This window comes from Strix uralensis, chromosome 3, assembly GCF_047716275.1.
Source record: "Strix uralensis isolate ZFMK-TIS-50842 chromosome 3, bStrUra1, whole genome shotgun sequence".
Taxonomy (NCBI): domain Eukaryota; kingdom Metazoa; phylum Chordata; class Aves; order Strigiformes; family Strigidae; genus Strix; species Strix uralensis.
Genome location: NC_133974.1, coordinates 84428217 through 84669628, shown reverse-complemented (window position 1 = coordinate 84669628; position 241412 = coordinate 84428217). Strand labels below are relative to the sequence as shown.

The 241412-nt window shown below is 42.1% G+C and overlaps 2 protein-coding genes across 4 annotated transcripts; both read right to left on the bottom strand.

Moving 5' to 3' along the window:
* Positions 1-438: 438 nt before the first annotated feature.
* COA6 (cytochrome c oxidase assembly factor 6) lies at positions 439-2427 on the bottom strand. The gene is made up of 3 exons (XM_074863154.1): positions 2359-2427; positions 2069-2225; positions 439-873 (listed from the first exon to the last, which is right to left on the bottom strand). The coding sequence occupies exons 2-3, from the start codon at positions 2210-2212 to the stop codon at positions 778-780; spliced, it is 240 nt and encodes a 79-aa protein (XP_074719255.1). The 5' UTR covers positions 2213-2225; positions 2359-2427; the 3' UTR covers positions 439-777.
* Positions 2428-12189: 9762 nt separating this feature from the next.
* SLC35F3 (solute carrier family 35 member F3) lies at positions 12190-196434 on the bottom strand. Of its 3 annotated transcripts, none has more exons than XM_074864818.1 (7): positions 196313-196434; positions 62739-63063; positions 25658-25877; positions 19373-19498; positions 16693-16885; positions 15033-15122; positions 12190-13861 (listed from the first exon to the last, which is right to left on the bottom strand). In XM_074864818.1, the coding sequence occupies exons 2-7, from the start codon at positions 63017-63019 to the stop codon at positions 13617-13619; spliced, it is 1155 nt and encodes a 384-aa protein (XP_074720919.1). In that variant the 5' UTR covers positions 63020-63063; positions 196313-196434; the 3' UTR covers positions 12190-13616. The 3 variants fall into 3 exon arrangements, with proteins under 3 accessions (XP_074720919.1, XP_074720917.1, XP_074720920.1); XM_074864816.1 differs by lacking the exon at positions 196313-196434 and adding an exon at positions 78876-79071; XM_074864819.1 differs by lacking the exon at positions 196313-196434 and adding an exon at positions 78876-79071 and having other exon boundaries at positions 13599-13824.
* Between the last annotated feature and the right edge of the window lie 44978 nt (positions 196435-241412).

Here is a 241412-nt window from a genome sequence, read left to right as displayed (position 1 = left end):
CTTTGTTTAAATGCCTTCCACAGTCAAGTTTATTAACCCTGCTGTAAACAGTCTGTATCTTTAAATGGAGTTGCATCAGTAAGGTAATCAAAACCACTCAATTATGTAAAAGGCCATAATGTGAGAATCATGATTGATAAATGTCATACTTCCAGCAGAGATACTGATCGAAAACTGTTACTGCTACTGCAAAAATTCCTACTGCTTATAAAAAATGAACATATTCAAAATATGTAAATTACATCAAATGCACAAGATGCATTAGGTCTTCTAATGCCTGCTGTTTTATTTAACTGATGTCTGACTGCCTTAAACTGTATTTTAAAATATTCTGAAATACTTTGTAAATGACAAATACAAATTACATTATACCACCAGCCCCTTTTGCCAAAGAGGGGATGTTAGACTGGAGGTGGGGTTTTTTTAAGGCACAGCTGGTTCACTTACTGAAAAAGTTTTATTGTTCTCTTTAGAATACATACATTGCACTACTAAATAATCATTTATTCCTGTGAAACAATTTGACTAATTATACATTCAAAACCTTAGATTTGTGAACAGCCCTGCACCACATTTCTTTAACTTACACACATGAAAAAGCTGTTGATGACAATCTTTTTTTCAGCAGACACATGAGACCTTGCAACAAGAACAGCAGCCTGCATTTCAGGGAGACAGTCATGTTACCAGTTCTTGAGCTCAAGCAGCTTCTGTTGCTTTCTCATGCTTCTTCCTTTCATAGTTATTCTCCCTAGACTTATTCTGAAAGCAGAGTACCTAAGACTTTCCAGCATCTTCTGGAGGATGATACCCTTCTGTTTCAAGCTTTCTTTTATATTTTAAAAAGTCTCTTCTTCTATCAAAGTGTTTAACCTGTTTAAAAAGAGAAAAGATGTTCATCAGAAGGAACCAGCAGAAGGGGCTTTGTGTGCATCACAAGACTAAGGAATAAACAGTCTTTAATCACTGAATCTAAGGAGCATTTTAACTAATACACTAGTTAGGAGTTTCACATACTGTTGAAGTGTTGCTACAGTTGGGCTGGGGTGCGTGTGGTTTTTTGTGTTTTGAGGGTGGTTTTATCATTTTGAAAGTGAATTCCAGTTTCCTGTCATAACCACTTCCATGATGTCCATGGACACCTAATAGAAGTTTATCACTTTACTGTTTTCACTGGTATGAGCAGAGATTATTGGTAATACAAAGATAAATCCAGCAGCTTTTCTATGGTGTCACAGACTGTGTAACCTCTGAATTCATTGCCTAGAGCCACTGATGTGCATGGTACAAAGCACTGGCAGGTGAAACCACCATCGCTAGAGAGGACATATAGCAGAACTGCAAAGTGTAAATCAGTGCAGCAACTGTGAATGTACTTGTTTTAACTGACTTCAGTCTACTGGCTCCAAACTGTTCAGCCCCCTCAGGCACTAACGTTACTAAAGAGCAATGCCTATTAAAAAAGTTAAGAATTATAGCTTGAGCTTAGGAAACTAAAAAGTACAACATGAGTTACATGTAAGTAGATGGTTCACTGTGAAATTATACTGTAAGAAGTGTATTTTTATGCAACAAGAAGGTATCAGATGCCAGTCTTAAGATGCCACGCAACTGCAAGCCCTGCGTGTCACCTCCCTTCCCTATCAGACTTTATTCTTCAGTAACTGTAATTTCTGTGCACTTTAAAAGCTTCTGAGTATCTTCCAGAAGTTTTTTTTCAAAATTAAACAATAAGCCTATATGCTTGTATAGCTGAACATCTATCTTGAAGTTTGAGATTGTATTTTTATTTTCCCTAATACTATGTATATTATACTACTGTCCATAGTTCCCGGGCCAGTCCGCGGTCTGCTCAGGAGTTTTAATTTCCCGGCAAGACCTGGTGCAGACCAAGTTACATTTCCCAAGCATAAGACCGCACGCGTTCTGCAACCCGAGAAGCGGGAGGTGCGGTCATTAACAAGGTGAGCGTAACGACCTGTCGAAGCTGTTACAAACGTGCAAAGAAACGCCCCGTTCGTTTAGTAGGACCCCGGGAGAGGAGGCCGAGCCCCGGGCAGCTGCTCACCCACTGTTGCGGGCACCGGGACTCGAAGGACAGCCGCAGCTTCTCGCACTTGGAGGCGTCGTCCGCGTGCCGATCCAAGCACTGCCAGAACTCGTCCCGGGCCCCCCAGCAGGCCTTCCTCTCCTCCATCGTCGGCGCCGACATCTTCGCTACCGACCTGAACGCAAACAGTGGTTTTTCCGGCGCCGGCTGCAAGCCCTCGCCGCTTCCTCAGCGGGACCCGACACCGCCCTGCCCGCAGTCCCAAGGCACCGGGGGAAGGCCCCGGGCCGCGCACCGCACCCACTCACCCGCCGGACCCGGCCCGGCCTCCCGCGGCGAAGGTCGCGGCCCCGGAAGCGGTACCGCGCCGGAGGGGGGCGGTGCGCCGCTTCGCCTAGTGCGCATGCGCGGCCCCGGCAGGGATTGGCGCGCGGGACCGTGGTCGCCATGGGGACGGAGCGCGATTGGGCCCCCCGCGGGCCGGTCCTGGTTCCCGTCCCCGTCCCCGTGTCCTTCCGTCCGCAGGCCCTCCCGGGGTGCCTTTCCCGGCTGTGGCCTCTCGGCCGGAGGAGGGAGGGTTAACAGCCTCTAGAGCCTTGGTGTCGACGGCTGGCGAGCAGCTGTGTGCGCCTCACAAAAAAAACCCGCTCCGGAAAGGTTTCTCGTGAGGGACTCTGTCGCTAAGTCAAGCTGATAATAAAATCAAGGAAGAGGAACTGGTTTTACCCAGTGGAAGAAAAATTCAGCCGTAGCGAGGGTGATAATACCCTAAACCTGGGGTCCGGCCGGGTGGGCCCCGGTGAGCCCAGCCTAGCGGCCACAGGCGGCACGAAGCCTGCAGTGCCGGTGAAGAGCATTCGGGAGCAAACTCTCCTCGTTGTTTCATTTGGGATTCGGGGCGTTTCCTCGTGGCAGCCCCAGTAGCCGAGGACTTAGAAAGTTCCATATTGACCTCCGGGAAACGCAGAGCAGTTTTGCAGTTTCGAAGCTGCGGCGCGTGTTCCCGCAGCACCGCACTGCGGCTTTGCGAAGGGGATGTTTTGGCAGCTGGGGAGGTTGTAACTCTGCGAGGTGCTGGGCCCCTGGCGGCTCCCAGGCCGGCGGCTTTCCCAGCAGCTTGGGGGTAGCCAGTGCTCCTCCTGGAGCGAGGCTGCTTGGCAGCCGCGTTGGGGAGCGGGTGTAGCTGTGACCTACCTTGAGCTGCTTTTCTTCCTCAGGTAATGATTCTGACTGGTGGTGGTGAGCATGCTTGTCTGGTTCTCCTTGCAGGTGACTCGCTTGTCTCAATACAGGGAAAGGCATTTTAAGAGAAGACCAAGGATTTGCGCCCCTTCAGCAGAGCCCCCTGTAAGCCAGACAGATCTCGAGGGGAGTTTGTCTCTCGAAACACCTAACCGAGCCCTTGGAAGGGATACTTTTTTGGAGCAAAGTGAATGCGACTGCTGCTGTACACTGTATGGTGTATAACACAGCCCACATTCTTTTCCTTGCCTATTTGCTTAACAACCTTCTGTTTGCTAGACTATGATAGGTAAGAGATAGAAATGCAGTAATTTAATTTCTAATAGAACAGGCATTTTAAGGCAAGTGGAAGTCACTACAAAAGTGGAATTTCAATTACGTTTTTCTGTTGAAAAGAATTTAGAAGTAAATTTATATTACGGCTCACTTATGACCCTTTTGTATCCAGGCTATTGCGAAGCAAGCTTTTACAAGCACAAATACTGAAAAGAAAATGAATGTTAAGTCTCAAGACTGAAATGTGATAATAGGAAATGTCATTTGTGTTTTAATTTTTAAAATTTATGGTGCATGTAATGCTGTTCAGTTACTGCATTCACAAAACAGAGGGGATAATGTGATTATATATAATTAATTGCAAACCCCAAATAGCACATCTGGGATACTTGTGATAAATAGTTTATTCTTTAATGACCTGTAGCCCAAGAAATACTCACTGGAGACAGTTGTAAATAACTGTGAAACGCATATTATGGAAATTTAGTGATCTGGTTTTAGAAAGTGCACGAATATGAAAAAAAGATTTATCTAATACATTTTTTTAATGGCAATATTTCCATTTGGTTAAACTGCTACCATAAGGGGGTGGATTTTTTTGTTGTTAGTTAGCCAGTTCTAAGTATCTATCTTTAGTCTTTTACTTTTGGGAAATGTGCCCAGTAAGTAATAAATGGGATATTTATAATAGCCAGGCAGAGGCAAATGTTCTAGAAAGATGGGAGGCTGAAAAAATTCCAGATTTGTTAGGTGCCTTGGTTGCACAATTGAAGCCTTTGAATTACATTTCCATTTAGCGATTAGTGAGATAGATGTTAAAGAAATAGATGCACAGCTCCCACTGAAACTCTTGCCAGCAATGCGTTAAAGTGAATTGTGTGGAGTTTATACAGTGGTTCAGCTCTCAAGCTCTCTTGTGCCTGTTCTTGCTAATTGGGATACAGCATTGTGTGCACCTTGTCTTCCAGCTGATCCTGACAGATCACTCCTCACCTACAGCCTTACTTACCTCATATTTAATTGAAATTTGCCCAGCAGATTCTGGATTGGAACCATAATGATTTCTTCTTTCACTTTGGAAGTAATTAGCATGTTACAGGTGTCCCTAGGACTAATAATGCAAGCACTCCTTGAAGTACTATAGCTGTGTTCAGCTTTGTGCTTATACCAGGAGCTCAATTAATTTGTTGTTCTTGCACTGAAAGGTTCTGATAGATGATCCTTATCCCTAATAGATTTTCAGGGAACTGAATTTAAAACGAGTTCTTTAAGCAGTATAGCCCAGTGTCCAACTATTTGTTTTGCTGGAAATAATAACAGAATCTTACCTGAGGTTGCCTGGGACGTTTTCTTCTGTTGTTGAGCACCAACCAGGTTTTTATAATAAAAATTTAAAAAAATATGTAATGCAAGAGAAACGTATCTTTTCTCTTTCTTGCTTCTCAGATGTCTATTAAGGATGTAACTCTTGACTCCTTTGGTGTTACAGTGTTTCTTGCTATGCCTGGTGAAAGAAAATAATTAAACAAAAGCAAAACAATCACAATGATTAATTGTCCCTGGTTTTATTATTTAAAAAAGGAATAAATAAGCAAAGAAACACCATGAACTGCAAACAGTAATCGCCTCTTTCTGCTTCTCTTTGAAAACATTTTAACAGAGATTACTAAATGGTTGAACATCAAGCATCTCTCTGAGTGGATCTCTTGAGATCCTGTGTGACCAAATTTCAGGTTCTACTTTCCTCCTTTTACTGGCTAAAGACCCTCGTGGGTTACTCCTGCCAGTAGAGTCAGCTTTGAAGATGCACTCTGCAAAGGCGAGTGTAGAAACACTCTTGTTCTTGTGGAGGGGAAGCTTTTATACATCTTTATTGTTTAAAGTCTTCCTTATGTTGCTTTCTGAGGTTATTTTTGTAATTATTAGGGTTCAGTGAGACTTCGGTTCTGTTTCAAATAGGTCCTTCTTTAACAGAACAGGTAATTTTTATCTTCAAAATAGCTTTTCAAAAATCTTTTAAAAATTAAATATCCCTCTTGAAGAATCAGGCTTCAGAGAAGATCACTGATATTTTGAGTGATAATTTTCTACGCTTTGTAAGAGAATTGCTTAAAAACTGGCAGGCATTTAATTCCTTAGTTAATAATTAATGAGTTCATTATTTAGTAGTCACTGCTAATGCTAAATGATCTGTCTCTGTTTATAAATAAAACTTCTTTCTGTTTACATAACCTTGCATTTGATACCGAACATTGGCAAATAAAGATCTGAAAGGGGCACATTAGATTCTAAATGTTTAAGAAATATATACTGTACTTTCTATGGCCATATGCAAAGCACTCCTCTTCATTATTTCATAAAGACTTCATGTCAAGTTTTACTTTTATTGATTTCCTTTTAACAATAGGATGCTGAAACTTCTGTGGATGAGTTAGCAAAAATTTAGGTTTTTGAGTGACTAAAGAAGGAGGAGTGTATGAGAAAGAAAACTGTAGCTTTTGTTTGGCAGCCTTAGCAAATCAATGTTCTGAATCCCTAAGAAAATGTGCATTATTACGTTATTTTTCACCTAAATGTGTGTTGGGGCTCCTACCTTGATTTTCTCATAATGCTGTCTTTGCTGGGTGTGGTGATGAGCATCCCTAGACTAGGGAGTGCCAATGTGACATGAATATAGAGAATTAAGCACATGGCTTGGGACGGTGAGGGAGAGACTGACCTCTCTGTGTGTATCAGAGGGCTGGGTGTGGGGGTCCATCAGGTTGCGCTGGAGGGGTTTGACTAGGAAGGACTAAGCCATCTGTGCAGGCTGGTATGGAGATAGAAGGAGAAGGAATAGACAGAACAGTAATTTTCACCTGTGATCTGAAGTGATCTGAAGCCTGCTGAGAAAAGGCTTGCTTGTCTTGACCTCTCATGGGCATTGGTGGAGTACTCCGTGGAAAGCAGTCTGAAAATCACTAGGCTACCTAGAGGAGTGGCCGTTACAGTGAAGAAAAAAACCAACTGGAGATTTAGGATTCTTTTAAGGTGATGAAGTACTTTACATCAATTATAGGCACTTGTTTTTAATGCCAATATTCCATTTTTGTTCAATTGTTAGGAAGGAAGCAAACAGAAAAAGGAATATTTTGGGAAAAGCAGACTATGGTAAGGTGGGAAGACTGACTAATTCTTACTCTTCTGTTGACTCCTGATTAGCATTTCTCCAAGCCTACCAAGGATGAGACAGGCTTGCTTCGCGGCAGTGTGGATGCTCATCTTTTTGCGAGAAAGCTAGATGGGAAACTGGGAATCTGCCTGTTCTACAAGCAGACTCTAATTTTCAAAGCTATGTAAACAGAAGAAGAAAACTCATCTTTTGAGTTTCATTTGGATGCCTTCAAATTTCTGTGCATGTTATGTACTAAAAGCAAAGTAGTGGTTCCTAGTTCTCTCTGAGACTGAAACACATCCTAAAATTCTTTATTAAAAATCCAGCTGCGTGCTTGCATTCAGGTATTGTATTTAACAATCCATCAGCTGTACCGATTACCTTATGTTCACTGTTAACATTGTCTGCGAAGCGTAGGTGTACTGTACCAGATGGGATTGCTTACACATGCACAAAGGCAACACCGCTCTCAAACATGGTATTTGTTCCCAAGATCAATATCAGTTTTCTTAGCAGCCAAGCTAGCAAGTGACATGCCTTTGACCAAATCCAAAATCATACAATGAAAGAGAAGACATTTTTGTTTACAAGTCAGGAAGGCATTTAAAATGTATAATTGGCCAAAAATCACGTAGAGAGTATTATGCAACTTACTCTGCTCACTAGGCTGCAGTCATTAAAGACTTGGCAGCTTCAGAAGCCAGAGGGACAGTGAGACCTATTGCTGGGAGACAGCAAAGCTATGTACACTGGCCCGTAATGTATGCGCATAGCCAGCAGGGCAGGAAATCCAAGCTGAAGTTCACATTTTGTAAGTCCTCACAAATCCTGCTGCTTGGACCTCACTGGAATCCAGCTTTTAGGATTCTCATAAGAATCTTATAAGAATCTTTTAAGCATCTGGGTCAGTTGTGGGTATGTGCAGAAGCTGGAGTTTGGTTAAATAATCTGTGGAAGTTAGCCAAGGCAGCCCTCCCCTAAGGAACAGCAAAGGAGAAGTCTCAGGCTCTCAGTGGTCTTGTCCTTTCATGTTAAAAGGAGTCTGAAGGATAAATGACTTTCCATAGATTTGTCTTGGCCCTTTTTTTGAGAATAGAAAGCACTGCATTTAGATTTCTGAAGTTTCTAATGATGCTTCTTACCAAAGAAATGAAGCTACTGTGGATCAAAAGGTTTTCTTGTGGACTAATAACTGGTTAGTGAGGCAGGAAACAGAGAGCAGGAATAAATTATTGCTGTTCAAAAGGAGAGAGATTACCAAAGGACCAGGGCTGAGGCCTGTCTTCTTGTATGTACTCATAAATGACTGGTCAGAAAAAAAACATTTACTGACCATACTTTTTTACTGATTCAGGAGAGTGAAGACTAAAACAGAGAGGATCTCTCACTGTCATGTGTCCAGGCAGTAAAATAGCTGGTGGCATTCAGCATTAATAGACACGAGGTAACAGACGTGGTGAAAAGGTCTAAAATACATGGTGAGGGGCTCTAAATTTATTGCTGTCACTCATCAGAAAGATTCTCAATTTATGGTGGATAGCTCTGTTAAAGCACATCTACTTTAGTTCTGTTCGTTTGGGTGAAAGATGCTTTGCAGGTTGATTGCTGTTGTTCCCAATCAATGCATTGATGGCTATCTTGAGATGTTAGGTGGACTGAATCTAGAACTGGAGGGAAACCTGGAGATGATGAGCTGCAAAACTCTTGAGTTCTCTTCTGAAGAGATCATCTAGTTCAGCAGTAGGATTAGAGAAATGTCTCTAGATCATTGCAGAGAAATTGCATCTAACAGGTTCTTAAATACACGAGTAATGTGAGCTCCACAACCTGCGTTAAGTCTTTTCCAGAACTGTAACCCTCCTTCCAAGTTCCACTCTTCATTACTGAGAAGTGAGTTGGTTGCATCCTAGTGTAATGTGCATGGAGAAATACTCATTGCCACGTTCTTTAGAATGATCTTGTGCATATATAAAGATCCCTCTAACAGAGTCAGGTAGAAGAGAGAAATATGAGTCTTATTATTTTCAGAAACATTAGTTTGAGCTACCAGTCCTGTTCTTAGGAATGTGATTTCCTCTTAAAAGAAGATTTTTGGACTGTAGGTGGGCATCTGTTCATTTGACTTCCTTTTTGCTTTCACAAGATCTTTCATCTTTTTTTCTTATTTCCCTTTTTAATGTTCAGGACTTTTAGATAAGGTGCAGGTTATTATGGAAATGCCCTAGAACATGCCAGCTAAAGAAGAAAATCTAATTGCTTCTCTTTACATAGTGATGAGCTAATTAAACTCATGCATCAAAATCCATTACTGCTGGCAGTTTCTGCAAAGCAAGCTTGCACAAGGACTGGACTGTGAAAGATGCTTCTCAGCATTGGCCTTTGCCAAGGAGTAGCTCAGTTTTGGAGGCCTTGAAGGAATTCATCCTTTCTGCAGTACAAATCAGGGAAACCATGGAACCAAACTCCCTGTAATTTATGACTTTACAGCATGTGCTCAGAGCCCATTTCTGTGAACTGGGGTTGTAGCAAGGGACAGGTGGGCATCTTCCCCTAGAAAGTGTTTCCCAAAAGGCACTTCTGTCCTGATCCCATCAGCAGTTCTCCTGTGTTCCTGCTTCACACCTGTTTCATTGTTTCTGGCTTCTGTTCTTTCCCCATTCCTTGAAGAAACCCCCAGTCCCAGCCTGCTTTCTGAGTCCAGGTGGCCCAGGGAGGTGACCGGTGCTATTCCTAGGACTTCTGAAGTGCTGGAGACCTATGACATCCTGTTCAGTGAAGAGGAGGGGTGTTTCACATGTGTTTCTCTTGTGCAAATTTGTGAGTTTATTTGGAATATGATCCAGAGCTACAGAAGTTGATTCAGACTTCTGTATTCACTACACAGGGAAACCTTCACTTTCTAGTGGGTTTGCAGGCCTGCAAGCACAGTAGCAGAAAGGTTTTTGTGCAGAAATGGCATCAACCTGGTGATGTTACCTTCACTATAGGTTGAAGATACTGCCTGTATTAACCCTGACCAACTCAATATTGTGCTAGCATTGTTACAGAGCACTCAGGAGAGCTGGGGATGAGTGACTTGTCCCCGAGTTTACAGGAGACATTAATTCAGCCCAAGAACTTGGTGATCTACAGGTCCTGCTAGTCTACCCTCAACCTCCAAAACAGTTAAGCTACACATTGGTTTCAGTGTCTTCTGTTCATCTGTTGAGTATTGTGGTTGGATTTCTGCCTCTCACAGCTGTTTTCTGAAGACTACTGATATGAATACAACCATCCTAGACAGAAGAGCAGGAGAAACTTTTAAAAATAAGCCCATCTGTGACTCATGTGCTCATGCAGTCACTGTGGAAAGCTGCAATAAAAAATAAAAAATTATGATAAAGGTAGCAGCAGGAGACAACTACAGAAAGGCCAAAGAGAATTACATTCAAGGGAGGGGGAGAACTGTTCCTTCCTCGGATTCCTTGCTGCTGTAGGAACTGTTCCTTCCTTTCCTGCTGCGGCAGGAAAAGCCGGCAGCTGCAATGGGGTCTGGTGATGCTATTTACTTTCCTGAGATTTTTTTTCAACTTGCTGTTTTAACAAGTCCGCTGGATCATTACTGATTTCCCCCTTTGCTGGAGCCAAGACACTTTGTGAGGGCTAAGCTGGGACAGAAAGCAGCTGATCCAGGTCAGCCCTTGAACACGGCTGCACATGAGTGGCTGGTGGTGCTCTATGAGGGCAGGACCCACGCAATGACGATGAAGCTTCAAAGACACCAGGCAGCAAGGCCTAATTCTTCAGGGACCTGCAGTTCTGCCTCAGGAGGAGGTTTGAAGTGGCCAAGGGTGGGCTAAAAGTCATGGTTCCTGCTTATGTTGCTCTTCTGCAGAGTAGGTATGGCCCTGCAGAGCTGTGTGGGCTCCATACAGGCCAGGGGTGCTGCAGAGACTGTACCCAGTGCTTCAGCCCATGAGGGCAAGCAGGGGAGCCTGCCACAACTCCGCCCTCATCTCCAAGGCACTGAATTTGTCCTGGGAGTCCTCTAACAGTCCGAGATCATGAGGGCTCAATCTTGCCTTCACCTGGAGGGTGGCCTGGTTATATCTAATGCCTTCTCAGAAGGGTTTACTCTCTGCCTTGTCCTTCTGGTGAGAGCCAACAACTCCAGTTCCTTTCATTCCTCAGCTTCAGATCTGTGAAGCTTTGGCACTTATAGATGCACACATGCACCCATATGGACATGCTGCTTTCTTGACATTCTCCTAGTCACATCTCGAGCTTCACTGTCTGGAAGGTTTTGGTAAGCAGCAGTGTGCCATCAAGTCAGGTATTTATCCTTAGGGCAAGGTGTTGCCTGAAGAAATATAGGTCACTTAATCTGATGAATTTGTCTATATGTAGTTTAGAACTGCTTAACACGGGTAAATCTAGTTTGCTTAGCTCCCACTCAGGAGAGAGACTGTAATAAACTGCTGTTTGAAATCCCAGCCCTTGTGTGTTTAGCCTGTTCTCAGGAAGGATGAGCCAACAGAAGCAATGACAGTTGCATCTGGTAAATCACAGGGTTTTACTGATGCTGCTATCCATTCTGATGCATAAATTCCCCCACAATCCATACTGAATGTTAAAAAATCTGCTGCCGTTTTAGTAACAAACACACATTAGTTGCAGTTTTTAAAGTGGCATTTAGAACCTTTTGGATACCTACCAGACTGCATCAAACATACAGTAAAATGGAGTGCAGACATAACAGAAGATGCCACTTATTGGGACTATGAAAAATGGAAGGACTGTCTGTACATTCTTCTCTGGCCTTGCCTCAGACAGGGGGCTTGGGGAGGGGTGTGGGTACTTCAGGCATGACAAAATGGTATGATGAAGATGGAGTAAGCGTTAATCTGGGAGCTTTGAGATCAAGTCTCTGTATGTGCCCTTCAAACCAGTTATTAGAGTTGTACCTGTGCTCCTGTCCTATGCCTTACCCTCCCTTGCTTCCCAAAGAAATAGCTTTAAAAATTCAGGTGTGTAACACTGAATGGGACAGTGGTTGTGAGCAGCTTCCCACAGCCTGAGATTTTTGCCTGTGAGTGTAATTGCTGTTAGTGAGTAGCATCTGTTTGGTCATGAAGAGATATGCAGGGAACAAACATACAGCCTGGACTAGGGCCTAATTATTAATGTAGAAACTCATGTCCCATACATAGCCCCTAAATACCTGTTAGGTCAGCCTTTCCTTTTGTCTACTTCTGCTGGACATGTGTTTCCTGACTGATGCCCAACATCAGCCCTCCGGACTGATTTGTCCAGGAAGTCTAGAGCAGACTTTGCTGTCGAGGACAGACTGGCAAGCAGTGCATTGAGTTGCAGCCTTGGTTGCTTTGATGATCACGTATCTCCCTTCTGATTGCTTTGGCCAAATAGTACCCACAGTAAAACTGGAATAAAGGTGCAGTCAAGAGAAGGAAACAGCACTGACCAAGGCTGAGTTTAAAATCTTTTATTATTTAGCTTTGCCAAACAGATAATGGAGTCCGAAGTTGATTTGCTAAAATGTTTTGAAGTGGGTGCCACCCCTGCCTGAGACAAAGAGGACCTCAGTGGCAGCAGGGACCCTTAGGCTATGGCAGCAGTTCAAAAGAACACTTTTAATTTTGTATGCAACAATGTAAACTTCAAAAATAGTAAACTATAACCTTTCCCCCCCCTTTTTACATAGCATGTGGTCTATCACAGATAGAAATTTAATGGCGAACCAAAATCGCGTAAGTAAACATCCTGGTGCTTACAAGTTTCATAAAAAGTGTTACATTTGATGTAAATATCTTACATTTTAAACTCTTAACACTCACAATTATGGAGTAAAAGCAACTGGTGATTCACCCCCTTAGTCCGTGCTCTCAGACTGTACATCAACCACGCTCTTGCCAGCCCCTTTGATCATTTTCGGTCGGGTTGTCCCACACATGACCAAGACTTCCCCTTCCTCACACTGGTGTTAATCAAGCGCAGCTCCACACAGGGGTAAACCTGTGCAAGTGAGAAGAGAACCAGGTCTCCTGCATGCTAACTTGCAGTCCCCTGGGCCCCGCATTCCCACAGAAGCCACGGCGCTTATGGGGGGCACATCCTGATGTCGGTGGGAATTTGGGGTCCCCTGGGGCCGCAAGCCTGAGCCCTGCCATTGCATGTGCCTCGCGGCGGGACCTGGTTCTGCGTGGGTAAAGACAAGAGTTCTATAGAAGGCACTGGATTTCTCTTGCATGATTTTAAACGTGGACTACAGTCATGTGCAGAATAAGGAGATTTGGGCTCTAGACTGCTTTCTCTCTAGTGCTTTAGTGCAAGCATTTTTAGTGCTTGAATTTTCTCCTGGCTGCAGCGCAACATGCGCTCATCTACATAGAGTGATTTCCAAACCTCCTTCCTTCCTCTCTTCCCCCCATCTTCCCGCCCCCCAAAAGATTCCCTTTTTGTTCCTTGAAAACTTTCAGAGTACAGCTCTGGTCAAAAAATAAATGTGTGATGTAGCATAGCGTTTGTTTCTTTTAAATCACAGTGTGCAATGCATCATTCAGTACCTAATGTTCAAAATGTCTGCCCTGCTTTTCATGAAAATCATTCTTTAAAATAACCTATGCAAATATATTTTGACTATATATTACATTCATTTTAAAAAGAGAAGAGAGGTTCTTGGTTTGCAGTTTTTTTCAGTGTACTACTTAAGTGAAAGGTCTGATGTGAAAAAAGTACAAGCAAACTGGACATGCCAAGACTCGATGCCTTAGATGGTGATCATATCAAAACTGTACAGGTATGTACACCGTGTTGGACAGGTGTGCTTCTTCCCAAGGAAAGACCTTTGCATCATCATATATAAGGTTAACCACAAAGTTTTGGTAAAAAGAGCATTTAATGAGCAAAGGATGACATGGAGGGACGAGTTCTCCGGCTTTTGTTAGGCAGTCCTGAAGCAATGTCTCCATTCCCTTCGGGGATTTCTTCCTTCTTCCGGACTTTGAGACGCGTGAGGAGCTTTATTACCCAGACATCCCATTCCTCTGGTAAGAGCAACAGGAGGAAGCCCAGGCCAATAATGATGATGGCGATTACTCGGACACTGTTGAAGACAATTTCACTCGTGTAGTGATCAACAACTGTGTGGGACATTGAACGGGTGTTATTACATGGGACAAAGCATTAGGGCAGTATCCCCTTCCCGCCCCTTTGCCTCCCCAGCTTGGAAGGCTGGCTGTGGCAGGAGAATGTGGCTGTGGAGGTGATGGTGGCAGGGAGACCACCCTTGATGCTGGCTTAGCACACAGCAGGGTACGGCCTCCCTCAGAGCAGGCAGAGCTGGCCTGTGAGCTCAGGGTGCAAAAGGGCACGATGCCTGGAGCTGCAGTTGTTGTCTGCAGCAGCATCTTCTCCCTTCCTTGCTGACAGCACAGGAACTCCCGCTGAGGTCCGGGTATGCAGAGAAAGGGGTATTTCCCTTCCCCAGCATAGCAGCTCCTTCGTGTAAATTTTTCCTCTCACCTTGACTGCCCCACTGAGTAAGAAACCCTGCACATGCTAAGCCGTGCACACATTCTGGTGGGGATCTCACTTCGGTACCAAAGTCTGCTGGGGCAGCCAGCGGTGCCCAGCTCTGTGTGCCTGTAGTCAGCACAAAGCTGGGAGCTACCGCCTGCACAGTGACACCAGTTCAGCATGATGGGTTTTAGGAACCTGGTTTGGGAGATGTTGCTCTGGTCTGGGCCAGGGTTGCTTCTGCACTCCCCTGCCCAGCCCTCTCAGGCTCTGCAGTCTGTTGGCTTTAGCTAAATTTCAGAAAACTGTCAGAGAAATGTACCAGGCCATTCCCAAAATTGAATCGTCCAGTGCTCTTGATAAACACCTGCAATGTTATTTACCAAGGCAAGCAGAATTACTAGTACATACTTGCTGCAAAATGTAAGCAGTTTTATTTGTTTCAATTCAGTGTTAAGCCTGCCTTGAAGAAATAATTAATTGATTTCTACTTCATCCATGAGTTTTCATCCCAGCCCAGAGACAGATGACTTCAAATCTACTTTGTTTTTCAGTATACAGGCTTCTTCGCACAGTAATTTAAAAAGCAATTCTGGAGATTATGAATATTCATGTAATATTATACAATACATATTTAACACATAAAGTATACATTTTTAATCAGTGTCACTTCCGTAAGTCTTTGCGAGAAGATGCAAAACGTTTAATAAAGCTATTTGCTTTTGTCCCTGTTGTGTATTTGAAAGGCCACAGATTTAATGTATTCATTAAGATGTAAAAGGCACAAATTCTTACCCGCATTCACTGGGACACTCAGTACAATTCCAAGAGAAATCAACGTGGGGTAGGTAATAGCAATCCCAAAATTTAGTAGAATATTGAATGCTGAAGAAGGAAAGAAAAACACCTTTTATTACAGTGAAACTAGGCAGAGGGCATGTCACTTGAAACATTTATGCTTTATTACTCCCTCTGTATGTTGTTCAAATAGAAGGCATATTAACTTCTGTGGTTATTCGTGGAAGATATCTGTGGAGAGATGTCTGTCTGCTGCATGTCCATCTGCCTGAGACATTGCTGTTTCTGGAGAGCTCTATATCAGGCTGGAGTCCAGTGGCAGGATCAGGGTGAGGTTTGGGTACCACCTGTCTCTCAGTGTAACATGCAGTGATTCCCACCCTCTATACAAAGCCCCTTTGCCCCGATGAAAGGCTGAACACTTTTAATCCGGGAGATTTCAGCCAAACAGTCCCTTCTGTCTGGATACTTCTTTTGTAGAAAAGCTGCCTCCAGCCACAGGTGAAAGATGCTGTAAATCTAACCCTCTTCCAGACAGGAACTTGCTAAATACGATTTCATGCAATGAAATTATAATATCATTATTAATATCATTATAACTGATTGGTTATAGTATCACTCCATTGTAATACCATACACTGTTCATGGAGTGTCTCATGAGAAATTAATAATTGCTTTGGGCCAAATTCACCCTTGTTTTAAGGTTATTAGCTTTAGCAAAGTCAGGAGAGCCTTGCCAATACTGAACTTGTCAGGAGCTGGTGCTCTCACTGTCCTCTAGTAGTAGCTATACATTGCACACCCCAGGGATTGCTTGTGAAGTGTTGCATTGTGACTTCCATTGAGTCCACTGATAAGCAAACGGGAGGTACTTCTGGAGTCAAGTGTTGTGACTGTTCAGGGTAAGAGGAGCTGGGACTCAACATAGGGATGGAGAAGGGCTATTTCTAGTAGAAAGGAAAGGAATGTTTTAGGAGATGTGATGCCATCATCCAGTTTAGGACCAATTGTGGCAGCACAGTCAACACATTAGTTTAACAAGGAACAGCATCACATTTCTGATGACCATGAATCATTAAAGCTTAGATTTGGCATCCCTCCCAAGCTGGGTTCCCTTGGTGGCACAGCAGTGGCAGCAGAAGAGAGGAGTGCCACCTACCAAATTCCCATCAGCGCTATGCAACGCTACATTTTCAAAAGTTTCCTGCTCTTTAGGAACAGCAATTAGCTATTACTGAAGTCAGCAGAGGTGCCGGAGGCTGGCCTTGACTGGCCTGGCCTAATCTGCTTCCTCGGGGGATGCTGATGAGTACAAGGTAATGACCTGTGGGCAGGGCTGCTTCATGTCATAGCCTGGGCAAGTGTTGCTTGTCTCTCTGAAGCAGAGTTCATGAGTAGGAGTTAGGAAAAGCTTTACAGTTTAGTCCCACAGCACCTTCTAATGACAGCCACAATATTTTGGTTTGGTAATAACAGCAGGAGCAGGGTCTACATTGCCACCTAGGAATGGACACTCTGCATGATTTCTCAAGTTAATAATTAGGTTGAGAAGAAGGGAAGACAACTCCAGTACTTCAGAGGTCTGCAGCTTCCACCAGCAGCCAGCTTCTGGCGCCCTCCTCCACCCTGAGCAGTGTAGAGCCCCCCGTCTACTCACTCAATAAGAGAATTGAAAATCCGCAGAGGTTTCCCCAAGGAACGATGTCAAAAGAGCTCCAGTACTCCACTTTGGTAAAATAGAGGATGACAGGAATACAGGTAACGAAGAGGACGTTGAAGACAGCTAACACAGACAGGAATAAGGCAGCTTCTCCAAATTTAGCACTGCCCAAAAGAAGTTTGAATAAAACCTACAAGAGGAAAACATGAGTTTTAACTCTCTTGCACCAGCCTGGTGTCCTGACTCCAGTGGCTCCTGACATCCTGGCCCACTGGCCAGTGCTTGGGGTGGGGTGCCGAGCAGCGTCAGTCAGCAGCTAAAGCGGTGGTGCTTGCTGGGCACTTGAGGTGGCTGCTCGTGAAGCTGTGGGGAGCAGCTCATGTGCCTCAGCCTTCTCCCTCCTGGCACTCCCCTGGAACACAGGCAGGGTCAGCTGCCAAATGAGCCCGTGTGGGAAGGGGACTCAGCACCTTTGGCCATGCACCTCCCAAAAGGGAAGGCCGTTCACGCTAGCCTAGACCCTTCAGTCTTCTTTCTGCATGCTCCCTTCACGAAAACCTCCAGAAAAGTTGACATGAAAAACAGAAGACTTGGTGGAGCAGGGCAGGGGGAGGAGAGGAAGCAAAGTGGGTGATCTCCCTGTGTAAGATATCACTGGTCCAGGCCTTGAGCTGCCACCTGAGGAGCGCTGTGGCGGTGAGCAAGCACAGTCCACCATGGCCTGCCTGCAGTGCTGGACCGCATTCTCCCTGGGAACTCGTCCCCAGAAGGCAGATAGTGCCACAGCAGCCCTACAGCCCAGACCGCAGCTGCAGCCTGACTAATGAGACCACAGAGGGATTTAAAAGCTTTGGTTTGTCAGTGGGAGAAGGGGTAAAGAGAGAGGGAATGAGGGATGTGAGTGGCTCATTTGGGGAGCCCCCACAGATGGGTCTGGTCTGGAGTATGCCTCAGTTTCCCACCACAGAACTGCAAGAGGATCCGGTGGATCCCATGGGCTCTGGGTACAGCTTTTTCTTCCACGGGCTGAAAACCAGGAGAGCTGATGGACTCTGACTTACTGGTTTGTGCTGGGATGGCAGGCCCCCTCACCAGTGTCAGACGTCTCTTCCCTTTGCCTACCCAGAGCCCTGCGGGCATGTCTGCAGGGCTGCTGTGCTCGTGGGGCTGCTGCCTGCTCCCACCACCTCACAGCCGTTACTGACCAATGCAGCTGTGTTGCTGCTCTGCATAATGGAGCAAAATGTCCCGAAAGCCACTTACTCCTCATTTGCCACCTGAGGACGGCGTGTTACCCTGGCAGGGTAGGTAGCCAGCACAGGCAGACTGAAGCATCCATGCCTGGGGTAGGAAGGCAGGTCAAGGCAGCTCTGCTGTACGTGGCACAGCTTTCTGCCTGCAGATCTGCCTGCCCCTTCAGCATGCACAGCTCATGGAAACTGAGCCAGGCTGCAGAAAGCAAGAGCAGAGTGGCAGCAGCAGAGTGGCATTCATTGCAGAACAAGCTGCACAGCTCCATCTGTGCTCGCATGCTCCATCTGTCCTCTACACTGCAGAGTAACACCCTGCTGGCACTGCCACTGTCACCTCCCCATGCACCGGCTCTGGTGGAGTGGCCCTGAGGCCCCCACCCCTGCAAGGAGCTGTGGTGCCATGGGAGAGGGGGCAGAGGTAGGCTCTAGCCTTGAATAATCCTGTCTGCCTGCAGATGACTCCAGAGCCATGGTGTTTCCCTGGGTCTGGAGGGCAATGTTTCCGGTCTTGCAAGGAAATGCTCTTTTAGAGGAAAGAGCTGTATGAAACTTCATGAGCTCCCTTATGTAAGACATACACTGATCTGAAAAAGTGAACAGAAAGCACTGCAGCACAGTGCTGAGGGACACAGACAGATGCTTCTCAGTTTGGCAAGTTGTGTTAAGGATGCAGGGCTTGCCTGACAATTTTTGTTGAAGGACTGGTATGGTGCAATTCATTAGACCAGATGGAGACATCTACAACTCATCCTAGTCTACACGTCCGAGCCAGGGTGGGTGAACCACCCTGCAAGTGCTTATTCCTCAGTGTGGACTGTGACTCTGAGCAGCACAGAGGCAAATGCACATACATGTCTCAGGCTAAGTGAAATGGGTCTCTGCCCAAGCAGAGAAGGCTGCATGTCATCTTACACATAGTGCAGCTTACCCAGCTGGTCAGGATGAGACCTTGATTCATAGGCATGTGCTTTGGATTTTAAGCATGTGATTACTTCCATGATAAGTAATACTTTAAGCCCAATGTAGGCTATGCATGCCACTGAAGGAGGACTGGCAAGGGGAGGTAACAAAGTAACTTAAAAAAACCTAGATCTGCAGGGCGCTTCCAGAGTGAGTGATTAAATCCAGAACTATGGAAAAGCAGCCTCATTTTTCAAGAAGGTGGGACAGCTGTAAGTCCTCCTGTGGGCCCTGGAGAAGACTCTGCCCAGGAGGTAGGAGTTTTTATCATAAGTGAGGGCAGACATCAAAACAAGGGAATACCTGAATGCAGTGCTGCAGAGTCAGTGTTTATGGCAGAGCCCCTCAAAGAAGGGCACGTGGCACTGAACTGCATGAAGGTTTGCAAGTAAGGCAGGAGCAATTAAAGTGAGTGATGGGGGTGACTGACATCTTTCTGGGGGTAAAGACCCAGGTGTGCTTACCTTGTAGAGAGCAGACATTGAGGCAGAGCCCACCACCAGGGCTATCCCAATAACAGAGTGGCTGTGAAACCCATCAGCATACGTCATCATAACTATCCCCGCAATAGCAAATATAGCAGCCACGATCTGATTGAAGGCAAAGAAAGAAATAAAGTGTTACTGAACAACCCCCAACATGGGAAAACACAAGAGAAGCTTTAAATGAGAGGGCAGTACTTCTGCATCATCTGCTTACATAGAAAACCAGTAGCAAGCCCAGGTCAGTACCGGCAGAGCCGACATTGCCTCCCCTCGCGGTTTCCCTGGCTGCAGAGAAGCTGCAGGCAGAGCTGTGGAGGAGCGGCTGCCTTGGGGGGTGTGCAGCAGGCCAGACTGCACGGCCCCCTGTCTCAAACTGAGCTGAAGTGGGGATTTCATCTCCGTCACTGAGCCTCCCCATCAGTGGGTCCCTGCAGCCTGTGCGTGACAATAATACACAAGTAATAATTCCCTGGTTCTTGCAGGAAAGGCTTTGAGTCCTGTGGAGGTTTTGGAGGAAAAAGGTTTTTGAAATGAACAAGGGAATAAAACTCATGCAAATACTTTCCAGTTCAGAAGTGTCATTTCAGAGAGTAGAGGGAGGTTTAGTCAGCCAGCCTGGCGCACAGAAGTGTCTGAGGGGGGTTGTACAAAGGGAGGTAGCATTCACGAAGTGGGGGGGACAGGCAGCCCCTGATTCAGCAGGGTCAGCAAGAGACCCCCAGCTTCTCCTGGCAGATGCCTCAAGCCTCCCCAGGTGGTAATTCTGGGGTGAAAATGGCTTTCTGCATGCTCTGTGCTTCCTGGCTCTGCAGTGGTGTGAGGGATGCCCTGCATAGACCACATCCCCTTTGGCTGCACAGTCATGGTGATGCTTCTAAGATGATTGGGATAAATGAGTTTATTTTGACTCACAGCTGGGCCAGTGCCAGCCAACTGTCCCCTCTCCTGGGGCCAGACCAGGGCCTTATCCACAGGCTACAACTGCCTACACATCCAAGAGCAATGGTCTCCTCTCGCCTTTCCCTTTCACCACTAGCGATTTTGGGGCTGCAGGGGGAAAAGCCTGTATGCCAAGCTCTGCTGCCACCTGATGAGCAAACTGTGGTGGGGGGGCACCCCTTTACCAGCTGCAGATCCCCTTCCCAGCAGCACCAGCAGCCACTTCCATGGATTGAGCTGGGGCTGGTGCCAGGGGGCACCTATAAATCTTCCACAGACAATCACCCAGCACATCCCTTCTGCATGCTGACATCAACACCTTCAACCTTCCCTAACTTAAAAAGGCCTCATTTTTGCAAACAGAAGGGGATCAATTTCTCCAAAGGTGTTGCTGTAGAATGGCAGGGTGGTATAAGGGTGGAAAAAAGCCCAAATCAGCAGAAGCTGACACTGCCTGGAAAAGGCAGCTGCTAACAGCATCTCAACAAGAAGGGGCTTGAGTCTAGAAACTGCTGTACTTCTGTTCAAGAGGCTGCAGGAGCGCAGCTTCGGCAGGCTGTGGAGAGGCAGGGTTTCCCCCAGCAGCTCAACCCCTTGCATGGCCCAGCCAAGGGGCAGCACATTCTGAAGATGCTGATTTATGACCTGATCAGAGCGGAGCCCGGTGCAAGGTGCAAAGGCTGGGTGTGCACACTGCAAATTTGGAGAGGTTCAGATACAGCATCTTGGCTTGCAGCCCTCTTGGCGTCAGATCTCTCTATGCACAGCTGTGGGGCACCATTTCTAAAGCAAAGCTTGGCGGTGGTGTAACTGGGTCCCATGGTTCTGGACAGGCTTCTTTTTAAGGCAAGGAGAGGAAACCCCCTGATGCATGGCTCTACAGCAATGTGGGGCTGTTTCAGATAGGCAGGACTGAAGAAGCTCAGCAGCCCTCAGCAGTTCTCTCATGTCATCGTGCTGGTGCTTGTCAAATAAAAATTCAGACACTCTATGTGTCTTCAGAAGCACAAGAAAAAAGGTCACTGAATGAAACTAGCATGGGGCAGGTGCAGAACAACAAAAAAGAGATTTGTCTTCACCCAACATATAATTGAGCCAAGGAAAGCTTTGCTGTTGCACACTGTGCATGTGAAAAGTTTACATGGATAAACTCATGGAAGAAAAAAAAATCCATCAAGGACTATTAACTATAGGAACATCGCTTCCATCTCAGGAAGTCCTTGAGCCTCAAATTGCTGGAGGCTGGAAAGTCTCATCAGAAAATATCATTATAGGCTTTTCCTGTTTAGACAGATTTTTCTAGGTGTCCACTGCAGGCAGCTGCTGGAGCCAGGCTCCTGGGGCAGCCGCACCTTTGCTCTGACTCAGCATGGCTCTTTGTACAGATCCAAGACACATGGCTTGGGCTTATCTGAAAGATGGCAGCTCCAGCCCTTCAACATCACCTGTGCTACAGACCAGGTGACAAAGAGTGGATGATGCAGTGTTTCCTGTAGCATCTGCTCCAGGCATGGCTGTCTCCCGTCCGAGATGTGTGGGGCTTGTCTGGCTTTCACTGGAGACCCAGGTGGAGACCACAGCCACGTGCCAGGCTGTGGCAAACTGGGTACCTCCATGCGTATCAGTGAAGGGAGCCTGCCTGAGCCCCTGCTGGCAGCTGCAACTCCACTGCAGTGGAAATTTGAAGGGTGCATTAATGAACTGCAGAATAAAAAGCATCCAGTTTTGCTTTTAACATCAGTGACTGACTGACTTCAGAGCATCTCCTGGGAGGCTGGGTCTCTGCCTGGTTAGAAAGGAAGATTACGATTTGGGATTTGATAGTGTATTTATTTCCAAGTCCCACTGGCAGGTGTGCTTGTCTATACATTATGTACACAGGAGGTACTTGCAAGCGATGGCTCTCTTGGATCCTGAGCTGTTTTATTTACTGTAGCATGGAGGGAAACACCGAAGTCCAATATCAAAGCAAATAAATGCAGACTGCAAAGAGTTTTGATGGGGCACAAGTCCTTGCCTCTTCTGTCAAGCATGTCATGAGTGTCAGATGAGTCTTGGCCTTGCCTGTTGACATGCCAGGCATGTCACATATGCTTTCTCTGGAAGCCTTTCAGTCTGTCTATCAAGCACGTCGTTAGCAGCAGTGACAGGCTGCTTGCACTGCACCACACCAGTGCTACCAGTCTGCTGTTACTTGCAAATGCCTCAGCACCACAGGGCTTGCAGAGGCACTTCAGACACTCACAGCTTCATTACATGTGTGTCTTCCCTGAAAGCAATATGACAGCTCTGGGCACAGTGAAGGAAAGGGGGAGACGTGCAACTGCATTACATGAGATGTAGGCACTTGCAAGTGCCTGAGTGGCAAGGGTGGGATTTTGTAGCTTGCTCTTACATCTAAATTCCAGCCAAATTGTGATTCAGTGCTTGTAGAGCTAGTAGTTACACTTCTGAAGGCCAAGTAAGATACCTGTATGTGCTTAAACCCTGTGCTGCTGCCTTTCCCACCTGGCCTCTCCTCCAGTGGGTGTGAACAGGGACACCCAAATGTGCAGTCAGAGCTTTGCTGTGGCATGTCCATCCTGCTGCACTGCCGCAGGGATGGAGAGGAAGTGTGAGAGGGCTCCTGCTCACCACAGGGGAAGGCACTGTCCCCACTGCAGCCTCATCTGCCAGATACCCTCTCAAAGGTTGCTTCTGAAAGGGTCAGCAGCTCTGACACAGCGTGGGCCCGAAGGACCACGAGCTTTGAGGCTGTGCTGTGTGCTGGCTCACAGTCCCTAGGTCCCTCCTGGAGAAACCCCAGCAGCTGTCCCTGCTCCTGGTTGCCAGTCCCAGGAGGAGAGCTTTGTTTTGGGGTTCATCCTGAGGCTACCCCCCAGCATGCCAGGCAGCGCCACCCTCACTGCTGGTTGTTTTTCACATGGGTTGTACAGAAATAGGAGGAAAGAGGGAAGAAAACGCATCTCACTGAAAGACTTCACACTACCTCCCTCTGCAGACAGGAGTGTCCCCAGCACTCCCACTGTGTCACACAAAGTTGGGTGGCAGGACTGCTGTGCTGCCCGGTGCCCTGACAGTCCCTAGGGACAAGCATCTCCTCACACATGTCTTGCCATATGTCAGGATGCCACATCTGGTCTGCCCAAGACCAAATAGCTCAGTCCTCCTCTGAGTCCCTTCCCCCTGTGCCCAGGCCCCTTGCTGGCCTGTCACCAGGGTGGGAGATGGCTGTGTTAGTCCTTGGGTGTGGAGATGGAGTCTCAGGAAGCCACCCCCCCCCCCCCCCCCCCCCCCCCATTCCAATGTGTTACTCCTGTCAGTGCCAGATGCCACTGTGAGGGGCTGGGACATGTGGCAGGAGCATCCCATGGCCCCCACTGCCCTGGCTCCTGCTCTGCGTCTCTGCTTCATTTCTGCTTCATTGCTGCTGGGTTTTGAGAGAGTCAGCCTTTCCCAAGGCAGTGCTGATAAGAAATGAAGGACAGCTGGTCATGACCGAGACCACCACTTGCGTCTGCTTCCCTGCTCCCTCTGCTCCTTCCTGCCCCTTTGGGAAGGGGGGCATCCAGAGCAGGATTAGTCCCCCAGTGCCTGTCACCTGCTGTGGCACAAGACCTAACTTGGCTGGGAAGCTGCTCGAGAGCTCCTGACCACCCCAGCTCTTCACACATGACCATGCACCTGGGAGAGCATGAGAAGTGTCTCTGCTCCAGCGTGTGCGTGCCCATGTGGGTATCCCTACACATGGGTGGGCTTCTTCCTCCCAGACCTCAGCTGCACCCAGCGGTGAGAGACGGCATGTACAGACCAAGGAGCAAGCTGCACACGCGCAGGAGAGCCGCGGTCAGCCCTCCGCACACCTCCTCTCTTGGCATCCTACCAGCACTACAGCTGACAGCACCACAAGACAGCTGAAGAACACAAAAATACGCATTTTTTTTTTTACTTTTATCAAAATGGCCAGCACGTCCAGCTGGGATAACAGCGGCACTTCTCTGCTTCTAGGATAATTTCAGGACACCCTTGCTTCTGTACTCAAAAAGCCTAGTTTATTTGTTTTCAGGGTACAGCTACCTGGGCAGGTGGGTGGGCAAGCGCAGACACCAGCTGGGCTTTGGCGGGTACATTTTGCAGCCTCTTGGCTGCCACCACCACAAGGCTGGCCAAGTTCTCCTGCAAAGAGGAGTGCTTCCCAAAAAGTTAACTCTTGGTTGCTCTACACAGCGAGGTATAACAGCCTCTTTGGAGCACTGAAAGCATTGCCCAGGTATGTGAGCAGACAGTTCCTCAAATGGTGGGCGGAAAATAGGCATTATTATCATTATTGCTGCTAATATTAATAAGTGCCTGCTAGTGCAGAGAGGCAGGAGAGACGCCCTGGTTCCTTTTCCTTGCAGTTACTCCTGGCCCTGGCAGAGCCCCCTTGGCACTGGGGCAGTGGGATACTGGGGCGGATGCCAGAGGACACCTTGCGCTGAGGGCTGCCAAAATGGCAGCAAGGTCAGCAGGGAGACACGGGGGTTTCCAATAACCCCCACAAGGTGCAGCTCTGTTGCTGCTGTGACATGGGTGTTCACATAGGGTGTAGGACTAAGGGCGTAAGCAAACATTTGGGGTGCTACAAGGAAAGCAGTCCCGGGGGAGTGGACCTGCCACCCTGCTGCATACTGTGCTGCCTGGCCCCGTGCCCACAGCCACTGGGCAGCTGCAAGTCCCCATGCACCAGCATTATGCTGATCCTCCACCTGCGACACACACACATATGCCTCAGCCACAAGTGGGCAAGGGCAGCCCAGCTCTCCTCACCTCTCCGCAGCTGCTGCTGACTGACATGGGTGCAAAGGATAACTGTGCCACCCTGCAAGCCTGCTGTTGCTTGTAGGAAAGTGAGGCCCCTATTAAATTTACAGGTTGGGAACAGAAACACATAGTGCGCAGCTGGGGCTTGCAGGAATGTGCCGTTAGAAACAACTAGGTCTGGTGCCACAGCCTGGCAATAGTCACTTGGAAGGGCCCGGCAAAGGCTGACACATGTCCACAGCAACATGGAGATAGCAGCTATCCTTTGTATCACACTCTGGAGCAAATTACCTCTTTTCTGAAGCAAAATGTGCAAAGCACCAGGCTGGGGGAGACGGGGGCTCTGGGAGCTCACGGATGCCTGGGCAGGCTGACGGGCAGGATGTGTCCCTGCTCTGCAAGGATTTCTGTGCCCGCTCAGCCATCTGTGTGGGGTCCCACTCGGCCAGCGGGACAGAAGAGGAAAAAGAAAGGCAGAAGGGTGAGGGGGAAGAAAGGAGACAGAGATAAGGAGTCACTTACCCTCACTCCCATGAACCTGTCCCTCAGAACGATCCATGAAAGCAAGAACACAAAAGCTTTGTTGCAGCAGAACAACACGGAGACATCCGTAGTGTTTATTTTCTTTATTGCATGTAAGTAAAGGTAGTTTGTGAGTGTCCAAAGAACACCAAAGGGTGCTGCCTTGGTAAAAAACACCTTCAAAGTCAAGCCATTGTCTCCAAAAAATCGGCAGCACTCCCTAAAACAAGGAGAGAAAGGCAGCGTTACTACACAAGCCAGTCACAGTCTGCAACAAATATATGGGTTTCTTTTCTTTCTTGCTCATCTTCTTTTTCTTTGGGGAAGGAGAGGCACACACCTTAAAGAGGAGAAAAACAAGTTTCAGCATCTGCTGCAACAGCCTGCACCTGCACAGGGTATGAACACACGGGGGCTGCAAACACAGAAGGGACAGCAACGGAAGAGCGAGCAGAGAGGTGAAGCCAGGAGGTAAAAATCTCACTTCTGCCATGAGCAACTTCACAGGGGACATCTTGAAACAGCATGGGGTTATCCTCCTCCTTTCACCTCTGTGGGGATGCCGAGGGAACAGGGCTGGCAGCAAAGCCCCTTGCTCCCCACTACTGCTGCAGCCATAGGACCTGGCTCAAACCCCTGGCAGTAGCAGGGGCAGGAGCAGGAGGAGGCATCTGGCAGCTGCCTGCTCCCACTGGGGCAAGGACATACACTGGCACATGGCACAGTGGCACTTGAGGACAGTCAATGGTGGTGCCATGGCCCGTACTGGCCTTCCTTGCTTTCAAACCTGCAAAACGCCTGAGGCCCTAAAGTACTTTAATGAGGTGCTTTGACAAAATTTGAGCAAAATTAAATTTTTCACTGACAATCAATGCCCAATAGGTTTTCACTGCTGCCTTGAATTTCAATGTTTGTTTCCTGAGACTCAGCATGTAAGGCTCATTATTTGGAGTCTGGTGAAAGTGTGATTTTGATTCACTTTCTCAGAAGATGGGGATGTATCAAGCGATTACCTAAAGAAACCAATCCATGCTCTGAGCCTCTTCAGATTTCCCGCATCACTAGCTCTATGGCTGTCTATATCCCCTCTGCTGCAGCAGGTACAAGGCTGCAGGGCAGAGAAAATGCATTTTTTGTGTTTGCTGCATTTTGTTGCCTGCCAGTCTCTCATACAGGGTTATAGCTGCACAGAACTTGACCATCTCTTGTACAGAACTTGGCCCATCTCTGGATACGATGACCCTGGGCTTTGGCTGCTGTACACGGACACTTTCATCTGAGCTGCTGGTTCTGAATCGTGTCACTCGGTGTCACAGCCAGCACATCAGTGTCCCTTGTCCTGTACAAAATTATCTGCTGGCAGCAGCCTATTCCTGGCTAAACCTCTTAACTGCATCTCTGTATGAGTAAAAGAGCTACCCCTCTGCACCACAAACTGCAGCCTGACTTCCCACCTGCCAGCACCATGCAGGGCTGTTCGGGGATGCACGCAGCACTGACAGATGCTGCCTGTGCTCAGCATGTGGCCTGGATCCACTCTCCCCTTCCACAAACACTATACCCACTTCAAATCTGGTTTTTAGCCCTGTGAAGCACTGTCTGGTCCAGCCACTTGCCACAGGGGTTGCAGGCAGTGCATGGGGATGCAGAGAGACATTTGAAAAACCCAGTCCTGAACTTCACTAGAGGCCTAAACCTGCTTCTCAAGACACCAGGGAGGGTTTGACTGCCAGGGTGTCACAGGCAGGCAGTCTAATGCTCTGAAGACAAAAAAATGCAGGCACAGTTTAAATTAAATGATGTTAAGTAAGATTAGTATGAGAGGGACAGGAAGGCCGTAGTCAAATTAAAGGACTAAAATGCAATTTATATTTGGATTCATTCTGGGAAAAAAAGTTCCTCCTGTCAAAAATCTGTTCCCCACATATAGAATTGGGTACCACTATTTCATATACAGTAGAAACACATGCTTTTACTGTACTGTGGGCCTGATTCTTGTTTAGCAGATACCACTGGATCCATACAGTAGCACAACCTGACACTCACCCCCATACCTGAAGCACCCAGTGTAGTGCTGTGATGCCCTGAAGGACAGCCTTGCCCTGGCACAGATCAGGACTCTGAGCTGCATTTCCCCCTTTGGGAGTCTCCTCTCACTGGCCTAGACAATAAAGCTTCCTTTTAGCTGTTTTGGCTGGTTTCACCAAGTTTGAATTGCTTCTTGTAGGCTAGCTCCAGCTTCCAAAGGAGACCTCCTTATGGCAGAGGTTCCTCCATCCAGCAAGGGGTTGTAAGGGAGCTTCTCCCTGAGGACAGCTGGGGCTGTGGAGGATGCTACCAGCTCTGCACCCATGTGCACAGCAAGCACCATTGTCCAAAACGGGTGCACTGCTGAACCGTGGGCTCTTTGTGGAGGTAGCAGATGGGTTAGATGGCTTTCTTGGACATGGCATCTTCAGCGAAGCCTGAGGAGCATTAGGGGAAATGTGGTATGTTTTGTGTGCCAGGATGACTATATACTGTACAATAACCCCCTCACAATTGTGTCCCCAGGTTTCCTACTGCTTGTCGGGGAAACTGATTTTTCCTTGGTGCCATAACGCAGCTTGTGAAGCCATACAAGGAAGGATTTGATGAAGAGATTTATCAGTAATGGTAGATAAATAGTTATGGGAAGCAAGACAGGACTGTGATATAACCTACACTGTAATCCCAAAACAGTTGGGGGATGAAATCACTCCAGAAAAACCAACCTTCAACTTTAAATATTTTGACAGAACATTTTGGACACAGTTGCTCCTGCTGTCCAGTAATTTCAGTTTTGCCCACAAGGGTACCTCGTACCCAACGAGTATCCTGATGTTTTATGGATAGTCTTTGGCAAAAACTGAGCTTGTGTCCTGTGGTGCTTCAGGCATGCCTGGTTGTGCCAGAAGAGCCTGTCTATGAATATTTTAACAATCTCATCTGCTAACAAAAATGTTATTTTTCAAGAAAGACAAAAAACACCCTACCCAGAGGGCAGTCTGAAAAGCATTCGGTGCCCTTTGAAGCCCAACTCAGCACTGTGGACTCTCATGTGAGGTCTGACCCCAAGTCTCCCGAAGCCACAGGACAGAGTGGGAGCTGGGGTTGATTTCTTGATGACAAGACAGCCTCTTGCAGGTCTACCTGCCCAGGGCAGGACACAGAGGGAGTCCTCTGCTCACACCAGAGCAAGCTGGCTGACTCTGGGTCAGTGGTGAGATGGCACTGGGTATCTCCTCCCGGGACAAGTGTGCAGTGGCAGTGGAAGAGCTGCTGGGGAAGCACATCTCTCTGCAGGGAGACCACCAGCCCCCTCCAGCTTTGACTGCTGGGGCCAGCAGTCAAGCTGCCTCATTTCCAGGATAAAATACAATTTCTACCTCAGTTTATTCAGGCTTTGGTGAGCTGGTCTTGCTGCACAGCTAGCTCTAGCTCATCTGGGGTGAAGAGGGAAGGTTACTGGATGCCTGGAGGCTGCAGACTCTTCTCTTTGTTGGGTTTGTCTCTGGGACTAAATCCCTGCTATTTGCTAATGTGGGCAGAGGTGCCAGAGGTGTGCTTTGCAAAGAAAGCAAACAGGGATCCCCAGGTGCTCCCCTCCCCTCTCCTCCTGGCACTTGCCCCTAGAGTGAGTTTTCCAGCAAGCAGAGCTGAGTGGGGCTGTCTCAGTGTGCACACACAACCAGCCCGTCAGTCACAGTCCTCTGCAGGCTCCCACTCCCAGCTCACACAGAGTATGCGCTGTTGCCCATCATACCTTAGACTCACTGGGGAGCTCTCAAAGACCTTCTGGGCCATACACCTACAAGAGCGAGAGTCCCTGGCCTATCTTAAATAATGGCAGTTAATAACAAGCAACCTTATTTACTTAGAGAGTGTATATTTATAATGTACCTTCAAGACATCCAGCTGGAGGAGGCCCTGAAGATGCTCTGGTAGTGCCCTGTGAGATGAATGTGCATGCGTGTGGCTCTGAGTCCCAGGGACACAGAGTGGTAGTGGGGAGCTTCTGCCCACTGACCTTAAGGTATGTACAAGCAACTTCTGATGTCTGAGCCGGGACCCCAGGCTCTTTCAGAGTCACTGGAGATGCACGTTCCTGAGCTGCCTTTGCTGCCCACCTCAGGAGGCACTGAGCCCAGGGAAACGCTACTTCTGTTTCTCTCCTTCAGCTCAAAAAGGGACCCCTGGGCGAGGAGCACAGACACAGGCACCTCCAGCACACCTCTGGAAGGAGAAATCCCACCCCCTGTGTTATCATCAAAGACTGACCAAATCTACTTCTGCCCACATTACCAGAAATCCTGTGCCTGACAGACTCACTTACCACCTCAACCCAAAAGCTGCCTTGCTGCTTGCTTACTGATACGGTTTCGTTTGCTGGGCTCATCCTGCTTTGCACACTGAGCTGTGGGACTTTGGGTGTGGACAATGGACAGAGAGGCCACGGGGAAACGCTGATGGAAAGTTCAGGCATGCCCTGGCCCTGTGCATCCCTTGGTCCTCCTGGGCAGGGAAGCTGCCCGGCAGACATCCTGCGGAGTCACCCTGCTGAGATGAGCTCTCCTCAACTCTGTGTAATCCTCCATAGGAGGAGTAAATTCCTACAACTGCTGGCAAGGAGCTTTGGTGTTGTGGGGTCTAATGCTGTATTTTTGAGATAAACCAGCTGCCTGCATTATTTTCCTCGATTTTGCCCTCATGAGCTAGAGCTCCATTGTAATCACAGCAGTTGGTTTAAAAAATAAATGCAAGGCATTAGCCAAGGGAACGTCAAAGGCCTGTGTAAGATTGGAATGGGAATGTCAAAGGAAGGGAAATGTACTGGATTAATCGCTGCAGCAGCAATAAAGAAAAGCTTGCTCCCACTCAGAAGTGTCATATCCATGTTCACAGACAAGCTGAAGGCTCATGACTGAAATAAAAGGCAGGATTACACTGCTGGGAGGATACATGCAAACTGAGAGAACTGCAGCCTGGTTTCACGTGGCCCTTGGGAAGTGTTTCCAGAGAGATGTTACACAGTGGATGTGCTCACCGTGGGGTGTTGCTGAGGGGGCTGCTGCAGCAGGCATCTTTGCTGTGTGTCGGGGTAACAGGAGGGTGCAGGTGAGAAAGAGGGGGACACGCTTGGCCTGGTTGCTCCCCACTTCCTCAGGATGCCAACCAGGATGGATGACATAAAGCCTATAAAGCCCAGCTGGGAGCAGAAGCAGCTGCCTGGCTTTCAGGGCATTCTCTGCATGGGAAGACAGCCATGGGGACAGACAGAAACCTGCCTGTAGGTATGAAACAAAGCAGTGAGCAGCACATGGCACGACACAACCCACCTTACTGCCGCTATGTCACAAGCTCCCCTCAGTAACAGCCCCCAAACAGGGCTTAGCAAGTCCTGACCGGCACTGGCCAGGCTGCACATACCAGCACTCCTCTCTCCCAAATGGGGATTCTGGTCCCCTGCTGCTTGTCACAGGGTGCCCTGACAATTTGGCCTGACGGAAATGTGTAATGTCACTTGGGAACAGCACGTAGCTGCTATGGCACTACAGGAACTGTGCTGGGATGGAAGATACTACAGAAAAGCCTAAGGCACAGAGATCTTACTGTTTGTATTTTTACTCTAAATTGTTTGCTGGTTCTTTCACATCTTTCACATACTAGTTCTTCTTTTTCCTCATAATCTTTTAAGTGTGTATCTTCATCAACCCAGCAGATGGCAAATCAGCTATGCCCCATTAGACTTGTCTCCAGCACAATACTAGCAAAATACCTCTGCCACTGGAACCGAGCATCCCCAGTGAAGTAAATCAGAAGTCATCAGTGCCAAAATTGCATGCTAAGTAAGAGTTAATCATATTGAAAGCAGGTGTTGCAGTCAAATAAAACTTGCAAATAAAATATGACAGTGAAGCTCCATTTTTATCCCCACTGAGCTCACAATTATGTTTAACACTATTCACCTTCCACTGCCTGTTTTGTCTTTAACTACTGCTATGTAGTCAGGATGTTTCTCCACTGCTTTGAACCTCATGCAAATGAATTTATAAAGTTCTGTCAAGACTAGAAGGAATGCTTTTTCCCCCCATTTTGCAAAAATATCCCACCTATGGAGAGGAAAGGTAGACAAGAACCAGAAAAAGCACACACAGCGTGTTCCCCCAGGCTGGGGGTTTGGTCTCTTGATACTCACTGCAGAACAAACCTATGCCAGAAAGGATAATAAGCCATTGAGCTGTTGTAACATCTTTGAGAAAGATGCAGCAAAGTAGAAAATATCTGGGAGAAATACACATCCTATGGGAATACTTTGCACAAGTCAGTTATTTCTCCTTTCCAGACTGTTAACTTTTGTTACAATTTTCTTATTGCATCAGTGTTCATATTAGAGCCTTCTCCTCCAAAGCAGGTTTGGATCTGTTGTTGCTCCTAGCAGGTGATATTTTTTCTTTGTAGACTGTGCTTCTTACTTTGACCTTGCAATGTCTGTACCTGCAAATTGAATTTGGCTAAATTGCTCCTGATTTTCAGCAGAATGAGCATTGCCTCCCTGGAGCACAGCAAAGCCGCCACTGTGCCAGTGAATCTGGCCTCTTGATTAGAGATTGGCAGGCAAAACATGCTTTGGTAATCCCTGAACCGCTAAAGGCCTGGATAAATAATCTGCAGATCCACTGTTAACAGTCATACATTTTCCGTTCAACGTACGGAAGAAGAGACACGGACTAAAATGTCATGCCATGCCTTCTGGGGGGACTTGCAAGGCAGTTGCAGTAAGAAAAGCAAAGAAGACAGACGAGGTGCTCTGGCTGTTAATAGGAGGGAAAGAAACTAAAGCCAAGTTTAATTTCTCCCAGTGAAAAAAAATATCCTACGACATTTTTTCATAATTCATCCTGTTAGGGCCACAGCATCCCTCATGCATTACGCTCACAACTGGAGGTAGGTAAAAGACTGCTGTACAGATAAAAGACACAAGTTGAGCCGAAATATTCCTCAAAAATTCTCTCCAGGAATGTACATGATGTGTTTCCCAGAAAACAGGATCATGCCTCCAGCTCCGCTTCCCTCACCCTCGAGCCAGTGCTGACTTGAAGGACAGTCATGACAAAATCAGCCTCTCAGGTGGGCAGATGTCAAAGCAGTGCAAGTGAAGGGTGAGCTCATGAAACCCATTTTACAGATGTGCAAGCTAGGGCAAGAGAGGTGAAGTCCCTGGGTGCAGAGGCAGGATGAGGGCTGTCTGTAGGCCGCACCTTCGGAGAGCTGAGGATTTGCTTTTCCCGCATGTTTATTTTATAGCCAACTCCTGTTACTTATCAAGACAGCCCCTGAGCGCCTTTTTCCTGAGTCACCGCAGGTTCACATGCCAGCAGAACAGTTGCACGGAGGCTCCTGTGGTGTGTCCCAGATCATAAAATGCTGTGAATAAATCTGCTAGCCTCAGCACTTTGCAGAGAGGTACCCAGGATCCTGCCATGGCTTTTATTGCCCCACTGGTCTGAGGCTCCTACAACAAAACCTGTATACCCCTGCCTCCAGCTTTCCTCCCGTGTACCCGGAACAGCTCAGGAAAGCTGCTTCCCAGTGCTGGGAGGGCACAGGTTCCTCCTTGGCTTCCACCAGTCCAAGACCTGCCCTGGGCGTGCCAGTGCCCCTTGCCTATCCCACTGCCTGCACTGCCTGCTGAGGCACACCACAGCCCATGGCCATTAGTCAGAAGACAGGGCCAGGCGAGCGGCTGTGTTGCTCCTCAGAGAGGCCCTGTACTTATCCAGTCTGGTCTGTCTGTGCTGGGGACTGAACTAGGGTTGCAGAGCCTGGCCCTTTGTTCTCTCCTTATACCCTGCCTAATGGGTGAACGCAGCCCTGCAGCCTGGCAGGTAACATCAGCCCCGGTGACAGCACTGATTTTTGGACTTGGAGGCAGGGGGTGCCCCTTTTTTTCCTAGAAAAAGCCTGGCAGGTTTGATGTGGCTGCTTAACTAATACTGACCATAGTAATGGCTGGTGATGGTGCACCATTCAGCTGTTTAGTGAGTGAATCATCACAATCAGGCATTTTTCCTTTACCAGATCTGTGCCTGAGAAGAGCTGAAGAAATGCTTGGCTACTGTCAGAAAATCTCAAGCTTGGAGCACCCTGTCCTTAGAAAGGACAAGATAGCAAGCACAGCCTGTCATAAAACCACCGTTTTTGCAGCTGATTTCACAGGGAAAAGTTTCTTCAATTAATTGCTCCTGTCTTCTGGGTCAGGTCAATTTGAGATCATGTCTACAAATCTTACGTGGCAGGAAATTCAAACAGCAGGTCACTCACGGACTGTGCTGTGCTGTGCCATGCTGGCATGCTGCTCCCAGCCCAGCAATGAGCCAAGGTCCACGCCAAGCACATCCATCCACAGCCACCACAGTAAGGATCTCAGCCCTCCCTGGCGTGCCCCAGAGGGGATCCCCCCTCCTGTGCTGTCCCTCTATGTGCCTTTCATCTATTCTAGGAGTTTCCAGCTCATTTGCAGAAAATGCATTCTGATAGGCAATGAAATGAGAAAATTGTCTTTTAAATGAAACAAAAAATCTCCAGGCTGATCCTTCTTCTCTGAACTAAAGAGACAGAAGCAATTGGTTTTGCTCAACACTGTACACGTGCCAAACTAGGCATTTGCACAATAAATGGTCCCAGGAAATGCTTAGCTATGGATTTACATAATACGCCAGAATGGCTCCAAAAGAAGCAAATAATACAAATCTTACAAACCACCTGAATACACATTTCCAAGACAAGTCTTAGCACACACTCAGAAACCTTAATGAGAAACTGTTTAAACTAACATTTTTTTAAAAAAAAAGTTTAAAAGAACAAGACCAAACCACAGGGAAGATTCACATACTGTAAACTGCCTTAGAAAAACACCAGGGTGGGAGTCTTGGGCTGCAGAAGCACAGGGAAAAATCTGCAGCTTCCTGGGTGGAATGGTCCTCCATCCCAGTTTGCTGTGTCCGGGGCACTAAACCTGTTCTGTTTGCCTCCATCCATGTCCAGTGAAGAGCATTAGTCCTAGGATACTCTACAGCTTTTACACACATGACTGCAGCAAAGGCTGCATAGGATGAATATTTCATTTAATTTCTGCACCTGAACATACTGCAGAATTTTGCATCTAGGTTGTCTGTTGTGGGAGCAGGACCACCAGCCACCCCTGATGGGACATGAGGGAAAGTGCTGAGGAGAAGGTAAAGTCGAGCAGCAGCACCACTGCACTGCTGATACTTTAGAGAAAGAGCACCAGCTGTAGCAGTGCGAGCAGACATTGCAACAGATTTCCCACAGAGTCACAACTATCCACGACCACCAGAGTGAGCTGAGCTCACTTCGGGGTGTATTATCACAGTGACTAGATGGTTCCTCCAAAGTCCCTCTACAGCTTGCTGCATGGGGCAGGCTGGCATCTGCAGTTCTTCCACCAAGCCAGAGAGGACATGCCATTTTGGAAAATGCAGCAAGTATTGCTGGCAATAAGCAGCTTTTAACGTGACAACATGCACTCAGTGATCAGACAGCTGAAGTTATCACATGGTGCATTATCTAACATTTTCTGCCTTTACACCCTAGAGGCACTCAGAGCCTAAATTGCTTTATACTCTTCTAGATAATCAGCATTATACAAATAAAATGTAATACTGTTGTTATATGCAAGCTCCAAACACCCACAGACCAGGCAGACATCACACTTGGACAAAAAGATGAGCTTTCTAGTCACTCTCAAAGACTGCTTCATGGAGCAGCTGGTTAGAGCCCATGAGGAGATGCAACCCTTGACTTAGTCTCGTGTAGCATGCAGGATCGGCCTTAAATTTTAGTCAGAGGCCACCAGACCAGTGGCCAAGAGGTTCTCAGACTGGACATTTCCCCTCCACAGCAGCAGTGGCTGAAGCTGGAAGGGGCAGCAAGGGGAATGAAAGCTTCACAGGGGCGTGGGGATTACTGGCATGTCCACAGTGCACGCAGAGGGACGGTTCCTGCTGTGTTTGGGGCTGGGCTGGAGGACTAGTGTGAGGGAACTGGTCCATTTGCATGGGGGGGTGCGAGGGAGTTAGGTTACGTCACATTGGGACCTGATGTCATGCCCAAATGGAGTAAATAGAAAGGACCATCAGCTCTGACAGAGCCATGTCAAGCCACGTGCAGGCAGGCCAAAGCAGAGTGGGAAGAGCAGTTAGTGAGCTGTATTGAAGCTAATGACGATCCTTACAGAGTTATGGAGCAAACTGGCAAAATGAGCAGCAGCAAGTTGCCAGACAGTATTTACTCAAGAGTTCAAAAAAGCCCAACAATGGAAGTGGGGAATTCCTAACAGGGCTCTGTACCTTTGCCCTTAAAACTGCCTTTCTGCCCAAGCAAATATCACACTGATTCTTTAAATCTAATTAGTGTTGTGACTGTGGCTGGCATCCATTTTGAAGACCAACCATTGCTGGTTAAAGACTGCACTGGTCACCTCTTCCTCCTCCTTGGTTCATCAAGGAGCAATGAGGACAGGGAAGGCCTGATTCAAGGAGCATGCTGACACAGCTCAGGTGTTCCTGCTGCTTGCAAGAGTTTTCAGCCCAGCAGACTGCCTGGTGGCAGGTGCCCTTAAAGCCTGACCCCGGCAGGACTGTCCTGCTTTATACTACGTGCCTAATGACTGCCATCTTCAAAAACAGGGCACTGATTGCTCGGAGCAACCTAGTGTTAATGAAGTCACATCTTCCTGAGGATCTCCCGCTGCACCAGTCAGGTAGAAGTGGCCTGGGGACACTGGGTCTCCAGAGGGACTGCTCCCTCCGGGACTCTTGCTCCTCACTTTTATCATGTGCAGCTGAAATTAAAAAACCCTGCAGGGCTCAGCTCCAGCACTGCTGGCCTGCAGGGAAAGCCTCTCGCCTCCTTGGGCTCAGCTTTCCCCTGGGTGGGCAGCAGCACAGTGCAGCCCCACTCCAGGCCGGGGGCAGCACCGCCCCAGCCTCCCCAACACCCTGGGGCTGCACCCTAGCTTTTGGGAAGGGCACCCCAAGCTGCCAGAGGAGCTGCTTCAGGGCCCCTTTCCTCAGCCAGCAAGGCTGGGTGCTGTGCTGGGGAGCAGGGTCTGCATCCGGGGTGGCCTGCAGGATACACTGGCACCGAAGTCACACCTCACTTGCATCTTGCATGGCCCGGACTGTCACATGAATGTGTTTGCTAATGTTGGCCTTCAAAAGGTGAGTTAATCAAAATATTTGGGGAAAAAAACCCCAAACCCCAAACCCACATTGTTTTTAATGTTACCTAAGTGGACTAGGCAATTCCCTGCATGTCCCAGCAGTTTGGAGAGGCACCTCAAGCGATGTTGCACTTCAGTTACTGAAAAGATGGAAAGTCTCCCAGGGAAAGTGCTGGAAAGGGCACTGGGAGCCTGAATTTGAGGTCCATGGGGATGCTCTATCACAAATTCCCTGTGTGAGCATGGCCGAGTCACAGCCAGTCTGCCCTCGGCTCGGCAGCGGGGTGTGAGGGCACAGGCTCAGTGTTATTTCCCAGGTCTGTGTTGAGGTACATGCAGGCAAGCATTAGTGCGGCATTCAGCGTGTGGTGAGGGACAGCATATACAAACTAAGGCAGAGAAAACCTAAACATTAGGCTCTCAAGGCTTTCACTGCCGGAGTCAACATCGTCACTGCTCTTCGTCATCTTTCAAAATTTCCATTGACGTCAGTGGATGTTCTGGGTGTGAAAGGCCTGCAGAGTCTGAAACTGTACAGCTATCACTTGCGGATATCTTAAGCATGGCCTGATGTGATTTATATCTGGCTTGTGCTCTTCAGCTGTGACCTGAACCACTTCCTACTTTTTGGAATAGTCAAAAATTAAACTTTTAGGAGAAGATGGCCAGCTGGCCTCCTGTGAATTGGATTTTTGTAGTGGATGGTACAGGCAGACAAAAAACCATGCAAGAATAAAATGCTTTGCTAATAGCTTCTGTCTTGGCTTCTGGAAATAGGGGGGTTTGGCTCTGCTGATTTAGAAGCACAGTGCTGACAGGAGGGGGAACAGTGCTGTTGTGTCTTGGGAGAGGGAAGAAACAAGACAAGAGGCAATACAAGGAGAAGAGAAACGTCTCAGCAATAACACTGGCTACACAAACACCTTGAGATAGCTATTACTGAAACACACACATATATATATAGGTTGGAACATGTATCTAGTATACATACACTCACACGCACATTTACTCTTGGACCTTTATGCTTGTGGATTGTCAGAAAGACTCTGCATGGAGATATGGTTCCAACTGGGCATAGCCCTGCCAGCCCATGGCCCTTCTCACTGCCAGCCTTAGGCCATGGGCGTAAACTACTGCCTCTGTAAATCCTCACTCCATAGCAGCATCATGCTGTAATACAGAAAACGAGGGAAATAAATCAACTTCACAGCCTAAGTACTAATTTCTCAGCAGCATGACAGGATACTGGGACAGCTGGGAACAGGAAGTCACATGAGTCAGAAGATACCAAAAGAGACACCATCAACTTGGCAGCTGGTCAGTGAAAAGAAAGAAAGTTATACAAAAAAGAAAGCAGAGAGCTTGCTGACCTAACAGAGAAGCTGACATTTACAATGCACAAATTGCCCCTAGATGCATAGAAAGGAATAAACTTTTCTAAATACTTGTATTTGTGGTCATTTTTAGACTACCTTTTATCAAGAACAGGTGACTCTTTTCTGTCTGAAGCTTGTTTGCCTTTTCAATTGCACTGCTGATGTCCATTTAATACAAAACCAGAGCACTCTCTGTGCCATACTCCCTTACTCCCCGTTGTTCAGCAATGTCATCCCAATCCCACACACAGCAGCACAGCAGGGAGGGGAGCGAGTCCTGAATAACCCATGGAAGTGGAGCGAGGAGGTGTCAAGACACTGTGATGGAATCTACCCTCATCCCAGAGCCTGATCTAAACAGCACCCTTCAGAGCATAGCGATCTTTGAAAAGCAGCCTGTAAGAGATTGAGAAACTCGGCAGTCTTACGTCACATGAAGTGGAGGAGTACAGCTGATGAGTTTGGTGCCAAAAGGGTGGTGTTATAAAATATGATGTACAGCACTTCTGAGATTCATATTTCCAAACAGCTTTACTTGTTTTGACCTTTCTCCCAACAGGCTAGTCCTTCAGAAAACATGTTCTACGATACGTTGCTGTTGCTGGCTGCATTAATTTTGTGGAAGACCTTAGTATAAATGGTAAAAATAGAGTGAAATGTAACATGAATTGAATAGTTTCTCTGTGTTACTGGAACATTTAGGTCTCTCAAGTGGCATACAATAACAGAGAATGGCTTGGAAATCAATTGCCTGTTGTCCAAGAGAAATATGTAATTTTTGGCTCCCCATATAAGCACTTTCTTGTTTGAACAGTAAACAGGCAAAGTAAAAAATAGTGACACCCACTGTGTTTTTAAAGAAGGATTGGATAGCACAGAAATAGAGCCATAGCAGCTGAAAGTCCAAGAGACTGTGCTTGTGAAGAGTTAGGTAGATATAGCTCCAGTGAAGAGCTGTGGGAACTCATGTGGTTTGGATCTTTGAGGACATGTTCTACAAATGTTGGTTGAAAAGTTGTAAATTTTTATTTTCATTCAGTTTTCAGTGAAACAAAATGATCATTCACTGAAACAGAAGCTTCTGAAGAAGGATACAGGTTAAAAAAACTTACAAAAAATACTGAAACAGGTTTTAAATTGTTCCATTTGAACATTTTAAGTGAAATCTGCCTTTTTAATTCAAAATTAATATTAAGTAAATCTATAGTGGAAAATAATGGAAGTGATGATCAAAATCAGCACAAAATATTAAAAAAGAATAGGCAAGAATGTATTGTAGTTGAAAGGTGGTTTTATTTTCATTTCCCATCTGTGGATACTCTTGGATATTGCCTTTCATCCATTTCGGACTTCTTTTAAAATTTCAAAACGCCTCCTGGAAAAAGAAAGTCTATTAATGACCCTTTATATTATCCCTTAACAACTCTTCAATGTGACTGCATAAAAGGCACTGCTGACCCAAGCTTCATAGCTAAGGAAGAACTATGTCTTGAGGTAGGGGAGTTTTCCCTCCATAGCCTTACAATATAGTCAATAGTTATCTTCATAAATAAGACCCACAGGAGGGAATATTAAAATAAACCATAAACTTGACTCTGCTAGAGAGATCATGCATGTGCCAGTTCAGGAGCCTTGTCTCTAAGGAATTTTCTCCTCCTTTTCAGAGTTACAAAGGAGTCTGTAAAATTACGGGCAGTATTACATAAGGATTCTATGTAAAAGTGAAACTTTCTCTGAAGACTCTGCTCAAGACATAAGAGTACAGAGCATCACTTTAATTTTCTTTCTGAGCACCAGAGACAGGTCCAGAGGGTGGATGCAAGTCACATTTGTCTTTCAGTCTTCTTGCACTGTGAGGGGTCTACATCCTTGTAGTTGTTCTTTCAAGCTCTTTTTATGCCTATGGATATGGTTCAGAAGCTGAATCTGTTTCATGCTCCATCATTCTGCAGGCCATGAGCTTTCCTTCTTTATACCCTCTAAAGAAGAGAGGAGGACTACTATGTTTCATGCTGGGTCCTTCCTCCAGAGAGGAAGATGAGTTATCACAGAGCAACTCCAGGGACGTGCTTTGTCTCTGCTCTTGAAGCTCAGAAAATTTCTATCTCCTTCCATCAACTCCTTGCAACTTCCCAGACTCCCGGTTTAAGGCCCTCGACGTTTCAGAATTCTGGAAGTCGGTAACCCTTGCCTCTCCTCCTCTGCTGAAGCCAGTAGCCTCCATTTCCAAAGGATCTACAGCCCGTTCTCTCCTTGAGAGCCGTGTCATTTGCACGGGAGAAAGGGCTGCCTATGGGCTGGGTATGCACAGAGTGTAAAAAGGTGCCTCCAGAGATCTGCCATTAGCAGCCACATGTCCATATGCATCTTCTCTGGGATGCGGCCACTGACAGGAGAACTACGAAGCAGTCCATTAGACAGCAACAGATACAGATGCTCCCCAGCTGTGGCAGGAATGACAAACTCCAGCAGAGCCTTGCCTGCTGATGCTGATGTGACCTTGGGGTCCAGAAGCAAGAGAAATAGTGAAAAAATACCCTAGATTCAAAGAGCCACAGTGACCCTGTTATGCATATTGTTGTACTGGACGAATCAGGTCTTTAAAGCAGGTGTCAGCTGCCAAGGCTCTTAAGTCTTATGCTCATCTGAATTCCAGAATAGCGTAGCTTTATTTACCCCCGTGGTTTCTACTGAAAGTGTGGAGTGGCACATACATGCGTCACCCTTGTGCCCCCACTGTTGGCTATTACAGCAGCCACATTTAGTATTGACTTTTCTTCCAGCTGCTGTCAATGTCCTACTCTGGACTTTTCAGCCAATATCCTCATTAGAGACAAAATAAGAACATAAGTACCTAATGAGGTTATTAGCCCTCGATTGCTTCATTCACAATGAAGTAAAACAAGCATGATATTAAAAAGAACAGAGAAGAAATATACGGGGAGAAAGAGAGATCAGATAGCAATTGATTCATTCTACACGTAAACAAAGAGATTATGGCACTGAGGTGATTACACTGCTTAGAGGTTATAAGAAAATGAGATCTATTTGAAGTCCCTGGAGAGATCAGAAACGAGAGCAGTGGTGAGGGATACTCAGGAATTTGAAGGAAGCAGAACTTAAGGAGGTTTCAGATTCATCGAATTTAAAAACTAGACTCATAGTTGAGATGGTGGAGCAAAATGGTGATTGCGACTAAAAATTGCTGGAAGCTGTGAGCGCCCCTCTGAACGGGACACTAGCTATTATTGTTTATGTGTTTGGATGGGATATGCAGCTGATCTTCAGAGGCCAGGAAGAAATTTGCTTTGAAACAAGCCATCCACAGATACTGTGCTTCAGAGTGCTGATCTGTGCCTTTTAAAAATGTTAAATTATTTATATGAAATATTTCATATTTTTAAGGTTTTACTCTTACACAGTAAGAGATGGTGAAGCATCAAAAGTCTCTGGCCAGAGTCTGGTGCCACAGAAGTAGGAAAAAACAAAGCAGGAGGGTCTTGTCATTACCATGCATGTGTGGGGGGAATGTCAGTGTGGTTTGGATCAGGCTGTTACAGCACACACTGCTCTCCTTCCTAGTGACATTTTTTATGTACTTGTTCTTTTACTTTTATATTTTTATTGCCTACTAAACGGCTTCTTTTGGCTCCACTTTGTGAGATCCTCAGTGCAAAGAAAACGTTCTCTTCAGAGAAGCTCTTTGAAAACTGCCCTGATGAGGAGCAACCTGGTGCCTCACTATCATCTAATGCACCATCCTGATCTTGGCTGTGAATCCACAAATTGGGATTTCAACCCAGTCATTGCTGAAGGGTCTGATTTGCTTTGTGAAAGACTGGAAACCAGGAAGGAGCCCTTATCTGCAACAGTAATAACACAGGAACTTTTTGGTACAAGAAGCTGAACTCCTGAGTTAATGAACTGGAAAACCCATCTGCTGGTCCAAATGCCGTACTCATGTTTTCAGCATTAAAATTATTGAAATAATAATACAGCTTAAGCCCGGTCTGTGTCAGTGAGGCATTCACTCAGAGGTGCCTATGAAGGGATGGACCTGGACCACACAGGAATTACCAGCCTGGGTCCAGCCAAGCCCTGTCCTGTCTCTGGCAGCTGCCAGCAGTGGAGGCACAGGGAACACGGCACACATGAAGAAATCCATCCCATGGGACAACCTGCCACTTTCTCTTCCTGCTTTCCCACTTCATCCACCTTGGATGCATTAGCCATGTACCCTCACTCAGCCTGCAAGACAAGTGTAGCTCCCTGCAGTTCAGAAGCAGTGAGAATTAATTACCATTTCAGTAATTAAAGCACTCTGAACCACTTAGGTGTAAGTGCACAGCCAAAGTACAGCTCTACTGTCTTTGACAGAATGATATGAACCACTGTGATAAGCTCCTGATCATCTGCTCAGCTCAGCTTGGCCTTTGCGAGCCCCGGGGAGTGCACTGTGTGCTTGGTCTGCCAAATTTGGGACTTCTTCCTGTGACAAGGCACCATCCGTACTGGGTGCCGTGACAGTGCTGCTCCACAGGGTGGTTGGGATTCACTAAGACTACATCTCTGGAGAGAAAACAGTACCACTACCTTCTGGGAATTAGCATAGCAGACAGAGGAAGAGTCAGGATTATCTACAGTGGAGATACACCGTCTAGCGAGAGCTCCTGGAAGACTTGCGAGAAGAGCCCTTTGATGTTTAAGTGGCAGTGACTGACTGCTGACAGTAAACTTGAGGTGACCCGGGAACATGGTATCTGAATTTGTCTCAGAAATGTGATTGTGACATTTGAACCTGCTAAATGAAAATGACAGCTTTTAACCTGGATTTCCTGTAATCGGAATAGATCGTGCATTTCATGCTAGAAATGTTTCGACCATTATCTGCTTCTGTGTTTATTACATTTTGATGTGCCTCTGGTAATGGCTTTAATAAAGTGTCTGGAATAGAGCCTGTTAAAGAGTTTTCTTACATTTAGATGCTCAGATACCACGCGATTGACTGCAGCACAGATTAACATCCTTCTATGATAGAGGATTTCTAAAATAAAATATAAGAGTATCAGGAAAGACCCTCACGTACTATAATCTGATTTGGAGTCATAAAAGTAATTTCTGTTCCTTGACTATTTTTGACTATAGGAATCAAGCTCCTTTTAATCTACATCAGCGAAGCGTGCAGCACATCCATTTTTACAGCACTCACTTTTGGCTAAAATGAAATAGCTCTGTGACATACAGCTGCAGTTTATGGCATCTTCCTGGATTTAATGGGTAGAGGGAGTTACAGGGAGTGTGGGGCTGTGATTTTCTGAGTGAGATGGTAAGGGCTGTGCAATGAGCCTCCCTCCTGCTTGCTGATTTTGAAAGCTGAGCTGCAGTGAGGAGAGCCAAGTATTTGCCAGATATGAAATTACCGGGTTCATTTGTCTTCCACCTTCTCCTCCTGTGACATGCTTATTCCTCCCTTCATTGTGGAAAATGACCTTGTGATCCTTACTTCCAGGATCATCTCTGCTTCCAGAGCAGCTGCACACACAGCAGTGAAAAATCTGCTCCCTGCTATTGCAGGGCAAAAAGCGCAAGGTGTCCTTGCAGCAGGAGTCAGCTCCTGCTGAAACCTTGCAGCTTGCCACCTAGGAGAGAAGTGGACTTTATCTATCCATGATTAATGCCTGCCTTATGGGCATGCCTGCCCTGTCTTTTTTTTTTTTTTTTTAATAACGGATTTATAAAGCCCATGACTTAGACTATAATTGTAAAATGGCTTTTCTGGCCCTCTCCCAGATCTGCAGCTCCAGAGGCCAATATCAGAATGTGCTACATAATTTGGATCGGATACCCTTTGGTTGCAGTTATGGTCAGTGCAATTGCAGTCTCATACAATGGATTGCCTGGAAAATGAAAATGGTTTGGTTTATAGCAGAAAGCATGCGAGGAGGAGGCACACTGCTGTTCTGAGAGTGGTTAAAAGCAGAAGAAGAGAGGAGCATAGTTAGTTGGCCTGTTTCGGTGTGCCTGCGAATCCTTACACATGCATAGCAGGGGTGTTGAAAAATTTAACAGAATTACTGCTGGGGATGTATCACAGCCTACATATTCTGTAAGCACTTACCTCAGTTTAAGTTCAGACATAGATTAATTTAACCAGATAACTTGGTGTTATCTGGAAAAGCAGGTTTACATCTTTGTAAGGCACTCAGATTTCTTTCGACCTTGGATTTAATAAACTGCCTGACAAATTTGGTGGCCTTCTATGACAGGATTACAGCATTGGTGGATAATGGAAGAGAAACTGACATCATCAACCTGGACTTGTGCAAAGCATTTGACACTGTCTCGCATGACATCCTTGTCTCTAAATTGGAGAGACGTGGATTTGATGGATGGACCACTCAGTGCATAAGGAATTGGCTGGATGGTCACGCTCAAAGAGTTGCCGTCAATGGCTTGATGTCCAAGTGGAGAGCAGTCATGAGTGGCGTTCCTCGGGGGTTGGTATTGGGACCAGCATTGTTTAACATTTTTGTTGGGGACACAAACAGTGGGATGGAGTGCACCCTCAGCAAGTTTGCTGACAACACCAAGCTGTGTGGTGTGGTTGACACTATGGGGCAAAGGGATGCCATCCAGAGGGACCTGGACAGGCTTGAAAGGTGGGCCTGTGCAAACCTCATGAAGTTCAACAAGGCCAAGTGCAAGGTCCTGCACATGGGTTGGGGCAATCCCAAGCACAAATGCAGGCTGGGCAGAGAATGGATTAAGAGCAGCCCTGAGGAGAAGGACTTGGGGGTGTTGGTTGACAAGAAGCTCAACATGACCCAGCAATGTGTGTTTGCAGCCCAGAAAGACAACTGTATCCTGGGCTGCTTCAAGAGAAGTGCAACCAGCAGGTTGAGGGAGGCGATTCTCTCCCTCTACTCTGCTCTCGTGAGACCCCACCTGCAGTGCTGCATCCAGCTCTGGGGCTCCCAGTATAAGAAGGACATGGACCTGCTCGAGTAGGTCCAGAGGAGGCCATGAAGATGATCAAGGGGGTGGAGCACCTCCCCTGTGAGGACAGGCTGAGAGAGTTGGGGTTGTTCAGCCTGGAGAAGAGAAGGCTCTGGGGAGACCTTATAATGGTCTCCCAGTACCTAAAGGGGGGGGCCTACAAGAAAGCCAGAGAGGGACTTCACAAGGACATGTAGTGATAGGATGAGGGGTAACTACTTTAAACTGAAAAAGGGCAGATTTAGATTAGATATAAGGAAGAAATTCTTTACTGTGAGGGTGGTGAGGCATTGGAACAGGTTGCCCAGAGAAGCTGTGGCTGCCCCCTCCCTGGAAGCGTTTAAGGCCAGGTTGGATGAGACTTTGAGCAACCTGGTCTAGTGGAAGGTGTCCCTGTCCATCATCTAGTTGGAACTAGATGATCTTTAAGGTCCCTTCCATCCCAAATCATCCTATGATTCTATGAAACATCTTTCAATTAAGCCAGCCCAGCCATGCTGGGCTCAGTGATGCAAGCTTTCTGGGGAAGCTTCACAGTGAGACTTGTCATTTGCCTGTTTTTCACATAGGGCTTTCTCTTTCATTGTCATTAACAGGATCTGGACATCTTACATTATGTTCTGACATGAACAGGGTGAGATTGAGGCATTATGTTGGCAGAAAGTGGATCTCAGACAGAATAGGAATCAGGCTTTTGAAAATCCTGAGTTTATCCTCATCTATAAGGACATTTGTAATTATTTCCCTTTCTGTTCATCTGCTAGGTTGTGCTACTGTCTCACATGCTGCGTTACTTAGGTTCATGGTGAGGTCCATGCAGGGGTGAGAAAAGCATCCCCCTGATGTCCTCATCCTTCTGTCCAACCCTCCCCCAGCAGGTACTGTGGGACCACAGCCCCCCTCCACAGGGCACTGAGCAGCAGTTGCAGAAGTCAGCAATCACCAGTTAAATGAAAAATAGCAGATTTTAGCAGATATGTGCCTCAACCTTGACTGCAGGCTCTGTGGCACTGGCACTGTGTTTGTTTCCCTGTTGGAAAAGCACCTAGCACAAGCTGCTGGTGCAGATCAGGATTTGCCGGTTGCTAATTTCATACAAATATTAAGCAATAATGATACTTACATGGTTGTGTGAGCTAGGCAAAGGAGACACAGGCTTAGATAATGGAGATTTAATCTAGCATGCATGCTAAGAGAGGAAGGGAATTAGAAGTCAATAAATAGAGAACAAAAATACATGAATGAACAGTTCAACAAGGAAAATGTGTATGGACTTGAGTTAAGCCAGTGCCGAGCCTGGGAGAAAGAATAAGACAAAGAAGAAGATTAAGGCTAAGTCTCCTTATTGCTCATGGCATCTGAAGAATGTGGAAGATGATGGATGCATTAATTAGCTCACTGCATCTCAGTAGCTGAAATAGTTGGTAGGTGGGCTGAGCCATAAACCAAAATATTCCCAGCATGTGAGAGAGGCTGAGCACGCAGCTTCAAGACTATATGAGAGAAGGGAGCAAACAATGTCAGCTGCCCAACAGGAAAACATGGATACATAGTGGAAAAAAAATATACCTAATTATTCTTGCTCTTTGTTTTTGATGTGAATTTTATTGCTATGCATGTTCAAGAAAAATATGTTTAACCTTTTCTCTTCAGGATCAATAACACATGTAAAAACACGAATGAATATACCAAGTTTAGGGTACATGGTCAATGCATTCTTAAAAGAGTTTTTCCTAATTATAGAGTATAATTTGTGAAACAATAGATAAACTTTTTTTACTAACTCCTCATATCCATGTTTACTCATGCCCACTGCCAGAATGGGGTAACTGTGTTTCATGTGAGGCTGTTATTAAAACTTAGTGCATCTCCATAAATCTTTGAAAATTGAGGTTTACATGTGTTAGGAAATAGCTCACAATCACATTTAATGTATACATAAATCATCCTAGAAAGTAAACCAACAGAGACAAACGATCTGGTGTTGATGAGATTAATTAAATTTCTCATGAAGATAATATAAAAATAATTTGACAGATAATCCATAGTCAGCACAAAAGAGCAAGCTGCAAGGTATTCCTGGATTCCTCCACCTTCACACTGAAATCCTAGGAGGATCATATCAAATTAAAAACATAAATTTATATTCAGGTACCTAACGCACTGACTTTTCCAGTGGGCTGGACTGTCACCACCCACTGATTTCAAAAGGAATTATGGGTGATCAAATTGGATTTTAAAATAGAGGTAGGAATGTTAAGCACAGCATCCCTCAAACAGGGCATCAGCCATGGTGGGATTCCAGACCAGGAGAGAGTAGAAAAACCTTGCTGAGGAGGAGTTTTGCCTTTTGGAAGTGGGGACAGTATCTACATATGGCTGTGGAGGAAGGAGCATGTACCAAAAGCTAAGGATTTTTTAAAATTTTTAGGTTTATGGAGAATGAAGAGGGCTGTCAAGGGCATTCATTTTATACTGAACATGAGTGGGATAGAAAGCGGTGTAAACGGAGGTGAGAGCTTGTCCTGCAGCCCAATTCCCCCCATAGCTAGGGCTCTGCCTGGGGTGAAGGCAGCCCAGGGTGGCGGTGGGGGGCCGGTGACAAGCCACTGGGTCATCCTGTGCTGCAGGCATCACCAGGCTTGAGGGCAGGCAAATGCTGGGGGTGCCTTGTGCCCCCTCCTGGGGCTCCAGCTCTGTTCATCGGCGGGGGTAAGGGATTTTTGGAGCAGCAGCAGGCAGCACTTGCAGACAGATGCTTGAGAACAAGCAGCCTTCCTGCTGCAAGAAGGCAGGTGTCAGCTCCCTCAGCAAACAAGCTGGGGCCTCATCCTGGAGACTGTGATTTCCCACTGAGACCCACAGGGAAAGATACACATTGTGTGAGGGAATTTTTCCACCCCAGTCAATGGCACAACACCACATTTACCCTAAAGCTAGAAGGCACAACATCTGTGGCTTCATTTTCCTTTCTTCCTCAATAGTTTGTATTTCACAGGAAAGCTCCTGATTTGCAGGACACTGTATGAAGACTGTCAAAAGTAAACCAGCCTGTTACCCCTCTGTGATATCCCTGCTCTTGCAGGGTAAAGGGTCTCAGCAGCTGTATTCAAATGGTGCATATATACACACACATACATATGCACACATACACACACACATACATATGTACACAACCATATGACATTTCCAGCTGCTTTCACTGCTGGTTCACCACTCCTTCCAACTGAGTCATTACAGTTTCACCACAGTCTTCCGTAAGAGTAGAGAATCCAGCAGCAGGACCTCAAAAACGCTACCCAAAATATCCTGACACCTCACTCAGTCTCAGTAACAGAGTCATTCAGAGTCACAGTGCTCTGCAATATCCCTATCCAACCCCCCCAGCGTACACAATGCAAAATCTGGCTCATTTTACTGTAACTGTGCACTGGGTAAACTGTGTTAAATTTGGCTCTGTCAATACCGCACCTACACAACTAGAATAAAGAGATTGAGTGGTTGGGCTCATCCCTTTCTCAAAACTTAATGCTCTGTGATGAAACTGAGTGAGAGAGAGAGGTTACTCAATAAGCTTAAGCCCTTGAGAGAGAAAAACGTACTGAACAGTAGTTCACATTGTTACTAATTTTAGTGTCACGTCTGAATTTCTTTTCAGATTGTTTCCTAGGAAGAGTGACAAGAGCAGCAATGTGGTTTCAGCCTCTGTGGTGAAACTATTTGTTCAGAAACCTGGCAAAGGCGATGCCTGTTTTGCTACTCTACTTTATTCCGGATCCCTAGCAGTGAGAGTGCTGCTCCTCCAGCAGAGCACTGTTAGCACAGTGAAGGGATCTGAAGAACATCACCAATGCAGGTGTGCAAAGCACGTCCGAGGTGTGCAGGATTCTAGGTGGCTGGGGACACCAGTTTAGTTATCTCCTAGGGTTGCTGGCTACTTTCCCAGTGCTGGAGAGCTAGTCAGCTTTGCTATGCCCGTGCTGGGGCTACCCAAGAGGTACAGCCTGCTGAAACCTCATTACAGCACAAAGGATTTACGAGCTCAAGAGCTGCAGGGCGAGCCGACCGTGGGGGAGACAGGTGGCTCTTCTGCTGAAGGGATCCCACAGCAGGAACGGCAGCTCCTCTGCTCATGCTGAAAGACCAATGACATGCAGTGGCAGAAAGCAGGTGATCCTGTCGTCTAGCTGAAAACATTTTCCATCCCACTGTAAATCATCCATGCTTGTTCATTTAGTAGTGCTGGGCTAGAACAAGCAGCTGTAGTCACTGCACCAGAGCACGGGAGAGGGACAAGATGTGTTGCGAAGGCTATAAGGCAGCTATTAGGAATCAGTGAGGCATACTGAAGATGACAGGGACATCAGCATGATTTGTATCGTCTAATGGAAAAATCAATTAATTCATTCTCGGAGAAGCATTAGATAACAAAGTTGCATCAACAAATCTTGTCTGGTCAGCACTGTCTGCGTCTTTAATTGCCAGAAAAAGGGAGCACACCAGAACGCTGGAGCGGTTACAAACCGTGTCCCTGTGGAGGAGGGATTGACCAGGTAAGCACGCACTTAAATCAGGACACGTCTTTTCAGCTGTCTGCATTTTGTCAAGCATGGAGGGACTGTGTTCAAAGTCTTGGGTGAGCTGAGTCCGTGCTAATGAGCTTATCTGCAGGAGCAGGTTAGATCAGCCATGATAAACCTGATTAAGATGGGCTTGCATCTCACCTGCTGCTGCCAGTCCCGCAATATCCTCAGCGTGTTAAGTGTTTGTGAGGATGGATCCGCTCTGTCTTTACCTCCGAGAGGGAAGAGAGGCTCCTGAGGAGGGAGAAGCGTCTGCTGGAAACCACGTGTGGATGTTTATGCCTGGTTGCAGGACGGCGCACGTGTCTCAGCCTTTTTGTGGATCTAACCCTGTGACAAGCCTTGCCCCTCAGGAAGGAACGCCATTCAGCATCACTGAAAATCAGTACCAGCACCCATAAACTCCAGTAATTTAGTCAAATTAATTATTAAAGATACAGCAAATAACACTAGCAAGGAATCAGCAGGGCTTGCTGATTACTCTCTTTCAATCTGGTTCATAAATGTTGCTGAGGAGGTGGGAGCCAATTTCAGGTGACTTACACTAGTCCAGATTCTCATCTTCACTGACACCAGAGCTGCGCCAACAAGAGATATTTTTGGTTTGAAAAGAGTGTAAATGAATTGAGAGTTTGGCTCATGGGGTGAGGACTGGATAACATGATGACAGAAGGGCTTTATAAACATTTATTATTCAAAATCTTTTCTGCAAACGCAAATACGCCTAGGCAATTATCTCACTTTAGCTGCAGATGGGCAATTTTGATGCAATTATTATGCACCTTCAGTACTACAAAGCTTTCAGTGCCATTCCTTTTGAAAATGTCTGAATTAAACAGAATGACAAAATTAATGAACTATTGCATCTTTTTCCTGTCAGCTGCACAACATCTAGTAGGTGCCATCAGCACGCTTCATGCGGAGGAGCTGCGTGGTCATGGCTGTTAGCCCAAAGGCATGCAAACGCCAAGCTTCCAGCTGAAGGCAAACCCATCTGTAGCCTTCAGTAGCCGAGTTACTTGAGGAAGGATGATTTGCCATTGCACATTCGGATCATGACATTAGATTGATACCAAGACATTATTTGTCATCTCTCTCTCAAATTTCCCTAATGAGATGTTTCTACATGTGCCTAAAATCTGTGGTTATTTACTGTTCTGTGCTAGACAAAGGCTTTTTGGGTAATAAGACTCCAGACACCAGCAGCATAATAGTGGAAAGTGTCTGAAGCCACACTGACAAAGAGAACAGTTTGTTTTTAGCAGAATTGCTATGGAGGAAACAAACTTGTCTCCAGTTTCTTGAAACCACTTGTCTCTGGTTTCTTGCAGCAAACATATCCTGGAAGCCAGCTGTTTTGTTTTGGTTTTTTGGGGTTTTTTTTTTTTTTTTGAATCCTTAAAACAAAACAAAGTTAAAGAAATATAAAGCAGCGGACAACATTTTGCAACTTGCCAGCCAAAAGTAAGGTTCACAATTAACGATACATGTAACTGATGTGATTTTTCAAGAGGAATGTCCTCTTTAGGACTCCTGTTTATCTAAAAATGAAGCCAATTTGCTGCTCACTTTTGAAAAGATCCCAAGAAAACATCTTAGCAGTTTGTTAAATTTTATTTGTACATTCATTCTTGTCAAGAAACAAATCTGTTAACACATAAAATAACTGCTGCTGGTATGATTAAATCTTCACTAGATACTTCCAAGGGACTTGTTTGGATCCGTATAACTTGGATGGCTGCTGAGCCCAACCAAGTCCTGGAATATCCCACGCTAAGAACCTGCAACCAGCCACAGGACTCAACACATGAGCAATACTACAGTGAGCACACAGTCCATTGAAATCGTATAGAATTTACTGATGTAGCTTAGCTCGTAGAATAGCTACAAGAACTACCATTCATGTGAGTGTTATGTTCCAGCAGAGCTCATGCAATCTGCTCCCACAACATGCCACATTTGGCCCATCATCTCTGATTCCTAAGCGTGCACTAACCACTCTTTTGGGCTTTTCTTGTTTTCCAGCCTCCTGACAGCTCAGTTGCACACTGATAGAAACCACCTCCCTTGTTTCAAACACCTCACTCATTCTGTTTAATACCACCTAGCTCGTTCCTCACCTTCTCCAACCCATACTCGATTCAGCTGACCTTTATCATATCCCCCTACAGTTACCCCTTCTACATGATCAAGAGTCCAACTCTATTAAAAAAGCCACATGGAACTTGGTAAGGCAGAAAGTAATGGCATTATGTGAATTACCTGGAACTACAGAAGGGCACAGTTGTTTAACTCTATGAAATCAATAGAGCTCTTTGTTAAATGCTACAAGACTTTCAGAGGGTTGGCCTTAATTGCTAAAAATTTCATGAACAAGGGCAGGTCGGCAGGTGCGTTAAAATAGAAGGCAGCTGATCATTTGGCTGTATGTCACTGTATCTTTTTATGACATACTATTTTTCAACATTAAGTTTTTCTACTTCAGTTCTCTGGAGTAAAAAGACGCTTTTTAAAAAATGATGTGGGGGAGTAGGGTGGACTTCCACCTGGTCAAAGCCTGAGTTCTTTGAAAAAAGGAAAGATAAAACACATCTAAATAGTGTGAATTAGAATTTTTAATATTCACTGACCTAGACCCTTCTCTGATAAAAATCAGCATGCTGTCATTGGACTCAGTGGAGCTGTGCCAGCTAGGGTCAAGTGCTGACTGGACCCATCACATTTAATATAGAGAACTTCATGAAATGAAGTGAAAATTTTGTTTGATTATTAAAAGTAAGTTAAGCAGAAACACTTTATAGTAGCTTAATACCTTTTTAAAAAAAATTTCAAGGTTAATAAAAAATAAATCCTCAAGGTTTGAATCCACATGTTCTTGCTGAGGGCAGACAAATATTTAAGGTGGCTCTGGCAAAGAGGGGCAAACATCAGCAGAACAGGTACCATTCATGCCAACACATTCTGGTATGTGTAATTTTGGGGAACCTAGAGACAGAACATTAAAAGATGCAATAAAGTATACAAAAATTTAAATAATAATAGTTATGCCTCATTCAGTTTCTGCAGATCACTAACCATTAACAAAATAAAAAAGTAGATATGATGTGGCTCTGTGCTGAGCAGGTTGGACAACAGACCTCCCTCCCCAGGTCCCAGCAGCCAGAATTAATCTGTGTTTCTATGACCTGATGTTCAGGATATCATGGTGAGATGGTCTAACAACAGCACCATTTGTTAGATGATGAAAATATCAGACAGCATTACAGAGCTGTAGCTTCATTTTTATTCTAGGTACTATTAAGAGGTACTGAAAGTAGAGGTGCAGTTCTCGCTATTTTCTAGTGTGCTATTGAACAGGAGAGCTTTTCATAGCTGATGAATTATCTTTCTGTACTTGGAAATCTATATGTACTCCAGCTGAAAGCATAATAAGCCAGACTAGTGAAGAAAGCTGTAGTTTTAGTGCAGAAAAAGCAGGATACAATTTTCAGTTGGCCTGGCTGGCCTCTACAATAAATACAGTGAAGAGAATTAAGGAATTAAGGAAAAAAACCCCACAGTATTCTGACAAAGCAAAACATTTTTTAGATGCCAGGACAAACACCAGATGACATAGAGGAACAGAGTCCTCTTGTAGTGAACGGACTTGGGCTCATACCATCCAAGGATGCCCCATGTTAGCCATGTACTATGTGAAGGCTCTGTCACTGAAGGGACATTCACGATGACTTGAGATCCCTGGGGTTTAATATTTGCATCTGCTGAAAGAGATGGGAGATGCCATCCTTCACTTAAGACTTCCAGAAGCTCATTCCCCCTGTGGGAGTCTGAATGTTTCACTGAGGCAGGGGAAGGTCTTCAAAGATACAAAGGAAACATGCAGCAGTCTCTACACGCTCAGAAATAAGCACCTTAAGCAAATAAGTAAACAATTCCTCAGCCCCAAAGAGAAGGAATGAAATTTATAAAATAACAAGCCATGACCAAATGAAACCAGGGGAAATGAATGAAATAGGGAAGCTGGAGATACGAGGAACAGGGAAGAGATGAGGTGGCCACAGTGGACTTGGTAAGTGTAGACTTGCTGAGTACAAGAGACCCAAATGACTGTAAGGCCATAAAGTAAATGAGGCTCTTTCCTTTAAACCCAAGGACTGACAAACAGATCAACAGGAGGGTTGTTTCTTTTTCACAGCTATGCTGAAGTGAAGTGGTCTTCACTAACTGCCAGTCAAAGCAGGTGAACAAGGTAACAAAACCAGATTTTGTTTGTCTTCTCCACTTTGGATCAGACTCTCTGGTGGGAAGCTACCATTTGGAAAGGTGTTTTAGCACTGGAAAAGACAGAAATGGTGGTACATGGGTGTGCAAGTACATATACGAACCTGTCTGCCCATCAGCTCATATTTTGCCATTGTTTACCTCTGAAAAATCTATGGTTGTTCACAGACAACATTATGTAGCTGCTTGACAGGGTTTTTCAATTTCCGACGCCCTGTTCATATACCTATGTTGCTGCCAACCTTCACCTTTGGCTATTTCTCCCTTTTTACCAGTTACAGCTTTGACTAGCAAGTAAGGGTGGCCAGCTCCTGCAGACCTGGACTGAACAGGATCTTCATACAGGTACTTGTGCATTTATATGAGGCTGCCTTTTCATAAAAACACAAACAATCCTGGGAAATCTGGACATGGTCCATAACCACTAGGCAGCTGGACAAAAAGGTTTTTTCCACTTCTGTAGTACTGCCAGCCTCCAACACTTCTCACTGTATCATCCGTCTTTATTGAGAGCTGTTAATTATAGCTACGAAGTCTGTTGCCATACAGGCACTTTCCTTTTTTAAAGCAGCTTTAAAGGTAGCTGCCTTCAAGATATTTTGGCACAGATCTGGGCTGAAAAAAAATACAGAATTCCTTATCACTCCTTCCTAAGTTCTGCTGGTTTTCGTTGCTGTTCTAAGCAACATGGGAGAAGCTGTCTAGGATAGTCCCCATTCAATGAGTTTGTGCACTGTGTCAAGGTACTTGATATGACAACCAAGGTAAAACACTTTCTGCAAGAAGACCCCCCTGTGAACTCTGTCTTCTTCCATGTCATGATGACTGGAAAAACAGCATACCCATGCTCACCTCAGCTTTCTGCTTCCTTCCCCACACAGTAAACATGATCACACACTCTTTTCCCAGTCCCTTTTTCCCTTTGCCAGCCATAAAATGCAGTTACTTTTCTGTTTGTGCGTGCAGGTCATGCCTGGAGGCGGGAAGGGAGGAGGCAACCCCTGAGGTCCCTTCAGCCTGGCTTGCCTCAGTCACTGCAGAGGAACCAGCATGGGTAGGATCAGATTTGCTCTTGAGGTCTCCTGAGAAAAGCCCTAGCAGTGTGGAAGCTTGGCAGCTTGCTTACTAACCAGAGGAAGAGTCAGTTAATGAAATGCAGTTTAACTACTGACCAGAGATCCAAGACACGACATTTTTTCCAAGCAAAAGCCATTACATAAACACATTGTTTCACAGCACATATCCTGTCTGCAGGTAACAAGAACAATTACTTCTCTTTCTAGTCCTTGCCTCAAGCACTGTTACCTCATAGGAGGCATATAATGTAATTATTTTAGAGCATCTGTTCGAGCTACAGCAGAGAAGACAAAAGTAATGGAACAACAAGACAAAATTACAGGACACCACAATTCAATCATCCTTGGAATGATTTTGCAAACCAGGCTCAAGATTAAAGAACATGTGTTTCTCCTGATCGGGCAGTACCCAATTTTTATTCTTGATTAGCATTCCACAAAGGTCCAAAAGCCCAGGTGATCCTCAACAGATGAAGGATCTTCAGATTAAGGGAAAGCTTTTCATAGGGCATGAATGTTAAGCACTTTTCAGAACATCATGGTCTGAAATACAAACGCAATCTCCACGTATAAACTGGGAGGCTAAATTAGAAAGGAATGGCTTCCTAAAGAAGGACCCACGACCATTTTCTCACAGAAGCTAAGACACAAGCTCTCAAAGGCAGTGTTAGCTACCTGAACAGAAGGAATTAGTAAAGTAGTCAAACAGAATTTTAAAGAAACTCTTTTAAAGGTGTTTCCAGGAGATGTAAAAGCTGAGGTAGGTTTAGAAAGCGAGGTAACCATATAAATGCCACCTTATGCTCCTGAGACCACTATGCAGGCTTCACATTGTGAGAACTACTTCCAGAGAAGTTAGGACTCAGGTATTAATTTTGGGGCATTCTGCCAGCCACTCACATCATGAGCCCAATGTAGGTGCCAAGCTCCCATACCATGCATTTGAGGAACAGAAAAACTACCACCTTGAACACGGGCCTGGGAGCAGTTTTTTAAGCTTTTCAATGGAAAACGTCAAGAGGAGTGCCACCTCAAGTCTAGTTAAGCTCCTCACTCTGGGATGGCGGAGGGCTCCCACTAACAGCTCCTCACTCTGGGATGGCGGAGGGCTCCCACTAACAGCTAGTTTGGCCAACAGACCTTCTCTTTCTCCTCAGCCTTTTCTGCTGTTTACCTTACACACCTTACGTTTGTGTCTCCTCTGTAGGTATTTGCGCTCCCCATGCATTTTGGGAGGAAACCGGGCATTCAGCTCCAAGTCAGCAGTGCTCGAATATGCAGTGTGGCACTGAGGAGCTAGCTGTGGCAAATTTCTTGCTAATCTAACCCCTGGTCCTATTTTCAGTGTGTAGAGAAGACTTATGTGAACAGGAGGCTACTCTAGAAAAATTCTGGAGCTGGAGGACTACGTATTTTCTCAAGAACAAGCAGACTGTAGAGCATATTTTTGACAACTGGATAAGAAATTTTTGTTTCAGGAGACACACAGAGCAAGAAACCATGACATTAATATTTAATCACCTAAGAAAACAAGTCTCTCCAAGGAAGCAGCTGAAATGATAACTTACGTGATCATCTGGCAATAATGCAGCATAGCTCTGTTATGTAAAGGCAGCAGCAAGGAGACACCTCCAGAACTATCATGGGGTGACGCACCCCTATTGCATGTCCCATAGGGACATACTTTCCTTTTCAAAAATAAAGAGACAGCAGCTACCACAGGTTTCATCAAGAAGAGGTAATTACTTAACTTTGAAGTGAACAACAGCATTCTGTGGCTTGGCCTTCATCTGGGTGAAGCCCAAATGAATGCTCCATGACTGAGCTTGATGCTGTATGCGCAGCAGGTTGGACATCAGACAGATGTCCACCAGCACTGCCCCTACCACAAACACCATGCTGTTCTGGCAGAAGGCTTCACTACTACTGCTACTTGCTAATAGTGCAACTCGGCCTTGTCTTCAGCTAGAACCCCTGGAAGAAAAGCGCAGATTCAGTGAAAACAGTCTAAGTAAGTGATACAGTGGCCCATCAATAACACATCACCAACATCAGTTCAGACATCTGCAGGAGAGCTATAGATGACCATGAGTATAATAATCCTCTTGCACAATATCCACATCTTCTGTTAATTAATTGCTTTGATACCAAGCACAAAGGTAAGTCCTGGAAGTCTGCTATAGAGATTAAACTGATCTAATTTGGAGTTACTTCTGGCTTGTATCTGTCTAACTCGGGTAAGAATCAGATGCTATACCTTTTAATTTCAAGGGTTCTTTTTGTCCTTTGGTTGCTGTGTTTTTTTTTTTTTTTTTTCCCAACAAGCTAATGGGAACTTGAATTGTAAAGTGATTTTATTTTGAGGAACACAAAGTAAATAGGTATTATTTTAAGGCTAATGTACTGAATTAGACAAATAGAGTTTATAAACTGAAGTTTTTTGAAAGAAAACATGCTTCATCGGGTGACATTTGCTAAAAACACTTGCATGCATCATGTCTTGATGCCTTTGTAGCTTATTTATGACTCTGTTAATGCTGTCTGCTCTGGTGGTGAAGCTTCCACCTAAGTAGTAATATAAATCAGTTGGATGCCAAAAGTCAACCACATTGCAACATTTTAATGCTGCTGGGTAAGAGAGACTCATGAATAGAAAATGCTGAAAATCAATAGTAAAAAAGCATCCAGTCACGCCAAAACAGGCTCTGACCTTCTTCCCCCTTAGAGTTTCATCGTGGTCAGGCAGCTGGTTGGCAGTGCTGTGTGGCTGGGTTCTCTGCCTGCTGCAGAAGAGGAGGGCAGCTCCCATGGTGCAGTGAGAGTTGCACTTCTGTATGAGTCAGGATCAAACTAATGGACCCAACTCCTGGAATTACTGGGGATATCGGGCTAGTGCCTTGTTTCCTCCATGCTAGAAGAAATACACGTGAAACACACTTAGAAACTGGCCCACATTCTCCTGCACATCATGTGAAGCTATGGCACTGATAATTTCTGACCACAGAAGAGCTAATTCTTGATTCTGAGCCCATATGCGTATAAATCAAAAATGACTCTTGTGAAGTTACTATGTTGGTAATCCAGAGTAAGTGAGATCTACTACATTCGTTCTCTACCATTGTTGCCCCCAGTATTTTGGTTCAGTTTCAAAGAAATAACTATACTTCACTGTCACCTGCAACTTCTTTCTTTTCAAAGAAAATTCTTCAAATTCTGAAAGATTAGTGGCACCTAATTTGGGGGTAGTATAGAGACAAAACTCTGATTCAGTGAAAAAGAACATGTTAAAACATGGTTGCAGATCAGTGCAGGTAGGTGTGATGATTCTTTCATCCACCCAACACAGCAGGTGCATTCAAGGTTGCAGAAGAGATTTAGTTTTAGCTTCTGGTGTTTGCTTTAGCCCTAATGCTTTATGAAATAAAAATCAAGATCTAAATGATAAACAAATAAATAAATAATCATACAAACCATTTTGGAAAGTCCTATCCTTTCCTTCTCGAAAAATTCTTAGATAAGACTGTACCATGAAAATAAACAAGCTTTCTGAGGTATTCTTCTCCTTAAATGTGAACACAACCCTGTTATTGCCCCAGTGGCACACAGAGTGAATCCTTATAAAAAGTGTGTTTTGTCCTGCCTAGAGATACACAAAGCTAAGCAATATATTACAGAGATTTTAATTTAATCTTTCAGGTAGCCAGGGAGCTTTAAGCTCTAGTGCTTTTAATTTATGTTACCTCATAAATTAATAATGTAGGTATGACAGAGGGTAGCTCATCTGATTAAACGTGTCATTTTATAAAACAGTTTGGAAGCAAAAAGTATGAAGCCAAAATGAAGTACTCTTAAATGATCCATTAGGTGCATAAATCATTACATGTGTTATTTCTGGACTGGGCAATGGTTGAAATGAATTATAATTTAGTTACTGTAATTTTATTTTAAGCTAGTGAGCACTTGCACAAGAGGTAAGAGAGCAGCACTGACCCTGGCATGCTCTTCTGCGGCCTGCCAGAGCTCTCTGCGTCATTCCCCACGCATGCAGTCCTGTGCCAAGGGTGCATGGCACCCGTGGTAGTGAGCGTGGGACAAGTTCTCCCTGAACAGTCTGCACTTGGGCCCAACTCTGGCATTTGATGGAGCTGCACAGGGAGCCTAAAGCAGTTTGGATGTGAATGCATGAGCTTGGTTTGCCTTGAAGAGTGACTCTCTCCCCATGCTGTGGACACAACTCATAGCCTACTGCAGCTTAAATAGAAAGTTCCTTACCATGCAATATAGGTCAAGCAGAAATCCTTAATACTTTACATTATGGCCTAATACTCCAAATCTTATAAAGAAACTGAATAAACCTGTTCTTAATTTAATGTGCTACTACAAAATTTTGGTAGCAGATTTATTACAATTATATCATAGAATCATAGAATCATAGAATGGTTTGGGTCAGAAGGGACCTTAAAGATCATCTAGTTCCAACCCCCCTGCCATGGGCAGGGACACCTTCCACTAGACCAGGTTGCTCAAAGCCCTGTCCAACCTGGCCTTGAACACTTCCAGGGAGGGGGCAGCCACAGCCTATCTGGGCAACCTGTTCCAGTACCTCACCACCCCCACAGTGAAGAGTTGCTTCCTTATAGCTAATCTAAATCTGCCCTCTTTCAGTTTAAAGCCATTACCCCTTGTCATATCACTACATGCCCTTGTAAAATATGTGCTATAAAATGGGAAAAAAAAAAATCTGTGCCACTTTAAACTGGTTTGTGTCCATAACAGGTATGTTCTTCCGTGAGACTACAAAACATACAAATTCATATATTTACAGCACAGTACATATACATACTGGTACAATGCAATAGGCATTAAAAACCATAATAAACCATATAGTCTGTGTGGGAGGGCCTATACATCTATTCACTGTTGCTACATTTTATGATCCTTCTTTTGTATATTTTTCCTAATAGTTGCCATTCTTCACATGCTCTTTAGCTGTAAAACGAGGTAGCCCAAAGCACGCCTGCTGGCTCGGGCCCTGCAAAGCCACCCACTGAGGAAGGGGTGGTGTGAAGGCACTGCCTGTATCGTGGTGAGGGAGGGCTGAGCTGCCCAGCCTTGCTGAGGAGGCGGCTGCGCAGGTGTCCTTGGGGAGCTTTGCTGTCAAAAAACATTAGGTGCCTGTGGATTTTAGCAACCTGTGTGGGCAAGATCTGAGAATCCCTTCCTTTACTACCTCCCTGCTAAGGTGACTTAGATGTCATACTTCCACCTTCTCCCACTACCACTTTTTCATTTATCTTGTTGCAAATTCCTGACAGAGAGCTCAGATAATATATAAAATACAGATGAAGGTGCATGGAAGAAGCAGAAAGTGATTATGCAAGTTTCTTGTTAGTTCCAGGTGAGAATTGTCTTATTTTAACTATCCAGAAGTCCATGAAATGCCTCCCTAACATGTCCAACTATGTCTGGAGTGCAAGCTTTCCTGAAGATCGTAATGCCTCATATAGAGTTGAAAAGTCTCTGTATATGTCTTTCTCTCTATATATGCATATATATAAAATATGCAAAAAGAGGAATAATTAAAAGGGGATGCTGGAATGCAATGCTTGTGTTTTCTGATGTACATGCATGTGACATCTCATCTGTAATGCAGCAAGCAGACGCACAGTAATTGTTTTCACAGTAATTCTTAGCGCAGCACCACTGAAAGGTCTCAGTTTAGATAGAGGACATGCTATGTGTGAACACATGGTAAGGGAGTCCTCCCTAAAGGACTGTCTCATCCAAATGAGCAGAGAGTACAAGGAACTCAGAGGTCTGTAGTGATGTGCTCAAAACCACAAAACAAATCTGCAGCAAAGCTAGGAATCAAATGCCCAGGTCTACCCTGACACCAAGAAAAAACTCTGTAAATTAACCTATTCAATCTGCTGGTCAGATACACAAATGCACATTCTTTACTAAGCCTGCTGCAAGCTTACTTGTCATGATGTCCCCCTGCATCCCAAACAGGCTGCACCTGCTCTTCAACTCAGCCATCATTTAATTAAATGAAGACATAAAACTACCAACCATATCAATTAACTGCAGTAACAAAGAGTATAATGCTCTGGTTTTAACCCCAGGGATCTGGCAAACCGCAACCACTCACCCCAGAATTCAGTAGTATTTAAAACATTATCTGAGAGCAGCTGGAAAGAAAAATACTTAAAAACCAAAGAAATGAGAAAGTAGTTGTTTTGGACTAGTATTTGTTATTGTTTTTAGAATAAATTGTTGCTTTCTTTAATCTCCATACTTCTCTCATCTCTGAGGCAACCATGTTTGCCGTGGAGTAAACAACAAACACAAACTGAAGACTGAAGTGGAGGAAACATGGCATCTTATGAAAATGCCTTTAAAACTTCTGGATACTGCTCTAAGACCTGCAGTGAACAGTAAAATTCCCTTATCTGCAGCCCCTGAATGATTCAGAAGATGAAGAAACTCTAACAATGGCTAAGCAGCAAAATTTCAGCATTTATAATCTTAAGCCTAGTCATCTCAGGTAGAGCATTCCTGAGTACCCTGGTTTCTTAGATTTTTCCTGTAGTAAGTTTCCAACTCACTGCTGCACAGCTGGAAGCTGAGAAATATGTACTTCTTTACTGTTTACTTCCTGAGCTACTTCAATAAAAGGCTGTGAGTCCCACTGTGTAACAGAAGGGGAAAACGTTGTTCACATCCTTCCATATATTGGGGAAGCTCTCTGACACGGGACATCTTGATGGCTCAGTCATCCCATCTGTCCCGGACACTTCTCAGGCCAAGAAGAGATGAGATGAAGGAGTGCTCACCAAGAAGCAGTCCTTCAAGAAGCCAGAGCATTCTCAGCCCCTCATGGAGGATGGGCATTCAGGGCTTTCCATGAGTGCTTCAGGTTTTGTGGGTTTGCCTTGCTGTAAAAGCAAGGTGTGCTGAAGACAAAAGTGTTGCCTTTGGTTATGACTACGCTTCCTCCCAGAAAGGAACACAACAGCTCAAGTTTAATTGGGATCAGAGCTTGGCTTTTGATGTCAGGGGCATAATGCCAGGAAAATACTGCAATACTTTTTACTTGGCTATTCAAGGCACTGCACTAGTCCTGAGTTTGGAAAAGAAAAGCTTACTTAGCTTACTCAGAGATTGCCATAAAAGTCAGCTGTGGGTAGAGGAAGAAAATATTAATAAAAAAATTATGTTTGCAGAGGTTTCAACAGAAAACTTCTGAGAAGCAATTGCAGAAAATGCAGACTTGTATGTATTGGAAATAAACCTGGATTTCTTACTGTTGGAGTGAAATTGTATTAAGATTAATAACATAGCACCTAGCACAGGACAGAAAATGAATTCAGAATATCCTTTAACAAACCTGGAAAGGAAAGCAAAAGCAAGTTTGATATAACTGACTGATTTGAATAAAATGTCCACTAGACGTAGAGCAGCATGCAAGAGCCACAGGAGAAAAAACAAAAGCTCCCATACCTGTATCTTTGCTTTGGAGACTGCTTTTCAGCTGACTTAAAAACATGTCCAAGATAATACAAAGGAAAGAATAAAAAGTTCCAGTTTGTTGCAAACCACGTTAGAGTGAAGGGGGCATCAAATTTCTTAAAAGTCAGTTTTGCTAGCTGGGTTGAACCCGACCAAGAGGAGCAGACACCCAGAACCACAGCCACACCCCAGAAAATCTTCTTGAGTTGTGTCACGGAGCATTTCCAGCAACAGCGGTTCACCCTTCCACCACCTTCCGCCCCAGCTTGCATCTGTGCTTCGGCTGGGGCTGGAGACTCCCGGGAGCGCTCATCCCCTGGGGAGAAGAAAACACAAGGCTTACTAAGGAAAGCCAGCCTGCATTTTAGTCTGCAAATCCTAGGCCCTTCTGAAGTCACGTGGAGCTTTACCAGCAAAAGAACCCACCAGATCTTGCCACAAAATGTCCTTCGTTTTTAGATCATTGAAAAGCCTCTGGTTCAACTGAAGCATAATTACAATGCAAATAATAATTATCACCTCTAGATTTAGAAGCCACTGGGTAAAATGGAAATGAAAATTACATGTTGCTCTGATGTACACAAAGGCTTAACACACCACTTAAACTGATGCTGTTAGGATGTGTAAATGAATGAAAAATACAGCACTGAGTTTAATAAAGCAGCAAAGGGGATTACAACACCATTTAGAATTGTTATTGTCTTGGAAAATGCGAAAATGGGCGGCTTATGGAATATGGTGTTTCTTAAAAGGAGGGGGGGGACAATGTATTTAATCTTGCAGTTAAGCATGATCACCGCAATGTAAGTAGCATGATTAATACTGAACTTGGATCATCAGGCATTTCAGTGATCCCTAGAAAAACACCTGTCCTGAGGCTGTAGCCAGATGGCAAAAATCAGACCAACCCACAGGCTGCCCTGAAGAGCATCTCAGACTAGGCAGCCCTAACTTTTTAGCTTGAGTCCTGCACCAAATGAGACTGGACTGGAACTTTGACTCAGTATAACTGAGGCTATCATGCTGCTGGAAATTTCTCTCCTAAAAAACCTTGCCCCTTACATCCTTAAACACAAATTGTTATAGCCCTGCTATCGTTCAGCTATTGGCAGATACTGTATCCAGCTTGTGAATAAATGAGCAAAGTGACCTTAGGTGGTCCAGTTCCTATGGAGATCGAAACGTGCTGGCAGACCTCACCAGCAGGCCACTGCCTTTAGGGTTTTCACCTGCCTTCCTTAAATTCACCCCATTTAACATCCGCTAAAGCCACCAGTCACCTGCGTGCAACACTCAGCAGTGATTTCTGTTAAAGACTGACTTCAGTTTAGTTGGTCCATTCACTTGGAGGAGGATGAAATAGTAACTCATGTTGAAAGCCAGGAACCTACAACTTCAGAAGTGTCCGGAGGCCACTACATGCACTGAAAGGTGAAAGGAGAAATACAAGTACAGCCAGGACAATGAGAGACTGTACTATTGTCAAACATTTATATACATTCAAGGCAGACTAAGAGATCCACGCACAAAAAATCCTTCCTTATCCTGGCAAAAATCAGTATTTGGAATGGAAAATCTCTTAAAGCCTCTTATTTCAGGTTAACCTAAATCTGTATTTACATGAGCTAATACATTAGTAAAGAAAAGGCTTATTCCAATGGAGAGAACTATTTAATTATTTCTTTACAGATAAGAAATGCATGATCTAAGAGTGCCATTATTTTGCCTAGTAAAGCTGTATTTTGTAACGGGAAAAACTGTGGCCTCTGATAACCTGAAATCTAAAAAGAGTGTACAACAGTAAAGGTATAAACATCTAGTCTTTTTGAGTCTTTAAGAGAGATGGGGATGTTGCTGATCTCTCCTCTTATTTCAGTTTTCAGTAGACAATTGCGTGGGCAGCTTCCCACATAACAGGAGATGCACCAGCAGGCCAATGAATTATCCAAAGTTAATGTGGCTTTGTATTAAACACATAATGGAAAGGTTACAAGCTACCTGCTAAATGTTAGAAGAAGCTAGAATTGAAAAAGTCTGCCCGTGAACCCTTAGCTCATTCAAAATAATTTTAATACATTTTCTTTGTAATACATTGCTTGAAACTAGTGCTTCTAGCTGCACAGATCGGCCAGGGTTCAGTTTACTGAACAATGGTACATTCATTTCTTTTAGCTTCACCACTCAATGGGCAGCTGCCAGCGCTCTCTTTGCTGTCCACTGTACAAGTCCCTCAATGTTACTGAATTTTTCATTTCCTCTCAAGTTTTCCTACTGGGTGTTGTCCTTGTAACTCCAAAAACTTAACACACCTTAACGCACTCCAGGATCCTTCCCATGCACCACAGGGAGAGCTGAGCACAGAAAAATATGATTCCAGGCAGCCAGGGTGCCAAGCAGAAGCTTAGGAGGGGTTTGTGCTACTGTGTCAATGCAGGGAAGGGCCTTCTTCCACTCACAGTTTGCAACCCTGCAACTACGTGGAGAGGTAGGCAAAAATATTTCTCCTTCTAGAAAATAGCTAGCAGGGTACCTGCCATCCCTGTCTTCTCTGCAGTTATTCCCCCAGGAAGCAGGAAGCCAGGATTTAAACCCCTCCTGCTGAAGATATTTAACACAATAGAACACACCTTAACCACTAGGGTATATGATATCCCAAGATGAGTAGCTGCTCTGAATGACAACACTGAAGCTGTGTTATTTTTTCTAAAATAAGAATTGGTCACCGAGACAGCAAGATAACATGTCTGGCCCTCTGGCCCAGTAGTCTTGGCAGTCACGGAAAAGGGAGAAGATCACAGCTATACCATCTGATGCACCAGACACTCAATATAAAATAATGCAGTGTTTGGTGGACACCCCACAACAGACACTGGTGGGGATCTTCTTCCCACTAAGGGCTGAAACTGCCCACCCTCCTCTCCATTGCACTGTGCACATACGCATGAGTCAGTGGCTCATTTGGACAGCTTGCATGAGCATCACTGCCTTTTAACTCTATTCCATGGCAATTACTCCCAACAAATTAAAGCTAAACTTCACTGATGTTTCCTTTGCTCCACAGGCAAAATGACTTGTCCACATACATTTAATTTTGTGTTAAATGCACCAACAGAAACATTCACTTTCAGCAAAAGACAATACTGCATGTATCACTTCTAAAGTGATCTTGCAGCTCAAGGCTTATGTTTCTAGGGGTGTTCATTCTTTGGATGCATTTACATGATGGATGGAGTAAAACTTATCCTAGGCATGATGGATTTCAAGATGATGGGCCCCATATTTTGGGGTAAAAATCACTGACCCACTGATTAGCAGTTACAAGCTGAGACTTAACTATCCATCAGTGAAACTGCACCATGCCCTCATGATTGCCTGTGTTGCCAGAGGGCTAAGTGCCAAACGGGCACAGCCTCTTCCAGTGGATGCGGCACTGTCCTGGAGGATACCTGGCACGTAATCCACCCCAAACCAGACTGTCTTTGGAAATGGGACCCATGTCGTCCCATCCTCCCATCTACCATCTACCCATCTACCACCCCACCCCCCATGTTGGGGACTTGTCTGCCAGCTAGCATGAATAACACCCAGAGCTGTACCTTTCCCTGCCCAGTCCCTGCATCCCCATGGGGACAGTTTTTGTCACCCAAGTTGCAGGTGCACAGATGGGGTGACATCAAACCCACACATGGATGAGAAGATCCTCACTCTCTTTCCAGCACTGCTCAAGGGCCAGCTGGCAACAGAATATACATGAATTTAAAGATGGCAAAATGGCTTTTCAGAATGGATGAGGCAGGACTCTAAAGAATTTTATTTCTGGACATCCTCCTCCAGACTTTTAATGGGTTTCTTCCTTTACCCCTTGCAGCAGACTGCTCTGTATGCTACTGTGTCCCCCAAAAGAGTAAATGAAGATGCTGAGATAGAGGAAAAACGCCTATCTTGCTTTTACTAAATTTGGCTTTTCATTCTCCCTTTTGTTCATTCATTTTCCTGTTTCATAAATCCCAACTGGAACCACTCTTCCTCCCTCCCTTTCAGCCAACCTCTCTCCCATGGCATTCAGAAACAACGGAAGGAAATCACCTCCAGTGCTACTGCCAGTGCCATTACTCACAGGGATCCCCAACCCCAGAAAACAGCCATCCTTCTGTTTCCTCCATTATGGGTGAGACCCCTCTCAGCTGACTTTAGATACCTGTGGTAGGGACATCTAAACCTGAGCTACTCACCCCACTCTCCCAGCTGAGGCCATGGAGGAAAACAGGCACTGGAAGGCACTACACACCCCATGTAAGCTAGATGCCTTAGATGATGTGCCTTTTCTTACTGACTACAGATGATTGCAGTGGGTTAGAGAAAATCTACCTCAGCAGCGGTAACACCTTTAAATAGCCTGTCCAGACCACTCCAAAAGTGCTTTAAAGCTTAAGACTCCTGTGCACAGCTAGCCAGTTAAAGGCTTATCATAGGACCACACTGTACCTCACTGTATATGTTAAAAATGTGATACTGATAAAAACCAAGGGTGGCATTCATCTGCTCAGTTTGAGACATCTGTTGTGCAGACTTGTGTATCTGAGACAGTCATTTACACTTTCTGCATAGTTAGTAGACAGAAAAAAGACATTTCCATAGCATGATTTATCTCCTCCTAAAGTAGACGATTAAAACAAGCCAGATGAATCACCCTCTCCAAGTGCTTGTTTCTTTCCACCAGCTCTAAACAGTCTGGGGCGACAAGCTCAGAAGTAGGTGTCTCTAGCGTAGGTGTGTGAAGCTGGGTGAGATGAGTCCCACCTCTCCACCGGTACTGTCAGGAACAGAGAGTAAAGCCACTGCAGACAGCACTGGTAGGCTCAGAGCTGGGCCCCGCCACACAAACATATTTAGCTGTCACCAATCAGCTGCTTTAGCTGTTGCCTAGCCAGCTAATGAGTGAAAGAAGTATTACGAAAGTGCTGGGTGCCCTTGCCAACCCTTCAGAGTGAGAAAGTGACCCTCACAGACCAAGGTCCTGCCTACTAGGGACTGAAACATGTGCCTGCTGATAATGCACAACTCCACCAGCTTCCCCAGGCTATGAATGTGCTTCAACATAAGCATATTCTTAAACAGCTCTTTAAATCAGGCTTCTGGAAAAAAATCTGACGAGAGGAAGAATCCTTTCCACAGTTCTCCGTGGCAATTACAAATGAGCCATCCTCAAAGCATTTCCATTTTGCCAGCCTCTCAAATGTTTTGTAGCTGCTTGGGCATTGCACAGAACAAGTTTGTAAAGCTTGCAAAAATATTATATGCTTATCATAAACAGGGGAGAAGGAGCTGAGGCAAGTCCTGTAGGACAGTGCCCGACCTTCAGTGTGGTTAGAGCTCTACAAACCAGTGACAGGCAGGGGGATTGGAGCTGGACACTGAACAAGGCATATTCTCACAACCTTGAATGCTGTGTGACTTCCTCTTCTCCCAGTAACTACTACACAGAGAGATCAGTGGGAAACCATTAGTTCCAAGACAATTATTTACTAGTTACAAACATACCTAGGTACATACACAGTGACTACTGGTGGTGGTTTTCTGGACACACAATACTATTTGCTTCAGTAGCAGACTCCCAAACTCCTCAAAGTGTTCTTATCCCATTCCTGTCCACGACACTAGCTATGCATTATTTAGCTGTCCAGGATTTTTGAGCTAAGCTATTAAAAAACCAGCTGAGGCATCATCCTGTGAAGAGAAGATGAAGTGTCAAATCCACAAAGTGATTTACATCTCTAATTGCCACTGTAGTTGCCTAAATCTGAAATGTTGATATTTATTCAGATATGTTGCCCAGGCATTTTCTTCACAGTTGGTCAGGTTAAAGAATGAGGTCTTAGGGACTTGTCTGTTGCCTGGCAGATCACCTAGTAGTTAGTACAGTTTTCTCATGTCATTGTCAATGACGACCTCTCCTTTCACAGGTCATCCTGACAGCTGGTTGTAAGGAATTGTTAAAATTTCATTTTGGAAGCCAGTAATCTCCATGTACCAACGTTTCCAAAGGCCTACATCTCTGCTGCACAGATCAGTAATGAGAGCATGCACAGCCCAACTTCTGCATCACGGGACATTCTCTCCTCCAAATTAGCTTTAGCTTTGCCAAGGCTGCTTGCACCAACTGTATCCACCTCCCAGCCCCACTGGAGCTCCTCAGATGCCAAAGAATCCATTCCTGGGCATGCCTAAGCACCATGACTCCTAAGCAGGTTTGTGCCTCTCTTTACACCCAGATCCTGTCAGGATTTAAAGACACATTTGAGAGTTTCCATCTCTCATTTTAAGAGTCATCTCCAAGAAGTATTTCCATTCTGTATTTGATGTAGTCATTGGAACAAGGCCTAGAGCCTCACTTTTTCTCCTCTGGGCAAATGACCTCCTTGCTTCATGCTTTCCCAATAAATAAGGATATATTCTATTTTGAGCCGACCAGCTTTGCTGGTATCTGGGTTCCCCTGGCCTTGGAGGGCCTGTGGATTTAGGGCACCCTCTTGGGCAGACAGGAACCCTGCTCCTTCTAGCACAGGGGGGGGAAGGCTGCTCTACACACTGAGCTACTGAAGAAGAGCAAACACTCCACCTCCACTTTTTGAAGGAAAGGGTTCAGCCACTTAGCTGTCAACTCAACTCTGAAACATAATGGTAAGTGCTAGAGAGAGTGAGCAATAGTGACGAACAGGCATCCTAGCATGGCATAAAGCATAGGTCTCTGCTCAGTGTTACCTACCGGGCAAGCTAGATGATTCATCCTTCAGCCTCACTGGTGTCCTCTGACAGGGGTCAACAGGCATATTGATAAAGGAGCTGCAGTTTCACCTTCTAGGTTTTTGAAAGGCTTCTGGCAAAATCCCACTCCAAAGGGCCTTACAGAAAACAAGTAGCCAGGGAAGGTGCTCATATGGATAAAAGGCTCAGTGCAAGATAGGAAACCAGTGAGGACTAAATACAGCAATGGGGGAAGTAGCTGAAGCTCCGCAGAGGTCTGCTGCGGGACCTGCACTCTTCACCATAACCACAGGTAACCTGACAAAGAGGGCAGGCCATGAAGTGACAAAGTTTCCTAACGACATGAAGTTAGGCAGGACAGCAAGGGTAAGGGCCAGCTGTGAGGGATGACAGGCTCCGTGACCGGGTCATATATTGGCAGATGGAGAAGTGTGCCGATAAAGAGGTGCAGGTGGGAATAAAAAAACAACCCACACGTTGCAGACTCAGCAATGGGCTCTGCCCAATTGCCACCAGGGATCCTGAGCCCTTCACAGGCTGCTCCACAAAAAGGGCAACTCAGTGTTCAGGAGCGGCCACAAAAGCAAAATAACTGCCAAAAATTACTAGGAACAGAGCAGAAAACAGATAAAAAAGTTGTTTCCTACATCTGGGGAAACTGCAGCTGTCAGCACACCCACACGGCAAGAGATGCATCTTGGGCTAGAAAATACACCTTCCCGATCAATTCTACTGAGCTGGAGTCAGGACCAGACAGACCTTTGGTTGGGCCCCATATGGCGGGTGTGCGTGTGATTTCTGAGGAAATTGCTTTTGGGCTCCTACAGGGAAGCTGTGAGTCCCCATGGGTGGCTGGAGGGTGGGACTGCAATGCTTAGTGTTGCAGTGACTTTGGGTTTACACACATTTCACCAACTTTCCAACCGTGGTTGGTGGTGAAGATCTAACAGACTAGTATTATATTTTTTAATAATACCAATTAATGTATCACAATGGAAGAATGACAAAACCCCATAAACATTTATTAAATCACTTTTTAAATGAGAATACCTGGTCAAAATGGCATTGCACATATGGATTTGTAGTGCTATTTGGGAAACTAAAAGTTTAAAGCACTTTCTTTAAATACTTTGTTTTTACAGTAACAGATAAAAATAATTTTACTTAATTTGATCAAGGAATGGCATGACTAAATTAAGAATAAATCAATACAGCAGATAGTTTTGAAATCCACAGTAGAGGTTATTTTAAAGAATAAAACCAGGGTATTAACCTATTAGGTCAGAAGGTCTGAATTTGCTTGAAGCTATAGAATAACGGATGTAGGTATCTGAAAATGGGGAAAACCGCATGAACACAGATTCAAAGCAAGACAAATGCATTCTGAGTTCAGACCCTCTTCTGCTATTGGAATTTGTAATATAAATTAACTAATTATACAAAGTGAAGTGTTACAATAACCTATGCAGGATATTCAAACCTATCTGATCATCTCAATTTAATTTCCACAGGGCAGGAAATAGGTCTATTGGCTTACAGGCAATCAAGATGATCCTCCTCTCCTCTTGTCTGTGGAAATCTGTCCCGTATCACTGATACCACCAGATTATCCATCTAGCTTAACTTGTACCAAAGAAGCGTAAATTTCTTGAAACAGGCACTCCCAGATCCTAAAGTATTACTCACAGATACACTGTTTTCTATCACTAATGGTTACCATATATTGATTCCTCTTTTATCCTGTGCTAAATATTATACCTAAGCTTACTAAGAGTTAGAATTAAATAATCTGCATGTATTTGTTGAAGATATGCTAAATTCTCCTCCTTAGCATACATATGCCTTTCTTCCTCTGTCAAATACTCCAGCAAGGCTTCCTGCACAATATATATTCTAATTCCTGTTAGTGATACAGAGAGAGCTGAAAAATTAACTCCATACTGCAGCAATTTGGACTTTAATCCATTTAATTTATCTTCAGAGGCAACTGCTTAAAAATTCTACTACAAGTGCTGCATTCAAATGGGCCTCATTAAAACATGATATTCCACTTTGAATTTTGTGGGGTGGTGAGTTCCCAAAAATACTGTCCTTTTTATTAATCAGAACGCATGACTGAAGTCCAGAGTGAAAACAAAAGATACTGGGTGCTTATAACAGTACCACCATTGAGGTGCTGGAAAGTAACAGCCATAAAAGCATGTAAAGAATAATCCTGATTATGAAATTCATATTCTTGATAGTATGGAAAAAGAGTTGGGTTTTTTTCATTATTCTGCATTCTCTTCTTGAATAAAAATTGGACTGAAGCTTTCAGTGAGTTACCTAGTGAGGTCACTGGGAGTTTCACCATTTACTTTGAGAAGACCAGCATCTCCATGTAAGCATTTGTTCCATTAGAACAAAAATAAGCTATGACCAAAACTATATTCTGGACAAATTTTGATCAGAGTCTGTGCAAATAGCACCCTGAACAAAGGTTTGAGAGATGATAGTCTGTTCTGGTGAAAAAAACAGACTGGATTCTCTGCAGGAAACTACTGTATTAATTAGCTAGACATTTGAGTGCCACATGCCTTTCTTGAGTAATAGTTTTATCTCCAAGGGAATTCCACTACTTATGCTAATATAAATAGCACATTTATATCAGTACATATATACAGGTGTTTATATTAAAAGGTAAGTGAATACATGTTAACTGTGGAGGCTATGCTGGGCGCATTTTATCAAAACCAAGACGATGTTCTTTCTCCCTTATGGAGCTTTCAAAAATTCAGGGCTGCTTGGCTTTCAAGTAAACACAGTTTTAGACAGAAGATTTTGCTATAGCCCATTGATTGTTCTCTTAGAAGCTAAAGGGTTAACGTGCTATTGAACCTCACACACAATGATTTTTTTAGGTACTAAGTTCAGAACAGATAGTTGGAGCATCTGTTCTCTGTCAACCAATAACCAGATATTAGCATGGACTTGACATGGACTTGGGTGTGCTCACAGCGGTTGGAGCAATGCACATATATCCAGAGAAGTCCCCACATGATTTGCTGCTCAAGGATCTACCAGAAGAAAGAGGATGCCTCCTCACCTCTCACCAGCAAGCTCAACAAAAGCTAGGTCTCCTTTGATAAAAAAGCTAGGTTTGGCTAGGCCCATGCTGGCACCCAGGCACTCAGTATAAGTCTGAGCAAAAACACATTACATGCAAAAATTCTAGTTTCTATTTTCTCTCTGATACTTGCCTCTTCCTCTTTTCAGTAGGAAAGGCTTTTGCAACCCGCTATTCCTCACTTCTTTCAACCAGCTACAGAAGACAGACTCATGCCTTTTTCAGCCATAAATACTGAGAGTTGCACTAGGGAATTTGCATTCTCCATGACTGAATTACAAGGCTCACTTTTTTTTTTTTTTTTGTTAATTTGAGGAGGTTTTTGGCCAGACTTAGTGAATCTGAGCAAAATGTTTATCTATTACTTCCAGAAGAGTCAACATATAACTTTTGTATAATCAAAGGGTGCTAGATCCCATGGTGAAATTCATGCCTTGAGTAGGACTCACAAAATTTCCAGGCTAGGTACTCCTGCATTATGCCTAGGTAGAGTGGATCCAGGTTCCTGGCACTGGGCAGTTAACATTGGCAGTGGTACCTGGCTTATCCAACACACAGTGCCTACAGATTTGTTGGGCAGCTCTGCCTAAAAACAAGCCATCTCTGCACTGCTAAGAACACCTTGTTTCCTGTTGCCTTTGATCTTACACTGCAGTGGCTGCCAGCAAAACTCAGTGAAGATTACAAAGTAAATCTACTCTTTTATTGGCCAAATTCCTGCTTCCGCAGGATGCTATCCAGGTCTGCAGTGGCATCTCACGGTTTATAATTAACAAAGATTAACTGGGCTGTGGACTAAAGGTTGGCGATGGTACTCCAGCCAAGTACCAAGCCACTTAGTATATAAGTAATGTCCTGTGCTGAGTATAATGTGTTAGGAAAGCTACAACATAAATAATGCTATGTATGAGGCTTATAACTGGGAAATTGCTGGAGAATACATGTTGAGCTATCATAGACTTTTATGTTGAACTACCAGTCTTTTCTGAACGTTGGCTCTTAAACTGAACTGCTTCTGTGCTACAAATCCTACTGCTTACAACTGTCAACCATTAGGAAAGAGGGACATTTCTTTTACAAGAATTATAAAACTAAAATAGGAGACAATGAATGATGAGTTCTGGTGACTTAATATTTACTTTTTACTAGTGCTTGTTCCAATTTCTCATGGGGGAAATTATAAATAAACAGATGGATTCATAATCTACTTTTTGAGAGCAAATGCCTAAATTGATTCAAGACAACCAGCAAATGCACCTTGCTTCACTTAGGGATAAGTGGGTGAAATGTGACAGTCTGTGATCTACAGAAAGTCTGAGAAGATGATCCAATGGTTGCTGGTATTCTCAAGTTCTGTCATGGTAAATGAGACTGTTGTTTGTCCATAGTGTGTAGATACTGGCTCATTTCAGCCACTAAGTAAGGAAGCTTGAATAAATCTTTAATAACTTATCTTTCTGCTTCATGATGCATTAAAGCTCCTGCTCTGGCATTAGTTTAGTAACATCAAAATGGTCTCATTTTATTTTTGTATCATTTGGGGAGGGGACACACAGTGCAGAAGTAATGAGTCACCTCCAAACCTAGAGCTTAGGGGTTTGCACAGGCGAGATGGTATACGAAATAACCAGTGGGACTTGATCAAAGATGAGCTGGCGGGAATCCCCAGTGAGTAAGCCTAGCACAGCTAAGAGCGGCTCATTTTGAGGCTGTTTAAAGCCTAAGAAAGCACGGTGCCATTTGGGAAGGGAGCCAGGTGTTATGCAATGAGAAACTCCTCACGTCTTTGGAACAAGATTTTGGGTATCTGCTCAAACACACTGTTGTGTTAACTGAAAATACTGCAAGGAATAGGAGAATTGGGCAAAAGTTGCCCTGGAGCAAAGCCAGAGTGCAATTACTGCCTATGTGCACCTAACACTCAGTACCCACAGTAAACATGGTAGAGGGTACTGCTCTTCTGTCAGGGGAATAAGTCACACTGACTTCACTCTGTAATAACAGAGTGCACACTGGCAGGTACCATGGAGAAGCAGACACACAGCAAATTTACACCCCCATTCATTCCTGTAGCTGCACACAAATGTGTTACTGTTACCTTCAACCCTAGAGCATTCCCTCCATCCCAGCTCCAGTCAGGAGCGAGTGAAAGCTGCTACCACAACTATGGAGCAAGCACAAGGTGGGTTTGATGGTCTCTGCCCTGATTGTGAATGTTCACATTGAAGACTGTCTTCTGTGCAGAAAGACAGCCTGAACACAAGTGAACATTTTGCAAGATAATTACTCCACACAGAAGCCAGCACGCATTCCTTGCGAAGGCCACTTCAGTGGGGAAGCCCACACAAACCCACAGCCCTGCTGAGCCACTGAACCACCAGCCTCTCCTGCTCTCCAGCTGCTTCTGTTTCTAGAACACACAAGCACTGAGTGTTTCTATAACGTACAGCTCTCACATAAAAAAAAACAGTGGGCACAATTCTTGCTTCCACAGATGGTAACTCTTGGGTGAGGTTTTCACAGCGCCTGCCCTAATGCTCAAAGTACAAGCAAGCACTGCCTGACTACCAAAACCTCTAGATGCCACCAGCAGAACACTGCTAATAGCTACACAGTATTTATCCAGATACATATTTATGCAGCATTTGAGCTTATTTCCCAAAGAGAAGTTTTAGTAGGAACCAGAAGTCACTGATTTCAGTATCCCTGATTTCAGATCCCTATTGCATCTATTTGTGGCAGTGCCCTCCCGTGGCCAGAAAATGTGAGGGAAGTTTGGGGGTCCATTCCTATCTACTGTAGGTCTCTTCTTGCCTGCTTTGTGAAAAGATGTGCTGCCCGTTTTTAGGCAAGTTGCTTCCTTCTGCAGTTTCTTGGCAGCTCCATCTGCAAAATGCAGATAATAAGAATCGCATCTCTTAAGGCGGCAGACAGCTACTCATGAAAGTTTCTGCTGTGCTTGGGATCTTCAGTTTGTGCTTGCTAAAGAAGTGAAAAAGATTTATTATTAAAGTGATTACAGTGTTGATACACTTGTGATGTTCCTTGCAGGCATGCAAATATATTAAAGGCCAAATTAATTTCTCATTTGTACTTGTACAAATTTCCTGTAACTCCAGTGCTGCAGACAAGGTTACTCCAGCTGAGCATGTGGCAGAATCTGGTTCCACAGCAACCCAGTTTAGACATTTACATGTAATAATTGAAAGCAGAGAGGTATCATGTGCCTTATAAGCAACTTTGAGTATCACCAGTCACTACTGCTGACAGAAAAGGGCAAAGGAAACGTGCTATATGGGGAGGCTGCAATACCATTTCCTTGGTGCTGGAAGCCTGGGAATAAGTAGTTCAAAGCAGGGGCTAATTAAGTGGAGGATGGGCTTTCTCTGGCAAGGTGGTTGTCTTGCAGCTCCTCATCAACGTTGATGTTACCTATCTCTGGAAGAACCCAAGATGCAGAGCAGGGATGGAAATATTTACCTTCCCAAGGAAGGGAAGTCAGTCCTCAAAGCACACTGTGCTTTCATGTGAACATGAAACAGGGTGAAACCAGTCAATTGGCTGGTCTGAGAGGAATGGCCACTGAGGTATGGACCGAAACTAGTGACAGAAACAACAACACAAAGATGAAGAAGCACAAATCAGGCACTGAGCCTACATTTCTCAAAATACGAAGTGTGTGCAACGGTACCAGGCACAGAAAACACATGATACGGTTACTGCCTGCCTGAGTGATGCATGTAGATACAGTTGTCTTGAAAAGTGCTGGTACAGCAGGCTCAGAGCATACTGATGATTCAATCTCTGAAATAATTTGAAATGGCAGTCACGCTTCTGAAGGCGCACAAAGTCCTTATCTCCCTTTTAAAGCAAAGAAACTACTGCACTGACAGGAAAATAGAGGGAATGCTGGAAGGCTTTACAGCAATGCATATCAATGAAAGGCTCCTCTTGGCTAACTATCCTAGAGTGAAACATATTCCTTGTGGTTCTGCCAAAGATCCTTGAAATTCTTTGATGGTGGTTGATAGGGGAGAAAATAATCATGACTATGAAGCAGCGGAAAGTTTTTGCTGTCTTGCTCTTGCAGCATTGGCTACGTCTTTGAAAGGGACTTGGGCTACCAGAGAACTTTAGGAAGGTAAATCTTTGTCAGAGGTACGGCATCCAGACCAAGGGAAATAAGCAGACCGCAGTATGCCCACTGCCGCACTTTATTTTTGCCTGTAACTACATCTTGGCTTTTTCATATGGCTCTAAACACCAGCTGGCAAAATTAGTCAATATTAGTCTGAAAGGAAATGTTGTCAATTGATTTGGAAAAAGAAGTTCTCAAACAAAGCCAGTTGGTTTCATTAAAAGGAAGCAAATAGCAAAGGAAACTCTTACCTGCCTCTGTACAACCTCTGGGCCCTATCATGCACCATCAAGGCAATTTAGATTTTACCACTGATGATAAATGAAAAAAGAATCTGAAGTAAAGAAGGAAAAGTCCAACTAAGTTAACAAAGTCCCTGGTGTGCGGTAATAAGGTATCTGAGAGCTGGTAGGCAGAGCAAACACGGAAAGGCTTGAAAGGATTCAATTTTACAGTACAGGGAAAGATTGCGCTACTTCTGTTTCTATATAAGGTTGGTAATAAACTGTATTTGAACTGGTAGAAGAGGAATGAGATGACCCACATTTCAAAGCTGGAACCTGGTGGGTTATTATTATTTATGATTCATAAAGCATGTGCAGTGCACCAAAAGAAAGGGAGACGTGCTCGCTGCCCAGAGCAGCCTCCAATGTGAACCTTGAGAGAAACACTCTACTGTGCATGGGGCTTACTCCAAGGGCTTTTTAATATTCTAATTATAGTGTAATGAAGATCAGGACTGCTCTTCTTTCGGTCAGAAAACTGAGATCCCTTTTCCTATCTCTACAGCAGGTGTTTTTTATGTTGGGGGAATGCAACAGCTGTATTCTCCATGAACTGAAATAACAACCTCTGGGTACTCCTGATTTTCCACTTTTACTTGCTGATTTTAGTTCCTTTCTCCCTCTTAGGCATTTCTGCATTTTCTCACTTTCTCCTCCACAGAACTATTGCTACTATTTTTTCTTTTCCTTTCTTTGTTCCTCAGTTTTTCAATATAACTTTTTTTTCTTCTGCATAAGCTTTCTATGGAGTCTGACATTCATATTTTACCTCTTATTGTTCAATCATTTTCTTTGAGTTGTTGTTCCTCTTTGCTTCATCTTGCTCACCCCCTTCCGCCTCTCCTCCCTCCATTCCTTTCAGCCAACCTTTTTCCTCTCACCAATCCCATTCTCCTGACCAACGACCACACTCCCCAGTAGATCCCCCAAACCAGTGGCTTCCTCTTTTACCCTCCTTCAGGACTGTGCTCCATATTCACCCCTCAGATGGGCTCCTCTCCCTGACCTGCACCTTCCTTCTGTTCCTCCTGCCTCTGCATCACACCCTCCATCTCACCCGCTCTGCCTCCCTAGGGCATGGCCTACAGGTTTCTACCCAAGATCGCAGCTCCTCGCCCCAGATCTCCCCACCAGCTATGCCCAGAGCTTCAGAGCTTCTGGGAAACCCTCCTGAGCACACCCCTGCTCTCTTCAAGGTCCCCAGCCACGATCCCTGAAAGTCTCCAAAGGTCTCCATGGTCTGGCAACCCCCCACTGCTGGCGGGCTCCTAATGTCCTTCCCGGTCACTGACACCCAATCCCACGGCTACCATGCAGCTGGGCTTGGCAACCAGAGGTGAGGACGGATGGTTGCCACACGGGGTAGTGTCCCTCCCATCGCGGGGGTCAAACCTGTCCAGCACCCTCCCTCCCTCCTGCCAGGGGTCCCGCCTGGCAGGTACTTGCCCAGGGGCTTGGGGGCTACTCCCGGGCCCCGGGGGGAGCTCTAAGTGCAGAGCTCTGTCTCTGGAGCGTGGGGGAGGAAGGAGCCGGAGCCGAGCGGGGCGGGGGACAGGGGTGGGCGCCGGCGATGCCCCGCGGTGGCGGAGCTGCGCGACCCGTGGGAGGGTCCCCGCCGCCCTCCCACGGGTCGCGCAGCTCCCCCGCCGCCGGGCATCGCCCCAGCACCTCATCCGGTCGCCCCGGAGCATCCCCCGCGGCGGTACCCAGTCTCCCCGGTGCATCCCCCGTCGCGGTACCCCGTCTCCCCGGTGCATCCCCCGTCGCGGTACCCCGTGGTCCCGGAGCATCCCCCGTGGCGGTACCCCCGTCCCGCTCCCAGCGTCGTGGTTTACCTTCCACTTTGGTGAGGGTGAGGACGGGGCTGTTGCAGGCGCTGAGGGGGGCCACCCTGGCCGAATGCTTCTTCATGGCGAGCCCGTCGCCGGCGGCAGCTCCCCCGCCGCCCCGCGCCTACATCCTGGCGCCGCCGGAGCCCTCCTCGGCGGCGCTCCCCCGGAACGGCTCCCGGCCCGCCGCCCTCTGCCGCAGCACCGGGCGGCGGCGGGGGCTGGGGCTCGCCCGCCCGCTGCCGCTCGGGGCTGCTGCAAACCCGACGTCACCGGCACGGCCCCCCCCGCCCGCCCCCAGGGCTCCCGGGGCCGCCCCCCCGGGTCCAGGCCGGGTGGCGACCGGACGCCGCGGCGAAGGGCGCTGCCGACCCCCCCCCCCCTCCCCGTCCCGGGGGGCGCCTGCCCCGTGGTCCAGCCTGGGAGGGCCGGAGCCGCGGGCGCCTTCCCGGGCACCGCTCCGGCAGAGCCCGCAGGCAGCCCGGACCGTAATGCGGCTGCGGACGCCCCTGGGGCTCCCGCCGGCCTGTCCGGGCTCCCCGGGGCCAGCCGGACCCCCCGAGGCCAGCCGGGCTCCCCGGGGCCAGCCGGGCTCCCGGCTCTGGCGGCTTCTGCTGGCACTGGGCTACCGCACCACACCGAAAGGGCTCCTGGCTTTTCATGGTCTGCTTCGTTCCCTTCGTACTGGCATACGGGAAAGGATAATCTACACTCTCCAAACCATTTTTTTTAATCTGCCCATATTATATCCCTCCTTTATCTTCCTTCAAGTCCAGTCACTGTTCTGTGTCGATTTTCCTCCATGCCTTCACTAATTCCTACCATCCCTTCCACAGCCTTTCTGTTCCTGCTGCAACCTTCCTAGGAGGGAGACCAAAATTAGACACAGTGTTCAAGATGAGGATACGCCATCGATTTATCAATAATATTCCAATACTTGCAGTAGCATACTCTACAGCTTTCTTAACACCGCTTACCAACTTCTTTTTGAGGCAGGAAACAAAATATCTCCATACCTACACCCAAGTTAAATAAAATGTGGTATTTCACAACTGGATGCTGCTCGTATGTAGCAACTTCTTATGGTGGGCTTTTTTCAACAATAATTTTAAGACCCCCAGTCATGACATACCAACAACATGTGGTAGGTTTACCCTTCTGTCAATATGCAGAAGTCTAACTGGTATTAATTAACAAGGCTTAATGCAAATGGATCCAGGAGAGAACACATCCTAATGAATGAATATGAAACATGTAAAAAAGATTATATCTCTATAAGCAAAGAACCATCTTTCACAAGATGCTGAGCACAGTGAACTCAGCACCCTTTACTCCTAGTCATTTCTTCTGTCGGTATGAAAATACTTAGCACATCTACCAGGTTCCAATATGAGATGTGTCACCAGACAAAGACGCAAATACTCAACATTTCTTAAGATTTGGTCAAATTAAAATGAGTGTACTTTGCAAACAAGACTGGGCAGCCATCAATACTCCACAAACATACCAAGGTATTTGTTAATTATATAAATACTAGCTATTGAAAAGCAGCCCCAACAGACTGTTTAGCAAACCGTGGGAAAACACCACCTTACTTGTGCCAGCCAGACAGCTCTTTATATTTAAGAGGCGAGCTCTCCTGGTGGGTCAGATCCGGAATGTTAGTTTGCACAGGCCTCATCTGGTGATCTGCAGTCTGATGAAGCTCTGGGGTGCTTTGCATTTCCTATGCCTCTTCTGTGTCAGCCTTTGGGATGAGCTTTATAAAAATATCATTAGGCTCCTTTCGAAGGGATCCTTCTGGAGGGTATATTCATGTGCTCAGTGCTAAGACCACAAAAGCTCATCTTGGTGAAATGAAAAAAACTGGCTTTCATGGTTATTTCCAGGCCTTCTCAGTAGAATTATCTGATCCATTCAGCTTCCTGTGATGTTACAGATCATAGGCACATTGGAAACTGGCGGTCCATCGTGTTTCACTGCACTATTTAATCTCAGAGTCCAATTAGTTTCTGATCTTTGAAAGAAGTTACATAAAAAGAGGCAGATCTCACCTCGGATGGTTCTGTCCATGAAATGTTTTGCAATGTTGCAGTGCCTTTTATATGAAGATTTCAAAGCACGTTACAAAATGTTAATTCATTTTACACTGCCTCTGTGAAGAAACTTCAGGCTTGCTGGTGGGTAAAATACAGCCACAGAATTTAAGTGACTCCCTCAAATTCAGATGACCAAGTAACATCAGTGAGGAACAGAACCTGGATAACCCTGGCTGGCTTCTGCTCTGAGCTTACCTCTCAGGATCATCTGAGCCTCTGCTATGTAAGCAGGAGACTACTAAACCAGCATCTTACATCCAGATTTCACCTACTTTTCCTAGATGTAAATGGTTGTGCAAGGCAGGACAATCAGACTTCTCTACTGGCTATATCTTGTAATCAGTGGGACATTCATAAGAATTAAAAGGCTATTTATTAAAAAGTCTTTTTTGCTGGGCACTTACACCCTTTCTGCAAGGTTTATGCTCTCTTATTTTTTAAAGGAAAAACACAGTAAGTACATTATTTTACTTGGAGGATTGTGCTGCTTACCTAGAGAAGCACATTGAAAACCAGACAAATTATTATTTTTTTGATGGCATGTTATTTTAACTCTGCATATATTTAATATTGCAGGATTTGTGGAGTTATTAACGTGTTTCGCATTTGCAATGTTTTATTTAGGCCTAGAACTCCAAACGTTGAAGACTTGCACAGCAGTAACTATCTCCTGCGGCTAGCTGGTCCTCCGCTTGCCTAGATGAGGGTGGTGTCCAAGTGCACTGCTTAGCAGAGACTGGCACACCTCTGCCAGCTGGTGCTGCCAGAGAGCTAGGAGGCATCTAAGCCTTCAAACCTCCTGTCCTCCTTCCTCCTCTGAATGATGCCTTGCACGACCACTGCACGCAAGACTCCTCTCCTTCATGTTCAGTTTAGTCACCCCAGAGAAGCTTTTAAAGGCACCAAGGACAATTAATAGCCAACTAAGGCTGGTTTCAAATTGGGGATAGGACATCCAACCACCTGCAGGCTTTTGGAAACGCACGTGTGAAGCTTACTGGGGCTGATGCAGTCTGATACGGCTCTGCTTGACCCTGATCCCAGAGCACTTTCATTCTGTCAGTCTCTGATTTCTTTTGCTGCCCTTACAGGCACACACACTTTCACCAGAGATCCACACTGGGCCCCCGTCTTGCACTGTGCATAAAAATTTCAGCCACATATCACAATAACAAAAACTTGTGTTTGTTTAATGAAGACTAGGGTGCCTGAGGACTGTATTGCAGGGCTTCTACAGCGAGAGCTGCATTTGGCAGCAGGCTTGTTACTTTCCATAACTTGTAACATGCTGCAGCCTCCCCACCTCCCTAAGCCTTAACGCATTTGCTGCTGGATTACATTTAATTTAATTTACAGTAGGCTTCTTAAAGTGTAAGCAATGCAAAACTGATGCACTCAGGGTAAAATTTCAAGTCAAATTTATGGCTTTTTTCCTTTACAACACCATTCCCAGGATGGAGAGGAGGAGAAGAAGCTGGTGGATATCTGGGCTGCAGACAGTTTACAAATGTGGATAGGAAACTCTCAAAGCTTGAAAATTGGAGAAAGCAGACTTTCATTTCTAATCAAGAACAAGGATGCTTCATGTGAAAAAGGCAAGGTCAGACTAAAAATCCGGGATGAGATAGTTAGAATTTGCCCAGTTTGAAGAATTTGTAGAATTTGAAGTTTGATGGAACTGGTACAGTCAGTTACCCCTCATCATTTTAGATTAAGAAATCATAGTCACTGGGTTGCGTTTTTTACACGTAAACCTATATATGAGTGTGCTAACACCCAGCATCATACTGCTTTTAAACTCATATATCATCACTGCTTTTCTGAAAGATTTCTTACTGACATAGAAAGGTAGATTCAAGACAAAACTAAATTCTCATAGTTATGTGTGCTACAACCTTTGACTTTTATTCTATTAGTTAGTTTGTTTAACCAACATGAAACACGCACCCAGTTGGTAACATGTACAGTTGGTATTTTTCCAGTTCAGACGTTTTGTGTTTAGTGTACTCATTAATAGGACATTTATTAATTTAAGTGCTTGCCTTACCACTGAGGGCAATAATTGTTGTGCTTAGCAACCCTAAAGGAAATGGAGTGTGGACTTTTACTTGTGTAGCCAATTTCCTAATAGGCTCCATCTCATGCCAGAATGAATTCATCTGCCAGGAGTCAAATACATGCATGAAACCTACACTGCCCACAATCTGTCAGGAACAGAGCATCCTTTCCTCTAGTTTATCTGAAGTTATTTGGTGAAGATTCTCTGCAAATAATTATTAGTCTGTGAGGAGCTTGTTCTACTTGAATGCTGTGTTAGTTTTGTTGGCTACTGTCTAATAACTTTCTAATCTGTTTATATTTCCCAACTAGAAAAACATAGATGTCAAAAGCACATTTCCAACACAAATAATAGCTATTTTGAAAGTGATATTTGCTGTCTTGCAATCATTCTGAAATCTGCATTTAGATGCACTGTCTGGTGACCATCCACCACTATTCTGTTTGCACGCCTCCTACATTCACAACCTCCACTCAGAACAAATTCACATTTTTGTCAAATTTACATACAGTCTTTCTCTGCAATATTAGCCTAGCTGTAAGGATGACGTTTTTCCAATCTTCCTTATTCCAAGAGTTCAGTTACTTTCAGTATCATGTCTTGAATCCACAGTACAAGGTAGTGAAGGGAAGAGGAAGGATTAAGACCTGTCTGGCTAGAGGTATTTGCCAGACTTCATGGAACAGAGATTGCTATAGAATTACTGCTTTACCTGAATGCCTTCTCTTCAGTTTGATCAGGTATACAGTGCTACAGAAAACAGTCAAATCTGAGCTGCCCATAAATGCTGCAGACTGTATATATGACCATATATCCAACAGTTTCTAGACACAGATGCAAAGTCCTGGTGAGAATATCTTCTTCACAGGTTTTTTAACCTGTTTATAACTGCTGTAAGCATTACTGGAGGAGACAACACTGATGTATTTTATTTCCAAATCTCATAAAATATTAACTGTTTCCAATATTTTCTGAGAAGCTCTCATGGTTTTCTGCATAAAAATCACATGTTTTTCAAATAATACTGGTGAATTCCACAAAATGTAAGAAGAAGCAGCTAGTCTCAGAGTTTCAACACTGGACTATGTAACTTTAATTTTCAGACTCGTGCTTTAGGATTTTGACAGGAAACATTCATGTCTTAACCATGTTTTGGAAGGGAAATATGTTGTCAATTTTTATGTTACTTCGAATTTTAAAGAAAAGTTAATTCAGTGCCCATGGGCAGGTATGGGATTGTGAAGTTTTGTGAACAAAGCCTTACGTTTATAAGTGAATCAGCTGTTTGCCAAGCTGCTTCAAACCTTTCTGACACTGCTGGGGGACAAGGGCATCCCAAAGCCACTCGGACTCGGTCTTCATTTCACTTCAGGTGCAGTTTACGGGAACTGCCCACTTTTGGACCAGGCAGCTCAGGAACAACCCATCACCTGGTGACTGTGATTATTCAGTGAGGCCACCTGCAAGGTTTGCCTTTAGGAGCTGTGACCTATAATGAAATACAGTGATCAGACTACCTAAATATATAGCATTTCTTGATATTAGTAGTGGGAACACAGGAGAAACTGGAAGGGAATAAACCGGCAAAACACTTAAGATGCCCATTTGTCTTTCTGCAGTTTGTCATTCCCTGGGAACTCCAGCAGGCTCAACAGTTTTGCCTGGTAGAAGCTGCTCTTCGCTAGCTGCTCCTGACAACTCCACCAACCCTCCTTCTGTCTCTTGTCACTTTTTAGCCATTTCAAACGTCGATTCCCAGAGCTAGCAGTTCCCTGTGCCGTTGTGGCTGGAGACAAGAAAGTAGTCTTCTCATATCCTAACAACCTGGCAGTTTTTCTAATGACCCTCCTGGGTTTATCAGGCAATTGCTTTTCCTTGCTTATTTGTATATGGGACACTGTCTAACTACAAGACGTTAATGACCCCAAATCATACAAAAGATACCGTTATGCCACCAATATCAAGGATTCAGTAGCAACTATTTCTTAACCCTCTCATTATCTAGGATACATATCACATTAAGAATAACTGGGCATCACCTCTATATTTTTCACCACCAGCCCACACCTGGCCAGTTGTCTTTGTAAAGCACTGGATGTGAAGTGCATTTAAACATAGTTGCACATGCTTTCCACCATCAGAAACAGTGTGTAAATGTGTTAAACCTCTACCACTGTAACATCCCAGGTTAGGAGGACCTGACTCCTCTAGTAAAGATGCAAAGGCCAGAAGACCATGTTTGGCAGTAGCTCACACTTCTAGCATTGTAAAAAAATAGATGAAAAAAATCCAACATTGGAACATATGAAAACAGAATTAAAACATCTAAAACCTAAAAAGAAGATTAAAAAAATCTATTGTTCAGACTCTGGCTCAGAAAGAAAAGAAATAAGTTCATTCTGAGAGGCAAGCTTTTGTCCTCAAAGAAGACGCTCTTTTAGAATTGACTGAGCAAATAAGCATAGACTCCCAGCCTCAAACACACAAACAGAGACCATGAGAACTGAAGACAGATTCACATTTTTTTTCTCCTTCTCACTTGAATATTTACAGAACTCTGCACTGCCCTCCCAAGTAGTATCAGGAAGGAAAAGAACAAAAAATGAGACGAAAAAGGGACATCCAAAGATCTTTCAGAAAATAACAGTAAAGACACCTCCAAGCAAATATATTCTGTATTTCAAGTCACCCTTTTTATGGACAGTGCTCTGGGATGAAAATCACGATGTCTGTCAAATTTAAGTTTTACTGCCAGCTGCTTGAACCAAAAATTAGGTAGGATGTAAGCATTCCCAGTGGCCTGTGGACTGGAGAGGTTTTCAGTGCACATAAATAACTTGCTAGATATTTTCCAGGAAGCAAATTGCTGCCTATCTAAAATCCAAAGATGTGTAAGAGCCACCAGGTCCAGACCTATTCCTGTATTGCTCTTTTACCAGGAAGACTGATTTTAAACACTTTAAATAATTACATTTTCCCTGTTCTCCTCTGTATACTCTGCACTTTGTCTTTCTTCTTACTTTTTATATATTTCTTTTGTTCTTCTTTTCTTTGCATTGTCTTTTCCTTTCCTCTTTCATGTCTTTCCTTTGTCACATTTCTTCCAGTGCTAATACTAAAAAGCTTGGAATATGAACTGAATGCCACATCCACTTATAAAGTTACACAGACAAACAGCAAAAAACATCCAACTGTGGGTTCTTTTTCTTATTGTTCATGTCCATCACAATCCTTAATAGCTAGTACGGGGATTTCTGGATGTGTCTTAGACTTCAGAATTTACAGCTTCAAAGTAAATTCACTGCAGCTGTCCATAAGCTGTACACCTCTCAAGCTCTCCTACCATTTGCTTCGTGATTCTAAATTTCTGCCTGTGCACACTACTGGTGCTATGTCCAGAAGAATTCAAGATGAGGATGAAAAATAATGGCCTGCGCACAGCCTCTCTATAAATTTTCCAAGTCTGCCCTGTTTCCTTACAGGATTCTCCAAGCGAGGCCCAGCAGAGAGGACTTCTGGGTTAATTCTCAGGAAGCAGCAAGTCAGATCCCTGGAAGCAACAGGTTAATTTTCCTGGGACCTCTCACTGAAAGGTTCAGAGTAAGTAACTTGTGCTGATTGCCCTCAGAGAGAGCATTCAGTTTGGCACACTGAGTTCCTCCTTGAAGTGTAGATTTTATTTAAAAGGCATTATACGGGATGAACCTTTTAGCACCAAGTGATTTGTAATTACATCCTCCCTACCCTGCAATCCTTATCACTCCAGTCTCCCACCCTTGGAGAGGCCGATTGCTTCTTCTTGAGCCCACTGACTACTTCTCTCTTTTTTGGGGACTTCTCCTCTTGATTCTTTCAGCAGCTATTAAGGGAGATTTTAATATAGTTGGGCCCAAGATATTTTATTATAATATGACACAGCAATATAAACCTGCTTCCTAGAAGAATATCTGCCTTCAGATACTGGGAAAAGGAAAAGTGAGAGAACGCCGGGGTGGGACTGCCTATTATATAATCTAAAAGTACCTACTGGTGTGTTCTATGAGCAGTGGCACTACGATCCTTCCACTCCATTTCAGGTTCTGCCATTACCGTGACACAGGGCGTGAGTTAAGTTTTTGCCACAAGTTACTCATGAGTACCCTGGGACATAACTTGGCTACTTCCTTAATGTGCTTTTGAGAACCTATGCTGAAAAGCCCTGAGAACAGCTGAGCATTACTGTTATTAAACACTTGGAGTATATTTAACAGGCTTATATTTATAATTTATCACCCTTTCTTAATAAAGAGGATGAATTTATAACTAGTGCAGAGGGTGAATGTATTGTTACTGTCGTTTGTCACTAGTGCAGGGTTAATTAAAATCTTTGGGTCATACACTAAATCTCAGGTTTTGAAATGACTGTGAAACAGCATTTTGTAGACCAAGAAGTACCTCTCTTAATATTCTAGGTGTTCATAAATTTATTAATAATCTTATATATCTTTATAGAGTGAATTATTTTAACCTCATAAGTGCATTGTTGAACAATAGATGAATACCTGCAGCAAAGGTTTATTGCCTCATATTCATGGGAAACACCTCAGAAAAAGTTCAAGTCCTTTGGGCTGCTTCAAGGTGGGAGTTTTGATTGCAGCGCAGAGTTAAAGACAGGAGGAAATGAGCTTGAGGTTGTGGCTGGAAAGTTAGGAGAGCTGCTCTGTCCCTTTGGAAAGGAAGTACTTTATATGAAAGACCATGGATACAGTCAGGAGTTTCATAACAATGTAAAATTACAATGATTCCTCAGATTTCAATTCAGCCATGTCAGATGAATGCACAGGCAGCAAAGAGTATAATCTACCCCAAATAACCTGCACTGAATTCACTCTTTTACATAGACTGTAACATTATGTTTGTAGTAGCCCTCAAAAATCAGTCATGAGACTGAGGAAAACTGGAAGCTTTTTCCAACAGAAATACTTGGAATAAACAAGCAGGATTGTAACATTATATTCTCTATTTGATGAACTTTAGTCTAAAAGAAGCAAAAGCATTGTGTTTTTTTTAAAATTCTACAGTTTGGAAATTCAGTGAATATCAGATTAGCTCTAAAAAATGTCATACATACTGACCCGATATTGATGAAATGGTCTAACAGATTGCCTTTGATTTCAGCAGATAAGGGGAACCACAGCCTGGGGGTCAGGAGATCAGGAAAGGATGAAGGAGAAAGTGGTGGTTTCTCTTAGTCACTCTCGTGCTTCTCTCTATTTTTAGGTGAAACTATACTATGGCACACATTTACTACAGATATCTTCTTTTCCCCCCACCCACATGGGCACAAGGTATGTGCGCTGTTTGTGGAGGTTCTGTATGATACACAACTTTTATCCTTCATCAACTTGATTCCTGCCAACTTTTAGGAGTTTGCAATTTACATATTGTTGTAAAAAGCAGAGATTTCTACAGTCTTCCTTGGGATGTGATTGGTGGATCTTGTCTGTTTTTCTCTTGCAGTATGAGAAGAAAGCAGGTATAATGGGTTCTTGCTGTCTTTTGCTAGCCAGTCATTGCTAAATCTGTACACCTTTTGTTAAAATAGGCATGATGATTTTTTGAAATGCTGGAGTAGAAACTTCAAGTTTCACGCTTACGTGACAATGGCTGTGAGCACTGAAGATGTGTTATTCTATGCTATAAGCCCTGTATTTTTCACAATAACAAGACATCTCTTTATAAAGACCTGCTGCTGCTTATCATTAATCCCTCAACTTCTAGACTGGATTTGGTTAATGCTTTTGGGGAATGAATCTGGATCATTAATTAACAGTACCAGGGATATCTGTAATAAGATTACGCACATGGTTTTACATTCCCATGACTCAGACGATTTTCTGTTGACTTAATGGGAATTTTGCCATTGCACTCAATGCACTCAACACTGGAACTGTCATTGCTGATAAAACAGTAATAATAAAACAGCTAAAAAGGAAATTAAATTTTAAAAGTAGACAAATTAAAAATATTAGCTTATAGAGTAGAGGGAGGGAGGGTCACAATAAGCTGTGAATCCATAGAAAAGCTAAAAGAGGGCAAAGAATTAGGCAGAAGTATCCAAGAGAGAGAGGGAAAGAGAGGACCACCAGACAGGACAAGCCAAAGACAGATGGACAATAGTTCAGGGAAGTATCAGAACACAAATACAAAACACACCTGGAATCAGAAATAAGAAGAACATTGGGTTAATTCAGGAAAACTGAAGCACCTGCCTATTGGTAGGAAAGTCAATGTGTCCTTTGGACAGAGCATAGGAATTCAGCAGATCCCATTCCTTTCAGCTGGAGTGAAAAACAGGCTACTAAAAGCACAAATTTCTATTACAGGGAGCCTCCTTAACCTATAATGTGTTGTTTGGGGTTAACATGTATCCTTGTGCAAAGAGACTTCCAACTTATTCTTTAGCTGCAGTCTGATCCTTTCACCACAGCCACCAGGACAAATTCTTTGGAGAATCCAGCTGATTTGTATCCCTCCCGTCACGCAAAGCAAACCTGCCAGATACGGCCTCAGGAGTGTTCACTGGATGGCACATGGATATGAAGTAGGAGTAGCGAGGACAAGACTGGCACTTCATCTGAGGCTCCCCTGGCTGGTACGCTATGGTCTTAGCATAACCCTGGGGGAGCATCAGCTTCTGCTGTCACTTACAGTAGGATAAGGCATGCTCTGATCTTTGCTAGGAACTGGACGGATGCCTGGATGATGGTAGGATAAGGGACCTGAGAGCAAGAGACAGCCTATCCATCTCCCTCTTGACTGTACTGAACCTCCATTAGGCAGGCTCCAGCCTCTGCACTGATGGCAGATTCATTCTCCCGAGATCTGGAACAATGAAACCTTCCCCCAGGGGTGGCTGTTTGTGCTCTTTTTCCCTCGCCCACTCCCAGCAGATGCAGGTCTGGATGTCAGGTTAAATTTTCACTGAACTGTGAAGCAGCAGGAAAGCAGATTTATATCCTGCACATTATTTCCACCAGCGTTCCCCCCAGTGTATATAAAACATTACTATAACTCTGTCCTAGGGTTTTGTTGATATTAACAAATCACTTGAATTTTGCTCTAAGTAATTAAAATTAAAGTACCTTTTATTGCAGTTACAGGCAGGAGGCAAATGTGGCTGGGGCCTTGTTATTCAGATATGTGTAATAATTCAGGCAGCAGCATATATTTCTTCAGCTGCTTTTCTTTCATAGAACAGTCTAAAGCCTTCAGCAATGCAATACACAGTTCCTCAAAGCTTCAAAACATAAATCTAGGTCCCATACCACCTAATGGAAATAAATAGCACAAATGCCAAGCAATTTTTTTCTGATTAGCTATGTATAAAACACCTTCCAGATAAGTTATAGCTGTTTTCTGTAGTAACTCACTGAAAAGAAATAACTCTTCAGTGTCAGTTTAAACCTGGCTTGGATATTAGCATTTCCAGTGCAAAATGTAAAACAAACTGAGTATTGCTCATGGAGACCTAAAAAATAAAGCTTTAGACTGAGTCCAGGCTCTCTGGCTCTTTTAGACACCTCTAGGAATAAGCCAGCACTTCATCAGAAGTAAACATAAGACTTGCTGTTTGCTCAGTCTTTCCCCCACTAATGGCATTTGTCCAGGATTGACTTTCTAGAGAGGATTAAAACAACAACAACAAATGCATAAAGAAAAGAAGGGAAAATCAGTAAGCAAATGCATTTATAGGAGACTGGAAGGTTGTAAGGCTCTCAGGCCCTATTTGCTGGAGCCTTTAATCACTGTATAGGGCATAGCTAGTGCATTTAAAGGAACTTTAGGAACCCTAATTGAGAAAACATATATACTCCCCAGCCACAAGATTATATATGGGAATTGACAAGCTTTTTCTTGGTTTCTTTTTTCCATGAAAAAGCTTATCTGGTGCTCTTTTCCAGATTGTTCAGATGAACAAGGGAGGTTCCAAGTAGAGAAGCAGAATCATACCTGGAAGGCTTGCGTGAGATAGATGAAAGAAGTAAAACACAGCTTTAAATCTACAAGGACCTAGGACCACTGCATAACTAAGCTTGAGGTAAGTTCTTGCCAGTCAAACAGGAGGAAAGAACTTGGTTTTGTTACCCAGGAACTCAGAATAGTTTTTGTCATCCCAACATTTAAGAACTACTCATATAATCACTGTGTAAAATAAGGTCATAGAAGGCGTATCTGTGGGAGACATTTTCTTGAATGATACTTCTGTGTCTGACAAAGCAAACAGGGCATCAGCTGAAGATAACAATCCAACGGCAGAAGACAGGCAGAAGCATACAGAACTTATTAGTGCAATTAAGGCTACAGAAAGGGAGGACGTGAAATGCTAACAAGGCAAATGTTGGGAATGTGAGTTGGCTTTGCTGAGATAAATGCAACAGAGCTCAGTCCAAAACAGCATCCAAACAAATATTCACAGATAGCCTGCAACCATTTCATTATTTTAGGAGTTTACTTGAAAATTACTTTAAAAAATAAGAATGTTTTTGCTGTCTGGACAGGATCCAGATGTGGATCCCTTAGGCCAATCTTCCATCAACTGCAGAAGCACTACAGAGAAATTCCCCAAACTACAACTCTAAGTTTTAGAGGACTACACTTAGATTAAATGTGTCCCTTAATTTCTATATTTCAGTGTAAGTAAAACAGGAATAATATGGCTTCATCTAAGTTAATGCTATATATTTTAAAGAGTTCTGACCCTGCTCTCCCTCCTCTGGCAGTGTATAAGATACATAAAAATAAAATAAGCTGATTGCATTTTAGTCAATCTATACCACATACATTAAGCTTCACCCCATTTAACTGCCAGGTAATGTCTTATTGCTAACTGTCTAAATCCTTAAGCAGCAGGATTGGTTTAAGTCCTTTTGCTTAAAGAGCAGCCTTCTTTATCTTGTAGAGCATCGTACAACTACTCCAAAAGGTATTATTTCTCAATTAAGACAATACCTAGATAATGACATTCTATCTGATCATTTTAAGTAGGTTAGCATAGAGCCAAACTATATGTTTTTATCTCACTACATCCTTATCTCCCCTATCTTATCAAACATAACTTTGTCATATTTTATCGCTAATCGGGGAGAATCTTAAACAATTCACCCTTAAGCAGTAGTGTCATCTATTCATCACACGCTCTAATCATTGAATACCACCAGAATTAGCGTTCAGCCGTTTGCATTCACTGAAAAAGCCTTTAGCTGTGGTGTGGATATTCCATTCCACCTGTTACTCCCTTCCTGGGTCACTGCATGAAAAGTGAAAAAACCCTGTGTATTTTATTTCACAGAACTTTTACCCTTCCTATTATTAATTGTGGGTTCATTTTTTTTAAATTTTAGACAGAAAAATAGTCTTTAACTGAAGAGACACCATGTCCTATTGCATTACCATCAAAATGACTGCATTTCAGTGTGCAGAGCTGCGTAACAAGTTCAGTCAGACTGGTCTCACTTCCAGATACTTCGTAGTTTCAAAATTGTTTTCTCTGCTTCAGGGGAAGTCACTCAAAGTCACCGAAGACTTTGTTGCAAATGTTAGTATGATGTCACTATACACTGGCAACAACCAGGGTCATTATGATCTGCCTTTCCTGTCTTTCATTCTTTTTACCCCATTCAGCATGAAGTTTAGTAAAGTGTTTTAATCTTGTGGTTTTCCTGTGTTTCACATGGAGAAATTTTGTTTTCTTTTTTATTTCCAATCCAAATCAAGTACAATGCATCTGGTATGAAGAAATTGCTACCCAAAATGACTGCCAATGACTGCCTGATCAGTGCTGAGAGTTTTGGGTTTCTGGGGGTTTTTTTTAAGATTTGGAAAACTTTGGGGTGAAAGGCACTGAAGAACAAGCAGAAGTCATTACTGCTTCTCTTGTCACTTAGATACTAACATTCTGATGTTCTCCTGCCTGCTTGTATACTGTATACAAGCATTAACAAACTACATTTAAGAAAGAGATTAGCAAAAAAGTGGTACACATGAATGTACCAAATGGGGGAAGGGAGGTTCTTTGCAACTCCACTGGTGCGGAATGCCAAATGCTTAATAATTTGCCAGTAATAGAGGGGAGTGAGAGACTATCTGCTGCTGGAATACGACCATCTGAAAGAAGAAACAGATCATTTATAAAATGTTAATGACTACAGAAATTCCATAATTAGAATCACTGCTACTTCTGCTGCAGATAATACAGATGGATAAAAGGGAACAGAGAAGATCCTCCAGGCTTGCAGGAAAATTTTTTGCTGTTCAGCACTAAGGAAGATTATGAGACTCCAAAGGCTAAGTAAGAGAGGAGGAGTCAAAATACACCTGGATGTGAAAGTCAAAACAACTCTGAGTAATACATAATATATAAGATTGTGTCAGAATGGTTTATGATTAATCTCAATCAAAGGCATACTTTATTGTGTTTTCATTTTTTGTTTCAGACTTTCCCTCTTCAGCATGTAACTCAATGTGAAGAAGCCTTAGGGATTTGCCATGGATCTCAAGAACAACTTGGAAATGAGCCTCAGATTCACAAGAATGAATGCAAGTGAGCATAGCAGAAAATAATTTGTATTATAACCACATAAATTAGCATATTGTAAGTCACCCACTTTTATCTCCCATGTCAGTAACATGCCCTGATTCCTCAAGATACCCATTTATATTAGGAAGCTGGATGTTTCATCAGCTGAAGCCAGGGCAGTGGCAATGGGAGGACTGCTTTCAAATGTTAAGTCTTTTGATATATATGTGTTCTGGGTTTTTCTGCTATACTGCATGGTTTATAATTTCATGGAGAGCACACTTGGTGCTGAGATTACCTCTCAGCATGTTGCAATTCCAGGCCTCATACTCTGCAAAAGTGTCCAGGCACATAATCAAAACACCAAATAATGAAGCTTCAACTTTAACTGACTTGAGCACATCTTCAGAGATCTGTATCTGCTTACAAAGTGATTTCCTGAGTGGATCTAAGTAGATATTTAAGGCTAAGAATCTGCATCAGTGCTTTACTGATGCTGGTTAGCCTCCCTCCCTCCACATCATCCATTTGATTTATCCCTAGAGCACACGTTTCCCATTCTTTCAGTTGATGTTGTTGAGAGCACAGTGTAACTCCACCCAAAAAGTCCCATCCTCTCCTGAGTCCTACTGAACTTACGGTCTCAGTATATTTTTCATTGCAGAAGTCCCACAGGTTAGTTTTGCCCCATGTGAAAAATACTACTCTCAGTTTCACAGCTGTTGCCTGTTTTATTTGGTAAGTAATCAAGAACAATCCCCTTTTTTTCTTGTTTTATGAGAAAATTCAAACAAGACAAGTCTGAAACATGGTCCCTAAATAATTTTTTTGTTTTGCCTGCACTCTCCTATTTAACACTTCTCTAAATTAAACAACTCTGTCTTTCCATCCTCTCTTCATTCTGTAACTTCTCTATGACTCTGGTCTTTTCCCCACCTTGTGTTTCTCCTATTCCTGCTGAAGCTGGTCTGTGAAAGGTTGGCCAACACTGGCCACAACAGCTAAATATGGTGTAATAAATGATGGATTTATAGTTATGGGGAATTATGTTACTTCAGTATGGAACCCAGAAAGACTCTGTGAGAAGAGTGTTTCTTTAAATGTAATGGTCTGACTTAATGTGATTAGTCTTGCCAATAACTCTGACAAAAGTCAGAGAAAGAAAAGAAGGAACTCAAAATATTAAGTTGCATTTTAATGTTTTTAATGTTAAGGGAGATAGAGAGCTGGCTGTGTGTCTTTCTTGTAAGTCTATTTGTGAGACCAAAATGCTGTACAAGAATTGCCTTTCATAATACATAAATTGCATTTTCCTACAAGAAGGAGGAAATGTTCACAGTACAAATCATTCTGTCTGAGACAGAAAGAGACTGCAGTGTAATTAGCAGGATACAGCTGTTGTGAAAAGCCAACTCCCCTACAAAGAGAGGCTTTGCACAGTCCAATCTAGACAGGCTTGAGCAACATTACAAGCACATTCAATATATCCATTATAATGTCTCAAGCATATTTGCAGCCAACCCAGGCTGCAAATACAATACATTTCCCTAAATGGATTAATAAGAAAGCGGACATCCTAAAATTGCTTTGACATATCATTTATACATATTGTCACCCTGACAACTCTTAAATGTCAGAGAAACTCCAACACAGAGATTGTGTGCAAAGAACCCACAATTTATTATAGTCTACAATGCAGCATTCTGGATCTGTTGATTAGCCCTTGGCTGTAACAGCTAAGAGATGTCTCAGAAGAATTTTAGAAGACAGCTAGAATATCTTACATATCTTTGGTTTTATCTCATGTCTTCCTTTTTAAACATTCTTATTTATAACTATGTTTTCAGGTTTATGATCAAGAATGTAGCCTATTGCTTTGTTAGACAACGCTTATTTTCATTTACTTTATGCCTGCCCACCCTTTAAATCTCATGAGACAGATACATTACTTTCTCAGAAGCAAAAGGTTCAAATAAAGCATTACTACAGTCAGATTCTAGATGCCTGCAAACCAAGACACAGCTTGGACTTCCAAACAACAGCAGCTGAGGAAAGTGTGCGCTGCTGTGGATGAACTGTTACATGTGGAAAACCATGTGGAAATAAATGACAAAAAATGTGCATGGGCACCTTACACTGTCTTTAGAAAACTCATTTGTGACAGAGCACAGGTGTTGGCCAGCTTCCCAGGCCAAGCATGGGTGCCCAGTGCAGGCACAAGACTCTCACAGGCATTTGGGGAGTGAGGAGAGGAGGTGTGTGTGCTCCGGCACCTGGGAGCTCTGTAAGCACAAGGCCTTGCTCAGCCAGCTGGGGTGAAGACCTCAAGCCTCCTACAGCACCTGACTGATTTTGGGAAGAATTTGTGAGCGAGTACTTCTCTCTCTGCTGCTTCTGTGGATGTGTTCAAAGAATTTCAGTGGAGCAGAAAGGATCCTTTTCTCCCCTTCGGAAGGTCAGTTTGTTACTTGCAGGAGGAGATGTCCTGACTTTCCTGAGCATATCTGCACAAGCCTACTGTGTGAACTATGTCTATTGACCCTCAGGAGTAAGGTATCTGTCGTCTAGTGTTAAGGGTGAGATCCAAATTCCACAGCAGTCAACAGAAAGGTATATGCTGATATCTGTGGAAATATCACTCCTGGCTTAGGCAACTTTGGGTAACTCACCAGATGCTCAGTTGGCCTATTCCTGCTGAAGTCCATGGAATTGTAGCAGAAGAGAAAATGTCCCAGAGCAGGAAACTTTCGATAAAGTCACTATTTTTTCAGCAGTGAATGGGAATGTCGGGAGTGCTGGAAAGTGCAGAAGGTTTTCAGTGGAGGTTGAAAGAACCAGAGCAAGGGATTAGAAAGCCCAGGCTTGTCTCATCTGTGAACAGCTACCTGACACCTGAACTTCAGATAAAATAATGATATGGGAACTTCATGAAAAATGTGTAGGTATTGAGAACACCATATTTACAACCTGTACATATGACATCTAAAAATGTATTGTAAAAAAATCTTCACATAGACACATTATTTACAGAAAACTCACCGTAATTTTGCACTAGAAGGCAAGAGAGAAAAAATCCTGAGAAATTTGTTCAAGTAATTCTAGTTTTACTTGCTTCCTAATGCTGTCCTTGCATTTATACTTAAGTGGTGCGTGGTAATGAACAAACAAGAGAAGATTGTTATTAGAACCAATGATGTACTGTATACTGACTTATTTTGCACTTAAGATATGCCCTATCTCAAATACTTCTCTTTGGTTTGATTCTTACCGTAAAGGCAATAGAAACTGCTGCTCTGCCTTTTATAAAACATCTTTGTCACAGCACTAGAATTGGACTCTAACTCACCAAAATGCATTAGACTTTCACACAAAGCACGATAGGACTTTTCCTCCTCACTCAGCCATTTTGGATGGTTGTTACAATCATGCTGAGATTGTTCTGATTTGACTCCCTCAGTTATGCCTTTTAGAGCTGAGACGACATTCTGCTTGCAGTATTACTACGTATATTTGGCATTTGCTGTGGTCAAGTGTGGCTGTTGTTAGTGTGAAGCCACATAAGCAGAGACTTGTCTCAGAAAGGGCTATGATGGCAGTGAATCCCTGAGTGAAAGTGGGGGAGGATGGTGCATGGAAAGAGTACTGGTAAAAGCATCATCTGTATTACTGTATATTGTGTGTGCTGTCTTTGAATAACCCAAAACAGAAAGCTGAGAGTATGTTAGGATATGCATAGTGAATACTTTAGATACGTGACTTATAAATATGACACAGTCCTGGAAATGTAGCTACCATCAGTAATTAGCACAGTTATTATTTCACAAGATGCAGTAACCATTCAAACTTGAAGGAACGTGTTAATTAAGAAACACAGAGAAAGAAAGGTCCCACTTACTATATTTGCATTTTTTAATTTCAGAGCTTGGTCCCAGAGAAGAGGGTAAAAGGCTGCGTCACCACAGCCATTTGCTCATAAGCACAAAATTTACCTGCTGGTGGGCGGCAGGACTGAGATGACAGATCAGAAGAGGAGAATCCATCCTAAAAAGAGGAACAGTATAGATTCAAACTGTAGGAGAGCTCCCAAGACAAATCAGAGTGGCAAACTAAGTTGCCTATTCTGCTAGGCAGTTTTGGAGACCCACTCCATGGGCAGGGGATTGCTGCTGAAAGGACACCCTGGCTATCACTGCCAACTCCACACTCAGAGCCCTGGCTGCCATGCAGATGGGGTACTCCAACGCTGCAGGCTGTTGTTTTCTGCTTCGCTTTTTTGTTTTGTTTTCCGTTATCCAGAACACCACCCTTCACTGGAATAAACTTGTTGTTTGTATTTTAGGCTAATATTTGAAACAGATTTGGGACAACTTAATGACTCTTGGTTTTCCTACTTCCTGGGTAGTCTGAAATCCAAACTAAGAGGGGTGTGCAGAAACCCCTTGTGTCTGCAGCCTAGTATCTATGAAGGGACCCGTTGGCACTGGAGGTGCTTATTGCCAAGCATAACAGAGAAATCAGCCCTGCCATATCTCACCCACCACCTCACAGGCAAAGAATGCAAGGAAGAGATCATTTACCACCTTGGGTGACTCTCAGGTTAACAGAAATATATTTGTATGGAAAGATATCTATATTCCAGAAACCTAGAAAGGGTGACAAACTTGTAAGGCTGGAAGACAAATGAGTAATCTTACAAGAGTAGACAGAAGCAGAGTTTTGTTATTCTGAGCTGTTACAGGGTACATCAATTAGTTTTCAAGTAGCCTACATGGCAGCAAAGGGTAGAAACACTTCTGTTGCTGACAGTATTAAAAACAGATCAAAAGATCAACACTACAAATATTGTAAAGTGGGATTTGAGTTTTACTTGTGATTAGCTATTAGCAGTGGAAATTACCTCTTGACTGTCTCCCAAAACATTCTTTTCATGCAGTCAGTATGACCCAAAGGTGAGTAGCACCAGTGGAAAAAACTCTTAGGTGAATTTGTGTCTGCCCCGCAGTGAAGAAGAAATACTTTAGTCATGGGGGAAAGGATTTCATCCAGTGAAGATCCAGTGAAAGTTTACACCCAGTGAGCACTTCAGACAGAAATAACACATCTCCCTTCTCTTCCCCACCTCCTCCTCTTGGTTGTCTCTTGAACATCATCAGGAGCTTCTTCTGAAGATCTTGCAAACAGTCTTCTTAAGAGCAATAGTAGGTCCACACCTGCAGTATGGTTCTGGGAAGCTTTCTCTTACATGTATAAAGAATCCAGGCTTGAGTGAGCTATAGAAATGATAACATTTACAGTAAGAAAACCACGTAAGGAAACTGTCTGAAAAGAGTAATATTGAGTGTGCAGCCCCTCCTTCCACTCCTTAAACTAAGGACTAGTCATCCATCTTCAGATTTTTTAAAATAAGGTATTTTTAGAAGCTATATGAAGCAAAAGTAATTTTAGCAGCACCATTCATAAGTTTGACAGCTTTTATAAGGTAGGAAAAATAAGAAATGTGAAACAAATACATGGGATAGGAATAAAACCCCTAAACTGCCTAATGACCAGCTAAAAATATATTTTGATGCATACTTTTCAAGGCCTAAGAAAATTAGAAAGATTTCAAGAAGTAGTTATTTCAACTGGGCTATGAAGTCTGTAGGATAAAAGCTATCAAATAGTGCCCTGGGTTATATTTGTGATATTTTGAATACACTTGGTGTCCTTTTCTGTCATCACTTGCTTAATTCTATAGTCAGCCCCAAAAATGCATGTGTTCATAAACCAAGTTCTGCTTTGAGGAATGACTGCATTTGACTTTTAATTTCAGTGGCGCTTGGGTGCAAATATCTCAAACCCTCCATGTTTAATACGTGTCCTTTGTTTTGTTCCCCTCTCTAGCCCATGGTACACTGCAGAGTCCAGAATTCAAGTGCATCTCTAACTTTCCTTATCCAGTGTTACTGAGTCATAGCAAAGTGATTATTAAAATACACATTCCCATTCTATTCCTCATTCATTTCAGGTGAAAATGCCAATTTAAAGTTCTGTTTGTCTGATCTCTGCAAAACTGGCACAGCTTTAAGCGTGGCCATTTGAGATTGTCTTCTGCCTTGCACACCATCAACAATCCTTTCCAGGTAAGTTTCACTTAAAAATATCTTTAGTATGGGTAATTGTATTACAGGTAATTGCTTTAAAATCTTTCCTACATAAGATCCCCAGTGACTTTATAGTTGAGAAAGAAAACAACGTATTTTTCTTGTAAATGTACTGAGTATGAACTTAATACAGAGTTTCTCTCTCCTATGTGTTCTGGGCTGAAACCTCTGCACACCTTGTGGGGAAGATGCACAGACAAACAGAAGCTGGCTCCCTTTTAGGCTTTCTGTATTTTGGAGAGGAGGAGAAAGGGGAAACTTTCACTAAGAAAGTGAATCGTTTGTCCTGACATGTTCAAGTTCATGGAAACCCTAAAAAAACAGTTATCCTAAGTTAAAGCTTTGCCCAGTGTCAATCCTGCTCTTATTTTAAAATGTCGTTAAACAAATTAACCTACACTGATCTGGATTTTTAAAGAATGCCAACAAATCCTCAGACAGAATCAATGGCATGTCTCTTGGACATGCTGTATGACATTAGCATGTACAGAATCTGAACCAGTAGGTCAATCTCTCTCATTCTGCAAGGATGATGCAAAAGTTGCCTTACTACCAAAGGAAGGAGTTTCTTTTCCAGATGAAGAAGCTCACACATGAGAAATGCTGCTACACATATCAGTCTTTCTGCTGCACAAGGATCCAACTTACTGAAATGTCACAAGACTCCCTGTCAAAAATACAAAGCTTATTTGCCAGTGACACTCTCCTACTCTGCTGCAGCCCACAAAATGCTTAAAATAAGCAACCAAAGGTAAGCTTCAAAGCCTTCTGCCTTGAGCTTCAGTTTCAAACAAAGCAACTGAAATTTAAACAGAGGAAGTAAATGTTGTTCTGTTCACGATTTCACCCTTCAACCAGAAATAAATATAAACCACCTTATTCCTTAACTATTTCACGAAACTGTGAATCAGATGAGTATTCATAAAAGCGCATAGTGTTGTTAAAAGTTACCACTGTGGTGCAATCTTCAGTAAGAAAACAGAGTGCTCGGGTGACCCTGCCATCTTTGGTCACCTTGTAAGTATGGAAAGACTGTCAAAAAGTTCTCCAATGCATCTCTGTATTTTCTCTATAATACTACTAGGCAAGTACATAATAGTGGAGGCTGTAAAATCCTGAACAATCTCTTACCATCAGCTGCTGTCTTCAGCTATAGTCAGCCCAGCAGGCTTTACCTCAGTAACCAGACTGAGTCAAGAGAGAGACAAGGAAGCGCCTACATGGCTGTCCATACCATGTAACTGTGTTACACAGGCAGATTTATGCATTATGGTATCCTGTATCAATTGTTTTGCCTGCTCTTTCTGGCTTTCATCCCTGGTTTTTGACCCACATGCAGTGAAAGCAGAGCTCCTGCCTAACTTTCCTCTGGATTGCCCCATGGCAGGTCATGGTCTGTGCTATGTGTCTGCTGGGTGACCCCTTCCTGTCTCAGCCTATGACAACTGTGATTCCCCTTCGTTCCTGTCCCATTCTTCTACCATATTTCTGTTCCTTAATTTCAAGTCAATGATTTTGCAGCTTGACCCTCTCTTCCCTCAAATCCTTCCCAGGTTACAGGGGGCTGAAAAGCCACATTTCCTTATACCTGAGCCATAAGGAGGCACTGCTGAATGTCCTGGGAAGCACCCTGGGGAAGCAGATGTTAAAACTGAGATTGTTAAATACTCTGGATATGGAGCAGCATGAATGAATTTGAAGAGATGAGCTTCTAGCTGCTCTGTAAGTGACATGAGAAGAGTTAACTGCAGTTTGGGTAACACAGAGGAACAACTTCAAAGAAAGAAACCCTGAAATGTTGAAGAACAGTTATCAAAACAGATCATTGTTAACAAATGGCTGTTTATTGCTAACACAGAGCAAGTGTATGATTTGAAGCTGGATTCTTTCTGTAAGTGTTTACTAGAGGAAGAGACAAAAAAAGACATTTGTATCCTATCAGTTGTTCATAAAACTCACAACTGTTTCCATATGGCTCACTACTACAGCATATATGACTTCCAATTTTTGGTCTTTAAGAACAATCCACTGAGTGAAACAATATTAGTGTAGATACATCCTATTCCCAGTCTAATTTTTTAGAGGAAAATGAATTTGAGACAGTGACTGGAATAAACTTCATGGACTTGAAGTTCTCAGAATATCATGCATGCTTGGACAAAATTTACCATATCACAGTTAATCTGTAGATCTATGGAGGATTATATTGCTTAGTTTGGGTTTGTCACCTCAGTTTTCCTGTCTAAGTTCATGTGAGTATCCGTGCATCTTTGGAAATGCCTTGGCACCTCTTTTGTGGTAGGAATTAAATCAGTAACACAAAATGCATAGTAGCAAAACTACACTGCAGAACATGATCTCATGAAAGTGCTGCAGAGAGGAGGGATTGAAGTTATTCAGACAGTTCGAGGCAAATACCTTGAGACTGTTTTCAGGAAATGCTCTCTGGGACGTTTCATCCATAACTAATTTCTGTTACTGTGGCTTTTTTCAGCATGTGTTCAAGCAGATAAGAAATGGGCATCAAGTGCACATGCCAGCTGAAAGCCTCATTCCCTTGCTTCTGTGCAATACAGAGGGTGATCGGTTTAGTACCCCTCTGCCAAATAGTGAGTCAAAGATAGTAAGAAACCTTTGCTGCTCACCTCAGCTTTCACTGGCAGTCATGCAGATACAACATTACGAAGCCACATATGCCAACATCCATTAAGTGTCTTTATTGTAAATAACATTTTTTTTCTCTGACAAGCAATCTCACCGCACTTGAAGTGCCACTAACACATTAGTGTGTAATTGAAATAACATTTGCAATGCCATCTGAGAAAAGGCTTCAGCTTGAAACTTATTAACAACCTAAGGATGAAACAAAACACTTAAACTATAATTTGAGGAGTAGGTAAATATCTAGCAGGCTTTGATGGCAAAGGAGCTTATCACCATTTGGCCCACTGTGTGAGAAACAAAAAAGCAAACTAGAGCAACTCTGCCTGGCTACGGTGATATGCAAGGTAATGTAAGGAAAAAAATCAGCTACCCAGGGAGACAGTGTGAGCTCTCAAATCTTTAAAACACAGAGACGCAGAAGTTACAAACCATGGCATTGCATGGGTGGAGCAGAAGACTGTTTGCCCTCCGGGCAGGGTGCTGAGGGCTTGCTGGCACCTCAGAGCAAGGTCAGGCTCAGCTGGTGCCGGGGACAGGTCAGCCACGCCAGCCTGGGTAGCCGTGGCAGGGCAGGGATAGCAGTGGTGGGTGCTTCTGTGTGAGACAGCAATGGGCGCAGAAGCTTGTGGGGATCCGGGCACACTGGTTGGTTGCTACTGTGTGCTAAAATCCGTGTCCTCCCAGCTAGTTGGAGCAAGCTGACAAAAAGGAGCGAATATCACACCTTCATTTTATGCATGGACATGTCCCCATTTTTTTCCAGCAGAGACTATGATATCAGAAAAATCTGGAGCTTGTTCCTTCCCTTGCCTTCCAAAAGTAACGGGAGGCACCGCCTGCCTCTCCTCTTCAGGCCCCAGTGAAGTGAGAGGTTGCTGCTACTCAGCACTGCCCTGGTGTCAGTGAGACCTCACCTACACACCAGTGCCTTCACTAGAACAACTGCACCAGTCAGGACAGTGAAGAAGTATCTTGTCCATAAAGTATGTGACTTTACCAGAAAACGGCCCAGTATAGCTGTCACACTGTCAGGAAACCCTTTTGCTGACCTATGTTGCTTTATTTCTGGATTAGGCTGTACAGGCAAAAACCCTCCTGGTAAGAAGTAAATTTAGGAGTGTTGCACTCTGTTAGTGAAGCCACATCTGCAAAACCTTCTTCAGTAGAGACAAAGGCTGAGTTGGTCGATGCTTGCAAAAGAACTAGAGATCAAGACCTGGTTTTAAGTTCCAAGTAAAAGAAGCCCATTCAACCCACTGGTCACAGAACTGTGAACTGCCAAAGATTTAAATCTCCTAAAGCAGAGACAGTAGCAGGTATGACTGCTGGGGGGCAGGATTTAGGCTGAGGCTAAGATAAATCTGACATGACAGTAAGGTGGGGGCAAATATACTGAGGCTGGTGCCAAGACAACCAGATAAAAGCCTTCTGAGGTGCAATGTTTTTTGTATCTCAATATACCAGGTGTTTTATGCAACCACAAACTAAATGCATTTAAAATTTGCAACTCATACAGCAGTTCCAGAACTTGTTTCAGGTTGAAAAAACAGAGTTCGCAATAATCTCAGGCATTAGGGCCTCTTCTCAGCTGTTATTTGCAAATTACGAGTGCCTGGGAAAGCTAAACCCCATTACACAGCATGTGACATCAAATGTTTGAGATTTTACGCAGTTTTCTACATTATTAATTTTCTACCTGATGGCAGTGTGCTCCTATTATTTTTGCCTCCCACTCTTGTTCTGTGATGAAAACCCTGCAGTAAAAATTCAGGTTAATTCCTTTTATTTTTCTCCCTCCTGCTGCTGTTCTGTCAGAGCTGCTGCAGGAAAGAAAAACTGTAGCAGAACAGCCTAATAAAAACATTGCTCTGCCCCTTGTGATATTGACAGAATTTCACAGCTCCCTCTCTCAGACAGTAAAGAAAACTGCTCTTAATTTTCATGTTCCAACTATTATTTTCCCATCGTCACAGGGTAGCAGAAAATCAAACCCACGCACGACCTCCTGCACAAAAGCCACCCCCGGAGCTGCACAAAGAACACTGTCATCTTCCAGTGGCTTCAGTGATCTAGTTTTCCTGATTTGGGTTTTTTTTTTTGCTTTCTATATAGCTATTACTATCTAGCTCATGGCTAGAGACAAAGCAAAATACCAGCTTCCACCCACTCTGTAGCCAGAAGTGAAAGGTGCAGTCACCTCTGTGCGAATTCTCCTCCACGACCTGATCTGGAAGCACAGCACTGAAGGGGATGGAGCCAGAACCAGACACAACACCAAAACAACAAACAAATCCATGATGCCTTCTCTTTGCCTTGTCCAGACACAATAATGTTACTTAGTCATGTATTTTATAACAAAGAACAGAGAATGAGTGCCCTTTGTATCTAACACCAGAGATTTGTATGATTAGCAACGGATGGACTGCTAACAATTCAGGTAAGCACCTAAAAATGTCAATCCCTATTACAACCTTCGAGCTGCAAGGGTTGATTTAGGAGACTATATTACTATATTGCCCTCTAGTGTCCACAAACAAGACAGGTATCTTATTACTGTTTCCTCTCAGCACTTCTCTTTCAGTTTACAGCCTTACATGCTACTGAAGAGCATGCAAGGGGTTCACAGTATTAGGTACTAGACATGCACTGCTCAGCCATCACGGTCACAGCCTTTGCAACTGCTGCATCAAGGTTACACTTTCATTAAATCACGTAAAAACTAACAGAAACACTGTTGGTTTAGACCAGGCTGGCAAACCCAGCTTATTGCCATCTGTTCTCCTGCATGAGGAGAACAGCCAAACAACCAAGTCCCCACTGAGGCTGGCCAGGGCCATGCAGGTTGCTGAGACCTGGGGCTTTGCATCAAGGTCCCTTAGGACTCTAGGCATGCCTGGTTGTCTGCATGGGGACCTACATGTGGATGTGAGAATGTGCAACATCTGCCTCGGAGCAGCCAGTCCATGAGGAATGTCCAATATAAAACCACCCAGCTCCATAAGCAGCATTGCTTGTGTAACCTGTTGTAACAGGTTACAAGCCACCCCTCCACATCCACGTCCTGCACAGAGATGCCCTGGGGACATACCAGGCTCAAGCAGGAGTCTTTAGGTGATGTGTTCTGGCTGACTGGGGTCTGGATGGAGGACCAAAAAGATACCCCATAAAGGGGGAGTATTTCCTCATAGGTCCTAACTTTGGGGTGATGTGGAGGGAAGGTGGTCCCGATCCGTCTGCGTACAGGGTGACACTCCTTGAAGGAAAGACATATATAACACTGAAGTTGAGCATATGTGAACTTGGAGAGGTTACTAACACTGACTCCACACAGAAAAAACCCAAAACTTTCTCCTGCTCATCCTCCTAGCATTCCCATTGCCTGAAAGCAAAGATGCCCTCAGAAGAGAAGTGTAGTGACCACAATAGTAACACTTTGCAATGGTTTTATCTAAGCGTAGATATAATACTGGATGTGCAGAAGCCCAGAGAGGTTAACCTGACTTGTTCAAGGTCATAGTACATGGCCACAAATAGATCCAGACCTCCTGGCTCCCAGGCCTGTGCTTAAACCACAACAGAGAGCCTTCCCCTCAGCAAATGTGCTGAGAAGTTGCACAACCTGAACCTACTCGTTATGTTTCTTTCTGAAGTTACTAACAGCAATCCATAACCTGATACTTCAAACTCAGCGTTACAATTGGGATCTGCTGGTGGTGACCCACGCACTGTCTTTGACTTTTGCAAGTATGTCTGATGCCGTATCAGATTTCTTTTAGACAAAAACCCAATCAATGATTAACAGCTGAGGTGCACTGTATCCTCAGAGATCTTTAACGATATACAGTGACTTTCAGCATTATTCATGAGACTTAAATTACTTCAAGATCATTTTATTGTCAAGATCATAGTTTAGGTTAGGTACTACTATTTATTCTAACTTCTGAGTTGACAGAATCCTATTCACTTAACTACTTCTGGTTTTCATCTTAAAAGGTGACGGCCGAAGTTTCCTGGTTTTTTGTTTTGTTTTTTGTTTTTTTTTTATGGGGTCCTCTCTTTAATGCAGTCTGCTGAAGGAACAATTCTCCCTCCTCTTACTGATTTTTCATTCACTCCAATTTTACAGACACACCCAAGAATTGAGCTGCAGCAGCACTTCTTAGTTCTCATAAGAAGACTATTTTGAACCTTAAAATCTATTATTTAAAACTGCATCAAACTCCAAGTTCTTTTTTTCTGATTTCACAGAATTGTGTGAAAGAAATACTTAGCATTTCTTTGCTTTTCTTTTTTGTTTGGAGTTGGGGGAGACCACATATTACTAGGGTTCTGGTCTACTGAACTGCTGAAAGGGACCTGCTGTTAAGTTAGTAATAGGAAATGACCAAACCTCAGCAGAGGAATGAAAGAAAGCGGCCTCTAGATGGAAGGTCTAACCAAGCCATCATTAGACTTGGCTTCCGAACCGAAAGGAGGGACAGAGTTTTGGGGATAACAAAACAGAAATGAGTCACTGAATGAAATTCAGTTTTACAGTAGGAAACATAAAAATGTGTTTTACTTCTCAGCATATGAATGTGCCACAGTGCAAGCAGGAATGATCTGCAGCTGCAGTGAAGAAGAGAGATGGATGGCTATTAAAACTGTCTCTGCATGGTAGGCGCTGCACTGAAGCATGCCAGTACGTGCTCTGTATAGAATAAAAATGGTCTGTAGAAAGAAAATGTATTTAATCCTTTTCTCTTAATTTCTTCACCACTTATGTTGTCTTCTTTTCCTCTCACTTCAGGGTTCCCCAAACAGGCACAGACCACCTCCCAAGGACAGGAGCTGCTTACGCTGCAGTGTCAATGTGTGCTCCTGCAATACTTTCACACCCGAGAGCTTGTTGTTCAGGGCACAGCATCATTGCTGAACAAAAGTCAGTGCTGTAGCATGCGGGATCAAGAAGAACATGCAGAGGAAAATCTTAGTATTAGTGTCTTAGTACTTCACCTTCCCATTGGGAAATGCTGTAAGATCAAGTAATTGCAACCCTAATGCTGATCTTGCGGAAAAGAATTTAGAATGGCTAAGTTCAAGGAACAAATTACAAAGGTTAGTTAGCTAAACGCAAAGTACCTTGAGAGCCAGATATTTAAAAGTCAATAACCTGAAGGTACTGGCATGTATTGATTAGGAACTTCAGAAGCTGGTAATATGCCAAATTTCCACTGAAATGAATGGGTCCCCAAAACTCTATCAATAGGTGTCTCTCTGCATCTTCGGGTGCTTCACTATTTTTAAATACCTGGACTATAATCCAGCTTTCAGCAGATAGTTCCATGTGTTAGATGCATCAGGCACACAAAAGTTTTAAAAAATATTTTTACAAAAAAAATTCAAAAAATTACAAAGAAACACATTGTCAAATGTTCCTTGACTAATTCAGGAGCTGAAGATTCTTTCAGAGTAATACTAACTGAAGGGCAAGGTTTTCAAGGGTACACAGGGATAGACAGATGCTTATGAAATTATTAGAATTGGTTTTAATCCTATTAAAAAGGAAAATATCAACACAATTTGATTTATTTCATATAAACACACACACTCCTCAAGCAGGAGGGACTGTCATAGGGATAGGTATTCTAATAATATTTGCCAGCAATGTTGTTTTAAGTGTTTTGTAGACAAGTAGCCCATTGCTTCAATACACTTGATATACTCACTAAATGTATTCCAGAATCCACTTTATTAGACACTGGTAATAGTCTAAATATTGACTTTCATAATCCTCTTAACAGTTGCTGCTTTCTGCACTTGAATTGACATTCATCTCAGAACAGAGTATACCAATGACTATCCTGTTTACAAATTATTTGAGTTACTTAAATCCTAGGATGTGTTACACAAGATACAAAAACTGAAATGAAAAAAGGAAACATTAAGTTTACTGGCAATATTGAGCTATGTGAAACATCCATCATTTATAAATATAGCTTCTCAAATTCTTTCCCAATAAACATTTCAAATCAATAGTTTTATGCTTCATATGTATCATCTTGACTGACTTGCTATAGAACTGATTCACATTTCCATAGACTTAAAATGCTTATTGCAAAATCATACTTAACTCATAGAAAAAGCTCCAAACACAGAAAACTTAAAACAGAAGAAATATACAATTACTGAAGTAAAAGAAATGCTAATTTCACCTTACAAGTGGATTGAAAGTTAATTACTTTTTATCTGAAAGCAACAAGAAAATGCAGCACTGATGACATTCTCTGCTCTTCAACAAAGCAGGAATAGTAAAAGCCATATAAATTTCCTACAGTATTCTTTACAAGACTGTGGTTCCTAAGCCCATGCATTTCTTAGCCTTCCCACTGCTTGCCAATATGGATGCCCCCACCACCCTGGGGAAGAAGCAACTGGGGAAAGGATCAAACTAGCCTAGGAGGGGATGTTTCTGCTCACTCGTTCCTGAACTGGAAGGCTTCTGGACAGATACTAGACAGCAACACATTTCTGGCCCGTATCAACATCCACTATATGCAACTCAGTCAAGTACTTTCTGATTTCAAACTGAAGGCATGAAGAAAAAGAAACAAGCCCCTGCAGTGCCAAAGAAACCAATTCTTGCCTGCTCCCCAGGCAGCTACCAAAGTAGTTCAGACAGTTTACGGTGCCGAGCAGTCAGCTGGCCGTGGCCAAAAGGGGGTGTCTGTCCTTCACACTGGGCTCTCTTGCTGCAGGACTGGTCACAACACAGTCTTTCATCTTCTGTTGTGTTCATGGACTTCATTACGATGGCAACCCTTTTTAAAATTAAGAACTACTGTAGAAAACTTGTGTATCAAAACCTGTTCGAAGTAACAGGAACACATCAGTCAAATTCTGATTGTGGGTGTTCTTTCATAATTTATTTTAAAATTCAGGTTTGTTCTTTGGACTCAAGATTCTTCAGATCCATAAAGTTAATAATGTTAAGCCATGTCAAGCTGAAATCTATTCAAAATAATTGGCTTAGAGAGCCATGTTGTCCAGCACCTTTGGAAAAATAGGTTCGCCTCATACCCCCAAGATACGAAATTCTATTAAGATTCACATTTGTATTTTAAAAGTTTATCTATTTTTTGCTTGCCACTTATTGAGGGTGGACTCTCGTATCTCTTAATTGAAAAATACTGCTAAAAAGTTACTTGTAGATTACCAAGATTATAACACCAACAGGAGTCTTACATCTTTTTTCTGTCAATCAGAAACTATTGTACAAATGGACTTCTGATTGCTGACAGTGTTCACTTTGGACCACCACAAAAAACCTTCACATCTTTAAGGTGACAGTCACATGCATCAGTACTGCTGCTGAACTAGCATAAAAATCATAATTCATTTGTTATAAATAATACTTTAAAAAAGATATCTTTAAAAAATACCTTTCAAGTGAGGCAAACGTGTTTTCTAAGACGAAATTATCTTGGTTTACCTGGTTTCCAAGTAAAGCAAGTTTTCCCCAATAACCATTTTGAACTGTCTATGCCAATACTGGCACAGGATAAAATGCCCTTGGTAATGTTTCTGGTGGAATTATGGACAGATCATGTCCTACCTTCTCTCCTACACACACCGGTGGTGTGACTGTTGCACAAGTAGATCTTTATTTGCTCATTTCAATGTTGCATCAGTGAGAGATTACCTATTGAATTATGAAAGTAAAACTTACCTTTTCAATTCAGCCACTGAGCTGAGGGATAAATACCTACTTAGATGCTTGAATTTAAGCAGACAGGATTCCCCTCTGGAGCACTTCAGAGATTTTCATTCATTTGACAGAGAATGCAGGTGCTTATTTTAGGAGGCTTTCTTCACTAGACATCTAAAAGTCAGATCCAAGCTAGATACCCAGATGCAGAGTTGCAACACCTAGATGCAAGCTGGGTAGGCAGACTGGATCTTATCCCATGTGATTAACATTTTATGAAAGTAGCCTTAAAGTGAAATCTCTCTCCCAGTGGTCTTGCTGCCTTCAAATATGGCCATTAAAATCCTGAACTATTTTTAGCATTTCTTTATGATTTATTAAATATTTAAAATTTAAGTAGGTAAGGAAAATTACTGTGCATTGCTGTCAACCTGAAAAACATCTTGATATGAAAAGTTTTGGAGTCTGGAATTCAAAGCTATATTTGGATCAGCACAAGCAAAGTAATGAGGCAACTTCATCCTGGAACTACGGAGAGTAAAAGGAGGTCAAGAAGTATGAATGCCCAAATGAATGAAGAAGCAGACACTCTGATGCTCAGAGAAAGAGAATGAAACAATTGCAAAACAAGAATTTTCAGCTGAAATTGAAAAGCAATTAAATGATACAAGCTTCAGATGAAACAGTCCCATCACTCAAGCATAAAATACCACAACTGCAGTAAAAAATACACTAAACTTAAGAGCTGAAATAGCAAAATCAAAGGAAATACTTCACTATTAGTAAAACAACCTTTTCACTCAAGATAAAAGTACATATATTCTGCATGTTGCATAAAATGTTTTGGTTTTGCAACAAGAAATTATTGTATCAGAGATTTTCAGCTGACTAGATGCTATTAGGACGGTAGGAGATGACCAGATTGATGTCCAGACCCCTGCTATACCTCAGCTAGCCCTTGTTCTGCAAAGGTTCCTGACAGAATTGTTCTAACACACCCCACAAATCCCAAGAGGTTGCACTTCTCACACGTTCCCATTTCTCTTAGATGCTATGCTGAACACTTGCACTGAATTTATGCTCGTGGGGTCACAGAAAGAAGGGCTATGTATCTGTAAAAAGGACAATTAAATGGTAGCATTGGTATCTGTATCTTATGTAGTTAAAATGTCCTTAGGATTTCAAATAAAATGAAGCAATGGAATGCTGAAACATCTTCGAATGCAATGGAAAGAAAGTCTCATTAATAACAATTGGTTAAAGTCAATCAGAGGTGTACAGTGCTTTGCCGATAATTTTGCAAAGCAAAAGCTGCTTTGCTATGAATACATCTGAGTATGCTTGGCACTTGGCGGTGAGTTTAATCATGATAAATAGTGGGAGATGTAAAAATACAACTAATCACTCTGTGAGTATGAAGCATTACTCACCAGAAATTAATGCCTAGTCTGGGAAGAAACTGATTCCTGATGTCCTTTCTGAAATACATATTATTAGACTTACTAATTTTGAAAGTGACTTTCCCAAGGTACAAGATTCAAACACATAAAGTATTTGCTAGTTATCACTCATAAAAACAGATGAAACATTTAAATATGGCATAAATTGTATCACTGAAATGATCTCCTATTGTTGGTAAACTTTTAAAACTTAACCTACACGGGAAAGGCTTTCTAGAAAGCAATTAGTTTTGTGGAAGTAAGTAATCTCAATGTAAATTTCGAAGAGTTACTCTACATTTGTACATAATTTTATTTTTACATCAGTCATCCTTTGGTTGGAGTGAAGTTCCTCCCCCCGCTGTGCTTTTCAAGGACAGCACTTGCTCTGGAAGCTTCATCAGCTGCCTAACACTTCATGCACATTTGGCAGCCCTTCACGTGCCTGCAGTGGAGACTGCAGAACAAAAGCACATGTTGCCTTGGTTTTTGAGATGCTTCAGGGGTCCTCCACTTCTGTATCTCCTAGTGCCCTGACACAGCTGAAGCCCCACCAGCAAACCCCTGAGTAGTCCACAACGCTTAGGCTGTCAACAACACAAATTCATTGCTAAGTATGTGACAGGGTATAAAACCTGTCTTTGCACATGCAAACACATGAACACACCCAGCTGAGGGCAGAACAGAGTGGGTGCACAAGATGCCCACTCTCAGGAGAAAAATGTTTGGCTACCATAGCAGTTACCTAACTGAGTCTCCTTTGTGAACACATCCAGGTGGCTTATCCCTTGGAGATCCTGATCCCTGGAGAATGAGCTCTTTAAGAGCTGTGAAAGACAGCTCCACTGGAGCCAGAAGTAAAAGAATAATGAGAACAGTTCAACCTAAGACAAGTCCTCTAAATTTGATGTGATGTGGGGAAGGGAGTATCTATATATTTGGGGGAAACAATATTTATAAAAATATGTAAACAGTGCAAATTAAAAGATATGGAAAGGGTAATGACTCCTAAGAGCAAGAGCAGTACAGTGCTAAAAAGGTTAACACCTAACTAACAGAATAGCTTCCAAGGAAGATTGTGAAAGAAAAGAAAACAAATCCAAGAAACTCAAAGAGAGAATTCTAGGTTAGGGAAATGAACTATATCTTGTAAACTCCTTTAAAAAGCTTCTTAAGAGTTTCTAATTCACATTCTTTTACTCTGCCACACCTCCTCTCAACTCAATATTTTGAAGATGAAAGCAAATACACTGGAACAAGAGCCAACAGGATCCTGCTGTTTGAAATGATCAACCAAAAAGCACACATTGCACTCTAGCTGCTGAAGCTGCAGAGCTTTTGGCCACTCTAGTATTTTAAACTTTCTCTATTTTCTTTACTATTTTACCCTCTTAGTTGCCTATTATGGGCAAGTTCCTCAAATCTTCAACTCCATGTCAGTAACAGTAAAGACATTGTAGTATTGCTCTCCGTACTTTGGAAAACCTGAATGGACTTATATGACAAGCACATTTTAAGAACTACTCCTCCCTGCCGACTGAGATGGAATAATCAGATCTGTGTACATGCTCCTCTTTCATTACAATTCAGTTGGGCCTAGACAATTAGTATACAAATGCAACAATTTGTGTGCTTATACCTGCATGAATGGTGAAAAAACATTTATACTTGAAAGTGAAAATAAAGTAGGATGTCAATGTCTTGGGAGCAAAAAAGAGTTGGATGATTACCATATAATCTTATAACACAGGGATGCTGAAATACTCTAAGTCTGCAAAATCTAACTCCTTAATAATGAAAGATTCTTGCACGTAAGCCACTACATTGGGGTCACCAATATCAAAAAAATGAAAAAGTTTCTAACTCTATCCACAGGGATTTCTTTGGGCGACTAGAAAAAGATATTGCCAGCATGAGCAAACAGCTGTCAGCCCTTCATGGAGAGTTCTTTAATGTAGTTAATAAACAAAAATAGACATTTCTAATAGAATTTTGCTTGCTCCAGTTCACCCTTCCTCATCCACCATACCCATTTGTGGCTGATCTTCCTGTGATAAGATGTTGCAGTTTGTAAGTTTTACTAAATAGACACAATAGATACCTGTTTGACATACATATTTTAGCTGCCACTTTACTAATAAGGCAAGCATATTCCCTTTGTAAACAGAGTTTGCTCAAAACCACATTTCTGTTGTTGCTCATGAGATATGCACAATGTGATAGTTGCTACTGAAGTTGGCTTCATGACTCTATCATCACCTGTATCCTGTGTGTTCTTCCAGCTGAGAAAGTTGTTGAACAGGCAGTAATAAATGCTGACATTGTCAGAGCAGCAAAGTCAGAGGCTATTTACTACCAAAAAATTGTTAGTAAAGCAAAAAACTAAGTTTCTAACACCTTAGAAGGAAGAGGTCTGCAATGTCCTAAGGAGTGCAAAGCACTGAATGGGAGCATTATTCTCTTCTTTTGGAAGAAATCTACCATTGCTTTCCTGAGAGGCGAGTGACTATCTGAAAGAAGTAGGAAGATGATTCTCCTCACTTTTCAGAGCCTGAAGACTGTCTGACTGGTTCAAAACCAAATCAGCTGTAACATCATTACAGCTCTTCAGATGCAAACAGTTTTTATACTGTTCATCTTCATGGATAATATGAATTTGTTGTAAAGCCCTACAGACTACCCCACACATCAGCTCCAATTACTTTCTATGATTCAAAGCCTCTCCAAATATATTGTGGATTCAAGATGTATAGATTCAGTAGACATCTCAGCAAAAATGGCTTAGTTATTGTTCTAGGACTTAGGTCTGAATATTCACTTGTTTTGCTAGATAGTTCCCGCTTATGTTGTGAGATTCCTCCACATGATTTATCTTGGTCTGCTCTCCCAGGGATGAAAATGCAGTTCTGGTTCACTCATTCTGATCTGTTCCCCTCTTAATATCTAATAAGCATTTGCTAAGTTCATTCAAGAACCAACCCCATTTTACACAGCAGATGCTGTGTTTCACTGTGCTGCAGCACAACAGAACTGCACTGACAGGCAGCATGAGGCTTGGATACTGAGCCTCACAGACAATAGGGCAAGGTAGAGTCCTTGCTCTGTACCGTCACTCCTCAATAAGAGGTCTCATTTTCAGCAGTGCTGCCTGTAACAGGTTCTTGGCTGGAATTCTGTTACTCTTTTCCTGAATTTTTGAGCAAAAACTCTGTAAGGAGTTGAGATGACTGAATACAGCTCTAAGTTGCCAGCTATAGACAACAAGGTTTGAAACATCTGGATTCAGTACAGGGAAAAGGTGGTATAGTGGCTCCAAATCATGTTGCTTTGGAGCTGGCCTTCTGTTTTGAAATTGGTGCTGTTAAGAAATACATGTGGATCTTACCAATCCAAAACTTTCAATGTCTCTGTCAGCAATTTACCTGAAAAAGTGTGAGCACAGACCCCCAGAAACACCTCCTTCATTAACTTGGAAGTGGATGAGAGATCTGACTTTATACCTTGCCTCTTCTCAAGTTGTCTGAGTCCATCTGTGGGCTTTTAACTAGGTTAACCATTGCAGGACACTTGACAACTGGAAGAAGATGGATGATGCAGTTTTAATCTACAGAGCAGGATACTTGAAAACAAAGGTTTGTGTGACCACAAAGGTACCTCTATCTCCTGTGTCCCAATGCATGCACGGTGTCCAGCTGATGCTGGAGAAAGAAAGAAAGATCAGGGAGAGCCTCCATCCCCAGCTAGATGCAGGAGGAAACATGGTAACAAGTGATGAGGAGAAGGCTGAGGTCCTTAATGCCTTCTTTGCCTCAGTCTTTAATAACAAGACCAGTTGTATTGAGGGAATCCAGCCTCCTCAGCCAGAAGACAGAGACTGGGAGAACGACCCCCCCGCATTCCAGGAGGAGATAGTCAGTGACCTACTGCATCACATAGACACACACAAGTCTATGGGACCAGATGGGATACACCCAAGGGTCCTGAAGGAGCTGGCTGGGGTGCTCACCAAGCCGCTTTCCATCATTTACCAGCAGTCCTGGCTGACCGGGGAGGTCCTGACAGACTGGAAATTGGCCAATGTGGCGCCCAAATATAAGAAGGGTCAGAAGGATGATCCGGGAAATTACAGGCCTGTCAGCTTGACTTCGGTACCCAGGAAGCTGATGGAGCAGCTCATCCTGAGTACTATCACACAACACATGCGGGACAACCAGATGATCAGGCCCAGTCAGCACGGGTTTATGAAAGGCAGGTCCTGCTTGACAAACCTGATCTCCTTCTACGACAGGGAGACCTGCTTATTGAATGAGGGAAAGGCTGTGGATGTTCTCTACCTTGACTTCAGTAAGGCCTTTGACACCATTTCCCACAGCATTCTCCTGGTGAAACTGGCTGCTCACGGCTTGGATGGGCACACGCTTTGCTGGGTAAAAAACTGGCTGGATGGCCGGGCCCAAAAAGTTGTGGTGAATGGAGTTAAATCCAGTTGGTGGCCGGTCACGAGTGGTGTCCCCCAGGGCTCAGTTTTGGGGCCACTCCTGTTTAACGTCTTTATTGATGATCTAGATGAGGGGATCGAGTGCACCCTCAGTAAGTTTGCAGACGACACCAAGTTGGGTGGGAGTGTTGATCTGCTCAAGGGTAGGGAGGCTCTGCAGAGAGATCTGGACAGGCTGGAGCGATGGGCTAAGGCCAACTGTAGGAGTTTCAATAAGGCCAAATGCCGGGTGCTGCACTTGGGCCACAACAACCCCCAGCAACGCTACAGGCTTGGGGAGGAGTGGCTGGAGAGCTGCCAGTCAGAGAGGGACCTGGGGGTGTTGATTGACAGCTGGCTGAACAGGAGCCAGCAGTGTGCCCAGGTGGCCAAGAAGGTCAATGGCATCCTGGCTTGTGTCAGAAATAGCGTGGCCAGCAGGGACAGGGAAGGGATCTTACCCCTGTACTCGGCACTGGTGAGGCCGCACCTCCATTACTGTGTTCAGTTTTGGGCCCCTCACTACAAAAAGGACATTGAATTCCTCGAGCGTGTCCAAAGAAGGGCAACGAAGCTGGTGAAGGGTCTGGAGCACATGTCGTACGAGGAGCGGCTGAGGGAACTGGGGTTGTTTAGTCTGGAGAAGAGGAGGCTGAGGGGAGACCTCATCGCCCTCTACAGCTGTCTGAAAGGAGGTTGCAGAGAGCTGGGGATGAGTCTCTTTAACCAAGTAATAAGCGATAGGACAAGAGGGAATGGCCTCAAGTTGTGCCAGGGAAGGTTTACTCTAGATATTAGGAAGCATTTCTTTACAGAACGGGTTGTTAGGCGTTGGAATGGGCTGCCCAGAGAGGCGGTGGAGTCCCCATCCCTGGATGTGTTTAAGAGTAGAGTTGACTTAGTGCTGAGGGATATGGTGTAGTTGGGAACTGTTAATGTTGGGTTGATGGTTGGACTGGATGATCCTCAAGGTCTTTTCCAACCTAGACAATTCTGTGATTCTGTGATGGGGCGAAAAGTTTAGAGCCCTTATCCTCACTCTTCTGTAAATTCACATTTGCTCTCTCTTTGGTTTGCAAGGGCAAAAAGTTACACAAACATTGATGGAAGTCAACAGTGTCAGTGATGATTATCAGAAGAGCTCCTACTTCAGTTTTTCAGGATGGTGAGTTCTGTCAATGCCTGTTCATGTCAAATTGTTCACAAAATGGCCCTGTATTAGCTTTCTGGAAGATAATCTCCTATGAGACTTTTTAGAAATATCTTGATTGCTCAGTCCCTTTTCTTTACTGTAAGATTGTAAATGCCCAGAGACTTCACTAACAAGAAGTTCAATAAATGATGGGAATACATTAGCAGGTTGTGAACCTCTATGTCATTCAGTGAAAATAATTCTTTCAATATGAAAAACAACCATAGCCTTTTCTTTATCAAGAAGTACTAAGTATTAAGACCTTCTGTCTCATGTTAGAAGAGTGAAACAGCATCACTGTATACCACTCACTACAGGCATGGTTCTAATAAGAAGTCACAACTGTAGTGCTATTACTGAGCAATGATTGCTTCCTTTTATCATGCTTGAAATAAAACCTCTTGAGCAAATTTTGCAATATTTTAACTATTTAAAGTAGGAATCTCATTTATTTCTATTTTAAATTCCATTTAAAGGCTTTCCACTTCAAACTTAAAATATGAATATGCCATGACTTCAGGAAACTGCTTGGCAAAACATTGTTTAAAAATTGTTACACATACTACTATTTGTACAATTTAAAAAGAAAAACAAACCACCTCAAAAGAAGTATTTTGAATCTCCATCTGATTTTTTCCAGTGCAACAGAGAATAAATGATATTCTGGCTCCATAAAAACATATCCTTTTTTTTTCTGATGTCCAGAGGCAGGGCCCCAGAATTTGGGGTTGAGTTGGGAAGGCTCAATGCACACAACTCACTCTGGGCCTCAGTATTGTTCCCTGCACACTGGTGAGTTTTCTAACCACGTAGCCAGTGGGAAATAGCACCACGCACAGCAAAGTAGTAGGGACTGTGGGAGCTAAGCCTCTTGCAAGACTGACTGAGTTGATGCATGAGATCAGTCTCATATCTTAGTTGTGAGGAAATGTGATCAGTTAAAGGGCAGACATTGCTGGCAGTTTTTAGGGTAATAAGGGCCCATGGCTGTGCTCTGCACATGAAAAACAGAAACAAGAAAACTAATGTAACTGTTCAGTATGTATTGCCCATATGTGTTTGTCCATGTATATGTGTTTTTGGGCACATACTTTGTGTCCAGGAGCTCTGGGAAGGAGTAAAGGAGAGGGTGAATATACGACAATACCTCTGGTATATCCTTCTGCCTTCTAGTAGTAGTTTGCAGCCTAAGAACTTTGTAAGGCAGAGACTAACTTCCTGTCTTTGTTTAGCAGTCCCTTTCCAGATTTAAATCTGTAAAATTTTCTGTTAAATATAGAATCATATAATCATAGAATATCTCAAGTTGGAAGGAACCCAGAAGGATCATCGATTCCAACTCCCTGCTCCTTGAAGGACTACCTAAAACTAAACCATATGACTAAGAGCATCATCCAAACGATTGGGCTTCTTTTATCACTTTTTTACGTCATGTACATCATTTCAAGATAGGTGTCTTGACTTCTATTGTCATGACAAGAAGTACTTTCTAAGGGAAAAATCTGGAGCGAACAGTAACCCTGTTACCTTGATGTGAACTTCTCAGTCCTTCTGGACAAAGCTTCACATGTTTTAGGAAAGGTCTAATTTTAGTAATTTATTCTGTAATTTCATAGTTCTTTCCCTGCCTTTCCTTTGTTCTTTTCTTTAGCTGCAGTGTGCCCAAATGTTATGGGAAGAGTGTTACGAGAAGCAAACCTTGCTCCACTCTTCCAGGTTACAGAAACCTTGGGGAGAGGGCTCAGGGCATCTCTATGCCAGAATATAGAAATGCCCAAAAGAAACCAGGAAACAGTATCCTTGAAACACAGAGATGGAGCTGCTATACCTCAATTTAAATATTGATGTGTAGATCCTGAAAAGCATCAACTGCTGTAGTTAAACACAGTATAGAAGCATATGTTCAGGTTTAGGGGAGGACTTGGAAGAAGCCAGGCCATGGGTCCAACTCCAAATCCTTTGGTCGGAAGGACTCTTTAGTGGCTGTTATTAAGGCCAGTGCCTGCCCCCCAGGAAGGTGCTGTAGAGTGGCACTATAACAGGCTTAAGAGGGATGCCTCACCAGGGTCACTAAGGTCATCTGCGGAGGTTCTGGACTACATGAGAAATTTTGTCTCCTCTCACAAAAGAGTGACTGGCTTATTTCTTGAAACATAGAGCTTTTTCTAACTTCAGTTTTTATCTTCTGAAGTAATGCACCATGAGCAGATAACTAATACAGATCAATTGAAATTACTATTTATAGGTTGGAGATCTACTTCTTCCAAACTAGCTCAAACCTTCCTGCTTTCAAAAGTCTTTTTAATTTGCCATGAACAAAGCAGAGGAAATCTATCACTCAGGAATGAGATTTGGGCTTATATTTCATCATCTTCCCTTCACATAAATAGACTAACACAAAGAAACAGATATGAGCTGACAGATATGAGCTGACAGCATCTTCCTGTGTAAATCAACAGAGGCATCAGTGGACTTTACTCAATCTACAAAAAAAATCAGACTGATCCAAATTATGTTCTACATAACGACCAATTAAAATCCTTCTCCCTCAGCTACTCAATAAGAGCATTTGCAAGGCTTTCAAGAGGTAACTGTAAATATTTCGCTCCTGTGAAATGCATTCATGCTATTCACGTTACTGGTTTGTACCTGTATGTAAAAAAAGCTGATATCCACTGAATTATCATTAGCAAACTTCACACACTTTTGATTTGTGTTATTACATTTTTCTGTTACTGATAACTTGGAATGCTCCAGGTAAGAATCATTTCAGTAAAATCACAGGTATAAGGCTTGGGTATCACCTAAGTGCGAGGGCTATTTGAGAGTAATGGTCACACAGTTGTGCCCATGGAGGTACCGCAGCTCCCAGCCAATGCACCTGGCCTTGTGGGTATTCACCACCCACTCCAATTGGAAGACAAAATGCATTAGCTTAGACTTCAGTGAAACTGCTTTAATGTGCAATTGAGCACATGGTAGTTATTGCAGCTCAGTTGATTGACACTGATTCATTAAGCCACAACAATATACTTCTCTTGTTGCCCACCCCCTAACACACCAGCTAGCCCAAACCAGGAAAAAAGGGAATCCACCCTTTGTACTGACAATGTTTTCTGTTGTTTTCCAGGCACTTTCACTTTTTGGGAAGTTCTGATTGCTGACATTTTACCTATAATTTTTAAAAAAACCCTGTAATTTAAGCCTACCAATATCACCTTTTGAGTTTTATTATTTAGTAACCAGGTGTATCCTTGTAAAACAGAGGCTGCAGACTGAAATGGATGCCATGTGAAACTCTTAGCTGCTTTAGATGGTATCAAAGAGTAAACAACCTAATATCTCCAAAACTGTCTTAAACTGATGATCGTTGCAATTAGCATGTATGGTACATTAATTTAACTTGGTGGTTACTATGACCAGTAGGAAAATTAGACAGTTGCCAACAGCATAAAGAGCAAATACCTGAAACACTTCCCTAATTTTTTTGGTAAATAAGAAAAACAACTTAGTAAATACATATTTTTGTTCCATTCTCAATATGATACTGTCAAAGACATTCTCAACTCTTGCAACTATAAGAGACAAGATGATTATTTCCCTAAGGATTTCCTAGTTAAATATTTTAATAAATATATATAAATTTCTCCAGGCTTCATTTTCACATATTTGAAAATAGTAGAATAATTTAAAAAAAGGAATAGAGTTTTTGTATTTCTTTTCAGTTCTGCTGCTGTCACATTTCAAAGTAGTTTGAGAATAAAGCCTGCAGCTACTCAGTTATTAATCACTCCCAAACCCATATCCTCCTTATAGAGTTTGTCCAAGCCTTCCCAGCATGTGTCACTGAACTGACATCCACTGGACAAATTATTTCCTAGGCACTGAGGCCCAGATCATGAAAATAAAAAGAACAAAGAAGGTGCTTACACGCCAGTTTGGTACCATTACCACCTTCAAAACTGCTGCTTCACTGTCACAGGATCTTGAGCTGAGCACAAAGTGTCCTCAGGACTACTGCCTCCTGAGACCAAATTAGCTGCTCAGAGATCCAGGATGAGCTAAAACCCCAAAGCAGGTCTTGTCCTGTGAAGTGGTCCGTCTCCAGCCTTGCCAGTGACCCAAAATTTTGTGGGTCCTGTTTTGCTGATTAAGGATACCAATTAAACGTGGACACCAGAGCGAAAAGGGTAGGCGTATTTTACTGGTGATAACCAAATAATGTAACAGAGTAATACAGAAAACATGCAGTAAGAAAAGGCAGAATAATGCACCTAAAGCAATAAATAGGAAAATACAGGGTAATGCATCAAATCATTACTACCTGAGAGAGAGAATAGTGATTAAGAAAGATACATCACCACTTGCATATGTTACCATCATCCAGACCCGCAGTCGCTGGGGAGCCCCGGTTACAGCGAGGATCTGGAGAGCCTGTTCCAGCAAGTGGGAAATCCTACGCGGTGCGTCCACCCATAGGTGAGGCTTCCAAAGTCGCTGTGAGCGGGCCCAGCCTTACATACCCAAAAATCAGCAAGCCAGAATAGCTGGCACCTTTGTTTTGAGCGGAAAATTCCTGGTTTCATTCTCCTGTTGGATTCCACCCAAAGTCTGGCCAGGGCTCGGGGGGGGAAACCAAGGGAGTTTCTAACAAGGCCAAATATGTGGGTTCTCAGCCTTGAACAAGGCTAAACAAGCAAAGTTGGATACATTCTCTCAGCATTTTGTCCTCACTACTGATTATATTCTAAGCTGCATCTTTCACTAGTGAGCTTACATACTTTGTTAACGATTACACACTAAGTTAGCTGCTTTGGCTTGGGGCCTGTTGTTCAGGCTTCAGTATTTCAATGCTTTAGCACTTTTTACATCAGCATAAGTGGGTTGTTATAACTTAGTACAATACCTACTAGCACAATGGTTATCAGTTATAAAATATACAGGATTCATCTATAGGTCAACTCTGGCTTGGGCCTGTTGACCAAGCCTTAGCACTTCAGGTACCTATACAAGATGCAGAATGCAACAGATGATGTAGGATATGTGTTTCTTTAAGGATCAGAAGACTCACTGGCGATATGGAGTATCATACTCACGTCCTTGCTCCAAAGCAGCTATCCACATTCAGATCTCCCAAGCCCATCTGAGTCCAAAGGAAACCTCTCTCAGTTTCTCCACTTTACATAAATACTAAAGTGTTTATTGGAAGAGGGATTTGACCCTGTTTCTGAAAAAAAGTGCCCAAACAAGTGCTTTTCTCTGACTGAATGAATAGTCTAGTTATTTATACAACATGAAATATTTTCAACAGGAAAGACGGCTTTCTCCCATATGCCTGAAGAAATACAAGCATATCAAGATAACATCTCTCTTTCCAGCACAATATGAACGTATCAACAGGATCAGTTTTCTCTGGCAATTTGAGTTAGGAAAATGGCTAGTGTGAGGATACAGCTTCCCATCACTCAAGATTATTCCTTGAGACAAGTCTCTCTGCTGCTTTCCAGCTGTGAGACATTCTCAGCATGCTGGTGGCTTTGCACATGGAGAGACATGTAGACACCTACGAGTTTTGGCTACGGGACTAGCCGTAGCTGAGAAATGGCTTTGAGGGTCTCAGAGACTGCCTGTATGGTGGGCTCTGACAGAGGCTTGATAAAGCAGTGCACTAGGACTGAGTTGGGAGGTCTCAGCAGCTCCTTATATAATGTCTCTCTTCCCAGATTATGAAACATTGTTCAAACTAGAGATGTTTTAAAAGACAGCAGTGAAGACCACTTGACCCCAAGCCTTCTGGATCAATGGTCAACCTTCAAACGTCCTTGTGGAGCACCATACATCATTTTTATGCAAGCTTTTATTTGAAAATCATATAAAACTTGACTGATAAAATTATCTGACATGGACTCACTCACATATTTTGGAACCACTGACTAAAAGTAAGAGGAAAATCTTTAGGTTGGTAGCTGGACTCTGATCTTTCTCAGTACTAACTGGAATGTGTTACTCCCTGGCAGGTATTAACACCACATGACAAAGGACATTGCTTTTACCCATTCTGCCGATATCAGCATTATGTGATACCGTGATCGGCAGGCAGCGCAGAGAGTGGTGGGACTAAAAAACTATGGAGACATGAAGTACCCTCTGTTTGTCTGAAGGCCATCACTCATAGCTAAAGCATCTTGTTAAAAAGATACAGAGAAACTCACAGTTACACACTTCAGTGCTATGGCAGTTGTGTGAACAAAATCTCATACATGTTTCCAACAGTTATTATTATATCACATATTTTCTTCTGCTAAAGTTCCAGCTCCTGGATCAATTGATCACATGAGCATTTCAAGACTGTGCAACAAAAAGAAGAAGACAGAGACTGGGAGAACGACCCCCCCGCATTCCAGGAGGAGATAGTCAGTGACCTACTGCATCACATAGACACACACAAGTCTATGGGACCAGATGGGATACACCCAAGGGTGCTGAAGGAGCTGGCTGGGGTGCTCACCAAGCCGCTTTCCATCATTTACCAGCAGTCCTGGCTGACCGGGGAGGTCCCGACAGACTGGAAATTTGCCAATGTGGTGCCCAAATATAAGAAGGGTCAGAAGGATGATCCAGGAAATTACAGGCCTGTCAGCTTGACTTCGGTGTCCGGGAAGCTGATGGAGCAGCTCATCCTGAGTACCATCACACAACACATGCGGGACAACCAGATGATCAGGCCCAGTCAGCACGGGTTTATGAAAGGCAGGTCCTGCTTGACAAATCTGATCTCCTTCTACGACAGGGAGACCTGCTTATTGAATGAGGGAAAGGCTGTGGATGTTGTCTACCTTGACTTCAGTAAGGCCTTTGACACCATTTCCCACAGCATTCTCCTGGTGAAACTGGCTGCTCACAGCTTGGATGGGCACACGCTTTGCTGGGTAAAAAACTGGCTGGATGGCTGGGCCCAAAGAGTGAATGGAGTTAAATCCAGTTGGTGGCCAGTCACAAGTGGTGTCCCCCAGGGCTCGGTTTTGGGGCCACTCCTGTTTAACGTCTTTATTGATGATCTAGACGAGGGGATCGAGTGCACCCTCAGTAAGTTTGCAGATGACACCAAGTTGGGTGGGAGTGTTGATCTGCTCAAGGGTAGGGAGGCTCTGCAGAGAGATCTGGACAGGCTGGAGCGATGGGCTAAGGCCAACTGTAGGAGTTTCAATAAGGCCAAATGCCGGGTGCTGCACTTGGGCCACAACAACCCCCAGCAGCGCTACAGGCTTGGGGAGGAGTGGCTGGAGAGCTGCCAGTCAGAGAGGGACCTGGGGGTGTTGATTGACAGCTGGCTGAACAGGAGCCAGCAGTGTGCCCAGGTGGCCAAGAAGGCCAATGGCATCCTGGCTTGTGTCAGAAATAGCGTAGCCAGCAGGGACAGGGAAGGGATCTTACCCCTGTACTCAGCACTGGTGAGGCCGCACCTCGATTACTGTGTTCAGTTTTGGGCCCCTCACTACAAAAAGGACATTGAATTCCTCGAGCGTGTCCAAAGAAGGGCAACGAAGCTGGTGCAGGGTCTGGAGCACATGTTGTACGAGGAGCGGCTGAGGGAACTGGGGTTGTTTAGTCTGGAGAAGAGGAGGCTGAGGGGAGACCTCATCGCCCTCTACAACTACCTGAAAGGAGGTTGCAGAGAGCTGGGGATGAGCCTCTTTAACCAAGTAATAAGCAATAGGACAAGAGGGAATGGCCTCAAGTTGTGCCAGGGAAGGTTTACTCTAGATATTAGGAAGCATTTCTTTACCGAATGGGTTGTTAGGCGTTGGAATGGGCTGCCCAGAGAAGTGGTGGAGTCCCCATCCCTGGAGGTGTTTAAGAGTAGAGTTTACATAGCGCTGAGGGATATGGTGTAGTTGGGAACTGTCAGTGCTAGGATAACGGTTGGACTAGATGATCTTCAAGGTCCTTTCCAACCTAGATGATTCTGTGATTCTGTGAAAAATATTTATAGACCATAACACTGGGAAAAAAAAGCCTTGAAACCACCATCTAAGCATACCTTCATGACCTTAGAAACCAGGCTCAAAAAACATAGTCACAACATTTAGGCTCAGGACTGTAAGAAGAAATAAGTATATTGTGTTTAGTAAGGTAATGACTTTGTGAAGGGCAATTCATGGCTTCTGAGTGATTATGGCTGGTGACAGGACCACAAGCTCTATCAAGTATTCATGAAAACCTTGAGAAAAAATACTGGACACCACCTTCCCCCCCCCCAGTCCTGCATGTGCATGGTACATTTTATGCCATCCAACAAGGAAAACAGTGACCAGATGTAAGTGTTTTCCTAAGCATCACATGACACAGCAATGAAAGAATGAGAAGCTCTTCAAAAAATCAGCTGCAAAGTCAATAGAACATCTTGTTCCACTACATTTCTAACCAAAGAGATCTGAAATCATCAAACCCAAGTTGGCAGTAAAGTAAGTTTGTCGTCTTAGAAATTTTTAACTGGTTATCATGATCTTGCATATATATTGTCCTTGAGATAAACTTCTTGAGACTAGTAATAGCTAAAAGCACGGGTTTTTACTTGCAACTGATGTCTGTTCTAACAGTTGTTAGAAGTCCTATCACATAGTGCATAGCCCTATGAGGCAGTATAAAAAGTAGAATGAAAATAATGCCACTGGCCCAACAATCTTATTGCCCTCATGTGTAGGGCAAAGCAAAACAGAGAACAAGAGATGGATGATAAAGAACATGAAAACAAGTTCATCTTAGCAAGTCAGTAAGTTAGTCAGCACCCTCCTTAGTCTCTACGTTTTCAAATTTTTGCAAACATCAAAGAAAGAGAGTGCTCTCAGTGGGGGGAAGGGGTTAGTATTTGCATTGTGTTTGTTCAGATTTTTCAGAGCAAAAATTCCAGAGCCTGTGATCAGCTAATCCATGCTACTGTGGGTGATTCGTATTCATTTTACAGTAAATATGCCCATACCAATTCCTGCAAATATAGATGTGAAATCTAAAATACTCTTTGTGTGCCTATTAAGAGCGCTGCAAAGAGCATTGACTCAGAAAATGAATTAAACAGTATAAAATTAATTCCTGCAGTGCCACCTAGTGTTCAGATACAATTCCTAATCCTAACAACCCCTCAACCTTCATCCGTGCAAATGAAGCCTTTCAGCCCTGAAAACTGATTCACCCTAAGACTAGTTTAACAACTGAGCATATCCTCAGACATCGGAGAAGCTGCTCCTCACATTAACCTCCTTCCTGGAACTTCCCGGAGTCCCAGGGGCCTCAGTTCAGAGGCCAGATTCTTCTAGAGCTGGGAACCAATGCCTCAAACCGCAGCAGTATCTGGCAGTCAGGACACTCCTAGATAAACTGGGAAACAGGAAAAGTCCCTGGAGAATGGATGAATTTGCTGGATTTAGGAACTTTCAAGAAAAGGATGTTGCAAAAAAACGTTCAAGTAAATTACATTAATTTGATTACAATAGGTCACAAAGACCTATATACAAGTATAGATCCAGATTTAATCTCTCTCCACAGAGGGGAGTGTTCGAATTTCTAAGCAACTCATTTCTAACTGCAAAAACTCTGGCGAGAAAAGGCAAGCAGTCACTCTGTATGCAGTACAACACTAAAGTAGGTCACTTTTATTCTATAACAGAAAACTTGCAGAATTCCAGGGCAGTCCAGTGGGGAAAGTATAGGAAATAATTATCAAAAAAATGCTGAAAATTCACCCAAAACTAGTGGGACAAGCGAGAGAATTCCACAGAAGTTGAGCATATTATAGACATTTCATCAATATCACAAGGAACTAGACGCCCTTCTCAAACCCAGAAAGCAGCAGATTTATTTATTTATAAATTTATGTAATTTACATTTAGATACATTTCAAAAGAAGTTTAATCACCACAGCTCAGGGACTTCCTGACCACATACAGTTTCCACAGACAGCACAGACACCAATGGTGCATCTAAACTAGAGCTTACGGGTAGGAGATACATTTACAAGGTGCTATGCAGCCTTGGGAAGCTGAGGATGTGCAGAGGCATTTAGCTGGACACGGGGCTCCATTTCATTCCTTGTAGTATGAATATCCAACACGTAGCACCACTTGGTACTACCCTAGGACTGGAGAAGCTTAATGGTTCAGTTAACTGCTCTGATATACTCTTCCTAAGGAGTGTCAGTAGGCAGTGCTCATTCCTGCAGTGTTTTGTGTGGTTGCTCCAGAGAAGGGAACTAACAAGAGTATCCCTTCCAGGATGCCAAAGTCATATGGCATTGTCCTGGGGAACAACTCATGCCACATGAGGCAGAGATTTCTAAAACTCATATTTTACCAATTCCTGAGCACCTCTCCTGCCACTGACCTTCCAAAATAGCACACACAGAAACATCTGCCATGGCCTGTTAGCATCCTCATTCACATTGCTGGTCTCACTGTGACATGTTGTGATTTAGTGAGGATGAGGAAGGACAGGAGAGTGAGCAGGAAGTTCCAGGTAGCTTGAAGTCATGGAGTTGCTATCCCAGGAGATGGCAGCGTGATGCACGATCATGAGCAGCACCAACACCAGCCATACCTTGGCTGTTACCAAGTGCATGAATAACGTTGCTGGACACTGCTAAGCGCTGAACTGGCCCAGCACATCTGGGCCTACATAATGTCCTCACTCTGGTGACAGTCTGTTGGATGCCATTTCCAGCTAGAAGGACTTGAGTTAGGACACTAATTCCAAGAAAGGCCACTTTCATCAAAGACTGACAGAAGGGCTGAGGTAGGATGGGACATCTGGAGATCATTTAGTCCAACGCCTGCTCAAGCAGGGTCAGCTAGAGTCAGTTGCCTAGGAGCATATCCAAATGTCTTCTGAATATGTCCAAGGATGGAGGCTCCACAAACTCTCTGGGCAACCTGTGCCAGTGTTCAATCATGCTCACTATAAAGCCCCAGTGTGGCTCCCAGGGCCTTCGCCACCTCTGCTAGTGGGGTGGGAGCATTCCCAGCCCAAGCAGCTGAGATAACACAAGGCACTCGGCAGTCCTTGCTCCACTCCACTCTAGACTGCAACTTACTTTCTTAAGTTTTAAGAGGACTTCAGGTATTTTAAGTGCGAATGTGTGAACCCTTCCTTCACCAAACAACACAGCTATTTTAAAGAACTGTGAGATTCAAAAAAATGGAGTTCAAAAAGCAAGATGAAAAGAGTGGAGACAAGATAGAAGATTCAGAGGCTTGAGCTACTTTGAGCTTGTGTTCTGCAGACTCCTGCTGCAACTGGTGGAATTCCATTAATATTTGCTTACCTCGATATGTTGGAACTAAACACCCACATACACTGACTACTCCTTTGGCAGATCAGTCCAAATGCTATCAAACTCTTTGCAAGAAAGCTGCCGTCTTCCCTCTCCCTAACCTCAGACTGTGGCTGCAGAAAAAATCTTTATTCCTGAAGTATGAAAAGTCTCTTGTCATGTGGACCTTCTCAACATTCAGTCATGCTAAAGATTTTGCTATCCTGGGCTTTGGGATAATGTTTTGACTGGTCATTGCGTAGTCCTGGCCAGAAGAGGGAGCACAAACCCCTCTGCTTTTATTCTCAGGGTTCCATCACCAGCAGAGATGCTCTGTTTATTTGCTTTTATTTTTTTAACATGACATATTCGGTTCTAAATAATTTATGGAAGCTGTTTAGAAACTTAGAACACTCCACATCACACAATGCATGAAATCTGAAGATAAATGGATGATGATTTGAGGCCTGAGAAATAAGACATCAAAATCAGGCAGGATTTATAGTTACTTCAGAAACACCAAAAAACCCCCAAACCTGGAGTTATGACTTTCAATCCTTGAGCAAAATAAATCCTGGAGTACTAGACACTTTGTCTGTAAATGTATGTATGTATATATATTTTGCATATATATGTATGTATGCATGCATGCATATGTATGTTTTCCCACATCTAAAAGGAGAGTGAACATTTCTACCCCTTTACAAAGAAGGAAGAAAGTCTCCATTTTGCAGATGGGGACACTCAGACACCAAAGATGCAGCAGTGATCTCGGACCAGTCAGCAGCAGTGACAGCGCTGGCAGGAGAACCTCAGGGGTTGTGCTCAAGGCTGGATGCAGACCGCTGTGCACCCTCTGAAGGGCCCAGCTCAGCTGAATGTTGTTACAGTTTACAGACTAAACCATCTTCCATTTCTTAGGCTCTGAGCCCAGGCAGAGCAGCTACATGGCTTTTTGAATTGCTCTGGGCTGCTATAATCTGGAAGGCTCGACTCCCACTCTGTTGTCATAGCCTCAAACCCATATTGTCTCAGTGATGAGAAGGCGTTAAACTCTCTTGTCTGGTTAGAAAGTAGACATGCAGGGTATATTACAGCAAGAAGAGCATCCTAGGGGAATGCTCTCACTTACAATACGTGGGGGCCTGTGAGGTATACCTTTGGAAATCTCAGATTTTTAAGATAAAATTAAAAAAAAACAACCACCCACTAGCTAGTTTCAAAGGAGAGGGAAGTATCGATGCATCTATGGGTATTGCGACACAGTACCAAAAAAGAAGCATTGCTTTTGGCTGCAAAAAATCCCAGTGCAGTGATAAACACAATGAAATCTTTGTGCAAAGAATTTGTAACGGTTTTATTAAGCTCAGACTTTGAGGCAAATCTATAGCATTGTCAATTCTCCCAATTTCATGGAGATTCTCAAGACACCTCTATTCTCCTTCCACCACAATTGTGGACGTGTCCCTGTGAGAATCTGAAATACCTTTAAAAACATTCCTAGTGCTGCTGGTTAGGGGGAAAGGTTGAAAACTTGATGCACGTTCACTCTGGCATTCAACCATAGATGACAAAATGAATAGGTAAAATAAAGGGCAATAAAATGTTATTTTATTATAATATCTACTGATTTTCAAGCCCTCCCTCTCATAGGATTTCTGACTGTCAGTTCTGGAATGCTTAGTGATTAAAATACTGAACATCAAGAAAGTAGCAGATGCAGGTACTGAATTTACTAGTGCAGTATAAAGTGAAATGGAGGCCTGGATATACAGTCACAAAAATCTGGGCCTGGGGAAACAGCTGACCAGAAAGGCTTTTGCCATCCAACAGGGAGAAGCAGTAAAGGAAACAAAAATCTACATCTCTTCTTTCACCACGAGACCAAAAAAGGGAGAGCTTCAAGCTCCTCAGAGAACCAGTTAGCAAGAAATGGAAGTGAAAGACAGATCCTTCAAGCAGCACATAGGCTTTCTCATTAGTGGCATTCCCAGCATCCAAGCTAGTAAGTACCAAGAAATGGTAACAGCAGGATAGCAAGGTTTCTCACTAAGTCTCAGACTTCAAGATGATGCTAACAAATCCCACTCCTCCTCACTCCTCCATTAATTTTTCATCTCTTACCCTAGTCAGCTCATTCATCTTACAGCTAGAAGTTACCTGGAAAATAACTGCAAATCCTGAATCACCATGTGTATAATTCTCACAATATATGTGCTAGCCCAATTCTTCACTTACTTTGACCGGGAAGGTGATTATTAACAGAAACCATGCAACAATCCCAGAGCAAGGAGTGTCAGGGACTTAGTGAGCATCCTGTCACAGAGCAGCACGAATAGCCATTTTTTTCAAATCAAAGAAATGATTTGGGGTTTGAAAGGGCATAATATTTTGTTCCTGTATTGCAGATAACATTTGCCAGAATCCAGTGCTGCTGTCCTGAGAAGAAAGGAAAAGTCTCTTTTTCCCCCAGCTGGTGTCTGGAAACAGAAACATGAACCTAATCAGTCATTGTCAGGTTACACATGACCCGTTTGTCTGTCAGCTTTAGGTATGGAGAAACATCCTTGATCCTGAGTCACACTGAGTTCATTTTCAAGTACACTGGTACAGTGAAAAAGTATTAACAATGAAGAAGAAGAATATTTCCATCAATTTTAAGTTCTTGAAACTGTCAGGATGCTGTAAGGTCATCTCAGCATAAATCTCAATGGGCTATATCAAACTACTTTTCCTGGGATTGCTGAGTCTTAGGTTTATTCACCTTTCAATGCTAAAGCAACAAACTCAATACTGAGTAACAGAAATGTGCTAAAAAATTTACCATTACTTCCTCTTAAGCACAGTCTTCAAGCCTCTTCTTGTTGGCTTTTCCCATTTATCCCCTCCTTACTCCTGCTGCTTCTCTGCCCTTCCTGCCACTGCCTCTCACAGCTTCGCCCCAGCAGTTTGGCACACGGGTCTGCAGCAGTGGCCTCCTTGCAGCTGCCTTACCAGCTTCCAAAGTCCTTATAGGAAATATGCAAGCATAAGGCTTAAAAATAGAAGAAAGTTTTTCTCCAACACTGCCACTGCCACCTCTTTGGAGCACACAGCTTGAGCTCCCAACTTATCTTTAGGATGGAAGAATCTAGTAATTTGGTACTAGTGCTCTACATTGGTCTATGAAGCCTGCCGCTCACAAGAGCCTGAACCATTTCTCCACTGCAAGTCTTAATTACATTCACGCCAGTTCCCTTCACCCCTTTAAACTTCTCTCAGTATAAACTATATGTAGAAATATCTTCTAATGTTTCTTCACATTGCTAGAATTACAGAAAGAGGTTTTAATGCAAATGAGAACAACACTCAGGCTGTCTAAAATATATTTGCCTTTTGATAGGACATAACACACTTTGTTCTGAATTCTTATCTTTCATACCACCATCACATACCAGTAACACCACTTGTTTGAGAACACTACTGAGATTACATAGTGAAACGGAAATTAAAGATCAAAGAGATATGACACAAATCCTATGAATTTCAGCATAGTCTTCAAAGTGTTGTAACCCTGTACTCTTGTCATCTGCTCCCTGCTCATCTTCCAAGTTATCTATTAGTAGATTGTGTGTGCTACTTCCCTGTGAACACTGCACGGAAAGTCAAAGGAAGGTCTTCAGTGAATTTAATGTGGGACATCACACATGATAACAGACCACCCATTATGCACTGCTTTGCTGTGTGGGTGGCAAAGGACTAACCTGAAAGCTCTCTGTGGGTATATCTCAACAGTGGTGAGCACTGTCTTGGTAATACCCACGTGGGCTGATAACACATGACAGGGACTTCTGCACAGATAGATAGCTGGTGAGACCAAAAAGTACTGTGCCAACAGGCTGATTATCAGCTCCATCCCTTGATGGAGTCACACAGGCTGAGCCTGGCACTGTGCTGAAAATATTTCAGAGCTCCTGACTCTGGATGTATTGGGTTTGTGTGGTGGGGTTTTGGTAGCAGGCCAGGGGCTACAGAGGTGACTCCTGTGAGAAGCTGCTAGAAGCTTCCCTAGCTCCAAGTTGGACCTGCTGCTGGCCAAGGATGAGCCAGTTAGCGACGGTGGTTATGACTCTGTGATAACATACTTAAGAAGGGGAAAAAAAACCTGCTGGGTAAACTGCAGCAGAGAGAGGAGTGAGATGTGAGAGCAACAACTCTGCAGACACCAAGGTCAGTGAAGAAGGAGGGGGAGGAGATGCTCCAGGTGCCGGAGCAAAGATTCCCCTGCAGCCTGTGGTGAAGACCCTGGTGAGGCAGGCTGTGCCCCTGCAGCCCATGGAGATTCACAGTGGAGCAGAGATCCACCTGCAGCCTGTGGAGGATCCCACGCTGAAGCAGGCGGATGCCTGAAGGAGGCTGTGACCCCATGGGAAGCCCGTGCTGGAGCAGGCTCCTGATGAACCTGTGGTCCTGTAGAGAGAGGAGCCCACACTGAAGCGGGTTTGCTGGCAGGACTGGTGACACCATGCTGGAGCAGTCTGTTCCTGAAGGACTGCACCCCTGGTGGGTGGAAGGAACCCACGCTGGAGCAGTTCGTGAAGAACTGCAGCCCATGGGAAGGACTCATGTCAGAGAAGTTCATGGAGGACTGTCTCCCGTGGGAGGGACCCATGCTGGAGCAGGAGAAGAGTGTGAGGAGTCCTGCTTCTGAGGAGAAAGGAGCAGCAGAGACCACGTGTGATGACCACAACTCCCATCCCTGTCCCGCTGCACTGCTGAGGGGAGGAGGTAGAGAAAATCATGACCAAACTTAGCCCAGGAAGAAGGGAGGAGTGGGGGGAAGGTGTTTTTAAGATTTGATTTTATTTATCATTATTGTACACTGATTTGATTGGTAACAAATTTAATTGATTTTTTTTCCCCAAGTCCGGTCTATTTTGCCTGCGACCATAATTGGTGAGTGATCCCTCCCTGTCCTTGTTTCAGCCCACAAGCCCTTCATCATAGTTTCTCCTCCTCATCCCACCAGGGGGGAGGAGTGGGCAAGTGACTTCGTGTTGCTTAGTTGCCAGCTGGGCCTAAACCATGACACTGGAGCAGACTCATTCAGAGCTACTGTGTGCCACCGGACTGCCCTACGCTGATGTCCCCCGTGGGCTTCAAGGTATGGAGTACACCTTCAAGGTATGGAGTACACCTTCACAAACTTATTCCTTTGCTCTCTTGCTGATCAAGTGTATACTATCAAGGACAAGATATATTAAAGTTGTTTTATTTTCAGATTAGATATAATACTCCTAAACTTACAACCAGGCCCAGTCACCTTAGTAAGTGTCAAATGGCAAAAGGGAAGAAAATTGAAAACAGACTTCTAGGAAAGCTTCCAATGTCACAGATTTCTGTGAAGGTAGCAGGAAAAGCAATTCAGAATTGGGTCATGGTGGAAAAATTGTTATCATTAGCTGACATCAAAAGGCAGGTTTGAGAGATTTAATATAGTATGAAAATCCCAGAGCAAATGTCATTAATAGAACTGCTAGAAGAGAAAGTAATGCTTTTCACCTGTGAAACAGTTGCACTTAATAGAAAGTATCTACTATTTCTTTGAATAGTCACAATGTTTCTCAGGAGTCCTCAGGAAGTACAGAACATTAATCTCCAGATGAAAGACAAAAGCACCATCCTTGCAAGAGAACATTATTTCTTTTCAGGTCCATCAAATCTATTGTCTCCCATGTGTTGTGGCTAGGAACGTGTGCTTAAAACGAGAATGCAGGACCCCACAGTGGGCAAATACTTCATAATCATTGACCCTGCTAGTCTTCATCTGCAATTAAAATCTCTAGGCAGGCAGGGGCGGTGGTAGTTAGACACAACATGTAACCTGCTGGCCTCAGAAAGCAGCAGTTATTAACAAATCTGAACAACTTCTTTCTCATGCAAGTGCCATTACTAAATCCATTCACTGCCAGGAAGGAACACAGAAGTCAAAATTATCTAATACTCTCAAGGGAAAGGAAATATGAACAAAATACATTATTTAGCAACTCATGTGATACCTCATCATGACAGAAAACTCAACTCAGAAGTACTCCTTGGCTTGCAGATGTATGCTCATGTCAAGCAACAAGAAAAGAAAAATCCCAAGACCATTTTAATAAAAAATACTAAATACACAGTTTTGTCTCACAAAAACTATACAAGAGTCAAGAGAATTTCTACTCTGCATGATGGAGTTTAGTGGAGACATAAGAACTAATTCTTAATTAGCTGAACTGTGTCCTGGGCATAGTATTGGCACTTTAATATGGCACCTAAACCAAATAGCCAGTCTGAGAGGCAGGGTAAAATAGCCTAGACAGAGACATCTGTAAACATAGCTGTGGGGCTTCCAGAGCCTACACTAAACTGGGCACATATATACAATTTGTTTAAAGCTGAATAGATATAATCTGACTCATGGACACCAGGAAAACTGATGTGTGCACCAGCCGGCCAACAGCAGTGACCTGAGACCCTGGGAAACAAATACGTCACCTGATGACAGGATAAGACAACATCAGACAATCCCTCTGCTTGAAACTAAGAGGCAAAGAAAGCACAGCTAAAAGTTGTAATTGCTGTAGTGTTCCCTGGGGCACTGTATTCTGAAGCCTGGAATAAAAGCTATCAGCATCCTGAATGGAGCTGTCAGGCCACACTTGTTAGCAAAATTGGTTGAGAAGATGAAAAATCCTTTTTCACTTGCAATAGATAGAGCCAATAATTCAGGCTTGCCATAAGCAGCCTCTATCAGTGATGACATCTGAGGCAATTTGAAACCATCTAGAACTCCTTGATGGGTTTCTGTGAATTTGGCTCCCAAGGGAGGCTCAGAGATAGGCAGAGCCTTGTATAAAAATCTTTCCATGGATGAATGTTTATATAGCACAGAACACAGTATTTCCTTGATGACAGGTATTCTGTAGAAACACAAAGAAGTTGGATGTGGAAGACCTTGATGGTCAACACTCATCTGTTTGCCCAAAGTCCCAAGTTTATTATTATTTTTTTTTTCCACTGTGTGTTGGGATGATTTTCAATAAAATATTTGAGAGGCTCCTGAACAGCTTGACAAACCCAGGGAATTCAGAGTGTACACCACTACAAAAAGCTTTGTGTCACACAACGCAAAGCAGCAAAAATTAAAAACCCTAAGGCTTTGCTCTGTTAGGAAGAGGTTTTCCTGCTGTTATGCCTGACTAGATGTTAAAAGGTCCCAGCAGAGGCATTTACATCCGCTGGATGTACAGGAGTATTTCTGTAGACAGATAGATGTATTTTTACTGGTTCATATCACAAATGTAAAAGTTCCTAAGAAACCTTCTAAAGGAGCTTGGGTAACTTATAGTGATTTTTTAGTAAGCCACAGATAAGTAAGCTCTCATCTGATCTCTAAACCATGAAGAATTTCTCTTCTTGATGACAGGCTACTCACAGTATGTATCACCATCACAGGATGCAGATGCCACTTGCAAAGATTTACACATTTTCTAATGGTGTTGCTGCTTTTCTTGTGGAAGCTGACAGTTCTGCTTGTGAGTTGTCACTGCTACAGAACCCAGTTCTACACCATTTAGTCTACAGACAGAACTTGAAGACCAGGAAACATTCAAAGCACATAAATACTGTTCTTAGTGGAACAATTTATAGCTTTTCTCAAAGCATGGAGACTCAAATATTCTTAAGAGAAGTCAAAGTATCTGAAATGCTCAAGGGCAGAAGAATTGCAGGATGTTTCATGTTATGCATTTATTTTTGACAAAGGTTGGTGATCCATGCTTTGGACACAACCTATTTGTCTCAAGGCCGATAGTGGCTGCAAGGCTTATTCACACATATTCCTCCTGCAACACAAGCACAGAGATAATTTTTATTAAAAGTATTTAAAGAAACACAGAAAAGTGATGAATCACACTAAGAAAGTGAATGCACCCTCTGCTCAGCACGCAAACAACCTCAAACAACATTGCTGGAAATTTCTCTTGAAGTCAGCTCAAAAAGAGTTCACAGAATCAGGAAGTCAATCTGAATCTCCACTTATCAGTAACGCATCTAGTCAGTCTTGAGTCCCTGGGAATTAGAAAAGCTTTGCTGGGTTCAGCAAAGATGAAGATCTAGGTATGAGGCAAAAAGTAACTGAAGGTTATGGACAAAGCTGGCAGCGTGCACACTCTAACTCACTGTTGGTCAGCAAGACAGGCAGTGGCTACACAAATCAGCCACCATGACTTTTGCAAGACATTACCAAAAAAAGAAAGCATAAAGGATGATGAGAATGAAAATAATGAGGCAGTTTGCACCTCTCAAGTATGGGAAGAACAATGTGCTTGTCTGAAAGATGTAAGCAGTGGGTGGATGGCTGGCATCTGCAGCTGACTGTGGGCCAGAAACAGCCACTCAGTACCAAGAAGCACTTGGGAGTCTGTTTCACCACCATCACCATTCTTCCTTAATACATAACCTTATAGAGATGCCCCATTGTCAAGAGAGTCCTGTCAGTGTTTTGACCATGGATATTACATTAAATACATTTGTATTTTTATTTGCATTCATTAACAGTGTGGTTTTTATTATTTCACAATAAAAAACCATGCTGAGCTAATAAATAGCTCATATCCCTGTTCAAGTGCTAAGCAAATCTCCCACAAGCCTGGGGCTGAAACTGGGCAGCTCTGCGGTAAGTGGTTTCGCAGGAATTCTGGGGAGAGGCGTTTGCTAAACATAGCTGATTTAGATATCAGCCTTTCTTTCCTTTAAGGAAAACTGGCATCTGGAAGAGTCATATTTTAAGGAAGGCAGCCTAAGGCAATTCATTTTCTTAAAAGAAGCCGAATCCAACACATGAAGCAGCTGGGTTTCGGTGCAAAATTAGATCTCAAACATCACAATTGAGCCCTTCAGGCATAAGAAGAGAGATACTCAAGTCAGAGAACTCCTCTGTCTAGAGAGGCCCTTGACCTCGCTGAGACCCTTGAAATCTGCTAAACTGAAACATAATAAATATTTTTAAGCCCTCTTCTCTGGGATAAGCCTCAACATCATGGGGTCTGCAATGAGGTTTCTAAGCCCTGATGCAGGTTCTTCTTTATGGACTAACATAATCTGAGGTGTGGTGTCTAGAAAAATATCCACGACTTCACCTCCAGGGAAGCTGTTCTGAAATCTGGCTGATAAACTTGCAGCTATTAAGACCAAACTGATTAGAAATTGAAGATACAAATTCCTTTCCCAATAGATCTTTCATATTATCAGATTCAGCACAGATTCTCCTTTCTAATGATGACAAACTCATCTCCATTTTTCAGAAAGATCAACGCTTTAGTTGGAGATCAAGAATTTACACAAACCTGGCTATCTTCTCCAGCACCAGCTTCACCTGGGAGTTGAGTGCTATGTGTGAAAAGTGCAGACTAGTAAGTAAATTCCGAGGGTAAAAATTGCCTATTCACTAGCCTGAAGCACTGAATGTAATTCTTAATGTTTTTTGCCTTAGTGATACTCCTTGGGTCTCAAAAGCATCTCCACGTAATCTGAAAAGACAGATTCTAGCAAGTCAAACCAGCCTAATTTTAAGTCTACAGCAGCACGTTTTCTCAGTGGAATCCTGCTAAAATCAAGACCATGTACAATTATTTTCCTCCTTGCAATTTAATTTATTGCATTAAAAAGTAAACGTGTATCTAGTGCAGCCTTTAATATTATACCTCCTGCATTGAAAACCTGCAACCATTTGACTTCTATTCTGTGGGTCTACTGTGACAGCATTTTACCAGCTTTCACTACCCCATTAATTGCCTGATATGAAATCTAGCATACAATTTATAAGCTGTAAAATACCCTTTCTGTACTCAAGAAGTGAACACGAGTTAACAAGACACCTCATTTTAGCAGGTATATTTGGTCCACTTACGTGACTGTAACACATAACACAAACAAGGAAAAAGTGCTCTTACTTCCCTCTTAAGGCAATTCTCAGCATTTCTTCTTGAATGCTTCCTCTTCAGGCTATTCATTACTTGGTTCTAAGATGTCATTCACCTATCTGGAACACCCTTCCCAGGGACATGGTGAGAGTCCCCATCACTGGAGGTTTTCAAGATGTGACTGGGCAGGGTGATAGATAATCTCATCGAGCCTCCCTTCTCCATGAACGGCTGGACCAGATGATCTTCTGAGGTTCCTTCCAATCTGGGCTGTTCTCTGATTCTGTCTCACATACATTAATTTCATGAATCTGAGGATTCTGAGGTTTTTCAAATTGGCCACATCCTTTCTGTACTTTTTAGTCCCTTTATTCTGGAGAATTTGGTACAAGTGATGGATTATGCATAAAGTATGAGTGCAGAAGTGCAAAAGCACCTCTAAAGTTCTACAGCTAAGCATGCATGAACTACATGCATCAGGATATTCAGCAAATGCAGATCACATTAGTACATTGCCAAATTTTACATAATTATTTTTCACTGCTTGAGCACTCTGATGCTCAAATAACAAAATAATTTTTCTGTTTTCTGAGTTAACAACATTGGAGGTTCCAGACGAAGACTGATAGTTCTGCAAGCTGTGTAACAATGCCATTTTCCAAACAGAGGCCTGCAAGTGATGAGACCCGCTGTTTTTACTACTCCCACAGTAGACTCAAGCTCTCAGAGAGTGCAGGAGACCTTGTAAAGGACTGTGATTTACAGATTCATGGTCTTTTGAAGAGAGCAGAAGATGAGATATACAGAAGGAGCTGAAGCATGAAAAAAAGCAAAGATAAATGCAGGGCAATTTACAAAAGGACTTGGCTTCAAACAGAGGTGGTGCTTTCTTTGCTTGAATGTTTTCAAATCCCTATGGTGCTTTTCTCTGGCCCTAAATGGGTTTCAGTACCTTTTGCAAATGCAGCCCAACTTTCACAAAAGAATGAAAAATTCTTTTGGCATTATCTGACAGAAGTGGCCAGGATCCTTTTATCTAGCAAGCAGTTTTAGCAAACTATATGATGTAAAAGCCCAGCACATATCCTACAAAACACTTGCATGGAGGTGTCACGGACCACATCCTTGGGTTTGTGGCCACATCTCTGTTGTCTGACCTCCTGCTCATATGCAACCTGTAATTCTGCTTTAGCTGCGGAGCTGCCCAATGCAGCATATTTCGTACCACCAGAGTTTGCTTCTTGGTCACATCCAGGATTATATATATATATATATATGTGATAAAAAATTATTGTATATTATGGAACATTTATCATTATTTCAGACAGTTGTCTACAGATAGATGAAAGGAAGTAGATAAACAAGATACAACTATAACAATAGATAAAATAAACTCACAAATCAGGGTAATGCCAGAAAGGAAACAAACTACCATTATGAATTTTCTTTAAAAAAAACCCAAACCAAACCAAACAACCCCCCCAAAACCTAGTTTAAAATTCATTTACCATTTCCGTTTCACATCTTAGTCTTCCCTGATACAAGCCTGTATGAAAAATACTGTAGCTCCGTGAGCAATTGCTACTTGTGCTAGCTCTCCTATCAATTGATTTTTTTGTTTTCTCATGTGAGCAATGACTGCTTTCCTGTTTCCTTCCCTTCTTCTCCTTTCTGTTCTTCCTCCTGAATGCCCTTTATCATGCCACCAGAGCTGCTTTTTTTCTTTCAGAATTGCTGCCAGAACAACCTTATATGAAACACTGCCTTAAAAGTTTCCTGTCAATGTATTAAGCTGCTATGCTTCAGATACTGCAGAGATAAGCACCAAAAATGTTAGTAAAAAACAATCAATAATGTACTTTGTAGGTGTGACATCATGAGTATGGTATGGTTGAGTGGTAAGTGACAGCATGCTGGACCTTTCAATCAAAAGAATGGTCTCTGAAATGGTGACAAGCAATGACCTGCCAGACCCTGATTAACAAGAAATGAATACACAGTGTACGGGTTAGGATTTGATGAATCCCTGAAGACATATCACATACAGTTAAATGAAGTTTTCTAAGTTCTGATTCTTTAAGCCTTTGTGCTTATAATACTGAAAGCAGTTTGAATCCACCTTGAAAAGTGAACGTAACATTCATGTCATATTCTCCATCCGTTTACACTCTTTTTGCACAGATGTGTAAAGTATGTAAGGGGCAGTTTCTTTCTGTGTGCACCCAGTGTAGAAAGATGGTAGTATCCTTTATGTTTAAGAGAGAAGGTAGGAAGAGAAGAAAACCAGGGTAGGATCTACTCACATTCCCTAATAGACTCAAAATATGTTCTCCCACCAATTCAGGGAGCACAAAATGGACTTGAGACATACAGTTGAAACAAAAGAAAGCAAGAAAGTAGCTCTCAACCATCTCACAGAATCAACAAAATATTGTTGGTTTTGTTTACATTGAAAAGACTGAAGCAAATCCTCTCCCTCTCACATCCTCCCTGTTAGGGAAGGAGAACATCAGCTACGAACTTGTCTACCCTGGTGGGTTGTCTTTGCAGTCTCTGCAGATGCAGTAGCTAATGTGAATCAGACAATAAGCTGCAGCCATTTCCAACCAGCCAGCTGGCTCTCACCCTGGTATGACTCAGCTTCCACAGGGCTTTCCTTTTCACTAAGTTTGTCACAAATGATGGGGGCAAGTGCCCACAGTGCTCTGTCCCACTGCTGGGTTTTATATTGTGAACTAAGAGGGCGAGCCATCTGGAGGCATGTGAAGTTCAAGTGACCAGAATCTAAGAAGGTCCAGGATTCAAATCCTGAAAACAAGGGTGTGACACCTATGCATACCATTATTTTTTTTTTTTAAATCTTAAAATCTTGGAAAATACAACATGAGCATGAATCTCCACGCCAGTGTCAACAAACACAGCAGTGCCTGGGCATGTGGACCATGCCTCACAGTGACTGACTAGGTCCAGTGACCTGCTGTCTCCTCACCCACATACATGTGCATGTTACCTTTTAGGGCAGACTGGGTTCAGTGATCAGCTGTGTCCTAATACACATGCAAGCTTTCTTGTAGAGCAGATGCCCAGGCAGGACTTTGTGACACATTTATAATGCCTATCAAAGGCAGCCAAACACAAGGATACATACACTGTGTCTCAGAAAGTCCCTGAGCCACAAACCATGGAAGCCAGGGAGAATATTCTGGGGAGCTATGGCTGCATTCCTGCCCTGTCTGCAACTCTGCCCTCACAGTCTGCTGCTGGCACTACTTGAGATAAGATACTGGGCTGGACAGACCTCTGGTCTGAACTGGCATGACCATTCTCATGTCCTAATGCACTGCTGACAGCTTCATATGTTCCATGCTCAGTAATCCATTTTGACAAGGACTTGTTCTAACACTTCAAAGCAGTCATTTCCTCTAAAGATGTTTTAAGCCAGGGAAATACTCCTCTTCCCAGCTCTGGCTGGTTTTAGCACTGCAATTGTTGGAAGAGACCACATTTAAAAATTTTATTTCTCTCTGCTGACCAATGACCCAGTTTGATGCAGTGGACAGCAAGTTAAAAACCAAAATCAGGTAGAAAAAGGCAGGAACAGGGTTTTGGAAATTTAGTCCTAAACAATGAACATTTCAGGAAGTTCCATAGGAGAGTTTATAGGGGCACTGCCTAGGTAAGCCAAACCATAGGTGTCAGTAATGCTCCATCCACAGCAGGGCAGGTCAAGATCAACTCAACCCTCCCCTTCCCTGTCCTAAATACAAAACAGCGCATACACACAAGTACAGTGCTGAAGCTGGAACAACAGCCACAGACTTATATAGCACTATTACTGCCACTGCAAAGGCCAGATGATCCTGTGCCACATGGCAACTAAAGAAAGCATATTTATGAGCTCACAGAGATTAAGAAACCTGCTAAATCATCAGCCTGAGAAAAAAAAAAAACTTCAGTTTTTCATTCAAAAGGTACAGCATAATCTCTACCAGCTTTTGCTTGTTACCCACAGCCTAGAGGTATTGCCTCAGTACCTTTCAGCTCCTCCTCACCTAAACTCTCGCTGAAAAACTACCCAAGCAGGAAGGTTAAGCAAGATGTAGCTGTTCTATGCATTAGAAAGAAGTCTTCCTTATTTTCATAACTAACAACCGAATAAAGGTTGGGACATACATGGAAAAATGTATCCAGGTTGATCAGACTCCCAACCCCCTCATACTGTGTACATTCATTACAGAATACAGGAACATACTCTGGACACCTTATGAATTAAAAATTGGTACAACATACAAGGCAGAGCACTGGTTTGGAAGAACAGAGAAAAATGTTTAAATATGGATTAGTTTTAAATGAAAGGTGAATTTTAAATCTTACTGATAAAGATCAGTAAATATTAGGGAAAAAAAAATAGCTACAATTTAAGTCTAATTCCTCCAGGTAATATCTGCCCTTGTACTATTTATTTTCTCCTTTTCTTCCTCTTTCCCATTTCTTTTGTAAAAATCTCCCATAAATCAGAACAGAAAATTATTGAATGCACAGGGCAACCTTCTTATAAACCATATATGCAAAGTGAGCATATTCTGAATAAAAGATAAGTTTATTTTCTCCTTCAGTACCTTTGATTACAAGTGACCTTCATTGTTAGTTGAACTTCTAACACTAGCAGATTGAAAAGACCATGACAGACTGGGACTGCTAAATTGTAGATCTACTTCTAGGCCTCATTTTGATTTAAACAAGTTTAAGAAATCACTACATGTAGGAAAATATTTTAGCCAGAAATACAGTTTTTAAGATAACATAATTTCTCCAAAATAGGGACAGATGAAAGTAAAATTAATCAAGACAGTTTGTGTTTTGGTTTGTTTTTTTAATTTCATCTAGAACAGGTCCATTTTTATAGAAAGGCCTATAAAGTACACAGATTCTCTAAAAAACTAGCTTTTTTAAAATTCACTATCACTTGAAATAAATTAATTTATATTCTGTACTTCAGCAGAAAACCTTGCTTTATGCACTCCAGACATCTTAATGAGTTATTTTCTAAACATCAGGAAGTAAAGTCTAAGACAAAGCAAGATCAAAAATTAACTTTCACCAACACAAAGTTGTCTTGCAATGCAAATTGGAATAAGGACATTAACCTCTGAGTAAAATTACAAGTCAGCATACTAGCAACTACCATTAACAATGCAATAATCTCCAGCAAAACATTTCAGTATTTTCAAGCTAGTTTCCAAATATTTTGTATTAACAGACAATAAAGTATAGATGTGCAAAGAAAATATTTTAAGAAAAGTTTTAAAACACAGCAAAGTATTTAGCATTTTCTTATAGCTTTGAGCAGCTGAATGCTCTCTGATACTACATTTTCAGGCAGAATAACTTTCCTGATGGCGCAAGAACAATTCAAATGATCAAAATGAGGAGCATTTCCTGCAACTGCTGGTGTTTCATTTTTCAATAAAAATTAAAAACCCAGTTACACAACTGCTTATTCTAAGACATATGATTTATGCCCACACACAATTCCAACAGGCTCGAAGTGGCTAACTGTACATACATCAGTTTGGATGCTGACAGCTTAACTATTCATATGGCTTAGAAAAATTATTCTGTTTGATATTAAGCTAACTCACTTGCAGATTGTACCTCCCAGACTTGCATTTCAGAACATTAATTCCACTAATAAATTCATTTTAATGTAACCTTGAAATGAATATCTGTTGAATAACATTATAAATCAAGAGATGGCTCTTTGCTACTTCAGCGTGTTATGAAATAAAGCTTTTGGAGGCTGTCTGACACAGAAGTTAATGAAATAGACCCTCAGCTACTATACATTGTCACAGATGTATCGAGGAAAAGAGTGCAGGGGAGACAAGGTCATTATTTCTCCACACCTCCACTTTGAACTTCATTTTTGCACTACAATCTTCAGCTATTAACCTTTTAATGGTACTCAGATGCAGCTCATAAGGAATCACCTAACACAGATGGCACTCACAGGTAAACCACACCATCAATATATTAAGTAAACTTATACATATAATCATAAATTTGAACTTTCATTAAGTTTCAGGAGATTGCTGATAAAATGGCCATCAGGGTAAATTTAAGGGATTTGAAATCTGTTCTAAATTGAAAAAACTACACAGTTACAAAGTCATTCATGTTAAAAAGAGGGATTTATTTCCTGTCAAAAGACTGTTAAAAGCTACACCATCATGCAGAACAGGTAGAGAACAGGAGCGTTACTTCATGGATATCATTTCAATTACGGGTGGAATAGCTCTGGCCATCTGGCTGAATATTAAATTCTTAGACTGTATTAACTTTGGTAAGAAACTTCCCCTGACATTGTTCAGGTACAAAATGGACACAGGATAAATCTCACAGTCCCACCCAATCCATTAATGAAGATTTCCGTTTTCTCTAATCTCAAAGTTCAAATTTTGTGAGCAACAGCTGAAGCAAACTTTTCCTGACCTCAAGAGTCCACGCCTGGGTAGAAGATTAAAGGGTACTTTTGAGCTGAGGGTACTTGGCCACTTCTCTTGCACATGTAAAAAGCCACTGATTCCTTCCAAGGGAAGGAAAGGAGTGTGCAGATTTTTTTTGTTAAAAATCATGCTGTGAAGAGTCAGCTCACTAAATGCCATCTATATCCCCCCTCATTATGTTTAAATCAACACTCAAAATAGCAAAATACAGGACAAATGCCAAAAATCTTCCCCTAAAGTGTTTATAATATTAAAAGGATATAAAATAAAACCAAGATCTGGCACTTAGATCAGCAGAGAATTACAAACTTGTACCTTCTCCCTCTGATAAGAAACAGGTTAGTATCAACATCAGTGTATCCTCAGACAGAGACACTGCTGACATAAAGAAAGCTGGCAGAGTGGGCAAGGAAATTACCTTGAACCATACAACAGAAATGAGGAGAAAAAAGAAAAAAAAAAAATCCAGATCTTTTTTTTGCCTTTAATTTCCAGTCATGTTTCATTCTGAACCAAAGGACTGAAAATAAAAATCAGAAAGGTCAATGGATTATGCTAACACTAGCAGCTGAAACATGAAGACACATTCCTGATTGCTAACAAGAAACTACGACAACTCAAGGAGAAGATTGATGTCACCAAGAGGTAGACTCCAGCAAGTTCTAGCTTGGGGTTTGTGGGTTTTTTTAATCCCCATAATGCCCATACTACTTTTCAAATTTACTAAAAATTCCATCAATAGCATAGAGGTCAATACTGAGAGGATATACATGGCCTACATCAACTATTACGTAGATGTTGACTTAACTGCTGCAGTTTAAAAGAGGATCACACTCAAAATGAAGCCCATCAGATGTTTTCTACGCTTCTCTGCAGCATAGCAGGGAAAACACACAGATGTTATCCAGTGAAGAAGTTCTCTATGAAAATGATCATGAAACCAGCATCATCTAGCTAACTGTTAGGAGCATGCTGAGGAATAGCTGTATAAACAGCACAGAGGAAGGATCTTCTGAATTATAATCCCATGAGTCACTTACTCTAAGAAAGGGAATGAGTCCACTGGAGTAAAGTGTGCACTGTGATTTAACTTATGTGGTTAAGGAGAAATAGTTACTCCTTTGTTATAAATCATAATTTTAAAAATTATTTTTAGTGATTAAAATCCACCTGTCTGTAAAAGGTAGTTTTCCATAATAAAATGACATTGAAACTTTCAGTAATATATTATATCATTTTGAGTGTAGTTAAAATTATGCTATTTTGGATGAAACCTCTGTTTTCATAGTGTTCATGGCATTCAGAATTAAGAAGATTACAGAGGTATCTGACTGCAGACAATACAGTCTTGGCTGTACTTTCATAAAATATCTAAAGTAAATTTATCTACATATAACATTTGGAAGCACATTTTACAGATTCCTGAGTTGTGAATCTAAAAACACAAAGTAAATCAGATAGTGTCTATGTGTATAGAACAACTCTTTCAGCTTTATGGCACTGTCAGAAGTGAATCATGTTTCACTGTCTTTTTTCACTGAGGATGACTGGCCAGGGAGGTATAAGACAGACTGTTCTGTAGACATAAATGGAGGAAGCAATGAACCCAGGCTTAGCAAGAACTTTACTGTATCAGCTAGGAAGGAATACAGTTATATGATATATAAAGTAATATGTGTAACAGGTTCTTGCTGTTATTAGTCTGATGTAACTGTCTATTTTGTGTGGAAGTGACACTAAGAGAATTTTGTATAGAGACTGAAGTAGCATCTCCCAGGGCCTTTACTTCCTTGGGAGGGAATCCTGTGGCTGGGGTAGGCAGTAAAAGGGTCTGTAACTGCACACAACGTGGTTTCTTCTGTTTTCACTAAACTCTATAAGCACCTGTCTAATTACAAATTATCCAGAACTTTTTCAAAATTATGCTGCATAGGATACGTAAAGCTACTTAGTTATATTCACATCTTAATTTTCATTGTTTTCACCTGTACTGAAACACCCTTAAGTGCGGTGCTGAGCATGACTCATACGAAATAGCTACCTAAGGGTACCTGTTGGTGCTATGCTTCCAGAGACACAGGACAGCATGCAACCCAAAAATTGGGGACTAAGTGGCTTAAGGACCCTTTCGGGCCTTTTAGATGCTGCTAAGGGGCCACAAAGAACTGCTGAAATAATTGATAGGGGTGAAAGACTAGAATTTGAGCCAGGGATGTCATCACCAGAATCTCTGTCATAAGGCCCAGAAATTTCAACAGGGCTCCATGCTGCCCTCTGCCCTGGGGAAGATGTCCTCAAAAACCTCCATTTCATTCTTCCTACCAGATACAAGCATGCTAGACATGACAAGCTCAGCTCACATTGGTACACAATACCATAACCCAGCAATTAGTTTGCTATCTTCAAAGACCACACTGTATTCTCACCCCAACTGGAAATACCTTGGTGCAAACAAGTATTTGCCCACTTTGCTGCCTGTGTAGCTGACACAGTGCTTATGATTTGGTGGTCCATGTTACGTATTGTTTCAAATCATAAACACATCCACTTCACCCGTAGGGTAGCAGGACTCCCTCAAGAAAAAAAGTACAACAGAAAAGACAGTCAAGTGGGTGAGAAATGGATGCTTATTAAGTTTTCTTCATGCATAATGAAAAGGCTTCACCTTATTTTTGATTCCTGGAAATTTGAATTAATGAGTTGTCTGAAGCTTTTTTAGCTCCTTTATGGTCTACAAGGATGAGACACATTCTGTACCAGCAGAGTTCATGTCTCATCCCTAAGAATTACAAAAAAATAAATCTGTGATCAATCTACAGAATACAGATTGTCCATTATTAGCTATTTGAATGACTCATAAGATACCATAAGTTGGCATAAATACTCTTGCTTAACCGCAACTGCATGTCTGACATTACAAGGAGGCTTCAAAATGTCTTTAACTTGCATTTCTCTGCTTTCAGAGTTTAAAATGTAGTTAGGGTTTGATTCACAAAAGGATGCTAGATATGATGATGCTGGGCTTTCAGAGTAGAATCCAGCCCACATCCATAGAGAGGAGGAGGAGTGACAGAATGGGGTGCACAGATTTGCACCGGCACTGAAATTAGGTCGTTAAACAACTGAAGGGGAGGAGAGGACACAGGAGGAGCTGGTGTTGGCTCCCAGTGGCTCAGTCCTTACTGTGCTTAGCACAGCCAGAGTGAGATTGCTTCCCATCCTTTCTTTTGTTTTAAGGGAAACTTCATTAGTTCTGTTCATCAAATAACACCATCACGGGTTTTTTTGTTTGAATGGATGTCATGCACCAACATAACAAATTTGAATGCAACTAATAAATTAAAAGATCTGGGAGAGTTCAAAAGCTTGAAAATTAGTTGCAGATGTGTCCAGGTACTTCACATTAATGGACACTTCTATCTGTAGATACATCAAAACAAAGAGTGGGAAAGTGAAACAGTCTGTGCTAAAACATATTCAAAGGGGAAGAAGATTTTTATGTTCTGTTTGTGTAACTTCTAATGAGACATCCAACAAAAGAGAATACACTAGACAAATTAATAGCAATACTTCTTTTCTTTTATGGTAATGCAAACTTCATTTAGAAATGGCCTCAGATTGTGTTTAAGAATACAATTATGCTTTGTGCTTTTTGTTTTTCAGCCACGAATAAAATAATCTTCTTTATTTTTATGTTCAAAATAAAGACTCTGATTATCACTTATACCAAAAGCATTTTAAACAATAATGGTAGAAAAATGGGCTTCAAATTACATTTATGCTTATTTTAAGCTTTCATTATACTGGCTGAGTGGTGCAACATGGATCTTGAATAAATGAGATTTAAGGTCAAAGTCTATTAAAAAAAAGTAAAAAACAAGACATAGTTCTTTTTCTCAATTAAATCTGAAATTATTGCAATGAAATACCTAATCCATGGTACTAAACAGCGACCAATGGACAACAGATCTGTCAAGATGCAGACAAGCGGCTCAAGGTCAGTGTCAGCTAACTCGTTTTCCCCACTAGCGATGACCTAACTTTACCTTCTTACCCATGCAGATACAGGTTAGTACTTTTTTCCTAGCCAGCTGAGGCATGCGTTTTGGAGAATCTCCAGTGGATCCTAACTACTTTGTTAAAAGTATCCATTTTTCACTATCCTAAGGTGATGTGTAAACAGAGATAAAATGTACCAGCCAACACTGAACTCATCTTGACTTACTTCAGTAGTCTAGACAAATCCTCAGAATATCTACAAGGGACTCCACTTTCAACAGCTCATGTATATTCATTGTACATAAGTGATGCATATGTCAAAAAACAATCCTAGCTTCACACATAAAATGAAAGGCTCTGTGCTGATCATTATCAGCCAGAAGTGAGATCTTGGGGTCACGATAAATCATGAAAACAGCTCAACGCTCAGCAACAGGCAAAAAAGGCAATCCAATATTTGGAATTATTAGCAAGGGAATAGTCGAACACATCACTACATCACTATGCAAATTTGTGGTTACTGCACGTTGAATACTGCATGCGGTTTTCATCCCTTCATCGGAGAAAGGGAATGGTAGAGCTGGAAAGGGTTCAGAGAAGGGAAAAAGGGATATCGAAGCTACAGAAAGGCTTCTATAGAAGGAATAAATATCTAAGCTAGAGCTCTTCAGCCAGGAATAGAAATTACTTTGGGGAGTGTAAAAAGGGTCTACCCAAATCATAAATGTCATGAAAAGACTCGACAGGGATTGGTGTCCACTGTCTCTTCCTGTGCAAGAACTGTCAAGTATCAAACAAAGCCAGTAGGAACCAGGTTCACAACAAACAAAAGGAAGTGGTTTGCCACACACTACATAGTACATTTGTGAAAATCATTGCCAAAGGATATTGTGGGATGTGCAAAGCTTATGAGAATTCAAGGGGAAATTGGGCAAGCTCATAGAAAAGCATCCACTGAAGGTTATTAGGTATAATGAACAACATCTTGCCCAGCAAGTCACTGAGATGCAGATTCTGGATGCTAGCAGAGTATTAGAAAGAGGTGTCAGTATGGGCTTGCCTGATCTTCCTCATCCTTAGGTAATTGTTTACAGACATTGATAGAGTGAGGATACTAAAGGACATGGACCTTTGATATGACCTCTTATAGTTCTTCTTGTATACAAAAGACATACTCAAGGAGGACTACACCACACATCGCATGCACGTGCTTTCACACCCTCAGATCTGGGCAGAAACAGGACCACTGAACATTAAAAAAAAAAGAAAGAGGAAGTACAAGGCAACATTAAAGAAGTGAGTCTTTTGTCAAGTACTGTACATTCACACATATCCTGTAGAATGAAACAGTGAATGTTTTTATGCTAAGTTTTGGTTTACTTTGGTTTATCCCTTTGTATACACTTAATATCCAGCATCATTTACGCTCTATATCTACCAGCATTTGAGAGGCTATTTTCTGATGACATGTAACTAAACCTGTACAGATACAATGCAGAGAGCAGCAATAATTTATTTTCAAGACATCAGTTAGGCTTTTGCCTTTGGCTAAAGACGGGGAAGCTATAGCACACAAGAAGTACTCAAGATGAGAAGTTATCCAGAAAGAGAACAAATTAATTTAAGAATATAATGTTCTAAAAAGAATGCATAGGCATTTTTTGCACCAAATTTGACCTATTTAACAATCACTGCCTGGTTGGAAATGTATTCCCGAAACTAAATACCTATTAAAGAGATGTGAAGGCAAGAAATATTGACCACTCTGTTGCCAGGAAACAGTAAAATAAATTCTGAAGCAAACAAACGTCCTTTAAGTTATAGCTACAATATGTGGACTTCCATTTCTGAACATCATTGCAGTCAGATAAGGAAGCATAAGTTAAACCATACTTTCAGGGCTGTGTGGACATTGTTGGCTGTATCAATTATTACGTTGAGGCTTTAGGAAGGAACGAACTACAAAATTGGCTGAAGTTTTGGCTCCACTGGAAGCATGGGAACAAATCAATGGCAAGGAAAATGTGATGGTGTGAAGAATGCCATTCGGAAGTTTCTGAGGGGTCATTTCAAGCAGTGGGAAAAAAAAAAAAATCACAAAGAGTTATATATCAAAAACATTATGTCATGTAGGTAGGGCACAGTCTATCGTTACAGAAAAGTAATTGTGCTTTATGTGTGGATAGGTCTATAAAGAAAACTAAAGCTCTAACTGTAAAATGTGTTAGTACACTTGCACTATCTTGCATGGGGAGCAATGGGGTCCCTGTTAGTTTGTGCTTAGGTTGTCTTTGCCCTGTCATTAACTGTGCTAGCACAGCTGCTGAGCCTCATTGCGAACCACCTCCAGCACAGGAGGTCTCCGAGCAGGGAAGCGCCACAGCACTCAACAGTCTGTGGGGCTGACTTAGACTCACAGGCATTCTGCTATCACAATGTTTTACCCAGCGACTGCTGTCCACAGCCATTCCTCCCTTTCACACCATTTCGCTTCCTCTCCTCCCATTTACGTGCCATGAGGTACTGGTGCACTCTTCTTCACTGCAAAACCCCAAGACCATTAGCAAATGACTTCCAAGAGTAGGAAAGTCATTCCCTGTCAGGAAATCCCTATTTTATGTGTGTCCTGTTCTTACCTTGTTCTCAAAATATCTGATAATGCCCGCTCCAAGAAACAACACACTGGGTTAGATGGAGCTGTGATCTGGCATTTCCTCCAGTGTTCATACATTGGGTCAGAAAAAATTTGACAGGTTTGTACAGACTACAACATTCCCCTCTGTATCGCTCTAGAGACATAATTTCAGAGTTATGGCAAATGGTTGAACGAAGATTGCCAAAGCATCCTGACGGGTCAGTTTTCAAAACAAAGCACTCAAAAGACATCATATATACATGATGATTACAAAGGTTGAGGAGGACTAAAAATTTTGTATAAGTACCTGAGAAACACTATCAAGAAGAAGCCAGACCTCTATTGAAAAATACAGTTTGTTCTTACAAATTTATCATTTGTCTATGCTCACATTTACACATATCTATCACTGTCAGGTCTTGAAAGAAGATCATTTACTTAGACTTATCAGAAAACTGAACAATTCTATACAGTAGCATGCAAAAAGACCAAAGCCATCCATGATGTCATGCTAGAATTCTTCAGTTATTCAAACAAATAGTATTTTTCATTTCAACAACTTAAGGTTTCAGTGAAATGTTAAAATCAACTATCATACTAAAAATGAAAATACACATCAAAAAACCATAAACACACTTTTTCCTGTTAAGCAAAACAGAGAAATAGACTATCTGCATAGAGAAGACTGTTTTCCCTTGCAGAAGACTTCACTAAAAACATATTAAAGCAAATCCAGAGATTTCTGGCCCTTTTAAACTTACTTTAAGTCACCCTAGAGTACATTAGGAGACCTCTCTGAAAAAAGTGAATTAATGGCCATCATATTATCTATCATATTAACTATCACAAGTCTGTCTATTTGCAATCATAAATATCAGAAACCTGAGGGTTTTTCCCCAGAATTTTAAGGGAGTATCACCAAATGGTTTTTAGAATGTATGCAGCCACCAGTCATAAACACAGAAAGGTGCCTGAAGTGAGAGAAGTCTGCTTTCATTTAATTTTAACAGAGAGTTTTTGTTTATTAATCCCTACCCTCTGCATGGAGGATTTACTTCTAAAACGTGAGGCAAGTTGGGAGAACAGACATCTCTTTAAGCTCAGTGGTGACTACCAGTTGAGAATCATACTAATGTATTATTCCTGACAGAAACGTGTTAGACCTCAGCTTGAAATGCCTATGGCACTTCATGGAGATGAAGGAGAAATAAGTGTTTAGAGAGGTATCGAGCTTAAAGATAATGTAAACATCAATCCAAGAGGTAAAACATTGTTCGCCCTGATTAATAAATCACATTCAAAAGAATCACATTCAAAAGAATTCAAAATTCAGAGGTCTAATCTGAATCAATATCTGAGACATTTTACCCTATCTGTCAGAGAATCCAGAGCTCATTAAGACCCTTGGGGTCATTCATGCAGGACTCAGACTTTGCCTCCCTGCCACTGTCTGTGTCTCTGCCCTCCATCACTAGGTCGTCGCATGTTCCTGAGCACTACAGCATGATGCTCCTTAGCGGGGATGGTTTGGCTGCGTGGTGTGCTGCTGCTGCTGCAACACAGCAACTCCAGCTCACAGGCTGCCTTTATGCCATGCTCTCCACCTAAGCCAGGACATCCAGGCCTTGTGTTGCTGGTAGGCTCTTAGGCACAGCGAGAGACTCTTGGACATGTCTGTCCTACGCTTACGTTACCCTGGAATACAACATCTGCTGCACCATGACTTGTGCACCTCCCACTGCTGACAAGTCTATACTACCTGCTTAAGCAGCCCAGAGACCTTCTCTGTATGGGGATGCATGGATAAAGACAGAGAGTAAACCTATCCTACTGGTATTCATCACTGGAGCGCCCACCAAAACTAAGATTACTAACCCAATTTGATGTCTGTCAATGACAGCTGATTGAACTATAATGCTTAAAATCACTGATCTAATCATATTCTGTGAATAAACTTTGATGTGTCTACCTCACCTGTGAACTTCCCCAAGATCGTGATTCAGCCCCTAATCTGTAAGTCTACCATCTTTAGGTTAACAATTCAGAAAGCTTCTGCATTTCTGGTGCTCTGTAAGTCAAACTCTTACTTTGAAGACCAGACCATCTTCCTACTGTTTCCTCTGGGATTTTAAACTAGGATCCAAAACTGAAGAATGGCTAGATTACGGCCATGACCTGCATTCAAATAATTCCTTCTACACTCTTCTACTTTCTTAATTTCCTCTTAATTCCTGCACTGATTCTACAGCTTCCACTGAAATGAACAATTTTATTTTTCTTATTCTCAAAGCTCTCTACAAATTATCTCTAGGTGGTTGGGGGGGGGGAGTGGGGGAGCTGCATTTCCAGTATATTTTCTGGGCTCAGCTCCTGCCACATTTTCACCAAGGATACAGGCAAAGAAAGATAATATGGGGGTAGAAAGAAAAACACCTGGGAAAAAAAAAAAAAATCTCCATTCCCAGCCTCCTCTGCTATCCAGCTGAAATTTAAGTAAACAAGACTTCTTTACTGTATTTTTAACTCAACAGTTTTTCTGTTGCACTTCCACGCATCCATCTAGTTCTCCTCCCATTTTCCCTTGGTGTTCACTTCTAACCACAAGTTTCCATTCACATACACTTTCACCTACTGTACCTCTCACTAAAATGCCCTGCTTATGCTTTCATTCAATTTCTTTTGTTATCCCACAAGTTTATCCTATAACAAGCACAGTAAACACACATGGAGATCCATCATACAGGAGAATGTCCTTTTTTCAGTATTTTGACAGTAAGACTCAGCATGGCTGGTAGTTTAGTGGATGAATTTGAAGGAGGAAGAAACAGGAAGATTTGGAAATAAAGCACCAAAGGGAGAAAGAGTTTCAGGTAAGGACAATATTATGGCAAATACTGTCAAGGTCTCATTAAGATCACTTCCTCTCAAGCTTCTCAGAAAAAACCCTTTTTTACAGAGTCAGTTTAGAAAAAAGGATTATTTCTTCTGTCTGCAACATCTCAACACCCAAACCAATCATTTGCTGGCATGTTCTTCCTCCCTTAACTGATATTTGCTCTCTTCAGTCTTTCCAGCAGAGGTCACAATGATGTTCACAACAATTTAAATAGTGCTTCCTTATATGCTCTGATTGTTGAAAAAATCAGGTTATAAACACTTCATACAAATCAAAGGCAAATGGACAACACCCAGATGGGATAAAGTTTTGGGGTTTTGTGTTTGGAGTTTTAATTTTTTTTTTTAAACTTGTACTTCCAGATAGTGGATGCTAGTTTGAGAAAAACACCAAAAAGCAAAACATCATCCACCATTCTCTCAGATTGCAAGTCAAGAGCCATAGAACTGAAGCCAAGCAGGATTAAATGGGAAGTTCTTCATTTATTTTACATTTGGTCTGTATAAAGTATTTGTCTTGCTGACTTTATGACAAAATACACCCTTTGAAGGAAAAAAAAATAATCTTAATTTCATTTTACATTATCCAAGTAGTCACAATAAAATGGGTTCCTTGCAAACATCTCTAATGGCATTTAAAGTTGACAGTCTGGTCAGTCACATAACTCCCTCCCATATATAGGATCCTATTCGAAGCTTTTAATGAAAATAATTTAGCAAATATCTCAGAAATGTTTAAGATATGTTTTAAAAGTTAAAGCTGACAAGTTGCTGTTTTGTGCAAATAGAATGAAGGCTCCTTGGTTTGCCAATGAAAAGCAGCTTCAAGCTGCTAGCAACCAAAGCTCTACCTGGACCAAAAGAATTGGGCCTCTAATTCCATAGGGCACATTTAGTGCCCTCGTTTCTGAACTCCTGTGATAAAACTGAAGTCTTTAATTCTCCTTTGAAACTATGTTTCAGCCTGACTAGCTGCATGGCATGGTTTGGTCTGAGCTACGGATGCGTGCATACAGTTGCAGAGTGAGAGAAACAAGAGCTCCAAGGTGTGTACACAGTGTCTTCTCATCCTAGCTCAGACGGACACACTCTCACAGTCCAGAAAAGAGACTACAGCAGAGAGCATCCCATGCCCCTGCCTCCCTTGCAAGGTTCTGCTGGCAAAGTTTGAGTCACACTGGAATTGTACAATCTCCTTGTCATTACCTCATACAGTTTAAAGGGGTTTGTGAGCCATCAACTGGAGTTCAGGGGGAAGTTTTAGAGAAGAAAAGGAAGAGGAAAGACATGTTGATGACAGTGATGGACAGAATGCATACCTGCTCTATCGTGTGTAAGACTCTGCAAGGCAAGCAGGAGTAACAAAAATGAAAAACATGCTTTAACTTCTGAAATGAACACCCATGGCTGTACCTATCTGAGCCACATACTCATTTTTCAGTGTAGGACTACACTGACAGCCTTGGGTTTTTCAAAGCATGAATGTGGCAGTAATTCAAGTTCCTGAGCTGAAGAAAAACACAGATGGCTTTAAGGAGCTGACAAAGTTACCTGGTGAACAAATGCAAAGTATAAACACATGGATTTCCAGGCTTTATTCTGTCCTTAGCTAGTTAGAGATGAGATGAACACCATGGCCCAAATCCTAGTTCCGCTCAAGTCAGCTGGAGTTTTGCCACCCACTGTAGCTGAGCTGTGCTTCCCCCTGAAGTCAAAATTTATCATCTTCTTCACAGGAAGAAGGCTGTCATAGTTGCCTGATGTTTACACTAAATGGAAGTTTCACTGGAGGGTGAGATGAGATGCACCATATATGTCTCTTGCTCTTTTAAAAAATATTTTGTTGGAGAATCCTGTAAACAGGGATGTTTATGAAAGAAAGTACAAGAGAAGAGTTAGACTGAGTGTGGGTGGGGTGCTGTGTAAACAGAGGTTTCACACTGGAACCATAACCCCCAGCTCTTCGCAGTGCTGTCTGTGACAGTCAAAAACGGGATCTAAAGTTTGGTTTTGTTCTTGGAGCTTTCCAGAGGATGGCTGCAAGTACAGCATGAATGGATTGCAGTCCGTACTGCCTTTGCAACATGCAGGGAGATTTAGGGAATGCTAATATGAGAGCAGCAAACTCTCTTCAGTTGTGTTTTACTCCAGACTGAATCCCAGGCGAGAAAAAGAGAGAATCTGGTATTTACAGTAAGCCAGTGTGTCTGCACTCATATTATCACTCACACATATTTTAAAAAATGGTGGTAATAATTTCCTCATAAAACATCAAAATACCTGTAATCTAGAAAAATATTCTTAATATTTTCCTTGTCTAAAGAGGTCATAAAAGCTTCAGGCATGTTCTGATTAATGCAACTTATTTGCAGATGTGCTCATGAGAATACCCCTTAATCTCTACTAGAGCTTCCACCTCATCCATTTTCAAATTCCTCATTGTATTAGCCTGCATTTTTCGAAGGATTTTATTTTCCACTCCTATCCACTTGTCTCTCCTCATAATAACTTGCAGCTCTATAAGCTCCACAGACACAGTATTTACTCTCTTCTTATTCAGCAAGATATTAAAGTTTTATCTCTAAGAAAACATCCTCAATTTCTCTATTTCTTCTGTGGCAAGAAAACTGCAAAGTGAAATAACTAAGTTGCAAAAGAGGAACACGTTTCTTGGGGTTTTTTTTATTCTCATTTAATTCTTCAGCATATGGTAAATTAAGTGCACTGATTTTTTCTTTAAATACAAAAACATGCTATTGTGAACTCAGTTACTTTTTCAGTAACAGTCTCAGACTTCAGAAATGGAAACTTGTTCTGAATATTACTCAACTGTTACACTTCTAGAATAATTACTACTTCGACAATTCTAATGCAGGAAGAAACCTCAGTTTAAAAACTTTTCTGAAGAATTGCACCTTCAAGTCTGCAAAGATGACTGTTCACACATATTTCTTGACTTCTACACAATGGCTCATTACTTTTCAATTCCTGACAGGGTCATACAGAGTACCAGAAGAATTTCTGAATTCCAACTGTGGTCTTAAACAAGTTGCATTTAAAATCGTCTCTAACCACAAAATCACTTCCTATGACTTGTATCAAAGCCAGTCAGATTTAGCAAACCTCTAGTTTGACCATGCAAAAGACAACAAAGTGACTCAGAAAGTTCTAAAATTGCCTGTCAAAGGAGAATTAAAAATCTAAATGATCAACATTTGGTTCACATGCAAGATACCAATATTATTATGAACATATTAGATTACTTAGAGCTGCAAACTGGCTTTACACACAAAGCTATGTAAATAAGAAACCATGCTTTTCTGTATACCTATTTATAAAGGAAGCATGTAATCATGGATTTAAAAAAAATAACAGAGCACTCAGTACAGGGATGTAAGCAAGCTGCAAGGCATGCACATAAGAAATGCTGAGACATGGCTTTTTTTCTTTTTCATTGCTTTCATGCTGCTGCAGTCAGGCCCACACTTCTCTAGCAGCACCTGCTTAGCCTTCCATCAAATCTGATGGTCAGGACTCTGTCTGTAATACCCAGCCCAGAATGTGCCTTTTAAACAAATTCTCCATTTGGTTTACCTGCTCAAAACTCCATTTTGCTACAATGACTCTGCAGCAACAGCTCTGTCTGTACCATATAAACAGGAGAAGTATATAAAGCAGAAGGTAGAAGGATGCTGCTGGAAGCACGCAGTATCAGCTCCTCCCAGAGCTCACTATTGTAGTAGCTCCTGGGGACAGAGGTATGAATCTGCATCCATTGCTGTATAAATGTCCTGAGCCACCTTCTTCTGAATACAGGCATGTAGGCTCTACAGAGCTGCTCAGCTTTCTATACTGCAGGTAGCTGGGTGGGTTGTGAGAAAATCTAGCACCTCTTCAACATGTATAATGACATTGTTGTACTTGCTTCCTGGAGCATATGCAATGGTGGCTGCAGTTTATTCCTGTCCTGAAGCAATGGATAGATGTAACAAACAACTCTGTGGCAGGCGCAGAGAGCGCCCTGCTCAGATTGCTATGGGAGAACTTCAAGTTTTTTGTAGATGGTCGCCCTTTTTTCACATCATATTTATGTTGCCTCTGTCAGTTCTCAGAGTTTCTCCTAGTTAGCTGATAGTTTTCCTCTTGTCAAGTCTAACATATTTCTCTCTCATTTCCTCTAAGATTGGTTATAGACAGAAACATGAATATAGCTGGGTATAGCATGAGCATTCCCAGCAACATTTGAATCTCTCATGTGCCTGACTGATGTGTCTTCTCACATGTCACACACTGGGTTCAGAATATCAAGACTCTTTTCTCCCTCCCCTGTGGTATGGTCTAGGGGAAATTTAAGCAACAAAGTTTCAGCAACTGCAGGACCTAAAACATGAGCAGTGTCCTCCACCTCTTGTGTTGTGTTCTCCCGGCACATTTTTTGGTCCTTTTCAATAGGTCTAAAGTTTATTGGAGGGCAATTAGAGGATCAAAAGTATTTTATGGCCAGTGATGAGTAAAAGCACATGGAGAAGATGTAAGGTGCACTGTTTTGACCTAAACAGCTATTAACTGGCTGCCTGAGGCTGCAGTGGCCTGGATTCAGGGACCCTGATGACTCCACCTACACAGACTGGGTCACATCCAGGTTGCACAGGCAACTTGAATTCTGGCATTTGCAAATTACTGCACTTTTCTATCTTAGTGATTTCAATTTAAATGAGCATTCTTTGTACTTTGTTACTTCTAAAGTGAAAGCAAAGTGAGAAAAAAATGAATCTCACAGCATCCTACTGAAACCTTACTCATTAAGCCAGGTGAAATCCTTCTGGATGCACTATCTTTTTGTTACATGAACTAGTGGAAGAACTGACATTAGATATGCAGTTAGCACAGCTAATTAGCATGAGGCACACACAGGTTTTCACAGTTATTTGCTAACTTTGAGGAATGCTGAGATTCATAAATCCTGGACCACATTTCCACCTCTAAAAGGAACCAGAACCAGACTCTTCTGCTGTTTTTTCTGAGGACTGCTTTTGTGTCTGACTTTCCATAGTCTGGGCCATTCATAATTGTCTCCCGATCTCAGACTCATTCTTGACTGTGCTATCTCAGTCACTGTTCTGCTAGCTTATTTTCTGAATCCTAGTCTTTCATTTTCCTCCTAAAAGCAGTAAGTGAAATTATTAGAAAGTAAGTTCCTAAATTTATCTCCCATCAAAATCAATTGAATTTGTATGAATCAAGGTTTTTTTTTTTCCTGCCAGTTTATTTAAAAGATAAATTCAGCTGGTAAGCAGAAGCAAACATTTAACAGCAAATCCAATTTTAAACATTCAGTTCCTGAGAATAGCCAAGAATTTTTAACAATAAAAAGGTGAATGGCAGAATCAGAGAAAATGGAATAACACAGTACTGAGATAATAATTCTGGGCTGATCATCTGAGTTTCTGTAATAATTGTTAAGAAAAAGTGTTAAGAACAAACGCAAAACATTTCTGACCTTTCCTGAAACTGATGTAGATCATGCCAGTTACTCAGAGGGTGAACAGAGAGTCTGTATCACTGATTCATCCTAACAAATGCAGCAGCAGTCACAAGAAAGACCAGGAGATCAATTTGACCTAGCTAAATACAAATCTGTTATTTGTCAGACTCCATATGGGCAGTTGTCCTTGGGTTGTTCCAATTACATTGCTAAGAATTTTTCTTTAGAAAAGTTTACAACGCATCACAGAGATACAATTTTCCTGAGACACAATTTTTTGCAATAGACTTGATTACTAAATGCTTCTATTAGCCAGATGGCTATTGCTATTAATATTAATCATACGTTTGCTACGTTTAGGGAGGAATAAAACATTGTATTAGGCACTCTGTACACAGTGAATAGAAGTAGTGTCTTTGCCCACAGGTGATGCCTCCAGTACCTGTTACTGATGAAAACACCTTTGGTTGTTTGTGTTAGCAACTGTTCCCATCACCTGTTAAAAATAATTTGGATCATCTATTGAAAAGCTGATCCTACTGAAGCATCTGGTTGTATCCCTTTACCAGTTCTACATATTCAAGAGCAGTACAACAATGCATTCTACAGATGTATAGCCTATATATCAACGAAACAAGAATTTGTTTGTAAGCAAAATTATTCAGTATCATCCTTGAACTTGGCATTATGCCACTACCCGAAGATCAGGATTACTTATTTTTGTTGTTTGGTCACATGCAGTTTGCTATGTATTTCCCCATTATCTACCCCACCTCACTTTTCCTTTCCCAACCGCTGTAGTCAATTCAGATTATAAACAGTAACAATTTAAAGTAACAGAGTTCACTTTGCATAAAAGAATTAGCTATTGCAAACTGTTGCTAATTTTCTGCTTTGGCATATGTTCTGCAAGCTTTCATGGAGGCTTTAAGCTTAAATCTCTTCTATAAGTTCTATAAAGCTTTAATTTGCTTTTTGACCATAAAATCCCCACCAGTTTTTTTTCTTCTGGCTTGCTGGATTTGCTGGCTTTTAAGTCTAATTCAAGCTGCATTCCGCATTTTGTATGACTGCTGCTTTTATGCACGTGGGCTAGTGTATTCAAATATATAAATCAGTACAGCTTTTCTATACCAACCAAAGAATTGCTAAAACTTCCTTGTATTAGTTCTTGCAAGGTGGCTACCTCTGCAAAGCACCCCCAATCCCCTCTGAACAAATGGCCGTTGCTCAGTATCTCCCCCAGCAAAGCTCAGGTCTGCAGGAATCATCAAGCTACACTAGCTGGAGACAAAGCGGATGACAATCCTGCTTGAATTACCTTGCCAATAGCACTGCCTGACCAGTTTCCTTGAATCAAAATTTTTTAAGCCACCAAGACTGTGTGCATCTTCTGTTGCAGACAGCTTTAATATTACTGTCATTATTAATACTAAATCTGAAAGCAGAGACACAGCAAGAGGGAGCTAACCTGAATAAAATCTATCTTCAGGATGCTAGAAAAATGTTTTCACTTCATCTCACAGTCCCTTCCTGACTGCTCACCTCCTGGGAAGAGGCCCTTGGACCTCTTGGTTGGAAAGACAGCAGACATTGCACCATGACTCACCCAGGAGAGCAGCACCTCCCACAGCTCCTTGTGCCCTTGCAGCTGCACGGCTTTGCCCGGCCTGCTCTTCCTCACACATCCACAGAACCACTGTGGCCTGGGCGGCAGCAATAAGTCCCAGGCAACCATCTCTGACGGGTAAGGGATTACCCTAACCTACGTCACCTGCTTTCTTTTGGACCCAAGGCAAAGGGGCTGTGCTGGGAGATGGTGCAGCTTCTGCTCTGTGCAGGTCTGCTTGTTCACCTTGAATTCCCCATGAGCTTTCTGGCAGCGTTATTGAAATTACCAGGGAAACTGCTCTGACTGAAAATTAGCAGCAACACCCCAGGTATATCTTCACTAATGTAGATCTGAACTAATTATCTCTGCTGCTGGAATACTTTCACTGTTGGGAAAAGCACAATTAATTACATCTGCTACTCAACATACAAGATCACCTGTTAAAAATCACCTATGAATAATCTCATTAACCAACACAGGTTTTGCTTATCCCTGAATCACCTTCCTGAGAGCAGATGCCAGACACTTTATAAAAGAGTTTATGAGCCTACAGATTGAAGTCTAGAGGGAAAATCCTGCTGACCAGTCATAAGAGGTAACACGCTACAGCTGCTGAGCAGCATGTCCTTAAAATATTTGCTGCCCTGACTGCTGAAGGACAACGGTGCCTTGGAAAGGTCCCATACTTTCAAATCAAAGCTGCAGCAGACAGGTACTGCTTTTGCAGTGCAGCTTGTTTAAGCAAATCAAAGGAGCTAGCAATGCTGCATCAACCAGCAACAGAACAGTAAAACAAAGATATGAAAGAATACAGCAAGTGGGGAATGGGTGAACAAGGAAAAAGATGGCCAGCAGGAACTGAACAACAAAGAAAGCATAGGTGTCAGAGGATGGAAATTACTGAAAAAAAAAAAAACCAAACCAAACAAAGAGCAGTGAATGCACCTAGTCAGATGCAATTTTTTGAAATTACTTCACTTTTAAAAAATAATTTATCTAATTTTTTTCAAAGCCTCAAATTATCTGAATACCTGTACTGCTCCAATTTTAGATAAACTTCTATAATGAAGGAAAGTGAAAAGGCTGTGTTTCTTAAATGTTGCTATTGCTAGATAACATTACCTCAATTTACAAAAAAACCCCAAAGCAAAACAGACACTACTGAAATATTACTTACAGTTATTCCATAGTTATTACAGTGTATATATAGTGTATATATATACTATATTATAGTAGATATATATAGTATAGTAGATATTATAGTATATCCCAAAGTCTTCCACAAACTGCTTCTGTACTTAAAATTAAGCATGTGTATAATTACTGCAGCATCAAGAGCTAAGTTTTTTATTTTTTAATTTCACAAGATTTAGTTCCATCACAAAATCACATCGTATCCAGCACAGCCTTAAGAAAGGAATCATATTTTCAGCCTTTTAGCAGAGTTATGATGAACTTCTGAAATACAGATTTGTTTAAGAGCCTTTGAGAGGTTCCTGAATTCATACTCAGACACACTGATGAAAATTTCTGAAAGCACTTAAATGACATGGAAGCACAAGCTCCAAAGCTCTCACCTGCACACCTTGCTGGACAGTTGTTAATCATCAGCCTTCCTGACATGCAGAAATGAAGGATACTGCATAACAATAGTGGCTACAAGTACTGCTCACACCATTTACTTCTCAGTTTTGTCTGTACTGTTTCTGTGATACGGATACTAATGAAGCCCTGAAACTGTATTCTGTAGCCTAGACAAGCATTTTAAACCAAAAGGTAGTAGGAAAAAACCCTCTACACAAGCTGAAGCTTTAGAAAGCTCTATACAATCTGAGGCTTTCACAACTGGAAAAGTTACTATATAGATATTATACATATTAGTTTATAAAGCACAGAAAATAATGGGCATGCAAGATTCTCTTTTTTAATCACAGTTTTATCCAGGCTGTGAAAGTGTGTGGAAGAAATTAACTGGAAAAATATAAAGGCCAATTATGAAGCACAGACTTACGAGAATGGCTGCATTGTGGTGCCAGGGACAAGTACACACTTGAGAAGCTGGTTGTTAAGTACCAGCCAGAATATTAGGAAAGTAATACTGCCCCTCTGTATTTCTCCTTCTTAACAGCAAGAGAACTCTCCCAAGGAAAAAAATAATGGCATGGTTTTTGTCTTTACATGAAAAAAAGTAAAAATAAACTTAATAGATTTTTAAAAGCAAAGAAGGAAGGGTTGATGGCTCTGGTGGTGCAATTCTTAGCCCTCCCCGCCCCTCCTCATTGGGCTGCTTGGTGCTAGGTGTGATTCCACCCACCTCCCCCAAACTATACACCAATCTGTGGAGATAAGGACTGCTAAGGTGTGCTCGGAAACGGTTATAACAGGCCCTCATCTCTTAAAGGCCTGGCACACCTGTGCCTGAGATGTGGTCAAATGGGAACAATAAAAGAGCTGCACATTTATCAAGTTCTTGTGCAACTGCTGGAAAGCACCAGAATACTTTGTTGTTCAAGCTGGGTGTGAGCAAAAGGTATCTGACAAAAGTCAATTATCTTGGACCCTATAAATTGCAACCACAAGGGAGATCCTTTGAGGTCTCCTGGATCGCAGTGGGCCTGTGACCAGCATCTCCCCTGAGCTGAGATGCCTCTCAGGTATCAAAACCCTTAAGGTGTCATCTGCTGTTAGAGCTGATGGAAGGCCAGGGAGAAGTCAACCCGCTTGAGTCTCAATTAATCACCCGTTGAGGAATGCAAAGGCATTGTGAGTATTTACTCTAAACTTGAGAAGAGGGAAATTTTACTCTGAGCTAGCTTCTCTTTCACCTGCTCTTTCTCTGCTTACTGGATCCAAATACTTTTGTTTGTGTGTGTGTGTTTGTATGTTTTGTGTATGTGCATGTACATATGTATAAATTGAGATACCACGAAGTAAGTTAGCGTGAATCTTGTCATCCTAGAGTCTGTAAATAAGTCACTATTTTATAACACTTTCTAAATTATTTTGTAAATGATCAATTGCTGTTATTTATTAATAAATCTAAAATTCCTGTTACATCATTACCGTGTTAATATTTTCATCCGCAACAATGGCAGCATCAAATAACAAGTATTTTAGTTGACCAAAGCCTTTCTGCACACATTACAGACCTACAGACCACCCTGACAAAACCACAGCAAGATGCACTGGTCATTAAGCAGGCAAAAAACATATTTTCAGTACTGAATTTGTCTACATACTGAAAATTTCATTTTAATTTCTCTAGTATGAGAATAATTTTTTAAATCTCCATTATTTTTCACCATTTCAGCACTCAAACTGCTCCTTGGGATTAAAGTCAAAGCAGAGGAATCTGGCGTTACTCCTCGAATCACTAGGCACCTGTTCACTCTCTCCCCTTGCAGTGGCATAATTTCCCTGGGTGATTATGTACTTCTCCTTCCTGGTTCACTTGGTACCCAGTATCCAAATTCTACACTAAGGAAGGCAGAAACAGTTCTCCAAACACCAACTTAATTTGTGCCTTCTCACCAACCCCTTGATCGGAAGGCTGGATGCTGTTCAGCAAGCTTAAGTGCAAGGTCCTAAGTGCTGGTGGGAAAACCCAGTAACACTAATATGGAGTAGTATTTCTGCAAAAACGCGGGGTGCTGTGGATCATAAGGTGAACAGAAGTCATCGAGACCATGCTGTTGTCTGGGATGTATAAAGAGAAGGACATTGATGAAACAGAGATGTGGAGACATACTGGTACATCTACCACCAGTATGCTCAAAGTACTTTTGAAAGGGCTCAAACAAATTAATTTCTGACAATTATTAAGACTAAACTGTGATGTATGAAAATTTTGCTTGTGTTTTGCTTCATTTGTTTCTCAAGGACTCCTGACTCCTTAACTGTTTCCCTAGGCCTCTTTGTCTGTTTAGGTAAGACTAAAACGCTCGTTAGGCTCCCTACATAAATCACTGATAGCAGGACTCAAGGCCTTCAATGGCAACTCCTAGAATGGGAAAACTAGATAAGGGGGGCATGAACAAAGGGACACAGAGACTCTATTATAGGGAGGATGATTTTGCTGATTTAGGAAGGAGGCACCAAGACTTTACTTCACAGCGCATGCTCTGGAAAGAAGGTCAACTAGCAAACACCATGAAGAAGACTGCTTACTTCTTCCCTCCACCACCGAAGACCCCCACTCTATTTTTACTATGCATGCTCGGACTATGTAAATGAATTCCAGGAACTCATTTTCAAAAGACACCCCTTTCTAGGAAGTCTAATAAATATGTATGACTTGTGTGTAAGTAAACTGATGTCCCTTGCTAATTCTTGGGAGCCCTTATGGTGGAGAATCCCCAGGGCTACCCCAGCGCTGCTAATAAAGAATACCTGCTTAACAGTACAAACTTTACTGTTGAGTCAATTTCTGTGTTTCACTTTCCCCCACAGTGAGGCTATGGCTGGGAGGGTGCTCCCTGGCACATGGAGTGACTCACCTACAGTGGCCTCCAGCACCTAGACTTCCACACATGAGGTGTGAGCCTAGGCACAGCAACCAGCATGTGCTTCACTACTGGTTAAGTGCCACAGGGGCACGCACGCAGTCCTGCAGCCTGAGCAGAGTGCAGCAGGTCCCTCTTTGCACTGCAGCAGCTGGGAAAGGAGCTGCACACATTCAGCACAGGTAAGGTCATAGCTGGAGTAGCTGTCAACAACAATGCAGACCATTTGGACAGAATCCAGAAGAAAACACTGAGAATGGTCAGAAGTCTAGCAAGGATGAGCTACAAAGAGAAGTCAAAGGGATGCAAAAACTACAGAGAGAAGGCGGAGGTGAAGATGTTAACACTCTACCAAAACATGCTGCAAGGGGAAAGGGAATAATGGTCTGCAATCCATGGGGGAAAGGATAAAAGAAGTGAGCTTCAGACACAGCCAGACAGATCCAGGCTTGATGTTTGTGATGAACTATTCATCACCCTGATGGGTGGCTACCTGACAACAGCAAGAATGGGTGTAGCCCCCTTAAATCCTTAGAGGCACCCACAGTCCTCAAAGTCCAATGAACTTTCTACAGAGACGACTCCTCTTCCATGCATTTCCTTAGAAAGGCTGGCTACACAACTAGCAATTTGTGCAAGTGCTTCTACAGCCAATTGATCTTTTAGCTAATGATGACTGCCTTCTGTGAAGGTCAACAAGTCCAAAAGAAGGTAGATGTGTCAACTGAGCAGAAACCTAGATTAGTAAAGGTGGTCTTCCATTTTGGGCTAACGCCAGTGACGATGAAGCACCAGTGCTCCCCACCACTAATGAAGAGCAGCATTCACTGTTTGCTTTTTCTCCCCTGGTTGCTGGGCAACCACAGAATCTTTTACATCTGTAAATGCAGCAAATATTTTGAGCCATTTTAATATTCAGCCTGGTGAAGAGGTGATTCATCGTCATTTTTCTTCAGATGGGTATAATTAAGCTTTGCACTGTAGTATAAGCCTCTGGAGTTGCTAGTAGGTTGAAATTACAGTAGATGAAACAACAGTAGAAAAAACCACGGGTTGAGCATCGTTCGAATGGGGACCGACACATTGCTCATCCTTCATCCTCATGTGGACCAGGCCTGTATCTCAATGGCACTTCTTGGAATGGGATTCCTTAGATATATACATGAAAATTTTTTGCATGTTTAAGTTATTCTATTTCTATCTGGAAAACATGTACAAGAGATGAAGAAACATAGAAGGTACATGACTGATGTAACATTCATGACTAAATTAATTGGCAGTGTAGGGCATGCATAATTTCAATCCTGTTTAGTATCTCTCAACATCTCTTGAAAAAAACAACAGACAAGCCCAATTAATAACCATGTGGCCATATACTTCTACCACTACATGGCACCAACTATATGATCAATTGCAGTATTATGCACTATCAATAATCTCACCTACAATACAGTAAATAGTCCAGCTCCTCCACAACTCGTCCTAAAAGTACCAGCAGATGCTTTGTGGGAATCTTGCTGCAGTGGTGTAAGATTTCACTACTTCCAGTTCTTTTTTCCACTGTGCTGCCTGCCCTACCACACAGCAGTAGAAGAGAATGCACACTTAATGCCTCACTCACTCCCATGCAAAGCTTTGGTTTTAAGCATCTGAGCTGAAACTGCTGGTGGCACCGGGTTTGAGCAAAGAAAGTGCACTGCAAATGGGACTGTACTGAGGGGGCTTGCATACTAACAACTCTTGCCAGGTTTGTCATTGGGTAGGAGACTATGGGTGACATCTAAAACTTCTGCACAAAATATGTCTAAGATATGCCCTAAACCTCTCACAACTGCTCAGGAAAGTTACAACAGTCACTGGTTTGAAAAGGTGAATGGAAGATAGGGTAGTACTGGTTCTGTTTGTTTAAAAAAACCTTTGAGCTGTCACCACCTCCTTCAGGGGTACTGGGCACTGATCAATTTGTTCTTATTTAGTGCTTCTGAAAACCCCTTTCTGCACACTCATAGTTCTTGGTGTTGACTGCTCTGCAAACCATGGGAATTCTACCACTGACATTTACAGGAACAAAACTAGATCAAGACAAAAAACTGTAAGAAACTGTATTTTTCCTTTTATTTTTAAGTCTTCCAAGATGATGCAGGACACCAAAGGTTATTGACATTTTTCCTGTGATGTTGTGTAGTGCATGTCAGGCCTTCTTCATACAAGCCCCCTTTAATGCATGACTGTCCTGGTTTCAACTGGGATAGATCTAGGGTTTCTTTTCCCCGTTCTTAGTAGCTAGAATAGTGCATTGTTTTGGACTCAGTATGGGATTTGGTATGAGAAGAATGTTGATAATCCACTGATGTTTTTAGTTGTTGCTAAGAAATCAAGGACTTTTCAATTTCCCATGTCCTGCTAGTGCACAGGTACGCAAGAAGCTGTCAGGGAGCACAGCTAGAGCAACAGACTCAAATCGACCAATTGAATATTCCATACCATGTAACGTCATGCTCAGTATATAGATAAGGCTTGATCAGAAAGCTCTCTCTCGCTTCCAGGATTGTGGTTTCAGGATTCTCTCCTCTCCGGGATTGCTAGCTAGGAATAAGCTAGGCATCGGTAAGCGGGTGGTGAGCAATCACATTGCGCATTTCTCATTTGTATTTTCTATTATTATTATTACAATTATCATTATTATTTTAATTTTATTTCAGTTATTAAACTGTTTTTATCTCAACCTACAAGTCTCCTTACCTTTACTCCCTCTAATTCTCTCCCCCATTTTCTGGGGTGGGGGAGGGTAAGTGAGCGACTGCGTGGTGTTTGGCTGCCCTCCGCGTTTAAACCACAACAATGACTAAGTCAGATTCAGACAATTCACAGAAAAATCAAGAAAATGTTTCAAAACACTCGTACAAGGAAGAAGAGAAAAAAGCTATTTATTTAAGATATCGGGTTGTGACCTCATTAACCCATAGCTAGACAGGAAACAGCCTTTTGGTGTGTGGGGCCCAACTCTCAGACCCAGCTGGCAGAAGGGAGGTCTCCCAGTTTTCATAAGACTAGCTATCCAGGTCCTGCCCCACATGGCAGAAATCAGGGAATATACTATGGTACTCTCCTTCCCTGATCCTTGAAATAAAAGTCACTGACATGAAACACAGGTCAGCTATGCCATCTCTAGGTCTACCACAGTTCCTTTTACATGTTTTCCATGGCATCGAAACTGGGTCTTTGCACAGCAGAGGCTCTAGCATATTATACTGCAATATTTACAGGCTTCATTTACTGCAAAAATGACTTGACTATTAGTTAGGAAGTGAACTAAACTAATAGAGAACCTCTGCAAGGTTGCAGTAAGAATAACATCTTCTGGTCTCAACCTCAGGACAAAGAGGTATGTCATCAGTCATGATTATGGGTAAAAAGTCATTATTCATTAAATTAAATGGCCTGGAAAACAAAGCAAGCTTGGCTATTTGCAGCAAATGTCTAGGGAGGCTCACTCTTTCCTTGAGTTGCTCAGGCTTTCAGTGTCCTTGATCCATTTGCTTTGTGTCAGCCCATGCCACCTGGATATAAATCTCTTCTAGCTTCTACTCCTTATGCTGCCTTTTAATAACTTATAAGACCCTGCAGAAAGGCACAACTTATTTATATGCCTGCAAACAGTGCAGGATCTATTTTTTTAAACATGCCATTGGTAGTACACATCAACTTCTCTTCAAGGTAGTTTCTTGCACAATGCAAGGCTCAGTAGCTGCATTACAAATGATGTGGTGACTGCCAGCAAACCAAAGATGTATAACTCCAGCAAGACCTCCTGAAACATTTCCTTCCAATAGGTGCAATGTTTCACAGGCAGAAAAGCACATCAAATGTGCTCTTGAACATGCTTCTCTCAGGCAATGCTGATTCTGGTAATCTATGTGGAAAATAGCAGAACCATAGTCCCTTTGCTACTTCGAGACACAATTGTTAAACTAAGAGAGCAACAGTATTGTATTTCTGTTCTTTCTTCCTTATTTCTTAATCAAGATAAATAATGTTTAAGGAAATAATAATTTCTTCTAGTCTTCACTTACAAGCTGGTCCCCTCCAGCCACCAAATACAAATGTTTTTTCCCTAGGGCTCACTCAAGTTTCACAATATACCAAAGAAACTGTGTCCAGAACCAAACTAAGTATATATTCATTTCAATTCCATCATTGCATCAATTGTCTTTTCCCAGAATGGGCTGATGATGCATAAACAGTCACATTTCTTTCCCATCAGTATATCCTGTTGTAAATTCATGTCTACAGTATTCTTCCTACTCTCAGACCACACTCAGTACTGCTGTGTCTCATGCTTTTCCTTTTTCTACAAAATATCTGTGTTGAAAATCACTTTTCTGAAGCTGTATCAAGTAAAACTCACAAGTGTGGATGTAACCTGACAGTTTTCCAAATTCAACAGGTTTTTTTCTGCCTATATTTCTAAATGTTTTTTGTCCTGTTATATTACTTCACTGTCTGTGCTGATGCTCTGTAGAATGAGTGTTGAATGTGTAACTGTATGAGCAATATATTACTTGCTCCAATGATTCTTCTCCCCATTTAATCAGAGATGCTGTGCTCTAGTTTAACCAGGAGACCGAAGACTATGGTTTAAATGATCAAGGCTGTCACAGGGGGTGAGTCCAGAGGCTGACAGAACAACCCACCTGCAGCATTCCCACTGCTGGCTCCAAGAGACGAGTGGTGCCCTGGATCTGGCAACCGTTTTCTCCATCTCAAGAACCCTGCAGACAGGCAAAGTCTCCTCAATCATTGTCACACCTAGCCCTAGTAGCAACATTTACCTCTGCCCTGCAAGTCTGCCTGGACATCACCCACACTGCTCCTCAGCTGGCTGCATGAACTCCAGGCAGTTCCCTCCAAATGGCTCTGTGGAAACACCTCTTCATGGTTGTGCTCTGCTCACACCATTTCCTTTTTCTACTGTCCCACTCAGACACGAACTGACGTCCCTGCGTGGGGAGGTGGCCCATGTGGCACTGGAGTGGGCCAGCACATACCTTGAGCTAACTCCACAGCCATGGGGGGCAGGAACAGAAGAGTCGCTCCATGGGGCAGTTGCCCCAGCATGTTCACAGCACAGGTGATGTGAGCTCTGAGAGAAACCTCTTCAGTGGCTGAGGGGAGCCCTTGGTGCACAGGTACTTTAAACACACCAGGCTGCAGCCTCTCCGCCAGCTCCTCCACAGTATCTCTACATACAGGCTGTGCTTTGCCCCTTACACTTTTATAAATCCCCTTCCCATCTGAGGTCCCATCACACTGTGGGACTATCAAGCAGGAGAACTGCTGAAGCATGAAGGTGCTGGAGCATGTCCAAAGAAGAGCAACGAGGCTGGTGAAGGGTCTAGAGCACAAGTCTTATGAGGAGCAACTGAGGGAAATGGGATTGTTTAGTCTGAAGAAAAGGAGGCTGAAGGGAGACCTTATCACTCTCTACAACTACCTGAAAGGAGGTTGTAGCGAGGAGGGTGTCAGTCTTTTCCCAGGTAACAAGCAACAGGACAAGAGGAAATGGCCTCAAGTTGCACCAGAGGAGGTTTATATTGGATATTAGGAAAAATTTCTTCACTGAAAGGGTTATCAAGCATTGGAAGAGGCTGCCCAGGGAAGTGGTTGAGTCACCATCCCTGGAGGTATTTAAAAGACGTGTAGATGTGGTGCTTAGGGACATGGTTTAGTGGTGGACTTGGCAGTGTTAGATTTATGGTTGGACTCAATGATCTTAAAGGTCTTTTCCAACCTAAATCATTCTATGGTTCTATAATTCCATGTTTTTGTCATGTCCATGAGCAGAGCACTACAGGGCAATGTTCACCCAGATCCTCTGATGCCTCCAGGGAGCAGCAGGGTTGCTCTGTCCAAATACCTGTCCATACTTTCCCTCCCTTCTCCAGCTGCCTCTTTTCACATTTTTTAATCAATCTTCAAGCTTCCTCTTTTCATTTTTGTTAATAAAACACAAAGACAGTCAGGAAGGGGATTTGTTTGCTAAGGCACAGCTGGCATCTGTCCCGATGGGGAAAACCAGTATTATCAGTGTCCAACAACAGATGACTGTTGAAAAGTACAGGAAACAGTGTGAGCAAGCAGAGTGTGCCTACTCTCCTCACATATGTTTCAGACAGCAGACATCTATGGACTTGACAAGTTAGAGGTTGCATCTAGACTGACACCAGCAACACAGCCATTCTCTGTAAATGTCTTGTTCCTTCTCCAACATTGGCCGTGTTCCTTTTTGGCTTCCAGATATCCTGGGTCAGTGGGGTATATAATCTTATGACAAAAGTGCAGAAAAGAAACAAACTAAAAATCCCAATCAACCACAGCTGCTTGAAAATTGCTGTCTAATCATTTCATTGAGTATCTAACGAATAATTATTTCTTTATGAGAAAGACCAGATAATTTCTTTATAGGTTTGTAACATTGCCCCAATTGTCTCATGTCATATTATCTCAATCTAATTAGTGTCTCCTCAGATTAAAGCTGCATTATAGTTCTATCATACATGGTTTTTCTTAAATTACTTCTAAAAAAACCCCAAACAACAAAACCCAACAAGTGTAAGGATATACAGTCATTTAAATAGTGATGTAATTTACTCGGATTCTTAATTAGTAATAGAGTTCCTGCTTAATGTTAATGATAATTAACCTTTTATATGTTATGGTTTTATCATGCTGGTTTTCGATGAAAACAGCAACTTGATACAGGCATTGCAAAATTAGCATAAAATTTTGTTGTTAATTTTAATCAAACTATCCTAAGTGAAGTGGATTCTTGGGGCAAAAAGCTAGTTTACCATAATATATCTTGAATTTTAAAATAGTTCACTCTACACAGATATTAATTTGTTGTAATAAACTGAGCTGTGGTAATGGTCTATGTCCAGTCACTGTCTCATTCAAGAGTCCAGAACTAGTACATCCTTTAAAAAAAAAAAAATTAAAAAAAAAAAATCACATACTGCATCTTCATTCACAGACCAGAAAAGAAACTTGTTTTTGTAACCTGATCTTCAGCTTCTAAGCTTACTCATTTGATTTATTCAATCGAGAAAAAATTCTTTCCACTCCCACAGAAAAGACTACAAATACCTAAAGTGGGCTCAGCCATTCAAAAAAATGCAGTCCTGGTTAAACAGCCAGGGACCTTCACCTCTTTCATGATTGATATTTCTTAAAACTTCAACAGCAAACAAAGCTGTTACACTGATATGTTTTAAAAACTCGCCTGGAATTATCTGGATTGATTATAGTGTATTTACTTAGGTATAATTAAAGTCCCATAAATTTTCATAATGAGACTTTACTTATACTTGAGATTTTTTCATAGTGCTTTAAATAATGAAAGTTATTTATTTATTTATCTATATAAAGAAAAGAAAATTTACTGCAGTTTACCATGTCCATCACTAACAATCCTAAAATTCAGGCGAGAAACCACTGTGCTGGAGTTGAGGAATGATTCAATTTCATTTAAGAAAGTGAGGCGACTCAATAAACTTCCAGAGGCACAAGCAAGATGTGTAACACAGTCCCCTAAAAAACAATGGCAAATGCCAGGACTGCTTCAGGCTTTTGCAAATTTCATCCTTGTAAAAGGAAGAAAATGCAGTGCAGTGCTGCTAATCAAACAAATCTGTTCCCTTTGTCCAGACCCCCAGAAACTCCCACCTCAGTCGTTACCTCAGAATGTTTCTGAAGTGAAGCACAATTTCATCACTGCAAAGCTCTTTATAAACTGCCTCAGCAGGCATATCCCTACCCTAAAAAGACAAAAATCGTGGAATGTGCAGTGAGAAATATCTGTTTCAACTGTATCATACAGTTATACAGTGGATAGTTAAGCCTGACATAGAATAAGAAAGATGCCTTCCTTTCAGATGCCATGATATTGCAGAAGAATGAACACCAAGAAAAGAAGTCCTCTCAGAAGTTCATTCCTGGCACAGTGCGCCCCCTTCCCCGTGCAATGCATAAAGGAATTAAATCATGGGAAAAATCATACAGGAGGGAAGTATCATCAGCAGTAACCAGAGATGGAAGAGGCCATCACTCAAGCTGCTTACTTCCCTCACTGGGTTGCCACTGTTTCCTGCACATACCTGTTCACAGGCCAACTGACCAGGTGTTAAGAAAAAACACTGCCAAGAACAGCACTGAATGTAGTTCCCTTCTTCTTGAACTTACATTCATTAAGAACACAGAGATGGCTTTAGTTTGCTTATAAAAAAAATAAGACTCATGTCTACCCTGTCACTAGTCACTTCATATCTCAGAGTCTGTACTGCACAATGCTTGATGCTATTGATTTATGTTCCTACACTTCACATTTCCACCCTGGGAAAGAACACAGCTTGTCAAATACTTCTTGGTAATTAACATGATATAATCATTCTGAATGCACTAGCCACCTTGGAATCAGTGAAACAAAATAAATAAAAATCTGTAAAAGGTCCAAGTTGCAGAGCAGCATGCAGGTGAAAGATCCAGGCTTGCACCCTGGTTTGAGATCACTCACATCACAACATGATCATCACACACTGGCAAGTAAAGGTCCAAAACTACCCCGCAGGACAGACTGAAAAGAGAACAGTGTTCTTCTGCTAGTCATTATCTAACAAACTTCTACAGCAAATCCAAACACCCCGTCTCATATTTATAGATGTTATAAACAGGAAAGTTCTCTCGATTACCTTTTCCTATTAAAGAAAAGAGAAACATTTATGCAACTACTACAGATGTCTTTTATCCAGCAAAATCAGGAGAACTCAAATGCTTTGTCTGACTCTGTGAGCTAGTTCCCATTAAATATTAAACCACACACAGTCCCTCCTTCCCAGCTGTCACAATGTACGTCATTTGACTGGTTTGCAGGTATGCAGCCTCCCCATGTCAGCCAAGAACCACACTGACCCTTGGCCATACAACCAGTGGGCATAACTTCATAATATGTATATTGTGGTAACGTTCAGAATCCAGCTAAACTGGGATCATCAGTACTACATACAGTAAAAGCATCATTATTTAGAGCACTTTTCCCTGATGGCATACAAGCTAAACAGGATAAAAGAAGGGTATAACAAGAGGACAGACAGAACAGGACTGGGGAGGAAAGCAGTGGCAAAAATCACAGAATATACCCAATTCCTGGCCCAGTTGGGAGCAATATTCAAAACTCATTCCTGTTCTCAGGTTCTAGGGGGTTTTTTTTAATAGATAGCATGGAAGAGAAATTTTGAAGAAGTGCTTCCAGTATGTGAAAAAAACTAGCATGGGAGAAAGGGTTTATGTATAACATGCTGTAAATACATTTGAAAACATAACAAGAGCTTAAGCTATATACTTCCATTTAAAAATAAAATTCAGCAATGCACAAATACATTTAAAACCAATGCCATTCTAGGTCACCTCAATAAAACCTTGAATAAGAGAAATGGTAGAGAACTCCATGGATGCTAGAACAATTAGACTCTTCTTGTCCTTTCATCACAAAACTCTTCACCTCTTCCTGTAGTGGGAAATTTATTGAGGTAGAGGCTTTAAATAAAATTAGACTCCCTCATTTAACCTGCTTTAAGAAATCTTTACAACACATACCTGACACAAGTCTGATCTGGTAACATTCCTTGTAGTATATGGTCAGCTTACCTCTGTCTTCAATAGGCACTAAATCCCTATATATTAGAATCAGTAAAGTTGAAACTTTTTTCCTTTTTTTAAATTTTGCTATGACACAGTGGCTATTATTTTCGATGGATTATTTTTATGTCAATAAAATTAATAATATTAATATGCAACAAAAAGTATCTACATATCTAAATACATTATCACACTTTAAATTTCCTTGCACTATCCTAAAGCAATTTTCTTCCCAAAAAGCAAAGGAATTCCTGGCCAATGCACAGTGCTAAATCTTGGGATAGGAAGGCATGGCTGGGAACATGTGTCTTGAGACAAACCAAAACCCATCTTACTGCTCACCATTGGGTGGTTAATGTTGTGTTACAGACTTCGCACAAAGATGCAGATGATTAGCATAGCCTGGGTCATTCTAAACAGTACACTGTCAATTGGGCCTTGCGGGTACTCCAATGTTGGGGAAAAAGTGTTTCCAGTTAATAGTAATAATGTTATTTTCTTCATACTTCCTTCCTTAATTGTTTTTGATCTTGTGTTTAAAAAAAAAGCATTTCAATTTTGTTGGAATTAGATACTCCAGCAGATAATTTTGAACTACTAACATATTACAGGCATTATAAATACAAGTGTCCTTGCTTTACTAACCACACTTGCTATTTACATGTCATTTTCTATTGATATTTTTATTCCACCAAGTATCAACACATGCATATGGCTTCATGTCAGTGTCAATTAATAGTCTGTCAGAAGTTAGTTCTTATTTCCTTGTTCAGTTACTACAGTCTTGAAGCATGTTGCAAGTCTATTAAGCTTGTTAAATCTGTCTAAACAATTTATTCAGTTCCTACATTGAAAATGCCAGTAAGACTAAAGTGAGACAATTTACTTTTGACCTCATCATCAGACATGGAAACTTTGTTTTTAAGCAGCTGCCACATTTCACTTTTTCAAAACCCTAAACCACCATACATCACCGGTTAGGAACAGTCCTATAAGACAATGGAGTTCAAGCACAAATAATTGAAAATCTGAACTCCATTAAAGATAAAGTCAAACTTGTAAGAGCATGATATTGTGAAATAGAATAAGTACATTTTTACTGACATTTTACATTCAAAGATCTATCTGTACTTTTCAACAGTTTAAGTATGTGACCAGTTTGTTTCTTACTTAATGGGGATGAATACCTATGCAACTGGACTATATACTTTTTTTTTGTACAGACCTCCCAGTTTCAGAAAAACACACACATATTTTAATTTAATTTGAGACATAGACCAAGACTAAAATAAGTCTATCTTCTGTTGATACTTTTTAAAATTAAAAATTACCTTCTTCATCTTCCTGTCTTTCATCAAATGAAATATGGGATGTCTAGGTATCAGTATAATTACTTTTTACATTTTTAAGATTCAGAAATACTTTAGGTTAAACTCCTTTACCTGGATCACCTGCTTGTGTTCCTATTTCGGACAAGTTTGTTTCATAAGATATAAGGCATAAGGGGGGGTGACATCATGTTCTGACATTTATTCATTGTTACTTTGGTAGCTAAGCTTTGCTCACTGCTTAGCAAAACATCATTTCATGATCAGCTTGCTGTTATCATCTAATCCTGTTCTATCTTTTCAGTTATTTGAGAATTCTGAAGTAAATCAGCAACAATCTTATCAATAAAGTCCAGTTATTTGCACAGCCAAAGATAATTATTCCATATCATTTATCATAACTGGCACAGTATTTTTTATCTTGTAGTTTAAATACACATAGGCAAGCTGTTGGATTATTTTAAGGCTATATCTGAACCTATAAGACACCAGCTGCCAAAACATTCAAAACTAGAATTTAAATATGTTGACTCCTATTTTTACCAGCTAACTCTTAGGGATCAGGAAAAAAACCCAGAGAGGTTCTCTCATAACACCTTCTCAGAGTTGCCTAACCTTGCTTTCTCTTGAAGGCTGAATAACAATAAGGTGGACCACAACTCATAGCAATCATAGCAATTCTTATGTTTCTATCCACAAGTAACACCACTTGTAAGGAGTGCTCTGAGTGGTAATGGCCTATGTCTTAGTGTTAGAAAGTCTAAATTATCAGCAGTACCAGGGCAAATAAGCACATCTGATTTGGGGTTTGGCAAACGTACTAGTCGAAGCGGCTTCTTTCAGTTACAGTATCCTGTCTGTGGATCCCAGATCTTGCTGAATAAGTAGTCATTTAAAAAACTCAAACTTTCTCATTATAAGTGTATTGCCACATTATTTCATATTATACTTTCATCCATCACCTGCTTGACATTATGCATCATGAACAACCCAAAAACTTCTACAGTATTTTAAAATACTTTTTCAATGCATGTTCCATTTTCTGCATTAAAAAAAAAGCGTGTCTGAATTCTACTGAGTACCCAAGCCAGTGATCTTAATACACTGTGGGTGCTTACAGACTTCTTAGCACAGCAGCTGAAACAGACTAAGGTTTAGTCACAGGAAAATAGCACAAATTTCTTTTCTGATGCCTTCCCTCTATTTTTCCCTAGACAGGTTTACGTTATTTCTTCTGCCCAGGTAAAAAGCATAGCACACAGACAGAATTTTCTATCAAACTCCCATATTCATTTTTCCATGTCTGTATGAACACCACTCAAGGAGTGCTGTATGCAGTTTGAAATAACTAGTTGTCAAACTACAATATTCATTGCTGCAACTGTAGAAAAGGCTAAATTAAGACTTCTGCAAAAATGCCTTAGATGAACAAATCCATAGCTGTGATACAGATGATAAATTCAGTGCAAAACTAAATTATTAGAAAGGGAGGGGGAAAGCGAGCTGTAAGAACAATCAGTCAGTGTAAAGAAACCATCCAAACATGTCAGTGCGGATCATTACATAATGTTCTCTCAGGGTACTTGTTATGAGAAAACTTAACCGTTTCTGTTCAAGAACACCGTTTTCACCAAGGCAACACTTAAATTCCAACAGCATTGGCTAACACTGCACACACATGCACTTGGTTCGCATGTGTTTGAATCATGTGTTTATATTTAAAACAATAAAAAAGTACAGAACACTGTAACATCAGGATTACAATCTTGATTTGCATATGTGTGATTTTGCACATGTATAGGCTCAGCCACTAAGCAAAGGAAGGAGAGAGGACTGTGGATTCCAGTGTTACCTTGTCAAGAACAGTTTATCTGGAAAAGAGGGGGGGGAGGGGAAAGGGTAGCTTTCTCAGCCAAATTCCCAGTACATAGCACATCTGGAGATGGCATGGATCACATCAACATGTTACTCCATCCTTTTCATTCCTGTGATCCTGGACTGGTACAGGACTGAGCAAGTCTAAACAATGTCAGTAGATAGTAATATGTAGGGACTTGCTGCTTGTACAAAGATCATCCAATTGTATGTCATTTTCCTGCCCCCAAAATCTACTTTCTGTGGAAGAGCTGTCTTTCCTCTCCATTATCAGGAACAGCTGAGTTTGCTGGCCAAAGAATCTCCAAGTCAGGGAAATACTCAAAAAACAATTTAAAGCCCATTACTATTAGCAAGCAAAAAGCATAACCAAGATCTGTCCACTATTTTTGTTTATTGTAGATGCTTAGGATATAGGATAGAGAGAATGAAATGTTTTATTTGAAGGAATCTTCTTGATACTCTTCTTTAGCATTTATATGGCTATAGGCACAGGTAATTTCCGACTGATACTAGGCTGTCTGGTTTTTTTGGTTTGGTCATTTCAGATAAAGTTGCTTTCTCCTATCTGCCTACATGCAAAACAAAATAATACAACAATTGCAGTGTAGCCCAGCTAGCACTCACCTCTTAGCAAAACATGCTGGGTGTACAGTCAGTTCACGTGTTAATATTTGAGATCATAATCTATTTAAATAAGAGTATGAGAAACGTATAAAGATACCATAAACTCTGACACTTCTTATATTTTCAACAGAGGCCTAGTTTTCTTCCTAGTTCTGGCTCTTCAGACCTGTTTGAAGCTTTCACGACCTCTCCTATGCCTTTGCTGTTCTTCAATGTCTTTCTTATACTATTTATTTCCTTACGAGTTTTCACAGAACGCACACCAGATGCGAATTTGGCTGCCTGCAATCCAATGCTCCATATGGCATTCTCACCCACATACTTTTACACTTCCATAACAATCTCTTTTACTTTATGTTTTATTTTGCTTTGTATTTTTTATTTATTAAATTGATTCAGAATGTTTTCCTTTTATTTCCATATTTTACCACTGTTGTTCTGTTACTGCCAAAATCTTTTTTGTTAATTGCCCTGTCATATATGCATATGGATACTCCAGCACATCGTAACTATCAAAACCAGAACTCAGGTGAGTTATGTGACATTTGCTTTGTGAACTGACGTTCCTCATTTCACCTGCAGGAGCCCTGAGGGAAGGCCAAACAGCTTGCCCAGGCTCTCCAGAAAAAGCTGACTTAAAGGAGGCAGAGGACTTCAATATCATTTACTAACATTTCATTCTTAGAGACAACTGACTGCACACAAGCAGATTGGGAAATATGTTCCTCTACAGGACAAATACTACTTTATATTCATAATATTTGTACCGGTGCCCACGAGTTGTACAGATCCTGTCATAAAGCATGAAAACAAATCTGACTTTCAGCTTGATACCAACTTGAAACCCCCTTTTGTGATTTACAAACCTATCTTCACTCATTTTAAATGTTAAAATTAACTGGTATAACTCATGATTTCCCAGTCTCCCCCCTTGACATTTTCCCCAACTGCTTTGAGAACTGCTTTTCTGGCACCGGCCACCTTGTCGCTCTGGGCTTTCTATACAAAATTCAGAACGTGTTTGTAGTTTTTCTTCTTAGCATATCAGTGCCCAACGTGTTGTTAGTCTTCCTGAGTCTCTTTTTCTTTTAGGTCTAATCTTTACCTATCCCTGACTAGTACTGCAGCTAGTAGGGCAGCTGGCTGTCAGAAGAAACAAAGAGACCTAAGGGTGACAGATGAGAAATATAAATAGATGAAGAAAAAAACTTTTGGGGATCTCGGTCTTCTGCCCAACCATGCAAAACTTGAAAATTAGACTAGGTAATTGAAGCTTAACTATTTCTAGCTTTCCAGGCTGCTGTTGGCTGGCACTTATTATCTGAAATACTGCTAAACTGGTGTGTGTGATCTAAGAATAAAAACGGGTACCCTTTCTTTCCTTTGCCAATTTCCTCTTCTTGCCAAAATCTACACCAGGAAGGCCATTAGCTGGCTACCCAAGCCACACTGCAGCACAATTCAACTGGGAAGACTGATGTCCAAGTGGAGAGCGGTGACAAGTGGCGTTCCTCAGGGGTCAGTATTGGGACCAGCGCTGTTTAACATCTTTGCTGGGGACACGGACAGTGGGATGGAGTGCACCCTCAGCAAGTTTGCCGATGACACCAATCTGTGTGGTGAGGTTGACAGGCTGGAGGGAAGGGATCCATCCAGAGGAACCTGGACAGGCTTGAGAGGTGGGCCTGTTCAAACCTCACGAGGTTCAACAAGGCCAAAGGCAAGGTTCTGCACATGGGTTGGGGCAATCCCAAGCACAAATACAGGCTGGGCAGAGAATGGATTGGGAGCAGCCCTGAGAAGGACTTGGGAATAGTAATGGATTGAAAGCTGAGCCAGCAATGTGCGCTCACAGCCCAGAAAGCCAACTGTATCCTGGGCTGCATCAAGAGAATGGCCAGCAGGTCGAGGTGTGTGATTCTCCCTTGTGAGACCCCACCTGTAGTACTGTGTCCAGCTCTGGGGCCCCCAGTTATAAGGAGATGGACCTGCTTGAGTGGATCCAGAGGAGGCCACAAAGATGATCAGACGGCTGGAGCACCTCTCCTGTGAAGACAGTTTGAGACAGTTGGGGTTGTTCAGCCTGGAGAAGAGAAGGCTCTGGGGAGACCTTATAACAGCCTTCCAGTACCTAAAGGGGAGGCCTACAAGAAAGCCATAGAGGGACTTTTTACAAAGGCATGTAGTGATAGGACAAGGGGTAATGGCTTTAAACTGAAAAAGGGCAGATTGAGATCAGATGTAAGGAAGAAATTCTTTACTGTGAGGGTGGTGAGGCACTGGAACAGGTTGCCCATAGAAGTTGTGGCTGCCCCCTCCCTGGAAGTGTTCAAGGCCAGGTTGGACGGGGCTTTGAGCAACCTGGTCTAGTGGAAGGTGTCCCTGCCCATGGCAGGGGGTTTGGAACTAGATCATCTTTAAGGTCCCTTGCAAACCAAACCATTCTATGATTCTATTACATTCTGGAAAACGACAAGATCAGATTGATGAAAAAAATTAAAACACAGATCAATGATTATGGTGGAAAGGACAAAACGATTAAGGGTACGTAAGTATTTTGACACTGAATGGAATTATTTCTGTTTGCACAGAAAAATTATTTGGTTTATTCACACACAAATTGACTTACAATGTATATATAATAGCAATGATGACATCTTCTAGATTGCTATAATTAGCATAGACAAATAAAAATTTTATTTTGTGAAGAATATTAAATTAGCATTTTCAAAAAAATTTTACATTCACAGTCAGTAGAAACCAGCTATATGGGGCAATGCAAATAAATAACATACTTGAAGTTAATATATACAAATGAATAATTTTAGTCACACAGCTGCTGCACAGCTTAAGTTACTCATGTATAATTTTGTAGGCTTGAAACTTGTGTATCAAATAGTTGCAGAGACATTTCCTTGGAACTCTGTAGCTCCAAGGAAATATAGCTCCCTCATTATTTAAGTGAATAAAAAGCACTGAAGACCTATCTTTCAAATATAAAGCAGATGCATGACCCTGTACTTACACCCATGGGTATTTTCAGTTACTATTTTGTTTACTGGCTAAGGTCCTTAATATTTTAATAATAAAAATTATGAGAGAGATGAAGAATAGAATAAAATAGAATAGTTTCAGTTGGAAAGGACCTGCAATGATCATCTAGTCCAACTGCCTGATCACTTCAGGGCTGACCAAAAATTAAAGCATGTTATGAAGGACATTGTCCAAATGCCTCTTCAACACTGACAGGCTTGGGACATTACTTTATAGTAACTACTATAAGGTTTAAACTTCATTCATTAGTTAGTCCCAAAAGCTCATAAATGCAAAATTATTTGAGAAATACTATTTAAAGTAGGTAATAGTTGAGAATTGCTCTAATTTTAACTCTAAAAAAAAAAAAAATCTAATGAAATCATCCTTATGAGATGATAGAATAATTCAGCCTATTAGAAATAAATCAACAGCAACAAAAAAGCAAGAAAGATCAGGACTTGCAAGGTTGGTTATTGTCAGAGAAATTCTCCAGCTTCAACACAGAGCTCACATTTATATAATCAATTTTCTTTTAGTAAAATTAGCTGCTGTTGCACAAAGCAGATTACAGTGCAACTGGTTTAACCTTGTACTAGCTGAGAGCTATACATCTCAAGTGAAAGAAGCCTTTGTATTTGTTGTTTGATGTTTTTGTACCTTCCAACTATTCTTCAGTGCACAGTAATTCAGCTAGAGCAGTTAATATCCAAAGTAACTAAGATTAAATCTCTTGATCTAGATCTCTCTTATTCTTCTGGTACAATTCCTACAGCTGGGCATGCAACTTTGGCTAAGGTTCTACAATCCTCCCTCCAAAAATGTGTTTCAAGATCCAAATTGTCTCAACGGTTGAGATTGTTTCACCTCTTCCTGTTTTGAACCACTTCAGATAGACAGTTTCATTGCTCTCATGCTGTCATCACCTAGCATAAATAAAAAGGATCATTTTCTTATAAATAATTGGAAGATCACAAATACCTACTAATTGCCTTCTGTATGGAAACCAAGTGAAGAAAACAAAGGAATTCACTAGACGTTTACAACAGGAATGCTCTTAGCTGGATTTACTATACATGTTTACATCAACAGATAGCTACAACAGGAATGCTCTCAGCTGGAACCAGATCCAGCCACTCTGCATTTCCATTTGAATAGTGCAGAAGGCCTTAGAATTAGAAGGAAAAGAGGCTCTGGTCTTGTGATAGCATGTTGTGTTTGTAAAAATACTTTGGCTAATTTACTCCTGGGACTCTCTGGAGGTTTATGAGTGTCCAAGCCCGCCAAACTGCACAGCTTTCACACACCTATTACAACCAGTTAGACCAGAACCCTCACTTCCCTTCAGGACTACAGTATTCCTTCACACCATTAGTTGCTGGTTTTAGTCAGGCAAAATTCCTCTTAGCTTCTATCAGAGTTTTACCAACGTGAAGACTGAACGATTTCAGTCTTTGAAAATAAAGAGGTAAGAGGTTAATGCACTAACCCAATCAACCAGCTTCATTAGATGGATTTTAAACTTTACCTAGGAGTTTCTCCAAGCTGCATTCTACACATCACTCATATGGCTTTGTGGTGGGATAGTTTAACAATAACCAAAACAACTAAGTTGCATGTCCGACATTTTGTTATCTTTAGCATTTCAAATTTCTCCAGGAACACTGTAATTCCATCCCACTGCACACCATCCTTTGTCTACGTTTGCAAAGATGTCTGGTTTTATATGTTCTTACTCCTCAGCTGACTGAGTCAGGGCTATCAAAGCCTAACCAGCTCCCAGGTTATAGCTTATACAAATGATGAACTAGAATGCCTTTCTGTTATTGTTTTAAAAGGCTCCTACCTCAGACCCATTCAGCGTCCCCAATACTAGTATAGGCAGATTCTTTATCCTCATCTGAAGTGGAAAGACATGAACAATGATTTAGCATTTAGCAAAAACGAGGGAGTCCGGGCTTAGGGAAATATGAGTTTTCTATTGGTAACAGACCTGTCTGAGGACCACCTCGTCCTATCCCAGTGCTTCTACAGCATACCCTGTTAGAGGTCTCAATCCTTAACCCCTAACCTAAAACTGCAGATGACTGTAATATGTTCTTTCTCCTTTCAGCACCTGGGCTCTGGGTAGTCAGCTTTCTAGGCAATGGGAAGAAAAAGTAGTCTCTTTTCAATTGCTGCAGATGCTTTCTACCCATGTTGGGACAAGCTATTAAGTCCTAATTAAATACCAAGTTCAAGATGAAAGAAAATTAAAACTGCACATCTATTAAAAGAAATAATTATTCTATAATTTAAATAGAGCTCTTCAATAGTGCTCAGGAACATATAATAAAGACCATGTATGGGTAGGTGTAATTGGATGCAGTTGCCTTAGGAACAGATGTTTGGCATATAAAGCAGAAAGCCTGCTTAAAAGGCAAATTCAGGCTTAAGCCTGGTGGGTGAAACCTGGCTTGACTGAAGTTACTGACAAAAGTGCCATGGGCTTGGTTGGAATCAGGGATTCATTCCAACAGCTTTTCTAATTCTCTCATATTTGCAATATTATTATGAGTGCAGAGCTGAATAATATATTACTTTGAGCCAGAAGTGCTCTACTGGAGGTGCATTTCCCAGTTTCCTTTGTGCAGTAAGTTCATCAAGAAACAAAAAGTACCTAGGGAATCATAAGAGAGTCTAGGTTTACACTCCAGAGATTCTGATATTATTCCCACTTCCAACGTATTTTTATTATGTAGACAAGAGACTTTGTGCTTTTAGAGAAGTGTTATTGTAGGATGTAAAAGAATCTGACATGCAAAAAGAAAACACTGTCTGGTATACAAGTGTCATTTTAAAGTAATATTAATAGCAAGGATTCCTATGCAAAGATGCCATGCAAAAATCTTCATTTTCTGAGTCTTCTAGAAATAAATACAGACCTCCTAATATTGTTTGCCAGAACGATTTCCAGTGAGATTCAACTTCTACTATGCATGTGCCAGAAACAGAATGTCCAAATTACTCCTCCCAGTACAAGATTCAAGACATGTTTCTTGTCCATGTATTTCTCGACAAAGAATATATTTGTTCATGTTTCTATGATTTACTGACCATTTTTGCTGCCATTTGGAGAAATATTATAAAACACAAAACTGCTTCTTATCCTGTATGAAGTCAGAACACATATACAGCCCTCTATCTCTTGACATCACTATCTGCAAAAGATGAAGAATTTCCTACAGAAATTGAACTAGATGTTATTAAGGTGTAAAGTTTGAAATAGCAAAGGATACTATATTTTCTTACTGTCTTTGAAACAAGAAAAGCAAATGAAGAAGTTCTTTATTTAATAAGTTGTTTACTAAATGATACTTCCCAAAGACTAGGAAATAATTTCATGAGCAGGAACCGTAAGGTCAAATTCTATGCTGTACCCCCTAATAGTATCATAATAAATCTTACAAGCCAGCTGTAGGAATGCACTGATTTAAGATAAATTTCTGCACTCTTCATATATTCTCCCAGGATAACCAGGCAAGCTGGAGAAACCATCCTGGAGTCAGATAGCCTCCTGAAATCCCTGCAGCCATACATACCGTAGCTCTAATCCTCCATGTTAATCTTGTTTTCATTCCAACACATGTATTTTCCCACACTGAAAAAGAATCTTTTAGAAAAGGGCTTTTTTCCCTGTATACTGGGAGAAGGTTCATGTGGTTGGGTACAGGAGTCCCACAATATATTTACAATACCAATAAAATGTGAGCTTATGTTAATTTTCATGTTAATGTTAATGACCCACCTGTCATTCCCATGACTATAGAGACAGCTTAAATTGGTTTTGAACTCCTGAATGCACTGTAATTTGCCTTGTCTGGGCATAATCTCTGGTATGCATGAAACCTGAGCTACTAGATTCAGGCCCACAGAATATACTTGTAATGTATATAAGAAATAGCTGAAATACAAGTCCTGAACAACAGAGGCCTCTAGTCACAACACATGATGTAGAAGTGTCAGGAAACTGAATATATGGGGAAAAAAAGCCCCTTCTGTTCTTTTCTCACTCCTCTTGCTCAACTTGAAAGTGATCCAAATGCCTAACTTTGATTACAGACATTTTCCATGGCTCTACTGACTTTTAGGGTTTTGATTTTTGCCTGCCTTTTTCTATTACATTTGTTTTACATTATTTTGCAACTTCTTCTCTTTAACTAGCCTCTGAAAATCAAACCTAAATATGCTTCTTTACATTATAAATGCCTTGTTTCTGAAAGGGAGAAAGATCCACAACTGAGAAGTTATCAGGCCAGCAGGACACTGTAAAACTAAATGTTATACAGCAAAAAATAACTGCAGCAGAAATACAAAGAACCATGTTTTCTGTTATTAATTTCTGTTCCATGGAAAGTGCAACCCAAAAATATAAGCAGTAGCTAGTGTCCAAGTTGAAAAATTAAACATGATTACATAAGACTATTACCATGTTAGTTTGCCCAAACAAATACTAGTATAAATGGCTGCATATTTTACTAAATCAGTCTCAAAGCTTTCAAAAGACGTTTCATGAAGTGAGCAGGAGACACAACAGAATCATAAAGTCATGAAGATATATTTCCTGTTTCACGGTGCAAACACTGCATGGTTGATGTCAATCCTGGCACTGAATATTTCAGCTAGGGCAAAAATTTGCAAGCAGATAATCCCTAATGAACACCCGACAAACCACATTGTCTGGATACAGGTTACTGTTTGAAAAAGGAAAGCCAACTCCAGGCTTTCAGGACATGACCATGAAGACACCATCCTCATCCTCACACAAGCACAACATCTCTGAAGGGGCAGGTCCTCAGTTCACTTCCCACCTGATCACAAGCCTGTGCTCTGTTCACACAACTGCAGGGATCTGGCAAAGCCAAAGCAAGATACCAGGGTTGAAGTAGAGCTGCCAGACTGCCACAGGGCTCACAAAACCCACAAGTGTCAGAGAGTTTAAGAGTCAAATGACTTGGCCTGCTCTAGTACACATGGACAGTGGACAACAAGCTCAACTTTCATGTTACTTTGGTACCTTAGCTGGTGTGAAGAAGAGATAGTGAGGAAAAGCATCAAATCTGTGCTATTTCCAATGTACAAGTCAAGGAAAAAAAGCTGAAACCCTTTAGGTTGTCACTACCAGATCAATGCTACCACCTGTGCTACCATTATTTATATTGCAGTGGGACTGGTAGGACTTTGCACCACTGTTCAAAACTGAAAATATGGTTGCTCCCTTTAGACATATAAGGCCCCTTTTCATGAACTATTATTGCACAGGGGCCAGTTACAGTAAAGCAAAGAGAATATTTAATTGCAAGATCAAGGCCTTATTATTTCACTTAGCAGCCAGTTATCTTCTCTTGTCCTGGAGAAGCTCAAAGATTCAAATTTCCTCGCCTTGTATGACTGGCTTGCTGAGTTAATATATCCTGTTGGCTATGTGATGTCATCCTTATTTTTCTAAATGTTAGGCCACCTAAATTCCTACACTGCTGGAATAGCTTTTCTCAGAAAAAAAAAAAAGCTCAATTCTTACATTGGCCAGATATACTCAGGGAAACAAAATGACAGAAAGCAAAATAAGGCGTATTTGTTACAAAAAAGAACCTCATGAGGCCCTCAAGTTCAAGAGAAAAATAGAGGTGTCTGAAACCACTTACATGCACTTTTTTATAAGGGGAGCTGGCTGAGCGCAGCACAAGCTCGCCAAAGTTTAAAGACAGTGAAATTAGGGAATACCACCCTTGCATCCCTCCTATCTATGGCATGTTTCATGGGGTGGTTCATAAAGCAAATACTTCTCTATGGCCTTCCATGCAATCACAGCATCTTTTTTCTTCCATGGATGTGCTGAGGAATGAAATAACATGTGCTGAGTGAGGATAATCAGAGAATCAAAAATGTTAAGGGAAGCAGGTTCTACTACAAGATGTATCACGCGAAGGCTAGCTATTCCCTAGGTAGGAACCATGATCTGCAGATAAATTTCTTTCTCCAAACACAAATGCTCATTGTATTGCTGTTCTCAGGTAGTCATCATTCACTAGCAATAGTGGAAAGTCTATGGCTTCAGCTTCCAAAACAAAGAGAGGGACAGAAGTACACCCTCAGATGCTCCAGAAAAAGGCACTTTGCCAAAGGGCTAAAGTTGCCTTTATGTACTTTTCCATCCCTCTCTTTATCCTGAGGCTTATTTAACCTCAAGTAAACGGCAGCAATTACCAGCAGCTTCTGATTTACACCAGGAATATGAAACAGAAACACCTCATATGTTAAAGAGAGATTAGGACACAAAAATTCACCTTGAAGACATGAAAAAATGAGCCAGAATCTGGTCAAATTAGCTATTAGGCTAATGAGCATGGGTGGTGATGCACTAAGCAATTCCAAGAGGGACAAACATCTGGGCCCAAGAGTCTCTGTCCTTTTGTGTCTCTGTGTTTCAGTAACACTCCAGTTATACAACAGTATCTGATATTATGGTAGACCAGCACAGACTTTGCAGCCAGATTCCAATGCCATTATCTTATGCAATTAACTGCTTTTATTAAACAAGTTATTAAGCTGCAAATATACACCACACAGTACACTCCAGAACTGTTACAGAAATTTAGCCTGATGAAGGGCCTCCAATAAAGACAGTTCCAAAAATCAGCATTTGTTCATAATTCTTGATAGTTTCCAAATTCTTTTTTAACAAATTAGCTTGCTCCTTTGTTATTCCACATCAATACAGAATAGTTTGTGTTTTTAGCAACAATCCATTACTATGGATTCAACACATTAATTAGTGAACACATTCATATTTCTATTTAAAAAACATACAGTTCACCGGTGAAAGGAGTCTCAAATGCCAGATAACACTCTTCAAAACTGCTAACATGGGCCCTGACTTTACAAAGATGTACAGCTAGCTTTAGTAGTAGGTTTTCATGATGGAGACTTCAGTGTATATTCTACCAAATTAACAATGTTCAATGATAACATTTGTTAAGCATATAAAACGAATGCTGGAAGCCAACAGCCCCCTATTTGCTGTCCCATGGACTGTTTTGCCTAAATGGCATACTGTAGATGACATGTAATTAAAGCTGCACTGAAAAATGTTAAAAGAACCAATTAACTTGTTTAAACAGCAAACAAACAAAAAAGAGGGGTCATTTTGTAGATGGTAATTTTTAGTTTCTTCACTGTGAAAACTAGATACAAAATACAAAATGTTTATCCAGCTGCCTAGTTAAAAGTGGTGGTTACTTAACACTACAAGATTAAAATTATTTAGTAAACAAGTTACTAAATGTTCACTAAACATTTACCACTTACTAAACAATTCAAAATGTTTAGTAAACCAACTTAAATTAAAATTTGCTTGGCTTGACAGCAAGCAATTTAAAACTTAAAATCTGTGATTAATGAAGCTCTATATTGTAACAGGAACCAGTTTTCTGCGTAGCATTGGCCAAAAATTACTTTTCTTACCACCTGCCAAAAGCCAAAGAACCTTCATGTCTCTTCTCCATTGGGATTGTCTTGAAAAAGAAACTTCTGAAAGGCTGGCTATATTTCAATCTCCCTTTTTCTTTAAATATTCATATGGTATCTTCGCAGCTGCTCAGTATTCATCACCTGTACTCCTCTGCCCTGTCTCCCATGGCCAGATTGTGCTACTCCATACTCATTCTCAGTTGCAAGACCACCCAAAGAGTTAAAGCCCACTGGGGCAAATGGGTTCCCTTTCCCATGAGAAACATCTCCTGTAATATTCTGGGACATCCACTGCAGACTTAGGATTAGGTCTCTGAAATATTTTAAGAGACTGTCTCTGGGGACAGTTCTTCTCAGTTACAATGAGTACTATACATATGAGGAAACGGCTTTTGGAGTTTTTATATGAGCTTTCATGTGGATATAAATCAGTAATATCCCTGGTTTGTGTATAACCACACGTAGGTTTAGCTTGCACAGACAACTATAGCTAACATTTGAAACAACAATGCTACAGTACTTTTAAATCTGCAATGCAATTCATTACCACTGCTTTCATCACCTGTGGGGGTTAGCATGTTTCCTTAGCTTTTCTTTCTAGCATAATAATTAGTTATGTTAGTATTGCCAATGAAGAGTATTAAAAAAAAAAAAAATTAATGACACCTCAGGCACTATAAGCCTGGCTTAAAAAAAAAAAAACAAAAAAAGAGATAAAGCACATATTTTTACTTGTCTTCTAAGCTGAGGCGGGGGGGGGGGGGAAGGGTTGACCTATAGACTGACCCTGGGGCAGCTATCCAAATTACTCTCCCAGAGGAAGACATCTAGAGGTTACTCCATGTTTCCACCTGACCAGCAAGATTCTCATGTAATCATTTGACTCAGGAACAGCAACATGAACAATACCACCGAGTCTTGCATTAATTACATGAGCATTACATTCACTATTTATGTATTGGAAAGCAAGTAATCGGTTTTAGATGAATCACAGCTGGCCTGAAAATGGCTTTCCCCAGAGAAAACAATACTGTACAACTTCTGTCTTTGAACTTCTGGAGATTCCTGTGTATTACCTCAAAAAATAAGTTAAATTCTCGCTCAGATGCAAATACAAGAAACCAGTGTTTTAATTTTATTTTTTAATAATTTCAAGCATTTCTGTTTTTATCCTGATTCGTATCCCCACTGGATTTGCTTCTAGCAAGTGTGAAAGTTACATAGCACGTGAAAAGCAGATCACAAGGAGGAACATTGGGGATCAGCTGGAAACACTGGTCTTTAGCTCTATAACTGATACTCCAATATTCGTAAGGGTACAATGCTCATACTTTCAATTAGCTAAAACCAACGCTAAACTACTACCTGGAAAGGCTATCAAAGTTCAGTAACTGGGCCATTTTCATACTTAGACAATTATGCTTTCTGAGTAATGTCCAGGATATTTGTAAGCCAACATGTTCCAGTATGTTACTTATATTGGTGATAGCACTTAAATTCCATGTCCAGGTTAAGACCTACTGTGCTACATGCTGGAGGAGTACAACACTGAAATTCTGGGCATTAAAACTGTATTGTTTATTTTGTTATTGTTGAAATAACTATGAAAAAACATTAAAAATAGAAAACTAGTATTTAAACTAGAAGAGAGGAGCAGAGCCAGAAAACTTCAGTTAGTGGACATAATCTTTCCCTTTCACCTGAACAACAACATGCCATTTACAAGTCGACACTGGAACAACCTGGAATTACTCACAGGGCGAAAGTCTCATAGAAATGTACGTTCACAAGCCGTGAACCACAGACTGAGGTCAATTCCTACTAAACAGAATTGAGGCAAGTTGAAAGTACATACTATTCTTTTAATATTCTTTCTGCAGGTAGAGTAACATCTGTAAAGCACACAAAGAAGGTAGGTGAATAAAGGTGGGAAGCCAGGTGGTCTCTTGGGCATCTAAAAGGAGGAAGGGACCCATATAATCCTGATCTGTCCATAACACGTCTGTATTTAGGAACACATGCTAAGGATATTCAAAAGTCCCTGCCGTAGAAGACAGACCCTAATCTTAAACAAGTAGTAGAAGCAGGTGATCTGTAGGAAGAGGCAAAGATTGCAAAATAGGGATAGCTGGCTCAAGCCCACATGAATATATTTAAAATACTAATCACATAATGACAGACTGTGATACTGAATCACCACAAAATAGACCTAGTTAATGTAGAGAAAAATGAATGTTTGGCAAAGGTGCTAGCTGTGCACATTTCAGGTGGAAACAAGCACCCTGCCAATTGCTACAGTTATTAAAATAGACAAGTCTTCCATACAGATCAGTAAGGCAGTTCAAGAGTTTAGTGACACCTGATTTTCTCAAGTACAGAATTGCTCTTAGGGACGATATTTCTAAAAATATTTAGAAATCTAACTCCTACTGATAATGGCGTGAAATGGAAACGTAAAATATGGCTGTTCACCTCCAAACTTGTCTCTGCTATTAAACTGAAGTCACAGGCTTTTAGAGGCAGAAATCATTGTAATTTATTTAACCTTCAAGGAAGAGAACAGCACTGCTAATACAGCCCTAACAACAGTTTGATCTCCATACAACAAAAAGCCTGTCACTGCAATCTAAAATTTTGTGGTGTTTTGTTTGTTGTTGTTTTTTTTAATTAAATCCTTGATCCCTATGTGATAAATAAAAAAACTTAAAAGTCAATTAACATAATTCTTGCTGATAACTAGGATTTCACAAATGCTAAGCTCTGTTATTGATATAGCTGCATCAGAGTACGATTCTACAATCTGACTACATCTTACATGTGTTTCTTCCCTCCTGCCTTTGCATTTGAGAAATCAAATCAGAGGCTGCAAAATAGTCCCTATGGGACAAGTATGAATATTTGATTTAGACTGGAGAGCAGTTATTCACATAATTAGTTACCCTGAAAATCAATAGTGAGAATTTCAGAAAAATAAGAGCTGCCAGATTGGATGAGGACACACTCCTGTCCTCTTTCTGAAGGTGGGCAGACGCTACAGAGGAAAGCGCAAAAAGCCCTCAAGAAGCAGCCCCCTCCCAGCCCAAAAGGGCCTAATTTGAATTCTGAATAATGAATTTTAATATCCTCTTTCCCAGCTTACAATTCTAGATCTTGTCAGTGCTATGAATTACAAGCCCTTGATTTCTTGATCTCAAGAACAAACTTATTTCTTTTTCTATCAGTTTTTAATTGACGGCTTTTCAGCTTCATTGACTGTCCACCTGTTTGTCTCTTATGACACAATAAGAAGAAAAAATATCCATCTGCCTGAGCAATATGTGCCAGTACTTTCCATACTTTCGTTTCAACCTCTTTAAGGTAAACAGCCAAAACTCTTGAGACTCTTTATAGATTGTCTATACTCCTTCTCCCTACTCATTTCAGAGCCTTCTGTAATCTTTTTTGAGAGGAGATAACCAATATTACACAGTATTTCACTAGGCTGTACCATTAAATTCTCTGAAGGCATGATAACACAGAACTACGTTACCTTATTCCAGTTCCTAAAAGCTGGTTTGCAAGTGCAGTCAAACAGCAGAGGTCTTCCCTGAGCTGCGTACAGTCTCAAACCATTCCCTCTCACTAGCTGATGTAATGATGTGAAATTTTGCAGGTAATTTTAGTATTTTCAGGAAACATGAGGCTTCTATTTGTGATAACCGAATGTCATTTGTTGACATTTGGGCTATTCACCTGGCTAGGTCAGGTCTCCCTAGAGTAATGACAAGTCCTTTCTCATTCTGTCCAATCCCATATCAGTTTGTGTCTTCAGCAGATTTTCACTTCTTCCTCCCCTCTTTCCATCTAATGTGTAAGTATATTAAATACTGGAGTTGATACAAAACCTTGAGGTATCCCAGTATGTTTTAAATGGTCAGTTTTTTACCACAACAAAACTAGACTCCAACCAAGTTTTGGAGTCATGGCAACACTACCTGTGATTACCTCTGGTACTTTCTCCATGGAATTTTGCTAAAAAGACTAGCAAAAGCTTTCTGAATGTCTCAAACAATTTTATACATACATACATACATCTATCTATATATATAAACAGTCTAAATTAAGTATGAGAGGAATACACTCCAATGTGAAAAAAACCAGACCTGGCCCTACAGGTGATTTAGTCACAATAAAAAGAATGTCACTGAGAGAGAGACCAAATCTAGACCACACTAGATTACAGACTTACTTTCCAGAAAGCATGTCCATTATTAATGCACTCCATAATTATCGTGCCAACAGCATCTAAATCTAAATACAAAGGCACAATAAGATGACAAAAAGTACCCATGGTGGAATTTGAACTTACTAAATATCGTTTGTTCACAGTTCTTGGGCCAATTAAACCTTCTAACTGGAAAGTCACAAGGAAAGTCCATATCCCAAAACCTGGCATAAGCTCAGCTTGAAAGACTATTCAAAGAGGTTTCAAAGTAGCTCTGACAAAGCTAACTTCCTGCTTTTGATGATCTACCCCATTTACATGCAGTCAACGGTTCAACAGATGCAGTTCAACACAGCTCTTCTTCAGCCATGCCATATTATATCAGCTAGAGAGATGGGTCTTTTCTTCTGCATGTTCTTCTACATTCCTAGCAACTCAGATTTTAAATTGGCAGTGACTTCACATAACCTATTATTTTTAGACATACATTTATGAAACTCAGACACTTTGTATATTTATCCCCCACCATTACACCTCAAGTATGTAATTTTGTTATTCAGAACAAGTTACAAGAGAAAATATAACTAGAATAGCAGGCTTAGGCTTGCAATTAACTTTTTCAGACAGAGCTATAAATTTCAATAAATAGGTTATAATTGAGAAGCCAGCATGACCTTTATTACTTCAGAAGGTTCAGACATAGCAGCTCACCGAGACTTCATCTGGACTATTAGTCACTCTGTCAGATAGAAGCACTAACATCCAACTCAGTCTGGCACCAGCATATGATCTGATCCTGAAAACTGACCTGAATAAGCTCTACTCTCAGGAATAGTCCCAGTCCAGGCAATGGAATTACTCTTAGAGAAATCCCATACTCCCTGTGAGTAAAGTAGCAAACATCAGATATTTCTGTCATAAGCACAATCAAGCAAAATAAAAGGCTTTTACAGAAGTCCTAAAATATTTATCAGTAAAGTCCTATAATCTGGCAATCAAGATCTCTTCCTCAGAAAAAATGAACTAGTACCGTGTACCATGCTTTCTTGTATCATTCTCTTCCATGATTAACCACATTGCCAAACAGATAATCCATGAGTAAACATTTCAGAGTGTTTACACTTAATACTGAGGAAAGTGCAACGTGAAAACAATCACTTTGTCAGAGCCAGTCTTCCCAGCAGAGCAATGGTTTCTCTTGCAGCAGAATCCTTTCTACAACAAAATCCCTGTGATGTTATGAACGACAATAAGACAACCAAAATATTTTTATGACTTCAGTTAATGGGTAAGTTACTCTTAGAACTTGTTAATATATGCAGTTGCCATCATGGTGATGAAAGATGGACAAGAAATAGGATGCGTTACATGCAAAAATACTAGTTGATATATTACAACCACTCAAGGTATCACTTTCTTTGTAAATCATGCACATGGAGGAATACAACTAGGTCGCTCTTCATATTGATATCAGCATGTTTCTTCCTCAGCTGCAGGCATATGGAAGAACCAGTTCCATTTGACATAGGAAGAGGCATAACACTCAGGTCAAGTGCTGTGAAAATCTGACAGACTCCCAGAACAACGGAAAGACGCACTAATAACGTGTTACTTTTGAAAACAGCATGTGCGTGAGCTCACTGGGGCTTCTACACAGCCGTCAAAAACACAGCGTCACGAAGTGTGTCTGCAACATTAAGACAAATATTTGACCTATTTTCTTAACGGGACTGTCGTGATTATTGCGCGACGCTCCTGCGAGCCAGCAGCTGCCGAAGGAGCAGTGCAACACGGGCACGGCACGCTGTGCAGAGCGCGGGAGCGTTCCACGGGGCGAGGTTTTCCCACCGGGTAAAGCGGCCAGAGGCCCGCGCCCACCCTTCCCGGCCGCTCGGGGCCGCCGGGCCCCCACGCAGAGCGCCGGTGCCCGTCCCCCGCCTCGCAGCCCCCCACCCCCGGCCGCGCCGGCGACTCACGTTTGTAGCTGGCGGCCCAGGGCTGGTAGCCGTAGTAGCCGGTGATGCGGAGGATCCGCTCCTCGATGGAGGTGAGCCCCACGGAAGCGCTGGTGAGGTCCTCCACGGAGCGGGACCACTTCAAGTCCTCTTTGATGGCCTCGTCCACCACCAGGTACTTCAGCTGCCGCAGCTGCGGGCTGATGTCGGACAGCCGCCGCGGGCTGACATCGGGGGAGCGCCGCATGCCGCTGGGGGCCGGGAGAGGGGCGTCAGCGGGGCCGGGGGGGCCGCCCCCCCCCCCCGCCAACTTCGCCCGGGGCCGGCGGGACCTCCGCCGGCAGGTGAGCGGGCCCGGCGCCCGCGGCGGCGCCGCAAACTTTCCTCGCCGCCCTCCACCGGAGCGACCCCCGGGGCGGGCGGCGCCGCCGGGTGAGGTGAGGTGGGGTGAGGTGAGTGGGATGTCCCCGTCCCTCCCAACCCGCCCGCCCGGCCCCGCAGCGGTACTCACAGGGTGGCGGCTTTGCCCCGCGCGGAGCCGTTGGGGAACTCCCGGATCCCCATGGGGAGCAGCAGCGATGGCTGGGGGGCGCCCAGACTTCACGGTGGGGCGAGCCGGCGGCGCTCACCGGCCGGGTAAGAGGCGGGAAGGAAGGAAGGAAAGAGGGGAGGGAGCGGGGATGCGGCGGCTCCCGCGGCAGAGGGTCCCCGGGCTGGCGCTGGCCGCCGGCGGCGGGAGGGGCAGGCCGGGAAACGGGCGGGCCGCCGTTGCCGCCTGCGAGGCGCTGCCGCCTGCGAAGCGCCGGCGGCGGGGGCCGGGCCGGGCCGGGCAGGGCGCGCTCCGCTCCGCGCCCCCCACCCCGCGCGGTGCCGCCGGCCGCCAGCAGGGGGAGCCCCGCCGGCCCGCCAACCGCCCGCGCCGCTCGCCCCCTGGCGGCCGCGGGGCGGGGCGGGGCGGGGGCAGCCCCCGGGCAGCCCCCGGGCAGCCCCGACCGATCCCGGCTCAGGAGCGGAGCGGAGCGAGGGGCGGACGGCACCTGTCTCGCCTCGCCTCGCCGGTGGGGCGGGCTCCGGTAGGGTGCCCGGGGCGCGGCCCCGGCGCTGAGGGAGCCCCACGGCCGGGGTGCGAGGCGGGGACGGCGGCCCGCAGCTCTGGGAAGGGCCGCGTCGTTCGTCGCGGTGTCGCCTCGTCCGGCGTCAGCTAGGAAGGAGCGGCGGAACGGCGATGCGAGGGAGCCGGGGCACGGGTGGGGTGGGCTGCGCCCCCGCGGGCCGAGAGGGCTCGCGTGGGGCTGCCGCCGGGTCCCCCGGCGGGGAGGGAGCCTGCGGCCGCGGTGAAGAGCCGCCCCTGGCTGCAGCGGCGAGACCACGGTGAGGTTAAGCTTCAGTAATTGCGTGAGCGCAGGTGCGTACCTTGCACAGGCGTTTTAGTCACAAGCAGGCAAATTAAAATCCCCTAATAGATATTAGACAAAACTTGATCACCTACAAGGAGTTGAAATTAAAATAATTTTCTGTGTATATGTCTCTCATAGGAAAAACCAAATGAAGTCCAAGGAGGAAAGGTTGTTCCCTTTCACCACTGCACAAGCTCAGTTCACCTGAACATTAAAACACCAAGGTATTGAAAGTGGAAGCAAGGCAGTATCAGTTAAATGCAACCTCTCACTATCACTGAAGGCAACGTTACAGGATCACTGTACCGTTATCAGAAAGAGGAAGTAAAAAAACCGCTAGCAGATGAAAGCCAAACTGATTATCATTTTAAATACACACATACTAAAATAATGCACTAAATTTGTTTTATTTCCTCTGCAACCCTTCTTTCGAGCCTGGGAAAGGCGTCCTTGCTGAGGAGGTCGGTTTCAAAACCCCGCACAGGTGAACAGCAGTGGCCCAGCAGCGCTGGCAGAGAATAACTGTGCCGGCATTTGACGCTGCCTACCTGCGAAGTGACAGAGCTCCCCACAAGGTACACAACCAGCGCGGAGGGATGATTTAGGTTAAGATGAGAGGATGAAAACACAGCGCTCACTAAATCTACAGATACCGATTACATGGCTTGATTTAAGTCTCTTCAGGGCGTTCAGGGCTGCAGTAGTGATAACAACAGTTATGAATGGGGATTAAACATTTCAGTCAGGCCTCTGAAGTCCGGCATCATTCCGTATGCAGAGCCCATGCTCGCTCTGGCTTTAAGTGATGGACAAGGATAGGATTTCATCTGAGAATTGCCTGTAATACTTCATGTATCTAGTGTCAAATTCCTCCATTATTGTAGGTACAAATCTCAAAGTGTACTAAAAATAACATAATACAGGTCCAGAAATATAAGTCTGGGCTGGCTGTGCTCAGTACAGGGCTAATCCACATTGGTGTGAGAAAACAGTTAATATAAAGTTCTGAGTCTCAGAGCAAGCAAAGGTTCCAACAACCAAGGAAGCGACATTGTTGACCAGCCAAGTGGTGACACCTGCTGAGCACTCGCCTACCTCTTGGCATGGGCTGGCACAGACTAGCAGGGACTTGATTAGACCAGCTAGAAATTTCTCCTCCATCACTGAAGTATTAGTCCCAAACAGGAGCCATGAAGTCAGAGGCCCTGTTACACGCATCTCTGCTTTAATATGCCAGAACCATCTCATTCCTCTGTCCAATAAAGATTGTTTTTCTGCTATTTTATTCTTTCCCAGTTGCTGTCATTTCAAGGTGTAAATGGAATGATGGATGCGTGTTAATACTTTCTCCTGTCATGGAGGCAAGTGACTTTGGACACCTTGGGTGGCAGTGCTGACAAACTTGAAGTGAGCATGCATCTTGCAAGAGAGAAAAAAAAATGCATGGGAGTGAAAATTTTAAAGTTCACTGAAATGTTTAATAAAGATGACATTTCAAAAGTGTAGTAAGAGGCAACATCAACATAGCTAGCTCTTAGGATCTTATCAAACCCTGCTGTAAGTGATGTTTCTTCTTAAAAAATAGCTGCTGGAGACACAAGTGAAAGTTCTTGTGTGTATTATTTTAATTACGCTTAAGCGTTGTAGCTAAAACAAACATTACAATATGGCACTGGACATTAAAAGATAAAGTATGGGATCCTGCATGATTCAGAATTTATAGTTATGGAGCTACTTGAGATATTTTATATGAGGAGAGAAAATAGTGTAGCATACTGGCAATGCTACCAAGAGCAGGAAACAAAAAGAAATGCTAAACAGTATATATGTATTTTAAGGAATAGCAGGCAAAATGGAGCAGGATTTGCCTCAGAGTTTAGGTTTGAGCCACCTAATATGGTATGCAACACCAAACTGGAGCCACTATAAACAGCTTTTCTGAACCTCTTACTTGTACGTTACTTAAATAAAACACCTACAATTGTCCAAACACAGAATAGTTAGGAAATAGTGTATTTTTTAAAATGGCAGAGCCCTATAGCAAGGGAACATATAGTATTTATTCCAGTATGGTGACTTCTGTCCTGTTAGATACACCTTTTTATTTTCTTCCAGACAACATGAAATTATATGCTCGACAGATAGTCAGCTCTTAAAAGGCACAGCCATTAAAATATATTAGATTAACATTATGTTGTCTACAATGTGATGCCATGTCAGAGGAAAATATAATTTAAACTATTTATTTTCACCTCCCATCAATACTAGCTTGCCAAAAGTTTCTCTGGGATGGAATTTTACACTTACGAAAATACTACTCATTTCATGAGAAAGGTAAGTGAATATCTATATTTCTGCCACCCATCCACCCCCCAAGATAAGAGTTTTACATTTAAAGGATACAGTGACAGTAGTAGAATAAGATCGCAAAGATACTTCATTGGGCAACAAATTAATCACAACTGCAGAAACTACAGCATGAAGCTGATGTGTTGTTCCTTCTTCTCCAGTTCATAAAAGTCACCCGTAGGAACTGAGTTTTTAGAAGACAAGTCCCTCCTCAAGCAAGTACTCTTCTAACTGAATCTTCTGTATCTGATATATGTTCCCGCTTCTTAGTATTTTTAGGCTTAGCACTGAAGGTATATACCTGAGTCATTAATCAGATGTTCCCACCCCAAGGGTTTTTGGGTGCTAGACAGAAATACAATATGCATGGTAGAAGTCCTATATAATATATGGAAATGCTTGTACAGCAAAACTATTAATTTTCTTTACCTGGGGTCAAATTTTACATCCACAGGAATATAATGCTACTGTATATCCAAAGTAGCTCCAGCTCAATCAGTGGGTCTAATTTTAGTATGCTATTCAGACTGAATAGGAGTGCAACTTTGAACATAATCTATTTCACACACAAAATATTTTGAATCAGCAACAAAAGGAAATACGTAGCTAGAAACCTTCTAGTCTATCCTGGATAATCTTTGCTTGCATTTGTGTTTTAAAATATTTAGTACCACATTTAAATGGTTTAAATAAACCCAGAGAACCAAGAAAAACTGGTAGAGCAGGCAGAGAATGGCCAAATGCAAGACTGCGTAATAAGCAAAAATCAGACCGACCACATTCAACAGACTCACACTTGCTCCTTCATGTAGAGAGACAGAGACTGTGCTTGAGAGCGCAGTCAGATGGGTTTAAGACAAGTTGCCAGAGATTTTTCATGTGAGCTCCCACATTGTTCTGAGACCCCTGCAATGCACAGGACGAAACCAAACAAGCATGAGAATTTCTGACATGAATCCTTGCTGAAAGCAACTGAAAAGCTCTGGAAATTATGAGGTGGCTGCCTGTTGTATTCAGGAAGGGGCGTACAGAGTCAGTGTCCTAGTTCCTGGGAGGTATGCTGCTTTATAGAAAGCTGATTTCAATGTGCTACTTTGATTATAAACTGTTAAGTTTCTTCTTGGCCAGACACAGTGGAAAATAGAAGTCTCTTATATTTGGAACTGAAAATAGGCCTATTGTTTTTCTATCAATTGTTTGATGAGAAGTGCAGAAAAAAATAATTTAGGACATCTCATCATGTCTTGGTGGTGTTTGAGCCCTGCCATAGCCTCTCTTCCCAGTTCAAATCAAAAACTGAAATGTACAGAGCAGAAAAATAGTAACATTTCCTTCCTCCAGCAAGAAGCCCCAAAGGGACTGTAGGAGGTGTCGATGACAGAAAATACAGAACAGCAGACCTCTTCAGTATCCCATATTTTGAGAAATGCCAGAGGCTTGAATCAGAGTCAATCTGTGTTCTACATAGCCTTGGTATCCCTTCATATTCTGCCATTTCAAGTAATTTGTACCAGAAATAATGGGCTATAAAACAGAGGTTAAGGAAAGACTAGATACTGGTCTTGCAAGTTTTCTGTGTTTATTTGTGCATCATTCCTAGTTTGTCCTTTTTGCATCAGTTTGGCTGAGAGGCCAAAAAGCAGGGAAAAAGGAAGAGGGGAAGGTCATAGCAAGAGGGGAAGGTCATAGCAACAGCAATCTACCCTGGCTAGCCCATGAAAACCCACAGGGGGAAAAAAAAAGGCGGGGGGGGGGGGGGGGGGGAAGCAATAGCCACAAAGATATAGGGAAGAGAATGAAGGACTCTGGAGAGAACCTGAAAGAACTTGTAATGGATTTGTGCTCAGGGAAGGCAGTTGCTTTAGTGATTTAGAGCACAATATTCATATTACATTTGAAGTTGCTTATCCAGAAGGTGTGCTAGCCCCAAGAAAAACCTGATAATTCTCACCCTTCAGATAAACTTTTGTTTTTCCAGTTTTGAAGGTGGTTTTTAAAGTTGACATTTTTTTGATGCAGCAAATGTGTCGCTAGCCGTGGACTGTGCAGCTTTCTCAGCAGGAGAGATTTCTGAAGAGAAAGGAACACTTGGAGACTGATTTGACAGGCAATTTTTACTGTATAAAATTAATGGCAGCTGTTTGAAGCTGCTCATGTGTCTGAAACATTAAAAATCCCACAGCTGAATTTTTGATCTGGGAGCACAGAAGATCAAGGAGCATTACACTTTTGCCGTACGGTTCTATAGTGTGGGGCATAGCCACTTATTTCCATGTATACATTTTGAACCCTATTCATAAGTTAGCCACACTTATTTTTCCAGATCTTCTGGAAATAATTTTGGAAGCTGCTACAAATGTTCTGCTACACCAACCCAGCCCCCACTTCTCCCTACAATATACAAAAAGGTGTCCTCTCTTCACCTTTTGTCATCTACAATGGATATATTTCATATCATAAAGACAGTATCTCACTGCACTTTTTTCCAGCTGTTTTTTGAAATGAAAAGACTTCATTAAAAAAATCTGTTAACAGTATAAATTTTTAGTGAGAGTGACAGTAAGAACCATGGGCAATTTGCAGAGGTGCTGTGCAGGTCCCTCCTGTAGACAGCAACACCCCTATATGCTGTATATCCACATGGGGCAGATGTTAGCACTAATGTGAGCCTCAAGGCTGCATGGCTTCTTAGTATAAAATGATATAGCATTCAAAAAATGAGTTCTTTCATCTTGTATTTCTTTAGTAGATTCTTTTATTGTGGTGATAAATTTGGAACAATGAGATTATTTGATTAAACTTTCTCAGTCACTGCTGAATGGACTACCCTGCTTGTAGAATTAATAAAAAGGCCAAGACACCTCATTAACATGCTTGGTATTGAGCTGGATTGGCAGCAGCGCGGTTTAATCCTGCCAAAGGGCATTTGCTAAGGAAAGTCAGAAAGCTTTTAAATCATGTTCTTAAAGGTTGAGTCAGGAGAAGATGACCTTGCAAAAACTGTAGTCCTGAACTGTCCAGACTGAACCCTCCGGCCCATTCATGCTAGAGCTGCTTACTGCACAGAACAGTATGTTAAATAACATGGCTTCTCCTTGTGTAATTCAATGCATCAAGATTGATTTTGCTGTGCATGCTGATTGGGAAGCTAGATACAAAAGCTTAGTTTGGAAAAAGCCACATACGCTAGCATCCTCTAGCATTTTTTTTAGTAGCTGAAAGTACACTAGCATCACCTGATGGTCTAAAGGTAAACTTCATTTACAATAATTGATACAGACCCACCACACCACTTTCACCAATGCCTCACATTCTGTATAAGCAATTAGAGCTCAGAAAGACATGGAGAAAGTGGATGAGTAGCACCAGTTGTGCATAATCGTGCCTATCCAAGATTAATGTCATCATTGCTGTTTAAAATCATGCATCTATGGCACACACAACTACAGAAAGTTATATTGTCAAGTAAATTGCATTATAATTCTCATACACAACAGCCTGTAAAACAGATCTCAAACTTTTGTTTTGGAAACACTGTTTAGATTGTTTACTTAGACATGTAGAGTGAAAGTCCCCAGTAAATAAAACATTCTTTACAACTGGTTGTCCAGATAGAAATAGGGTTTTCTGTATGTAGACACAAGCACATGCATTTCTCAACAGAAATGGGAAGTACTCAAGCAAACTAATTTCAAGTCATTAAAATTTAAGGCAAAGTTATCCACCAAGCTCAATTAATCTGATTTATTTCATGCTGGTGAAATTTAACCAGCTTAATGGAGTTGCCTCCAACATATAGCTTCTGAATTCACAGGTAAGCTCTCATTTTGAAGAGTGACATGATTTTTGTGATCGATCACTTTATCATGTTTTCAAAAGAAATCTGACTGCAAGAAAAATTTATTGCAAGTATCTTAACTTCTTCTAAATTTGCTTAAGCTAAGCATATAAAAACGTTGTAAAAATCAGTAGGTCCTTGTGTTCCTTTGTTGGTAATGTTTCTTCAAAAGTGCATTTTATATTCCTTTTCCTAGGCTGTCTTTATGGGTTTTGAGCTAAAGGTTTTCCTTTGTATAAAAGTTTTCTTTTGTTGGCCCACGCAAAGTTCCTATTCAAGTAAAATAGGGGAATGTGAGAAAATCCAGCAAAGAATAATTAAGCTGCATTGCCAACGTGATAAACAGGAGGCAGCATGTGGAAGGCAAACTAAAAACTGTATATGAAAGTAAGGAAGAGATCACATTATGCTTAGATATCTTCATTAGGAAATGGACACTCACCTTGACTGTCTTGAAATGCAAATATTGTCCTTGAAATAGTAATCCAGAGACAAAAATCGCAAGAAGGTTTCCTAGGCTGTAGGATTACATGGCACTTCGGGAAATGACAGTGCTGTGTGAGACTGAAGACCTGTGAGAAAGACTGAAGGAGAGAAACATTATTCACGCCACTGTGGGTTTTTTAATTGAGTATTTGGCTATAAAGATAAGCAAAAGTGTTAGCCTTGATATTCTTTTGTTAGAATCTGTAGTAAATAGAAAAACCAATGACATTGCAAACTTCTCTAATAGGATTTTTTAAATGCCTGCCAGAAATATCAATTTTAGCTTTATCAAATAGCTAAAGAAAAATTAGTATAATTCATTTTTATTTTTTTTTCTCCTGCTACACAACATATGGATGAAGCAGTTGAGATTTCACACATTAAAAAGTTGAAAAACAGCAACATTTTATGCTTTACTGTGCAGTGAAGAGGTAATTTGCGCCCTCTGTATCTCACATGGGATTTTTATATTGCCTCCAAAGTATTTTTTGAAAAAAATGAAAGGGAATTAAAATAGCCCCTATAAAACACAGCCATTATTGCTGCCTGAACACTGAGCTGCAGATAGTGTTTTGCCATCCTCCAGTACTCACACACATATATACCAAGAGTTTTAGCTCTCAGCTGCTATTAAAATTAATGTCTTGTAACCTTAAATATGGTGTTTTCCTACTAAAACAAAATAAATCCTCATCACAACAGATTTTAGCCTGCCTTTTGGCACCAATTATGGTCCGAGATTGTTGTCATAAATAAAAGGGCCTTTTTGTGCCTTCTCTTCCCACCTGCCCTATTGTCAGTTACCATGATACCATTCAGGACAAAAGCCCACTCACACCATGCAGTTACTGAGGTGGCCATGTCATTCCCCACCCCTCAAGTTCACTTCGTTCTGCATTAGTCCATAAAACACTACCTTGTCCTTGCAAAGCTGAGGAAGTGCTCCCTTCCCTCTCTCCTCCAGTAGTTGCGGACATTCTCTGCTTTATCAGGTATAACACTCCTTAATATTATACACAGGCAGAGATATTGTAATGTACAGAAGCCATTTTTTTAAGCCTAATCTTGACAGTCAAATGAAAAAACCTCAACAGAAATATTCAGCTCTGCTCATGAAGTTGAAGAGCTATACAAACACATAAGTTATTAACAGCAATTTTTCTGACATTGAAATAATCCATGGGCTATCAAGCTAATTCTAGGCTCTGGTATATCTCCCACTAGAGATTAAATATTCCCCTTTCTTCTGTGATCAGTGGTTTTGCAGCATGTGGTTATATTATTTTAGTATTGAGGTATAATGTGATAGTAGGACATAGGACAAGTAAAACCAAAAATTCTACAAAAGAACTGATGAAAGGGTTCCATTGACTGAAACAAGATTTTTAAATTAAGCTGATGAACAATATTTGTGCTTATTTAACAATTTTGCCAGTTAGTAAATCCAAGTGGTGACTTTATTAGACCATTGTACAATTAGACCTTGCAAAACAGAAAACAACAGAAACAAGAACATCTGCACTAGGAGAAAGTATGCAAAAATCCTAGCTGTCTCCCAGATCTTCCAGAATGCACTTATACCCCAAAGAGAAAATCTTCTTGGCATTAAGGAAACCTGCATCTATCATGACAGCACACCACCAGATCATATGCAAAGGTTTATGAAAAAACCACACACACTCCCCATGAGGCAGCCTAGGGATGAAAGTTATTTTTCAGGCTTGTGCATCAGCAGCATGAACAAAGGTTCACCATTTAGGAGATACTTACTGCATTATGAACAAAGAAGGGGGAATTGTTTTCACTTTCTCACCTATTTTATTCTCATGGGGCAATAGGACTGCACAGGGTAACATCTCTTTTACTTAAGTTAGCAGATCAGATTATAAACAGACTGGAGGCAGCAAGAAGATGCCATCTGTGCTGTAGTTTTTAGACTGGGACTGGGGTGAGGACTAATATGAATCCCTTAAAGCCATTTATTAAGAAAGAGACAATACATTAATTTTCCTGTTTGCCTGGGACAAGAGAAGGGGCTTACATCTCAGCAAAAATTTTGTTTTGGTAAGGATAGTTACCAACATAGAAGTGCCTCACTTAGGAAGTTTGCTGGAGCTTCCATCACTGGTATGTAAGTAGCTAGACACACATCTGTCAAGACATGAATCCTGCCTTGGCCATCTCTATTCTTCACGGAGACCTCAATCTCTATTGCTCACTGGCAGTAGCCATTTCATGTGCCAGGCCAAACCATGCCAGAAAAAAACACAGACTCAGTATAAGATTTCTAGAGAAGTGTTGCTGCAGTTGCTCCTATTATTCCATCTAATGTTTTGTATTGCATTAGTCAATAGCTATCTGATTATTTGCAGCCTCCTTGGTTTTTCCATTGTATTACATTTTAGTTGTCAAACAAGATTGACAATAAAGAAATCCTGGAGCTTGGTTAATGACTTGTTTTCCCTTTTCTGAATGCTCATTTTCTGGTTAAGAATGAGCCTTTTTTCCACCCCCCTCCAGAGTTAAGCTATCATTTCATCTGATAAAATTAAGTTACTCCTGATTCTCATGCCTTACCCATAGATACTCATCAGCTCTCTCGTGTATGAGCCAAGTCAGAGCTCTAGAGAATATTATCTGTGTCATGCCTTTCAGAAATGCAGTTTGTAGCACTAAGTTTTGAAAAGATACTTTCGTGACATTTTGTAAAGGTACAAATGAAGCACAAAAAAGATTTCCCTGCAGCTTGCAATGCAGGGGGGTGTGATGGGGAGAACCGCCTGCCTGTTTCCCTGGCTCCAATTTCACCACATGCAAGAGGCAGTCATCAAAATGACAAAACAGAAGGAGTCAAATCACAAAGAAAAGTAGAAAGTACTAAGAAAACCTCCTCTCACTACTCAGAAGCAGGAAAGGAAGCTTTGTGAGGAGAGAAACCCTGAGCATCCTTAAGAACTCAGATGACCATGGAATCTAAATTGCTGAGCATCAGACAAGACGGGCTATAGCTGTCTACCAGTGGTAACAGTTGTGAGCATGACATTTCCTTCCAAAGTTCAGCCTGCCTTCTGTTACCTCATTCTGGAATAGGCAGGATGACTGCAGAGCACCCATTCATCACCTGGAGGTCTAGCTGACTGCAGGAGTTTTCATCTAGTGCCACTTGTGTTGAGGTATTGCTTGACACAGACCAACAAGACAAGCACATATACAATGGAGAGGTCAGGGAGAGACCAACTAAACTGATTTACAGAAAGTGTATGTGATAAAAAGGAGGGAAGTTAAGACCTCTCATATGACTGTGACCATTTTTTACTGGGATAAAAAGGTAATGTGCAGTTATGGTGCTCATCTACACTAAACATATCAATTATATTTTTAACTTGAGTTTTAAAAAGTTCACACCCCCACTTAATTTCTATACCTTTCCTAAACACCAGTTGATTTTATTTATTTTTAAGATATTTACCTACACAGACACAATTGCTGCCAGTGTTAAGCAAAGGGCAGTAAGAGCTGAAGGGAGGAATATGAAAATATCCCTGAGAGTCAACTGTGCAATTCTGGGGTGTGAAACTGCCCAGTGCCAGAATATACACGTTCTTACCCTCTGTTAGTGCTTTCCCAACAAAGTGTGTGTGTCTGCACACACACACTTAGCTCCAGACCACGGCGTTGATCAGCTCATTCTTGGAGCTGCTGTACCAGCTGTGGGCTCTGCTGGAGGCTGCTCACGTGGGGCTAGGGCATTTTTGCCATCTTCTGCAGGAACATGCCCAGGCCCTAAATAAGCAAAGGATCTAGCCGTAGAGCTGTATAAAGAAACTTATCTACCCTCCCTTCCTCTACCTGGGATCAAACTCAAGCATTACATTTTTAATAGAAGGACAGTTTTGTAGTCTCTCTCCTCTTTGATCATTGAGGAGGTTTTAAAAAACAACACATTGCTTCCCTTCGTTTTGAAGTTGTGCACAGCAGGATCGTTAGTGGTAGATAAGGAGACAGATCTAGTGCTCAGTGTTAAATTTTCACTGTCACCATAACAACATTTAGTAGGGATGCTGAACTACCATCATTTGAAACAAGACCGACAAGTGCTGCAGAATTCTGAGTGGGTGACATGGCTTTCATTTTGAGGCTGTTCTTTCCAGCAGCAAGCTGGGAACCTGGAGAAGAACCTATTCCTTCTGGGAAGGAGGCTGGGGAGCCTCAGCTCTTCATAGAACAGCTGGAAACTTTCAGCTCTGCTTGTCTAGTCAGAAGAGATGAAGCTTTGCAGGCTTTGGTAAGTCATTCTGCAGCTCCTGCTCTAATTGTCAAGCTATAGATAAGCTTTTGGAAATGGTTTCCTTCTCCCCCTCTCCCACTCCAACTCTGTGGGCCATCATTAGATGCAAATGTGATGAACACAGTTCAAAATCTGAGAGTCATTTATGTATAAACACTTGTGTTAGATTTTCCTTTTCTAAACATAGTACTGATGGAGGGTGGTGGCTGAAAAGTAATACAAGAAAAGTTTCCTTTTTCTCCAGAAACCAGATGTTTAAACTGTGTTTAAATAATTTCTAGGCAATTCCAAGCGTTATCCACATGAATTAATGGTCCTAGCTTATCTGCAACAAGAGTCCCTGTGAAGTTCATTAAAGTCATAAGTCCAGCCAAGGGGCAAGCTCCTTCACTGTGAAGTACAATAATCTCAGAATTATCTAGGTTGGAAAGGACCTTGAAGATCATCTAGTCCAACCGTTAACCTAGCACTGACAGACTCCAACTACACCATATCCCTCAGCACTATGTCAACCTGACTCTTAAACACCTCCAGGGATGGGGACTCCACCACCTCCCTGGGCAGCCCATTCCAACGCCTAACAACCCGTTCTGTAAAGAAATACTTCCTAATATCTAGTCTAAACCTTCCCTGGCACAACTTGAGGCCATTCCCTCTTGTCCTATTGCTTATTACTTGGTTAAAGAGGCTCATCCCCAGCTCTCTGCAACCTCCTTTCAGGTAGTTGTAGAGGGCGATGAGGTCTCCCCTCAGCCTCTTCTTAGTTCTTAGTTCTAGACTGGCAGTCAATATACATGTGTAACTAAGGACCTGGTCAAAACTGCAAAAGAGAGTTGTTTGGAATGTGTGTTTTAAGGTGAGCTAAACTGATTCCTAAATTTCTATCCCATTTGAAGACAAACAATAAGAGATCCCTGAGGTGTGACACAGGATGCTTCATGTCAGAAGGTGGTGGGAACTGGCACAACCCGCACATCACTGGAACTTCGATGATAGTTTCTAGCCAAGAATCACTTCTATGAAAATAGCATTTCCCTGTGCTGTAGGTAGCTTCAACTCTATGTTTTAGATGGTGACAGTACAGCATAAGCATATTTAATTAATATCACCAAAACTTTGTGGTGGACACAGAAATGAAATCCCAGTTCCTAGTTCTGGCACCCAAGTCATGACACCCAATGAATGATAGTGAAGCTTCAAACATGCGCTTTTCACTGGAGCTGACGCTAATTCTGTACACTTCACTGTAGGATCACCTTCTGTAACTTGTCCAAGCCAAAAGACCCACCCAAAAATCCATAAGTAACAGTCTCCTCAGGTGTGTTCACCTAATGTCAAAGACTTGGAGCTAAGAATAGTTTGACATTCAAACAATAGCACAAGAGTTTGCTGTCAGGAAGAACAGAGGGGAAATCGAAGAGGACCTTAATTTAGGACTTGCCCCATAGTAGTGTTGGCAACATTATGCTGAGTTTCTGTAAAGCATCATTTCTAGTGACAAAAAAGAATCCCAGTGGAATGAGTTTTGGTCCTAAATAGCAGCGAGTCACTAGGCTGTCTCAGTAGACAGAAGTGAAACCCCACATTTCTCTCAGTTTGGAGAGGTTCATTTCAGAGAAGCCTGCAGCCTCCAGGTGGTGCAAAAGCAAGGCTTTGAACAGGTGAAGTTGGCACAAAGCTCCATGCAGAAGGTTCTGCTGCTGCCACACTTTGCCACACTAAATTACTAGTGCTTTTAGTTGTTTCCCCTGGTGGCTCTACTATTCATCCTCTTTTTCCTTCCTCATAACAATTTCTTGTTGCTTATACAAGCTTCAAGATGTGATAAATTACTGTGGATTTGTGCAAATATATTTCTTCTTGTCTGTATAATGAACTCTATTCATTTGTTTATAATGTTGTAATATTAGCTTGGTTAAACCTATCTACAAATTTTAGTGTTGGAATGAAAATGAACAATACCACACTAACACAAACATCTTCATCAGGTATGTGTTTGTTAGAAGAATACTAACTTTGTTTTCCATTGTTCATGCATCTATTGTTTTCCACTGCTTTGCAGATTATAATGAGTATATTGGTTTTCTCATGTGCACACATACAAAACTGCAAGAGAGCTCTGCAGTGAAAAAAACCTGCATGCTAATATCCTAGGTGGTATGTCAAGGGGATGCTTGTGGGCACTAATCTCTACTTAGAGCTAAGAGAAACTGAGCCTTCATTTTAGAGTAAATTAGAAACATGACAGAGGCTACAAGACCAAATACAAGGGTTTAGGTCAAGTAACTACATCCATGTAAAAGTCAACAGTTCATGCTTACACCAAAGTAAACTCTGAGCTCATTAACTGGGCAATTTCTACCTCTAGTACTATGAAAACCTGTAGGAATTATGAGCCTCAGAGCAAGAACTTTGGAGTAGAACAACAAAACTTATGCATCCCAGTACACAAACTTTGATCAGAATAATCTCCTGAAACAGCAAAATTCTTTGACCCAATGGCCTACATAGTGCAGAAGTGTAACTGCCAGTGCCCCTAAGTGTAACAGTTGTTTGTAACTTTAATCACATGGACATCATCTGCTTTCATTAGATTTTTTTTTTAGGCTGCATCCTACCACACATGACTTGGAAACTTTTGAGAGAGGAAATAATGGTGCATGCTGGCCCTTAATTTGGTGAACATGAGAGTCAAATGCAGTGCATAGCAAGGAGAGAAGATGTAGTGCAGAAGGAAGACAATACAACTAGAGAGAGAGAGAGAGACTCTTTGCCAAGCTAATTAGATGATTTAGCTCATATTATAGAGGGTAACATCTCTACCACTCAATCTATCATAGCAAAAGGAAGGAGAAATACAGAAACAGAAATTTAGACTGCTCTTATCCTCTCCAATACCAAAGTGGAGTTTACTGACCTGGGTCCACACGCTATTGTACTTTATGGAATATGAAGTCTATACTGAACTCTGTACTCTGGGGCCTTTTGGTTACTAATTGCAAAGAGTTCATTACAAGCGTTATCATCTGAGTGCAAAACAGTTCAAAGAGGACAGATAAAGGTAAATTCTAAACAAAGAACCAGAATAAAGATGACAGATAAAAGCCCTAAGAAAGGAAGGCAAAGATCACAGAAGACAGACAAAACCCTAGGATTCCCAGGTTGACTGGGATTGTCATGTGTCTTTTATCATGCCGGCAGTGGTGTTTATCTAGTACCTCCAGCACTGCTAGGAAAAGGCCCACCAGAGCTTTCTTATGGACATGATAGTGTAAACAATTAAGTCTTCTTTTTCTTGAGTGATTGTGGAAGAGGCAGTTTTATGTTAGCACTCCGTACCCAAAGCAATGAAAAACCCATGATAAAGCAGAATCTCTCATGCCTCCATTCTGACATGAAGACAGTGCTTTTAAAACATGTACTGAATATGCCTTTAATCAGTGCTTCGCATTTATGTATCATAGCAGCAAGCTATATTTAGCCCTTTTTCTCATGACCCTGTCTGTAGCTTTCCCCAGGACTTTTTCAACATTTCACACTTAAAGAGAACAGGGCACAAGTGTCCACCTGTCAATTCACTGGAGGGTAGCCTAATCACTAATGAGAAAGTCTAGAGTTTCAAGATTATGTGTTCTCCTCCTTTCACTTCTCTCCCCCAATGGCTGACAGACTGTCCTGAATAAAAGAACTTAATAGGCTTCCTTAGATGAGCTTTGCTCTTCCTGAGTATCTCAGACATGGCTATAGCACTGTCCTAGGAAAAGAAAATGAGATTGAACAATCTCCAACATTTTCACATTGGATGTGAAAAGAGATCTCCCATTTGCACTGCTTTTATCACATCATCATCATCATCTCAGTCCTGACATTTTAAAATCAGTGGCTAGACCTGCATTTTCTGAAGGGATTAGAGTCTGCTACCCATGTTCTGAAAATGTAACTACTGGCCCCCTTGGAAGACTGATATTTCTTCTGGATTCTAAGGAGACTTTGACATGAGCTAGAGACAGAGTTGCACAGCTGAGATTTCTGACTAAAGGAACATGCACCAGCTCAATAAAGGCAGTTTCTAGAATACTGCAGTTCAGTGTCTGTTTTTCTTGCATATTCAAGGCTTTAATCATCATCATTATCCATTGCAGAAATTCAATAAGAACTTCAGAACTGATCCTTTGTCAGATTATAAAGCTAAACTCAGTATGAGCAGTAATCCATTTTTTGTGGCCAGTGAACTTGCACTCATTTATCTCAGGGCCTACTATGGGCAGACATATGAAAACACTGCAGTATTATTTTCCCAGAACTTTCAATCCTGCTTTAAGCACTTTAATCAACATCTGATCTTAAGTTTCCAACACTATGAAGCAATGTTTAAGGATCACATGGTTGAATAATATTGTATTAAAAATAAAGTCCAGGTGTCTTTAAATACATTAAAGGATAAAGTCACTGAACCTGTAGTAAACAAGTACCAAAGGATTTTACATGAAAGTGAACATTAAGAAGATAGCTCTTATCTTTGTATACTTAACTGTATGATTCTGAGTTCATGCATTTGTAGCATCATATTTAGGAGATTTTACAGCTGGCTTATAAAAGCAGCACCATGCTGCTTAGTGAAGAAATTTAATTTGAGATGAAAGTCTTATTCTGTCATGATTGCTTTCTGAAGTTCACGCACCCTCATTCAGCATGAAACAGTTCTGTGAGCAGTGCTTGCACAATCCTTCAGTGACTTTTGAAGGACCCAAGTCTAATCTCCCTCTCCCAACTTTTATTTCCATTTCTCCTTGTTGACTGGCTCAGTGAAACCAGAATAAAGTCTTAAGGATGAGTCTTCAGCAGAGCATAGAGTAGGAAAAACACATCACTGGCGTGTGAACTGCTCCCCCCCTCAGTATGCAGAAGGTGCAAATACAGAGGTTCCTCCCAGCTCTCAGTATATTTGCAGGGTGCACTCTGAGTCATCTCCTGTTGGTATCTGCATGTTCTGTACTTAGAGACAGAGCTGCACACACTGTTTTCACTAAAAAAACAAATCAGGCAACTCACCTGGTCTTATGTACCCTGTTGGGAGTCAAGCTGAAGAAGCCAGACATCTAATTTCAAAGGAACTTACAATTTCCTCAAACTTCACCTTTGAGAAATGTAAGTGGGTGCTTGTTGTATGGGGTTTGTGTGACAAGGTTTTGGTGGCAGGGAGGCTACAGGGGTGGCTTCTGTGAGAAGCTGCTAGAAGCTTTTCTGATGTCCGACAAAGCCAATGCCAGCCAGCTCCAAGACAGACCCACTGCTGGCCAAGACTGAGCCCATCAGTGACAGTGGTAACACCTCTGTGAGAACACACTTAAGAAGCAGAAGAAGTTGCTGCACAACAGCAGCAGCAGTCAGGAGAGAGAAGTGAGAATACATGAGAGCAACAACCCTGCAGACACCAAGGTCAGCAAAGAAGGACAGGGAGGAGATGCTCCAGGTGCCGGAGCAGAGATTCCCCTGCAGCCCTTGGTGAAGACTGTGGTGAGGCAGGCTGTGCCCCTGCAGCCCATGGAGGTCCATGCTGGAGCAGAGATCCACCTGCAGCCTGTGGAGGACCCCACCCCAGAGCAAGTGGATGCCTGAAGGAGGCCGTGACGCTGTGGGAAGTCCATGCTGGAGCAGGCTCCTGGCAGGACCTGTGGACCCATGGAGAGATGAGCCCACGCTGGAGCAGGTTTGCTAGCAGGACTTGTGACTCTGTGGGGGACCCACGCAGGAGCAGTCTGTTCCTGAAGGACTGCACCCCATGGGAGGGACCCTGTGCAGGAGCAGTTTGTGAAGAACTGCAGCCCATGGGAAGGACTCACATTGGAGAAGTTTGTGGAGGACTGTCTCCCATGGGAGGGACCCCACGCTGGATCAGGGGAAGAGTGTGAGGAGTCCTTCCCTGAGGAGGAAGGATGACCACAACAGGTGATGACCACAACCCCCATTCCCTGCCCTCCTGTGCCTCTGGTGGCAAGGAGGTAGAGAAACCAGAAGTCCAGGAAGAAGGGAGGAGTGGGAGGAAGGTGTTTTAAGATCTGGTTTGTTTCTCATCACCCTACTCCTACTCTGATTTGATTGGCAATAAATTACTTCTCCCAAGCTGAGTCTGTTTGACCTGTGATGATAATTGGTGAATGATCTCTCCCTGTCCTTATTTCGACCCACAAGCCTTTTGTTATGTTTTCTCTCCTCTGTCCAGCTGAGGAGGGGAGCGATAGAGTAGCTTGGTGTCCAGCCAGGGTTAACTGACCACACTTGGCTACTCAGACATCAACACAAAAGAATTTCAGTATTGAAGAGTATTCAGCTACCTGAATGCTAAGAATTGTTTTGCTTGATATAATGTCAAGGCTGACACAGGCACATGCATACTCTTTTCATTAATAGGGATAAAATGCATTTGAACAGCAGGGAAAGCAGATCTGACTTAGCAATACTTTCTAAAATACCATTCACTTGTCTAAGATAAATGAGGTTTTATCAAGATCTTTAAAAATATTAATAGAATTTCTCTCTTTTCTTGCATGCTTTGATCAGCTGTGAGGAAATTAAAAAGGCTGTCACTGTTTGACTTTAGCACTAAAATCCTGTTGAGGTGGTGCAATTAACACCTCTGAAAGCATTTATCTGACTATTCATACAGTCCAGAATATCATCTTTCTCAAAGTTTTTTTTATAGTTGGCATGTATCAATAAGTGTCAGAGACATTAAGTAGAAAAATTGTTCTAACATACAAACTCCAACCTACAGATAATTTTTTTCCTGACAGGACCACATTGTTTTTCACTGTCCTGGCCTGAATTGGAAGCTCAAATATCATGACTCTGGAGCTAGAAAGATTGCATGCAAGTTTTGATTTTCAAAACACATTAACTTAAAAGTAATTAAGAAAACCCCCTTTATTTTACTAATTCCTAGATGCTCAAGTGTTAATTTTAATTAACAAGCCCTGTTAGAGTACATTAGAATCAAACTGTATTCTAGTATTAAAGTGTTTGTCTACTCTTTATATTAAAGAGAAGATTCATAAATACGGAGGAAAATTTAGACAGGTACTACAGTTGCATAGGAGTTAATATTTGAGCTTGTTTAGGTCTTAAGTAGTTTTTGGAAAAGCTCAATCAGTTGCAACAAGGGACATTTGCCTGAATCTTTGGAAAGAATGTATTTATAGATATCTAATATATCTTTTCCCAAGATGGGAAGTTCAGAAAATATAAAGTCAGCTGGTTTTTTGTGTGTACATCTACTAGTGCCTATTTAGGACTATTTTAGAAGATTAACTACTTTATTCAGCAGTAGTCACCTACTGTGGTTCATCTTTTAGAAAGGGGTATAGGGAAGAGCTCAGTACTCCATCACGCTTTGGATGCTACCTGGAGTCCCAAGCTGGCCGAAGGTGTTGCAGCCCCCAGTAAGCATACCCAGTAACAGATAGGTAGAATTGCTGGGATTTGAAGTCAGGCATATCCTCTGAGGTGGTTGAGAAGATAATTCAGCTCTGACTCATTCAACAGGCTTCACAGGGCTTTCAGAATATTTTTCTATAGATTATCTGTCTTCAGGAGTGAGAAAAAAAAAAGAAATAATTAAAGCAACATCAAGGAGGTCTGACAATTTTACCTCCTGCTTTTCTTGAAGCACAGGAAGAGAGGACAATCTGAGAAACCAGCGTGCATAGGAAAATAAAAGCAGACTGCCTAGAGAGTTTCCCTTTATTGAACTTTTTTGGAAGCTTTCATAGCTCCACAAGACAGATCTCTTAATTTTGCAGTTCCATCAGATCAGCATTCACTAGCGCAGAGTTCTCACTGACTTTATACCGAAGCTTGTAATACACAGCAAAAACGCTGAGTTTCCAACTAAACTAAAGATCAAACACAGCTTACCCAAACAGATGGTTTGAAATAGAATCGGTTAGGGCTCAAATGGTTCCCTCAACAATGATATTAGAAACCTAGAGCATCTGCAGTCAATGCTGAGCACACAGATCACCTGCCAAAGCAAGCCTTATTAACAGCTCTGTGTTACTCCTCCTTCTGACTCCAGATAAGAGTAAAAGCTCAAACAATAACCTGCCAATGTGAGATACACATCACTCTCTCTGTCCCACTTTTCCTCTATCAAAATCAAATTTATCAAATTCTCTTATGCAAAGAGGAAACAAACCGGACTTTGGAGTAAGCAAGAGGAGACCTGCAGTCTGGTTTTATTTGCAATACAGTTTGAGACATCTGGAACATTCCTTTTTGCTAACACAACTTATATGCTTTCTATTTTCCACATTAAACATCTATACTTCAGTATTCTGTATGACAAAAATATATATCCTACTTCTTGTTAACACAATGAATATTTGTATTCCAGTAGCAACTAGTTACAGGTTCTATGAACATGAGAAAAAAATAGGATATTGCTATTTCTTGTTAAGACAGTTTAAAAGTTGTTAATACATTCCTCCTATTAAACCAGGTAAAACATACACTAGCAGCACTGTAACATGGAATGTAGCTGTTAGAGATCAGTGATTCAAAAGCTTTTTATAGTTCAGTTATGCATTATGTATAGGGTGACTTCCCCTTCCAGCTTAATCAAGATTAACTGTTTGGACCACAAATACTCTCTATTCTCATATTACTGAAAACAGTTATACAAGTACAAAGAAATTTCATATAAAAAATATGTAACTGAAAATAGGAATCAAGATTGATCCACTTAATAGTTAAGTACTGTAGTTCTGTAGTAGAAACCAGTTAATATTCAGTGGTAATATAAAACATCTTCCAGAGAGCTAGAATTGTGCCTGAAGTGTGTCAGCTTCTGAGGGAAGACGTCAGTAAATGTATCTCTTCATAAGGGCTGCTTTAAAATGAAGACCTGGGAGTTGTGTTTTTGCTAGCAAGTAACTGAGTTTCTGTACTTTCCATGAGAAATCCCTGCCCTAGATTCATTCTCAGTATTTCTCAGCATACACCTAACAGAGCTTTGGTATAAAATCCCCAGCCATAGCCCCGCTTCAGGCATTCTCAGGGAACAGTTTGTCTGGCAGCCCAGCCTTTCCTTCAGCAGCCCCTTGCCAGCCCTGTCCAGGCTTGGAAATCCAGCCTCTCTCAACCCTCACCAGCAAAGACCTTGTTCCATTTGTTTCCTCTCTTCCAGTCATCTGTTTGCAGTTAGGTGATGACAAAGGTGACCACAGATTACTCAGCTGAAGCAGAATTCCTAGCAAGAGTATTCAGACACCGCTCTTTCTACTCTGAAGATCATACCCTTTGATAGTAAGTGTTCATACAGATGCAGTAAATCCAGAGTATATTCCATGGAAACATGAAGCTAACTGTTATTCTTTAAAGGAAACTATACTTCAGAGAGTATCACTGTTACGAACAGCACATTATACTGTAAGTACAATTTTTATTAAATGTGTTTTCTCCAAAATAAGGATTAATCCCTTACTCATTAAGTATCAATTTGGTTTTCTTTTAGCCTTACTTTCTATAAATTATTTCATTCAAAAGATTTGTATGAAACTAGTACTATCATGACCTCTTGGTATCAGTACTGCATTTTGTAAACTACACTTTCATAATTAAGCAACATAAGAGGTTCAACACATTCAGCCTCTGTGACTTAGTCTTGGCTGGTGTGGGATAGCGAGGGTTGTGGAGTTTGTCCTTTCCCCTCTCACAAGTATGTTTTATGGCATGATTGCACCTTAGAACAGGGCAGATTCCCAAGCTAGCTTAAAATGGTCTATCTGTGTTGAGGGGTGCTTTACTGTGATTAAAATAGTGCTTATTTCCTAAAAGGCCTTACATTTGAGTGAGGGAGCTGAGGTACCGTGAGACATTGCCCTGTTGCTCACCAGCGCTGAGGCCAGATATCACTGCATGCTCTGGGCTATGATGCAGTCTTCAGAAGTCTCTAAATTACCAGTTTCTCACTGGATTCTCACTAGAAATCTTTTTAGAGCTGGTGGAAGGGAGAATGGGCCAAGGTCATGTTTGCTGACAGTAGACCTCAAAAAAGAAAGGACTAAATTCCATTTCACAGCTCTGATTTTATGTTGTCACATAATTGCAGAGCTTCATTTCCTGCCTATAAATTGAAAAGCTCATTGCAATACATTTTTGCAAGCATAATCGCAAACCCATGTAATTCAATCCTTACTGTATTTTATACTGCGCATTAAATGAGTTGCATAGAAAACAAACCCAATGATTGTTAGTTGTTAACACATTTAGGGAATTAAATCAAGCTTAAAACCATTGCTGAAGCATTTGACACAAATCTCAAAGGCAAATCTTAATACAAATCTCTATTGTGTACCCTGCTCTGTAGTTCCTTATTACCTCTTTGGGTAGGAAAGGGAGTGCGTGCCAATTTACTTACACTAACAACAGCTTCTAATAGAGTTGTGCACCCCTCATAAATAACGTTTTCCATGCACCTCCGTAAATGTATGTGGGGGGAGGCAGATAAAAGCCTCTTCTCCAGGGAGTCAATTGGCTGCAATTCAAAGGACGGCTTTGTCTTCATTTCACCCCAGAACAGCAGGGACTGACTGAGGTCTTCTGCACGTCCAGAATCCTCATCTGCAGGCATTCTGGATCTACAGACTGTGCAACGTAAGACCATGAAGTTCAAGTCACCTGTAGTCTAAATTTCAAAAAAAGAACATGCTGCCTGTGGTCTGACAGACTATTCAAAAAATGCCTGACTAGCAAAACAGTTTAACGGAGGCAAAGAACTATGGAGATCATACATACAGAATGCAGGTAAAGCTTTGAATACGCACTCAGCTTCAATGTATGATTAATCCTGTATCCCACAGCACCTGTCTCAGACATGATCTTTGTTTCCCCTGAAACATACACTCAGGTAAGAATATCTATTCCTTACTGCCCCAGTATAAGCAGTTGTCCCTCTTGAACTTTATCAGAACAATTCTTTTATTCACACTATTTCAAAATTTCACTCCATTGCTTCCTGCTATGCAAGGAAGGTGTAACCACTAGAAAAGGGGCCTGAACCTCTGGGTCTTACACAGTCCAGTTAGGTACAACATAGTTCTTCCCTTTCCAGTTCCCTCACAGTTTCTGGCTTATTGTCTTCTCTTGGTCCAAGTGAGTTTATAGACACATTCTTCACTGGCAGACACATCTCCTTGTTATCTCTGGTATGACTAACATAAGCGATAGAGTACTATCAAACTTAGCAAGAGTGGTTGGCATTCTCTAAGCTAGTCAATGGGAAGATATTTTGCTTAAATCAGTTTGTACAATACTCAGAAATTATTAGGTGAAGAGGGTAGGGAAGTAATAAAGATATCAGTTACCTTGATATGATTTGCTTCTCCATCATGAAAGAATCAATTATGTCTTTGTTCCTAGATCTGTGCAATTTTTCGTAACCTGGACCATTATTAGAGCTTTATGAAAGACAAAAGAAAAAAGCAAACCGTAACACTTTACACAACATAAGTCATGACCCAACAGATGAGTTTAGGTCTCTGGGATCCATGCAAACACTTTCTACAAATTTCACAGCCTAACACTTCCAGAAGCTCAATTGTCCTTCTGAGAAAAAACAGTCTCCCTCGTGAAAACAAGACTTCACTTTTTTTTTTTTCATAAGGAGATTTTAGAAAAAAAAATAAATCTATAAAACAAATAATGTAATATTTCTTTAAAAAGCAGTTTGAGAAATTGTTTGTTCTGATTATTTTAAAACCTAATATCTTTAAGTTGCAATTACAATTAGTGCAGGAACCTTGTAATAATAGGATTGCATAGGAAACAAGGATTCTTAACAAAGCATTAGTTCCAACCTATAATTGCTGCAAGTCCTTTCTTTTCACATCCAACCTTTCACTATTGTGTTCTTAATACTCAAAAACCCAAGAAGCAAACTTTATTTTGTACATTTTAAACAGGCAAACTAGAGCAAGGAACCCACAGTTACCCACACACTGAGCCACAGCGTGCCAACTGAGAAGTTTTGAGAGGAGACGGGGTAGGGAGTTGCTCTGGACTACTAGACCAAGCCAGAGGAAGAGATCATATGCAAGGGCGGGCTGAAGGACCCACATCAGTAATTAATTACGCTATACCCACCAGTTGTCGCCAGGTTAGCAACTGGCAGTTCCCAAATCATGATTCTGTCAATTATGCTGCTTCTGAGGAGGGACTCGGAGCTGAAACCTCCCACCTGTGGTCACCCTGCAACCTCCTTCAGGAACCTCCACCTGCTGTGCTACCTAGTGTGAGCACAGGCATCTCACTTTTCCCATAGACGCTAGCAGAAACCCCAAACAAGGGCTCTTTGGGGCTCAATCTCTTCCAGGTTGTCTGGGCACAGACACCCATCATCCCACCATCTAGCCATAAATAAGAGGCCACAAGTTAGCACCACAAGACACCAGCAGATACCAGAGCAAGAATGCAGGGGGATTTCACACCAGCAGCTGGACATCTGGAATCTGCAGCCCTTAGCTCTGTTGGGTTTGGCAGCCCCAGGAGAGCTCTGCAGCTCCTGTAACCTCATAACTCCATCTCAAAATGTTTACATGGACCAAGAACTTCCTTGCTACCCCTCAAAGAGCCTAAATGCAAGTTTAGGCAGGCAAACTGCTGCAAGAGAACAGCAGTCTCAACAGCTGTGATCAGTTGACCCTGTCATCTCCATGCCACTTGGCTGAAGCTCTGGACCTTCTTTTTGTTGGTATGAGGCGCATAGGAAGTAGATTTTATAAGTCCCAGCCTTGAGACTCCAACTCATAATATTAGATATGCACATCAATGTCCTTATACCACTAAGAACAAAAGAAGTACTTTGCTGTGGCTCAGAACAGTTATCTGCCAAGCATAGATAGAAGACAAGAAGGACAAAAGACTGGATGGCCTGCATCCCCTGTCCTCCATGTTGCACACCATTACTCCTGGCCACCCATTACTTGTGCAACCCTCTCTCTGTTTACAATACATGGGTGTGAAAACATAAGCAATACATACATATAATGAGAGAACATGAGTGAGCAAGATCAGCTTTGCTTAAAATAGGATCACTTGCCCCTCCCATAAGAGCCTGAAATGGGTTCTGTTATATTAATTTCCTACATGCAGATCTCATATGAACCCTTCTCATGTTTCACCGTTCTCCAGGATTGCTTTCCTACCTTCCACATCCAACAGCCTTCCCTCAGTGCCCTCCAAGCAGCCTCTCTCTGCCCCTCTCACTACCAGCTCTCCAGAGGAACCCCCAGCACCCTCACCCACTGCCAACTCACTTGTACCTTGAGAGCTCCTTTTTAGAGCAGTTGTGCCTAATAGGCAATTTGGGCAAGAGGAGGAAGCAGGCTCCCTTTAACCCTTTCCAGGTTGCTACAGGGAGAAGAAAATAATGCTTGTACCTCCACATGGGTTTCTATGTGCCAAACTTGAGCTGTTACTGTAATTTTACTGTAAAGTCAGCTGGTCTGACTGCTGGGGTAAAGCATGCAGAAGGCAGGATAACTTTTCTGTGGGCTGGCAAGGCTGATATGGCAATACAGTATTCAGCATTCAGCTCCACTACTCCCATTTTTTTAATGAATGTTGCAAAATCAAATGAGTGCAAAGAACTGTTGTGAAGTGATTCAAGGACTGGAGGAAATTCCTCACAGTGAAAGACTTTAAGAGGTAGCTTATTTATTTTGTCAACAAAGAGCCTGAGAGGAATATTGACTACAGTACATAGCTGTCTGCATGGAAACAAAAAAAAAATCAGTACTAATGATCTGTGTAATCCAGAAGTATAAAGAAATTCAAATGAGAAGGCTCGTGTTTTAACTTTGCATGAAATGTAATTTTCAAGAAACCACCCACAAAGAAAATTAATGTATTCCCTTTCTCAGTTTTCATCTTAATTATTTCAGAAGTTATAACTTGGTAGCACTTTCTTTTTTTTTTTTTTATTCAGATAAAAATCAATATAACTGAGTGCCATCAATAAAAATTATCTTAAAATTATAAATATTAAAATATATATTTATTAAACACAGAAAAACAAGGCAAGTATGTGAGCCTGGTTACTTGACTATTAATTATTACTTTGGCAGAAACCTAATTTTTAATATCTTTTCTAGATAGAACCATAAGTTTCTAAAGAGATTTTAGGACTAAGGGGCAGGGGAGGGCTAGAAATAAGCTCCTTCTCAGAGGAAATAGAGACAAAGTCATGTACTTTCCAGTTTGGATGTTATTCGATTTATGGGAGATTCCTAGAGAGTCTGATAAAAACGTTAATGGGCTTTCTCCCTGGCAGATCTCCTTAGAAGGTCTTCTGAATATCCATGCGGAACTTAAATCATCCTTCCAACTGTATTCTTAAATTGATATTCTTGAAATATCTCAGTAGAGAAGGTATTCTGTATTAACTTCTGTAGTTGACAATAGTTTCTCAAGCAGTCTACTGGTTTAATCTTCATTAAACATTGTAAAGATTTTTCCAAGAGACCTTAACTATGATTGAAATCATGTCAGCTTTTGCATAATTTTACATAATTTTACCTTCTTCATGATGTGCTGAGAGGAGTCAGCAGCTCAGCTTGCCTCCCTCGGGAATGGCGCACTGTCTGTCATTGCGCAGGAGACACCAGTGGTGGTGACCGAGCAGGTCCACCGTGAGTCCTGGCCTCTTGCACAGCCAGGCTGAGGACACAACTGGATGGACTGCAGTGCAGATGTCTTCCAGGACACATGCTGGTGTGTTTCTATCTGTGAAATGAAGTCATGAGTGTAGGGATGTGGTTGGGTGATAGGCCTGGGTGCTTGGAAAAGCTGAGAGATCCCCAGGTTAGAAATGGCCATTGCAAGTTCCCTTTCCTTTCTAACTCAGCCCCAGGGAGCTGTACCTAAAGGCCTTTTCCTGCCTTCACACAAAATTTTCTGTGTTACTTTGCAGGGAGCATTTAAAAGTTTAATGGGGAGTACAACAAGCATGTTTTTGGGTGCTCCTAGCTCCTCCCTGACTTCTAAATCCAGCAAACTCCAGCCAAGTGAATGCACTTGCAGAGAGCATGGCTGTCACCTCAGCAAGCCAGCCTTTGCTCCCAGCAAGGGATGCCATGGGTGCCAACACTATCCATGTTTATCGTGGCATGACTCTGATTCTGGAAGCTGCCATGGAGACACAGAAGCAAAAACGCTGCAGGTCTCCACACCACCCCGGGCACATCCTTGATCTGCCCTTCTGTATTCTGTTTGGCCAACAACCTGGCTCATAACCTGTTGTTCAGTGTCAAAATCCCTAAAATGGTACCTAAGGGAAATAACAGACCAGCTCTGGCTCCTGGAGGTGTTTTGCCTATGTAGAGGACTGCCTTTGATGGCTCTTGGGAAAATGACAAAGGGCAAGGTGGAAGCATATGTACAATGCTATTAAAACCTAAAAGAGGGCAGTGGTGGAGTGACAGAGGAAAGCATCCATACTCTCTGAAGCCTGGGGTTTAGTTACAGCTTTGCTAGTGCTCCTATATTAGATGAAACTTTAGTAACAATATCGTCCATCCACTTTTAAAATTCATACTTCAGTACTTGCTCCAGTGATCTCCTGCAGCAGTGCAATCCACCAATTAATGAAAAACTGCATAAAGAAACAACAAATACAAAAAAATGTCTCTTTTGGGCTAAGGATACAAGAAGACAGGGCTGTGACACACAACCTGGTGGCTGAAGGAAAGGCCCCCTCAGCCCCAGCTCTGAAGAACAACTTGCATCTCTGTCAGTCTGTTTTTTTCTGAAGAGGGCAGGAGATGTTTTTATACCTCTATGACTCTCTGCACTGTGGTTACCAGGGTCCCCATTGACCAAGTAGTGACAGGAGAGTAAAAATGATCAATGAAGCAAATTCTCCCTTTTTACCTCACAATGAAGTTCTGGATTTAGACATGTTTCTATAGTAACAATAATGTCTTCAGAAGAATTTGTTGGTTTATCTCCTGGGTTAATTCTATGGAGTCTTACAATATTTGGAATTTAAAGCATCTTTCTGCTCCACAGAAAGCAGATTGTTGTTTCCCTCATAAAGGACAACAGAAATTAAAGAACATTTTGTCTGACTTTTAATATTACTAAAATAGGACATTTTTACAATTCTGCGATGCCAACAAACACCCCAGACCAGCCCTCCCCACCCCAAAATAACTAAGCATGGGAGGAATATCTGTGAAATACGACTATAAGAATAGGGGGAGAGATTGGTCTTTTTCATTTGCTAGAGTATGGCAATGTCTCGTGACAAAAAAAAAAAAAAAGAAAAGGTGTTTTTTCTAAAAAGCAGTCACTTTAGTTCATAATTAAACCATTCTGTACATTCCAGAATACCATATAGTATCTCTTTCATAGGATGCAGGTTTTGACAAACACTTTTCCTGTCTGCAGGTTCATTTGTACAGACTTTTAGAAGCAAGTATTTTTATGTCAATGTCATATACAAACTGCTTGAATTTCCAGAAACACTTTGACATTGATTTGCATTGCCCTGACAAAAGAAAAACCACACAATGCAGTCCCTTCACACTGGCTCTTTGCAAGGGGTCCTCCACACTTTCAGAAGGATCAGTGTATTTCAGAGTCAGTCTCTGCATTGTGCTGAAGTTAACTTTGTGGAACAGACGTTTAATTATTTCCATTTATTGTATTATATTTTAAAAGAATAAAGATTTATTTTTCTAAATATGAGCTCCATGCCTTTTCTCCCTGTCTGAAGAGATATTTAGGGCAGAAGCTGCACTAAACCATCCTACTTTTAGGTGAGTTTTATGCTAAGGCTCCCTCCAGTACTTTGACCATGAACATCAAGGGTCAGTGTGGTTTACCTACTCAGAATGTATACATTGTATCTATGTGACATCCTGTACCCTGAGAATCCTAGTAGAACAGGATCCCTAAAACCTGTAGCATTTTGAAGTGTTTGAAAACTAAAAAAAAAAAAAAAAAAAAAAGAAAAAAAGAAAAAAAAAAACTATTCTAAAAGATCTTGGAGACTATTCTGGCCTTTATTTTAAAAACTGTACCAAATCTGGACATGGTCCTGGGCAACCTGCTCTAGCAGACCCTGCCTGAGCAGGGAAGCTGGACTAGATGATCTCCAGAGGTGTCTTCCAACCTCAGTCATTCTGTGATTGAAGGGTTTTATCTTCTGCCTTGCCTGCTACTTTCTGTAGCAGTGTTTCCACGCATCTCAAAGCTGTAAGACCAGGCCAAGACTTCTTGTTACACATGCTCATTTTGTGCAAAGCTGGCCACAGGGGACAGAAACTTGTCAGCTAGCTGGAGGCAAGGAAAAACACATAAAGACTTTACAGAGGATGTACAGAAGTCACCAGGGAAAACACAATTCTTCTCATTACCTGGGAAGGGGTAATACCCAGCAGGCTGCAAGGTGAGCAGCAGAGCTCTGGCAGATGTGTTGTGTGCTGCTGTGGGGCCTCATGCCTGCTCTCCACGTGGCCCTGGGGCAGTCGTGCCATCTTCTGCTCCTGCAGGGATCTGAAACAAATAGAGGAAAGGCTGAGGTGGCTCACTGGGTGGGTTTTGGAGGTCTGCCAGGAAGATGCAGAATCCTTTGATGTCCTAGATCCCCCTAAAACACTATTGAGCTCTTCTCCGTCTCCAGTTTTCAGTATCACATATCTGTTGGTTGATACACCTAAACAGATGCATACACAGATAAACATACAGATTTTACCAACTTGAAAAAAATACAAGTGTTGCATAAAACCTAGGAATAAACATTACTAAATGATCTAATGGAATATTAACACACATAACCTTTTCACTATTACTGATCAAGTGTATTGAACTTGCAAGCAAACACAAAGCAGTCAGAAAGGTGTGGTTTCTGAACACAAATAGCAAACAGTAGTGCCTGAACAGAGAGAGATCCTGAACTGTGTGAAAGCAGCAGCTACAAGTGCAATATACTCTATGATTTTCTGCATTTTGTACTCTGTAAACACTTTCATTTATGCTCTGACAATAGTGTCAATCTGGGCAAGCAAAAACTTTACAATGGATGTTAAGAAACAGATAACCTGGGAAAGTGAAGGAGAAAAACATAGTTCTCCACATGGGAGCACCCATGGATACAACAGGTGTTAATGTCATGGCTCCTACACATGGAACCAAATATCTTTGCAGGGGTGATTTTGCAGCCATACTATCTTGGAAATAACTCAGTGTAGGAGAACTTGGAACTATTTGTCCCAGGTTTAAGTATTTTTCTCTACAGAGTTTTCAGGATAATGCTCAGAGACTGACAATCACATTTATGTCACTTCACAGAAAACAGAATTTCTGCTATGATTTCAATTATTACTTCTAAATATACCCAATTGTCTATGTGCTACTTGTTTCTAAGCTGGAAATGTGCAAGATTTCAGTCTAATAAACTGCTTTCTTCCTTTTCAATCCACACTTTTGGTATTTGATCCCAGGTGCATAACAACTGAAAAATGAAGACTGAAGACCTGTTGAAAACTGGTATGAAGACTGAAGCCTCTATCTGTTTCTTCATACACTTTGAGCACTATGTCCCAAGGCTTTAGATTTTCCAGCTTCTGCATCTTTTGTCAGAGTCCATTACACAGGCTGAAGAATTATATTTCTTCTCATCATTTTTACTGAACTGTAATACACTTGAAATTTTATCTCCTAGAAGACAGCGCTATAGAAGTTGTGTGTTATTTTTCTATATGTAAGAAACATTGATATAGCTATATTTTACTTTGAAGAAATGGAGGGACAACTTTACAATGACTGTGCATAATATTCTATCCATACTGATATGGATAGAAATCTTAAGTATCAGTGAAATCCTGGAAAATGGGCAGAGATCAGATTTATTCCTGAGAAAACAGTCTATTTTAATTTGAAGACTGCTACTTACTTTTACTAGTATTCATATGAGTAGTTAAGTATTCACTGTTCAATATACATGCTCTCTGTCTTATCTGTCAAGTTCTCCTTACTTACTGAAATAACACCAGTGCTCTCCAAATGGATGGGTTTTGATTAGGTGTGCAAACCAAGACAAAGTGCTAATAATACCTGTTAAAATACCTCTACACATTTCTGTGGGATGAATCGGAGTTGATGTGGGCAGTAAGAATCTTTTTATGCAGTGTTTCCACTTCTGCTTAGACTAAAAGTTGGTTACTTCAGCCAGGAGAGTCCTGCTTTTCAGCACTTCCCTTCTACAGGTCCATTTGCAACTTTGTGAAAAGTTGTTTTTTTCCCTCAAGACTATCCTAGCTGAGTGTTGGGTCAAGCAAACTCTTTGGAAGGGTATCCCAGCTGCTCTCCAAATAGTGAACATCCCAACCCATGTTCTCCTGAAATCAATTGGGACCTGGCTTTGAGTCTGGCTCTAACTGAATTCTCACCAGCCTCTGAGGGAGCAGTAAACTAAGTTGTTCTGTCTATTTTAAGGCATTAAAAAGCAAAACGCTGGGATTTTTAAGCCATGAAGCAAACCAGTTCCAAAGTATATGACCAGCTCAAGGGTTTGGAATTACCGACATCACATGCAAAATAAAGGACTATGCTGCCTTTCTGTTACCGGTGTCATTTTAATATAACTCTTCCTTGTCACAAGTCTTGTCATGAAAACAACCCTTTATTCAAATAGCATTATCTGAGGGAGGATGAAGTTAGAGAGCTGTGACAGACTGAAGTAAAAAAAAAAAAAGTCATATTATCAGAAGGAGTCTTGTGTGACTCATTCAGTTATTCCATGCTTGTATAAGCCTATACTTGCATCACATGTTTTCATTGATTTTCATCATATAAAAATAATACTTAATTTTGAGTGTAATGTGTTCTGTATAAAGACAGAAAGATATTTAAAAGTATAATGGTAATCATCTGCCTATAGCACAGAATATTATACTTGGATGGTTTTTATTGCCTTTCTTCATGGTAGTCTCTGAAGCAGCAGCAGGAGTTTGGAGACACAGTAAATCCTCCAAGCAAGAAATATAATAGATGAAGCAGTTGACTGGCATATCCTCGCCAGTGCAGGTTTCCTTTTTTGATTAAGCACAATTTAATTAAGTTTTGGACTACTTACATGGCAGTGATTGTTCAGTATGGAAAGGTGAGACATTGTACTTAAAAGTATTATACACCAGAGAGAATATGAGAATAAAGTTCAAAAGAAAAGTGTTTGGAAATCAAGAAGTGGGAGAATTAATATTGCCCTTGCAGCCTTACCATGGTGTGCTTATATACATACTTTATTGTGGGCTGTGGCATGTGTTCATAGGCAGCGCTCTGCACAGGACCTTCCTCCTTAGGATCACAGGATGGAGCTGCTCATGTTGTGAATCAAGGTTGTGCAAGGAAAAGGACTAAAACCAACTCCTGTGCCTGTTGTAGGAACTGGAAAGCACACAGTGGATGAGTCAGAAAGGATGAGCTCATGGTTAAGGCAGATTAATGCTACCCAGGGTACAATTTTTCTATCACCACCTCAGCCACAGATGACTCTGTGAAGTGCCACAAGTCACCCACTGTAACTCTTTGTATGCAGTAATAAGATGTGCTTGATGTGATCCAGGGATCGATTTGTCCAAGTGCTGAGCTGCAAAGGGTGGTAGCACCCATGGTGCCACACGCTCTCAAACAGCCAGGCTAGTCATAGCCATACTGACCCAGGCACTCCTTTAAACCAGAAAAACTCTGTGTGTAATAATGAGCAGATGTCCCTCTATATTCAGGATTGGCCTTCCACAAGTTACATCAGGCTAATATTACAAATATGAAGACACCAGAGCTTATGGATTAGAGCTCTCTAATGCCACAAAAATATGAATTTCCACTTGAAAGCACTGATGTGAGTGGTATGAGGGAGCTGCTATAGCTTCTAAACTATTTTGTTTTGTCCAAACAACACTTTCTAATCTAGCCTGGGGCCAGCAGTAGAATGAAAACTACCATTAAAGTAGCCCTTAGTTCATTTTCTTCAGCTGTTTTCCAGCATCAGTAGTCTCTGGTATTCAGGTAGTGTTACTTTTGCAAGCCAAACACCAACATATAGGAAGCCTTGGCATTGTGACAGACTGTGAAATTGTAATACTGTCATGTTGCCTACGGATGCCTTAATGTAGTCTTTATTTTTAAATAATACTCTAAACAATACTTTGGGGGAAGGTATGGAGGCTGTGCAATAACAAATTGCACCCAGATTTTGAAGCTACAAAGTCTGCACTGCTCACCTGGCAAACTCATGACAGTCAGTACTTTTCCTTCCACAGTCCCCTGTTCCATGCAAGCTCTGCTCCAACCTCCACTGACTTCAGTGGGCTTTAACTCACATTGCAGAGGGTGTGTAAGGCCGGTTTGTACAAACTGTAAGTCAAACTGGTATCTAGATAAAGACAAATTACACTTAAATCTTCCTGATTAGCCTTAATGTGAATCAGAAATAAAGATTGTGCCTTTGTAGGTAGCTTTTCTTAGTACCGCTTTCTCATAGGCCTTTTTGACACCGTGTGTTCTCCAGCTTTCCTGAATGCACTCCTTCATATTTCCAAGACCAGTGAGTCTTTTAAGCCAATGGGAGGCAATGATCTTATTTTAAGGTCAAGAAAACAGAAGATATGAAAGCTGACTGAAAACCTGGTTAAGCAGACAGATTAGAGTTCACAGTTCTTTACTTATTTCTTTGGACCCAAGTACTTAATGTGAACATTGTCATTCTGTTTTAAATCAGATAACAGAATTTGTATAAATTAAAAAAAAATGAACCGTTAAATACAAGCAACAAAAATATTTAAGACTCCAGTTGACAATACTGGCAATATTCTTTTTGTAATAGTCACAATAAATTTAGGAAATAAAGTGGTTTTGTTGCAGCAGAACAATCCTATCTGCTTCAAATCACCAAACAATTTCAGGACAGAATGGCTTTACAAATTTATTGCTGTTGAAACAGAGTTGGGTCTCCAAAGTCTATCCGGTTGAAGCACGCACTAGCAAAGAGTCAGAGCTTTAAAACCCACATACATTGCAGCCTACGACTTGTGAAAGATGTATCAGTAATATTCATTCACAGGAAGAGCAGAAATGTAAGATCACTTCAGTATGCTCACAAAAGCTTGAAATTCTATTTTGATTTTAAAGTTATTCTCAACTGCAAACACTTTCATTTGATAAATAAACTTAAAATACTTTTTATCCTTGCAGAATATTTATGTATAATATTAATAGAAATCTTTACACTTAGTCAACTTCCAACAAGATTTGGTTTTGGAGGATACGGATTCACCAGACAACCAAGTCCTGTGTGTTGCAAACAATTAATGCTCCTAGTAATTAATGTACTATGTAAGTTGTTATTTCTTCAAGCTCATGCAATGTCCTGGCTGCTTGTTCAGTGTATGTTTGATAATCCTAAGAGAAAAGAGCTGCAGTATAATCAGACAAAAAGCAACAGCAAAGCTTTTTCAGACTCTTAAAATATATACAGTAGTACAAAGAGTACCCTAATGTGAGTTTTATTCCAAAATATTTTTCCCTTCTTGTGTATATCCCAAAATGATAAACCTCAGAAATTTTTTTTAGTGTTTTCCTTGAACCTACCAACCACTCAAGACTATGCCCACTGCTATCTCTTTGGCATTTTAAAGTAGCAAATGGGATTGAAATTGCTGGCCAGAGTGCACTGTCTGGCACACAGAGCTGAGACCAGAACCTGGTGCACTCAGAGCACTGCATCTGGCAGCAGGAGATAAGACAGTCTCTGGGGGATAAGAAGCTCCTTACACCCAGGTGTCAGAAGAGTCCTTCTGTGTTGAACTTGGCCTTCTTCCCTACTTGAGGTTCTGAAAGGCAAGCAGAGATTAAGCCAGGTTTCCTCGATCAAATGCTGTCACCATGTCCCATAGTGTCAACAGTGCAAAAGTTCTCACTGCAGCAGCAGTTTTGCTTCTCTGGATGTCCTGGTATCACCTGCCTATCTGGACTATGCCACATTTCTATGGAGCGACCTTCCGTGTTACCTACATTGCAGGAAGGGAGGTATCTGTTGTCATATGGTCCCATCAGTATAACGTTTAGACCCTACTGCAGCAAATTTATGTACAAGACTCTACAGTGCAGCTGTAATTATGACCAAAGGGGACAGCTCTTTCCAGATACATCCATTACATTACAAGCACACCTGGAATTTGATCTACCAAACACAAAATGTCCGTTGCTAACAGTTTGTAGCTAATCTGGGCTGGCAAGCAAAGGATCATAGTCACTGCAAAGAGAGCGTTCATGTAGATGGTTATTGCAACAGTGCCATGGCAAATTCTGCAGGGAGTATGAGGAAAGCAATTCTGTCCTTCATGAGGGTGCTGGCCAAAAAAATAACCATCCCAGAAGACACACAACCAGCAAGAAGACCGCAACGAGCATAACACTGAACATTTGAACACTGCACCAAAATATCGGCACAACTCACTAGAGGAGAAATAACCTCAGCTGTAGCAAAACAACACTGTATTTGCAGCTCAGGCAACAACTGCAGCATAAAATTTACCAGAGACACACTAAGCCTGAGGCAAAGCTAAAATATAGAGATGTCATTTTGCCATGCATTGATAGGGAGGGAAATACAGCAAAGCTGCACTTGCCGGGAAGTTTTGATCAAGCATATCAGTGGCTGTGTTGACTGAGTAATGAGTCCAGTTGGTAGGTTTTTAATTACTGCCTGGCACCCAGTTTGGGGTCCTGAAGTGTAAGATCTAACATGATGAGAAGGCTTCACAGGGCTTCCGGGCAGGCAGATTTTTCTCAGCTGGTGAGGTTTTTCTACAAGACATCACAGAACCATGTTGAATTACTTTGTGGGTAGCCTGAGCTCCTCTGCAAAACTGTTCACAACTCGCATATTCAGGTGGGCTTAGATTAATACATTTTATTCTCTCACAGAGGTTTATAGCTGCTGAGGCTAGCGGTGAGAATAGGACAAAGGAGACTGAAGATCTGAAATATGGTAGGCAACCATGACTGCCTCTGGTGGGGATTAGAGCAAATTTGTATAGAAACACTCTATCTGAACATTATTTATTTGTGCACTGTGGGTGTTAATACAACTCAGAGCCATCTTCACAAGATGCATGAAAGCCTTTGCACGCAGGTACTCTTACGAAGCCATTACTCTCTCAAAGCAACTTCCATCAGTTTCAGTAGGAGTTCCAAGCTGATATCATGGGAGGTCACAGACCCATTAAAATCTGCAAATTAAAACCATAGCTTCCCAGAAATGAAATACTTCTACAGAGATTCCCAGCAAATTTAGACAAAGTTTAGTGTATTCAAGCCTGTTCTAAGATCACAGGAAGTGAGAATAGTCACCATTTTTAAATCAATAGTCGCTTTCATGAGCTAGGTGCAATTTTCAGGGCAATCATGTCAATTCTGCAGATAACCATTATACAAGTTAAGAATATAAATTGTATGATATAAAAGAAAGAAAAAAAGCCAATTCCTTTTGATTTCACATAATTGCAAATGAAAGACAGCAAGAAACATCAGGGAGTCACTTTTCACAGAAGCACAGATAGCAGGGGCTTAATTAGCACCAGATCATATGTATCAGACTGAAAATGTGTAATGAATAGCTAGTACTTCCACATGAGACAAGGCTGATAATTTGCACTATTCTTTCAGAAAACATTTATGTATGTAGAGAAGTGATCCTGGCCTCAAATAATCGCATTGACTGCTGTAGACCTGTCAAAAGGTTAACTTTGAGTCTAAAACACCTGAAAATGAGCCTAAAAATGTATATTCAATGAGACTGTAGTTTGTATATGGCAGAAAAAAGAGCTTTCTGCCAGACCCAGCCACATCAGAGATGTACAGTTTACCTTTAATGAAAACAACCTACAGCAATGTTTTGAGTTGCTTGCCTTTATTTCCCTTGCATCTGACTAAGATGAAGTATGTGTCATGTTTAGGATCTATACTGGTACATTTTGGGGACAATTTGTAGAGCTCTATTAACTGCTATAGGTTTTAAAGTTACTTGAATTTTTGCACCAAGATGACAGAAAAGAGAGTGAATGGGTTGAACACTGTATAAGGAAGCTGCTGGTGTCAGGGAGAATTTCCAGACAATGAGAGACAAGTTAGGGAACATATTTACATTACTTCTTCATCCAGATGTTACAGAATCTAGCAGAAAGTCTCTGGGGACTTCTCTTCAGCCTCCAGCCTGCAGGTCTGGCCACGCGGACTGATCTTTGACAACCATTCGCATTCGAGTTAATGACCACTTTCAAGTTTCTCCTCCTTTTCCTCAGAGAAGTCTTCCGCTTGCAGATTCCTGCTAATTACTGCTCTGATGGTAATATTTTATGAGGACCTGGCTCTCCCTCACTCCTCCAAGCTGTCTTTGCAGACCTGCTCTACAGAATGAGCCCAGCCCTGGGCAAGTATATTTTTAGAGCAAATAAAAATTCGAGGCCTCTAACTTGCAGGCCCTTGCTCTTCTTTCAGGGCACTGCTGAGTTACCTGCCTTGCTCTGTCATGGTCTCAGTATTTGACATTTCCTACAATGCCTCCCTGCTCCTTGCTTTCCCCCTGTTATTGTGGTTCCTACTGCACAGCTGGGACAACCAGGGCTCAGCCAAAGCTACCGCTTGTCATCCAGTTTGCTCGTAGATCAACCTGCTTGTCTTTCCCTACTGTCATGGGAAATAATCCTTCATTTATCAGTATGCTTCTTCACACAGCACAGCAGAGTGTAGCTCTGAACACTACTATTTCCTTCCACAGTCCTGTAAGAGCTTATTTAAAGAATTAGGCAGAAAATAGTACCAGAATGCTTAAAAAGTGTTCCCTATTATTATGCTTTTCTTACTTTACCCTAATTTTCTTTTGTTCCACACTGCAAATATTGATTCTACAAGGAGCAAGACTCAATAGTTCACCACAGAAGAGGAGAATAAAAAATTCAGATTTTCATCTGTCTGTTGTTCATTTCCCTACACAACTCTAAAACAGATTTTAAACAAGAGCTTTTAATGACCCAGAGAGATTTCTGAAAATCCTACTTGTTGAAGGAGCTTTCAAATTTCATTGCACCTTTTCTATACCAGCATTTCCCCCTGCCTCCGATATTTCTCATAAATCCCTGAAACAGAGCTTTTAAAAGTACAGGGAACACTTCAGCCAGGAGGATGACTGTGAGAGACGAGAAACCGGGCCTGCGAGAAACTAAGAAAAGAAGCCTGAGAAAGCAAAAATTGAGGCTGATCAAAGAAATGCCTCAAACACTCGCAAGACAAAACTATGAGTCACAGGGTGGATAGTGTGGAGGTCAAAGCTGATAAGGCTGCCCAAATAACACAAGATGCAGCTGGAGGAGGGAGCCCTGTGGAGACAGGACGGCTCTGCTCTGGTGCACCTGGACAAATTTCAAGGGCCATCTGTCTGGTGAATGACCTTTGCTTCATTATCCACGAAATGCATATTAAAGTTAACACCCCTCAATATGCTAACGAGGGCTAACATGATCATTACATTATCCCATGAAACACCTTACCCCTCCTCCGTACATAGGATACGTAGGGATGTGGGTCGACCTGGGGGATGGACCCAAGGAAAGTGTGTATAAATCAAGGGGGGGAAGAAAGGGCGGGGGGGAAGAAAGGGCGGGGGGGGTGGGGCCTGGAGAGTGCAGTGAAGCAAAGAAGACGGATGCAAGCGAAAAAGAGGGCTGCCTCCTGGAACCCTTGCTGGTGGGATCAGCGCAGAAACCCAGACCGGTGATCCATATTTCCCCATTCCCTCTATCTCCCTCTTTTCCCTTTTCCATTAAGAAATGCAAGGCATATGGTATTGCTTGCCACAACTTGCTATATACTTAGCCAGTTATCGTGTGTTCAATTAGTACATTGTGGGTTATTAATAAATGTTTGGACTTGGAGACTTGTTGTCTGCTCCATTGGGGATTTGCGAATCTGAGTCACTTGTCTCCCTTGTCTGAGCGGGATGTGACAATGACATCTTAGCTTTGTCCAGAATTGAACCTGATTTATGATGTTTGAACAAGACCAAGAATTAAAGCATGGTCTTTGGAGACTCTGCGAGCAAACTGGACAGATAAATCAGTTTTATACTTGGATGCTTCTGTTCACCTAATTCATGATGTCTTTAGTTTAACAGCTTAATATTTCTTTGAACAATCATGAGATAAGAAGAGGATTTCAGAATTGCTTCACATCTCTATTAGTAGATTACAGGCTAAACTGCAGAATTTCTCTGAATTCAAACTGATCAGGGAATACAGAGATGTGATAGTTTATCATTAAAGCATGAAGATTTCTTTTTTGTGCTTTTCTCCCTAAACATTCAAATCCCTCTCTTATTCACACACACGGGGACCATGATCAAGTCACCTCTTAACCTTCAACTGCAGTAAGCAAACAGATTAAATTTTATATCCTTTTCCTCCCATTTAAAAATCTTTCTTGAATCCTTTTGCACAAAGCACGCTAAGAAAGAGTGTTAGCCCTAGAGCAGGTTGTTATATCCCTGCAGTGGTGGTATTATTATCCTGTACAGAAACAACGTAGTCTTTCTGCTCATGTGATATTCCCCTGATTATATATCCTTTGACACAGTACCAGGCAGATTCTTTATTGTCACAAATAGGTATTTGAATAATGCTACAGTGCACATCAGAGCAGCGTGCTGCGTGATTCCCTTTCGCTCAGGAGGCAAAATACAAATCCATTAACTAATCAGATTTCAATCCCTCTCTTTGTCTTTAATGTTGATTGACCACAGACTGTTGTTGGTGGTTTTTTTTAAATTAAATACTCTTTACAGAATACAAGAAAGGTCCATACCTGTACCTGCCAGTTTTATATCTTGACTAAATACTCCATCTATTCGTGCTTCCATTATGCAAATTTCTTTAAAATGGAAGTTAGAAATAACAATGACATATATATTCATACACATATATAAAATATGTATGTTAATAGGCATATTAATATATGTACTTGTAGTCATAACATCAGTCTGAAATAATTACAATTTTTAGATATCAAAAGAAGGATTTTAAAAATCTTTATCAACATAGATATTTTGTGACATAATCCTCCCCTCCCTCAGTTTCCCAGAAGCACATTTGCCTTTTGAGCATTACCCCTGAGCTTTTATTTGTTCCAGAATCACATTCTTTTCCTCCATAAAGCTGTACTGTGGTCATGCCTAGCTCACAGGTAGCTGTAGGAATTAACTGTTAAACTAGAAACATTTTTTGGAGATAATTCTATCTAGCAGACACAGAATAATCCTGAGCTGGTGGCAATACCTTGTTTGGAAAAATCGTATTTAGAGACTTGACAGGTATTTTGCCATTGGCAAGGATAGCCCTATGGTATGTGCCTTTAGACTTGAAAAGACCGATGATAATGCAGGTCCCTTCTGCATATGAAGGAGCTGCTTATCTAGGTCCTTCCCCTGATTTGGGCATTGTTGCAGACTCCCTGGCAGCAAGTCCCATCACTGAACCAGGGGTACTCTATGCCTTCTCTTTCAATTTGTCAATAGTTACAGCAGGTATCATCATACCCTGTGCAAAGTGCCAGTCTCTTCTGCCTTTCACCAGCTGGTGGTTCACTGGAGGCCCATCTTTTTCCTTTTTATCTTGGAGAGTGTATAAAAAAAAAAAAAAGACATCCCAACACATTGATAGATCCAGATTTATATCAAACTGAAGATGATATCCCAGCATGTTATGACTTTATGGAAACTGTCAGCATGGAATTTTTACTGGATTTCTTTTTCTATATCAGTGGAAGGGAGGCTTATGAAAGAGTTTCCACATATTATTATACAGAGCAACTTGTTTATTGGAGTATGTTATTCAAAATCTTCATTAGACACTCAACAGCTAATTAAGACTTCTGAATACCACAAGTTGTCTGTAGCTTTTGAACCTCAGGCTACTTTCTCACTTGAGGCACTTAAAAACTTGTTTGTCTGATATATATATATATATATATATATATAATGAAGTTTGCAATGGAAACTGCAATCCCAGAAGATCTTCCTTTCAAGAGCTAATGGGATTTATAAATCCTATTTTCACATGCCACTTTTATACACTTAGATACACATGAGCACAGTTTCTGGCTATTTATTTCCAGCTTTTCACATCAGCTGTATGTATTCACCTCTACTTTTTTTTTTTTTTTTCCCCCAGTAGGAGAACTTCTCTGAGCTTTCTAAGTAGATAAGCCTCATCTATGAGTATAAAGCAAGACAGAAAACAAGTAGAAATAATATATGACTTCCACTGGTCTCCATCAAACCTAGTGCCTTACAGTACTTCCATATACCACAGACTCTGAGCCATGCTCTTCTGGAAAAAGAAAATGAAGGCAGCTGCTCAGCCTGACTATAAGTAGCAGGTGGTGGGGTTGGGGACCTGTGTGTGTGCCAGAAAGCCTCAACCTGAGAAGGAGAGTGTCTTAGCTGTGACTAAAAGATGGAAATATCTCGTAGCAGGTCAAACTGAATGCAAAATCCTATTAAAACTGAAAAGGAGCACTGAGATACATGACTTAAGCAGCAGAAGGACAGGGGGCCTGTGATGGTGAAACCAGGACAGTGCTGGCCTGCAGATGATCTTTTAGTGATTTTTTAGGGCAATCAGTGAGCAGACAGCCATCATTTTGACAAGAATCATCTTTCTGAAGTTTAAACTAAAAGGAAACATACTTGACAGGTGAAGAGCAACAAGATAAGAGCATCTGAAAACTTTATCCTATCAATTACTTGAAGAGAAAAACACATTTATATAATAAATTGTGTACAACACTTGGGCTAAGTGAAGGTGGACACATATCTTCCCTCCAAAGTGATGAGGACGGCATAATTATTTTTTTCATAAGTAAATAAAAACATCTGCCTGGGAAGCAAGTTATAGCATCATGTGACTGATGCTAATTGAGCAAAGGCAAGGTGTGAAGGCACTGGTCCCAGACTAGTACTGAGGACCTGCTGGAGAACAAAAGCCTTCAGGTAAGGTGCAGAAACAAGACTCTACCCACTGCATGTGTCACCTTTTGAAGACAAGGGCAGGGAACAGCAAAGTGTTCTAAGTGATCAGGTGAGACATGGGTGATATTTCCCATATCCCTCCCAGTGTTGAAGGAAGCTCCAGAAGAACTTTATCTATGAATTTTAGTCAAAGTAAGTGGATAGTTTTGAACACATGAAAAAAATATAAATGGGACATAATGTTGTTTCAGAAACGGTTACTTTGTAAAAGTATATTTTAAAAAAACCCCATCAACTAATTTTAAAAGACCAAATTTGTAAATGTTATGAGCTAATACTCAATAAAGAAAAGGATGATTAAGAGCTCCCCCTCACAACAGGATTACTTTTCATACTAGTCTTGTCAAGAAACCACAAACCTGATTCAAGTACTTTTTTCTTTTGTTTTTTCACTCAGTCATCAAACCAGAAGGAAGAACCCCAATCCATTATCAATTCCACCCAGATGGTAGGCAGCAGATGATGACCCATTGTATGAGAGACTTTGTCTTGTGTGATGCTGACTGTACAGAGGAGACAAGTGATGAATAGACAAACCAGACCCACATTCAACTCTTCTTTGCCTCTTCCCCTACCCCTTCTATCAATCAGGTGCTGTCACTCAACTCTTATACTTCCCCACACTGAAAGCAGTTTCCAAAATGCTGTTTAGCTGTTGCTTCAGCTGTATCACTTTTATTTACAGCCTTTCTTTTATCCATCATACCAATTATGTAGCATACTGCACGGCATTGGCAGTGCAGACACTATTTGGTCCTACAGTTCTAGGGTGAGTGCCATAAATTTAAGATGGGCCATCTCCTGGCGTGTCAGCCATTTACCTTTGTAGAGAATTTCTACCGAACACGCCCGTGACAAATCTCTTTTCTCCTTCCCCTTTCTTGGATTATGAGTATAATAAAACACACCCTATGACGTTAATGGTCTTGTAAGATTGGTTGAGCTATTTGGATGCTAGGAGACACTGCAGCTGAGGTCATTTGTTCAAACAATGTATTGGATTACAGAATTCTTTTTGCTTTGCTTTTCTCTGCAGGATCCATTTGTACACTGAACAAAGTAGAAGCTTGCTTAATACAGCTGTTCAGTGTTTTATCTCACCTTCATCGTCTTGTCTAACCACACGGTTTTTCTGTTCTTTCGTGGCAGGAGAAGTGTGGCTTCTCCTGCACTTTTCTGTGCACTCATTGTAATGTCTGAATACATAATAAATAGGTGTATATTTACTGTCACAGCAATCTGGTATTGAGGGACTTTCACTTTCTCTCCCCTTTTAGGTGGAAGCTCAAGAGAAATTGAAATGTCAGACCATCCATTCATGGCATAGTCAGTTTCAGACAGGTAGGAAGTCTCCTTTTAGACCAAACTTGTAATACATCATAATTCAATAGTTCTATAACAACAGATGGGCTGGGTGCATGGTGACACTTGTACTAATTCAGATATTCTAGGCAAACTAGTAGTTCTGGAGAGCCACAAAGGACTGCAGTATTTGCATTATGCAAGTGAATGCCATGCCTCTCGTGGCCCAGCGTCATCATCTCGGCACAACCTCTAGCTTTGAAACCCAGTTTCTAGCTATTTAAAAGTGGTGTGTTTGAGTGTTAAGTGATTTTGTAAGTCTTACATCAGAAAATAGGAGGTATAAATTAAAGGATTTGTCTGTACAGCAAAATGATGTGTGTCAGCTTTTGCACAAGCTAGTATGGCTAATGCCATGGGTGAAGGAGACTCAAGTAGGCTTTGCAATATGTCGCCTGGGACCCAGGTGACTGTGGATGCTCTTGAGTTATGGCCCATGCATGCAGAAAGCTTTTTATTTATGATTCTGTTTATGACTTGCAAATACACCACATTTACTAAGTGGCTATGCATGGTAATTCTAAAACGAGGCCACTCTTTGTCAGTGCCTAAGAGCCAGCACAGTCTCAAAGCAGTGCTTCTGGTGGGGGCTGAGTGTGTGGAGGCAGCTGCTCTCCTGATGTCAGCGTTTCATTGCTATAGAGCTCCCTCTCACAGATAGGCTTAGAATGTGGGCTTTGTGAGATTTCCTCCTCAAAACTGCATCTTCCCACTAAGAAAAGCAATATGATTTATGGACTTTTCTTCACAAGCTGTCACTGACAACAGTAAATTGTAGAGGATAAAAGTCTTTCTCTCCATGTCAGTTACAAAAGGAGGTCAAATCTATGTCCCTTCTCTACGTGTCTTACTTCTCCTTTGTGGCCCCTTTTGGCATGGTGCCTGTCTCTAGTCTTTCTTCCCTTGGTGCCCCATCCTGTTCCATCCTTCTCTCCTGCTTCCCTCAGCCGCATGCTCAGCATTTGAAGGCTCCTGCTCCATTGGATATTCCCGCAGGACCTCATCCTGGCTCTGCCAATACTTGGTGCAACACTTGTGCCCAAACACATTAGAAAGTAAATTAACATTTCAAGTTGCTACAGATTTGTGTAGAAAGTCCAGAGAGAGTGGTTTCTCTCTTACTGTCTCCAAGACCAAAACTGAGAACAATTAATTCCCCTGCGAACAGTGCCTGAGAGCCCCAGTGATCTCTCTGATATGGCAAGCTACAATTAGTCCCACAGCAAATATAGGGCAGAGAGCAAGTGACACCACGCAGG

What these genes read in the sequence shown, in the direction of transcription:
- COA6 (XM_074863154.1), bottom strand. Translation starts at nt 2,212, where the DNA reads ATGTCGGCGCCGACGATGGAGGAGAGGAAGGCCTGCTGGGGGGCCCGG. An exon ending in CCCGGTGCCCGCAACAGTGG is followed by an intron (nt 874 to 2,068) that starts GTGAGCAGCTGC and finishes CTTTTTAAACAG; the next exon opens with GTTAAACACTTTGATAGAAG.
- SLC35F3 (XM_074864816.1), bottom strand. Translation starts at nt 78,951, where the DNA reads ATGAAGAAGCATTCGGCCAGGGTGGCCCCCCTCAGCGCCTGCAACAGC. An exon ending in CACCCTCACCAAAGTGGAAG is followed by an intron (nt 63,064 to 78,875) that starts GTAAACCACGAC and finishes TCTTCTCCCCAG; the next exon opens with GGGATGAGCGCTCCCGGGAG. An exon ending in ATTTTCAATTCTCTTATTGA is followed by an intron (nt 15,123 to 16,692) that starts GTGAGTAGACGG and finishes TTCCTTCTTCAG; the next exon opens with CATTCAATATTCTACTAAAT.